This window comes from Capra hircus, chromosome 8, assembly GCF_001704415.2.
Source record: "Capra hircus breed San Clemente chromosome 8, ASM170441v1, whole genome shotgun sequence".
Classification (NCBI taxonomy): Eukaryota; Metazoa; Chordata; class Mammalia; order Artiodactyla; family Bovidae; genus Capra; species Capra hircus.
This window is the reverse complement of record NC_030815.1, coordinates 42,169,467-42,424,521: the sequence shown is the minus strand read 5'-3', so window position 1 is coordinate 42,424,521 and position 255,055 is coordinate 42,169,467. Positions and strand designations below refer to the sequence as shown.

At 42.1% G+C, this 255,055-nt stretch overlaps 1 protein-coding gene across 5 annotated transcripts; it reads left to right on the top strand.

Annotated features, from left to right (window-relative positions):
* On the top strand, positions 26,559–203,671 carry SMARCA2 (SWI/SNF related, matrix associated, actin dependent regulator of chromatin, subfamily a, member 2). 5 transcript variants are annotated; one of them, XM_018052035.1, is made up of 34 exons: positions 26,559–26,663; positions 40,048–40,308; positions 44,228–44,354; positions 50,416–50,799; positions 57,997–58,252; positions 68,135–68,261; positions 70,174–70,347; positions 71,377–71,550; positions 74,306–74,476; positions 83,798–83,851; positions 86,900–87,030; positions 87,261–87,318; positions 89,608–89,708; positions 91,339–91,486; positions 95,492–95,655; positions 97,011–97,077; positions 97,728–97,838; positions 100,388–100,630; positions 102,234–102,347; positions 110,250–110,357; positions 110,962–111,048; positions 114,620–114,666; positions 116,934–117,100; positions 125,111–125,274; positions 130,784–131,011; positions 134,817–134,894; positions 139,872–140,090; positions 173,895–174,112; positions 182,676–182,729; positions 192,312–192,417; positions 192,916–193,017; positions 196,278–196,410; positions 200,970–201,112; positions 202,749–203,671. In XM_018052035.1, exons 2-34 carry the CDS (start codon positions 40,084–40,086, stop codon positions 202,782–202,784), a joined length of 4,719 nt encoding a protein of 1,572 aa, XP_017907524.1. In that variant the 5' UTR covers positions 26,559–26,663; positions 40,048–40,083; the 3' UTR covers positions 202,785–203,671. The 5 variants fall into 5 exon arrangements, with proteins under 5 accessions (XP_017907524.1, XP_017907525.1, XP_017907523.1 ...); XM_018052036.1 differs by lacking the exon at positions 26,559–26,663 and adding an exon at positions 28,372–28,457; XM_018052034.1 differs by lacking the exon at positions 26,559–26,663 and adding an exon at positions 28,653–29,048.

Below are 255,055 nucleotides of genomic sequence, written 5' to 3'. Positions count from 1 at the left end.
AAATTCCTCATGCTTAACAGGGAAGTGGGAAAATGTCACCATATTCTTTAAGAAAAGAATGAATAGATTTCTCAAACTGGTGGGGCTGAGAAAGGCATCTTCCTGGCTCTCAAACAGACAAACGCCCCCAACAGGAGTTCTCTCCATTCCGTCCCAGTTCAGATACACTAGACGGAAATGCCCTCATCTATTACTCTCTGAGAATCTGCAGACAATCTGCATGGAGGTATCTCTACTGGTCTTAAAAAATTCAATCAGATATTATGACCCTCGGATTTTAGTGTACGCTACAAACGTTTAACTGGTTTGGCATTAAGGATGTAAACTTTCCAATCTTTTCCTAGAACCATGACACTACAAAAGGGACTGTTGTAATTAGGAGTAAAACTGTGCTGTCTTCATTAACCAGTAAAGCACTCTCTAAACCCAGGAAGGCTCTACTTGTATTCCAAGAAAGTCAGGAAAATGGTGCCACCAGAGCCCAATAAAGACATGGGGTCAGCTTGTGCTTGCTGGAATTGACTAGGGTTATGTGAAATGGCTTTAAAAAGCAAGGAAGAGCAAATGCTTCTAGCAGAAGAGATCTGAGTAGAGGAAAAATGCTGAAGAATCATGTTAAGCTCAATCTTGTTTAAAGTTTCATCAGATGATTTCAGTCTCGATTGCCTAGATTCATTCAGCATCATTGCCTTGTGATGGAGCCACCCTTATTAGCCAAGGATAGTATGCTAACTGGTTGGAGGCTGCTGCTTTCCTGGTTGTAGCATGTGACCAAAAGAAGGCTTTCTGAATTGCAGCTGGGAGTGATACATCCCAGGTGATGCAAAATAGCTAAAGAGTGTGTATAAAACCAGGCACAGGCTAGTCTCAAAGATGATTACAGGCTTTCCTTTAGTTCTTTAATCTCCACATCCATTTCTGTCCTGTCAGAACCGTCTACTCTGGAGCCTCACTACAGCATCAGTTGCAGGAAGAGCCAAGTGTGTTACTAGCCTGTGCGTTTGGATGCCTAAAGAAATTTGGTCACTCATGTCACCAACCGAGCATGTCCTAAGGGCTTCAGCTGTGAGGCAGTCCCATACATGGGAGGAAGACAAGCACATTCTCAAGGAATTTGATTTATGTTTTCTTCACAGATGCTTGGGATGTGTGTGCTTCCTGGAAAGCCACCATGGATCGATTGCAGGTAGCAGGCTATCTAGCTGTTATTCTGTCTTTGAGCTGAAATTCTGATCACCCATGTTTCAAAAGCTAATTAAGCTATGGTGCAGTTGTAACAAAAGGACCCTGGACAGGATCTGGGCTCCAGTCCCTGCATCTAGCTGGCTCTGCAGCTCTAGGCAAATGAGCTCCCCACTGGGACGCCGCTGCTTGGTCCTGCAGTAGTAATCACTGTATTTATTAAACACTTTCTCTGAGGTGTTCCCTGGTGGCTCAGACGGTAAAGCGTCTGCCTGCAATGTGGGAGGCCTGGGTTCAATCCCTGGGTTGGGAAGATCTCCTGGAGAAGGAAATGGCAATCTACTGCAGTATTCTTGCTTGGAAAATCCCATGGATGGAGGCGCCTGGTAGGCTACAGTCCAGGGGTTTACGAAGAGTCGGACACGGCTGAGCAACTTCACTGTTCACTTTCTCTGAAGTAGGGGTTATGCCAAGTACTTTAACTGGGTGATCTCATTTAAACCTTGCAAACCCCCCAGGAGTAGGTTCTATGGTTACCTCCTTTTTGCAGATGAGGAAACTGAAGCATGGAAAGCTGGATAGCTTGTCCAAGGAGACACAAGTGACATATGCAAGTAGCAGAATTTAATCCAGTTTCCTGGGTCTGTGCTCTTAACCCCTCAGCTGCCTAATTTTCTCATGGCCTCACTGCCCCAGGCCAGGGAGGTGTTCTAGAAATTCCTGACTGTATTTAGAGATGATTGGTTAACTTATATAGTTCATGTATGCTCCTGTGTGTTGTTTACATTCTTACATTTTAAACGTTTCTTGATTTTTTAATCAAAATCCCCAACCTGAAATGTCTGAATGAGTTGTGGAAAGATCACTTCCTCTAGGATTATGAGTGATTTTCTGTCCTTTATAAATTCATCTTTTTATAAGTGGAGATAATAATGCCTGGCTTATTAGGTTGTTGTGAGGCTCCAAGCAAAACGGCTAGAGGTGGAAAGCGATGTATGAACAGAATTTGTTCACTAGTATATTTAAATACCAGCTCTTTGGGGAAAGACTTTCCTATATGATATATCTGCTGTGATATGAAACACTGTGCCCTCACACTTGTGAGATGCTAAAGTGAGGGTCTTGATCATTACTTTGAATGTGGTTTTCAACTAAAAACAGAATTCTTTTTTTTTTTAATTAAAAGTTGTTCAACTTTATTTGCATGCTTACTTTTAAAACTTTTTTATTCTAATATAGCTGATATACAGTGGTGTCTTAGTTTCAGGTGTAAAGCAAAGTGATTCAGTGTTATACATACAGCCTATAAATTTTTTTCAGATTCCTTTCTATTATAAGTTATTATAACACTGAATAAAGTTCCCTGTACTATACAATAGGACCTTCTTGTTTATCTGGTTTTTGTATGGTAGTTTATCTCTGCTAATCTCAAGTGTCTATTTTATCCCTCCCCTGCTTTTTCACTTTCATGCACTGGAAAAGGAAACGGCAACCCACTCCAGTGTTCTTGCCTGGAGAATCCCAGGGACGGGGGAGCCTGGTGGGCTGCTGTCTATGGGGTCGCACAGGGTCGGACACGACTGAAGTGACTTAGCAGCAGTAGCCTTTCCTCTTTTGGTCACCATAAGTTTTTGTGACTGTGTGTCTGATCCTGTTTCATAAATAAGTCCATTTGTATCAGTGTCTTCAGAGTTCACATGTGAGTGATATTGTATTTATCTTTCTGTATCTGACTTACTTCACTTTGTATGGTAATATCTCAGTCCCTCCATGTTGCTGCAAATGGCATTATTTTATTCCTTGAAAAAGAAATCTTAAATGTATTCTTATTTACCTTAGCACCATAAATTGATGTAACAGAAAGAACAGCTTAATGGTGATAGTGAAGCAAAGAGAACTAACATCTACTGAGCACCTAAATTTGTTGTAGGCGTCATCTCAGTGAATTTCCATCATTGCTCTATTGAGAAAGATGTGAGAAAACTGAAATACAAAGATGTTAAGTAGCTTCCATGGGACACGTGGTTTTTCGTTAAGAGCGAGGATTGAAATAGAGGTTTAATCTGTCTCCAGATACCAGGATTTTCACCGTGTCATGCTGAGTGAATTCTCTGTAAGCTTTTTGGTGCTATGCTACTCCAGTCGTGTCCGACTCTTTGTGACCCTGTAGACTGTAGCCCACCAGGCTCCTCTGTCCATGGGATTTGCCAGGCAAGAATACTGGAGTGGGTTGCCATGCCCTCCTCCAGGGGATCTTTGTGACACAGGGATCGTACCCATGTATCTTACGTCTCCTGCATTGGTAGGCGGGTTCTTTACCACTAGTGCCAATAGATTTTTTTTTTTAATTTATGTATATACTGTTCACTTATCAGTATATTAAAGTACCCATCTTAGTAGTCAACATTTTCATAATAAATTTCTGCTGATAAACCAAGACCTTAAAATTATGAAGTTCAACTTCTAATCCATTGCTTTTCCAGTTTCTTCTTGAATACTTCCTACCATGTGGAACTCACTATTTCCAATGGCAAACACTTTTCATTTTTGAATGCTTAGGAAGTATTGCCACTAGGCCATCCCCTCAGGCATCTCAAACTGAAGATGTTCACAACTTAATTCATAAAGTAGTTTCATAGTTTTATTTATAGTTATTGGGGATCTGAGCTTACCATAGGAGAGTGGGCCCTAAGGGAGCTTTATCCCATCAATAATTCACTAGAGATTACATTTTAAACATCCATTCACTTTTTCATTACTAAAGCCAAAGAAAAAGGTCAGTAAAACTTGTTACCTTGTCTCCTTGGGATTTTCCAGGATCATCTTATCAGAGTTTAGTACCTCATTTGGGTAGAAGACAGTTCTATCAGTCAAGTTTTCCAGCAAGAAGCTAGTTGATGATACCTTCTGATGCAACCTGGGATGTGTAAATGAAGGGACCCTTACAAAGGTATGGGCAGGGCTCAGGGGAATCAGCAGAGTCTAATGAAGCATCCTGGTCAGCAATAGTAGAGGACCATTAGTCCATGTAGATATGAGAGAGTGAGAGGAAGGAGCAGACCCTTGAACCCAGGAAAGTAGCCTAAAAGAGGACCCCTCCCATTACTCACCCCCAAACCAAAACAAAGTGACCTGAGGTGCAGGCAGGCCAGCCATCAGAAATTCAACAGGGGAACAGACACCCTGACCTCACTATCCCTCACCCCCAGAGTTCCTACTGGTATCAGTTGGAAGGCAGAAGACAAATGAGCTTGCTAATACAGTCTTTGGGGCACAGAGCAAGGCACAGAAGAGGAGAGAGAGGATCTGGAGGCAGATGGAGAAGTCCAGCACAATATTCCATGCAACACCATGTGTTCCCTGAGCCATGTTTTTCTTTCTTACCCTCCTCTTGCCAGCATAGCTTCCCTGGTGGCTCAGATGGTAAAGAATCTGCCTGAAACACAAGAGACCTTGGTTCGATCCCTGGGTCGGGAAGATCTCCTGGAGAAGGAAATGGCAACCCACTCCAGTATTCTTGCCTGGAGAATTCCATGGACAGAAGAGCCTGGTGGTCACAGGGGGGGTCCGCCAGTCCGTGGGGTCACAAAAGTCAGACACGACTGAGCAACTAACACTTTTTCCCCTTGCCACTTATTGCCAGCACGTTCTCTCATTTCCATCTACTAAATCAGCAACAGGGTGGACAACTAGTTTCAAAGTAGTCTAAGATCATGGAGGGAAATAATAATGCTATAACTCTACTAGATTTTACCATGAGAAAAAATTAGAGTTTCTCTCTTAGATGGCACCAATTAATTCTAAAAGAAATTGTGTGACCTTCCTTCTATATTTTTGTGTCATAATTAGAAGACCAAGGCTGCTAAGAAATACATATAAATATATACACATACACATATACTCAGAGGCTATTTAATCTTCACATATCAAATGAACTTTTTTCCTCTGATTTCCTTCTAAGATTTTAATTGTTCTTTGTTAAAGCCTTTATTAAGCTTTAAACACTGGTAATGCAAGGCCTAATCTCTGAATTACTAGTCTAATTGCTTTCTCCCTAATTCCAATATGTTCAAAGCTCTGCCTTTGGGACTTACATCTTAACTAAAGTTTTCTGAGACTAAAGTTTTCTGAGCAAAAGGTCTCAGAACCAGATCTTCCAATGGGATCTGCTTATGTCCTTGAAGATAAGAGATCTGGTGAATTGAATTCATTTCAGATAATCCAAGACCACTGAGGAAAAAAATGGAAATCCTTTCCTTTGTTGCAAAACTCTCATGATGGAGTTGACACACTTTGAACGACAAATTCAAGGAAATGTTTGCACCCTATCACTTGGATGATGGTGTGATGGTCTCTTTTTAGGTGTGTTGAGCCTGAGATGGGTTGTTTTGCAGACTTATATAAATCACATGGTAAGTAGTCTGCCTCACCATGCACACACAACACCTTTGACAATGGAGCACTGATCAAGACCAGTACACCTCGGTGACAAAGATGACAGATTCTTATGCAGCATGAGCAGAATAAGGACAACATTTTGTCTTAAAAGGTAGCAAAGACATCACACAGTCACCAGTGAGGCTATCAGGTTCCATAATTCCTTAATGTGTGTATATTTTTCCTCTTAATGTTACTTGTGTGACTGGCGTGCTGAGAACTACACCTTTTAAATCTATGTATTCAAGTATTTATTCAGTCTCCTCTTTGCAGCAAGTATAGCAATAAGGACATGAGACAGCAAATAAGACATGATCCTTCTTCTTAAAGAACCTGTGGTTTAGTTGGGTGACAATGTCACATCAAAATGAGGGGAGGTTTTGAAAGCAAAATGTTGCCAGAGACTTGGTTCCAATGACGTCTTTTCATTTGTTTCATGCTACAACTCTTACATTGGCAAGGATCCATGAGACCATATGGGAGAAGATATTGGGGTTGTATATGGGCCACAGGTCGTGACTATTGTAATTATCAATTGAGCCAGTCTCAGAAATAGACTCATACCCCTGTCATCCCCCAGTCTCATGATACCATGTCTTAAGATTGTGTGTATGTGTGTGTGTTAGTCACTCAGTCATGTCTGACTCTTTGCGACCTCATACTCTGTCCAGAGATTAGCTCTCATTAACTCTGATGTTGAACTGTGACAGTCTCCTAATTCATTGCCTTGTTTATACTCAAAAGTATCTTCCTTTTATTCTCCCTAGATCCATTCTCTAGTTTCCCTGCAATGCTCTTTGTAAAACATGAGTCTGGTAGTCCCATTCCCCCTCTTAAATGCCTCACAGTTTCCTGTGTCCACCATGCTAAGACTCCTCAGGAGTGCCATGAGATCTGATTCCTACAGACTCCAGCAGCTTCCCATAGCTCTGGCACCTACACCTTTCCATGGATTCCACCAGAGTGACTCCTCCGGGATGCTGCATGCAGCTTCTGCTTCACACTTCAGCGCCTCCTCCCTTTGCACGTGGTGCCACGGGGCCTGGGCCTTCCCCTTCCTAACTCCACCCCTGTTCTGTAGATCTAGCTCTGCTTTTCTCCATCTCTGTCTCCACCTCGCAAGCACAATCATGTGCTCCCTGGACAAGTATTGTCCTTTAGTTGCTAAGCTGTGTCTGACTCTTTGTGACCCCATGGACTGTAGCCCTCCAGGCTCTGTCCATGGGATTCTCCAGGCAAGAATACTGGAGTGGGTTGCCATTTCCTTCTCCAAAGGATCTTCCCAACCCATGGATCGAACCCGTGTCTCCTGCCTTACAGACAGGTTCTTTATCACTGAGCCACCGGGGAGGCCCCTTGGACAATTATAGTAGCTTCCTAAGTAGTCTCTACTCCATGTCTATTCTTGCCTGCCTCCAGTCCATTCTTGACCTCCAGGATGGAGGTGGCCATCCCTCATCCCCTATCTGCCCCCTTCCTGTCACCCTTAAGATAAGGAACAGAATCTTTATCAGAGACTATTTGTTGTTCAGTTTCTTAGTCTTGTCTGACTCTTTGTGACCCCATGGACTGCAGCACACCAGGCCTCCCTGTCCTTCACCATCTCCTGGAGCTTGCTCAAACTCATGTCCATTGAGTCGGTGATGCCATCCAACCATCTCATCCCCTTCTCCTCTTGCCTTCAATCTTTCCCAGCATCAGGGTCTTTTCCAATGAGTCAGCTCTTCTCATCAGGTATTGGAGCTTCAGCATTAGTCCTCCCAATGAATATTCAGGGCTGATTTCCTTTAGGATTGACTGGTTTGATCTCCTTGCAGTCCAAGAGACTCTCAAGAGTCTTCTCCAACACCACAGCTCAAAAATATCCTTCGGCACTCAGCCTTCTTTATGGTCCAACTCTCACATCCATACATGACTACTGGAAAAACCATAGTTTTGACACGACAGACCTTTGCTGGCAAAGTAATGTCTCTGCTTTTTAATGTGCTATCTAGGTTGGTCATAACTTTTCTTCCAAGGAGCAAGCATCTTTTAATTTCATGGCTGCAGTCACCATCTGCAGTGATTTTGGAGCCCAAGAAAATTAAGTCTCTCACTGTTTCCATTGTTTCCCCATCTCTTTGCCATGAAGTGATGTGACCAGATCCCATGATCTTTGGTTTTTGAATGTTGAGTTAAACCTGTATCAGTTCAGTTCAGTTCAGTTGCTCAGTCGTGTCCAACTCTTTGCGACCCCATGAATCGCAGCATGCCAGGCCTCCCTGTCCATCACCAACTCCCAGAGTTCACTCAGACTCACATCCATCGAGTCAGTGATGCCATCCAGCCGTCTCATCCTCTGTCGTCCCCTTCTCCTCCTGCCCCTAATCCCTCCCAGCATCAGTCTTTTCCAATGAGTCAACTCTTCACATGAGGTGGCCAAAGTACTGGACTTTCAGCTTTAGCATCATTCCTTCCAAAGAAATCCCAGGGCTGATCTCCTTCAGAATGGACTGGTTGGATCTCCTTGCAGTCCAAGGGACTCTCAAGAGTCATCTCCAACACCATAGTTCAAAAGCATCAATTCTTCGGCGCTCATCCTTCTTCACAGTCCAACTCTCACATCCATACATGACCACAGGAAAAACCATAGCCTTGACTAGATGGAGCTTAGTCGGCAAAGTAATGTCTCTGCTTTTGAATATACTATCTAGGTTGGTCATAACTCTCCTTCCAAGGAGTAAGCATCTTTTAATTTCATGGCTGCAGTCACCATCTGCAGTGATTTTGGAGCCCCAAAAGATAAAGTCTGACACTGTTTCTACTGTTTCTCCGTCTATTTCCCATGAAGTGATGGGACCGGATGCTATGATCTTTGTTTTCTGAATATTGAGCTTTAAGCCAACTTTTTCACTCTCCTCTTTCACCTTCATCAAGAGGCTTTTTAGTTCCTCTTCACTTTCTGCCATAAAAGTGGTGTCATCTGCGTATCTGAGGTTATTGATATTTCTCCTGGCAATCTTGATTCCAACTTGTGCTTCTTCCAGTCCAGCGTTTCTCATGATGTACTCTGCATAGAAGTTAAATAAGCAGGGTGACAATATACAACCTTGACGTAGTCCTTTTCCTATTTGGAAACAGTCTGTTGTTCCATGTCCACTTCTAACTGTTGCTTCCTGACCTGCATACAGATTTCTCAAGAAGCAGGTCAGGTGGTCTGGTATTCCCATCTCTTTCAGAAGTTTCCACAGTTTATTGTGATCCATACAGTCAAAGCCTTTGGCATAGTCAATAAAGCAGAAATAGATGTTTTTCTGGAACTCTCTTGCTTTTTCCATGATCCAGTGGATGTTGGCAATTTGATCTCTGGTTCCTCTGCCTTTTCTAAAACCATCTTGAACATCAGGAAGTTCACGGTTCATGTATTGCTGAAGACTGGCTTGGAGAATTTAGAGCATTACTTTACTAGCATATGAGATGAGTCCAATTGTGCAGTAGTTTGAGCATTCTTTGGCATTGCCTTTCTTTGAAATTGGAATGAAAACTGACCTTTTCCAGTCCTGTGGCCACTGCTGAGTTTTCCAAATGTGCTGGCATATTGAGTGTAGCACTTTCACAGCATCATCTTTCAGGATTTGAAATAGCTCAACTGGAATTCCATCACCTCCACTAACTTTGTTCATAGTGATGCTTTCCAAGGCCCACTTGACTTCACATTCCAGGATGTCTGGCTATGCCAGATTAGTGATCACACCATCATGATTATCTTGGTTGTGAAGATCTTTTTTGTACAGTTCTTCTGTGTATTCTTGCCACCTCTTAATATCTTCTGCTTCTGTTAGGTCCAGACCATTTCTGTCCTTTATAGAGCCCATCTAGGGGGCCCTATCAGGCCCCACTTGTCTTTCCAGCTTCATGACCCACTTAGCAGCTTGCTTCAACTACAGTGCCCTTCTTTCATGCCGTTGAAAGTCCTGTTTCCTTCTGCTATAGGTTTTGCTGATGCTAGCCTCTCTCTGTCTCTCTTTTTTGGCTGCACTGCATGGCTTATGGGATCTTAATTCCCCAATCAGGGATTGAACCTGGGCCATAGCAGTAAAGCACTGAGTTCTAACCCAGCTCTCCATGCTAGTCTCTCTTGCCTCCTGTTTGTTCCACAGATCTCAGCTTAAGGATTACTCTCAGAAGAAGGTCTTCCCTCGTTCTGGTCTAGGTCAAATCTCTTTATTCTGAACTTTCATAGACTGTTCCTTTTCTACATAGCACTTACCTCAGTCTGCAGGAGGTTGTAAGAAATATCTGCCTGTGCCCCAAGTGCAAGTTCCGGAAGGATGGATGGTCTCTGCTGTTGCTCATTATTGAACACCCAGCCCAGTACAGTAACAGCACAAAGAGGCACTCACAGACTTGTAACCAGTTGGTCCAAGACTCTGGCTTCATTTGGAAAGTCCTTGTATCACTATCATCTCTCGGTCCCCTAGCAGCCTTTGTATGTGTTTAGACCCCACATCTTCATTCTGTATTATTTTACTTGTCAGTCCCTGGAGGACCTCAGAGTCTAGAAAGAGAAGCAATAGCTTAATTAACCCTACATCTACTACACTGACACATGGATAGTGAACAATATATTCATCAATAAGTTCTTAATTGAGGTAATATTCATATAACATGGGCTTCCCTGGTGGCTTAGATGATAAAGAATCTGCCTGCAATGCAGGAGACCTGGGTCCAATCCCTGGGTCGGGAAGATCCCCTGGAGAAGGAAATGGCAACCCACTCCAGTATTCTTGCCTGGAGAATTCCATGAACAGAGGAGCCTGATGGGCTACAGTCCATGGCATTGCAAAGAGTTGGATGTGACTGATCAACTAACACTTTCACTTTTCTTTCACACAACATAGAATGCACCATTTTAACCATTTTTAAATGTATTATGCTGGGATATTTATTACATTCATAGCGCTGTGCAGGCATCATCACTTGCTTGTTTCAGAACATTTTTATCACCTCCAAAGGAAACCTTATACTCATTTAGTAGTCACTTCCTACTCTCCCCTGTCCCCCAGCCCTGGAAACCAAGAATCTGATTTCTCTAGAGTCTCCTATCTTGGAAAGTTCAAATAAATGGAATGACACAGTATATGGCCTCTTGTGTTTGGCCTCTTTGACTTAGCATATGTTTTTAAGGTTTATCCATGTGATAACATGTATCAGCACTTCATCATTATGGTTAAATAATATCCCATTATGTGGATATATTGCATTTTCTTTATCCATTCATCTGTTGATAGACATTTGAATTGCTTCTATATTTTGGCTATTCTGAATAGTGTTACTACAAACTTCCATGTACAAGTTTCTGTTTAAATACCTGCTTTCAGTTCTTTTGGCTATTTGCTTAGGGATGTAGTTGCTGGATGAAGTATCTATGATACGATATGATAACTGTATGTTCAGCTGATTGAAGAGCGACCAAAGTGTTTTCCACAGAGGTTGCACCATTTTACATTCCCACTAGCAATGTATGAGGGTTCCAATTATTTTTCCACACCCTCATTTTCTGTTTTGATTGTTGCATTTTTATTATTTTCTGTTATTTACAATTTTTTAAACTATTATCATAGCAAACCTGGTCGGTGTGAAGTGGTATCTTATTGTGACTTTGATTTTCATTTCCCTAATGGCTAATGATATGAACATCTTTTCATGTTCTTCCTGGTCAGTTACATATCTTCTTTGGAGAAACATGTATTCAATTCCTTTGCCTACTTTTTGATTGGGTTGTTTTTCTCTTTCTTGTTGACTTGTAAGAATTCTTTATTTATTCAGGATACTAGACCCTTATCAGATATATGATTTACAGGTATTTTCTCTTGTTCTTCAACCATCTTTTTACTTCGTTGAAGTGCCTTTGAAGTACAAAGTTTTACGTTTTGACAAGTTTGTTTGTCTCTTTCTTGGTTTTGTTTCTTGTGCTTTTCATATCATTTCTAAAAACCACTGCCAAGTTCAAAGTCACAAGAAATTTAGCCCTATATTATTTTTCTATACAGCTCTTTTGCATTCTGAAATTCTATAATTCCAAATATTATTGACCACCTACTAGATGCAAAGAACCCTTGGGATTTCAGGGAAAACTAGATATTACCGGCCCAAATATCAGAATGGACTTTACTTAAAGGCATTATTTTAGTGTTAGGATTGGGTCCTAAAATTTAAGCTTTGGAAGTGCCAAGATGGAATTCAGTTGTAAGTAGACTAGCGTATTTAGAATAAAAGTCTTTAAATACATATTCAAAAGAAACTTAAATGACCTCTAATTAAAATACATAAAGTGAAATTGCAAGTGCATGAAGGCTGTTAAGATGCTCTTAGAAAAACTATGGGGAAAATATGATGAATGCCAAGCAGTACCTGGATTAAAGAACACGCCATTGTTTGTGTAGGGGGAAATGTTAACAAGTGCTACATACAGTTGTGAGCTGAACACAGGGAAAGCCATTCTAGGTAAGAGGAAAAGGAAAAACTTAATTTTAGTTGAATCCGAAGAAATATAAGCTGAAGACTTGCCCTATACATAGTAAATGCTCAATAAAGAATTTGTTGGATGTGAAAGGAAGTTTCTAGAACAAATGAATACCCTGCCCAGAGTAAGTACTCAATAATATGTTTGTTGAATACAAAATCAAACTCCAAGGGGGGAAAAAGTGAATTTGATGTGACCTATATAATTGTTACTTCATTAAGAAATGGAATTCCAACATAGATTATTGATAAGGAAGAAGTAATGACATTTCAGAAAGGAGCATTTCTGAAAAGAAGCAAAAGGAAGAGGGAAGGAAACTTACAAGATATAACGATGTACTATAGGTAAAGGAAAACCCAGCAATTATGTGCCAATAGTCGAGTATTAAGGGCTTCCATGGTGGTTCAGACAGTAAAGAATCTGCCTGCAACGCAGGAGACACAGGTTTGATCCCTGGGTCGGGAAGAAGATCCCCAGGAGAAGGGAATGGCTATCCACTCCAGGATTCTTGCCTAGAGAGTTCCATGGACAGAGGAGACTGGCAGGCTGCAGTCCATGGGACACAATTGAATGACTAACACACCCACACAAGCTTATTTAAATAAGTCAGCTTAGAGTAAACACACCGTTTCTCTCTTGTCCTCTCCTTCCCTCCTCTCTGTAAAGCTTTTCTATCTCCCTTTTGTATTCTAAAGAATCTTTTAGCAATAGTAAGAAAGTCAAGAAGACAAAGATTGTAAGCAAGGATACCAATGGACGTGGGAGTGGTATTGTTCATTACTAACAGAGCTGACAGTAGTTCTTACGCGCTATGTTTTTCTATTTGTTTAATTAAGGCAGAGAGGTCAAACAAAAGCCCTTAAAAATGTTCTCTATCATGATTGTCACGGTGGGTTCAATACTGTAGAGGTTTGTCAAAACTCACTCAGTTTTACACTTGAGTGTAAGTTACATCTTCATAAAGCTGACAAGAAGGAAATGTGAATGTCAGCCATAAGTAGGTTAATTGTAGTTCAGGGAGAAGTGGGCTACTGACTTCAAGCTGGAGAGAGAGATTTACCAAGCTTAGAGGTCCTGCAAGATAGCTTTCACTGTGAAAAATGAGGGGAGAGAGAGATCTATTAACAAGGATGTTGTGGAATTTAAGTAGATTGTGCAGTCTCATTCTGGAAACAAAGTCCTATGTTTTAGAGCAAAAATGAGCTTAATAGCAACAACCAGAATACAAGGGATTTTGAAAATTATGAACGTGGGATCAAGGTGGTTTATGACAGAAGTTATTCCTACCTTTTAATGATGATAGGATGGCTGTTATCAAAACATTAAAACCCCAGAAACTAACTAGTGCTGGTAAAGCTGTGGAGAAGTTGGAAAACTTGTGTACTGCTGGTGGGAATGTAAAATGCTGTCCAAAGAAAACACAGACTCTTATGGAAAACAGTGTTGTGGTTCCTAAAAAAAATTTGTCAATAGAATCACCACATGATCCAGCAATTTCACCGCTAGGTATATATCCACAAGAATTGAAAGCAGGAACTAAAACAGATATGTGCAGACTCATGTTCATAGAATTGTTTGGAAGCCTAAGAGCAGAAGCAACCTGAGTATCCATCAGTGGATGAACAAATAAACAGCTTGTGGTGTGCACATATGAGGGACTATTCTCCAGCTTTGAAAGAGAAGGTAATCCTGTTAAATACTTCAACACGGATGAACCTTAAGGACACCATGCTAAGTGAAATATGCTCTTCACAAAAAGACAAATACTGTGTGTGTAGTCCAATTCATAAGGACCAAAAGCAGAAGGGTGGTTCCCTGGGCCCACGGGTCAGGGGTGCGGTGCGGTGGCAGTGGGGAAGGGGAGAAGCGAACCTGTAGGCAAAAGGTTGGGAGAGATTTCCATTTTCTCAGAGTAGGGAGGATTCAAGCAGACACTCGCATGGAATTGAAGCCTCGATGTTTCACTGTCTCCTGTGTTCCTCCAACAGCAAAACGAGGGTCTTCATAATCTGAAGACCCCCGGACAGTTGGAGATGATGTTCAGTGTGGCATTTAGGAGAGAAGGAACAAAATAATGGCAACAGGAGGAAAGAGACAACAGAGAAAATGACTGAGAAGGGAATCAAATTTGCAAAAGTAAAATTAGAAACCATTTCCTGAGTGGGAGAAGGAAATGAGAATTCAGAATTTGTAAAAAGAGAAGGGTGACAAAACAGCTGAGCAAGAAAGGAAGACATTCTAGAGAAAAGTGCTGGGGCCTAGGGGTTCCAGCTAAGGAACTGAGCTGCTGGCTGGTTAATTTTTGGTTCAAAGATCAAAAAACACCCTTTTTTCTATAGGTTGCAAATATTTATTGCCTGAGTGGTAGTTGTGATGAAACACCTTGAAAATTATAATATTTGTATGCAGATATTTTATAAGCAGAAGTCTTCTGATAGAAATAAAAAAGCAGAAAGTCACTATTCAGTCATGTTTTCGGGGATACTTTTTAATAAAAATTCTTATTTTGTGTCAAGAAGAACACCAGGGAATAAAATTATTTTGAAAAGAAGCTACAATTCATACCCCTCCTCAAATGGGCAATAACTAGTTGTATATGAATAAACTTTCATATCTAGCTGTTTGAGTAAGTACTTAAGCCTTTCTTAAAATGATTATTCAGGGGAAATTATTCAGTTGGGATTATCCTTACTTTTTATAACATTTTTCTTTCCTGGTATGTGGCTTTTAGCCAGTCCTCTGATTCTTAGAATGCTCCAAAAAAAGATGAATTAAAGAAAAGGAAAGAAATTCAAATAAGTCAATGGGGCTGCTTGGCAGTAGTGAACATGAAACATGTGATTATAAAGAGGATGAAATGAACTAAAATCACGGCCACAACTTTTTCCCAATAGTACTTGCTATTTCTATACTCCATTTCCATGGAAGAAGGAAAACTGAAATAGTATAATGAAAATAGCTAATATTCACCAAACTAAGCATATGATGTCCCAGGGCCAGTTCTAAGTGCTTTTATATATTAACTCATAATCTTCACAACAACCCTGTAAGGAAGGTACCCTGTAAGAGTCCATTGTTCAATTTTCAGGAATCTTGTAAGCCTGTTAACAGCTCGAAATCAGCCGAATTATTTATACCTTAGAAATTGACATATATTTCAAATCAGAGCTTTAGAGGGGAGGGTGAGTATTTAAACATTTTCTACAATGCCATTGCCATTATCTCTCTTTCACAGCTAGGAAAACTGGGTGGAAAAAAGGTAGGTAAGTTTTCTGCTGATGCAACTAGTAGTTGGTAGAGTTAAAAATGCATGCCAGGTAGCACCACTTGGGAGCCCAGGCTTTTAACCATCATACCAAAGTGCTTATGACGGGACTAAAATGTACCAGCTAGATTTACAAAACCCAGGACTCGAATTAGGGATCTTCTATGATCCTCTGTTTAACCATCTGAGTCTCAAGACATCTTCTAATAGAGATGTTACAATTGAAGAATGTTTCACATTTATCTTGGCTGTATCCTAAAGGAAATAGATTATGTGAAAATGCAAAATGTCCGTCGATTAGCCCCTTCCTTCCTTCCTCCTTCCTTCCCTTCTTTCTTCCTTCCAAAGTTTATGTCTTTGCAGTTGGAGTGGATTGTTTGCTGACCTCTTAGGACTTTTGGCAGCCCTTGAGGAAGAGCGCAGTGAATTTTCCCACTACTGCTTCTGCACTGCTTTCCTCGTTACCATAGAAAGCAGAATAGCTATGCTGACAGTGGGTATCATCAGCAGCATTAATAAATATTTATTGAGCATGCCCTTTGTGCTGAGCTCTGGGGATACAGAGAGGTAGAAGATGTGGTCCTTGAGCTTGTCCCATAAGTGGCTCAAGTCACAGGTAGAAATTATTAAAAAGAAAGAAAAGAGTAGCCACAATAGGTGGGTCACGTGGAGAAGCCTTTTGGCTAGAGGGTGGGGGGAGGGCAGGTGGGAGGGAGGGGGTGAGGGGCGGGTAGGGAATGCGATAGCACCTGCTCTAAGGGAGGCATTAAAGGGAACGTGGGTATTATAAGCAGGGAGAGTGGTTTGAAGGAAGGCACTGGGAAAATTACAGTGTGTGTATGGAAGAATAAGTGGTACCTTTTGGCCTAAGGGAAAGTTCTGTAATAGAAGATGAGGCTGGAAAGGATGGATTTCTGTTTAGGGAAGGGCCTTTGAGGTTGACAGAGGAGCCCAGGCTTCACTTTTTGAACCAAGTTCTTGAGATGGGTAAAGTGGTGCCATGAATAAGATTAAAGTTAGCCAGGTGTGAAGGATGGACTGGTGGAGAGAATTACTAGAAACAGATAATAGTAAAACAAAAATCTGTTTTGAAAGGTTTTCCAACAAGGAAGATTTTTATGGAATAATTAGAATTGTAAGCAAGATACAATTAGAATTACAGATGATGATTTGTTGTTGTTGTTAAGTCACTAAGTCATGTCCAATTCTTTGTCACCCCATGGGCTACAGCACGCCAGACTCCTCTGTCCTCTGCTATCTCCAGGAGTTTACTCAAATTCATGTCCATCGAATCAATGATGCTATCTAACCATCTCATCCTCTGCCAACCTCCTTCTCCTTTTGCCCTCAATCTTTCCCAGCATCAGGGTCTTTTCCAATGAGTCAGCTCTTCACATCAGGTGGCCAAAGTATTAGAACTTCAGCATCAGTCCTTCTAATGAATATTCAGGGTTGATATCCTTTAGGATTGACTGTTTTGATCACCTTGCAGTTCAAGGGACTCTCAAGAGTCTTCTCCAGCACCACAATTTGAAAACATCAATTCTTCGGTGCTCAGCCTTCTTTATGATCCAATTCTCATATCCCTACATGACTACAATCATAGCTTTGACTATATGGACCTTTGCCAGCAAAGTGATGTCTCTGCTTTTTAATATGCTGTCTAGGTTTGTCATAGCTTTCCTTCAATAAGAAAGACTAGGAAGAATGACAACTAAATTCTAAGAAACTGGATCTAGCCAGTGGAATTAAGGCTGTTTTCTCTTTCTTTAATCAAATTTTTTTAATGTGGACATAGTTTATCATTACAGAAAAAATGCACTAAACTTTAAAAACTTGAAAGAAAAAGAGGTGCTGAGGTGGGTATTAATTTTAGATAAAATGATGACTTATGCTTTACACTTCTAGTAAGAAAAAGGAAAACAACTCCTATGGTTTTGGGGCAGCTGGGGATATGGGATTGAAGTTTTGGGGAGCAGTCAATACTTGACACTCTATTTTGTGAGCCATAGATGCTTCTGGCTGTTTGTGTAGCAACAGCTGCATTTCCACTGTGACTCTAGCTGAGAACCATGGTTTCAGATTTTACAAGACCCCCTGGTTTCTGAGCTCTGTTTATTCTGCCTCATCCCTTGGTTCCCCCAGTTTGGTGTAAGAATGACCTCTTACCGTTGCTACTCTCAGTCCCTCATTTGACTTCTCAGCTCTTCCATTACCTGCGTACCAACTTCCCTGAATTAAATTCCTCTGCTTTCCTAGCTGGGCCCTGACTGATACAATTCACTTGTGTACCTAAGCATGTGTATGTTGGGTCATGATATATAATACATTTCATACTGAGAGTAGTTGTTAAAACAGTTGGAAAGCCACAGTCTAGGAAAATAAATTTGAAAGCATGCCGTGGATAGTGCTGGGTTTATTTCTTCTGTTGGGTCTTGATGGCTATTACTGACCTGAAGAACATGAACTTGGAGACTTTTTTTTGTCTTTTAAAAAGAGAAACAATCTTGTATAGTAGAAGGCATCCTGACTGGGAGTGAGGAGACCAAGAGTCTACTCTCTGTAGGTGTCCGTGAGCAGGCCATTCAGTCATTGGTTCTAGTATATTGTGCTGACTTTGTGCATGGAACCAGAGGTTCTGAGATTGGTGTGTATTTTTTAAACCAGGGACTACTGTAAGAAGTTTCAGTGTTAGCATGTCCACACCAAACATTGGTATATAATTTGTGACAGTTCATGTGACTAGTGATGTTAGCATTTGAAGGCTGTTTGAAAGAATAAAAGTGAAAGTCGCTTAGTTGTATCTGACTCTTTGTGACCCCCGTGGACTATACAGTCCATGGAATTCTTTAGGCCAGAATACTGGAGTGGGTAGCCTTTCCCTTCTTCAGAGGATCTTCCCAACCCAGGGATTGAACCCAGGTCTCCCACATTGCAGGCGGATTCTTTACCAGCTGAGCCACAAGGGAAGCCCAAGAATTCTGGAGTGGGTAGCCTATCCTTTCTCCAGTGAATCTTCCTGACCCAGGAATTGAACTGGGGTCTCCTGCATTGCAGGTGGATTCTTTGCCAACTAGGCTATCAGGGAAGCCCACTTTCAATAAACTAACATTAAAAGAGACGAGAAACAGAAAGAGCAGAGAATACATCACCAAACTGGATGTTTGACCAACATTCAGACTTAAACAGCGCTGAGAAGTCCCACATCACAGCACATCCGGAGTCCCCATTGGGAAAGGGTCCCAAGCAGCACATATGCTCTGTGGTTGAGACTTCATTTGAAAGAATAGCATTATTTATTAAATGATTAATGTTAATATTTAATTAGTTAACATTAAATAATAATTACTAATGATTATCTAGACTATTATGTTTTCACTATCTACTTTCCTCAGTTGATGAGTAATTATTATGTTAGCATTAGAAATAATAGCTCAGGATTCTTAAGCTCTCAGGAAAATAATCAACATTGATAGGGGCCATAGACCTGCAGAATATCAGGTAATGGTGGTTACAGTTATTAATGTTGGTAAATAAATCACAGCATAAAATGAAGTATCACTTAAAGACAAAAGTCTCCAATAGGTGGATATATTTTTCGAGCAGTTTGACAAAATATAGGCAGTGTGTGAAATGTCAGTGTCTTTAAGAGTCGGACATATCCCCAAACCCTAAGTATTAAACAAACAAAAAAATGTTATATATTATGATGTTCTTTTTATCAGCAAATCCCTTATTTTCTCCCCTATATATTTACAGAAATAAATAAGGAAAGTGTATTTAAGGATAGTCTATTATCAAAAGGCCACTAATAGTCAGCAAAATAGTAAAATTCCAGCAGACATCACAATGTCCCTGATAAGATAAGCAATTGAATATGTACAATCCCAGACCAAATGTGAGCATTGCCTTTATACCCAGCACTCATTGAAGTCATTGACTATTCAGTTGACTTTATCTGAAGGGAAGATAAAAGCTTCCTGCCCAGCATTAAACCTTGCCCCATGTAGAATCCAGATGCTCACAACCCCTTCCCCAAACTTTTGATACTTGTTTTATATATTCATCACTTTCTAGCTGATAAAACCATTGAAAACTAAAATAAAACCATATTGTTGTGGGATCTATTTTATCCCTACATGTGGAGAGACCAACTTTTTTTCTTTCTCCCCCAAAGCAGATTATTTATCTCAAGTTCTTTAAAGAGTCATCTAAGGTAATTTTAGTGGTGATTTCTGTTTTTATATGTTCCTGGCTTATTTTCTACTCTTCTCTTGAATTTATATAGAACTTCAAGTATAGAAAAGTGACTGAAATAAGACAACAGCAGATTGTGCTTTTGTGTACTGAACTTGAAGTAAGAATCTGGTGGGTGACGTAATTCAAGTCAAGCAGGAAAACGGTTGCACACAAATAAAAAGGCAGTCAATGGTAACTGAAAGGATAAGTCCTGTAGCAGCTGAAGGTGGTCTAAGAGTAAAAGACCGTAATAAAATCTAATAAAACAGTATATGAGGTGGATACAGCATATTCTCCTGCCACGGCGCTTGGTGGCGAGGCTAGGAGATGAGATACAGGGTCACCTTGGCACAGAAGCACAGTATCACTCAGAGAAACACAGTACCCATCAAAGGGCACTGAGGGCAGGGGCCTGCCAAGCAAAAGTTAAAATCTTTGAACAATTTGTGACAATGACAAAATTTCAGATCCTGAATCTATGTTCTGATTCTTAATGTACAACTGCACCATGTGTCAGAGCCTCAAACACATGCTAAGGATGACATTTGTAAAGCCCTGCCTTGTCTAGTCAATATTATAAGATGGAGTATTATTGAGAAGGTCCTTCAGGATGAAATTATCCTGCCTTTGAAATTTCTAGAGAAATTTTTTGAGTTCTAGTAAGTTTTTTTTTAAGGGTAGACATGTTTGGACATATGAAATGTGCACACCTATTTTATAAAAGTTATGAAAAAGATTAATTTATCCAATAAGTATTCTAGATCATTGATGTTGCTGGTACCTCTATATCAGTAATCCTTACCAACTTTGGGGAAGATCCCTTTGAGGAGCTGATGAAATGTATGGACTCCTTCCACAGAAAATACACGTTAACATGAACATGGAATTTTGAACACAGCTTCAAGGGATTCTCAAATGTTCTGAAGATCATTTAGATTCCACCTTTCCCCTACCCCATAATGGGTTAGAGACCTGTATTGATGACAAATTACTGGGCAATTTTTACATGAACAGCGCAGATCAGTCTGAGTCTGGAGTTTTACCAAGCTGGCTTAAAAATTCTGACTTCATTCTTTAGTCATCTCCAAGTTGTCTGATCACATTCCTCTTGCTGTTAAAAAAAGGGGTGGGGGGAAGAATAGATAGAGCATGATTTATGTATATGTATTCATAATACATGTATTCAGTATTAATGTATCAAGTGCATTATAAAACACAAAATAGAAGCTATAGCAGTATGAGATTGAGATAATAAAACAATTTTTTTTTTGGTGAAAGTGAAGTCGCTTAGTCGTGTCTGCCTCCTTGCGACCCCATTGACTCTACAGTCCATGGAATTCTCCAGGCAAGAATACTGGAGTAGGTAGCCTTTCCCTTCTTCAGGGGATCTTCCTAGCCCAGGGATCAAACCCAGGCCTCCCACTTTGCAGGTGGGTTCTTTACCAGCTGAACCATAAGGGAAGCCCAGCTTGCTAATCATGAGTCTACCATTGACTCGCTTGTTAATACCTCAAGGCAAAATACATGCTTGGGTCAGAATTCATCATTATTGACGGTTTAAAAAAAAAAGTGATGGCTAACCTATATTTAAATTTCAAGTAGTCTTGGATAACTGTGAACACTTAAACCTATTTCTTACCAGATCTAACTGGACTGCGTTCTTCTCACTACCCAGTGTGGCTTGGCGAAGAACCCTCGGAGGTTTAAGTGGCAGATTTGATCCTAACTTTTCACTTGTCCTTGCATTATCAGATTTATCTCACTCTTCAATTTCTTTGAAGGAATCGTTTCTTTAAAAAATTTATTTATTTTTAGCTGTACTGTGTCTCTGTTGCTGCGCAAGCTTTTCTCTAGTTACCACGGGTGGGGGCTACTCTTTGTGGTGGTGAGCAGGCTTCTCATTGCGGTGGCTTCTCTCCTTACAAAGGAAGGGTTCTAGGGCATGCTGGCTTCAGCAGTTGCAGCTCATGGCCTCTGGAGTGCAAGCTCAGTAGTTGTGGCATGTGGACCCAGTTGTTCCGAGGTATCTGGAATCTTCCTGGACCAGGGATACAGGCATTGACAGGTGGACTCCCAGCCACTGGACCACCAGGGAAGACCTGAAGAAATCTTTTAAAGCCACTTGTTTTTCAAATTGATTGGTTAAAACCAGATAACATAATCTGTGTTCAGTTGTGTCTGACTCTTTGTGACCCTGTGGACTACAGCCCGCCAGGCTCCTCTGTATATGGGGATCCTCCAGGCAAGAAGACTGGAGTGGGTTGCCATGTCTTCCTTCAGGGGATCTCCCCAACCCAGGGATTGAACCCGTATCTCTTATGCATCCTGTCAGGGCAGCTGCGTGCTTTGCCACTAGCGCCAGCCACCAACATAATCTGTGGAAACTATTAACTTCAGGCAATGTCAAGTTCTCAAAAGTGAAAGGACCAGAGGGAGCATTGCTGTTACCCTCTGCCCTGTGGGCCCTGCTCTTCTATTAAGTAGTCTTCAGATACATTATTTGACTGGTATGTGACTGGTTTACTTGGAACCATGTAAAGTAGCCAGGGTAAATGAGTATAATCTTTACAAAGCTCTTTTTTCTTTTTCTCTTTTGGTCTTTACATTTTTTTAGTCATTAGAAGAAAAAGAAATAAAATTTCTAATGTTCTTCCCAGATTGCTCACTCCACTTTGGAGAAGCCTATCTTAGGCAAATTACTTATTGCCTCTCAGTTTCTTTATCTGTAAAATGGGGATAATATCTCATAGGGTTAAATGGATTAAATGAAATACATAAAGGTCTCTGCATAGACACCAGCAAATATTTTAAAGGAGAAATAAAAGGGAGCTGCTATTATGATTATTACTACTCTATTACACAACTACCATGTCTGTACTCATGTTATTCCTAGCCTAATTTTAAAATGAAACAAAACCTCCTCTCAATGCTGTTTATATGATAGCAAAAGCCATAGCTTCTCCTCACCTCCCACCTACTCCCACCACCCAAAGCAAAACAAACTCTAAAACACAGCCATTTCAGCTTGGAAAAATAACATATTCTGAATACGTAATAATCTTGTTCAATGACTAAGACCTGCTAAATTCTCTATGTCAGATAATTTTAATATATATATATCTCATCCTTTCATTCAATAGAGTGTTTAAACAACCTACAATGTCCTAGGCATCTGGCTAATTGTAGCAGTTTCAAAGATGAATGGAACTTGCTCTACACCCTCCAGGCACTAACCATCTACTGGAGGATACCAAACAAATAATTGCATCAAAGTGATAAGTGCTATCATGGTACAGACCGGTTGCTATGGGAGCAGAGGAGGACAAGCAGTTTCCTTTGCCTGGGGAGGGCAGAGAGGGCAAGGAGGGCCCTTGGAAGGTATCTGGGCTGTAGCTGAGCTTTGGAGGATGTGCTTGGGGAACCTGCATTTCATTGAGAGTGAACTAATATATCCAATCTGGCCCCTTAGTTGCCAGGAGGTCAACCAGGCTTCCTGAGCTCACATGTTTCAGGAGATCAAGAAGGCTAGTAGAGATCTGTCCTTGCATAGCTGTGGCTGACGTGCTAAGAGGTCTGAAATTCATCACAGAATGGATTGGGAATAGACAGAGGCTTTTGAACTAGAGGATGGTATGATCACAAAGAGAAGTGGGGTGGTATTTTGGAGGACTGGCTGTGGAGAATCTAAATTTATTGACTGTTGATTAGAAAAATGGAGAGAAGTGTTTATTTCCGTAATAAATCCACTTGCTAATTCTGAACTCTTCACTAAATTAAATGTCGCCTGATTCACTTTGTCAAAGTTTAGTTTCCATTACTGTAGATGAAGTCCTCGTTCCCTAAATGGTCTTACTTGCTCCTGTTTGAAGCTAGACCACATTTCAGCCAGCATGAATAGTTTGCTGGATGAAACTTGAAGCTTCCTGACTTTGTGCATATATATATATATATATAGAGAGAGAGAGAGAGAGAGGGTGCTATAGGTAGATGTCAATTTTCAAACCCAGTGTCTACTCTATGCAGGATGTCAACCATGGCCGACTTACATAACAAGTGAATGTAGCCATACAGACATGAAAAAAATGACATCTCTTCCTTGATGTCAAACTAGAAAGAGAAAAGCAAGTTCAGAGAAGACATTATGACTCATCAAAGTCCAAAAGGAAAAGCTTTGTGTGAACCTAGCATCCTGTGCAGCCTCCCGGAGTCCTTCTAGCCGCCAACCCAATTTGCTTTTGTGTGATTTTCTGCAAAACAAAACAATCCCATCATTTTCCTCCTTAATATCAGTTGTTAAATTTTGCCTTCCTTTGGAGATGAAATTCATGCTATATGTTCTACAATCTTCTTTTCATGCTGACTGAAAGGTGCTGCCTTTTCATTTCTCCTGAGTGTAGGCCTTATTTTATAAAATTCCTACTTGGTGCAGTGCAAGCTACAAACAAGACAATTCTTCAGAGTAAAGACTTGAAGGGTGAAGGTGGTGCTTTCTTAGACCAATGTGATGGGAAAGGGAGATGCAATATCTATATTTAATCTCTGCTCCCAGTGACAGATTTTATTTTTCCATCCCCATCATTGTGCATATAATGCATAGATACCAATCCCGCCAAGTACTGCATCAAAATTTTACATGAACTGAAGAATATACACATGTAACAATGGAGTATTGTTTTAGTCTTTACTTTCCATCTGACAAAACACCAGAAGGAATGACCAGTCTCTTCCGCGAGTATCTCACTAAGATAATTGTTCTCTCTTTCAAATTTGGGATAGCAGGTGAAAATGAATTCTTAAAAGGGATAAAGGGCACTTACTCACAAGGAAATTCAGATGAAGTCATCAATTTCTAAAAATTGGCATATAAGGTTGGCATGCCAGGGAAATGGATCACCGCCCCCCTTCCAGCCCAAATTAAAACCTTATATTACCTAATGTATTAAGCATCACCATTGGGTTAAAGCCCTTTTATAGACAACTGGGTTATCTGGCTATATTATTAGCTGAAATTTATTAGGCAATTGAAAGTTCTGCTTTTACTACATTGCTAGTTTTGTTTAAGATTTCTCACCTAGTTAATAGCTATACTGGCATAACCTCAGGCAGAAAAACAAGTTCTTACAATAGATTCTTCAGGGCATAATATATTCTACTTCTTTTATATGTGTTATCTTTTGTTGTCTTGAGTTTCACTTTGGGATAGATAGAAAATTATGAAGCTCAGGTTAACAAGCAAGTAGCAAAGCCTTAGAAAACTACAAGGTAGGTGATCCTTGACACTCCCAGCCACCTGAAAACGGTGCCCTTGAGGATTCTTCCTCCACCAGCAATGGGCCAGCAACATAAACAATTCTTGCCGTTTAATGACCCCATGCAGCATGCTGCAGCAGTGTTTGTTCCACAGCTTCATGCCTTCAACTTATCCACTGCACAATTTTAAGCGCCCTAGAACTGTATTTCAGACCCAGTTGCCCAAATAGAGCCAATTTCGCAATAGTAAAATGGTGTTAAAATAGGATTTTACTCTAGGGGGGAGAAATCTTGAACCAAATAGTCACAGTGCACTTTGCATGAGTAATTTAAACCGTTACATTACAAAATAAGGGCTATGTCATACTTTTAATAACACTACCATATAGGAACAGTTTTAATGTTGAGTCAAGCACCTACATTCATCTAAGTCTAAAATAATAGGCCCCTGATTTAAAATCTCCTAACATTCTTTCACACTTCATAAAATAAAATAAAATTCTCTCAGCAAACGCTGACCTATTCATCCAGCCAAAGTACTGTATTTCAAGGAAAATAGGAAGGAGAGGTCTCAAACCCACCAAGCGCCAGCAGTTTGCTGTCTGCAACCGTAACTGGTCTTAAATGTGGGCTGGGGGTGAAGAGACGACGGACGGGAGAGAATAAGAGATTTATTACCTATCTTAAATCAAAAGCAGATTCCATGCTTTAACTACCCCCTATCGCCCGCCCGCCCCCAAGAGGTTGTTTTCCTTTTTTTTTTTTGGTATATATCTTACAGGAAGATGATAGGTGAGGGAAGGTCAAAGTGCTGTGTCTGGTCCACAGAGTCAACACAGGGGTTAGGGCGGGTTTATTTATAAAGCGTTCAGCCTCTCAGCTGTTTTTCCCTCATTGGCATTTGGAAGCTTGCAGTCCTTTAGAAAAGAGACAGATTTGGCAGGAATGTTCTTTGTGCCCTGCTTCCTTTTTACGGGGGAGAAAAGGAACAGATTTATAATTACAGCCTTGGGTGGGGGGCGGGGTGGGGGAGAAAAAGTTTCGGGCAGCACGTCGATGCCTGTTTTTTTTTTTTTTTTCATGGTCAACACAGTGCTACAAACAGCTTGGGTGCCACTTGGAGCCTTCCCCCCGTCCCCTCCCTTTACCTCCGCAGGCTCGCTCTGGCAGGCAGAGGCACAGTTAAATTCCAGCACCTTCTTCCCATACCCCTAAACTACTACGCGCTATTACTACGGCTGCCCTCCCTTTCACTTAGCCTCCTCCGCTTCCCAGCCTCCCGCGAGGAGGCCGGCAGGGGCCCCGGAAGACTGCCGGGGAAGGATAACGGGCGCCCAACTCCCTCCATCAGGGCTTGGGGCTTTCAGCGTCCTGCGCAGTTTTTCTGCTCCAGGCACAAACACGGCCAGGGAGCCGGCGCCTTGCAGACACACACACATCCACGCATACTGTAGAGCTGTCTCGATCCACATTCTTGCACACCGCCCCCTCCTCCCTCCCAGAGCTCCGGGAGTCGCCGAGCGGGGCGAGTGACAGGCACTTCCCGCCAACCCGCGCCCGGGCGGGCAGGGAGGAGCGGCGCTCTGGACCAACTGCGGCGCGTCTTCCGGCGCCCGCGGAGGCGGTGAGGGTGGGACGCGGGGCGGAGCCGGAGTTTAGGAAGAGGAGGGGATGGCTGTCATCAATGAAGTCATATTCATAATCTAGTCCTCTCTCCCTCTGTTTCTGTACTCTGGGTGACTCAGAGAGGGAAGAGATTCAGCCAGCACACTCCTCGCGAGCAAGGTAAATATAACTTACAACTCCTTTTTCCTCTTTCCCCTCCCTCCGGCCTCCGGGCTGCAGCCGCTGCACAAACCCCTCCGGCACCGCGCCGCCTTCGCCGGGGATTATTCATTATTAACCTAATTATTATTTATTGTGCATGCACGGAGACCAAAACAAACAGGCGGGCCAACCGCCGCAGCAACAACAAAAAAAGCCCGCCTCCTACCCCGCGGGCCTCAGGTGGAATGCTCTTAACGACAGCTCCCGGGCAGCAGTGGAAGAAACGCGAAAGTTTCAACCGAAGCTTGCTGTTCTAATAATAATAGTAATAATTACTACTTCAAGGATGCAAGGGGAGGAAAATCCCAACAAACCACAGCCTTGACCTTAGGTAGGCAATCAGTGATGCGCTGCCAACGGAAGGTTGCAACACACACACACACTCGGCAAGGTTGCAATCCCCTCATTCCCTTAAAAACTGGGGTTGGGGGGAGGAGGTGGCAGGAGGATCGGGAAGAGTATGGAAACGCTACGGTTCTACTAGAGCAGTCCTCCCGGGAAGAGTTGGAAGGGGAGCGGGAGGAGAGGGCGAGGAGCCCGGGCTGACGGCTGGGCGCCAACGAACGCGGCTGCCACCAGCTTCCCTGGGACTAAATTGTTTAAAGGGCTCCGGCTGCGGAGACAGGAGCTGGTCACGGTGGGAGAAGCCGGAGCTGGCTCGCCGAGGCAGTGGCAGCCACCGCCGCCGGGCCGCTGCGTGCGGGATCGGAGGTGTCACCTCCACTTTGCGAGCAGGGATGGGTACGCTGACCGGTAGGCAGGTCTTTAGGCAAAGGGGCTGCCGGGGGTCTGCACCCGGGGCACTGCGGACGACCCTGCCCCTGGTACCTGGTGGCCGCGCGGGCTCGGGTGTTGAAGTTCGGGGTGTCCAGCCGCGACCACACTGCTGGGAGGGAGGAAAGGAGGGAGGAGGTCCTGAAGAAGGAGGTCGGAGGTGCTCATTGGGCTGTTATCCTGCCCTCCGCCTTCTCGGGTTTGTTTTCTTTTGGTCTGCATCTTCCCCTAGCTTGGGCTGCCGGAACCTCGGGCGTGGGTCGCCGGCGATCATCCGGATGCTAGGGGAGCACCCGGGCCCAGGAGAGCCACGGTGGCTGCGGGCCGGGGAGGCCATGATCCGGATAATCCTCTCTGCCTTACTGTCACAAACAGGACCCGCGCGCACCCTGTGCTGTGGTGTTCGCTGTAGAAGGGAAGGGCTGGCGCGGGGTAGGGGGTGGGGGGCGAGTGGGGAGGCTGGTGAGGGCAGAAGGCGGGGAGACCGGGAGGGAGCCTGCCCCCAGAGATGACACGCACCGCTTCCTTCTTGTTCCCTGCTTTCGAGTTTGCTTTATTCCCATCCCAACCTGGTTTACTCCCTCCTCTGCTTCCCCCTCCATCTCGCCGTGTTCCCTCCTCCCGGTTGCGTTGCAAAACACGGCCATGCCATCTGCAAAGGTGTCGCGATGCACTTCCCCAAATAACCAGTCCGGCGCGCCAGCCCCTAGTCACCCTCTGTCTGCGGGCGCACACCAAGTGGGGCGCCCTGGGTCCCCTGCACCAGGCCTCGCAGCCTGGGCGCAGTTGCACCGCGCGGGGCGGGGCGCAGCAGTAAGGGCTCCAGGGGGACAACCGCTCCTGGGTCCCGACACTCGGACCGGTTTCCGGCACACGCGGGGAAATTGCCTCCCGCCAGTGTCTGCGCACTCGCCCCCGCCTCCACCGCCTGGATTGCATTATTATTTTTATCCTGGTTGCAGTTTGCAGCCGATCCTGGTGAGCCCGGGGCTGGCCGGACTGCTGGTAGGGGGGGTGGTGGGGGTGGCGGGTGGAGGGAAGTTGGACGTGGATCAGGCAGGAAAAAAAAAAAGTTTGGCAGGGAGACTAAGGAAGGAGGGAGGGTGGGAGGGGGCGGCGAGCTCCCGCAGCTCGCGTCTCGGCGCCCTCGGGGCCGGCGCGAGTGTGTCTGCGCGTGAGTGTGAGTGTGTGTTGTGCGCGCTCGGGCCGGTGCGTCGCGAGCAGCGGCGCGGGCAGCTGCTCCTGCTCGTGCCCTGCCCGGGAGCCGCGGGAGGACAAGGCGAGGTTTGGTGGTGGAGGAGTGGTGGGGGTGGCGTGTGCGTGTGGCTGTGAGTGTGCGCGCGCGAGCAGCGGAGAATCAGGAAGTCACAGCAGCGAAGCGCACACAGACATGTTTGATCGCCGTGACATGACGCGCGCGAGGGAGGAAGCGGCAGCGGCTGCGGGGGCCGGGCCGCGGGCTCCAGCGCCGGCCTAGGGCTTGGGCGGGGAGACCCGCTCCCGCCGCCGGCAGGGCCGCCACAGCAGGCTAGGCTAGCCCCGCGCCTCTTTTTGTTCCGTGTCCCCCAGGTAAGGAGCCTGAGCCTCCGCCGCCTGCCGGGTGCGGAGCTTTCCAGTTCTTTCCCTCCCGGCCCCCTCCGGTCTCCGGGTCAGGCTTTCTTGCAAAGTCAGGCGGGCGGGAGAAGCCGGCTCCCGGCCCTCCGATCGATCGCGTGGAAAACTTTCCAGCGGGAGGCACCGCGAGGGGAAGAAGGCCTTGCTGGCTGCTGTCCCTTGTCAGTTCTTTCTCCTCCGGGTCCGGAGAGTGGAGTCGCTCTGCTCCGGGGCTGTTGCACATTCAAACTTCAGGCCTTAAACGTGCCTCCAGCTTTTGCCGGATTTACTCCAGAAATTAAATATTCAAAGTCGTCCGCTTGGTCCTGCCAGGCGTTTGGGTTTTTGAAGAGCAGAAGGCAGGCATGGGAGTCGAGGGGGATGGGGGTGTTGTGCAGAATCCATTCCTTCCTTAATGTCTGCAGCGGGTGTTATGTAATTTTAGTAGCACACGGGTGCAAAGCCCATACTGGGCTTCTCCCCTCCTTTGTTTATATAACTTTTGGGAGAGTTTTGCAAGGTCCCCCCCTCCCCTTCCTTTTCTTCTTTCCGTTCTCAACCTAATGGAGCTTGGTGCATTTGAAAAAGTAAAGCGACCTGGGTCAGTATATTATTGAGAGGTGCTATCCTTAATCTCCTGGTTATTATGCAGACTGTGTTCCTAACTGTGTGTGATGTTAGAGCATAAGGAAGACATCTGTATCATCAGTAGCAGAGTTAAAATTTCAACTTCCATTTCAAAGGACTTTTTAATTTACACCTGGATGTGCCATGCTTGTTGGAAGAGAATGCTTGTAGGCACAGAAAGATTGTTGTTTTCGTTACTGAATGGAAGAAAATGTCTATCTAAGCGTGTTAAGTAAGACTCAGAAACCTCTGAGAACTGTACTGAAACAAAAGCCATGCCCAGTGTTGGTTGTGTGTATATGCTTAACACTGGCACATTCAAATGTTTCAGTATTATCTTATTTGCAGGACCACTGCCCCAGGCTTGTTTGCCTATAATAGCTGTGCTAGGCTTCTAGCTTACCCCTAGCTTCCTGGTGAATTGTTAAGAGGTGTGGCAGAGGTTTGAATCCAAGTTGGTGAATTGTTATGCAGATAAAACACCTTTTTCTCTTTTAGGAATCTAATTGTCCTTTTATTCTCCTAGACAGTTTTTTTTTTTTTTTTAAAGCTTCCTAACAACTTGAGTGTTTGCTGGTGGGAAGAGATTTGGAGATACCGTTAGGTATCAAAGATATTTATGGATGTGACTTGAAGTAGAAAAGCAAACCTGTATACAGCCACTCCTCTACCTTGTTGGGGGCATTAAAGAGAAAAGTCAGGTGAAGAATATTGTAAAATAAATCAGAGGAGTTTGGGGTATCTGAACCCTTAAAAAATTGGCAGAGGTGAGAGGGTGCCTCCTTCCATGAAGCTTTTTTCTCCTGAGTGACATCAGTTACATCCCAATTCAGGGACTAGCTGCTCTGTGGGGTTTCACAGAAAATATTCACCACCAGAGTGTGTTCAAAGCAGCCTTAGATCTTTTCTTTTGTTCGGTTTTTTTAAGTGGTTTTTGAGCATTTCTCGTCAAGTTTCTTAAAAAGTGCTTTGACCAACACCTGAGGCTTGGAATTGACCAAAAAAACCCAAAAATGCCTTTGCTTCTGTTATACTGTTAGTGTTTGGATTCTGTTTAAAATATTTCTGGCATTATAACTAGAAAGCAACGCTTCGGCAAAGAGATAATTATTTAAAACTTTTTTCTTTGATGAAGTTTAAGATAACATAAAAGCACATCTCATGCTTTTCTCAGAGATCATTGTGGTACCCTTTATATTCTGGTAATATTTTGACATTTCATTTTAAGGGCTTATTATGTATTGAAACAAGTCCATGAAAGAGAAGACTTTCATATATTATAAAAGTGGTGCCATCCTCCAGTGTTTTCATGTTGAGTTGTTTTTTTTTTTCCCCTTTAGAAGTCTTCCTTTGTAAACAAGGCCTTTGTCAAACTCTCCTAGGTCAGCAGCTTTTTGATACTCCCGAGAAATAATAAATCAGTGTTTATGACATCTTGACATGGTGCCATGAGAACTGAATTGTCACAAATATAATGCTAAGGAGTGTTTCCCTACACCAGCATATTGAGATTGGTCAGACCTGATTTAGTCACCAAAAGTTTTGATTTTCACTGTTTCTGGGCAGGATGATTTTAGAGAAGTCAGGGACAATTTGTTGCTTAACACGAGTGGCCTTAGAAACTTTATATAAATGAGTCACTTTTCTCTTCTGCAGTATTTCTGGTGAACAGATGAAAAAATTTCCCTAATGTGAAAAGCCATTTTTCGGGAGCTACTTCTGATTTTTTTCCTGTCCATTTTTTTTCTATAAAAGAATGATTGCTCCTTTTTCTTAAACATATTCTGTAGGTGGTTTTGAACAATAGTGGATGCTGAATTTTCTGTCATCTTTGGAAGTGTTTGTTTATGGAACTTTAATCTCTAGCCAGTTAATAAAGTCATGGATCATTCTGTGAGTAGTTGAAAATAAAATACAGGTGGTGGCAAGTTATTTGGTAGATTATTTAGGAAGGCCTGAGGTGTTTACCTTTTCTACATAGAAAGTCATGACTATACCAGCGAATATAGAAGTCTTAGAACTTAGTTCTTCCAGAGCCATTATGAAGCATAGCATATATATTTGCCTAAAAGATATTTATCACCAAGTTAAGTGGGATCTTGCAACCAGGGTTTGGAAAATTTTACAACTTTATTGCTATTTATTTTTACTTTTCCCCTTCGTATTAATATAGCCCTTTTCTTTGAAAATGTTTAGATATATTAGAAATTTTAAAGATACCGTGAAAGATACTTGAATACTTATAGTTAGCAAAACGTATAGCACAGCTGATGAAATTCAGGAGCTACATAGCTGAATTTTTTGATTGTTGGATATAAACATTATTTAATTTTAATTATGAGAGAAAAAGTCATTAACTCAATCATTTAGAGTTATGCTTTAGATACGAAATACAGGATTTTTGACTGAAATATGAACATAAGTGGTGGCCTTCTGGACTTCATTGTACTTATTATGTAACTGAAGCCTACTGTGAATTGTGATGTTTTATTAGATATGAGACTTTCAGAACATTCAGTGATCATCAGGAAATATGCCTGTAGAATTTTATACCTTTAAAAATAACACAGTATTCTATGTAGTGTTAGGTGTGTAAGCATCAATCTTCCACTGATACATCGTTTACCTCTGTGCAAGCACTAATATTTTAAAAATGTTTTAGAAATGGACCTAATTTAAATATGGGGTGACCCTTCTGTAGATGAATGAAGTTGCTAGAAGTTGAAATAAAATTTAAGGTTTAAAAACTATTAAATAATAAGTCCCCTCTCCTTTTGTCATTTTGTTTAACCTGAATTCAGAATTGGGGAATTAAAATTACTTAAAAATAGAAAAAAAAAAACCCCAAACCTCTGACCAGAAAGCATTGCGGTATGTTATTTTACAGGTGAACAGAAGTCCAAGGGAAATTCTATATCAGTTTATGTTAGGATCCTGTTTTCTTCTTTAGGATAACTGTATGTTTCTTTACCTACTTGAGATTGTATTGTCCAGTTTTTATCATCCTACCAGGAGTTAAGTCATTGAACTTGAACTTTAATGTACATGAGGAAAGCTGGGCAAATAATAACATTGCAAATATTTGCAATTATTTGGCAGTTTTCTGTTGTGCTGTATTCCTACATGTACTAAAATGCTATTAAGCGGTCTATACTTCCTTAAAAAATTAATGATCTGCAATTGAGAATTTATGTCTTTTAAAGAATGTGCCTGAACACGTATGCATAGTGAATTGTAAACCACACTGATCGCGTGATCCAGGGAGAGATCTGGGTGAGCTCTCTTGAGTCCCCAGGGCAGATATTCTTCACAATGGGGTAAGATTGTGGCCAGAGGAGGCCAAGGGTGAGGGCCCTGGGAGCTGATCATCTGAGATCGGAAGAAAACCCTGAGATCACAGGCACCAAGCCTAAAAAAAACTGTGAGAAGACCAATGGACCAGTTTTGACCTGCTTGCCCAGAGCAAGAGGTTCCAGTTAGAAGAATTTTCAAAAGATAAAGTTGGAGAAGGTAGAAAGACTTGCTTTCCAGGGGAAAGCATGAATTTTTTATCCGGCATGGGCTGGAGTCTTCTCTCAGAAGTTCGGAGCAATGGAATTCATGAACAAAAAGTAGAGCTATCTAGCAGATTGTGAATGCAAGTCGAGGTTGGAAATTGAAGCCTTTAGAAGGATCCGCGTGATGATGTACATTCTTCTACGATAGCTCACAAAGTGTTTTCGTATGGAATATTTTATTTGCTTCATATCAAAATTGAGGTTGTAGCTGGCTGCTGTTACACCAGTTTTGTAAAAGAGAATTTGAAATTCAGGAGTCAAATAAACCACTCTGTGATTTATTTTTTAATAGCATTAATTATTAACACTGTAAATGACCATTATTCATTTTAACTGCAATGAACTTGAAGGGTTTGTGCTTGAATTTTTGTTGCTGCTGTGAAAGTTGGGCATATCAAAGCTAGTCTATCACATAACCAAGTTTCATTCAGCGCATAATGGTCAAGTTTTGCTGCTCAGTCAGCATGCACCATGTCAACCAGAAAAAGGTTTTAAAATATATGCGTGTTTAGTGTATAAATAAAATTATCTTAGCTAACAGAGAAGGAAGTGGCTATCATTGATTCTTGTTGGCATCCCAGATGAGGCTGCCTTGCGAAGGGGCCTACAGAACCTAGGAAGGATGGGTGGGTGTATACACAAATTAGATTTCAGGAGTGTCACACTTTGCTACTAGCTCCTTGGTTTGTCTGTTTGGTTTTTGACCAGTTGCCTGGCAGTTTGGGTTGAGCTAAGTTTGAGAAGTGATAGTTATCTGTGATTACCTGTGATTACCTGTGGACACAAGTTTGGGAGTTAGACAGGTGCTCTCTACCTGAGGGCTTTGTTGTTGAGGGGCTTCTAGTACTTTGAGTTTTCTCATAAACACCCTGCTTAAAATAATGTTTCCTTTGTGGAAACATGGGCTGCCCTCACCGAAGAGATCATCAAATTGCATCCCAGGTAGATGCTTCTGAGAAGGCAGCTCATGGTATGTGCAGGGTCGTAGAGTCAAGAGCCCAGCTCTTGTTGAGGCAGTGCCTGGGGCTCATGGGGCTGTAATTAGCCCTTGAAGTTGGTTGTTCTCTCTTGTCCTGCACGGATCTGCCTCGGGGCCCTTGCCAGGTCTGGCTCCGGGCAAGGACTGTCCCAGGGCTTTTTATTCCAAGTAAGGGCGGCAGCTCACATCCTAATTTGTCCCCTTGACTCAACGATGAGGAGTTCACAGAAGCCCAGAAAACACAGCACACTTTTCACCCAACCACTTTTTAAAACCTCCTCAACTTTGAATGGTAAACTGACTTTGAATGGAGAAAGCTGTTTTCCAAGCTTCTTTAGAGTTTCGGGCCAGCCACGTAGAATACTCTCTAAGTCCAGTGTGGTTTTTATCTGTGGCACAAATCATATCATGCACTGTTTAAAGTTGCACGTCTCAGGCCAAGAAGCAGGAGGGCTTTGGGGATATTTCACCACCTATCCAGACAGCCTTGGCCTCTAAAAACGAAACTTCAGGTCGGTTTATTTCTTTTATCTTCCTCGCTATTTTTACCGACTCTCCGCTCACCCATCAAGAACAGCAGCACTTGTGTTCCAGCTCCAGGGAAGTTGTTACTTCTTGTGGGGGGATTATCAATTCATTTGTAGAGAAAGCTACAGAGAAAACAAGAAATCCTTCAGGATCGGGGGAGAAGGTCTGAATCAGCAAACAGACATAAAAAGAACTCTTATCTTAACTCTCTCCTGAGCCTTATCATTCTCCATAACAGCCAAAAAACTTTTAAAAGAGTGATTTTTAAGGTAATGAACTGGGCCTAACTTTTATTTCTAATATTCCACCTTTGGCCCTTGCCCGTATGTCTTTCTGTAAACACAGCAGTGATAAAGGTCTGCTGGAGAGCCCACGTTCCCCCACTCTTCCTTATTGTGTTTGGCGAACAGTTATTTAAGAAGCATTGTCTAGTCAAGATGGTTCTGTTTCCCCAAACTTTTTCTGTGACTAGAAAACCACAGTTTCTTGTAAACACGTTTATTATCTACTTCAAGCCCTCACTGAAGCACCACCTTATCCATGAAGCCTCCCTTAATTCCCTTCTCTTGCCTCTGCCCTCTGAGATGTAAATCCTCTGTTCTGCCTGTGACTGCAATGGACACTCCGGCTCAACCCCTTCTGGTCTTGAAGCTTGCTTATTTGTTTGTTTGTTTGTGTTTTTCTCGCTGCTATGTATGGATAAGTCTTGTTTCCCCATCAGACTTGCTGAGCTGTGGGGTAAGCCCTCTGGTCATTCTTGTACATCCTTCATGCCTTGTGCCCAGGGAAAGTCAGGACATTTGAGAATAGATCAGTAATACAGATCTTCCGGTTCTTTGATTAAATATCACCATCCTCTTAAGTTCATAACTTTGTCTCTGCCTCATATTTTCTCAAGGGCTTTTCTTCGCTTCTCTGTCCCTTCATACATTAACATATGATCATAGCCACACCCTAATCCCATTGCGGCACCTCCCCCTGTTTCCATCTTTGTTTCTGCACCCTGCGCATTTTGCCCAACCTGAGTGACAGCTCTACACACTGGTGGACGGCCTGGCTTGCCTGATGTTGCCCTGACTTGGTAATGGGCCCGGAGTCAAGAGATAAAGTCACCCACAGATGAGACTTTGGGCAAGCTCTGTGGTCCTTTTGCGCTCTCCTGTTTTAAACGGGGACATAACAAGATGTGTCCTCAAGTCAAGTCACTAAAATGATTCAGCCCGTAGGGGTGTGTTGTTAAGTATTACTGCAGGCATAGAGGTCTTTCAGCTGATTGGAGTAAACCACAAAGGTAGATGTTTTGTTGCTGGTTGTCTTGGTTGGACTGGTGACCCTTAAAATTCCATGAAGTTGAACTTCTTTTAATATGCAGATGGGTGTGCCCAGGGGCTTTCGTGCTTTCTGCAAAGGGGAGAGGAAGGAGGTTCGGGCAGAGGGAAGATGTCTGCGGTGGCTGGAGTTGTGGGAAGCACCAACGACTTTTATTTTTAAAAGCACACACTCCACGGTTGTAAAGGCAGGGTCAGGACGAAAAAAGACAGGGTGTACTGCTGAAAAATTCTTGGCTAAGAACACAGCGGCCTGGCCCTCAGGGAGTGCTGGTGTGAGGCAGAGGGAAGCGTTGCAGGGAGGATGGAGGCGGGGGTGGTGTTGGCAGTGCCAGTGTATGGCCCTGTCTGTGTGTTTCTCCTCCTCACACACACGCATTCTCTTCATTATATTGGCCACGTAATTGTGGAACAGGTCGTTCTTTTTGGTGACTATGTAAAACTCACCCCCTCCCCCTCCAACACCAGATAAAAATAGATTTTGAGTGTTAACTTTGTGGAGAGACCAAGAGCTCCCGCCCCATCAAGGTAACCAGAGCTGTAGCCTCTCCCGCATTCATCCTGCCCCCAACCCCACCATCACCACCCCATCTACCTCACTTCATCAGTGCTTGGAAGAAAGAAGAAAAGGCTTTGGATTTCTGGGCAGAGGGGTGAGGAGGATGGGTGAGGGAGAAGATGGCTTGATCAGTACTGGACTTTCAATCTTAACCACGGGGACTTAGGCATGACCTGCACCTCTGCTCAAGACTCGCCCCTCTTTGTAATCTCCACCCCCAAGTTGTTTTACACTGTGAGAAAGTCTGATTAGGTCTTGGAGCTGTATAATGAAGTTGCCATCAGAAACGACGAGGAAGGAAAAGGAGGCCAGGACGGTGCCCTCATCTCTGAAAGGTGCTCCTCTTTGGGTGCATCTTTGGGGGATGGTGGGACAGCACGAATCCCAGGTCCTGCTGGGAGGGTCACTGATGAGTGCCCCCACACGGAAGACTGGAGGAATCAGGAGATGCTGCAAGTCATGGATTGGCAGATGCAGGGAGCCTTAAGATGCTCCAATTCCAAGCTCCAAGGAAACTGAGAAGCCCCAGAAGAAAGGCGCTTTGCCCGGGACCCTGAGGGTTGGTGGCGGCCCTGAGATTGGCGGACAGGAACCCAGGGTCTCTGGGCTCCCAGTCAGAAGCCAGAGAGTCACGTTCAATTTGCACAGGAGTCCAGATCCCTTAGCTGGGCAGCACGAGGCACGCTTGCTCATTTGTTAGACTGTGCTGTTCCTCTGAGCTAACTTCTTGTGTGTGTGCTCATCTATGCTATTTCATGGACACATGCATTAAGGGCATGCTTCTAAAGATTCTCATCTTAAGAAAACGTTTCCCATGTGGCATGTTAACATTCCTCTGTATACCCATACTTCCCTACTTCCTATCTCCTATGTTTTCCCCTAAGAAGTTTTTAGTAGTTTCCTATAACAAAAAATGTGCGTTTTTATGGGACTATATACCATTCATTACAACCTGCTATGAGATTCCCAGGTGAAAATCATTATATACGGAGAAAATCATTAGATATTAAAATATAAAACATGAAAAGTAGGACGACCAGGCTGACTGAGCATTTGTGTCTTCATTGTTCAAACTTGTGGTATCTTACCATCATAGCCACTGAAGCCAGTTTCAAGGTAAACCATAACAGGAAGTAAGCAATTTCCTTTTATTCACTAGAAAATAAAGGGGTTTATTAGTTTGCTGATATACATGAAAGAACATTTAAACTTGGAGTACCCCTGAATTGACGTCAGCTTCCTAAATTTAAAATGCTGACTGAACATGTGTGTGTGTGTACGTGTGTGTGTGTTTGTATATGTGAGAGGGTGGAATGCCAAAAAAAAGGTTACTTCTGCCTGCTTTGTTAATCACAAAGAGAAAATAATAACATTTGGCTCTCTAGTGAATTCAAGGCTATAATTCACCATCCGAGCTTCCCTGTTGTTTTAGAAACCACTTGAACTGGGTTCTCTTAGTCCCCTCTTGTATCAGCAAAGCAGTTTGAGTGATCCCTTGCTCGAAATCGCTCCCAAGCAGCCTTTCATCGCTTCCTGTTTTAGCCCTAATTCATTTATCAGATTGGCCCAAATCCTTGCCTCCACTGTTAAGATTTCTTTGTTTGAGCATACCTTGAACGCTGATTGCTCTCCTAATTTTTTACTTTTTAATAATTGACTCTAATAGTTTGTTCATGCAGTTTTGTCTACAGTTGATTCAGTGTTTTGTTTTTTACTCCACACTGGTTGGATGTGCTGGGGAAACAGGAGCAAGGAAGAGCAAGTCCTTGCCCTCATGGCCCTCACATTCTAGAGATTCCTCGAGAGGTGATGGTAGTTAGCTAAGAATGGAAGCAGAGTGTGTGTGTGTGTGTGTGTGTGTGTGTGTGTGTGTGTGTGTGTGTGTGTGTTTTAGTTTAGTTAGCTAAGAATGGAAGTTGTGTGTGTGTGAGTGTGTTTTAGTTTAGTTAGCTAAGAATGGAAGTAGTGTGTGTGTGTGTGTGTGTGTGTGTGTGTGTTTTAGTTTCCCCTCTAACCTGTCACTTCTCTGTGGACAGAGAGGTGATGGTAGTTAGCTAAGAATGAAAGTAATGTGTGTGTATGTGTGTGTTGTGTGTTTTGTGTATGTGGTTTTTTGTGTGTGTGTGTGCGTGTGTGTGTTTTAGTTTCCCCTCTAACCTGTCATTTCTCTGTGGACAGAGCCCCGCTGTGGGTGACCAAGACCCTATGGTCTAATTTCAACCCTGCCACTCGTCAGTGGGCACACACGTCCATTTAGGATTTTGTGAGTTCGGCATCAGAATTTTGTGCATACAGGTGTGTGCCCCAGGTGACATAATAAATCATCATGACTATCCTGGGGTCATTCTGGATCATGGAGACATCAGAATTCAGAAAACAGCTTATTTAGTCATTTTGGCTCATATCCAAGACTCAGTTGTGCCCACCCCATGAGGCAGTTCCCCAGTGGGGATGCCGGGAAGTCTTGGCACGTAGGAGATCGTATATTGCTTTGCTGGAGAACTGAAATTTCCGCACCTCATCAACGTGCGGAAATCCAGGAGTCATAGATGACTTCTCTTGTGACTCTTGAACCCCACAGAGGGCTGGGATGAATCTCTGGCCTCAACTGTACATGTGGTCTTCTATCCATTAACTTGGGGGAGGACCACATCTTAACCTGTCCCTCCGATTCATTTCTGCTGCAGTGGAGGTGGCAGGGGTGGGGAATAATGCTCAGTAAGAGTAACTGCTTGTTGTGCCAGACGCAGAGCTGTGGTTTTATGTGTACTATTGCATTTTAGTCTCCGTGCGTAATTGTATACGTGGATATTTGAACCCATATTTGTCCAACTCCCATAACCTCTGTTTTTCCCATGACTGGCAATTCCCTTTCATTCTCAGTTTATGGAATTGTACTTTCCCCCCCCCTTTTGACTATCTAGAAATCTCTGAGAAGTTTGAATGCCCATTGACTTACACAAGTGGGTCTTGGTTGGGTACGTCTTTAGGAATTTTATATTTTAACGGCTTTTTGGGGGGGCGGTTAATGACTAGTAAGGTGCCCAAGTAATGGAGAGCATCTGTTGACTTCAGTAATAAATTTCAAGCTTGCTTAGAATTCTGCTTATGTGTTAAATTTTAGTTTCTCCAGTGAGCCTTTTTTTTTTCCCCATCTTAGATGATTTATATCTTTCTGGAGAATCATTTAGAGTTGTTTTTTCTTTTAAACAAGTGGTCTTCATAAAGAGGAGGGCAGATGGATATGTATAAGCCCTCTGAAGCATCTGGACCAGACAGGGGAGTTCTGTTTGATGTTTGTTACAGAAGTGGCACCACCAAATACTAACAACTGTTTTATTCTGATCTTAACATCATGTTTAAAACATCCCTTTCTCTTTTCTTCTTTCCAACTCAGTATCACTGTACCGACTGGCAGAGACAGGAGAAGTAGATGTCCACACCCACAGACCCTGGCGCGATGCCCCACCCGGGGCCTTCGCCAGGGCCGGGACCCTCTCCTGGACCCATTCTTGGGCCCAGTCCAGGACCCGGACCATCCCCCGGTTCCGTCCACAGTATGATGGGGCCAAGTCCTGGGCCTCCTAGTGTCTCACACCCTATGCCGTCGATGGGGTCTGCTGACTTCCCTCAGGAAGGCATGCATCAGATGCACAAGGTGAGTTCATTCCCCTTCCCAGTCTTGTCTTCTGAGTCATGGATGGCTAATAATCCCTGATAACCAACCCCTGCCCCCTCTTTTTTTCTCCTATTGTTAACAAGAGAATCAGCTAGGTTTTTTTCTTATCTTGTACCTTACCTGGTGGCTCAGAGATTCAAGCTTCTGCCTGCAATGTGGGAGACTTGGGTTCGATTCCTAGGTCGGGAAGATCCCCTGGAGAAGGAAATGGCAACCCACTCCAGTATTCTTGCCCGAGGAATCCCACGGACAGAGGAGCCTGGTGGGCTACAGTCCACGGTGTCGCAAAGAGTCAGACACAACTGAGCAACTTCACTTTCACTCTCACCTTATTAAAAACATACCTTCTTAGACTCTTTTATGGTTACAGATGTTGCACTGTCAGGAAGACTTGCTCTTGGCTTTTAAAACAGTGTTAGCTATAATATGCAGCTTTGACAGATTCTGTGGATTGGGGGTTGCAGGTATTTTGACTTGGTGAAGAAGTAGGAGTTAAGTCTTACTCTTTTTCCCCAACTACGTCTGTTAAGTAGCTTATACCATCTATGAGTAACATACTGAAAATTACCCTTCCCTGAAAAGATCCCATAGGTCCCAAAGAGGAAAAGGGAAAGTGAGTCTTTTCCTAAAGAATATTTTCAAAAAAGCCTTGATAGAAATAAAACAGTTTCTAGGGAATCCTTGAAAATGTACTTTGCTGTCTGCCTGTGAAGTGGCTTTATTCTGGTTTTGGAAGAGGGCTCTGATTTTGCGGAGCCCAGGCCCAGTTGTTATTATGGTTATAATAATCTGCCGTTCGTGAGATTCAGGTTGTTGCTGTGGGGATGATCATAACGGTATGACTTTGGTATTATGGCTTTGTAGGAGATGTGAAACAGAGAGAATGGCCTTTTGAGAAAGCAAACAAAATCTTCTGTGACAATTTGCTTTGAAGGGTAGGAGTAGCCACTGTATATTACCTGAAGGTTAGGCCTGATGAGATGTATGGCCGTTTTACATCTTTTTTGGATGATATCACAGGTAGATAAGGTAGTGAGGATGCTTCTTGGTGTTAAATAGGTGAATTGTGGAAGATACTGGTTTGAAACAGAAAGGTTACTGCAAAAAAGTACAAGTCTTTTCTTTAATTGGTAGAACTGGAGGTCAATTTTAAGGTAAGGCGTTGCAGCTCAGGAAGGAAAGATCCATTTTTCACAAATTTATGTTATTTGATGGTTTTCAAATAAAAAAATTAATATATGCTTATTTTGAAAAGTAAAACCATATTGATCTAAATAAAATAAGTGGTTCACCCCAGGTAACAGCTTATTGTACATTCTTTTTTCCCTTAAATTTTGACTAAGACTGTATGATGTGTTTTTAAATTAGTTAATTAATTTTAATTGGAAAATAATTACAATATTGTGATGGTTTTTGCCAAACATCAACATGAGTCAGCTACAGGTATACATGTGTATCCCGGCCATCTGGACCCCCCCCTTCTGCCTCCCTCCCCACCCTGTCCCTCTGGGTTGTCCCAGAGCACTGGTTTTGGGTGTCCTGCACCAAACTTTCACTGGTCATCTATTTTATGTATGGTAATGTACACATGTTAATGGTGTTCTCTCTGATCATCCCACCCTTGCCTTCTCTCGCTGAGTCCAGATGTCTGTTTTTACGTCTGTGTCTCCTTTGCTCCTCTGCACATAGGATTGTCGGTACCGTCTTTCTAGATTCCATATGTATTTGTTAATACACAGTATTTGTCTTTTTCTTTCTGACTTACTTCACTCTGTATAATAGGCTCCAGGTTCATCCACCTTATTAGAACTGACTCAAGTGCGTTTCTTTTTGTAAAAAATATGGAACACTTCATGAGTTTGCGTGCCATGCTAATCTTTGCATCATTCCAATTCTAGTATATGTGCTGCTGAAGTGAGCACTGTATATACGCTTTTTGCACCTTACTTTTCTCCAGCTTCAACAAAAATACCATCTAAGCATAGATTTGCATATTCAGGTGATATATTTAAAATTTTTTTTCTTTTACCATAATTGAATCATATCATCATTGTTAATTACTTTGAGACTTCTTTTTCATTTAACTATATCATGGATAGCCCTATAATATCTCCAGTATCTCTCCCTGCTTTTTTGATTTCTTTTAAATACAGGTTTTTAGCTTGTCAGGTATGTATAGAAATGCTTATTTTCCATATCATATTTATTAGGAGACACACTGAATATATAGACATAGCAAAGTCATTGCATTGTCTTGTGTTCATATTGTATTAATTGGGGGATTATATTATAGACTGGATCTGTCAATTGCAAACCTTGGTACAGGTAGGTGAAATAATTTTGCGAGGGTTTAAGGATGCTTTCACCTTCGAAATGAAAGGTAAGATTTGAAGGAAATATTTAGCTCACCTTTAAAAGTTAAACATATTCATAAGTGTTAGGTCATCGTTACGTTCTGAATCGTTTTTATTTATAATTATATCTTCTGATCCCTTCTGTTTTGTTCTCTAGCATCTTTGTCACATTTTCTCCTATTCTCTACCCCCATCGATGCTCTTTTTTTGTTTTGTTCTCATTCTGCAAGTTCTGCATTTTCTCATCCTACTTTTCTTCGGCCCGCAGACCCTCAGATAATTCCCTGGGTGAGGACATGGTGACGTGCCTGGAGTTCACACCTGCTGACCAGATGCTTCACTTTCTGAAAATCTTTTTATAGGCAGCTTTATTCCTTGTCTTTTCTCCTCCGTCTCCCTCTGAGCTTCAGCTTTTTGCTTTTCAACATTGCTGGAAATAAATAAACAAGTGGCCTAAATACATCTGCTGCGTTGCTTTGATTTCCTCTCTATTATTACTATTTAACAGACTCAGAGACACTCTTTATACCAAATTCTTCCCATTTTTCTTCTGAACATCCTCTTTATGGTAAATTTCTCCTCTTTTCAAGTACGTGCTTTTGACTCTGCAGAAATTAACTTTCCTTTCTCCAAAACTGCAAACACTCATACTTTCTTGCTCAAAGTCATTTGGTTTCTATAAACTCCTGGAAATATTCCTTTCAGGCTGTTTTGAAAATTGCTATTCCAGTTTGGGGAGGAATAGACTTTTCCTTTCTCAAACACATGCTCTGTTGCCCAATTCTGGATTGGATTAGTGTCCATTCAGTGGCAGTTTCTTGGGTGTCTGTTGTGTCCAAGGCCTCAAGCCCTCAAGCCCTCTTTCCAGCCCCTGTGTTCTTCTTTGCCAAGCTCTGCCTTTCGCCTTTTTTCTTCCTTCCTCCGCCTGTAGTACAGCTTCACCTACTTCAGCCTCTTTCCCTTTTGGTGCTTACCCCCATTCACTGCTGTACCCTGTCTGTTTTTCCTTTCCCAACTGCCATGGAACTTTCTGGTTTCAACTTTTAAACTTTCCATAGGTTCCTTCCCCTCTGATGAAAAAAAATTACCCAAAAAATAGATCATCACAGACATTTCAAAGAGTCTTTCTTCTTCCATTCTGACTTTGGACTCACTTCAACATACAGCAGGTTTCAGGACTTACTTAAAAGGGTGTAGAAGAATAGCTTATATTTGTCTGCCTTGTCAACAGGACTTCATTTTTATTTGCAGGTTTTGACATAACCAAAAACCTTTCAACTGTTTAAAGCCTTAACTTTTGAGTTAACAGGTAGCTTTGCTGATCCTATTGGTGTAGTCTTTTTTATTTATTTTTTCCCCCATCTATGAAATCTATGTAGTATATAGTAATATATGTAATATAAATGTAAAAATATATGGCTATCATATGGATAATAGATGATTGGGCCACATTTTGAAGACTTTATAGGATGGGCTCTTAAAGCACCGGATAGAAATATTGTGCCTTACAGAGGTGCCTAACTGATGTCCTATAAATGTTTCAGCCCATGGATGGTATGCACGACAAGGGGGTTGAAGACATCCATTGTGGATCCATGAAAGGCACTGCTATGCGACCACCTCACCCAGGAATGGGCCCTCCTCAGAGTCCGATGGATCAGCATAGCCAAGGTTTGTGTTTGCTACATACCTGCTTTGGGCTCCATATCATAGTCTTTCATCTTTCCTATTGTTATTTTAATTATGACTTGCAAAGAACAGAACTTGTCTAAGGCTGGGGTCTGGCAGGTTTCTTTTCCCTGTAGAAATCTCCCCTTACCCCCTCACCAACACAACTTTATGTTTGATATGGGCAGTTTTCTTTACAAAATCCTAGTAGTTTGGCCACCATGTGTCCAAGCACTCTGCAAAATGTACTGCATACTTTATGCAGAATCTTTGCCCTAATCTTGTAAGATACATTATATCACTCCGATTTTGTAGGTGGAGAAGCTAAAGCTCAGAATATCTACTTTGCTTCCATAAGTTAGCATATCCAGTAAGTGACAGGTCCAAAAGGAGGACCCAGGTCTGCCTCCCAACAACAGCATGGATGGGTGATAGCAGGATGAGCCACCCACGTCCCTTGAATTGTACACTCCTCCTTCATAAGGTGACTTTTTCTGGCAGTGGAATAACCTGTCATCACTGGGGAATGGCTATCTTAGTCTCTTAGGGCTCCCATAACAAATTGCCACAAGCCAGTTGGCTTAAAACAATAGAAATGTATTCTCCCAAAGTTCTAGAGGCCAGAAGTCCGAAAGCAGGATATTAGCAGGGCTGTGGCTGCTCTGAAGTCTTCAGGGAAGAATCCTTCTTTGCCCCTTCCTAGCTTGTGGTGGTCGCCAGCACTGTTTTGACATTCCTTGGCTGGTAGATCTGACATTCCAGTCTCTGTGCTGGTCTCCACGTGACATTTAACCTGCATGTCCGTGTGTCCAGACTTTGTTCTTTCTATAAGGACACCAGTCACTGGATCAGAGTCTACCCTGATCCAGTACGACCTCATCTTAACTCAGTTACGTCTGCAAAGATCCTGTTTCCAAATAGGGTCAAAGTCACAGGCACTAGGGGGTATGTCTTCAGTATAGCTTCATAGAGGACAGGGTTCCACTCCACAGTTGCACCCACAGTAGTGGCCAAATCAAAATATGGCAGCTTTGTCCTCTCCTGGGTGCTTTTCCCTCTCATTGTTGAGGGCATATTGAAGATAGTGGAAAGTATATCCAAAGATATAATGTAACCTCTTTTCAGAATCACTATAGGGGCATTTCAGCAACTCATGGAGGCATAGGAGTACATCTTCACTAATATTCCAGCAGGTTTTTGAAGATCCTAGACTCTGATCTGAAATTTGATGGTAGGCAGATGTCAGTGTGACAAATGACTCGTAAAATCTTGACCATGTTAGAAAAGCAGACTGAATAATTGGGACTTGTTCAGGCACAGAAGAAAAAACTTGAGCCATTCAGGGGTAAGAATGAATTAAGACAATACTTTCAGGTTTATCATTTAAATTCTGAAGAGCCAGGTGCCTTCACAGAGCTAATGTAGATCTCATTTTTAATACCTAGGAGGTGTAGATGAGTTATATTCAGTGATTCTCAAAGCCAGATGCTGGCTCTGTCTGCTCCTGGCTTTGCAGTACTTCTAATAGTGGGGCCCTGGGACAACGCCAAAGGAAAACACTTGAAATGCATGAATCATAAGTGAGGCTTTTTACTTTTATGTATCTTAAAATTTCTTTCATTGCTTGGTTCCTGTCTTGGACTTCTAGAATGATGATATTTCTTGGAATTTCCAACACTTGGCACAATGTCTAGCACATAACTGGATATTTAGTAAATTTTTTTCAATTAGGAAGAGAAGTGAACTTTATGTATTCAAAAAACACTTTTAAATAGATCTTAATTTTTATATAATTTCAATAAGTTATAATTACTTGAAATGCAGAAGTCTGCATTAAATTAAATAGAATTGGAATTAGAATGTAATATTTTTCTCTAGAAGAGTAAAGTGCCTTGTAAGCTGGGGAATTCATTATTTAAAATATGCTTTTGAATAAGGTAGTATTGGTATAATGCAGTCTTATAATGAGCTAAAAAGAATTTAGACTCCATAATAACATATATCTTTAAAAACTCCATTGTAGGAAGCCATTTATAAATATACCAGTCTAGAGAGGTGTAGTATTGATCAGAAAACTGCCTGCTTTAACTACCTAGCAACCTATTAGGTTATTTTAAGGTATTGGTTGAGAAGCAAAACCATTTCCTTCAATAAATACTAAATTGTGTACCTTATGGTCCTGATGATAACATTGTTTATTTTTAGTCCACTGGATAGAGAAAGCCTTCAAAGAAAAGTATATAATATTTAATGTTTTGTGTGTGTGTGTGTGTGTGTGTGTGTAAAGAGAAAACTCATATAAAATTGGCATTTGAAAAACTCAAGTTTATTAAAAGGAGAGAGGCTGATTGCCTCTCTCTGCAAAAGGATGAAACTGGGGAAATAATGCCCTTGAAGCTGAGGGAAGGAAAACTGCCATTTTTTGACGACTTTTAAATGAGCAAATTAAACCAGATTTCAAAAAGAGCAGATTCTGCATCAACACTGTCATCCTGCAGACAAAGGTATATTTACTCTCAGGCAATTTCTTCACCATTTTCTCAACCAAAGATAATTATGCAAATATGTTATTTTGTTTTTATCGTTTAGATTTTTTTCTGATTTTTCCTGAAGTTTTATGGGATGCTAGTCATGTCAAAAAATAAAAAGAAATCTCTCTCTCTTTAAGTGAAACACTGTCACATTTTTAATGTCATACTGTGATAGAATGATTCTATTAGCATCTCCTGTAAATTCTAGGAAACGATTTTTCCCGCCCCCCCCCCCTAGTTTTTTTCTTACCACATTTGAGGGAAGATTTTGTTGTATTGATTAATTCTGGAAAATGATTTTTATTTCACTGTTAGTTTCTTTCTTAGCAAATTTGAGGTAAAACGAATTATTGTACTTAGTACAACTAAGTGTCTCATCTTTATAATTTTGCCATGCCAGGAGACATAGTTGAAAAGAGCGATTTGATGAAGAGTGTTACACAATTACATTTAGATTAGATTGTCTAATGTTTTGGTCAGTTGTATTAGGCATCGTGTGCTTTATCACGGGTAAGCTATAATTGGTGACGACCTTAGGAAAGAGGACAGTCCAGAAGGCAGGAGATGTGACCCATTTTAACACCTGGTTGTATCCCTTCTCCCATGAAATGTCAGTAGCTATAGTAGGAAGTTTTTCCTCCAGTGATAGATGCAAAGTTGGCAGAAGGGTGTTAGGGAGGTACTTTCATAATGAACAAACTACCATTTTGCACCAGCATTACAATTTGGAGGTGAATTTTAACCTCGTTAAGAAGGAAAACCGTTAATGATGAAGTTAAGTGTATGTTATTGATACTCTTTAAAAACGTTTATTGTTATAAATAACATCCTGGGATTTGAATTTCTGCTCATCTTGCAGATGAGCAGGCTGATTGCAGGGGCATTTTCTTAGGCTAACTTCTGTGATCAACTAATGCCTGCATGATTTTTGTGCTCGATTACAGAGTAGGGATTTCGGGAATGAGAGTGAGCAGCTTTTCCATTTCTCTTCAGGGCAGGATTACTCAGAATGGAGTTCTACATCTCACCAATTGATAGAACAAAACCTACTCTTGTCTTAGGGGATCAGACTAAATTTGTTTCCCTCTCCAAATGGCAATTTGAGATAAAAGGAACTGTATCCTTTATTTTCTCCAGTCTTTCAAATGATGACGTTGAGTCCCCAGGCAGCGTGGGTCAGATATTCGTGAGCCTATGTAATTCCACATAGACACAGAGAGCAGCTTCAGCTCAAACTTGATTAAGTGTTGAAACACACGGCAGATGCCTAATAAACACCTATGTGATGACCTTTAAAATAATTGTGATGCAGGTGGATTTATTAATGGCAAAGACCTTTAATTTAATGTTTTACATTGTGTCTTAGAATGCCTTTGAGTTGATGAGTTAGCCCTCAATTTGAATGGAAGACAATGTTTTGGGGTACAGCAAACCACTCTGTCCTCTCCTTCCTCTTGGATCTCCCTTCAGCAATGTGCAGTCCTATATTTTTCTAGGGATTCTTTGGCCAGACTCCACAGTTCATCTCTTGAAATAAGTTTCTTGAAAATTTTATTGCATTTTGACTTTTCTTTCTTAAGTATTCTTAAGTTTTCCATTTAAGTCTCTTTATCACCCAAACAGATTACTCTCATTTTTATATTGCATTGTAAATGGTTCTGGGCTTCCCAGGTGGCCTTAGTGGTAAAGAACCCATCTGCCAGTGCAGGAGACGTAAGAGGCATAGATTTGATCCCTGGGTTGGGAGGAGGAGGACATGGCAACCCACTCCAGTATTCTTGCCTGGGGAATCCCATGGACAGAGGAGCCTGACGGGCTACAGTCCACGGGGTCACAAAGAGTTGGACACACCTGAGGAGATTTAGCTTGCAGCACATAAATGCTTCTAGAAGATTTTGGAATCTTTCAAGCCTTTAACTTATTTTTATATTACTACAACAAAATTAATATTAGACCATGGAAAGAACATATGCCTTGGAATCAGGTGAATCTTGGTTACCAAGATCTAATTGTGTGACATGGTGTAACGTGCTTACTCTCATTTTAAAAAACGAGGCGACAGCACGTATCTTCTGGGAGTGTTGTGAGGACTATAGAAAAAAAAAATGTATGCTCCATTCTGCTCACATCCCTCTAACTCTTCTTACCATTTCTGTGCTCCCATCATCCTTATATCTACTGGCCAGACCACCATCTTGCTTTTGATTTACCGGCATCCACCTTACACACACACACACAGACACACACACGCACACAGACACACAGACACACACACACACACACACACACACACACACACACACGGCAAAGTCTCTGGGGACTAATGATCCCTAGAGTCATAACCAGCAACCAGTGATGGAATATAAATACCCCAGCTCCTTCCCTGGGATAATAGGGAGGCATACTGTATCCCAGAGCTTTTGTGCATGAGATTAATCTTCAGGCATGCACTACAGCAACTGACTTAACCACGCACTCCTTGTTGGGTTCCTCCCCTTCCTTATTTTACCTTTCCACACTCCTGTCAGTGTCCCTGCGCCTTCCAGATAAATCAGCTGCACTCAGTCTTTCCATCAGGCTCTGATTCCAGGGTGAACTCGGCTAAAATAGCATGTACAGTGCCTTGCTTAGTGCCTACAACCATGGAGGCCCTCAATAATGGCAAATTACTCAAAAAGTGCATAATAGTAAACCAAATAATATCCCCGTAAGAGAGTCCTCATTCTGCACTGCAGTACAGCAGAGAGCTTCAGGTTCTGGTCTCTCGGTTGGAGCTCCTTTTAATGTATAATACTCTCCCCTGTGCACTTCCTCTAGGTGTACAACAGCCACTACTAGGACGTGTCACCATCTAGGACACATGAAAGTGAAAGTGAAAGTCGCTCAGTCGTGTCTGCCTCTTTGCGACCCCATGGACTATACAGTCCATGAAATTCTTCAGGCCAGAATACTGGATTGGGTAGCCTTTCTGTTCTCCAGGGGATCTTCCTAACCCAGGTCTCCTACATTGCAGGCGGATTCTTTACCAGCTGAGACACAAGGGAAGCCCAAGAATACTGGAGCGGGTAGCCTATCCCTTCTCTAGCAGATCTTCCTGACCTAGCAATTGAACCAGGGTCTCTCACTTTGCAGGCAGATTCTTTACCAGCTGAGCTATCAGGGAAGCCCCTAGGACACATCGGGCTATCCACTACTTGAAATGTGACTAGTCCCATTGGAGATGTACAGTAACTTAATATGGAAACAAAAATGTAAAATCTCTAATAATTTTTATTCTTTGAAATGATAATATTTGGGGTATGTTGGTTTAAATTACATATTATTACAATTTTGTCTGTTTCTTTGAATTTTATATGTATATATATATTTGATATACATAAATTTTAAATTATATATAATCCCATTAAGTTACATAGGCTTTAAATTTCTATCAGTCATTGCTGTTGTGGAAAATCGTCAGGATCTCCAGGAATGTTTCTCTTTCAGGGTCATGGGGGGCAGCCTGTGACCTCTCCCTTTGTGTTTTATTCCAGGTTACATGTCGCCGCACCCGTCTCCGCTGGGAGCCCCAGAGCACGTGTCCAGCCCTATATCAGGAGGCGGCCCGACCCCACCACAGATGCCACCGAGCCAGCCAGGACCCCTCATCCCAGGCGACCCTCAGGCGATGAACCAGCCCAACAGGGGTCCCTCTCCTTTCAGTCCCGTCCAGCTGCATCAGCTCCGAGCCCAGATTTTAGCTTACAAGATGCTGGCCCGGGGCCAGCCCCTCCCCGAAACACTGCAGCTTGCAGTCCAGGGGAAAAGGACGTTGCCTGGCATGCAGCAACAGCCGCCGCCACAGCCCCAACCCCAGCCTCAGCCGCAGCAGCCACAGCCGCAGCAGCAGGCCCTTGTTAACTACAACAGACCATCTGGTAGGTTAATATGCAACCCAGTGAATAATGCGAGGGTCCAGCTCAGAGAAGGACGGCTAAGCACACAGACGCGCTGGGCTGCTGTCAGCCCAGGGCCATCTTCTGCCGCACTTTGCTTGCTCCCTTGTCTGCTTTGCTTAGTTGGCCAAGATTCTTGGTCTCCTCGGCCGTGCGTCCTAGAGGGGTGCTTCTTAAACCTTTGGAGACTCTGGTGTGAGCTGTGGCTCTAAGCAAAATGTGGGAAGCCCATCCACCCCACCCCCTGCCAGGTTAGGAACCCCTGCACCTGGTGTGTTCCATTGCCAGCAGGCACGTCTTGAATCTCCTCTCCTTGAGCTATTTTGTGTCTGTTGACTTATTTATTTCTATCCTTTTGGTTGTAAAAATGTTTGAGGAGGCTTGCAAGAAAGCATACCCATGGTAAAGAAATTATCAAGTAGAAAATTCAGAAACAGAGGGAAGTAGAAATCAAAGTTGGGAGATCAGCCATGGGGGTGGGGGCCCAGGAGCTCTTGTGAAGGCTGCATCTGTGCTTCCAAGGTGACTGGAACTGCATGGTGGTCAGGAAAGGGGAAAGCGTCAGGCGCCTGGTCCTCGCTGCTCAGAAGGAAGTTGCTCTCCAGTTTCTCAGAGGACACAGCATCTTTTCTAGCATGAGAGTATAAAGGAACTTTCCCAGGCCGGATTATTTTTTTAATTATTACTATTGTAAGGAATACTGCATGATAGAGGCATCAGTAACATTTGTTCATAATAGAGTAACAGAATCCACAAGGCCTATTTCCTCTGGACCCCAGCATCAGAGCTGAGGCTGACATTCTGTAAGGAGCTGAGATGTGATAGTCTTTGGTAATGAGCTGGTGGTTTGCTTGATCCCACTGAGAGGATTCAGAGCTCCAAGAAGCTATAGGGTGATCTTCCACGAATGTTGTTTTCTCTGGGAAGATTTTTGTTAGCCACTGGATAAACACAAGGTTTATGGTTCTGTTCTACTAGAGCTTTGAATTCCAGAGAATTTGAATCACAGGAAATTTGAATTCCAGAGTGCCTCCTTGTCACTGATGCCCTTTCCTGTGAGTGAATCCCTCTCATTTGGGTCAGCCCTGACATCTGATCATTGCTACTGGTTTGGGATTATTGGTCGTCTTCTTAGGTTTTGAGACTTAGACATTGGGAAAGAGTTCAGATGATTTTTTTTTTTTTAATTACTTTTGTTCTTCCTTGGAGAAGGAAATGGCAACCCACTCCAGTACTCTTGCCTGGAGAATCCCATGGACGGAGGAGCCTGGTGGGCTGCAGTCCACGGGGTCGCAAAGAGTCAGACACGACTGAGCGACTTCACTTCACTTCACTTCTGAGTTTGTAGATGTTTCTTTCCTGGTAGAGGAAACCCTGAGTTGCCTACTGAAAGGGTAAACGCATCTTGTTAATTGTAGATGGAGCCTTAGGAATGGTTTTCTAAAGAGCATGAAAGTACCGTGTCATCTCCAGACTTCTGTGTGTGGGCTGCAATGCTCTGGTAGGTGGAGGATCCCATGGGGCCAACCATTAGTGACTGTAAATGTTGTATAGGAAACCTGCACATTAGATGGTAGTTTGAATACTCAGTGTGTCTAGCGGCTTTAAAATTGCAAAAACTCTAGCTCTTAGGAATGCCGCCAGAGAGAATCGAAAGTGTCTGTCTGTGTATATGTGTAGTTTGTACCTCCTGAGGACCTGCTAGCAAACCTGGTGCTCCACGCCCAGTAATAAGCCCGTGCACGTGGGACACATCTGGAGCATGGAGACTCAGGATTCAATGCCAGGGGCCTCATGTTCTGTCCCGCCCTGGCACCCTCATGACCAGAAGGCTCACAACAAGGGAAAGGCTCTATCCCAAGGTCTGTGCTCCACTGTGGGTAGCATGGAAAAGGATCTCAGCTCCTTACCGAGAGCCTTTCATTCATATTCTAGACACAATGTCAACAACATTGGTGACCCTGATATCCTGCGTCTCAGTATACAAGGAGCATTATTAACTAAAGGAGTTCCCAGTAGAGGCTTAGTGGTCACAGTCGGATAGTTGGTAGCTCAGGAGGAGGGAGCAAAGTCTATGCCTCCTGAAAGCCCACTGTGGGACCTTGTCACACAGGCATACTTCCTCGAGCACTGCCGCTTGTCCTAGGGTAGTCCCTCATCACAGACCTTAGTGAGGTTTGTTATTTTTAACAATGACCTTGTCACAGCAGGAAAAGATTCCAGGGTATTATTTAAGAAGGCAGAAAGCTAAATGATTTATTTCATCCAAAGTCACAAGAATGAGACCAGATGATGAAGTAAACCTTCGAGGATAGAGTTTCAGATACCTGGATACTTGTACACAGCAAATCCTCCACGACTTAACCAACACAATGCTGGGTGCATTTTCTGGATCATTTCCGGAAGAGAAGGTCCACTTTATTATTATTTTTTTCCTGTACCTGATGTCTACATCTTCGCTCGCCAGACTCCTGGCATTAGGGGGGAAGCTTGTTTCATTACTCACTGTTCGTGTCTTTTGTATTTCCAGCCATCAGGCTTCATTAGAAATGATATTACTCGGGCCGATATGCCAGAGTAGGCAAAGAGACTGTGGGCAAAGGAGAAAAGACACTTTCCTCAAATAGAGCAGACCCCTTCCTGCCACCAGGAGGGAGGTTACATTTCTGATCTTGTCCCCCAAATCTCAGATTTCATAGGGAAATGATTACCTTCCTTGAAAATGGCTTTTTGGGTGGGTTTTTTTTTGTTTTTTGTTTTTTTTTTGGCAATGACATCTTGGACAAGTTCAAGTAAGGCCAAAAGAAGTTTTTCTTTATTTAAGAGAATATTACTTTTTTCATTGTTTATCCCTCTCCTTTTAAAAAAAAAAAATAAAGCAGCATAATTGCTTATAAATACCTCTGTCAATATTCCGGGGGGGGGGGCGGAATCAATTTAATATGTCTACTTTTCCTGGTGGTAGCTGTGATTTTTCCTTCGTCCCATTTGCTAGTGTCACTCATGTGTGAAGAGAGCTTTTTTGGCTGGGGTGATCTGCCTCAAACCCACTCCAAAGTTAGAATTCACCAAAAGCAATACCGCCAGGGCCACCACCCGAAAACTGCAGTTTGACCAGAGGAAGTGTCCTTGCCTGCTGCGGGCTCCTCTCAAATCGAATCCATCGTTTTTCTTTTACTTCTGATTCATTTTTCTTTTTGGAGACCAAAGCAAATTTCAAAACAGGAACTGAAAAGGTTTTGGGTTTTTTTTTTGCGGTGGCAGGGAAGCCTTCATGGTAGAAAGCAAGAGTTTTATTGCTGATTTTTTTCAGTGCTTGTCACTTTCCTGCTTGCCCCTCTTATTTTTTTTTTTCTTTTGTCGTCTAAAATTTCTTAGTATGCTTCGTTTAAGCCTCATTATTACATTTATCTTTTCAACCTCTGGAATCCACTTAAATCCTTGTCTAATGCACAGATAGTTATTTGCATAAACATCCTTCTGTACCAGAAGATAAAGTGGGAATTCTGTACAGAAATTCTGTACATGTGAGGCTTAGGTAATTTAAGAAGTTTATTTACCTGTTTCTTAGATTCAGACATCTAATAAAGACTCCTTCCCTCCCTTAGCTGCAGTGGGACGACACCCCTCAAGAGTGTCAGGGTGTATATCTACCTTGACTTCTAAAGTGAGGACTGACAGGAGGACACATATTTTGTACCTCAGACGATTCAGTCTAAATTGTTTATATTGGCGAGAGAGTAGGAGATAAGCTAAAGAACGTAATTTGTTTTCAAGCTAAAGATATCAAGATGTGAGTTCTTATCATTCTGCAGACCACGAGTGTGCTGGTTGTCAAGAGATGCTTTCTGTTGATACAGAACAAACTCATTCAGGCAGCTCAACGCCTAAAAGACAAGCAGAACACCTCATGGTTAGGTGGCTGTGTTCTGGGCGTGTCTAACGGCAGGCAGCTGCGTTCAGTCCCCTAGCCTCTGTAAGGAGAATTTTTTGAGTAATGTGTTGGCTGGAGGAGAAAACAGACCCAGGCAGTAAATGAACTTGCAGTGTTTAGTTAGAAAGGAGTTTGCCTGTAAGTGACTCTGATGGGGAATTAGCAGGAAGCACAGGGCAGGTTGACTTATCTGAGTGTCTGTGCTGAATTGTATTAAACGGTGGAAATATTTTCAAGTTTGCTCTTGAAGAGCGTACTTTCAAAGCTTCTAGCTAATACAGTACCAAATTTCCTTGAAAACCTTTCTTTTGCTGTAGAGTTTTTCTGAAAAGCTGAGTGATGAAATTGGGCTTCTTTGCTTTGGTGTCCTTAGTGGCAATGAAAATGACCGGAGCTGAGGGCTGAGCATTCAGCAGCCATGCTGTCTCATTGAATCCTCACTTCCTCCTCGCAGGGGTGAGGCACTGTTATTATCTCCATTCTACTGATGAGGAGACTGAGGCACCAGGGGTTAAGTGACTTGCTCAGGCTCCCACGACTGATTGGTATGACTTACCGGTTCTTTTAGGAAGACACAGGGTGCTTTAGACGTACCTATTTCAGTTCACAGCAAGCTGGAATACTTTTTAGACTGGAGATGTGAATATTTAAGTCTACGTTTGGGTCTCTCTCTACCTACGTCTTAACTTTAAGGGTCCTTCAACCAGATAAGAATGTCTCTGTATTTACAGATTAAAGAAGCCTAGCTGTGTATGTATCAGATTTAGTTTGAAGTCACAGGCTGAAAATGACTAGATTTGGAACCAGAGATACCAGACATGCTCTGGATACCTCCCTTTGATTGTGTGTTTTTAAAAATAGTGACTTGAATATACCTCGAGGAGTCGGCATGACTCTACACAGGTATTCACAAGCCATCATGCTAAAGAAGAAACATCCAGAGTAAGTGAAATATGTGCACTCTTACACTATTATGGCTTTTATTGATAACTTATTCAAATTGTGAAAGGAGGGAAAGCACTCTGAAAACTGAATTTAGGGTAATTAGTATGATGTTCGGAGAAGGCAATGGCAACTCACTCCAGTACTCTTGCCTGGGAAATCCCATGGATGGAAGAGCCTGGTAGACTACAGTCCATGGGGTCCTGAAGAGTCGGACACGACTGAGCGACTTCACTTTCACTTTTCACTTTCATGCACTGGAGAAGGAAATGGCAACCCACTCCATTATTCTTGCCTGGAGAATCCCAGGGACGGGAGCCTGGTGGGCCGCTGTCTACGGGGTCGCACAGAGTTGAACACGACTGATGTGACTTAGCAGCAGCAGCAGTACGATGTTATCAATAGGACACAGATTTTCTTTTAATTAAAGGTGGTGGTATTTTAGAGGGCTTCAATGTATTACATTTATTATTTAGTATGCTTATTATACCAAGTCTTCCAATAGATTTAACTCTACCAGTTTCTTGAGCTTGTTAGGGAAATTCATAGAATCACACTATTAAAGTAACTGTTAGAAATCTCTATCTCCTCTCTTTTGGCTCAAAGCAACTCAGATTTTTTTTTTTTTTAAATCTCCCCTGTTTCAAAGACCCTGAGGGAAAAAATAATCAAAAGTGTCCCTCCATAACTTATTCCAATGGTTAACAACCCTGAGAGTTAATGTTTATAAACCGGTTTCTTCCATATGAATGGAAGGAACTCTAAATCTGAAATATTGTGAAAAGGTTTGCATTATGTAAAAGACCTCCCATTCAGAAAAAGAATCAGAATGTACTTCGCTGAGAAGGATCGCTTTACTATGATAGTACATCTATAGTGCCTAAAACAAACAAACAAAAAAAACAAGAAATGCACTTTTCCCTCCAGAACTTGTCATCAGTCCTAGAACAGGGCTACAGATGACCTCAGGAAGTCTCATCCAGCCCTAAGTCTCTGGGAAAGTTACCTAATTTCAGAAGGAGGGGAACGAAAGAACACCACCACTACGCACACTCATGCTCACAGACACACACATACTCACACACACTGTAGTTTCCCAGCAGTTTGTTCTAATTCTTCCCATTCCTCTTGTCAGAATGTTTGCTATCCTTGGGTTGTCATTTAAGCCCACTTCTCTCTGGTGTTTGCTGAAAATTGAAATGTGTCTAATTTTTCATAATGTATGTCTTTGTATGGTACATTAATAAGTCACTCTGAAGTATAGAAATGATTATTTTTGTTACCATTTAATAATTTTAATATTTCTCAGAAGAGATACAGAAAATACTTGGAAGAATGCCTATTTGAGGTTTTAAGATCTGCTTGCCGAGATTTTTCTTTTAATTTACTAAACTCCTCTGGTAGCATCACTAATTTTATTTATGACTTTGAAATAAGTAAAAATTCATCAGAAGGAGAGATGGAACACTTCTTACTTTAGTTAAAACTCCTAAAGTTTAATGTGGGAAATTGCTTTAAATTAACTAATTAAGTACATTTTAATAAACTTAATGATTACATAGCCCTTTATTCTGATAAGATGAGAAAAATGCTCTCTTGAATCTTAATCTTTGCTATGTTTTCTTAGGTGGAATGAGTAGATTCTTTATTTCCCCTGCACTGAATGTTTTTAAAAATATTTTCTAACCTGTAGTAAGAAATTTAAGTTCCCTAGATGTACTGATAAAGCCTGAAATATAGTTTATAGATCATTAGGGGAAAATGCATGCTTATTTCAGTTCACACAGAGTACTGGTGGGCTGCTGCCTATTTATGTAAAGCATAGGTTCTACACCTGGACCGACCGTTCCAGATTGGGCAGGAGGGGGTTTGTGGTGTAGTCCGCAGAATGTGATTTTGGGACCACACCCAGATTGCATCTGACCGCTGAGTGACTCCCTTGCTTTTTCAGAACCCCAAATGCACCTGTAATTATTTTAAAAACCCACTGCAGCCCTCCACTAAAAACTGGCTCTCTATTCCTTAATCAGTTTATTACCTAAGAGTCATTTTAGGGCCATTTCCCTTTGGGATAGATGCCAAATTCTTTTTTTCTTTTTCCTTTCTTTTAACCCTTTCCTCCTTTCTCTTCTGGCTTTCCTCATCTTCCTCCCTTCCCTTCTGTTTTCTTCTCTTGAGACCTTCCATTGTCCCCATCCCCAGACCCTCCCCCGCCCCGGAGTGGGGGATTGTCGGCGGGCAGGCGGGGTGTGGGCACAGGGCACCTTCCCTCCCCAGCTGCCCGTGTTGCTGTTGTCTTGCAGGCCCGGGGCCAGAGCTGAGCGGCCCGAGCCCCCCGCAGAAGCTGCCGGTGCCCGCGCCCAGCGGCCGGCCCTCACCCGCGCCCCCCGCTGCAGCGCCACCGCCCGCGGCTGCCGTGCCCGGACCCTCCGTACCGCAGCCGGCCCCGGGGCAGCCCTCGCCCATCCTGCAGCTGCAGCAGAAACAGAGCCGGATCAGCCCAGTCCAGAAACCGCAAGGCCTGGACCCCGTGGAGATTCTGCAGGAGCGGGAGTACAGGTAATGCACCTGTCCCGTGGGTAAGATGATGTGTGCTTGCAAGTACACCCAGCCCAGAGGGCCTGGTGTCTCCTGGTGTGATGGCCATTCTTCGTGGGACCAGGGAGAGGCCTAAGGGAAACTGCAGAGGCCAAGACTCAGGCTTGAGAGTGATTTTCCAAAAAAGTCTCAGAAGAGTTTCTTTGCCACTGGAGCCTGGGGAAGGGACCCTCCGGGGCTTCTGGGCCTGATTTTCACTCTCGCAGTCAGAGTGACTGCTCTGATGACACGCCAAGATCAAAAGCTCAGCCCAGAGTTCTTAAAGATACAAGAAAGTGGTCAGCCCACACTCAGACTGTGCAGTATTTTGTCCTAGTCTGTCAGTGTGTCCTTGAATGTTGACTGTGAGTGGCTCATATGTTGATTGTGTCTCCTGATACTAAAGGCCACCCTTCAGAAGGTGTATATAAGGAAATAATGTATTCTTTGATTCAGTTCATGCACTTGTTGGGCAATGGCTTGGTCTCACTTTTGGGGTAGGCCCCATTTAAATGTCTCTGTATGTGGTCCTTATTTTTACTCTTACTCCAGAAGCTTCATTTGGCACATTTATCTGAATCAGGGATGACAAACCTTTTCTCTAAAGGCCTTAGAGCCTCTGTCAGAACTATTCAACTCTACCATTACGGTGTGAACGCAGCCAGGCAATAATGGGGCTGGCTGTGTTCCTGTGAAATTTTATTTATGAGAACAGCTACGGACAGGGTTTGGCCCACAGACTGTAGTTCAGTTCAGTTTAGTCGCTCAGTTGTGTCCAACTCTGCAACCCCATGAATCACAGCACGCCAGGCCTCCCTGTCCTTCACCATCTCCCGGAGTTCACTCAAACTCACGTCCATCGAGTTGGTGATGCCATCCAGCCATCTCATCCTCAGTCGTCCCCTTCTCCTCCTGCCCTCAATCTTTCCCAGCATCAGAGTCTTTTCCAATGAGTCAACTCTTCACATGAGGTGGCCAAAGTATTAGAGTTTCAGCTTCAGCATCAGTCCTTCCAATGAACACCCAGGACTGATCTCCTTTAGAATGGACTGGTTGGATCTCCTTGCAGTCCAAGGGATTCTCAAGAGTCTTCCCCAACGCCACAGTTCAAAAGCATCAATTCTTCAGTGCTCAGCTTTCTTCACAGTCCAACTCTCACATCCATACATGACCACTGGAAAAACCGTAGCCTTGACTAGACAGACCTTTGTTGGCAAAGTAATGTCTCTGCTTTTGAATATGCTGTCTAGGTTGATCATAACTTTCCTTCCAAGGAGTAAGTATCTTTTAATTTCATGGCTGCAGTCACCATCTGCAGTGATTTTGGAGCCCCCCAAAATAAAGTCTGACACTGTTTCCACTGTTTCCCCATCTATTTCCCATGAAGTGATGCCATGATCTTCGTTTTCTGAATGTTGAACTTTAAGCCAACTTTTTCACTCTCCACTTTCACTTTCATCAAGAGGCTTTTTAGTTCCTCTTCACTTTGTGCCAAAAGGGTGGTGTCATCTGCATGTCTGAGGTTATTGATATTTCTCCTGGCAATCTTGCTTCCAGCTTGTGCTTTCTCCAGCCCAGCATTTCTCATGATGTACTCTGCATACAAGTTAAATAAGCAGGGTGACAGTATACAGCCTTGACGTACTCCTTTTCCTATTTGGAACCAGTCTGTTGTTCCATGTCCAGTTCTATCTGTTGCTTCCTGACCTGCATATAGGTTTCTCAAGAGGCAGGTCAGGTGGTCTGGTATTCCCATTTCTTTCAGAATTTTCTACAGTTTATTGTGATCCACACAGTCAAAGGCTTTGGCATAGTCAATGAACCAGAAATAGTTGTTTTTCTGGCACTCTCTTGCTTTTTACATAATCCAGTAGTTAGTAGATCCTAAATGGTTAATTTCAGTTAAAAAAAAAAAAAAAAAAGAGTCCAGGAAGAACTGAGTCAAGATAAAATGAAGCTAAGATCATGGATTCGGGTGTACGTGTGTGTGAAAGTTACTCAGTCGTGTCCGGCTCTTTGCAACCCCATGGACTGTATAGTTCATGGAGTTCTCCAGGCCAGAATCCTAGAGTAGGTAAGCCTTTCCCTTCTCCAGGGGATCTTCCCAACCCAGGGATCAAAGCCAGGTCTTCTGCATTGCCGGTGGATTCTTTACCAGCTGAGCCACCAGGGAAGCCTTGGTTTCGAGAGTTAGCCAAAAAGTGTTCTCTGCCACTGAGTGTCTGTGTTGCCTTCCTCAAGGTACATCTGTTTTCTGTGACTCAGTTTCCCCTTATGTTAAAAGAAGGTATTATGCAATATCATCTTTTATAGGGAGAAGATAAAATTACACAAAGACTTTCAATACATATTAGCTATTATTATTATTTCCCAAGTGTGATTTAACTTAAGACAATGAGGGGTTAAACATTATAGAGAATGATAGGAAATAATGTCTGTGCTTTCGTGCTATGTTACTTTAGTTATGTCCGACTGTTTGCAACCCTGTGGACGGACTGTAGTCCGCCAGGGTCTTCTGTCCATGGGCATTCTCCAGGCAAGAATACTGGAGTGGGTTGCCATGCCCGCCCCCAGGGGATCTTCCTGACCCAGGCATCTAACAAGAGTCTCTTTCGTCTCCAGCATTGGCAGGTGGGGTCTGTACTGCTGGTGCCACCTGGAAGCCCAAACTAATGTCTTTTGTTGTTCAGTCACTCGTGTCCTGCTCTCCGAGACCCCATGGACTGCAGCATCCCAGGCTTCCCTGTCCTTCCTTCACCATCTCCTGGAGCTGGCTCAGACTCATGTCCGTTGAGTCAGTGATGCCATCCAGCCATCTCGTGCTCTCTCGTCCCCTTCTCCTGCCTTCAGTCTTTCCCTACATCAGGGTCTTTCCTAATGAATAGGCTCTTCGAATCAAGTGGCCAAAGTATTGGGAGCTTCAGCTTCAGCATCAGTCCTTCTAATGAATATTCAAGATTGACTGGTTTGATCTCCTTGTAGTCCAAGGGTCTTCTCCAATACCACAGTTCAAAAGCATCAATTCTTTGGCATTCAGCCTTCTTTATGGTCCAGCTCGCACATCCATACATGACTACTGGCAAAACCATGACTTTGACTAGATGGACCTTTGTTGGCAAAGTAATGTCTCTGCTGTTTAACATGCTGTCTAGATTTGCCATAGCTTTTCTTCCAAGGAGCAAGCATCTTTTAATTTTGTGGCTGCAGTCACCATCTGGGGTGATTTTGGAGCCCAGGAAAAAAAATAATGTCTAGGATCCCTTTAAAAACATTACCTTACTCTTTATTGTAAAACACATGACTACTTATCTATTATTATATTAAAATACTAATTTATCAGTTTTGAGAGTTACTCTGAAAGAAATCGCAGTAACTTGCCATTAAATGTGTATAGCTTTTTGGATGAAGAGTATAACTTTATTCTCACTGCTATTATTAATCCTCAATTAAGAGCTTTTATATTGCTGTTTCCAGCTTTTCATGTATCCCTAGAGAGCTAGATATTCATCATCAATTGATATTTCAGTGTTGATAGGCAGATTCTGTTGGGTGAATAATTTCTGTGTGGTATAAAAGTCAAATATCAGCACTGTATACTCATTTGGGGCAGAAAAAATATTCATATTCAGTCCTTTCTTTATGTTGCTATTGAATAAAAAAGCCAAAAGCCATTTTAAAAGACAATAAATGAGATAGTGGGGTATAGTTTAAAATTCTGACTTCCTAAGTGCTAACATTTTTTCCCTACCTTGACCATACAGAGCTGCCAGTCCCTTTGTTGAATCACATGAACCCCATATAACACAGACACTGTACCTAAAAATGCATCTGGGTTTTTTTTTCCTTCAGTTCAGTTCAGTTGCTCAGTCGTGTCCAGCTCTTTGTGACCCCCACGGACTGCAGCATGCCAGGCTTCCCTGTCCATCACCAACTCCTGGAGCTTGCTGAAACTCATGTCCATGGCATCAGTGATGCCATCCAACCATCTCATCCTCTGTCGTCCCCTTCTTCTCCTGCCTTCAATCTTTCCCACTATCAGGGTCTTTTCCAGTGAGTCAGTTCTTCACATCAGGTGGCCAAAGTATTGGAGCTTCAGCTTCAGCATCAGTCGTTCCAGTGAATATTCAGGACTGATTTCCTTCAGGATTGACTAGTTTGATCTTTCAGTCCAAAAGACTCTCAAGAGTCTTCTCCAACACCACAGTTCAAAAGCATTAATTCCTCATATTTTTTTCATTCTTCAGCCTATATTATGAGGGGTGTGTGTGTGTGTGCTTACTGAGTCCTAAATTTTCTTTGTCATTTTTACCAGAATTGTATTTGCAGGGTTTTCTTGTAACAAGCTCATTTTAACACTTTTCTGGGAAATGATCTTAATGGATGGTCTCCCAAAGTACACGGTATTAATTATTACTGTTTAGCCTATTCTAGTATGTGGAAAGGTTTTGTCCTCCATACCTGTGTCAAGTTATAAACATGTGCCCATCAGTATCTTCTGAATTATAAGCATTGCAGAAGGTGGTGGAATGGCTAATTGTCATGTTATTATTATTACTTGGTAACATGTCTCCTCTTCTGTTAAGCTGCCTGGCTTTTGAAGTGACCGATCTGGCAACCCTGGGTTCAAAAAGCTGGTGGGTGTTTTGGCCTGAAATCTCCCATGGCTGTCTTGAGAAGCTAGGTTTATACTGGCAGAGTTTTGCAGGGGTATTTTTTATCTTCTTTAGTTACAGAGCAAGAGCTGACTTCTGCCTGTATGAAGATAAATTATCCAATTGCAGAAATTAGTTAAATGTATTCCTTAAAAATGGTTAGATTAAGTCACTTAGGCCCTTGTAAAAGACAGCTAAAACCCCCCTTTCCCCCTCTTTGAGAGAATGGCTTACTTATTACCCTTTAGCACTGATAGGAAGAGTGCAGTGTAACTCTCTCTTCTGATTGAGGATTTGAGCAAGGTCTTTTTTTTTTAAGTCTCTTTTATAATTTTGTAAACTTGGTTTGAGCAAAAATCATTTGTCAGAAGTTCTTTAACCAGATGTTCATTTCTCTGTTGTAATATCACTTACCTTGTCTATGAAAAATGAAAGAAAATTGTAAGAATCTTAACCTTTTTTTTTTTTTTAACTTTTAAGTCACTTGGCTGCTTTTCTTGTTCATCATGAAATCAGAATTTTGACAAAATTAACTTTGCTTTTTCAGTAATAGCACATGTGAGTTTAAAACAAAAACACTTTGTTCTCATTTCAATTGGATCCGTTCTTTTAGACCATCTTTTCCTTATGATGGAACTTTATTGCTTTTCTCTGTAGTGTCAGTACCTTTTTTTTTTTTTGGTATTTTGGCATACTTTCTTTGCCCCTATCAATATACTTCACTTCCGTTCTTCCGCCTAGAGTTAGAGAATTGATCAGAAGTGCTCCAGGAATTATAATGTTAGCATGTAAATTCTACAAATGTTACATGAGAAAGAAATATATTTCACACTGAAAGGGATTTATTTGAGAAGAGTATCTTTGAATGATGTGAGCCCTCTTTGGTATCAAGTCAGAATTTAGTATGAAAACAGCATACTAGTCCCTTGGCTTCGGGAAGCCAGCCTAGTGTTTTTTGTACTGCCCTGGCCTCCATTACGACCCTGAAAATTTCTTCTCAAAAATTACCAAGAGCCACTTCATCAGCAGAGTTACCAAAAGTCAGTCTCCCTCTCTCTTTCTTTTAAAAAGTGTCACTCAGCTCCTGGAAGGAACAAAATGTACCAGTGTCATTTTCTGTTCAAATAACTCTCCTACAGGAATCATAAACTTCTCCTCTGGACCTGAACAAATATCTGTCGCCTTTAATGGAACTCTTTTTCTTGCCAGAACAGTAACCCCTCTTGATTTACTGTTCAATCTGTATGAAAAACCTGAGTGACCTAATTCTGCTTCAATTTTCTGTACCTGTGAGGACACTAAATGAGTCTCCTGCAGTTATGCAGTATTACATCTGTTGTTGTTTCGGGAAGTTTAGAATCCTGAATCTCTTTATCGGACTACCTGCTGAATTCCATTGATGGGAAGATGAAATTGTCTGGAGAGGAGCATTATTTAAAATGAAGATTTCTATTAACAGCCACCACCACACAAAGATAAAATTCTCTATGTAAAAGAAGCCCCTCCTGTCCCTTCGCTTCTCCCTCTCCCCACGTGCTGAATTGGATGCATGTAATTGTATCTCAGAATCTACCTTTCCTCTTCTCCTATAGTTTGCGCTCTGTACTTCTTGCCTCCTTCCATAAAAGAAAGAGTCTTTTGTCCTGGAGGATCTGAGATTCACTGACAAATTACTAGGTCCTTTGGAGAAGGCCATCATTTCAGGGGCTTCCCTTCCCAGCTCCCCACCAACTCCCGCTTCCAGGTGACCCCATGCTCCACCTACCCAACTCCCCACCTTCTCACCTCCCTGCTTCTCCTCTCCACTCTGCAGCTTCCACCCTCCTGGTCCAGTGTGATTTAATCTCTACACAGTCGGGCCAATTGTCCTAAGATTATTTATTTAGCCCTAGTTCCACAGTCATTTAGACGATTAAGGAAAAAGCACCCATTCCTCTAATACATCCCTTGACCCACTTTGTCAAGGAGAGTAAAACACAAAGCCAAGGGATAGTTTGAATTCTGGGTTATTCAGATAAAAAAGGACTGCAATAAATATAGAACCAAAGAAGCAGAATAACCATACCATTGGCCTTTATCTCACCCCGCTACAGTATTTAAATTTCCCTTAGTATGGCCTTAACTCTACACAGGTAGAATTGTTTGTTTCCTTTTTTCCCCTTTAAATTATATATTTGAAAAAACTCTGTAATAGATTTTTCTCTTAATATCTTAATTGTTAAGATGCATCACCTGTTGCTGGATTTGGGAATTTGGGGCCATGTGCATGTTTAAGAAATTGAATTGGATGAAGGAAGTAGATGTTTGTTTCATACAGAGAAAAGTTAAAAACCATGATTAGAATCCCATGAGTATCAATAGTAAAAGGAATGTGGAAGAAGGTTGGGAGAGTTTGAACAATCTGATCAAAAGTAAATTGATGAATATTTATTGTTACTGTTTGAACCTAATACGTTTTCAGTCTGTTGCATGGTAAAACCATTTACAAGTACTATTGTTTATGTTGGTATGCATTGTTGAAATAACATGATAACTAGTAACATGTGATGATAATAAAATCATTCAGTAAATCAGAATAACACATATATACCCAATAAAAGAGGAATCTATCATAATGTTATTTTCATGAAAGTATTCATTGTTCAGTCATGTCAGACTCTTTGTAACCTGTGGACTGAAGCCCACGAGGCTGGCTCCTCTGTCCATGGAGTTCTCCAGGCAAAAATACTGGAGTGAGTAGCCATTCCCTTCTCCACGGGATCTTCTAGACCCAAGGATCGAACCTGGGTTTGCTGCATTGCAGGCAGATTATTTACTGTCTGAGCAACCAAGTGAGGTCAGTAAAAAAATGACACATTTCCTTTATCATTATTTTTAAAGTTTTGAGAAACGTATTTTTTTTTCTCTATCAAAGCAAACAGCTCTAATTTTTGTAAAAAAAAAAAAAAAAAAAGGCCCTCATGTTGATAGTTGAGCTTCCCAGGTGGCACTAGTGGTAAAGAAGCCACCTTCCAATGCAGGAGATGCAGGTTCCGTCCCTGGGTTGGGAAGATCCCCTGGAGGAGGGCATGACAGCCCACTGCAGTATTGCTGCCTGGAGAATCCCCATGGGCAGAGGAGCCTGGTGGGCTACAGTCCATACAGTTGCAAAGAGTTGGACATGACTGAAGTGACTTAGCACACACACACACACACATACGCATTCTGATACTTGGGCTATATGAACTATTAAGATACTTTGCAGTGTCCAAGACACAGAAGGTTTTCTTTTTCATATCAATATATGGTATCATAAAGGTTGATAAAAGCATAAAACTAATTTTAAACAGATTGTTTAGTTATCAACTTTTATAGTTGAGTTCCATGAGAGTTTGCAGTAGAAAGTGTACTTTGATTATCTGTGGTGTTGTTGCAGGGGTGCTGGTATAAAGCCAGTGAGGATTTTCATCTTGGCTCTCTCATTTACTGGCTCTGTGAAGTTCAGATGTTTCTTAGTATCTCTGAACTTCAGTTTTCTCAATAACATAGTGCTGTTATAAACTTACCTTGTAGATGTATATGTGTGTGTGGGGGAGAGAGAGAGAAAATTAAATTGTGCTTTAAATATACCTGCAATGCAGGAGACTCGGGTTTGATTCCTGGGTTGGGAAGATCTGCTGGAGAAGAGATAGGCTACCCACTCCAGTATTCTTGTGTTTCCCTTGTGGCTCAGCTGGTAAAGAATCTGCTTGCAGTGCGGGAGACCTGGGTTGGGAAAATCCCCTGAAGAACAGAAAGGCTACCCAATCCAGTATTCTGGCCTGGAGAATTCCAAGGACTGTATAGTCCATGGGGTCACAAAGAGTCAGACCCAACTGAGCGACTTTCATTTTCACTTTAAATGCACCTTAGTGCAGTTACTGTTAGTTTAGTTTAACTTACTACCATTTGCTGTTCTTTCTTTGTCAAAATCTATTCCAAGACAGTTTTGCCTCCAAATTTGAGGGAAGGTGATTCAAGGAGATCCAACCAGTCCATCCTAAAGGAGATCAGTCCTGGATATTCATTGGAAGGACTGATGCGAAAGCTGAAACTCCAATACCTTGGCCACCTCATGCGAAGAGTTGACTCACTGGAAAAGACCCTGATGCTGGGAGGGACTGGGGGCAGGAGGAGAAGGGGACGACTGAGGATGAGATGGCTGGATGGCATCACCGACTCGATGGACATGAGTTTGAGTGAACACCGGGAGATGGTGAAGGACAGGGAGGCCTGGCGTGCTGTGATTCATGGGGTTGCAGAGTTGGACACGACTGACTGACTGAACTGAACTGAACTGATTCTAAAAATAGATTTAAATAGCAGGTCATTATTTGTAAGCATAGGACCCAGGTGAACTCTAAAACCAGTTTCTGTGACTTACACTAACAGTATCGCAAATAAATTAAGTGGGATGTCTTTTCTGTTCTGCCTCTATTATGACAAAGTACCTACAGTTCTGTTCTTCTTTTTTTTTTTAATGATGGCTGGACTGAAATTGCTTGACGGTCCTTTTCTAGAAACTCTTAGTTTTCACATGCTGTTTACTATTTACTGCCAACCAGGTTTTTTTTTTTTAATGTCTGATTTGCCTTTTCTTGTCTTTTCTCAAGCAAGCGTTGCTCACAGAGGAAATGGTTGTGGTTGGCAAGGCTCTTTCTCTCTCTCTGAAAGTTTTGGGTTGGCTGATTTCTGTGGCCTCAGCACCTAAAACTGTTCTCATTTACTCAGCGTGAATGCCTGTCATCATCAGCATCTTGGAAGGGAGGGCCAGTGGCCCCACTGCCTTAGGACAGAGCTAGAAGTCGGAAAGAGAACTCTGTTGTCTCAGCTCTGCGCTCTGGCTGGGAGCAAGTCAGGTTTTTCCTGGCTGTCACTTTCTCTCTCTCTTCAGAGGGAGCCATGGGACTTTGACTTTGCTCCTACGTGTACCCCAAGCCTTCCTTCCTGGCTGTTAGAGACAGGTTGTGAAGAAGGCCAAAAGTGTTAAGTAATATAGCACCTGTGTGCATTAGTGCAAAGGGAGCCTTTCTCTGCTAACATCAGATAATCTGTTTGGGTGTCAGAAATTTGCCATCAGTATCTGCAAGGTGTTCTGCCATGAACGTAAACCTGAGACTGTTGTCTCTCAGTTAAGACCAGGCTGTAACATTTATTTCCCCCTCCCCCTCCCCCATTTTATCATCTCCTTTAGACTTCAGGCTCGCATAGCCCATAGGATACAGGAGCTGGAAAATCTGCCTGGCTCTTTGCCACCAGACTTACGAACCAAAGCAACCGTGGAACTGAAAGCGCTTCGGTTACTCAATTTCCAACGTCAGGTAATAACTTTTCCCCAGCACATCTGAGGTACAGGAAATGAATGTAATTGTTCCAGAGTGTGAACTGTGCGTTTCCTTAAGTCTGTTCAATATTGTTAAAAAGATATAAATTTAGTGAAAGAGTGTATCTTTCCGACCAGCAGCACAGAACTGAAAAGTAATGAAGATGAACTGCTTATTATTCTATTTTTCTCTTCTGTACATCAGAGACATTTTTTTCTCTCCCATATTATGGTTTCCAAAGTCTGACTTATGGCATTTTGTTACTGTAGATGAAACCTTGAGAACAGATGGAGCAGCTCATGTTTGTCTTTATGATTTCAAAGGAAAACAGGAAGGTGATAGATCAGAGCTTCTTTGTAAAGAGAAATATAAAACCCTTAGCTCTGACTATGCAAATTATTTTAACAAATATGAAAGGCCCTTAACTAAATTAGTAGCTCATTGTTTATATAAATACATAAAACTATGTTTTGTAACTGCAGATTATTCATCAACACCTACTTTCGCAGCATCTGATCACGTCAGACCCCAGCACTGACTCATCAGTGATTTTGTAGTTACTGTTCTTGCTGTGGTCTTAGTAGTCACTGATTAATAAAGGCAAGCATAGCGATCTATTTTACAACTGCTAAATCTGTAGGAGACTAGGGGGATGAAGTAGCGCTAACGTTCACCTTGGCAAGTTTTGCCTTGGTCTCCTAATTGTCACACAGCCTCATTTAGCCAAAGGGGAAAAGGAATGCTTCCTGGCCAGTCAGATGGGCTTGTTTGGGGAAGGACTCAGGCATGCAAAATGAATTATTAACGAGCAAAAGTAGTTTGGAAGGATTGAATTGCATGACTTGGTCTGTTGGAGGATGTGAATAAAATGCCACGGCTAACCGTCTTGCTGTTATCATGTGAACTTGGAAATACGTTTGCCTTGTTGGTTATAATATCACAAGAGGGCATCATGGTGGCTGACGGCTACTTGGCTGTAGGTATGTGAGTAGATTAGAGCTTAATTAAAAAAAGAAAAACTGTGCATTCCATTTGTTTGTTTCTTATAGGTAACTTTATAAGCCATTTAATACAATTTTATTAAATGACTATCAATCAACTATAATTTCAGGAATAAAATTACATTCAAATTAGCTTTGCTATGCTGGATTCTGATTGGTTTCTAATTTTTGCTTCATTTTATTGAAAAACCTGTTATCTATGAAGTTTTCCAATGATATTAACTGTAATGGATGCTGATTTCAGATTCAATCAAATTATTATTTCAGTGCATGTTTCCAGCCCTCACTTTCTACCACCATGTAACATATGATATGAATGAGGTGTTATATTTATGATAATCTGACAGAAGTCCATGATATAGTAAAAATAAATAAATAAATACCTTTCAAACATCATTGTTAGGAGTGAAAGGAAGCCAAAACTAGTATTTCCCATTTTTATGTGAGACAGTGAATTAACATTGTTTGGTATCTACAGCTACTTCATATGAACAGCAAGCAGTTCTATTCTTTTTGCCCAGTGTCATCAACGTTAATCTTTAAACACAAAGAGAATGTTAGCATGGCACTTAAAATGAAGTAAAAAAAAATTTTAAAGCTTATTAACTAATTAATATCATTAAAATAATTAGAATGAATTGATTTGTTTAAAAACCTAGACATTCTCTACTTATTCACTGTAGACGGTGCTGTACTTGGCTTCTTATCTGAAATTTTTGGAAAGGAAACTTTGAGCATCCCTGAACATACCCTATACCCTTGGCGTGATGTAGGCCCTGTGTTTATAGAAGGCCAGCTGTGATGGAGAAACTCGGGGAGTCCCTTTTTGGCTCCACCAAACGGAGGGCAGGGGGACAGGGGTCTGGCCTCTGTCAGGGGAGATGTTCTAACCACTCCCCTCCCGACAGCTGCGGCAGGAGGTGGTGGCCTGCATGCGACGGGACACGACCCTGGAGACGGCCCTCAACTCCAAAGCCTACAAGCGGAGCAAGCGCCAGACCCTGAGGGAAGCCCGCATGACGGAGAAGCTGGAGAAGCAGCAGAAGATCGAGCAGGAGCGGAAGCGAAGGCAGAAGCACCAGGTACTCGGGCCCACCACGCGGCGGGGCCGTCAGAGCCCCTGGGAGATGGGCCCCTGTGGGCGGCGGGGATGTCACAGAGGGGGTCCCAGGCGGTCCGAACACACCGTCTCATAGATGAGACAACAGGCCCAGCAGAGAGGTGACCTCCCCGAGGACACGGAACAGTCGGTACAGGATGAGGGGCGAGGGCAGTGCTCTCTGAATTCCAGTCAAGTGTCATAGTCATAACCCCGTGGGATGCTGCCGAGGAGGTGGGTGCAGGAAGGTTTCCTAGGACACAATCCTAGGGGAGAGGGAGCTTGGAAAGAAGAGGGCAAGCATTTATTTTTATAACAAATATAAATAGAGTATCCTGGGCTTTTCAAGGGCCCAGTTGGAGGTTTCACAAGGGTAGATATTTTAAAACATTCCTTTCCAGAGATTTGGAAATATTTTGATGTAGGATTTGATTCTCTTGTCATAATCCTATAAATTTTGTTTTTCTGAGCTTAATTTAGTGCCTTGCTTGGTTTTGTTTTGCAAAGTGTTGGACTTTAGTGTAAACAAGGTTATGTGTTTCCCCTTCTTTAAGAACTGGATACAAATGATGTGTGGCCATTTTAGCTTCCTATAAAACTCATTTTGGGTGACGATTCTAAGGTATTTAAGTGAGAGCACTACTTTCATAACGTGATTCAACTGTTTGTCCTCTCAGTATAATACCTGTTTCCCTGGGGTTTATTCGAGAGTGATTTGCTTTAAATTTCATCATCACCATCTTGTAGGTTCCTCTCAATCTCTGATCTTTTCGTTTTCATGTGGCCACACCCTCAGGACCTGGGAGGCTTCTTTTCTACAGGCTGGCACTCTCTCCCACCACCCCGTAGCCCACACCTCAGCTGTGGAGACACACCAGCGCGCCCATCCCAAATAGGTTCTAGTCCCCCCATTGCTGTTCAGGACACACTGCGAGTTTTCTTGGACTGGGTGGAAACTTTCACTGGGAACTGGATGTTCAGCCTTCTCTTCTCCCTGCTGTGGATCCTTTAGGAATACCTGAACAGTATTTTGCAACATGCAAAAGACTTCAAGGAATATCATCGGTCTGTGGCTGGCAAGATCCAGAAGCTTTCCAAAGCAGTGGCCACCTGGCACGCCAACACCGAAAGGGAGCAGAAGAAAGAGACGGAGCGGATTGAGAAGGAGAGAATGCGGAGGCTGATGGTAAGGACCCTGCCTACGGGAATTCAGGAAAATGCTTTGCTCGCAGCCATCTGCACCAAGAATGTTAAACATGCCGTGGTAGAAGGAGAAAGGAAAAGCTATTTATCAAATATACTAATCCATTCCTTTGAACTTCACAGGGATAAGGTAAAAACGCTTTCTTTTCCCTAGACAACACAATGCCAGTAGTCAAGGGCTACCACCGATGAGTATAGTGTTTCCATGTCCTAGGGTGGCCCTGGCATTGCCACGCAGATGGTAGCTTCTCATGTGAAGATAGGCTCTCTGTTTTTTAGGAGTTTTGATAACCAGACCTGGAAGGATGGAAGTGGCAGTTCTTTTTAAGGTAGTGCCTCCTTCCTCTTATTCTCTCCTTTTCTCCCATTGCCAAAAGCAGAAAGCCCTGGATATTTCACTGTGATTTCTGCCAAATCTTTAAGATGATCACCCTACCATACAATTATTCCTTGGTATCCGCAGATTGGTCCCAGGACCCCACCAGATACCAAAATCCGTGATGCTCAAGTGTCTTACATGAAATGGCATAGGACAGTGAGCCTTCCGCATCCGGATGCAGAAACCACAGATATGGAGGGCCTAAATTAAATTGTTTCATGGAATAGAAAAAGAAGAAAACTCCTAAAATCGTCTTCTAAAGCAAGTATAATATCAATACTAAAGCACTATGAAAAATTCCAGTGAGAAGAAAAAGACTAACATTAATGAAAAAATTTTGAATGATATATTAGCAAAGAAAATACAGCATGGTATTTAAAAAGTGGTTTAAAAAATAGTGCTTCTTTGAGACTAATGACACAAGTTGTTTTGAATGAATATCTCATTAAGTTGTGTCTTGTAATCTAGGAAGATTTTTTTTTTGAAGTCTCTGATGCTTATGCTGCCTATCTTTTTTTTTTTTAATGGTGGAAATGTTTCTTTAACAGTTTAAAAAGTGATTTTTCAGTTAATTTTGAAATACTGCTTTTTTGTTATAGCTGTGTTATTCTGGAATGCTATTCATGGGTCATTCCATTTTTACCGTTACTTTTTAATGGATATATAAACACAGAAGGAATTGGTTTATATCTTAGGCCTACATATTTGCTTTTATTGGCCACTTATTTTTGGAATCAAATCTCAGAGCGCACCATGGATTTTAGAAAAGTGTGTGTGATGTATATTGATAGGAGACCTGCATATTCTTTGTGGGATGTAATGCCTGAGTATTGGATGAAGATAAAATCATTAGCGTCAACCTGTAATTACGTCCCTGAAAATTCCAAGTGACACTGTCTTCCTGGCTGGTATTATAGTTTGCATTTTTGGGTCATTAATTTTCCTTTGGATTTCAGAGAGTAAACAACATATTTTAAAATGCTCTGTGTCCAGGTACTGCTAAATCTTGTCATCTTTTCCTTCCTCCCGCTCCTGTTTTGGACGGGAGGGGACTGTCTCAGAGATTGCTAACTAGCTGGGGAGACCATTTTATAGTCATCTGAGCAGTAAGCAATCAAATTTGTCTGATTCAACTGAAGTGAGACTATATTAGAACTTCAGTAACAGATTGGTTTGACACTAATGATTAGGCATTTGCAAATCATTAATTTTTGCAATTAAATGATGGAATATACAGATAACAGAGAAACTGAAGTTTTTTTTTTTTTTTTTATCACTCTTTCTTCAAGTGAGATCAACCATAACCCAAAGCAATTAGAGTTATAATAGCATTCGAGGTTCATGTTCATCCACGGGGCAGACAGCAGCCAGGAGGAATGATGAAGCTGCTGTCACTCCGGCAAGTGCTGGAGGGACACCCTTGGACTGAAAACCCAAGCTCCTCTATAATGGAGCTGCCTTCTAAAGATTTTGCCATGTGTTACTTTTATCCTGCATCACGTGAAGAAAATATTTTGGAGATGTCCTTTTCTTGGGAGGTATAAAAAAGATTTCTCTTGAAAGAACCCAGAGTCCATCAGAGTTTTTATTCCATTTAACCTCATAATGTTGCTTAATGGGAAGTACTGTGTCTGTTTTATGGCTCAGCACTCTCAGGCTTCAGGTGCTAAATGACTTGTCTCCAGTCACCTGGGCACACCATGCAGTGCTGATCTGGGACCAAAATCCCCACAACTTGACCTTTGCTATCAACCACAGTGTCTGTCATGCTTTGAAGTATCAGAAATTATTTGTTCAAAACCTATTCAGTTCTTCGCCTCTGGAAGCACTTATGGAAATACTTACGAATGAAAAGCTATTATGGAATTTGCTTTAGGACCATTCAGTTCAGAATTACAGGGCAGAGGTGGGGGAAGGGCAGCAGTGAAACGAGTCATCACGTCATCACGAGTTAATTGTGTTGGTTGCTGTTGGTTATATGAGCGAGTTTACTACTTTCTCTGCTTTTGATTATGTTTGACAGTTTCCAACACAAAGTTAAGGGTAAGCTTCAGATGGTGAATCATCAAATTGTTAACACTGTTTGTGCAGTTTAAATAAAGAAGAATGGAAAGTTGGCTCGAAGTGCTTGATCACACCACACAAATTGTGTAGTTACATGTGTTGATCTGGCCCTGAACCCCCGTTCTTGGGATGTAGTCATCAGTCCCCACCAGGGTTCGCGGACTCGGGAGGCTGGAGTCATTCAGTTTGCTGCACACACCACCAAAGTTCAGACCGTCAGGGGAAGGATGTGTGGGAAAAGGTGTTGTCCGCAAACTTTTATTATGTTCTCGTCACACTCTTCTTTCCTTAATAGGCTGAAGATGAAGAGGGCTATAGAAAACTGATCGATCAAAAGAAAGACAGGCGTTTAGCATACCTCTTGCAGCAGACTGATGAGTATGTGGCCAACCTGACTAACCTGGTTTGGGAGCACAAGCAAGCCCAGGCGGCCAAAGAGAAGAAGAAGAGGAGGAGGAAGAAGAAGGTGAGTACGCTGATGCCTGTGGCTGAGCTGGGGATGTGTGTCTGGGGACCAGTTTTAGGCCTGTCTTGCCCTGTAATGAGTACTTCTTAACTACCCTAATGGAAGACTTAGATGATTTTACTGTAAAAACTGCTGACATAAATGGGTTGATGAGGCATATTAGATACCATATTGGAGATGGACAGAATGCATATTCAATTCCTATTTCCACTGTTTGACACAATATTAAAAAGCTAAGTACACACAGTCGATAGGAAAGGGAAAAACGTGGCCCAAAGAAGGGTTTACTCAAGCGCAATGCGTAGGCAGGGGACTGCTGAGTTAAGAAACTGGAATGAAAAATGAAAACCAAAATGCCTTGTTCAGATTGAAAGGAGCCAGAGGAAGATGTAAGAGAGAGCTTTGAGATGCTTTTAGTAACATATTTCAGCCTGTTTGGACAGACAGCTGTTGCCAGGATTGTTCATTCAGTTCAGCTGCCCTAGTGTGACAGTAAGGTAAATGTGCAGGTCGGAGTTTTAGGTCATTACAGGAAACAGTAGTCTTATGTAAAATAATCTGAATTATCATGAGAAGTGAGGGTAAGATGTACAATCTCTGTTCTGCAGATCATATCTCTCACTTCAAGGGTAACCTGCTTCCCTGTGTAGACCTGTGAATATATTAGATCCTCTTTGAAGCTTAGGTAGTCTGGTAATATAGTTCTTGGTGGCTATTCTATTTTCGTGGTCAGTCCTGATGGGTCTGGGTACAGACATGAGCAGGAAGGCTTTAAAATTGTGAAGACTGAGGACTGGCAGCATTTAATCATTTTTTTCTCTGCACGGAATAATGGAACAAAATGTTTTTCGAAAAATAATTAATTTCATGGCTCCTGACTTCTCATACCTGTTTCATAATTAAGGAGGAGGAATAAATGATTGAGAAGGTGCCTTCTGCACCTGATTTCTTTGGTATAAGATAGCTCCCCTTATTGTGAAGGTGAACGAGGGATGAGTCAGGGTTTGCATTTCGACATTTCCTTGGTGAGAAATACCAAATTTTCTAGTCAAGGTCGCATTATAGACTTTGCAAAATTCCAGCTCCCAATTTCTAACTTTAAGTTGACACATGGCAAACAGATACAATTCTGTAATATTCTGTAGGTGCGTGCTAAGTCACTTCAGTCGTGTTCAACTCCTTGCAACCCTATGGACTGTAGCCCACCAGGCTCCTCTGTCCATGGGATTCTCCAGGCAAGAATACTGGAGTGGGTTGCCCTGCCCTCCTCCAGGGATCTTCCCAACCAAGGGATGGAACCAGCGTCTCTATGTCTCCTGCAATTGGCAGGCAGATTCTTTACCACTAGCATTACCTGGGAAGCCTGTATTCCATAGGTGGACCCATGAAATAGCAGTTTTAGTTTTTCCTAATTGGAGAAGACTCTTGAGAGTCCCTTGGACTGCAAGGAGATCCAACCAGTCCATTCTGAAGGAAATCAACCCTGGGATTTCTTTGGAAGGAATGATCCTAAAGCTGAAGCTCCAGTACTTTGGCTACCTCATGCAAAGGGTTGACTCATTGGAAAAGACTCTGATGCTGGGGGGGACTGGGGGCAGGAGGAGAAGGGGACAACCAAGAATGAGATGGCTGGATGGCATCACGGACTTGATGGACATGAGTCTGAGTGAACTCCGGGAGATGGTGAAGGACAGGGAGGCCTGGCGTGCTGCGATTCATGGGGTCGCAAAGAGTCGGACACGACTGAGCAACTGAACTGAACTGAACTCAATCCTGAAGTTTATTCTGTGGAGTCTGTAACAAAAAGGTCACTGTTAGTGTTTTTAACATCACGGTTCATATTCTGTTTGTTTGTGATTAAAAGCTAATGACTCAAATTTGAGCTTCTGGCTTTTAGTGAATGGATTGTTGCCATAGTATTGAGGGCTTCCCAGGTGGCTCAGTTGTAAAGAATCTACCTGCCAATGCAGAAGATGTGGGTTCAGTTCCTGGGTCGGGAAGATCCCCTGGAGAAGGAAATGGCAACCCACTCAAATATTCTTGCCTGGGAAATCCCATGGACAGAGGAGCCTGGTGGGCTACAGTCCATGGGGTTGCAAAAGAGTTGGACACGACTTAGCAACTAAATAGCAAACAGTCACAGGATTAGATTGCTATATTGTCCTAGGCAAAGAAAGAGAGATAATTGAGTAGTAATGATCATGCTTTTGTTCTGTGTTAATCTTTACAGAGCAGAAACCTGTTGGTATTTTTCATGGTGCTTGCAGCTCTGCATCATCTATGGATTGACTCTCTACTTCCAAACTCTTGCTTTCAGATTTGCTAATAGCACTTATTTTTTCTATTCCATGCAGTTGCTCAGCAAATATTAACTGAACTCTTACTGTGATCTAGGCAGCGTGCTAGATTCTGAGGGAGAGAGTACAGAGGTGAGGAAAATTTCTCCTGCCCTCCTAATTAAACCAAAGAAGGAGACAGAAAGACATTAATCAAACTATGCACCTCAATATATAAGTATAACCTGTAACAAATGCTGTGAAGGAAGGCAGGGAGCCAGACTACGACCTGATTTCTTGGCAAACGAGTCATAGGTACCCCAAGTGACTCTGGTCTACCTGGCGTCTCTCTCTGGGCATCTTCCGTTGATGAGCTCACATGATGAAATGTGCAGAATTGTTACTTTATTATCAGCCCTTCCCCTCTTGCCTGGCATGCTGTCAGGATGCCTCGCATCTGAGCACTCCCTACCCTCAGCAGGACCAAGGAGATCAGGCTCAATTTCCTTCCCAGCCATCTTGTTGGGAGACACTGGATAAAGGACAACAAGACACTGGGCTCCTTTCTAGTCCTTTCTGAAAACTGTCTCACAGGGTCTTAAGACTTAGTTCAAAGTGAGTCACCCAGTTTCAGATGTACCTTCATTCAAGTGCAAAGAAAATGGATGCTTTCAAAAGCTGATTATTTGACACTTTGGATTATCTGGAGTTCCTCTCCCCTCCATTAGAGTGAATGATTGAGAGTTGTTTGTTCCAGCTTCTCTGTTGGGGAGGGAGGCTGCATGGGGATCTTTAATTCTATGCTATCCCTTTCAGCATTTCCCGTAGAAGTACTATCACGCTGCACCTATCTGCAGGGTTATTTTTTCCCCCTTATTAAGTAAGGCATCCCTAAATCTTTGTTTTGAAACTAGCTTCTTTACCCAGTGAACTAATAGCACTGAACTACTGGCAACACTTGTAGGATAAGATACAGGCCATTCCAAGAACTATGCCGTCAAAGATGAGTATGATGGACCTTGTAATTTAATTGGAAAGGGGCAACTTTGTTACTTTTCATCATTTTTTTAAGAATTACCCCAGTGTAACGGAGAAGGCCTCTTTCTTTCTTGGGGAGTTGATTCTGGTTACTTGGTATTAGTGAATAATAAAGTGGGTTTCCTTTAACCTCACATGATCTTGCTTAATTTTTCTCTTCTCATCAATAGAGCCACTTCCATGAAGTATACATTTACAAGTCATTCTGAAATTTCTCTCTCTCAACCTGTCTTCCATTAATGCTCTTGAAATGGAAGAAAAAGAAGTAAACTCTGGGTATCTACTTGAATGTTAGAGGAGGAATCATTTTTCAAGTATTGAAATAACTAATTCTGTGACACCAGCGCCTGCAGTGGGACAGCACACAGTGTTCATGTGTGCTGACTGTGCCCTTGGAGGCCTACTTCCTCTGCTGTGAGAGTTCTCGCCCCTCTACTGGAGGGACCCAAGGTTGAAATGGGGGTGTGTACAAATAGGAGTGAACATGCTCACTTATGACTTGGATCACTATCTAAATCACATGAATACACTGTCTTTTAAATTCATAACTGCATCAGAAAGCATAGAATACTAATTATTCTTGTTCCCTTGTAGGATATTTCATTAAGAGATCTATAACCCAACTCTTTAGTGTCTTAATCTGTTAGAAGGTGATAGGAACAGTACCTACAGCCTGCATTTGTTGTAAGGATTACATAGGTTATATGCATGCACACTCAATTGTGTCTGATTCTGTGACTCCATAGACTGTAGCCCGCTAGGCTCCTCTGTCCAAGGAATTTTCCAGGTAAGAATACTGGAGTGGGTTGCTATCTATGTCCTCGTCCAAGGGATCTTCGCGACACAGGGATGAGACCTGAGTCTCTTGTGTCTCCTGCACTGGCTTGCGGATTCTTTATTACTGAGCCACCTGGGAAGCCCAAGTTTATCTAAAGCACTTTAAATGCTCGCAGGGACATAGTCAGCTAAGTCACTTCAGTCGTGTCCGACTCTGTGCGACCCCAGAGATGGCAGCCCACCAGGCTCCCCTGTCCCTGGGACTCTCCAGGCAAGAACACTGGCTGCTACTGCTGCTGCTAAGTCACTTCAGTCGTGTCCGACTCTGTGCAACCCCAGAGATGGCAGCCCACCAGGCTTCCCTGTCCCTGGGATTCTCCAGGCAAGAACACTGGAGTGGGTTGCTATTTCCTTCTCCAGGGACATAGTAAGTGCTCAGTAAATATTGGTTATCTTATCAAGAAGTTCTGTAGTATAAATGCAGGATAGTGGGTGTCCAAATATGGTTATAGGTTTCTCTGAAAATGAAATCTTCTTTTTCCACTTATTGCATATTCTCTGTGATGTTGAGAGAATAAATGGCCACCATTTTTTTCTAGGTGAAGCTCAGTTAGCTATTACTAAGTCGGGTGTCTTTTGGGACGATGACAGGCCCCTTGGCTGTTGTGGCCTGCAGTGGGAAATGAGGATGTCTTATTTTGGGCAGACTCTGCTTCCCTTACCTCCCCAGCTCCTACAAAGAGAATTTCCTAATTATTTGGCCTCTGCTCTCCGATGGTTCCTGGTAATAATGAGGCATTTCTTACATAGATTTAAGGTATGTTTTTCCTTGGGCTGTGGTCAGGAGCCCCATGGCAGCCTCCTGCCCCAGAATCTACTGCCAAGTCTGGTCACTTCAGAGGTTCAGCTTCCCCAGCTGTTGACTTCAGGCCAAAATTAAAGTATTTAATTCCCTCTTCCCAAATCTTTCACTGGGGTGTACACCAGCACAACTATACTCTTGGTGTTTATTGTGACATTTCTTGGAAACTCATGATACTAATGGGAACATACTCAGAGAATCCATGGGGGAGCACTGTGCCAAGTCTCTTTTTCATTGTGGCCTTTGGTTTTCTTTCTTTCCCCCTCATCAAACAGTATTAGATACACTGTTATATGTGAATCTCAGATCTGTGATGTTTTGAAGGGGGAACCTTTCTGATACTAGTGTATTGATCAATATAGAGATGAAAACTGTGTTTTTCTTTTAGATATCAAACAATTAAAAAACCTCTTGGTATAATGATGAAAACAGCATCAGATGAAAAGCTATAATCTTGTTGAGACATTTTATATTCAATTTATTCTCCAGTCCTTCTCAGTTCTTTTATCTCTTTTCCCCAGAGACTATTAGGTTATTGCAGTTTTCCTCCACAAGGAGATTTCTGTAGGTGAAAGAAATATTCTAAGGCAGTTTTGGGCATTTGAGTATAGTGACTGTCGTAAAGGTAGATGAATGCAATGACACAATTTATTAGATTTATTTGATAAGTTTAGTGTCAAAATGGGTGAAACCAGAAGTTTGGATCAAAGTCTTGCTCAACTGGATTGACCAGTTACTTGAGTCAAAATGTTGGAGCTGGTTTTCCTTGCAAGGCACCACCTAAGTCATGTGCAATTGCTTGTTAACTTGATATTCTTGGGTATTTTTTATTGCCTATTCACCTGTCCTAATGGTCACAGGTCCTCTTAAGTGACAGTAAAAAATAACCAAGTGGTTCCTGACAATCTCAGGTTTCCCTCAGAGCAGAATGAGTTTTGAAGACGCCAGCACATTTGAATGATATTTCGGTATATTGTAACAACACCTGCTGGGGGATAAACTGTGTTCACTGTATAATATAGTTTGTAAGATATTTGATATAAAACTGTTTCTTTACAAAGCAAGGCTGTTTGTGGCATGTGTTGTGGTAATCGGCATAAAATACCCATTGAAGCCCGTTTTCTTTTCTTTGAATATTTATTCGCTTATTTAGCCAGACTGCGGTCTTAGTTGTGGCTTGTGGAATCCTTAGTTGCGGCATGTGGGATCTAGTTCCCTGACCCGGGGTCAAACCCATGCCCCCTGCATTGGGCACACCAAGTCTTAGCCACTGGACCATCAGGGAAGCTCGAAGCCCATTTTCTTGGGTTCAGCTTCCTCAGGGTTTTCATGTTTGGGGTTTCCTTTTTCTCCTTACCTTGTCACTGATTATGTTATACAGCCTAGGAAGATGGGTACCTGAGTACAAAGCTTTGTTCACGCACATTCCTAAAGAGAGCGTTTGAATTCACATTGGCCTTGGAAATGGGGAAGCCCAATTGTCTTTCATACGTTCCACCCTCCACCCATGAGGGTAGTATCAACTTTTTGCAAGTCGGAAGAAGCCAGTACAAAGTTCCTTTAGCCCTGATTAGTGGCTGAACTGAAGTGGGTTTTGTTTTTGTTTTAATCAGCGGAGATAAGCTGAGGCGTCAGCCAGTAGTTCTGATAGGGTGCATTTAGTCACGTGCTGCAGACTCTCTGATACAGAACTTCCTCAGGCAGCCGCATCAGAGTGTTTCACCAGGGGCTCGGAGTCTGTCCAGAGTTAGCTCCAGTGGTAGCAGCAGTCACAGTCTGTTTGGAGTTGACCATGAACAAAAGAAAAAAAAGGAATTTTTTGGGTTTTTTTGAGGGGAGGGGAGTAGAGGGTTCAGCACTAGTCTGATGTGAGAATGTGGATTTATGAAAGTATACCCACCAGAGATTCTCCCCAAACTGAAGAAATTCAAAGCATGGTGGGAGAACTTGACATCTCCTGCCATAGAGCAGACTGCCATCTGGCTTCCACCTTGTATAATAGCGCAGCCGAACTGGGCACACAGGGAAAGTATCAGAGAGCGCCAGTTCAGTGAGGGAACTGTGTGCGCATTCTTAGCTTTTTTATGACTTGCAAACGTATTGACACCTAATTACAATGGTGGTAATTCATTGAGTGAATGCTAAGTGGAAAGCTTTGTTCTTGGTGTTTTCATTCATTCCTTCATTCACTATATTTATTTAGTGTCCTGAGTGCCAGGACCCCTTGTAAGGTATGGAAATGCATGCGTGAACAAAACAGACAGAAATCCCTGACTTCATAATCTTAGGAAGCAATTTTCAGACAGTGCTGTGTCTTATATAGACATAAATAACCCTCAGACTATCATTGATTCTTTTACATTGTGAAAAATGACACTTGCAATGTATATTACATGTAACCTTGGATTATTTGTATTAATAATGGTGATCTGGTCCTGCAGCAGCCCAGTCAGGTGGGAACTGCTACTTTCTCAGAGGAGGGAACCAAGATTCAAGAGATTTGCTCAAGATGACATGGCTAAGTACTCGTGCACTTAGTGACAGAGCTGGGATTCAAACGCAGTTCATCTAATTCCAGGACCAATTTTCCTAAGTCTAATATTACCTTGCCTCTCAGATTTGATACTAGATGGAAATTTAAAAATTAGTTTAGAGGATTTTAAGTAATAGAAAGTGCTGCTGATGAGGCAGTTTTTAGATAACACCCTATCTGGTTGATAGCATATTCATAGAAGAGTGTTCTTCATAATAGTTTTGACTGTTATTTATGATCCTTCAGACTTTTTAATGTGTTATTCATTGAAACGGTGATCCATTTCCACTAGCTAGATGCTGGAAATTGGCTTATTCATTGTCTCATTTGATATTCTTTGTTTGCCAAATTTGTAGCTAATTTCTGATTTGTATGGAGAGAATGGTGGGATTAATTGACTTTCTGCAATTAATTGAAAAAGTCATCTGAATATAGTGCCTGAGAAATCCAAAAATGGACTTTTCAAGGGAGCTGGTAGCAGGGACGGTTCCTTTTCTGGACTTTCTGCCATTGTTCTCTGAATCCATAGCCCAGACATAGGGCCCAGTGCTTTTCCATGATGGTCATTCCTTTTGAGCTTGGAAATATTCTCACTTTGGGGTTGCAGAAATGCAAAAATCAAATTTTGGGGAAATCATAACCAAAAGGAGCATTTCATTTGGTAGAAGTGCTGCATTTTTTACGCGTTGTGCTTTGGCGTACATGTATATGTGTATGTTTTATAAGAAAATTATAAAAGAAATTTCAGACATTTATGGGACCTGCCGTTCTTCAGTACAAAGACTGGATTTTCAACCCTAGACATTTTCTGTAAAAGCTGTTTTGTCAAGAGACAATTGAGTTATTTTCACAGGAAGCAAAAAATGTATTACACAATCAATGCCTTAAGTAAACAAAGTGGAGTTAATATTGATTCTGTATCATTATGTATATTTTTAATTAACTAAAGGGCCCAGGGGAGGAAAGCTCATTTTCTTAAATGTCTTGATAAAGGAAATGACTGGAGTTGGTTCTTTTTCTCCTCATTGCACTACACAGAATAACTTTAAAATAAGGCTTCTGTGAAGGTGGTGTTAAAGATTTCACTTGGCAAAGAGGTTGTTATAAATGTAAGAAATTTCAGACTATGTTGTGTTTATTGCAGATGAGGCTCTATCAGGTATGTACAAAATGTGACATAATGCTAGCTTTTCATTTAAGCTGTCTTTGAGGCACATAGAGGTTAATGGGCTAAGATACTGGAATATTTAAGAAATGGAGGATGACAGATTTTTCCATGAGACCACAGAATCTGCACCAAATCTCCCCATATACCCACTGAGGAAATGCTATTATGAAAGCCAATTAGGTAGAATGAAAAGCATTCAGAGAATGCACAGGGTTTTGAATGATTTTGTATTTTATAACCCAAGAGTGATTCAGAGTTCATTCTTGAGGGGACATTTTTTTAGAAAACTTGCTAAGGGAATGAGCAAGTTGAACTGATTCAGGATGTGTCTTCCTAGTGCCAAATACAACCACATTTCAGACTGTGACTTCGGTCCTAATGCTGCCACATCTTAAGCTCTTTGCATCCTAGAAGACACAGTCCACCCCTCTCTAATGGGCCAACCCTGAGTAACATCTAGCTTCAGTCACTCCCTGCAAGTTGCCAATAAAATACACACTCTGTCTCGGAGAGTGACGAGAAACACACATAAAAGGCATTAATTCTTAAGCTCTGTTGGATGGGGACAAGTAGTCATGAAATGCTGTTATGTGCCACTGAGTTGCCTCGAGGTCCTTCCTGCACCCACCTTCTGGGATCATACCTAACATTCGACATTGTTTTGCAGAAGGCTGAAGAGAATGCAGAAGGAGGAGAGTCTGCTCTGGGACCAGATGGAGAGGTAAGGGATTTTGTACCCATTTTCACTGTGCTCTGCTGAATGATGCCCTGCTCTTCTCTGTGTATACTAATTGTATTTTTCACTCCGCTATTCATTTTTTAAGTAAAAAGAGTAGTCCATTAGCATAGTAGACAATTAAAATAGCATAAAAGGAATACACTAAACAGTAATCTTCCATCTCAGACTGCCAATCAACTGATATTAAGTTTCTTGTATACCATTCCAGAAATTTTCTGTGCACATATAAGCATGTGTTTATGAATATACAGAATGTGGAAAAATCTTAAGTGATTCTATAATTACATTTTCCCTGTCAATGATGCAGAAGCATAAAATATGACCCAGTTTCTTTCATTTACTTTGAAATTTCATAACTTCATAAGCCAAACAATTTATGTATTTGGTAGCCTATTTTTTTTTAATTTTCTGTAACCTTACCCTATAGCTTCTATTCATAGGTTCATCAGTATATTTATAAATTTTATTTCTGTTATTTCTGATATTCTCCTGTATCACCAGAATACAGTGATTGATTTATTGGATTTTTTTTTTTTCTCTGAAAACTCAAGAGTTCTGTGCCAGTGATTCACATGAGCAGGTGTCCCCCAGAGTGGGATGGGAAGGGCATTTGTTTCAAACTGCCTTCTCCTCTCACAGATTCTGACAAATCTGCCTGGAAGATTGGGGTGGGTGGAGGGTTGCCTCTTTCCTTTCCAGAATTACCGTTCACATGAGTCACATTATGAATGTGAACAGCCCAGTGGCAGGTAGAAGGTTGAAACCACTATTCTATGCAGAAACCTCTTGAACAATAAATGTTACTTAACCACTATAATTCATCACAAGGAAAGAAAAGATTGGGATAAATGTCTAATGTGTGAGAAACACTCAGTGGGCTATTATAGGGGAAGAATATTGTATATTGGGGCACTTAGGAACAACTCTAATTTGTAAAAGCCCAGCCTTACCAAAGCATGCCTCACATGGGTCTGTAATTAACAAGCACACAGGGAGAGATTTTAAGGTGTTAGTGTGGTAGCTCTCTTATATTATCCCCTGGGAAAATTATCATACACCCTTTTTTTTTTTTTTAAATCATGGCACATGATATGTTCTGTTTGCTATAGTGGGCAGTCTTCATCTTACCTAGTTTGTTTTGAAATAATGTTCTGATTACACTCTGCTGTGTTTACTCAGTGTTTCTGCCAAAATTCTAATTTCAGCTATAGTGATTCTCAGTTTTCTCTGAGGTATGGCACAAACAGTAAAACAAGCTGTGGTATCATAGGTCAAGATAATGGAATAGGATTCTTCCAAGGGAAATGGTAGCATTTCCTACATAAGTTACGGTATGTCCTACTTATCACATGAACGTATAGATGACCTACATTAACGAGGAAGAAGCATTGTCTTGAAATGCCGAGTAACAGTGTTCACAACCATTGCTTCAGCGCACATAAAAGGAAAGAAACTCTGGAGTAAGCCTTCTCTCTTTATTTTTTCAGGTTATTTTTGTGGATAATTGCTAATATGTTGTTTCTTACTCTGACAGTGCTTTGTCGAGGGAGAAGGGGGAAAGAACCAGTTTTGAAGTGGAGGGGGAACATGGTCATTTCCTGTGATATATAGAAGATAAACTACAGTACACGGTTTTTCCGTTTTAACTCCAAATAACCATTTAGAAACAACTTTTCGGAATTAATGAATTGCCTAAATGTTTGAATTTTACCACTTTTAAGGAAATAGATAACTTGAATTACTCACAGATCAAGCGTTTCCAAACAGACATCTCGCCTGGGGGCCTGCTCTGAGATGCACAGTCACCCTGTAACTAGTAGCATTCGTCTGCATAGGATTACCCCAGTTTCAGACCTTTTTAAACAACTTGTTCTCTGAAGTAGGTTAAACACAGCCTCTGCAGTTTCACTTATTCTCTTAATTTTCTGAGCAAACTATTTTTCATTCAGAGTCCAGTGACGCATTTCAGCTCAAACTTGGTGGATCTGCCAGATTTGCGATGAGCAGAGCCTTTTGCTTTATTGCAGGTCCCCATGGTTGGGCTAGGTACCTTATGGTTTGGTTTTGGATAAAATGACATTGTTTCTGCAGAAGCGACACTGGCCATTAAGAGATGACACAAGTGACAATACCTCTTTCTTTTTTCCATGATTCTCTCTGAAACCATGAGTTTGTAGTCGTCTTTATCTGGGGCAAGTATCCTGAATATTCTTTGGAAGCACTGAGGCTGAACCTGCAGCTCCATACTTTGGCCACCTGATGCGAAGAGCTACTCATTGGAAGAAACCCTGATGCTGGGATAGACTGAGGGCTTGAGGAGAAAGGGGAAACAGAGGATGAGATGGTTGGATGGCATCATCAACATAATAGACATGAGTCTGAGCGTACTCTGGGAGACAGTGAAGGACAGGGAAGCCTGGTGTGCTGCAGTCCATGGGGCCCCTAAGAGTCGGACATGACTTAGTGACTGAACAACAGCAAATTAATATGTGGGGGTTTAAGGGTTCTTAGTTGAAAATGGCAAGAATCAGCTCTGCTTGATTTAAGTAAGAAGGCATCATGTTAATAGGGTATTGCATGGGTCATCAGATCTCCCGAAGGCAATAACCTGACTGGTTATATCAGTTATATGTTACTGTGGTGTACTCTACACCTGGTTAGTGAAGACATAGCTGGCCTTGGGAGTAGGCAAGGCCAATACCACTGCACGGGCAATGCTGCCACTGTTGTGTGCTCTCGTGCCAGTGTGCCCATCGGCCCTTGCTTTCTTCTAGGTCCCGATTCAGAGCCTTGGTGAATGTGCCCAGTTGCAGAGCTTAGGTCTTGTGCCAATACCTTAGCTGCAAGGAAGGCCAATGTTTTCCATTTCTTTAGTGGAAAGTGACCTCCCGCATCCCACCTGGGACTCACCACGTGACGAAATTTCTAGTGACAGGAAAGGGTTTCAAAAGCTGGATAGCCACAAACTCTAGCACAGAATTGGGAGAATGTCATAACACTAAGCAGTGCCGTGTCTTTTTTTCTGTCTAGCCCATAGACGAGAGCAGCCAGATGAGTGACCTCCCCGTCAAAGTGACTCACACAGAAACTGGCAAGGTCCTGTTTGGCCCAGAAGCACCCAAAGCAAGTCAGCTGGACGCCTGGTTGGAAATGAATCCTGGGTATGGCATGAAAGCAGCATTATTGGTGTTCTTTGGCTTTTTAGATTTTTGTGGTCCTTGTATAATCTGGGAACTAAAACAACCTGACCATTGCTGAACTGAGGTTACTGCTTGCATTTGTCATTTGTCCATAGGATGGACCATATGTATTTGTGTATACACATACACACACATAGTTTTATCATTTAAAAGGCTAAACTTGCTCTTCCTCCCTGCTCTTTTTCTTGTAGTTACGAAGTTGCCCCTAGATCGGACAGTGAAGAGAGTGATTCTGATTATGAGGAGGAGGTATGTTTGTGTTTCTGTTCGGAGTTCATTGGCTGGAAAGTTCTCGGAAAATACCTGGGTCCTTCTGTCTCTTTGTCCTCCACTGTTAGCCAACGGGTGACAGCTGGCCTAGAGAGCATGCCAGAGCTTCGCTGGTTCACGCCTAGTTACACAGTGACTTCTCAGGGGCTCCTCCTGGCCAGTGGAGAAACTTGGTGAATTCTCAATTTATTTGAAACCAAGAAAAGAGAAGCTGGCATTAAATTGGAGGTGGTAGAAAGGTCTTTGGAGGAAAATTGGAGATGGATTACTTTGGGAAAAGCAATTCCATGCTTTTAAGTGGTTTACACTGAGGGTTAAGAGCCTAAAAATGCCTGAAGTCCTTTAGTGCTTAGGCCTGTTTGAAGTTGTAAGTATTGAAATTTGGACAAAAAGGGCAACATGCACTTGGTTTAATGAGTTTATTGATGCTCTTGTTTTTTGTTTTTTTTTTAATGGGATTCTTGTTTTAATTCTTTGGATATACTTGTTATCCACCTTTCTCAGTCTCTTGGAAGGAATACTCACTGAATCTAGAACCTAAAATGGTATACTTTTAATAGAAATGAAAGAATAATCAAGGTATTTCTAGATCAACTTTAAATTGCTTAACAATTACAAATAGAAGAAATAAATGAAGATTTTTATCTCCTTTACTGGAGCATTGCTAGTGTGTAGTCATTAAATCCGATGTTTACCAGTTTAGAGGAATGTTGGTTCAAAGAGCACCATGGCCAGAGCAGAGCAGCCTTACCATTGACAGCTCACCAGAATTTTAAGGCTGTTGTTATTTTCTTCTGTTTTGTGGACCTGTGTTTCCTAAATTAATCTGCCATGGATTAAAGATGAAAGATAATAAAAGCTATTGTTTTTTTAAAGCATACTATTAACAAGCAAATACTTTTGAAGGCATGCTATTTTTTTTTATAGGCTACTCTTTCTCTGAGGTATTTGAAACTTACAAAATCAATTTTTAAAATATCTCTTGTTTACTCGGATGAATGGGCCCATAAATGGTCCATTGGAAGAATCTTCTCGTTGAGTCTGAGAGCCAGGGAGGGACAGAGACGAAGTAAACAAGGCTACTCAACCCAAAGGTGCCCTCCTAAGAGTGATAACTGCAGACAGCTCCAGACAACTGGTACCAGAGTGAACTCTGATCTGGGGGTCCAGAGACTGGGGCCTCATCTTGTGGCCAGACATGTCCCCTCTTGGTGCTCACCTGGACATGAAGGTGCTCACCTGTACCCACTCCTCATTTTACCCCTTACAGTTCAATGATCTGTGATCAGAGATTTAATGTTCAGCATCACGATCATTGTCAGTCCTCATTGTTTCATTCAAAAGTGATGGAAAAGCATCATTCTCTTTAAGCCTACTTTTAAAGGGAATTCTTCTAGGTTATCTGAAAAGATTTAGCCTTCAACACCAAGTGGATATGATGGATATTTAGTAAAGCTTTCCAACAGGCCAGCAGAACCAAGTACACAGTTCAGAGGTGGGGAGGTGATGAATCCTTTGCCATGTTATTGACAGTGTTTATCTACATATCCAGAAATAGGAAGTGTCCGCACAATACACACCCAGAAGGCCACATGCTTACAAGCTCCAGTCCCTCCATCATGAAGGCATGTGGGAACATCCAGGGTCCACTGGCATCATCAAAAAGATAACACTAAGCTCTCTTCAGCTGGCTTTGGAAGAGAAGGGTGTAGAAGGTGGCTAAGTTATCAAGAGCAAATGTGGTCTACAGCAGCAGTCCCCAACCATTTTGGCACCAGGGACCAGTTTCGTGGAAGAGTTTTTCCACAGACCATGGGGATACGGGCAATAGGGAGCAGCTGTGAATAGAACTGAAGCTTCACTCAATTGCCCGCTGCTCACCTCCTGCTGTGCAGCCCTGTTCCTAACAGGCCATGAGCTGGTACCCATCTGTGACCCGAGGGTTAGGGATCCCTGATCTGCAAGACCCTCTGATGACCAAATATTGATACAGATCCATCTTTCTGGCATGGTTTTTACATATTTACTCTTGGGGAGCAAGGGTTCCAGGGGATTCCTGGAGGGCTTCTTCTGTTCTTTCATTCGGTGGTTTAAACAGCAATGGAGCGGTGGGAATTGCCTGGTGTAGGTTAGGGTTAAATTTATGTCCCCCCTCGGTTGTGTTCACTTCACTCGTGAAGTTGAATACTCTTCCCTCTCTTTCCAGAAAATGCCAGTCCTAAGGATTCCCTCTTTATTTTTAAAGTGGAATCTTTGTTCCTTTCCCAGGATGAGGAGGAAGAGTCCAGCAGGCAGGAAACTGAAGATAAAATACTTCTGGATCCAAACAGCGAGGAGGTTTCGGAGAAGGACGCCAAGCAGATCATCGAGTATGTATCTCTCAGAGTTTCGTCTCTTGCACATGTGTTTCGTGAGGGTTATCCTCTATGAATTCTCTTTTAGAGACCTTTGTCTTTAAGGATGGAAAGCTGACTTTGCCCAGACTCCCCTTGAAATGCCACCATCAGAGGTCACCAGCGTGTCCCACTGCTCAGCCCCTTCCTTGGTCCTCTTCTCCTTCCTGACTCCCTCACTCCTGGGTTTCTCGTGTCATAAGCACTTCCATCCCAGATGAAATTTGCCCCTCCAACCGGCAGCCTTTCCCACCTCCTGTGATGGCATCAACACTCCTCCAGAAACCCATGGGGGATGTGCCCTTCCCTTCTCTGCCCTCGCTGCTGCAGGTGCTCAGCCCCCGACTCCCCCAGCGCAGTCTCTGAAACACCTCGGAGTCCTTCCCCTCACCTGAGCACCCAGCTCTTCACCTCATCCCACCCATCCTCTTACACCGGTGGGCTACACAGCTCTTGGCCTATATTGCTCTAATGTTAAAAGAATTGTGAAACAATCCGCAAAAGAGAACATTTTAAAGTGATGAGATTTAAAAAAAAAAAAACAGAAGTAGACATTCTGATATTTTCTCCTTTTATTCCAGGGCTCTGTGCCCACTTCAGTAATCTTTCCTTTATCCATCTGCCCGCTTCTTCACTGAACATTTTAGGAGCCCACCCCCACCCCACCTCCATAGGAGGCCTCCCTGGTGGCTCAGTGGTAAAGAATCCACCTGCAATGCAGGAACCATAGGAGATGTAGGTTTGATCCCTAGGTCAGGAAGATCCCTTGGATGGGGGGAGCATGGCAACATACTCCAGTATTCTTGCCTGGAGAATCCCATGGACAGTCCATAGGGTTGTAAGGAGTCCAACAGAAATGAAGCAACTTAGCATGCACACTCGCACGCCCCCTCCGTAGAGTGACACAGTAGCTGGTTAGCCTGGTGCAGAGTGTCTTTAATGTCACCTTCTTCCCCCTCTAATCTGTCTTCCAAGCTTTGGGCAGTGTTCTGTGGGTAGGATTTATCTTTGATTTTCAAGGGCCTAGGACACTTCACTGGCAAAGTGTGAACTTGCAGGGGTGCAATTCATGCTCACAGCAGCCATCTGAAGTCAGGAAGGCCTGTGTGCAAATCCTGATGCCACCATCCTTCACGCAACCTGGGCAAATTCATGAATTCATGAATGTATCTCAGTCTGAAGTTCTCCACAGGTGTAAAGCGGGGAAGGTAATAGTAACGTCTGCCTTGCTTGCCTTTTGCGAGGATTACAGATAATATGTTTTACCTGCTGGGCATGAAGTAGGTGTGGGGGCTTCCCAGGTGGCGCTAGTGGTTGAGAATCTGCCTGCCAATGCAGGAGATGCAAGAGAATCAGGTTTGATCCCTGTGTCGGGAAGATCCCCTGGAGGAGGGCAAGGCAACTCACTCCAGTATTCTTGCCTGGAGAATCCCATGGACAGAGGAGCCTGGCAGGCTGCAGTCCATAGCATCCCAAAGAGTTGGATATAACTGAGCGTGCACACATTAAGGAGGTGATAAATAAAGCTCTACTTACTGCAGCTGTTTTTGGCTCTCCATTCATGCACAACTTCCCTGTGCATGACTCTCCACTTTCTCTGCCCCAGGACAGCTAAGCAAGATGTGGACGACGAGTACAGCATGCAGTACAGTGCCAGAGGCTCCCAGTCCTACTATACAGTGGCCCACGCCATCTCCGAGAGAGTGGAGAAGCAGTCAGCCCTCCTCATTAATGGAACCCTGAAGCATTATCAGGTAACTGATGTGGTAACTGTGTGTTCTTGGTAACACAGGGAACTGTATTCTTGGCAAATTGTAATCTGTTACCTAATTTTGATTGGATATGTTGTGTGCATGCTAATTGCTCAAGAGAGTTGATGATGGCAGGCGTCTGGGGTTACATTCTTTCTTTTCTCATTTTTGGCCATACTTCGTGGCATGTGGGATCTTAGTTCCCCAGACCAGGGATCAAACCCATGCCCCTCTGCAGTGAAATTATGGAGTCTTAACCACTGGACCACCAGGGAATCCTCATAGCGCTTCTAATATAGTGATTCTCTCTGCTGTGCCTGTAATTCTTGTTTTAGAGCATTCCATCTTACCTTCTTCACTAGGGCGTTTACCTATTTTCCCTTTTATGGTTTTGGGATGAGTTGTTTTCAGAAATCCTGACTTAACCTTTGCAATTGTTTTACCCATGGATCTCTTCAGAATGGAAAACCCAGCCACTTTCTATGAGTACAGGGAACATCTGTGTCCCTTTTTGAAGTAAATAAAGTATATCTCTTCAAAATTTTCAGTGGTGGCTATAGTTTAACATTATGAATTCAGCCACCTAAGAATTGCTGTCTACAACATTTACATGCTTTCTTTTTTTTTTTTTGAGACACAATAAAGGGGTGAGCATCCATGCTTTGATGAAAACTAGGCTGTAAACATAACAGATGTTTCTCTTGACCTGTCTGTTATGAGGTCAGCACCTGTCTTTTACCTCCTTCCACTTCATAGTGTTTTCCAAAGCATGTTCCTTGCAACATTTGTCCTGTGAGATAGACCCCAAAAAGAATGGGAAAATTGGGTTTTGTGGTTAAATATTAATAAATATGGGAAATACTATCAGCTGTAACTTGGATTACTGTATAATTTACTATTCCAAAGTTGGAGATGTATGAGAATGAACAGAGGCCCTTATAATTGATCAGAGGTGTCACCCAGGGCTTTCAGAGCCAATCAGACGTCTGAGCACCCTGGCAGTGACCCCTCTTGGTAGCCCATGCTGTGCATCAGCAACTCATGACTCTGCAAAAATAAATGTGTCATGCATCCGTATCAGCATCCTACAGTGAAATGAGTTTAGCTTCGTATTGCCCAAATTTCTCTGGCCACCAAACTTTCTTTTCGTATATCATATTCCAGGCAGTGGCACCCCACTCCAGTACTCTTGCCTGGAAAATCCCATGGATGGAGGAGCCTGGTAGGCTGCAGTCCATGGGGTCCCTGAGGGTCGGACACGACTGAGTGACTTCACTTTCACTTTTCACTTTTATGCATTGGAGAAGGAAATGGCAACCCACTCCAGTGTTCTTGACTGGAGAATCCCAGGGACGGGGGAGCCTGGTGGGCTGCCGTCTATGGGGTCGCACAGAGTCTGACACGACTGAAGTGACTTAGCAGCAGCATTCATATCCTGTAAAATTAGGGTCCTTTGGAATACACTTTAGGAAGTACTGATTTGGTCAAAACTTCATTCAGGTTTTTCCATAACATCTTATGGAAAACTTAAACAAGCTCTTTGACCCACCCAGTATGCACCTTAGGCCAATAGCTCTCAAACTTTTGGAACTTGAGTCCAGGGTCTCCTGAGCTCTTAGAACACGGCACTGTGTTGGCTGCCATTGTATGGAGGTGAAGAATACAGCTGCTGCTGCCTCAGTACTACCCTGATTTGTGTTAAAGCGCCAGCAGCTTATACCCACTACTGCTTTTGTGTCATCAGCGCAAATGTCAATGCAGTATAAAAGGCGGATGATGCCTTTGTGTTAACAAGAAAATAATTTTGCTCTTGTGCTCTCCTCAGAAGGGTCTGGAGACCCTCAAGAGTCCCTGGAGCACAATTTGAGAACCAGTGCTCTGGCTGCAGTGAGGCCATATTCATGCTACTTCCGTGGAGTTCAAAGTCGTTGTCATCTGATTTGGCCTGCCTGATGCAGATAGGAACTTGGAGCTGGTTCTGATGACCTCCTGTATGTCTGTGTATGGAAAGTGCACTCTTTAGATTATTCATAAATAACTTTTAAAGCCGCGTTTATTTCCTCCTGCCATCTGAGAACTTTTTAAGTATTCTTCTTCACTGTCTTTTCAAACCTATCTCCTCCTCTTTCCCTATAGGAATTTTATGGTCTTCCTCAGCAAAGATTTCCTGAACATGCCTCACTCTGCCCCTCCTCTGTTTTTTTTTTTTTTTTTTTTTTTTTTGCTTCATAAAGTTTCTTATTCCTGGACTCTGACTACCCATGTCCACCTGATGAAATCAGTTTCTGCTTCTGTTTTATCTGGGATTAAAACAAATGCAAAATTCAGCCCGTTTGCCAATTTTCATTAACAAATAGAGAAAGAAATCCACTCCCATTGAGTGTCCAAATGTGTCTGGCATTTAGCTGACTCCTAAAGGTCGGGTGGGCTCAGGGTCACATTGCAGGCGAGCAGCTCCTCCCACTGAGCACTCTGGGTTCCCACCATTCCTCCTCTGCCCCTCTCTCTTTTGCGCATCCCCTGAGGGCCTCTTTCTGTTCTTCTCATTTTTTACTATTACTGCTGTTCTGCAAAAACCTTTAGGATGATTCAGAATCTTGCATGGTACAAGGCACCGCAAGAAGCTTATCCAAGTACTTCTTCAAACCATTGTAGCTGCTCATCCCAAGAAAAATTCTGGTCTATACAATTTTATAAATATACCATTCGCACTGCCAACTGCTTCTTGGTGCATGAATGGCCTATTGGCTTCTCTTTGTAAACTTCAGAAGGGAGGCATGCATCTTACATATGTAGATACCCATGTGCTGTAGCTCCTTGCCTGGTCCTTTTCACAGAATCACCATTTAATAAATATTGAAAATGGAAGAATCACTTGTTTTGTTTTTACATGAAAGAAATGAAAATTAACGTTTCCCTAAGCATAACTTCATTAGCAAGCTAAATTGACTGTAGCAATTACACACACACACACACAGGTGGTGCAGTGGTAAAGAATTTCATGCCAATGTAAGAGACACAAGAAACGCAGGTTTGATCTCTGTGTCAGGTAGATGCCCTGAAGGAGGAAATGGCAACCCACTCCAGTATTCTTGCCTGGAGAATTTCATGGACAGAGGAGCCTGGTGACTACAGTGACATGGGGTCGCAAAGAGTTGGACATGTCTGAGCACACATGCATATGTGTGTGTGTATATATATATATATATAGAGAGAGAGAGAGAGAGAGAGTTAATCCTCTCATTTAAACTAACATCTGTGATAACGGTGGTAGAAGGGAGTTCGTAGTTGGAGAGGAAACTTGAACAATTTTGTATTTGCACCCACTCTTTCTTGTGTGTAACGTGGGAATCCAAAGCTGTGTCTCTGGTGCTGTGCTTTTGTACTTAACTGTGCTGAAGGTGTTTCCTGGGGTCAGCTGCCCTTGGGGAGCACTTGCATTGCGGAGTTTCCCTGTGAGGCTGGGAGCTTCTCCGCCAGCAGATGCCCCTGGCTCCCTGATCACTCTGCTACCTCACTTGAGGGGATCCCACCCCCGGGGGCTGACAGGCTCTTTATTACCAAGAAGCCTGTTTCTAATGACCTGTGATCTCCATGCCCAACCTGCCTTCTGGCTTGTTTTTCTTTAATTCTCACATTGGCTTTTTGTTCTTGGAGTGGTTAGAATGGATTTTCATTTGGGTTTTCTTCATCTCCAATAATTCTAGAATGCCATATACTGTGAAATGCTAAGTAGGGATGAACGGTAAAGCTGCTTAAAATCCCCCCCGGAACGCTCCAGCCCATCACTTCTAAATCTGATTAGCACTCAGCACCTGCCAAGCAGCGGGGTGATTACAGGCTCACATTTGAATTTCGTTTTGTGCTGGTGCTTCCCCCACTTTCCTACTGCGGGAAATCCGAGGTACAGCACGGAGGAGTTAAGAAGTCGCAGCCCCACTTGAGTTGTATTAGTATTAATTACCTGTGCAGATCTTGGATAATTGAAGCAATTACTCTTCATTTCAGCTCCAGGGCCTGGAATGGATGGTTTCTCTGTATAATAACAATTTGAATGGAATCTTAGCTGATGAAATGGGGCTGGGAAAGACCATACAGACCATTGCACTCATCACTTATCTGATGGAGCACAAACGACTCAATGGCCCCTATCTCATCATTGTTCCCCTTTCGTAAGTAAAGCCATTTATTCTGCAGTTATCTTTCTTTATGTTAGAGCTTGCCCTATTTGTCATTTGTCACTTAAGGCAGAGTTGTAGCCTGTAGTGGGATTATCAAGAGCATATAATCTGGATTTAGATGTTTCATTTCCCACCCTGTCTCCCACCCTGGCCTCTTTGATTGGCTACATAAGCACAAGATGAAGTGATTTTTTCCCCAGCATTTCGTGTTGTTGCAGTCTGCACAGCCTGCATACCGCACAGTGGGTCTCAGTCTTTATCACACCTAAAGTGGCTCATGAAGCTGAAAGTTTTGATTTTTTTAAGATTTCCGATTTTTTCCTTCTGTTTCTAAAAGGCCACATATATTAAAAAAAAAAAGGTGTATTCTTAAATCTTCCTTTCATGTTCCCTTTAAAGCAGAGTCTAAATCAAAATCCAGACTCTGAACTTTGTATTAAACTGCCCTCAGTACTGTGGTTTATCTGCAGTGGTGATGCCACTTTGTCAGGAGAGGTCTTCACTGTTTTCCATCACATTCCCATGTCTCGTCCACTGTGTGGTTCCTTGTGGGTTTTGAGTGGACATACCTGTGGGAAGGAATTCCTATTCAAAACTACCCTCCTTGGATGCAGTGCATCTGACTGTGGTGTGAGGTTGCAGTTCTGTTCACTGAGGTCCTCTTCTAGATCTCACTGCTCATTACAGACCTGGACCTTGAGAAAAAGTAAAGATTCTGTTTTAGTGTTTCCTTCAAATTTTGCCTAAATGAGAATTCTTCACAGACCTTTTAAATCCATTTTATTTGAACTCACAGCACTTAGATATCCTTTCCATGTTATCTACATCTTGAACATGTATTTTGCTTTTTATCAATATTTTACATGTTCTGACTCATAGATTACACTGATGGTTTGGGAGATTTTTTTTTTTTTTTTAAGACATTTACTGTTTTCCACCTGCTCCCTCCTGGCAGATTTATTTAGTATTTTCATGTGCTTTTATCTTTTTTTTTTCCCTGACTCAAATTTCTCTGAATTTGTATGGCTGTTTTTAGAGTCCCCAAATCACTCTGGTAATTGCTATCTTTCAGTATTAAAAATAAGATGTTTTTTTGTCCTCTATGTTCATGAATTCTTTAATTTTTTTTCCTCTCACAGATTTCTTATGAATCCTCAAACTTGTCACACTTTGTGGCACTTGTTTCTAACTTATCTCTTATTTCCACACCTTTAAAATGAATGTGTAGTTGAGATATTTTATATTCTCTGTCCTCTTTCAAGGTGAGGCCTGAAAGTGAATGAGAACATCTTTTTAACCACAGACTTTTATACAAACATCTCTCTGTATTTTGTTTTGTTCTACAGGACTCTATCTAACTGGACGTATGAATTTGACAAATGGGCTCCTTCTGTGGTGAAAATTTCTTACAAGGTTTGGAATGTTGTATTTATATATAGTGGAAAAGCAAAAAATAGACCCTATTTTCTTCATTCCATGTGCACATCTGTGAACTGTATTTGGTTGTAAAGTTTTGTCATGTACATCATGTACTAAACAGTGAGAGTTAATCATCCCAAGAAGATTACTGTAATAAACCATAATTACTTTCAGATAGTGAAATGCAGAAGAAAATTGTTAATTATCATATTGCGAGGTTTCTGATGAGAGTAATACAAATGACAAATATCGCATATCCCGCATGCCAGCACCATGCCCACTGTTCCTGCAAAGTTAGGCAATTACCCAGACAGCCGAGCGCCGGCAGGATGCCCCTGTAGAAATGGAGCCTTTCAGCAGAGCAGCGGGTTCTCTGCTACCTTGGGGTCACCATAATTTCCTTTTCTCTCCCTGCCCTCCCTTGGTCTGCAGTGGGAAAGCCTCTCCGCAAGAGTCTGAAAAGTACCCAGACGTGGGCAATTTTGCCAAGTACTTTCCTCCTGGATAATGGATCTATATATGATAATTGCGTGTTTGTGCAGTCCTCGGTCATGTGTCTGGGCTCCATTAAGCCATGAGTAGTGGGGGACAACGCACACCTCCTTCCCTGGGGTAATATAGATCTGTATTTTCTTCCCATTCAGGGCACCCCTGCCATGCGTCGCTCTCTTGTCCCCCAGCTACGGAGTGGCAAATTCAACGTCCTCCTGACTACTTATGAGTACATTATAAAAGACAAGCACATTCTTGCAAAGGTATGTTTAAAAAAATTCTTTTGTCTTGAATTATGGACCATCGCAACTGGAATGTAAAATATTCCCCAAATTATACTCACTACTGTAATTTGCTCATTAGATGACTGCCCTCTCCCTCTCTTTCTCTTTCAGAGTCAGATATATTTTGGTCATAGGTTTTTGCTTGTATGTGTGCTGTTTTCTGTTGTGTGTCAGTGATCCTGGGACTCTCACCTCTCCTGTTGTAGTTAAAGAGTTTACATCTCTTAAAAGAATTTACCTGGGTTCCTTCTGCAACTCTGTTTCTCTCCAACAGCTCTGAACATCGTGCTTGTGGAAGAAATAGTCGTTTTTGTTGCCCTGGGATATTGTCAGCAGCGGAACTTCATGCCTCTTGTGTCTTTGTCTCTCCGGAGATGAGCAGGCATCTCTCCATATGGTCTTCTCCATATGAACGTTTATCCAAGCTGTAGCTTTTGTGCTCTCCCTGTTTTATGTTTATTTCCAGTGAAATAATGGGCTATGATTGTTTGGATGACTCTGGGTTGTTTCTATGACTATATATTTGGAGCTGGGAAAAAGTTGTTTTCTACCTGCGACCTACATATCTGCTAATTTATAGGTCCTAAACTGTCCGTTAGCCAAAAAATAGAATCTTTTTTTCCATTTATGTCATCTTGCCTCCTAATATATTCATGTAGAATGATGGGAGTAGTTTCTGTCATGGAGCAAGTAAGAGAAATTCCATTTTTTTTTTCCTTTAGTAATTTATTTTACGCTGTGGTGTTTTGAAAGCACTATAATCTGCAACTAAGTTATGGCCAGAACTGAACAGAATCACTGTTTCTGGGGTCTGTTCAATCTCTGCATTAAACCTTTGCCCTGGGAACGGAGAGTTCCCTTCATGGCATCCTAGGAAATACATAAAGGAAATGTGCTCCCAGGGGAGGTTTAATAATTGAGATGGCACCAGCAACGATGCTGTGTGTTCGTCTTCTTCACACTCTCAGATGAATTTGGCAGTGTCAAAAATGACATGTTTTCAGTATAACTGTGGGAATATGTGTGTACATTTGAGATCCTTTTGAGAAAATTTGTATCGTGTCTTCTGCATATGCATTTCAAAATTCATCGGAGACGCCTGGTAACGAGCTGTATTGCCTTTGTTTCTGGAGAAATGAAAATCTAGAAAAGGGTAGTAGTTTGTTTTGAGTGGAAGACCTAATTAGCAGTAGATCCGATAGCAAAATCATAGACCTTCAAATTAGGCAGGAAGGTGGATTTAGAATATTGATTAAGTACATTTTTATCTTTTGGCCTCTTTTATTCGTAAGTTTGGGACAATTGATTGTACAACTTTGATTATTCTTAAGGAATTTTCTTAGAGGAGGTGGAGGAAGTGGGGGGGAAACCCCAAAACACCTCTGGTAGTTTCTTTTACCCGGACCTCCCTTCCTGAGTGATGTTTTATTCTTTTCCCCTGATTTTCCTGGTGCTTCTGCTGAGGAAGGCGAGACTTCATGGAATTCTTTGCTTCTCCTTCCTCTCTAAGAGCTTTGCAACGGGATCCAGGGACATCTGAACGCCAGATGCTCTTCTTGGCCATTGCCACTGTTTTGTGGGGATTGGATAGGCTTTGTGGGACATTCCTCATTGTTCTCACTTTGAGAAACAGTGACCTTGGAGGGGGCTGAAGGGTTAGATGTGAGAGGGGAAGGGGACTGTGTGTAGACTTAGAAAGGGAGATCGTGTCATATGGTCATTCTTTATTTTTGAAGTGACTCAGTCATGCTGGAGGAATATATTGTGTTTAATTCTGAAGTTTTGGCATAAACAGAAGAATGCTATTTTAGTACTGCCGTCTCTGCCAGGGAGTCTGTCCTTTCATTTTAGACGTCTTGAAACCGGGGTCCTAGACCTGTCAGGTCAGGAATACGTGTGAAGCAAGAGAGTCCAGGTTGCTAGATCTTCTAATGTTTTAAAAGAAGCTGGATGTCCAGATATTTAGGTGAAGTATTCCAACTTTTATTCTTAGCAACTAAGTTCAAATTTAAAGAAAGAACAGGAGCCAAGCTCTGAAGGTAGTAGTCAGCCGAGCTAATAGAAAAAGGGCATGAAGCCAGAGGTCTTCTGCTATAGGCACTTGCTGATGTCATCTTGGAGGAATCAGTCATTAACCTCTGCTTCAAGTGGGGAACTATATTCTGTACTCATCATGAGCAGTGGTTATATAGCCTTTAAATATGGCAGGCTGTCATGACATAGCATTGATAGAAGAGGTATTAGATGGGAAGACACAGGCTCTAGTCCTGGCCCAGCTGTTTCTTTCTGGGCCCTAGTTGCCTTCTTTGTGAAAAGGTAATTAGGGATCACATTCTGTCATTTCATCCCATCATTACATGGTGCGTGACATGACTGTCAGGTATAGGAAATAAGACTGTTGAGAGTCTTTTATGCCATTGCCTGGACCAAGCATGAGCTCTTTGGTTTTCCACATCAGCACTGGCCTCTTGGGGATACTTGTGTTTTCCCTCGCTCACCACATGTTGGTGCTTCCTCTTGCGTTACAGATCCGGTGGAAATACATGATAGTGGACGAAGGCCACCGAATGAAGAATCACCACTGCAAGCTGACTCAGGTCCTCAACACGCACTACGTGGCCCCCAGAAGGATCCTCCTGACCGGGACCCCACTGCAGAATAAGCTCCCGGAACTCTGGGCCCTCCTCAACTTCCTCCTCCCCACCATTTTTAAGAGCTGCAGCACATTCGAGCAGTGGTTTAATGCGCCGTTTGCCATGACTGGAGAGAGGGTACTGGCCTAACATTTATTTTCCCCACTGCATGACAAAGAAATGAAATGATGGGACCTAAAGCTGAGACCACAAGGAGGTTTACGGTGTTGTAGAATATCAGGAAGCCATTCAGTGGGTGGGTATGCGTTCACTCCAGGGATATTTTTCCATCCTGAGAGAATGGATCCAGTAATGGGTAAGTGATCCTAGGATCTAGGGTGTCCTAATCCCATTGTCTTTCGCCAGTGTGGTAACTAGGCCAGCAGAGGGTGTTCCTGACCGGTGGAATGCTTAACTGCTGTGGACCACAGGGAGGATAGATACAGAGATACTGGTTCAGTCTGTTTAACCACAGCTCAACCAACCAAATGTAAACCTTGAAAAAAAATATTTTCTTGTTATAAACTTGGGCTTCCCCTTAAACCATTTCCATGTTAAGAGTTTGTGTGTAAAGCCAAACTAGTGTATAATTATTTTCTGTATGCATTGTTTTCAGATTTTAATGTGAATCTCAGTTTTGTGCGTATATAAATATTCCTCAAACCTTGGAGTAGCTGTTTTCAAGTTTCTTCTTATTATTCCTTTCTCTGGCTTCTCTTAAAAACTCATTTATTAGAAACAGGTACCTGTCCTTTTGATTAGTGATTTCTTAAGTATAGGAATGAAAACACTTAAAATGCTTTACAGATATTTGTGTTGGAACCATTTGGCCCTTTAATTTTGAGGTATATTATAGGTACCCTTGCCTTTTGTCAGGAATTCATTGGCTTGCCCATTTGAAGAAGGTAACATCAATCAGCTCTGCCCCCTAGAGGTTAGTGGAGGAAGGTGAAAGAGAAAGCAGAGGATTTACAAATGGGACTGAACTTGAAGAAAATCACAGCAGAGCAGAGCAATCAGGTAGAGGGGCTTAGCAACCCACCAGCATAAACTGTATATATTCTTGTTCTTTTCATGTTTAAGCTCTGTACTGTTGGTATGTTTCTGCATCTGAGACAAAGTTAAGAGCCCAACTTACTGCTTCAATTTTAAGTGCTGTGCTTAGTTGCTCAGTCGTGTCCAACTGTTTGAGACCCCATGGACTGTAGCCCGCCAGGCTCCTGTGTCCATGAGGATTCTTCAGGCAAGAATACTGGAGTGGGCTGCCATGCCCTCCTCCAGGGGATCTTCCCGATCCAGGAATCGAACCCGAGTCTCCTACATTGCAGGCAGATTCTTTACTAGCTGAGCTACCAAGGAAGCCCTCAGTTTTAAGTAAGAACACATTAACTATTACCCTTTTACTCGTGTTCAAGTTCACTCTTCAATCAGCCTTTGTCACAATCATATCCCATCCAATTCTGAGCTATTAACACTCCCAGTCTGAAACTGGGGGCTCTGAAATCTTTTTCATAGAAGTCAGCATTCAGACAAAGACATCTGTTTAGAGGCTGTTCTGTTACCACCTGGTGGGCAGGTGGGAACAGAATTCTGAGGTGTACCTGACGGGTATAAACCTGGCCTTAATGCACATAAAATTTCAGACATACATTGAAACCAATAATAAATATAGTATAAAGAGTTATTACATGAAATAACCTTTAAAAAAAAAGGATCAAATTCATCTAAGGCTCTCTTGCAGGTGGACTTAAATGAAGAAGAAACTATATTGATCATCAGACGTCTGCATAAGGTGCTGAGACCCTTCCTACTGAGGAGGCTGAAGAAAGAAGTTGAATCTCAGCTTCCAGAAAAGGTATGTTGCAAATTCAAAAGTTGTGATTTCTTCCCTCTGCCATTATATTCAAATTACCTGCCCCTGAAATGGTGTTTCTGAAATAGCAGGCTTGTGTTTTAGTTCCAGGTAACTGGAAAATATCTTAAAGGACTTTTTTGTTGTAGTTGTTAGAGAGAAGCTGGAGGGTTTAGTGTAGAGAGAGAATGGAAATTTGAACATTTCATCTTGGTTTCCAAAAGTTTGGGGACAGATTTTTGAAAATTACCAAATCACTGTCATTACATTTTAGCTTTAACTTACATTAACTTAACATTACATGAATTGACATTCTATTTTAACTTCAGAATTTTTTTTTTTTTTTAATTTTACTAACCTTGTTGAGTTCACTCTTGTAGGCGCCATAAAAGTGTTCTGCTTTGAGCCACGTAAGGCTATGAGTTCGGGGCTTGTATCCTTATCAGAAGGCCTAGTAAATGCTTGCCACATTTCCCGGAAATGTGTTTAATGTCAGATGCTTGGGATGTCACTGTTATGATAGTAAGTGAAAAATAGGGTTCTTATTATAGATAACATCATCTAATTAAGATTCTATGAACATCTTAAGGAAATATTTTTCAGATTAGTTTTTGGACACTGATTTTTCAGGGCTTTAGGATGTCTTTTTGAGCCCTTAGCGCCACATTTTTGGACTGGATTTGGGTATTAGTTTAATATGTTTCTCATCATATTTTGGAACCTCTGGAGTTCCAAACACTGGAGTTCTGCGTTTCATTTTCTTACAGATAGATTGTTTGGCATTGCGCACTGTTTGCTGCTTGAGCTAGTTTGATGTAACTTTTCTCTTTAGAGGAGCCAGTTCTGAAATGTGTGTTTTGCATCATTGTGCTTTTCTGTGTAATGACTCTATTTTTCTGGACAGAATGGTTCATCTTATTCATTTTTAAGTGGGAGCTGGCAAGATATTATACAAAGTTGATTACTTTACCAAGAGAGAATTTTGTCCCCTAATCCCCTATCTTTAGCAGTCAGAGAAAAATTAAATATTAACACCGTTCTTATACCACACTTATCATAGTGAAAACCCAAATATTCAAGTGTTTTATTTTGCTAGTGAATGCATCTTGGGGATTGAATGCTGTCAATATTTCTTTGACTTCGTATGGTCTTGACATCTTTGGATAACCTTCTTTCTGTTCAAGGTGGACCTTAGTTACTGAATAAGCTGGGGAATGGGTACAATGGTCATAATAGCTTCCTTTAGTGTTACTGAGATCCAGAACTTACAGAAATGAAATGTTAAAGATTTTACTTTTCCCCATTCTTCCTTTTGTTTCTTAAGAAGCAACAAATACAATGAAAGACAATTATCTGAACTTACTCATTTATTCATCCCATAAAACTTCTAAATCTTGTTTACTGATTTCCAGGACTGGCTAATGTAGATAGATTTAAAAAATATTACAAGTTGAAAGTATGCCCTGTTTTTAAGAAGTCCATTTGATTAAAATACAGACTTTTGCAGCATAAGGATCATGGGATGGTTGGTTATATCACAAAGAAATTCCTTACTTTACTAAAACATTTATTTCATGGCTCTTTTCACAAGAAAACTTCCTGAGTATTGATAATTTTTTTTAAATTAGATTTTGAAGAGTATGTTTCCTGCATGAAGTACACTTGTACTCTTTAATACCCAAATTTTTATATTTGAGGTATATTAAACACCCATATATATACCTTGTTTGCATTTTGTAAAATTGCATAATTTACAGAATGAAGGTTTGTGGCAACCCTGCCTCAAGCAAATCTATCGGCACCATTTTTCCAACAGTATTTGCTAACTTCATGTCCCTGTGTCACAAATTTTGGTAATTTTTGAAGAATTTCAAGCTTTTTCATTGTTGTTAAATTTGTTATGGGAATCTGTGATCAATGATCTGTGATGTTACTATTGCAAAAAGGTTATGACTCACTGAAGGCTTAGAGGATAGCATTTTCCACAACATGAAATATTTTTGATTACGGTATGTACAATGTTTTTTTAGACATAGTGCTATTGCACACTTAATAGACTGTAGTGTGGTGTAAACATGACTTATGTGCACTAGGAAACAAAAAAACTTTATATGACTCACCTTATTGCACCCTGTGTGTGTTGGCCTGGAACTGAACCTGTGCTATATCCAAGGTATGTCTGTATAATCTATGGATAAGCTACCTTTTTCCAGAGGTAACTTGGTGGGGTGGAAATCATGGGCTCTGCCTGTCAGAGTGGACCTGGGTCCCCGCTGCTTCTCTGTCTCTTGCTAACGGTGTGCTCTTGGGCATGTTACTTAAACCAGTAGGTCTCAGTGTTCTCAGCAGTGAACTAGAAAATAGATAATACATGCTTTATAGAAGAGGATTACATGGACGCAGTACTCATAATACAATGCCTGGCACGTGTTTAGGCTCTGCTGAGGACAGCTGCTGCTCCCAGAGTCCTTCCTTTCTCTATTGCCCTGCTGTTTCTGTTGCTGACTTTGGTTCTGCTTTCCCGTTCACGTCAAGTTTCTCGGTGTCCTCTGGTTCTGGCGTTTTACCGTCACCCTTTTAAGGTGATGAACTAATCCCTTAGCATGTGTGTGTAGCTATTGTTGATGTGGTTTGGCCAGTGTCCACTGTTTGTTCTTTCTACCTAGCTAGGACTTTGATCTGGGGAAGATCTGCCACCTACGTGTTATCCTTGGGGGAAAGGAGCTTTCTTCTGCCACCATCTGCTTGTAGCCACAGACATGTATGTCTTTCTCAGGCTGTATAAAGAGTCTAGAAAGGCATTGTGGCGGATGGCAGCAAAAGGCTAAATCTTTTATAGAAGCAACGCTCAAATGTTTCCATGAAAAAGAATCAATTATAGAAGTAGATTTCCATTTTAGTTTTTAATTTAAATGTAATAAAATATACTCTTCTTTGGTATATAGATCTGAGTTTTGACAAAGACAGTTACGTTAAAGTGAAGTCACTCAGTCGTGTCCAACTCTTTGCGACCATATGGACTGTAGCCTACCAGGCTCCTCCATCCATGGGATTTTCCAGGCAAGCGTACTGGAGTGGGGTGCCATTGCCTTCTCCAGGGATCAAACCCAGGTCTCCTAGTTATGTTAACTGCATCACAATCAAAATACAGAACAATTCTGTCTCCCAGTGCCCCCCACCCACCCAAAATTCCCTGGTGCGGTCACTTTTTAGTCATGCTCTCACTTTGCCCTTAGCCTCTTACAACCGATGGTTCATCCTCCATCCTCATAGCTTTGTGTTTTCCAGAATGTTGGAGGAATAGAATCAGACAGTATGTCTCATCAGACCTTCTGCATCTGGTTTTTCATTCAGCATAATGAATTTGAGAAACATCCAAGGTGTTGGATGTATCAGTAGCTGTTTCATTTTTATTAATGGGTAGTATTCTATTGCATGGATGCACCAGAGTTTATCAATTTAATTGTAGGACATTTGGGTGGTTTATAGTTTTTGACAGTTGTGCTTGTCTGCTGTGAACATTTGTGTATAGGCTTTTGTGTGAGCATAGGTTTGCATTTCATTTTAGGAAGTATGTAAGAGTGGCTTGGTCATAGACGTGTACATGACTTTGTAAGAAACTTCCATATGGTTTCATGCCATAGATTTCAGAACCCAGGACTTTAATAAATTTAATATTATTGTTTGGAAATCTCAATACACAAAGTGATCATGTATCACACAGTAGTCTGGGTTTCCTGTTCTAATAATACATCCTTTAAGGAATAGTGTTTAGGGAGAGACTATGACTAAAGGTTGAAAGCTTTTCCCGGGTTATATAGGAGGAGGGTCTGGGCCACTGTAACCACCTGATTTGGCTCCTTGAAGGGACCAGTTTGGTCATTTACCAACATAATGAGTCTTAGGAGGTAATTGTCATGTCCATGAGGTTGGCACCCCAGTTTTACCTGTCCTTTGAAAATAAGAGTCCCAGTGGCCGTCATAAGTCTAACCTGTTGGGAGAAGCATCCTTATTACAGAGTCATATATAGATTTTATTTCCTTCAGCATCAGCCCATTTTGAGGAACTTTCAAATTCATGCTCTAATCAGGGGCCGTCGAGGCTTTCGGAGACGACTCAGGCCCAGCAGCGTCTGAGATGGTGTGGCTCTTACAGAGGCTTCCCTCGCCTCATCACTGTCAGTCTGCCCTTTTCTTGATGCGTGGCTCTGACGGCTTGCTCTGTGCACTGCACCACACTTGGGCGGGGGTGGGAGGTGCAGGAGCTTTACCAGAAATTGGAGGCATGGTGTGCGATGTCGCTGAATGGTGGCATGACAGTGAAGGGCAGCGTCACCCACCCCATCAGGTTGAGGGATCCAGGCATTCAAGTGCTTTAGGACAGGGGTCTCCAGAGCACACGTGGGTGTATGTCTGTGTATGTATATGTGGGGTGCTTACTAGTAGTCCACTGGGGTGTGGAAGGAAGATTTTAGAGCTTTTATTTATATTCATTTTTCTCCTAAAAAGTAAAAAAAATTATGGTTTTTTTATTTAACATACAGACCCTGGTACCCATGTGGTATTTAAGCCTGTGTCACAGAGTCCAGCAGGTGACTGGCCTAGACTGTGTCGGTTATCCCGGGGATGGGGAGCGTGAGGGGGAGCACCCCCACCCGGGACATCGGTCATCCATCCACCCTCACAGTTGGGTTCTTTTGCTCTCTGCCTGTTGTCAGCATTGTGGGTTTCCCCATATCCAGATAAAGGAATTTTAGGATGTTCTCATTTTAACTAAACTGTAACACCCCTGACCCTCAGGATGGATGACAGACTTTTAAAAGATCCCAGGATCCCAGGTTGAAAACAAGAGAAATAGAGTAAGAGTAGGTGGACAATGGGAAAAGTGCAGACCTGCCACCTCTCCTGTTCCTAGTGTGAATTTTCACCAGCCCCATTATAGAGTGATCAGGGTGCTTGCATGCTAAATCACTTCAGTTGTGTCCAGCTCTTTGCTCCCCTATGGATTGTGGTCTCAGGCAGACTACTGGAGTGGGTTGCCATTTCCTCCTCCAGGGGGTCTTCCCCCCCTAGGGATCGAACCCTCATCCCTTATGTTTCCTGCATTGGCAGGCGAGTTCTTTTACCACGAACGCCACCTGGGAAGCCATAAGGAGCAAAGGTCCTTGCCATAGAAGGAGAGTCAGTCAGTGAGAGATCCCTGCGGATCAGGGTGTAACTGGCTGAAAAGTCGGATGGCATCACCTTGGCCCCTTGAAATGTAGGTGTAAAACAAGTGCCTAATATTGACCCATGTCCTAAAACTAACCTGTGTTTTGAGGCTTTAATATTAGTGCATGCATATGACTCATAAATAAATACATGGGCATGTAATTCATAAATATATGGGCATGTATTCAGAAGAGGTACTTTAACATGTATTCTTGGTAAGGGATTGCCATCAAAAAAGCTTAATAAACGCTTGTTTGTGAGAAATAAAAAGGAGGATTGACTGATAGGTGCGGTGATCAGGGAAGACCTTACAAAGAGCCCTCAGGAAGAGTGAGATTTAGAAAGGGAGCCCTAAGACTATAGGAAGATACAAAGACAAAATAGCTTGGACTTGTTGCAGAAGTTACAAGGAGCAAACGTTAAATACAGTTGTGAAACTTAGAATGGTGATTTTGATGATGTGTATCACACCAGCGTCTGTGATTCCCTAGTGGTGTGAGGAAGGAGGGTTGAGGGGAGGTCCCCTTTCTACAGGAGCCGTCAGGTCCTAGGGGTGAGCTCACTTCTCTGCTGACTTGGCCCCTGTGGGGTTGTCTAGCCTCCCTGTCTGCATGGCATCACCGTGCATGCCTCGTTCCCACACTCCCTCCCATCCAGCTCTTGGCAGCAGCTAACTGATGAGAAGGAGGTTGAGGGTCCCGGTCCCCCATGTTGGATGTGCCATCTCCTAGTGCACGTAAAGCTTGCCTCAGCAGTTCTTTCCATTTTCTGGAAGGGGTGCACAAGCTGGTTGGCAGTGAGGCTCAGGTGAAGATGAACATCAGGGCAGAACTAGGGAGCCTGAAAGTCTTCTTGGTTATGTTTAACGTAGAGCTTAAGAAAGTGCAGTCTGGTTCAATCCTAACTGGATCATTGAATAGCTGCATCATTTCAGCCCAGTCACCTAACATTTCTGATGCTCAAGTTCCTTATCTGTAAAATGCGAACACCACTAAATTTAACTCTGCCCTACAGCTCTTATATGGTAAAATGGGAGAAGGCACACCAAGCACCTTTGCACAGGGCCTGGTCCATAGAAAGAGCTCAATAATATTAGCCCTCGGTGTCATTTTTATCATTATGCTTGCAAAGTCTGAAGTTGTTTAATATTTTCTTCACCATGATCAATTACATGGAGAGTTAACAGCACTTGAAAAAGTCAAAATACTTTAAAACATGCCACGATCAAGTCTGTAAAACACAAAACCCATATTAAGTGCATCCTTATTTATTAAAACTTGGAGATGTTCTTCTCTGGCCAAGAAGATCATTAAAAACTTTGTGGCGGGTCGCTTGTTTTTCTTTACTTGTCTGCAAAAGAGCTCATCTTTCTCTAATCTGATTTGGTGTATCAAAACAAGTGGCAAAATGCTATTAATTGTGGTTCCAGCTGGCCTGACAGACCCCTTCTAAAGCAACAGTCGAATGAATATTCAACTTCTCTTCATCTGTGACCTCCTCACTCTGGTCCTCAGAGCTGAAAATAACCTGATCACTTTTAATCAGTTTGTTAAACATTAGGCAGCTCGCTGATTTACTTTTAATCACATTCTGCAGATTTCTAGGCGTTAATCTGATGTTTATTATGAAAATTACACATTTGTATTCTGGAGATTTTTTTTTAATAAAGAAAAATAATAATAGGAAATAATTAAGGCAGACTGCGTGCATTAGGAGTGTGTGAGAAGTATTGCAGGTGTGTGCGAAAACACCCGCACGTGAATTCTCTGTCACAGTTTAAAACTGGATTTTTCCGTTGTTCAAGTGGAAGCACACAAGGCCTTGCCTCTAAAGAAGATGATCATAAAGCTGCATTTAATTGTGGCGTCACTCCTCTCCTTTGCCTACTGTCCCCACTAGGTAGTATCCTCTCATCCTTCAGAAGCAGAGAGTAATTACCTACAGTCAACCTAGCTGCTTATGAATCTCCTTTTAGGATCAGAATTGAGGGAAGCCAGCCACACAGGATCATTTAAAAAGATATTTTCCAAAAAAAAATCGGGGGATATTGGCTGGGTACTGGTTTTCCTCAAACTGTGCTGTTTGTATGAAACAGGGTATAGTTGGGAAGCAGAGGAAATGCATATATATGTGAAAGTGGAAGTTAGTCACTCAGTCGTGTCTGACTCTTTGCAACCCCGTGGACGGCGGTCAGCCAGGCTCGTTTGTCCACAGAATTCTCCAGGAAAGAATACAGGAGTGGGTTGCCATTTCCTTCTCCAGGGGATCTTCCCAACCCAGGGATCAAACCCAGGTCTCCCACATTGCAGGCAGTTGGACTCTACCATCTGAGCCACCAGGGAAGCCGTGTATATATATATATACATACACTCTGTATTGAATATATTTGAACTTGAACAGTCTGCCAGCCTCTCTCTCAAACGTGGAACAAGTCAAGAAATTTCAGGAAACATGACCCTGGCCTGAGTGACATATCACCTTTTGCAAGTCCCTTCCGAATAATGGTACCTTGAGCACTGATGACTGTGGGCTCTCCATCACGCCTCCCTCCCCAACCTCCATGAATCCAAGAAGCAGAAAGAGATACCTTTATGATTCCAGGAGAGCCACCAGCAGCCATGTCTCAACCATCTTCTTAGGACAGGCACCTTCTCTCTCCTGCTCTTAACCTATGTACTGTTCTTCTTTCCCCAGGTTGAGTATGTGATCAAGTGTGACATGTCAGCTCTGCAGAAGATTCTGTATCGCCACATGCAAGCCAAAGGGATCCTCCTCACAGATGGTTCAGAGAAAGATAAGAAGGTACGTTGTGGAAGGTGCTACAACTCAAGGTGCTGTCAGCTTTCTTCTTAGGGCTGTGCCACTGGACACTCCCAGGAAGTATCCCCACGACTGCTGATTTGTCAAAGCAAATTACAGGGCCTTTGGGGGAGCTATTATTGGTGCTGCCAAAGGAAATCCCTTGGCCTTTTACCTGTATTGGAGCAGTTAGAAATGAACACCGTCTTGGTGTTCATATCATGAAAATAGTTCTGTTCGTGTAAGTCTGCACACAATATATCTGCCTAAGGGTAGGCTAGCATTTTAGAAGGTTTTAAAAGCCAGTTTCATCCCTGGGCATCTGTGCCATGCTTCTGTCTTCCCAGAATCCTACAGGATGGACAGTCATGTCTCAAAGCCATCCACTGGACATAATTCCCTCCTCTCAGATAACTCACATGGAAGATGGTCTATCTAATTCAGAAACGGCTGTGTAATAGTAACCGGAACTTTGGAGAGTAGGAAGTGTAGGCTACCGAGATGACCTATGGCTCTTTGCTCTTTCTATGGAAACCTACTTTTTAAAAATGGGAAATAGCTGATCAATTAATAACGTATATTCTGACTCTCCTCTGCTTGTCCTTAGGGGAAAGGCGGTGCTAAGACACTAATGAACACCATCATGCAGTTGAGAAAGATCTGCAATCACCCATATATGTTTCAGCATATTGAGGTAAGCCTGCGGTCTCCGTTGTGACCCTGATCCTAGTTGTTCAGTTTCTACTAATACTACATTGAAAAAAAATTTTTATAATAAAAAAATAAAGCAAAGTTAAAACGTGGAAGTTGCAACCACATGGTCTGGTAGCTTGATAAGCAGAATTAACAGACATGAGGTTTCTGGTTATGGATTCTCATTGGCATCAGACACTTGGGCATCTGGAATTTTATAGGCAGGAGTTCTAAGTGGTGAGAAAATGCTGTAAACCAGGGCTCATTATGTGGGTTCGGGTAAGTACTGTGAATTGCCTCATTATGTTAGGTGCTCTGACATGGAGGATAATGACAGATACATCCAGCTTTCTCAGAAGGATGCTGTGGAAAAATACTAAAAGAATGGATTTATATTCATTGAAGGGAAATATGTTCCTGAAATATTTGCTCTGTGAAGATCACTGACTTTAGACTGTTTCTTAGATTTGTATTTTTCCTTTCTGGGTTCTTCCATGACGGTGTAAATCCAGGTTTTTTTATCCTGATGCTCTGGTCTCTAGGAAGCTATTTTCAGGGGAGAGGACATTTTCTGTCCTGTTCCTTACATGTGAATGAGTTTCCTAAATTATCAATTTTACCCCAGTAGGAGCCGTTGACCTGAGCAGGAAGGGAAAGGAGTCAGAATTGTAGCCTCCACTTTTCAGGGTTGCCTTGGATGTGTGCGGTCCTGGCAGCAGTTACTGCTGCTTACTGTCCACTGCAGAGGAGCAGGAGGCGTGGGGCAGGACCTGCAGGCTCCGTATTTTTCGCTGGTTTATTAACAAATAAATAAATAGAAGGTTCTAGGGATTTAACTTTCAGAAGCATATTCCTGGGAATGAGACTGAAATTTCTTGACTTTGAAGATTCTTTTTCTTTCTTTTTTTTTTTTTAATCCTTGTTTTTGGTAATCACGCTTGTTAGGTAAGAGTATGTACTGCACTTCTGTCCATATCCTGGAGTCCTGTCCCAACTGTAGGATGAAATTAGAATTAACTCCTGACACTGCTGTTGCTTTAGGGACAGGCCTTTTAGAGAGTAAAAAGCCCTTGGTTTGAGCAAAATGACAATGGCAACAACTGTAGGGAGGAAAGAGGGCAAGGTCCCACTGACAAGCCTCCTTAGACACATAGCAGGAGAGTCCATGGTGTGGCAGTGAGTCCACACCCCAGGCCACTTTTACCTCTGTAAAAACCTGCTGTACGTCACTTAGCATCTCCAAGCTATAGTGTATTTGGCTTGTCATCAGATGGTGATAGACGATAGGGCTGGCAGAAGGATAAATGTTTAAACTAAAGAACATACAAAGTGTCGGGTAAACCAGAAATGTGATAATAAACAGGCCATAAGCTATCAGTGTATTAGTCGGGGTGGCTTGTTGGGTTGCATGCACGCATGCTCAGTCGCGTTGTGACCCTATGGACGGTAGCCCACCAGGCTCCTCTGTCCATGAGAATTCTCCAGGCAAGAATACTGGAGTGGGTTGCCATGCCCTCCTCCAGGGGATCTTCCCAACCCAGGGATTGAACCCACGTCTCCTGTGATTCCTGCATTATAGGTGGATTCTTTACCACTGAGCCACCAGGGAAACCCATGTTGGACTGGGGGAGCTGAAAAAAAGGTCTAATGGTGAAAATGATTGGGATCATATCAGGTTAACCTGTCACCTACCATCTCATATTTTCTTAAAAACAATTTTTAGATATTCAGCAAAAATATACAGGATTTGTCATTGTTCAGTTGCTCAGTCATGTCTGATTCTTTGAGATCCCATGGACTGCAAAACACCAGGCTTCCCTGTCCTTCACCATCTCCCAGAGCTTGCTCAAACTCATGCCCATTGAGTCGGTGATGCCATCCAATTATCTCATTCTCTGTCGTCCCCTTCACCTCCTGCCCTCAATCTTTCCCAGCATCAGGGTCTTTCCCAATGAGTCAGTTCTTTGTATAAGGTGGCCAAGTATTGGAGCTTCAGCTTCCCACCAGTCCTTACAATGAATATTCAGGACTGAATAAGGATTTGAGGACTTCAGACTTATGAAAATTAAGTATCAGTCTTACTTCATTTGTCATACCAAAATGCACTTTTGAAACACACTGGGTCATATCAGGACGGGTCGGGGGGAGTGCCTTTTACCCTCAAGCTTCTGTTTGGAACACCTGGGAAGTGGGGAGGGGGATCAGAGAAGCTAAGCTTAAGTAACATGCCCTCCTTTCCCTGCCTGTTTACATTTTAAGTAGCAGTCCATAGAAAGACAGACTTTGATTTGCAATTTTTTTAACATGAAAAACTTTCGGGAGGATATTCCTGGAAACGAGACCCACAGTGACTGGCAAAGGTATCATACTTGTGAACCAGAGACTGTGCGTGCATTTTGCTTTTGTCTTCGTTTTGCTTGCTTACACATCCTTTGTTCATACTTCCTGATAGTAGAAACCCAGTCTCCCGATTGGGCCCACTGCCTCCCTGGGGATCTTTAAACCAGAGAAATGAAAACAGAGGTTTTTAAATGCTACTGATACCTGACCGTATCACCATCCACTGATACATACAGATGGAAACAGATGGAACCTCAAAAATTGAGTCGAGATTGGCCACCTGTAGGGAGGAAAGGCATGATTCCTAGAGTCAGGGTAGGGTTTTGGGCTGTGATCCATCAGTGTTCATTTTGCCAGTGGGGCAGCATCCGGGGCGGCCAGGGCCCCCGTAAATGATGAGCACGTTTGGGAGTGGAGCCCAGAAGGAAAGATCTGGTCCCCTTGGAGGAAAGCTTTGGTGATCCAGGAGGGAAGGGAGGCAGAGAAGGGAGACAGCTGGTGGTTAAGTGAAGGTGTGACGTGCTCTCCCCACAGATGGCCTCCCCTTCCATCAAGTAGGGATACGAAAATCACATGGGGAACAGCTATTTATTTCTTCCACCGAATCAGTGAGGAGGGAAATATGTAGTTAAGTTCTGTATTTTAACAGTGGATGCCAGTTACCTGAGGGGTGGTGTACACTTAGGGCCTTATTTATAATGCAGAAAAGCACAGTGTGGAAGGGATGTTATGACTGCACTAAGCTAAGATCTATACACTTAGTACATATGTCATCATCATGACTTTCACTGCTGAACAGTTCCACAATATATTGATGTGTGTATATTAATCCTGATTTGCTTCTATTAAGCTCTTCCTCTTATCTAGACTCTAAGCTCCTTGGGGGGTAGGTACTTCCTTTACTTCCTTTTTTTTCTGGTTCCCCAGTACCTGCCTACCACAGCCCTGGGCCAGCGAACATTTAATCACTGTTTAATGAGTGAACTAACGCTGTCATCTCAGTATGAGAGTCTAGAGCCTTGCTGAAACTTACAGGATATATTTCTGGCAAAGCTGTAGTCTGAATTCAAAGGCTTTGAGTTCCTGGTTCTTTCCATAAGGAGTATTTTTTTTACTTATTATTTTGTTTAATTGCATTCTAGAAATAGGATGACCTCAGTAATAGAATAATTATTATGTCAATAATTACAGATCTGTTTTTAAAAATCCTTTTTCTTCTCTCTCTTTTAAAGGAATCCTTTGCTGAACACCTGGGCTATTCAAATGGGGTCATCAATGGGTAAATCCTAATTTTTTTTTCTCTTCCAAAAAATGGTTTGTTGGTGTTACCTAAACTTTTCTCTCTAGTGTTTCCTGTCACACAAATACAGTACTGCCAGCCTCCACAGCAACCCCTCTCTTCAGCAGAGGGTGCAGAAGTTGTTAACCAGAACGATATCAGCATTCTCTTTTACTTTACTGGCATAAATGACTACATGCCTTGAGCAAGTGGCTATTCAGAGGACATAGATCTCCTTTAATAGACTTAACAGTGTCCTAGTGTTCTAAAAACGTTGTCAGAGCTTCAGAGGGTTGTTACTTATAACCAATAGTGTAGCTTGAGCTCAAAGAGAATTTAACATATGAGATCTCAAGTCAGTATTTAACATTAATGTGCATGAGAGGAAGATGTCTCATCTGCTATAAACATGTACAGCTTTACAATCATTTGCTGGAGCATGGTCTGTATAAGAAATATTTTTCATCTGGACCTTGAAGAGACACATGTCTGCAACAACGAAAAAGTACCTTGCATCGATAGAAAGCCTCTGTTTTGCTTGTTTGGCACCAGGGAGATTTTCTTATTAAGATAAAGGGGCCATTCTTTGATCCCCTGTGTCAGTGGGCCAAGAACCAGGAATTGGAAGCCATGCAGAACCATTGCCACCAGGCTCTCCTTCTCTCCAGATGCGGGGCTCACTGCTGCTGCTGTCAGGGTGGCCAGGCCGTGTACTGAAAACATGGCCTCAGCGGGTGTTTGGAGGACAGTTCTCAGAGCAGGGGATGGATGTTGAGAGGACCTGTACTTGAAAAATCTATCTGTTCTCTGTGTCATAAAATCACTGCCAGTGTTACATTTCACTGTTATAGGCTAGAATGCATAGACACTGGTGAGTTTTCTCAACAGCATCCCCCTACAACTAAGTTTTAATAATGTAACACACCGCTGTTGATAAAAGAGGAGAGTGGTTTCTTGGGGAGGAAAAAATCTCTAATTTAGCTCACTAACATTCTCTATCTGACAGCACTCTGCCATCGTATTTTTTTAATGTGAATTTCTATTTTTCATGTGAATTTCCAGGAGTCTATCTCTTCCCCAATCCATTCTTCACAGTGTACATGGTGATCTTTTAAAAAGATGTCAGCTCTCGTGGCCCCCCTGTTTAAAACCCATCAATGGCTTTCCATTTCACTTAAAACTAAAACTAATAGAGCCCTACAGGATCTGTCTAAACCCGCCCCCCACCCTCTTCATCTCTGCTCTCATCTCCCAGTGTCTCCCCTCCACTCCTCGACTTATGCATAAGCCACACACACCATTTTTCTTTTTTCCATTTTTCAGACTCTCCAGATTCTTTTACTCCTCGGGGCCTTTGCACATACTCTTTCCATTTCCTGGAATCTCTTCCTCTCCACTCCTAAGTCTCCCTTCTTCACCTGGCTGCCTTTTGCTCTTTATTTCAGGTTTTAGGCTACACTGTTATTTCTTCATTGGGGTCACCCTTGATGCTCTAAACCAGGAGCTGGCAAATTATTTTCTGCAAAGGGCCAGATCCCCAAATTTTCACTTTTGCTGTCCCAAAAGTCTCAGTTGCACCAGCTCAACTTTGTCATTGTAGCTTGAAAACTGCCATAGGCAAATATAAATGAGCAAGCCTGGCCATGTTCCAATAAAACGTTATTTACAAAAACAGGCCACAGTCCAGGGCTGACATTTGCCACACACTGTTCTTATGCAGAGAAGGTATCTGTTTTTCTTTTTAGTACTTATCCTAAGTCACTAACTGCCCATTTGGAAAGCAGAGATTCTATTTTGCTTATGCACATGCTCAGTAGTGTGCTTAGCACACTGTAGGTGCTCAGTAAGTATTTCAGTGAATTGCAATGCCCTGAGTTAGTTGTTTTATGAATTTAAGTAAGTAGAGATTTAAGGAAATGACATAATATACATGTATGTATGTGTGGGAGGGATAGAGAGAAAAAGAGAGTTGAGACAGAGAGTGAAACTATGAAGAATATGAGAAGGTTTCCTTTTCTTTCTAGACTCTGTCATCATACCTACAGTATATAATGTACTTTTGTGGGTTTTCTACAAATGTGTTCTATTTTTCCATGAAACACTCTCCACGGCTTTGGAGTGGCTATGTACTCATCCATTCATTCATTCCGTAGTTATTTACCGAATGTTTACTCTGCACAAGGCACTGTATGAAAAGCAAAGCTCTGCTGGATCCTTCAAGAAGACAGCAGTAATACTGTCTTCTTGTTTTGCATTTTTGGGTTCAGGGCTGAGCTGTATCGGGCCTCGGGAAAGTTTGAGCTACTTGATCGTATTCTGCCAAAATTGAGAGCGACTAACCACCGCGTGCTGCTTTTCTGCCAGATGACGTCCCTCATGACCATCATGGAGGATTACTTTGCTTTTCGGAACTTCCTTTATCTGCGCCTTGATGGTGAGTGTGTAAGGAATTAGGCTCCACAGCCACGCTCTTCGGAGTACAGGGATACTGGCAACTCAGATCCAACCTCAGTCAAAAGCAGGGGTAAAATTGTTGAAGAATTAGCAGAGTGAGGTCCAGCTTCTCTAGATAGCCGTTTTTATATCCTCCAGCCTAAAATAAGCTGAAATCTTTGTGCAGATGTTTTTCCTACATTCAAGCCAATGCAAGTGACTTAAAATCATTTATAAGTACCCCAATTAAACTAAACTAAAATTAAAAAACTCTTCTTGCCTTGGGCTTATCTATTCTCTATGTACCACCCCCCATATAGAATATTTTGATAAACCTTTAGGTTTTTCTGTGAAGGCATATTTTAAAGGGATAAAAGTTATGATTCCCTTCTTTAGTAACAGTGTAATAATCCACATAAGATTATATCTATCATTAAAACTTCTCCCATTTTCTAAATAGAAGTATATACATGCTACCTTAAGAGACATGGCTTCATTGTTTGCTGGATTTTGTGAACTGTGCAGAATATTTGCCTGAGTTCTAGAGTGACACCATGTCCTTAAAAAATTAGTCAGAAAATATGAATTTAGAGATACTTCCTAAATTGCTGTACAATTTGGATGGCAGCCCTAGTATTTCAGAGATTAGGGATACCAAAATGTTCTTACTATGGCAGGGGGTGACATTTCCAAGAGTGGTGAATAGGAGCGGGTTTACAGCCAGGATGGCATTGAATTCCTGCATGGTGTTTCTAGTACCAATTTTTATCTGATGTAACATTCAAGTTATTGTCAAGTGGGAAATTTAAAGTTTATGTTCCATTAAAAGATGTTTTATTTTCAATCCAACATTTTCTCACCCTCTTGCTATGAACTGGATACAACTGGATATATACTACCCTCGGACCTGCCGTATTTTCTCTTACTTGAATTTTTAAGTAAATTCTCTATATGGTATACCTATTAGGGCATTATTAACTCTTAAATTAATTATACCCTCTGACAAACTTGATTTTTTAAAGAACTTTACTTCCCTGGTGGTTCAGATGGTAAAGAATGTGCCTGTAAAGCAGCAGACCAGGTTCGATCCCTGGGTCGGGAAGATCCCCTAAAGAAGGGAATGGCAACCCACTCCAGTACTCTTGCCTGGAGAATTCCATGGACGGAGGAGTCTGGTGGGCCACAGTCCATGGGGTCGCAAAGAGTTGGACACGACTGAGCTACTAACACAGTTCCCTCTCCTTGAAGTCACTGAAAACAGATGATGCTTAAGTGAGCGTTGATTCTGAATTCATGACACAGCTCTATCAGCCACAGTCTGTCTTTAGGCACGTCTGCCTTGTGTCTTGTCCTCAGGCTCAACCTGTTCCTTCCTCCCTCTCTTTGAGGGGAAGCCCTCCGTCAGCATTCTTCCTTTGAAAGGCAAGCCCGCCTTCACTGCTGCTCAGGTGAGAGGCCACCAGCTCTGTTTTCCTGAATAAACAGTCCCTCACAGATGTCCTGCAGAACTATTGTTTACTGCTTTGTGGCATTTTGACTGGAATCTCAGCTCCCTGAGGGCTGTGGCCTTGGAATATTTGAGTCTGGAAAACTGGCAAGAAGTGACTTCCTTGAAACGACTCTTTCTCATGTATCCTGCCAGCTTGAGAGAGTATCTTTAATTGTCTGTTGATTGCTGCCCTTATTTTTATCAATCATAATAGTCAGAAGAGCTCATGTTTATGGAATGCCTACTATCAGTACATGTGGGATACCAGGCAAAGCACTTCCTGTGCATTATTTATTTAATTTTCTCAGCAAACAAGGTATAAACACAATCCCCATTTAACAAATGAGAAAACAGAGGTTTAGAGAGATAAGTTAACTTGCCGAAGTTTACACGTGAGGCAGATGGTGAAACCAAATTGTAACTTTGATCTCTCTAACTGCACATTAATTTAGAATCAGTTTAGAATTAGTTTAGAATCTCTGAAAATGCAGGTTGTTTTCCCAGAGACAATATTTTTAAAAATGATTTTTAACTTATTCAACAATTTTTAATTAATTGAAAATGACCAGACCATTTGAAGAGAATGAGCCACTCACTGATCCTGCTAGCAAAGAGTAGGTTGGAGGAAAGAAGCAAACAAGTTCATTAAGTGTTACAGATGGCATTCAGAAGCCTTCATGGACTTCTAGCTGAAAGAACCAACAGCCATTTGTTTCAGAGTTAGAGAGAATTCATGGGCAAACAATCAACATACACATGGATAAATTAGTACACCCACTTCCAACTGTACCACCCTCCAACCATATCCCCTTAACCCAATTGTTAAAATGACTTTGGATTTTCACTGCTCAATTTTATATCCCAGATTTTTGACCTCAGGAAAAAAAATTTGATGGCAGATAAGTAGATTTTTTTTCCTGGCAAAGATTATGGTTGCATGAATAGATTTAACTACGATTCCATCATAGTCTTTGTTTTCACTGGAAACAATTTTTGAATGAGAGTAAGCAGTAAAGTTAAGTCCCAGAAGACAACATTTTCCAAAAGCAGCTGAAACTAAGTTAAAATGAGTAATCATAAAAGCCTGACAGTGTGTTCCTTCTGGAAAATTTGCAATTTTCAACACAATTGCCTTTATTATTAACTGTATTCTTGATTATGCTCTACGTCAAAGTCTAAAAGAACTTGGACTTGATACACTTTAAATCCTGTGCCCATATACAAGCAGCACTTCTTAGGCTGGAAATAAACCCTGACACGGTAGTTTGAATCTCCTTGAGCAGCATGCCAAAGATTGCTGATGATCAGCAAATATCTTGGCTTGGAGAACCTTTGACTAATGGAAGTAGTAATCCAGAAAAAAAATTCTGAACCTTGTCATAAGAAATGCCATAGCTTTGCATGAGAAGTGACTCAATCACATCTTTTCCTGGCCTTATAACTTATCAGGTTCCATGCTGTGTATACGGTTGATCCCTCGTTCCTCAGGATCAAGTCAGGGATTGGTTCCAGGACCCCCACAAATACTAGAATCCACAGATGCTCAAGTCCCTAATATAAACTGGTACAGTGTTTACATATAACCTGTGCACATCCTCCATATACTTCATGTATTTTTATGCCATTTTAATTTTACTTACGTTGTTTATTCTTTGCTGTACTGGGTCTTCGTTGCTCTGCATAGGCTTTCTCTAGTTGCAGTGAGTGGGGGCTTCTCTTTGCAGAGCACAAGCTCTAGGGCACACAGGATGAGAAGCTGCAGCGTGCAGATTCACTAGCTGAGGCTCAGGGGCTTAGTTAACCCAAGACATGGGGAGTCTTCCCAGACCATAGATCAAACCTGTGTCTCCTGCATTGGCAGGTGGATTCTTAACCCCTGGACCACCAGGGAAGTCCTTTCATATAATTTAAATCATCTCTAGATTACTTATTATACCTAATACAATATAAATGCTGTGTAAATCATTGCTGGTGCTCAGCTAATTCAAATTATGCTTTGGGGAACTTTATGGTATTTTTTTAAAAATTCCAAATACTTTTGATCCACTCTTGGTTGAATCCCTGAATGTGCAAACCAAGACTACAAAGAGCTGACTGTACTGTTATCTCTGGGAATGTCTTCTCTCCCCATATTGGAAAGATTTTTATTTGCTTGTTTCTGTGGCTTTTCCTCCTATTTCTGACAGAGGGTGAAATGTGAACCTATAATTTTTTTTAAAAAAAATCACTATATCTGGACAGATGATGTAGCAAAAAGGTTTCATGATAGAATGGAACTTGCCTTCCATTGTCATTGTGAGCACACAGTTCTCTGTGATCTCAGAATGCTGGTTCTGAACATAAAAGAAAGAAGGACACCACATTTTTGAAACATTGTTCAACAAAACACATTTTGTGTCCTTCCCCGCAAATCTAAATTCTTGCAGTTCATCATTGAAGGATTTGACCAGGTTGCTCAACTGGAAATCTGATTTATAAAGTAAAATGAGCTCTAAAGAACATTTCTCCATTGAATGGGGACACCCAAAGGCCCTGGTTTCCAATCCCCGTTTGCTATATTCAGAAACTACATCCCCTCCCCCACCACAGGAGAGTACTTAACTATTTTTATTAATGTGAAAGACAGATGATCCCCCCATATTTGGGAACTTGAACCTCCACAGCAACTCAGTTCCATTAGCTGGAGTCACTTAAATGTTTTAATCCTCTGAAATAAATTGCTGGTATATTTTCATCCTTAAAAAAAGAATACCATGTAGAAATAATATTTGTATAGCAGGCAGTTAGTGACTATCAAGTAATATGCATACATATTTCCCAACAGCCTAAAGCCTTTTTCAAAACTCTGCAGCTGCATTTTCCTGGTAAAATATATTCAGATCGAATATCATAGGGATTTTTTTTTTCCTTTTCCTCAATGCAGTTCATGAAATGGCCAGGTGAATACATTATAAACACTTTGAGAGTAAGGGACAGATTTGGAATGCAAATCTGGGGACCTTTGTGCTGTTGTTGTTCAGTAACTAAGTTGTGTCCAACTCTGAAACCCCGTGGACTGTAGCCCGCCAGGCTCCTCTGTCCTCAACTGTCTCCTGGAGTTTGCTCAGATTCATGTCCATTAAGTCAGTGAGGCCACCCAACCATCTCATCCTCTGTCACCCTCTTCCCCTGCCCTTGATCTTTCCCAGCATCATGGTCTTTTCCAAGAGTTGGCTCTGCTCATCAGGTGGCCAAAGTATTGAAGTTTCAGCATTAGTCCTTCAAATGAATATTCAGGGTTGATTTCTTTTAGGATTGACTGGTTTGATCTCCTTGCTATACAGGGACTCTCAAGAGGTTTCTCCAACACCACAATTTGAAAGCATCAATTCTTTGGTGCTCAGCCTTTATTATGGTCCAGTTCTCACATCCGTATGTGATTACTGGAAAAACGTAGCTTTGACTATATGCACCTTTGTTGGCAAAGTGATGTCTCTGCTTTTTAAGACTCTGTCTACCTTTGTCATAGCTTTCCTTCCAGGGAGCAAGCGTCTTTTGTTTTTATGGCTGCAGTTACCATCCGCAGTGATTTTGGAGCCCAAGAAAATAAAATCTGTTACTGTGTCTACTTTTTCCCCTTTGCCTTGAAGTGATGGGACTGGATGCCATGATCAAGTTTTTTGACTATTGAGTTTCAAGCCAGCTTTTTCACTCTCCTTCTTCACCCTCATCAAGAGGCTTTTTAGTTCCTCTTCACTTTCTGGCATAAGAGTAGTATCATCCACATATCTGAGGTTATTGATATTTCTACCAGCAATTTTGATTCCAACTTGTGATTCATCTAGCCCAGCGTTTCACATGATGTACTCTGCATAGAAGTTAAATAAGCAAGGTGACAATATACAGCCTTGTTGTATTCCTTTTCCAATTCTGAACCAGTCCATAGCTCAATGTCTTGTTCTAACTGTTGCTTCTTGGCCCACATACAAGTTTCTCAGGAAACAGGTAAGGACATCTGGTATTTTCAGCTCTTTAAGAATTCTCCATAGTTTGTTGCGATCCACACAAAGGCTTTAGCATAGTCAAAGAAGCGGGAGTAGATGTTTTTCTGAAACGCCCTTACTTTCTCCATGATCCAACGAATGCTGGCAATTTGATCTCTGGTTCCTCTGCCTTTTATAAACCCAACTGGTACATATGGAAGTTCCTGGTTCATACACTGCTGATGCCTAGCTTGAAGGATTTTGAGCACAACCTTGCTAGCATGTGAAATAAGTGCAGTTGTATCGTAGTTTAAATAGTCTTCGGCATTGCCTTTCTTTGGGATTGGAATGAAAACTGACCTTTTCCAGTCCTGTGGCCACTGCTGACTTCCAAATTTGCTGACACGTTGAGTGCAGCACTTTGAGAGTGTCATCTTTTAGCATTTGAAATACCTCAACTGGAATTCCATCACCTCCACTAGCTTTGCTGGTAGTAATGCTTCCTAAGGCCCACTTGACTTCACACTCCAGAATGTCTGGCTCTAGGTGAGTGACCACACCATCGTGGTTATCCGAGTCATTAAGACTTTTTTTTGTATAGTTCTTCTGTGTATTCTTGTCACCTCTTCTTAATCTCTTCTGCTTCTGTTAAGTTCCTTACCACTTCTGTCCTTTATTGTGCTCATCCTTGCATAAAATGTTGCCTTGGAATCTCCAGTTTTATTGAAGAGATCTCTAGTCTTTCTTAGTCTATTGTTTTGCTCTATTTCTTTTCATTGTTCACTTAAGAAGGCCTTCTTATCTCTCCTTGCTATTCTCTGGAACTCTGCATTCATTTGGGCGACTACTCTCTCTTTCTTCCTTGCCTTTCATGTCTTTTGTTTCCTTAGCTATTTGTAAAGCTTCCTCAATCACTTTGCCTTCTTACATTTGTTTTTCTTGGGTATGGTTTTGGTCACCACCTCCTGTACAATGTTATGAACATCCATCCATAGTTCTTCAGGCACTCTGTCTATCAGATCTAATCCTTTTGAATCTATATGTCACTTCCACTGTATAATCATAAGGGATTTGATTTAGGTCATACCTGGATGGCCTAGTGGTTTTCCTTATTTTCTTCAATTTAAGTCTGAATTTTGTAATAAGGCGCTTTTGATCTGAGCCACAGTCAGCGCCAGGTCTTAGTTTTGCTGACTGTATAGAACTTCTCCATCTTCAGCTACAAAGAACATAAGCTGATATTGGTATTGACCATCTGGTTATGTTCATGTGTAGAGTCATCTCTTGTATTGTTGGAAAAGAGTGTTTGCTATGACCAGCGTGTTCTCTTGCTAAAACTCTGTTAGCTTTTGTACTCCAAAGCCAAAGTTGGGTGTTATTCTGAGTATCTCTTGACTTCCTACTTTTGCATTCCATTCCTCTATGATGAAAAGGACTTTTTTTTTTTTTTGGTATTAGTTCTAGAAGGTCTGGTAGGTCTTCACAGAACCAGTCAACTTCAGCTTCTGTGGCATCAGTGGTTGGGGGTGTAGACTTGGATTACTGTGATGTTGAATGGTTTGCATTGGAAACGAGCTGAGATCATTCTATTGATTTTTTAGATTGCCCGCAAGTACTGCATTTCGGTCTATATCCGAACAAATCAGCAGGTAATGCACTTGGCAATGGCTCACCCCGTGGTGTCTGATGAGACTCCAAAATAGTGAGTGAGCAGAGAGTATGAAACCCCAGAATATGTTCTTCATGCCCCAAAGTGACCTCTGTATTCTGGGGTTTCATACTCTCTGCTTATTCACTATTTTGGAGCCTCATCAGACACCATGGGGTGAGCCATTGCCAAGTGTATTACCTGCGGCTTTGTCTGTCTTTAGTTATATCCTTTGAACTGAACAGTTCAGAATATCAGCATGAGAACTGACCCAGAGATTCCTTTTTTTAAAAAATTATTTTGGTTTCAAGTCTTGCTAAGGAGTATAAAAATATTCCATTCACATTTTATGTTTTCACTAACCAGATCATGCTCAGTAGCCATCCAAATGGCAAAATACAGTCGAAATCAATTTCCTTTTGTTTCCATTCTCTTGGGCATAAACAAGGCCCCACTCTAAAGTCGACTGGCAAAGTAGCTTTAAGCCATTATAATAATCCTTTTAGGCATGTGTGTGTATATTTTTTTAAGTTATTTGGTGTTTTCAAGCATGAAAATAAATCCAGAAAATGTTTTCACTGAGTTTTAGGTTAGTGTGAGAATGTTACAAGATTGGTAAGTTTCAGATTCCCTATCAGAATATTTAAACTCTTTTTAATATTTTGGAACGATGAGGAGTAGATAGAGCATTCCTTCTTGATTACAGAAAAGTCTCTTACTATCTCTCTTTTTCTTTTTTCTAATTGCAAGATGTTCAGTTTTCCTTTCAAAAGTGCAAAAACCTTAGGGGTTTCCTCACCAATATTAAGAGGAATCTGAGTCTATTTCTCAAGGAAGCAGGCCCTTTTGTCTAGCTCTGTGCCATTTTCAGACAGGAGTTAATTGGCAAATTTATTTTTCTCATCCCCTCAGGTACCACCAAGTCTGAAGATCGTGCTGCTTTGCTAAAGAAATTCAATGAACCTGGGTCCCAGTATTTCATTTTCTTGCTGAGCACAAGAGCTGGAGGCCTGGGCTTGAATCTCCAGGCTGCTGATACTGTGGTCATCTTTGACAGCGACTGGAATCCTCATCAGGTGTGCATCTCTCTGCCTTGGTGCCCTAGCCTCCCTTCTGGAGAAGACTGGGGAGGCTAGTGGTTCCCTCATATGCATTTATGGGGCAGAGCACATTCCTAAACAAGTGGACCGTGTCTCCAAAGGGAAAACAGTCCAGCACATTCTTATGTCTACTTTCTTATATCCCTTGAAACATAGATATTGAGATGTCTTACACATGCCTTTGGTGTGCCTTTGAAGAGTTCAAGTTTGCAGGACAAAAACTCAAGTTTCCCCTTCATTTTAAGCCCCTCCATCCCCCATCTCCTGGGATTGCCACTGAACAAAGTATGTTTGAAAGTGTTAGTTGCTCAGTTGTGTCCAACTCTTTGCAACCCCATGGACTGTAACCCACCAGGCTCCTCTGTCTTTGGAATTCTCCATGCAAGAATACTCGAGTGGGTAGCTATTCCCTTCTCCAGGGAGTCTTCCTGACCCAGGGATCAAACCTGGGTCTGCAGTGGCAGGCGGATTCTTTACTGTCTGAGCCACCTGGTAAAAATGAGTCCTAGAAAGCTGTAAATAATGTCCCCAAGGTCACACAATTTGTATATTAGTTTTTTATTCTGTGTGTTTTATTTAAAATCATCGTCAAAAAATATTCTATTCTATACACCTTAAACATTTTAAATCAACTATACTTCCATTTTTAAAAACACATAGAAATATTCTATGAGCAGCTACTAAAAAAACAAATAGAATAGGTCCCTTGTGGCAGTTTCGTCTGTGAGGTAGGTAGTATACCTGCCTATAAGATAACTCAGTAGAGCAATATTCAGGCTTCCCGGTGGTAAAGAACCTGCCTGACGGTGCAGGAGACGTAAGACACGCAGGTTCGATCCCTGAGTCGGGAAAATTCCCTGAAGGAGGGCATGACCATCTACTCAAGTATTCTTGCCTGGAAAATCCCATAGACAGAGGAGCCTGGTGGGCTACAGTCCATAGAGTTGCAAAGAGTTGGAAATGAATGAAGTGACTTAGCACACATGCAGGGTGATATTTTTGAGGATTAGATTCATAACAAATGTGGATTCACAGTAGTAAAGAGAAGTGCAGCTCTCACATAGGAAGGTGAATTCTACATCAGCTTAGCCTGGACTCCTTCCTGTACAGGTCTCATGGACTATAAAATACGCAGAATCACACCATCTCACTAGGTTGTTGTGAAGATTGGATGGAAAAGGCTTACAGCAGTTGTCTTTGTCAGGAAGTGGAGTTCAGATGCATTAGAATTACGAGGGAGCTTTTTAAGAACAGCCATGCCTGCTTGTCATTCCCTGCACCCTACCCTTAATTTTGTAGGGCCTTCCCACTTGTCTAGACGTCTCTATACACAAGCTTCTGGGAGATTCAGACACAGACTTCCTCACACATCCGGGGATCCCTGACTTCAAGAATAAAGCAGTGATTCCAAACCTGTGGGTGCCCACCAGCCTTGACCACTGCATGTGCCCCTGCCATTCTTTCCTGGTGATGACATGCAAATCGAGTTCCTTTCGAAATTTTCTCACCCTGAAAGGGGTGACAGGCGACCAGCATATAGTGTATTAGTCTTCGGGAGATAGTCTTATATGCCTTGTATATTTTTATATCCCATATTTCTTTCCAAATCACAGGGAGAATTCATATTCCCAGGAGAAACCCACAGTTTTCCTCTTGCCGTGGTAAATGTTCCACAACATTTATTGAAGGGCTGTTATGCCACGGGCACTGAGCTAGGCTAAGTATCTAGGGAAGGATGTGTGATTCCCCTCCTCCCAGGATGCTTAGTCTGCCTGGCTGTTTACATCACCCTCGTCGCTGCTGCCTAAATCTTCAGTGAGATACAGTAACCTGGGTATAGGTGAATGGAGAGTTCACTAGATTTTATCTTCCAGGATAAACACTTCTGTGGCATCTCAGCTGTTCACCCTCATTGGCAGAGTGTTTATGCTAAGAATCCAAGGAAATCTAGTTTCCAGAAATGCTAGTATACCATGAGAAAGGATGCTGGGACATCCATGTGTTTCTGTCTCTATCTCTCTGTCACACACACACACACACACACACACACACACCCCACACACGTTTATGAACAGTAGCTAAAAATGGAACCCCAGAATCAAAGTAAGTTACATGCATACCTAACAGTTCACAATGCATGTGAATTGAAACTTGGGCAACAAAACACAGACCCCCACATTTCATCTGGTCTAACTCATTCCAAATTCCTCGCACTAGGCCATATATTTCTGCAGATATTTATATATCTGCCATAGGTAGATTAACTTTCACCTGATTTGGTTAACTAGAATGACTAGATTTTTTTTTTTCATGCCTGTCATTTAATCATGGCCATTAGTTTGGGCAGACTTTTATTTTTTTAATTTTCAAAAATCAGTGATGTTCGAGTGATACAGATGAACACTAATTTTTCATTTAAAAAGCAGGAGAACTAACTTTTACTAAACAACAACCCAGATACTATGAGGTACTTTGCATACCTCATTTCAAGTAATCCTCAGAGTATTTTATATGTAAAGAAACCCAGGAAGCACAGCCAGGATTTACACCCATGTCTGTCTAAGTTAGGGTTTAAATCCTGGCTTTGGGCTCTTTCAACCTTATACACTTGCATAAATGTTACCTCCCCCTCCAAATAAAAGTTGTAGAGTTCTTTTTCCATCTTGGCTTCAGCATGTATTGAAGAAACACTTTTTTCCTGTAATTATTCTTTATTGTATTGAATCAAAATTAAGGCACATTGGTGAAAGGGGGTTTATTTGACATAGGTTGACAGGTTGAAGATTTGGCCTTAAAGTTGCTAATTAGAGGCCATTGCTAAAGTCAAAGATAGAACATATGAATGTGGAATTATCACTAAAACCTTGGGGTCACCAGGACTCATTTCCAAACTTCTAAGAGAAACACAGGGATTTATTTTATTTACTTTAACCTGTGGAGCAGGAGCGGTGTTGTTATTACAGAGAGGTCAACAGCATAGTTACTTTGGAGGTCCTTTTCTCAGGCTGTGTTCTTGTCTTCAGATATCATCACACCTAAATCAGTGTGATGGGGTTCCAGATCTCTTAAGACTGCAGAAATGGTAAATAATCCATTCAATGATTGCAATACTTAACTCCTTGTAATAATATTGATATTCCCCCCCTTTTTTGGCATAGAAGCCCACAGGCTTACCTTGCATAAACTTCGTCAGCCTAGATATAGACATTTTTGCTATTTTCCAAACAGATCATGTTAAACATACCAAAAAACACCACCACCAACAACAACAAAAACCTAATGGCAACAAGCTCCCCAGGGTTCAAGAACTTGTTCCCCTGTTTGTAGGTAGTCCGTGCTCTCCACTTCCTCACCTGTCATAATCTGCTGCGAGCTGGACCTTAGTATTTTATGTTTTATCAGCATCTTCTAGGACAGGCTCAAACTATAACCCAGGGGTAAGTCTGGCCAACCACCTGAGTCTGGACCACAATATAAGCAAAGAATGATTCTCACATTTTTACATATAAAATGTGCAATTGAAAAAGAAATAAAAATGAATATCAGCCTTCGGTAGGAACAGTTGCTCAATGTTTGCTCTTGACCCAGGGAGCCTGGAATATTTACCACTGGGCCCATTCTGGAATCGGTATTCAACCCTTCTGGGAAATAATCGAGGTGGATGGCACAGAACTTGCCAACTCGGCTGCTGCTCAGCCATTCCGGTCAAGATGTGTGGAGAGAAAGGACCGAACTCAGGGCTTGAAGAGGAATTGTAGGGTTTCCTCCCTAGCGACTCTATACCTTCGGCTTTTAATGATCTACCTCACTTTCTCCTCTTTGGAAAATAATCTAATTTGGACGAGTCCCAGCTGTCTTCATAGGTTAGCTCTCCCATTGAGATATCTTCTGAGAAGAAACTTTTGCCCAATTAGTCATTTAATTGTAAAGGCCCAGCAAAGACAGGTCTCCTGGGCAGGCTTCGGCCTGTTGCGTCTCAGTGCTGCATGAGTAGCCAGGAAGCGCATCTTGTTGAGATGATGGCCTTACAGCTATGGAGCGTCAGCTCTGTGCAAAACGCCTTTCAAAGGTGCCAGGGATGCAGGGTGTAGGGGACGGACCTTTGCCCTAAAAATGTACACGGATTTAATGGAGGACACATGGAAACAGCTAATTCACATTAGCCCAGAAGCCATTACCTGGACCGAAATAAACAAAAGTGACCAAAATAAACAAAAGAATTGCCAAACCACATGAAAATAAAATGAAGAAAATGTAACAACACCTATCTGGAGATAAAAAATATTATTGGCTTCTTAGTATTTGTCCTTTCTCCCTTTTCTTGGTACAGATAAATATATGCACATACAGCCTAATGTACATATTCATATATAACTTGCAGTTTTCACATACAGCTTTATGTCATTAAGTTTTCTGCAGTATAATTTTAATGTATTATCTTGGCACATATGGTAGAAGACTGTAATTTATTTCACCAATCTGTTACTGTTGAATGTTTACTTAATTCTGCTTTAAAAAAAATTATAAATAATATATAATGCTGAAAGGTGCATCCTTATCATAAATCTTTGTGGATATGCATGATTATTCCCTTAGGATGCATTTTCAGAAGTGGAATTTCTAAGTTAAGGACCACAATCAATTTGAACACTTTAGATACACAGTGCCAAATTTCTGTCCCCCAAATGGTGACTTGTTTACCACTCTGCCAGCTTTCCCTTTCATTCCTCCAGACTAAAGGTTGAGTCTTTGATGATTTGAATTAGATACCAGAAAATGTGCTACATGGACAATCATTATATGAACAATGTGTGTATATATGTATAATGTATGTGTGTATAATTCAGCAGTATCTTGATAATCATCTTTAACACCTTCCTTTAACCCTGCAACCAGCTTCCCTGGTGGCTCAGGTGGGAAAGAATCTGCCTGCAATGAGGGAAACCTGGGTTCGATTCCTGGGTCGGGAAGATCCCCTGGAGAAGGAAACGGCAATCCATACCAGTATTCCTGCCAGAATTCCGTAGACAGAGGAGCCTGGCAGGCCACAGTCCATGGGGGTGCAAAGAGTCAGACAGGGCTGAGCCACGAACACTTTCACTTTAACCCTGCAACTTAGGGTTAGTTGTAGTTAATATCCAAGTCATGCTTGTGACATCAAATTTATTTTTATCTTTTTAGTTAGGGACAAATCTGGTGAACCTAGGGACACATTAAAAACAAACAACAACAAAACTATCTTGAGACCTGGATTTCAAAACCTGAGATGTATTTCAGTTAGCTTGGTTAATTTGAACTCAGGTTCCCTCAGCTAGCAATGACCTTGAATTTTTCGAAGGAAGGTAGCTTGTATATTTTACAAATGTAAGCAGAATCTTGCATTAGTAAAGGTGGATTAAGTAATGCCTCCCTGGTTTCCTCTTGGGTGGGCGACGCGGCCGCTAACCCAGACGCATCGGCCCTCAAGCATGTGGTTCTCCAACAGGACCTGCAGGCGCAGGACCGCGCTCACCGCATTGGCCAGCAAAACGAGGTCCGCGTGCTGAGACTCTGCACTGTCAACAGCGTGGAGGAGAAGATCCTCGCCGCCGCCAAGTACAAGCTGAATGTGGATCAGAAGGTGATCCAGGCGGGCATGTTTGATCAGAAGTCTTCCAGCCATGAGCGGAGGGCCTTCCTGCAGGCCATACTGGAGCACGAAGAGGAAAATGAGGTACGGCAGAAAGCCGAGTCTAGGAAGTCAGTGACCCTGAGTCTCGCGAGGGTTAAGAAGGCCTCTTTGTTCTTTAAAGCATTACCTGGGCTGGTGTTAATTAAAATGAATAAATTAGCCGCTATCTTACCCCTATAAATTTCACAGAAAGCCTGTGAAACTTATCCAGACGAGTTTCTTAAAAGCAGCTGCTAGAGGGACCAGAAGGCTTGGCTAGCGGGTGCTTCCCTGGTTTCCCGCCAGAGATGCTACCTGCACGCTCGATTGTACTGTGCGTGCTGCCCTCTGCAGGGAGGGTGCAGAACTGCAGAAAGGCCTCTTGAAAGAAGCTGCTAGATGAGACTAGACAAAACCGAAGGGTTCCTCCTTGCCTTTTCTCTCTTCATCCTTCAGGGCCCTTTTTCTCTCTTGCTTTTTGATCAGGGATCACAGAACTTCAATATGTTTGTAGGAGAAGCCCTTGCAGCTGTCTTTAGCTCTTTGAGTCATACTTCTACTGGAAAAAGAGTGACCTTAACCTCCACTCCAAATTCTCCCGTTAAGAACCGACCAAAGACTGATAAAATTACTGACAAAAAGAAATCTCTTTTTATCTGCCAACACTGTTCCAAGAATGCATCGATTTTGTCTCTCTCGGGGAATCTCTGGAGAGCTGTGTTTTTTAAGATTGCTAGTCTTAGTCATTCGTTACTAAATTTTCATTCCCAAATGGGTTTGAAAGAGTTAAGAGATATAGTATGTAATCTTTATAAGACTATACAAAATACCAGCATCAGTCCTTATCATAAGATTGACTTGGGATGGACAGATTTGGTTTGGTGTGCCCATGTTTATAAATGGAAAAATGGGTTGGTCTTACATATTTATGTGGAATACTATTTTCATTGCGTATATTAGATATACAGTTAACCTTTAAACAACACAGTTTGAACTGTGTGGGTCCACTTACATGCAGGTGTTTTTCCATACTAAATAATACAGCACTACATGGGTCTGTAGTTGGTTGAATCTGGGGATGCAGAGGAATCATGGATCCGAAGGGCCCCCATAAGATATACATGGACTAACCACAGTTGTTCAAGGTCAACTGTAGTTTGATTTTGCCTTAAGTAGAATGTTTTTAAAATCTTCTATAAATTATAAGCCAGATTCTTTCAAAAATCTCATTTACTTTTTTTTCTGAAATAAGTTGAAATGTGAAGTAGTTCTTGATATTTAAAAGAATCCTGAAATGAATCTTTTTGCAAATTGAACAACACTTTTCTGTTATGCCTCTTCACTTGTCAGTCTTATATATTTGATTAGTTATGTTAGATTTCACTAAAATGAAAATACATATGTATGTACACTCATATTTTTAAATTTTTGATCTTAAGTAATTTGCTATATTTGATTCTAGGAATTGAATGTTTGATACATATTTGATTCTCAAAATTGAATATTTGATACAGATTTAGAATCAGGTTGTCAGGTGTTTTTTTTTTTTTTTTACACATTTGGAAATTAAAAAAATAGAATAATACGCAGAGTTGATATTCAGCTAGGCATCTCCATGACATTTTGGCTTGTTTTGTTTTATGTAGGCCTTGTGGAAATAACCGTGACCTGCATTAGCTGGAATCTAGTGTTGCCTGTAACTTTGCAACCTTCTGGGACCTCAGGGAGATGTTTACCTCTTCTAGTCCTCAGGGCCCTTGCAGGACAATTGGTCCTGTCCAAAACATCCGTGAAGACATTTCATCTATAAGACATTTGATCCACACCAAAAGTTCTTTGATATTTGTCCAGAACCACTTGGCAGGGACCAAATATGCTCATGGATATTGTGGACAGAACCAAAGTTCAAGAACCTTTTGGCGTGGACCAAAATGCCTTTGGACATTTTGGACAGGACCAGACGTCTGCTCACCCTGAGGGCCACCAGGTGGAGCCTTCAGTGGAATCTGATGCCAGTTGCTTCTAACTGAGCAGACTTGCTGGGGCTCCACACCCCTTCCAGGCTGTCTGTGTGTTGGACAGATGTTACCATTTTCTGGATAGCACATGTCCTGATGTGAAGATGTTTGTGGACCCTGATCGCCTGCAGTCAGGGTCTCTGATCCTGAGTATGCAGCAGCCATCACCGTGGTTGATGGATCATGGAGCACTAGGACATAAGGAACCCAGGCAGATGTATGGTCCACTTGCCAGCCAGTTTGTGCTCTGTGAAAGCCAGGCTTCTTGCCAGTTTACAAGAGCATCTTTTCATCTTGGGCTTGGGAGAAGTCCAGCCTGACACTATATAGGCTATGAGGGGATAACATGATCCTAGGAATAGGGTGGACAAAGCCGGAGATCTTTTCACCAGAGGATATACTAACCAAATTCTTTGTATCTTGCAGTCACAGCCCACTCCAACTAGTCTATTTCTTTGTCAGATGAAATATAATAATGTATTTAGACAAATTGCCTTCCATCAAGAGACGAACTAGCATAGGTTTTTCACAAGTAATTTTATCTTGAGTCATCAGTTTTTACGTTACTGACTTGCATTCATTTCTGACACAGTACACCAGACATTACCTTGGGAATAGACAGGGGCATCTCCTTTAAGCTGCTAAACTCCATACTCTTTCTGGAACAAGCTGCCTCATTTTGAATGTATCAATATGACTTGGGAAACTGGAAATTTGAAGTTCTGGGTTTCCCTTTCTTCCTTCTGCTAATACTCTGAAACTCCCCATTTGATTTTTAACAAGCTCACTCAGCATATGATAAAAAGCATTTTGGACTATAAGTTTTGTAGTATCTACCCAACTTCTGGAATCTTATAGAAAAGATTGAAAAGTGTGAAAATTATAGAATAACATTTCTAAAAAATTTTAGAACTGTTGGTTTCTGAGGAATTTTTAGATATGTAATGTGCCTTGGTCTAACATATTATAAAATGAAAATGTGAGGCCTTGGGTAATTGCTTTCTCTACCTCATTTAAATTATTTTCATTAAGAAGAGTTTTGTGGGGGGTTTGTTATTGATACCTTTTGAGTTGTCACAACCATAGCTGTAACAGTAGCATAATAGTGCCCACTGAAATACATTGATTAAACATATTTTAAAGGCTATGTACTTGACACATATAGCCATGTGATTTTTGTGGTCTTGCTTTGTGTCTTATCACTAAGTTTCACATACTCGTGTTCTTCATAAAGCTTTGAAGATAAGCATTTATATTGCACATAAGGTTGATGGAATTAAAAGAATTAATGCTAGACCCATTCTCATGGGGATTTCCTTATTTAAATCATACATCTACTCTGTGGAGTAAATGTCATGCCCATTTTACAGGTGAGGTCATTGAGGCAGGGAGACAGTAAGTAGCCTGTTTTGAAAGTAAGGAAATCAAGGGACTTCCCTGGTGGGCCAGTGGTTAAAACTCCATACTCCAAATGCAGGGAACATGGGTTTGATCCCTGGTCAGGGAACTAAGATCTCGCATCCTGTGTTGTATGGCCAAAAAATAAAATAAAATTAAGGGGATCAAGATACACCCCCCTCCCACCCTCAAAAGAACTGGTATTTCTTAGAGTGTACTAAGTTTCCTGCCTAAACAGTTTTTGCTCTGGAAAGATGTTTTGAATTGCTTGCAAAATACTTATGGCAAGTGACCCTTCTGTTTTCTTTCTGGCTTGAAATGGGGTCCCATTGGTCTGGGGAATCACCTCTGGAGATTCACCTTAGCCACTGGTACCTCACCCCAGTTGTCCAACCTCTCTCCTAAAACCTGTTAACTCATTCTGTTCTGTTCTGTTCTGTTCTTAATCTCAGGAAGAAGATGAAGTGCCCGACGATGAGACTTTAAACCAAATGATTGCTCGACGAGAGGAGGAATTTGATCTTTTTATGGTAATGTTACAGAAAAGCATGGAAACAAATGGCTCATTCCCTCCCCCGCTCCTCTTCTGTTAAACGCACGATGTCTGGGGCCTGTGTGCCCTGGCCAAACTTCATTTGTAAAGCCTGAGCCTTTTCCTTCAGCTCAGAGGCTGCAAACTAGCTGGATTTAGCCTGCAGACATATTTTGTTTGGCCCATGCCGTGTTTTTTAAAAATTTCAAGTCTGTTGCCAACACAAAAAGAATCCTGATTTCTGGCTTCTCTTGAAAAATGAGCATGGGCCGTAATACCAGGTCCACCTCTGATGGAAGTGTTTGGCTAGGGCTGAGTAGCAGTTGAACCCTCAGGACAGGCCATGTGGTCCCCAGCTTACCACAGACACACCCCCGCTTCCAGCTCATTTCTAATGCCGGAAGGCATCCTTCAGGGAACTGCCCTGCTCCTCCAGGCAGAGTTCACAGCTATTCCCTAGCTGTCTCCTTAGGGCTCCAAACAAATATGTTCCCTGGAGGCGGGCAAGGGGAACAGTAGGAGGACAGGAACTGAAACGACCTCCTCCGTTTTCTTCCTGTTGAAGAGAGCCTCCCTAAGCAACCTTCTAGGTATGCATCAAGGTGTGCGTGCTAAATTGGTTCAGTCGTATCCAACTCTTTGTGACCCTATGGACCGTAGCCCACCAGGCTCCTCTGTCCATGGATTCTCCAGGCAAGAATACTGGAGTGGGTTGCCATGCCCTCCTCCAGGGGATCTGCCTGACCCCAGGATCAAACCCATGTCTCTTATCTCCTGCATTAGCAGGCAGGTTCTTTACCGCTAGTGCCACCTGGGAAGCAACCTTCTAGGTCTGCATCAAGGTATAGCCTTCCCTTAAAGATCTAAATTGGTTGCCTTTCACTGGTATAACACAGATGCAAAGAACCTTGACATTTGAAAATTTAATGTCCATGACGTTTCAACATTGACTTTCCAGGATACATAATCATCTGTAATCTTGCCAAAACCTGAATTTGATGTATGTCTCTGGCCTGCCACAAGGTCAGTAGGGAAGGGAGCAAGTCTCTTAGATAGTGAGTGAGGCCCTCAGAAGTCATATTTGATTGTATTCTTAAGGCATTAACTATAGCTATCTTATTTACCTCTGTATCCCCAGTGCTCAGACCAGTTACTGGCACATAATAGATGCTTAATAAATATTTGCAAAATTTCAGGCCTCATGAGGATGTCAGCATAGGTCAGGACCTAAAAAGGCTCCGCTCATCTTTTGATCTTTCTAACATTTAGCCTGTCTGTGGAGTGAGTGAATAAATGCTGGGGAACCCCCAATCAGAGCTCCCAAATTTGAAGCCCCCAGGTCTCAGACAGATGACTTGCATGAGGGAAGCAAGTGGACAGGGGTGAGTGGATGGTGGTGAAGGGTGAACCAAAGGGAGTCGCTTTGTCTCAGGAAGACAGAGCTGAAAGTCCCATGTAGTCAGAAATTCTAGCTTTTCAAGAGAAACTAAAAAGTGAGGTTTTTGTATTCACTCTCTGGATTGCAAGATGTTTGCAACTAAATTCGATTTTTTTATTATAATTTAACACTTCAGGCCAAGTAAAATATGACCCTGGGCCAAATATGACCCATAGGGTTTGCAATTTCCACCTCTTCAGCCTAGACAGTCTGAGAAGGGAGTCCCAGCTGTGTGAAAGCTTAGTTATTTTTGTGACTTTTGTCTTGGGAACAATGATTGTGCTCACACGCAATGATTCAAGATAAAGGATAGTAAATTCTTTCTCAGGAAACTTTTAAGTAGCCACAGGACTAGCTCCTACCCTGGGATGCTCACTCTCCCCCTGCCCTTTAAAATGAACGCTCCTACCCATAGTAAGGCCATTTTGAAGAAAAATGGCAGAAAAAAGATTTTACTAGCATGGTCAACACAGGGTGTTCATAAAACCTAAATTTCTTAGACTGCCGATCACCACCGTTATAGATTATTTTCTGTTTGGGGAGATTAGAGATACACTTAGGAAACAGACTAATCTTTTCTCTCCTTGAGGAGCTTATTAAAATGTAGATGACTGGGGAACACCAAGGCAAGCGGCCTTCAGCTTCCTTGGCTGATCACTGATTGGCAATAATTCAGCACTGCTATAGCCGCAGACACTCTTGAGGCCCTTGGAAAGGATAAGCTATCTGCCATTATTCAAATCAGATTAGGCCCAGAGATGGAGGTTTCCATCAGCAGCCGGGAGATAAGGGAAAAGGAGTACTTCTCTTTTCTGCCTTTCTGGCTGGGTATTTGTAAAAATTGAAAGCCTCGGAGAAAAGAAAAAAATTGGATGTCTGGCCAAGGCTCAGCCTTCTTTTAACTGGGCACAGGTGAAGCTGGCTATGGAAGGCTTTTCTGTAGGCATTTTCATTTTGTGAACATGTGCTGGTTTCTTAAAGGTTGACTTCTCATTTTTGGATACTGATTTTTGGTTTGGTTTGCCTTGTGTTGGTTTTTTAGTCTTTTAATCAGCCTGCTGCCTTTGGCCAATTCACTATTCATTAGCACCTCCACCAGGGGGCAGGAAATCAAATTGAATCCTTGCCAGTTCAGATTAAAAACTGTAGTGAGAAACAAGAATGGAATGTGAGCTAGATTTGGAATTCAAATATTTAAACTCTTAATCCACTATTTTTTTTTTTTAAAGTTAGCTCTGCCAGGCTCCTCTGTCCATGGGGATTCTCCAGGCAAGAATACTGGAGTGGGTTGCTATGCCCTCCTCAGGGGATCTTCCCAACTCAGGGATCAAACCCAGGTCTCCCTCATTGCAGGTGGATTCTTTACTGTCTGAGCCGCCAGGGAAGCCCATAGAGTAATACAGACATATTATTTGAGTTTTGTATCCTAGGCACTGTAGTTAAATAACACACATTATGCAGATAATCTCTTTAAAATAAAACCTTTCTTTTGAACATTTTTTCTTGTTTTCTCCTTCCAAAACTGACTTCAGAAAGTTATCTCTTATTACCTATGAATTTTAACTAAAAGAGATTTTTGACAGGCCCAGATTCATGTCTGAAACGTTGTGCTAACATACTAACATTTTAAAAGCTTTAAAAAGCTTTTAAGCTGCTCTGTTCCCTACAGAGGCATTATTATTTCCCCTTAAAAATAATCATACGCATTAGCATAAGGTTATTGGGTGTTAAGACAAACATATGTAATAGCCAAATGATAAATGAATCTTACTTGCATATGAACTTCAGATTTTGTACTTGTCTTCTGTAAGTAGAAATCTTTGGGAAGAGTTAGTCATAAGAACTTGAATCTTATTAAAAATTTCATCAAAAATTTTTTTTGTATTCTTCCTAAAAGGAAAAAAAGCAGTGCAATTTATTTTCTTTTATATTAGAAGAGAATTATTCTCTTATTTGTGGACTAATGCATGGCATAAGTCATTTTACAAGTCTTGGTATGGGAAATGCTAATCATATAAGCAAAAATTGAAGTGGTGATATTTTGCCATCTCTGTACAGTGCCTTAACAAAAAATGGTTTTTCTTGAATACCATCTAATAACTATTAGGAAATTACCTTGAGAGGCCCCTGTTTAGATTGCACTGTTTGTTATCTAAGCATCCTCTGTGTGCTGATTCCAAAGGTTTGCTGGATCTCATTTCTGATACCAGAGCATTAGGAGGCAGGATTAAGAGCAACCTCTCCAGCTAACTATAGCATATGACAGAACAGGACGGCCACATTTATCTACCAATGGGACTCCACCATGCTCCAAGCCCAGCCCATCTTGGGAATATAATGATTTCCAAAAATGTTGAAATATGAAATGTTGCATAGTTTAAGGAACTTTGAACTTTAGATAGATTCTAGAGATCCAGTTTGGACTTGAACAGAAATTTCTTTTACATCCTGTTATCAGTTTTAGCACTTTAGAAAAAATTAATATTGAATCTCCATTTCAGTACAGTAGAACTGAAGGGAGAGGGAAAAGGTCAATCATTTAATGGTTAATGGTCTGTTTGTTGTAGAAATGGTCTCGCCAGTGATAGACAGATATACCTAATGTATACAGCAATCCAGTGGAGATTTTGCTTTTTTTAACCATCACATTGTTTAGTTATAGGTTACAGGCAAATACATGGCACTTAATTTATTTACTAATGCACTGGATTTTTTAAAAGGAAAATAGGACATGGGGATATAGGCATCTTGAAGACTGTTGAAGGAAGCCATTTCACTTACATCAGTTGAGATAAGATTTCCTTTGATATCTGTCACTCTGTGGCATATTTTCATAAGAGCTAAGCTTTTTGAAACCTGAAGAACTGAGGGACATTCCTCTCCCAGAGCTCAGGGTACACTGAAAATTGAATACATTCACGACTGACTGACTAATAAACCAGTTATGTGCTCACATGTCCAAGTCCAACTGAGGGTGGCTATTTTATAGTGACACTTGATGACTAACTCTTCCTGGTTGTCTGATTAAAAGCATGAGCCCCACTGAGGTACAGGAAATTTTCTTAATGAACTTTCTCTTTTATATGCCTGAAGAATACTTTTACACCCGTGCAGCAATGAGTTGTATCACCAGGGCTCATATTTTTAACTCATTTTTAAAAAAACTGAAATATAGTTGATATATAATAATGTTATATCAATTTCTGCTGTTATATTTTTAAAATACACCCCCAATTAGAATTTTCTCACTGTTACTTAAGGGGGAGCTTTTGCATCCACATAAACTAAGAAAAGGAATTTTTTTAAGGAGTATTTTTTTAAGTACTTAAATAAATTTCAAAGATGGGGACCGGGGAAGGGAAGAGATTTTGGCCTTAGGGATGAGCTAGAACAAGTCACTACACAGAGGCTCCACGGGGGATGCCGAAGGGGCCCTGCAGCCATCGGAGGAGACTCGCAAAGAGGCTTACCTGTTGCTAAGTCTACACCGTACAGAATCCCCTTGCCCTTTGGTGAGACTTCTGTTCATCCCTCCAGCGCATGGACATGGACCGGCGGAGAGAGGATGCCCGGAACCCCAAACGCAAGCCCCGCCTGATGGAGGAAGACGAGCTGCCCTCGTGGATTATTAAAGATGACGCCGAGGTGGAACGGCTGACGTGTGAAGAGGAGGAGGAGAAGATCTTCGGGAGGGGGTCTCGCCAGCGGCGGGACGTGGACTACAGCGACGCCCTCACGGAGAAGCAGTGGCTGAGGGTAGGTGTGGCTTTCTCCACTTCCTGCTCTGTGGGGCGTTGTTGGCTCGGTGAAATCAGAGGCCTGTGGCTGGACCCGTTTGAGGGGGACTGGTTGCCCCTGCGAGGGGAAGGCGCTCTTGAACACAGATAAGTCAGTTTGCTCTTGCAGCGGAGTCATTCTGCATTTTGTTGGAAGATATTGAGGAGGTGTTTTGCAAGAGCAGAATTGGTCATTGGAAACAGGATTGTGAGAGCTATGAGACCCGCTAATGTTTTATGACTCGTGATTGCCTGGTCATGCCTCACTTAGAGTTAGAATCGACGTGTGGTAGGGGGCTTTAGAAGTCTTTTTCATTGTTCGCCCTCATTTCATGTTCTTTAATCGGAGTTTCACTTTTGCAAGTCTTGCAGAGAGAGTTCAGGACAGCAGTCTCTTCTGACTACATTGCTGTTTCCTAGACCCACGCAACATTAGCACTGGAAGGTGCCTTTGTACTCTTTTGGTTTTGCTGAGGTCCAGGGAGGTTAGGTGACTCTGCAAGGTCACACAGCTGGCTAGAAACAACAGAATCAGTGAGTGCTGATGCATTTGGGGGCTTGATGTTGGCTTGATCTGATCCGCCCCTTGCAGATGCCGCCTGGGGCCTGGGACTCGGGTCACTGACACTTGGAAATGGTATTCTATAGTTTGGATTGTTTTTTGTTTCCCTGCTTTGGAAAATGTTGATTCCTCGTTTTGACTGAGGTCTGTGATCTCAGACTGTTTGAGCACAGAAATATCAAACTGCTCCTAGGAGCCACATGTGTGAATGCCCAGGTCAGTGTGACTGTTCCCTTTGAAGGTTTAGCCACACTTTCGTTTTTGGGTACAGACTTAGAACCAAGGCAGACAGAACAGTCTGGGATGTGCATTCCAGGCAGGGCCGGTAAATGCGCGCTGGAAATAGTAAGCATGGTTGGGTGAAAACCAAACAAAATAGAAGCTGTTTTCGTGAGTTGTTCATTTTATTAGAAGCGAATGCAGTTCCCCAGTGTTGTAAAACATGGATTTTAGGACCCAGGCTGTAAGTAGGTAGGTGGGTGGGAGGGCCATGGGGGAGGAGTTTTGAGGTTGGATATCACAGGCAGACAGGTCTCGGCCCCACTTGAGAGGCGGTTTACTCAGGCCGTCCTACGATGAGAGAGAGTGACTTGAATTTTGAAAAGCTTGACGTCTGTGGTGTCCTGAGAAGAAAGGGACGAGGAAAGCATCGCTCCTGTCTGTGGTTGAACAATGACATGTGAAATGTAACTTTTGTGTGGTGGTTTTGCTGTCACACCCAAACATTCCAGTGGCCTCAGAATATGGTTTTAGGAGTTTCTTTTGTTTCACTATTGTGAGGTTGTAGTTGCATAGCGAAGATCCATTCGCTAATGGGAAGAGTTTTTGCTTAATACTCATTTCTGAGCTGGGGGGAAATTCTTTTCCCCTTCTCTTTTATGTGAGCAATAAATTAACTACCTGGACATTATTATAGGGGATGAGACAAGAACCTAGGCCAGCATTTTAAAGTCTGTCTTATAAATGTATAATTTCCAGATACTACAAGCAAAATAATCTTGTTTATTGGGCAAGAAGGTAGCTGAATGTATCCTTTTTTAATACTCAATGGAAAATGCTCTTCAAGTAAATAGCGTTATGAATCCTAGAAAGTTTTCAAGGTTAGAGTGCCTCATTTTTTTCTCTTCTTCAGTTTATACCACCCATGATGAGGGCTGTGCTACCACACAGTAGAAACTCCATGAATGCGTGTGAAAATGAAATGATAAACTTATAAGAAGGAAGTGGAAAGTTACTAATTTACCAGTCATGTTAGAGTAGTATTGTGTATTTTGTAGACTTCCTTTTTTTTTGCCTAGTTTCTTCACTCAGTTCACATTCTTTTGTCTAACAAAAGGAACATGTATGTCTAAAAATGGAAAACTAGTTTGTTTTACAAAACTGTGCTGTGAAATTGATGTTCATAATTTTCACCTTAAGGTGCCTCGCAAGATACCACATCACCCAAGGAGGATAAAACTGTTCTCAGGGCAGCTTTATTGTAGTATACCTTTTTGTAATCCCATCTCTTGGAAACTGTGTCTCCATATTCAGTGTGAGTTGATAACTTGCCATTAACCAGGCCATGCAATTAATGAAGGATGCCTCGTGGCCTAAGTATTCAAATAGATGCTTACTGTCCATCGTTGTTTACTTGTTCACCAGCAGCCATCCTGTTTAATATCAGCCTATTGAGCTCTTTCTTGATAATAAACTTTTATGCAAGGGGCTCTCATGGGCCTAAATGTGCAGAGATGTTCTCCACTGGCTGATGATTGAACACACTGGGTGAACCTAAGCAACGCAGCCTTGAAAGGGAACTTGGCAAAGACTGTTCTATAAGAAATGCTGTAACAGGGCTAAAATACTTCTCCCTTCTCCTGGAAATATTGTATAAAGCCGGCTTGGCAGAGGCATTGGTGATACATAGAATCCCTGAGTTGGAAGACAGCTCAATGGAACAGCTCCCTGTCCCGTGCTTACATCACATCCTCTGCAGCACCCGTGCCAAGAGGCTGACCGTCCGTAGAGGAGACACGCTGCCTTTTGCCTGCACAACCCTTCCAGTGGTCAGCCCTAACTGTTAGTTCTTCTTCCCTTTGAACAGAATCCTCTTTCCTTATAGCTGCTGCTCGCTGGTCCTGATCCTATTCCCTGGGGGGTGAACAGAACAATATTTTTTCTGTTTTTAGCATCACCTCCCACTGGATGAAACATTTGAGAACTCAAATGCAGTTAGAATGAACTTCCCTACATTCCTCTTTCTTTGGCGCTTTCCTCATCCTCTAGGGCCCAACTTAATTGCCACCACTCCTTTGATCCCTTCACGAGTAAACACTAATCACACTTCTCATACTCTCGCTTTTCTTGGCCTATTCTTCAGTAACAGCTCAAATCCAACTTGCTAGTTTTCTTGGTCATTGTTGACATACCTGCTTTCCCTATTCATTAGCACGCTGCATCTTGGTTGGACTTCCGTGTGCAAATAATAAGTGCCCATTGATTGCCAAATAGCGCAGGATTGATGTATGAGAATATTGCCACAGTTAGTGTTCACTCCGGCAGTAGATGGACCTAAACTTGCTCTATTCATGGGCCTGTCCAAAAGAGTAAGTAGAATTGTATTTCTCAGGTAAAAATTGAAGGTGGGTGTTTCTGGTTGGTGGAAGCGACTGTTCCACCCAGGGCTGTTCAGGGATTGAGGCTGGAGGGACTGTATCAAGCCTCAGCATCTCCATCCCCTTGAGCTGGAATTGGGGAACACAGCAGAGAGTGGTATGTGCTGAGCTCTAAGGACTCTAAGTGAATGGGCCTCCGTGACTTCTGCTCACATCACATTAGCTAGAACTCCATCCTGGGACCATGTTAGCTATAAGGGCGGCTGAGAACTGTGGTCTGGCTATGAGCCCAGGAAGGTAGGTGACGAGATAGCAGTGTCTGCCTTGGAACACTTAGGTTGAATTGAAGTGCTATGGCCATTTTCTTTGAAAATTTTATTATGGTTTCATCACAAGCAGATTTTATTTTATAATCATAGTATGCTAAAAATTCCCACAGTGTCCTTTAGACAATCTGTTGAGTTGGAAGATTTAAAAAAATTTTCTGTATTCATGTTATTTTAAGGGAAGAGGATCACAATTTCAAACAAAGCTCAATTTGACTTTTTTTTTTTTTTAAGGTTTTTAAAGTTGTGTTGAAAGTCCTGTTTCCATTGAGGAAACCTTAATTTCTTTGGTGTTAGGCAGTCTCAAGTGAACTTCCTCTTTTGGGGATAGTCAGGTCAACATGCATGCCTCCCATGGGGTGTTTTTCTCCCCTTCTAGGGGTTCCCTGCCATCTGCCTTCCCAGGATGGCATCTGGATGAAGGTAGAAGCTGGGGTTTTATCATGACATTGGGGCAGGTACCCTGTCTTGTGGATCTCTGCTGGGCTCAGCACAGGACTCCCAGTCTGTCCTTCGCTGGAGGCCTTGACTTGCAGCCAGTCCCGTCTTCTGGTATCTTTGATGACATGTGCTGTTAAAGTCTGGGGTCCTGGCCAGTCTCCATGGGTCAGCTTTCCTGAAATCTCATGAAGACTCTCGGCTTCTCTGGTCTCTTAGTGCTCTCAGCTCTTTTGCGTACTAGTTGGGAATCTGAAAACTCTTGGTTGCTTTCTTCCCAGTGTGCTAGAGCATCCAGGAGAGTCCAGCCCCTTTTTGTAAAAAAAAAAAAAAATCACAGTCTCACTACCAAGGAGTTGTCAAGCCTGAAGCTTCTAGAATCTGATAGTTGGGTGAGTCAGGAAGCTCTTTAAAACAAACGATACAAAAATGCCTTACTTTTGCAAAATCTGTCAAGGTATCTGACTATATGAATGTACTGTGAGGGACTTTCCTGGAGCCTTGGGAGATGCTGGTAAAGTGAGAATCCTAAAGCCCACACTTCATGGCCTTCATAGAAAATCTACCTCTGGGCATTTTTGCTGCCTCATTGCTCTTGCTCACTTTGCCGCCCCTGCAAAATATACCAGGTTTGGGGCCTGAAGAGTGAATATTCCATTTCAGCCCTAGCTAGGTGTATTGCAAGTCAGTCTGGTATGAACTACCTGGAGTTAGACCCCACAAGTTAAAGGGCTCAGTTCCCAGTAAGACTGGGCTTACTTTGGTGGCCAGCCACACTGTGAGGATCCCTGGGCCACCTGCACTACTAACCGACTGGCTCTAAATTCAAGGGGTTCTCATGACCCTCCCGGGTTCAGTAATTTGCTACAGTGGATCCAGAAAGTACCTCTGGTGGTTACAGCTTTGTTATGAAGGATACAAATCAGGAGGGCCACCCAAATGAAGTAGCACACAGGGTGGTCTCAGGGAGGGTACCCAGCTTCCCTGCCCTCGCCTCATGGAACCAGAGGGCACCCCTCCTGGCACAGCAGTGTGCACACCAACCAGGAAGCTCCACTGAGCTTCCGTGTGCAGAGTCATCATTGGAATCTCCTCCCCATAGAGGGAGCTGGCACAGCGGCTTATACTACAGGTAACGAAGTCCTCAGGGCTCATGTCTTACCTCTCTTCCTCTTAACCCCCTTTTCCTCCTGGACAAAAGGCTCCCTATCCTGCCTTCCTGTCACATTGCAACGTCCCGTACACACGTGGCCTGGCCACGGTGCTCTTCACTGTGGCGTCTAGAGCAGTTCTGGGGATCCCTGTCCAGCAGTCTTACCTCCTCTAATTCCAAAGAGCCTTCGGAATTGAGGAAACTCCTCTCCATCAGCCTGATTTAGACTGCTGTCTGCTGGTAGAACCACAAGTCCTATTGTGGAAGTCAGTGGTGGTGGTTTGTCTTTTTTTGTCTTTGCATATTAACTTTGCCCTAATCCTACTCAAGGCAATAAGTGGTTCCCCTGAATAAGGAATGGTCCCTTGAGAAAGTGTGGAAGAGAATATTAATGTGGTTTTAAAAGTATAATGTCAATTACCATTTTGTAGCTTTCCCATGGAGTACCCACAGTGGTAACAGTGCTCAACTATGTATTGTGTGTCTGTGTTTCCACATAACCAATAATTGGCTCATGCTGATAATTTCTTGGAAGAACATCTTTGAGGGCAGGCATTCATAGACCTAAATTGGCAGACGTCGGATGAGCCCGTTGGGCCAGGTGTTTCTTACGTGCACGGGTTGTGATGTTCCTAGTATGTTAATCATGACTGAGGCGGGAGCCCCGTAAAATTGGGGTGTCTGTAAAGCTTAACAGTGGGCGGTGGGTGAATGATGGAATGCCTGGCTTTCCTATTCTTCCTGTTCCTTTGGTCCTTCTGCCAACTTCAGAATCCTTCCCTTCCTAAACATTTAGTGACATCCCAGAATTTATTTAATTGCCGAGTGAGTGATTTGTGCCCCGCAGCACTTGAGGATAATTGGAATGCAGTCTAAATGATGTGCTCTGTATAATATTTCATTGCCAGCCGGATGGAGGGAAGGAACTTTGGAGTCTGCTTTTGTTTCACAGTGGATCTGATGCCTCGAAACTGTCGTTGAGAAGGTCCCTTACGTGGTGGGGTCTCTTCTCATGGTGCGGCCCTTACATATGAGTGTAAGGATGTTTCTTTTGGTTTTGTAAGCTCCTGGCGATGGTATGAGCTCTGTTCCTACAATGCCCTGCACTGTCAGGCCCCAGACCATGTTATCTAAATGATGGGGCTAAGACTCACATCCTTGGATCTTTCAGTCTCACAAGAGAGAAAGTTAGTTTTAGAAGCCCTAGGATTTCCAGGCCTTCAGGAAAGGCAGCACAGAACATTTTTTTCCCCTCAACCAGTCTGTCACCAGATAAGAGCTTGAGTTTCCCACAATTTTTGTGCCAGAATGACATCTCCATAGTTAGGTCTGTGTATGTGTTTAGGTGCTAAGTCCTGTCCAACTGTCTTGCAACCCCATGAGCTGTAGCTCGCCAGGCTCTTTCTGTCCATGATATTTCCCAGACAAGAATACTGGAGGGGGTTGCCATTTCCTACTTCGGGGGATCTTCCTAACCCAGGGATTGAACCTGTGTCTCCAGCATTGGCAGGTGGATTCTTTACCTCTGAGCCACCAGGGACTGACCACCAAAAGAATGTTTGTTGGGTCTCCCCTTCCCACAGTGCTCAGTGGAGACAACAGAGGAAGAGCATCCTGAACCATGAAATAGTTGAGGAGATCAGTGAAGTAAAAAGTGACACCTCCTGGTGGAGTTTACCTGTCTGCCTTGAAAGGCTATGCAATACCAGGGTGCAAATACAGGAGGAGGTCTGTTAGTCAGCTTTCTGTTATAACCAGCCTCTGCCAAACCCTCTGTGGGAAAAAGGCAGGGAAATCCACCAAGAGTTAGCCACGAAGATCTGGAAAAAGTACTGAGAAAGTTTAAAGAAGTTGGGATTTTAAATAAGATATTTGAAACTTTGTTGAAAGATATAATGAGAAATAATAAAAAATATTTCCTGGTCTATACGAAGAGTATTATTCTCTCTCTGGAAATCTTTGAAACAGAATAATGTCTCCTCTGTTTGGGCTGGATTAAGTATGATGTGATACAGCCTGAAATTAGGAGCTGGGGTCTCCTAGGTATAATCACAGCTGAGAGCATCAGAGATTCTGTAAGACGTCCTTTTCTCACCAAAGACTTTATTCTATACTGGCAAGGTTTGGGAGGGCCCTTCATCTAAGGTATTGTTGTTGCTCAGTTGCCAAGTTGTGTCTTGGCGACCCCATGGACTGCAGCACGACAGGCTTTCCTGTCCTTCACTGTCTCCTAGAGTTTGCTCAAACTCATGTCCGTTGAATCGGTGATGTCCTCCAATCATCGTATCCTCTGTCGTCCCCTTCTCCTCCTGCCTTCAGTCTTTCCCAGCACCTGGGTCTTTTCCAGCCAATTTCACATCAAGTGGCTGAAGTATTGGAGCTTCAGCCTCAGCAGCGTCTACAGTGTAATGTGCTTAATACCTTTAGTATTTTTCCCCTTCTCTCTTGTTTTGTCACTTTGTATCACCTTCCCTCGCTTTTTGTTTAAAAGACATAAAATTTTATTTTCTTTTTCTTTTCCCAAATGGCATTTTTTAGCTATTCAAATGGGATCGTCAGAGTTACTGGGGCAAAATGGCTAGCAAGCTGCATTTCCGTTTTTATACACAAGGGAGAGCTAAGCCCCTAGCAAATGGATTTGGGTTTTGCCAAATTCAAGGTCCTTCAGCACTTTAGGAGGAGGTACTGAACTAATTAATGGTGATCAGAGTTCTGAATTGTCTGGGGGAAACATTTGACCGTAGTAAATGAATTTCGACACCTTTCTGTCCTTTTTATTTTATTCTTAAATCAACGGGCTAGATTATTTTCACAGCGATTGGATCTGATATGTTTCCTTTGGTTGGTTTAATGGAAGAAAGTGTCCTCAGAGGATCATCTAAAATACTAAATCCTAAAGGCTGAGAAGTGACAGAGACTTGTTTCAATTGGTTCTTAAAACTGTGATGCCTGGAAATTCTAGTCTCAAGTTTTAACCTTTCGAAATACAGGTTTAGCTCTGAAATCTACCTCAGACATTGAAAGTAACTGTGGGAGCTGGACCTGGCATAGCGATACTGAGGAGCCCACATCGGTTCACGTTATCTTTAACCACTGCTTAGAGACAGATGGCTTTAGAAACATGGCTGCTTTTCTGAATCAAGATTTGGTTCTTGTCCTGTTCTTTTTTGTTTTTGTTTTTTAAATCCATAAAGCTACGAAAAGAAATCTTTTTAAAGAATATGTTTATTTTTGACAAAAGATGTATATACCTAAGGTGTACCATGGGATGTTTTGGGACAGGTATACACTGTGAAATGACTTCATTCTCCCAGTGAGAGCTGGGGAGGGCACGGCTGTTTTTAGGAAGTTAGAGACAGGACAGGGAACTTTACTGACACAGCTGTATCTTTGATCGCTGCCTCTCAAGGACATCTAGGATCATGGTTAAGAGACTAAACCTTGGAATCTGATGAACCAGGGTTCAAATCCCAGCTCCACCTATTTTGCTTTGTGACCTGGGGTGCCTAGTGTAACCTTCCTGTAGCTTTGTTGTAGAAATGGGTGAAAATCAAGCTCCTTCATATAATTTTCTGAAGTTTGCATATGTGTACCGTAGAACCTGGCATATAATGATTACCAAAAAAAAAAGAAAATTAGCTATTGAGGAAAAAGTATTAAATTGTTTCAGAGACTACCTAGATGGTAGGAAAAGAAGAAATAAAATAGTTCTGTTGTGTGTCTTGAATCCTAGACTTGGGGCAACAGAAGAAAGGTAAAAGGAGTGAAGAGGCCCCCGTCCTTCCCATTAATGGAATTAAGGAGGGTGACACGATTTCTTACTGAGTATGCTGTGGAGCATGCGCACAGGCTTACTCGCCTCCAGCCAGCCAGCCTGTACTCATGCAGCTATAAACCCTCTGGACTCTGGTTTTCTACGTAACCCTCCGTGGCTGCAGGAAGGGCAGGGGGCTAGCAGTCAGGAAGCTGGTCTGTGCATTCCGGCCCTGCTGCAGCTCAATGTGCCACCTTGGTTTCTTGATCTGGGTGGAGCTGCGTTTTCTTTGCTGTGCTGGGTCCTCTCCACCTGCCTAAAGACAACCTCAGAAATCACATGAAGCCGCTTTCTTTTTCCTTTTCACTGTGCTCTTAGTAATGAGCATCCCCTGCTTTCTGATCAGTGGGTCCATTGGTGGAGGCTGTTAAAAAGCACGTTCCATTCAACACCCATTTATTGAACAGTGAGCAGGTTGAGCTCCACACAGTACAAGCATGGGGAAAGTAGTGTTAATTGTTGAGCTAGTGTTCCTCACCATGGCTGGCCTGCCTTATTAGAGCAATTAAGAGCCAGACTTGAGAGATGCTATTAGAGATAATATTGCACACTTAGCCACCTTAAAGAGCTTGTCAAGAGCAGGTCTCCAAGTGTACACAGATGGGAATTAATAGAGATTAGAACAGATTGTGAGATGCTCTGACTTGTAGGGCTTTTAACTGTGGAGTAAATCAGCAGAGTTTAAGAAATATCCATCCTCCTTCACCCTCAACTTTTAGTGTCACGTCTCTGGGGATGTTATTTATGATTTCTCCCCTTCCCCCCCCATCCTCAGACCCTGGAGGATGGAAGGGCGGCTGCTCTTTGGCACATGGTGTGACCTCCAGACATGGTTGGCAACAGCGTTCATCTCCTGGATGCTTCTGGGAGACCCAAGCCTCCCCAGCAGCCACCCCTGTGCTCCTCAGGAGTCTCCCCACCCTGCTTGGCCTCCAGTGGAGGAAAAATACAACACAGTGCATCCCCCATCCACCTTGACAAAAGAAAGAAGGATTGGGGGAGTTAGATGCCAACATCATGAGCTGAAGGAAGCATGTGACGCTTGCAGATTGCCATTGTTTTAGAGAATAGCTCTCCTCTTTGTTCAGGACAGTTCAGGTGGCTCCTCAGAGAAGCTGGAGGGCACTTTCCAAAGCAGATTGCAGCTGTGACCACCCCCTACCCCCAGCCCTGCTCCCCACATCACCCCTCCAGCAGCCTCCCATTGCATATGTAATTGAATCTAAGCACTTTAACATAGTCTCCAAGGCCATGGCAATCTGGCCTCTGCCTGGCCCTCGAATGTCATCTTCTCTTGCTGTCTGGGAGGCCACCACACTGGGTTGTCTTCCTGGACCTGTGCACTTCCAGGAAGGCGCCTTCCCTCACTACCAGGTGGCCGGCTCCTTGTCCTCATGCTCTCTTCCCAAGACACACCCTCCTCGACTGCCCCACTTAAAGAGCCAGGCCCTGCCAGCAACTGTCACATAACCTGTGGTAATCTTCTTCGCAGCCCTTGCCACCGTCTAAAGGTTATCTCTTCTTCCACTGGTACCAAGCTCCAGGAAAGCCAGGGTCCTTACCTGTCTAGTCCACGACCGTATCCCAGCAGTAGGGCAATGCCTCGTGCACAGTGAGCACTCCATAAATATTTGTGGATAAGTGACTGTACCAGCCAGAGATGAGGGGTCAGAGAGGGTATTTGCTTACATTTCATGTTCTTTTGGTTAAGGCAGTAGAATCCTGTGTAATTTACAAGAATGGATCAAGGTAGAAATAACTGGCATTGTTTCCCATTAAGTTCATGATCTGTGTCTTCATGTAAAGATTTCTTACTTAAAAGAATTCTAAAGACGTGCTTTTGACATAAGTGCTCTTGAGCTTTTCAAGATTTTAAAGGCTCTGTTCTAATTTCAGAACACATTGATGAGTATTTAAATATGCATAAAAATACAACCATTGCTTCAATCCAGCTAGTCCTTGGAAATTCTTATAGATTTTACAACAGCTGTCTTCTAGCTTAAGCCCTTATTTCTTTTTAAGCAAAAACCAGATTGACATATCTAATCTAACTCGAAAAGACAAAATAGAAAGTACTAAATTAATTGGATTTTCATTTCTATTTTTGTGCAAGAGAGTGTCCAATGGAAAATGGTGATCTTAAGCATTAGGCCATGTACCTTTTAGATGGATGCCTTTCTTACTTTCTGTTAAAGAATGTTGAATTGTCAGAATCACGAGAAATTGTTGACAGGACTGTGAAACTTTCCTGCAGGCAAAGCTTGATTCCTGTTTTGCCACTCCTACTGAAATCTAATATTTAAGATCACTGTGCTCATAGTCCATCATAAAAAGTATATTCCTAATGCACAATTGGAGAAGGCAATGGCACCCCACTCCAGTACTCTTGCCTAGAAAATCCCATGGATGGAGGAGTCTGGTGGGCTGCAGTCCATGGGGTCGCACAGAGTCGGACACGACTGAAGTGACTTAGCAGCAGCAGCAGCAATGCACAATGCTGTTTTTAAAAAATATTTTTCCCTTGGACCTTGAATATAGAATATTTTCCAAAGATTATTTTAAATGATGGGCTTCCCAGGTGGTGCAGTGGTAAAGAACCCACCTGCCAATTGCAGGAGGTATAAGAGAAAGGGATTTGATCCCTAGATTGGGAAGATGCCCTGGAAAAGGAAATGGCAACCCACCCCAGTATTCTTGCTTGAAAACTCCCATGGACAGAGGAGCCTAGCAGGCAGTTCATAGGCTTGCAAAGAGTCGGACACAACTGAGAAACTGAGCGTGTACATACACACACAGACACACATACACATTTAAAATGACATCCTCAAAACTTGAGCTTAATCAAGGCTTCCAGTGGCTCTGTCCTTCTTGCCCAGTTTGCCTCTCCTATTTTAGCGGAATGACAAGCCTGAGGCATCGGGATATTGGGGCTCTGGTTCCAGATATGTGTTGTTTTGTTGTGTGACATCTTAGATAAGTCACCTCACCTCCCTGGCCTGTTTCCTTGTCTGCACATTGGAGTCACGAAGTGAGGGATGGGGGTGAGGAAAAGAGCCTGGCCCATCTCGCCTGCCTGCCTCCTTCCTCGAGTTTTGTCTTTGGCAGCCCTAGAATGGACTGTGTGGGTCTGGCTCCAACTGAGACTCAACCCTCAGGAACTAAAACTCAGAGGGGTTGGGGCTGAGGGATTCTTCTCCTTGTTCTTAGCCAGACTTTCTCTCAGAAGTGCAGGCTGACGAGGGTCCTATAGCATATTAGTGGACTCAGTGCGTGATCAGTGTCCAGGACTTCCTGGGTGTTAGTAATATTTGGAGAGCTGAGCTGAGTCCTAAGTGCTGATATGATGTATATATGATGGCCAGGACACTAGCGTGGTGGAGCCGTGAAGGGAACACCTACCTGCCAAAGGGAGCTACTTTCTCTACTCAGGGAGTTGGGGGCTTCAGCACCTCCGTATAGACCGAGACCAAAGACTTTTCTAGCACACTGTCATCAAGAAGAAATAACCCACCTCATCATTTTTTAAATCCCTTCTACTAAGCAGAATACATAACAGCTGCTGCATGGATTTATTTTGTTCATTGAAACATATCAAGTCTCCTTGCCAAATTATCAAGACCAAATCTGTTTGCATTTACTTTAATTTAAAAAAATGCACTAGTGTCATGGGATATTATTGGAAGGTCTGGGAAGGATATCGTGGCGTCTAACAGACTACAGTGTCAACATTCCAGGGGAATCCCTGGCATGAACATTTGTTTTGCAAAAGAATTAAGAAACCCAGTGTAGGGGTTTTATTTTATTGTGATACACAAATCTAATGAATGACTATTTATTAGTAGTTTAATAAATTGTGTCTTTTGCATTTCTGTAGTCAGCACCCAGAGCTATATATTTTTTTAAGAAAAGTAACAGTTAAAATAGGGCTTCACAAGTGGCGCTGGTGGTAAAGAACGCTCCTGCTAATGCAAGAGATGTAAGAGACGTGGGTTCAATCCCTGGGTTGTGAAGATCCCCCAGAGAAGGAGAAAGCAGCCACTCCAGCATTCTTGGCTGGAGAATCCCATGGACAGGGGAGCCTGGTGGGCCATAGTCCATAGGGTCGCACAAAGTCAGACATGACATAGCATGCATGCATGCAGTGTTTAAAATAAAATTTATTTGGAGGGATTCTCTCCATCATAAAAGCATAATGAGAAATATGGAAGAGGGGTAAGAAAATAGAGTCACCTGTAATCTTGTTGACCTTCACATACCCAGGTTGGAAAAGGAGCCAAGTAAAATCACAGACAGGGATTACTGTGGTGCCGTTGCATTCAGATGTATTTTTAACCTGTTATGAGGGTTGGCTCTCTGCAGTTTCAGTAAATCCCAACCCATGATGCCCATCAGGCCCCAGCCTGTTGTCAGCTGCATTTGCATGTCCTTCCAATCACTCTGAAGAACACCCTGTTTTCCTGGGCACCCACTGCTAAAGGGCTTTTTGTTTTTAGAGCCATTAAGACACGTGTGGGGGCATGCCTCCCCACACTGGAATGGCAATTTTTGCTTCTTCTCATAAACAGGGCTTTTATTTCTCCACTTCAGGTTTCACAACCTGTTTCCCCTCACTTTCAAATATGGCTTTTCAGTGTCACAAAGAAAACTGTTAGAACTCAGTAATAAATGAATTCAGTAAGGTGACAGGTTTATTCAGTAAAATCAATAGTATACAAAAATTAGTTGCATTTCTATGCACTGACAACAAATTATCCGAAAGAGAACTATCCCCTTTACAGTTGTATCGAAAATGATAAAATACCTAGGAGTAAATTTAACCAAAGAGGTGAAAGGCGTATATACTGAAAACTGTCACTGGTGAAATACATTGAAGAAGACACAACAAATGGAAATCTGTTTGGATTGGAAGAATTAATAATGTCCATATTACTCAAAGCAATAGACAGATTCAGTGTACTCCTTATCAATTCCCAAGACATTTTTCACAGAAATACAACTAACAATCCTAAAATTTTTATGGAACCACAAAAGTCCTAAATAGCTAAAGTTATCCTGAGAAAGAAGAACAAATCTGGGGGCATCACTCCCCTAATTTCGAACTATATCACAAAGCTATAGTAATCAAAATGTTATTTTGTTGGCATAAAACAAGTACAATAGATCAGTGAAACAGAATAAAGAACCCAGAAATAAGCCCATGTCCTGTGCTGTGCTTAGTTGCTCAGTCGTGTCTGACTCTGCAACAGGGACTGTAGCCCACCAGGCTCCTCTGTCCATAGGATTCTCCAGGGAAGAATACTGGAATGGGTTGCCATGCCCCTCCAGCGGATCTTCCCAACCCAGAGATTGAACCCAGGTCTCCCACATTGCAGGCGGATGCTTTACTATCTGAGCCATGTATAGATAGCCAATCAATTTATGACAGCAGTACAAGAATACACAAGGGGGAAAGAAATTCTCTTCAGTAAATGGTATTGGGATAACTGGACAGCAAAAGAATAAAATGAGACCATTATCTTTCAGTGTACACAAAAGTTAAACCCAAATGGATCAAGGACTTGAATGTAAGATCCGAAGCATTTAAACTCCTAGGGAAAAAAAAAAGCATAGGCAGTAAGCTATTTGTCACATTGGTGACAAATTTTGTATCTGACTCCAAAAGAAAAGGCAACGAAAACAAAAATAAACAAAGTAAGATGTTTCTGCACAGCAAAGGAAACCATCAAGAGAATGAAAAGTCAGCCTACTGAATAAGAGAGAATATTTGCAAATTATATATCCATCAAGGGTCAACATCCAATTGAGCAATCTAAATAGACATTTTTACAAAAAAGATATGCAGGTGGCCAACAGACAACAGCATCACTCATCATAAAGCAACTGCAAATCAAAGCCATAAGATCAGTTCTGCCTCTTAGAATGGGAGTTCTCAAAAAGACAGGAACTAACAAGTGTTGGTGAGAATTTGGAAAAGAGGAGATCTTCCTGCTGGTGGGAATGTTAACTGGTACAGTTCAGTTCAGTTCAGTTGCTTAGTCGTGTCCGACTCTTTGCGACCCCATGAACCGCAGCACGCCAGGCCTCCCTGTCCATCACCAACTCCCAGAGTTCACTCAAACTCATGTCTATCGAGTCAGTGATGCCATCTAGTCATCTCATCCTCTGTCATCCCCTTCTCCTCCTGCCCCCAATCCCTCCCAACATCAGAGTCTTTTCCAATGAGTCAGCTCTTCGCATCAGGTGGCCAAAGAACTGAAGTTTCAGCTTTAGCATCATTCCTTCCAATGAACACTCAGGACTGATCTCCTTTAGAATGGACTGGTTGGATCTCCTTGCAGTCCAAGGGACTCTCAAGAGTCTTCTCCAACACCACAGTTCAAAAGCATCAATTTTTCGGCACTCAGCTTTCTTTACAGTGGTACAACCACTATGGAAAACAGTATGGAGGTTCCTCAAGAAATTTAAGGTAAAACTATGATATGATCCAGCTGTCCCACTTCTGGGTATTCATCCAAAGGAAACAAGATCACTATCTTGAAAAGATATATGCACCCCCGTGTTTACTGCAGTGTTACTTACAGTAGACAAGATATAGGAACAACCTAACTGTCCATCAGTGGATGAATGGATAAAGGAAATGTGGTCTATATATATATGCAGTGGAATTCTGTTCACCTCTGAAAAAGAAAACAGAAGTGCTGCCATTTTCAGTAACATGGATAGACCTTGAGGGGCTTATACTGAGTGACATAAGTCAGAGAAAGACATACTATATGTGGAATTTAAAAACAAAACAAATGAACAAACAAAACCAAAATCATAGAAACAGAGAATACAGTGATGATTGTCAGAGAAGAGGACGGTTAGGGAGTAGGCAAAAATGGGTGAAGGGGTCGAGAGGTACAACCTTCCAGTTATAAAGTAACTAAATTGTGGCGATGGAATATACAGCATGGCGTATTCAGGCTGTAGTTAGTAATATCGCAGCGCACGCTTGAAAGTTACCAAAAGAGTAAATCCTAAAAGTTCACTTCGAGCGTGATAGATGGTCATACGGAGACGTCCCTGGTGGCGCCGTGGTAAAGAATCCGCCTGCCAATGCAAGAGACACAGGTTGGATCCCTGAGTCAGGAAAGTCTCCTAGAGAAGGAAATGGCAACTCGATCCAGTATTCTTGCCTGGGAAATTCCGTGGACAGAGGAGCCTAGGGGGCTACAGTCTATGGGGTCACAAAAAGTCAGACACAACTGAGCAACTTTTATTAAGATATTTATTTTTACCTGCACTGGGTCTTCGTTGCTGTGAGCGGTGTCTCTCTAGTTGCGGAGCAGAAGCTACTCTGTAGTTGTGGTGTGAAGGCTTCTCATTGCAGTGGCTTCTCTTGTTGCGGAGCACAGGCTCTAGGCTCTCAGGCTTCAGTAGTTGTGGCACATGGGCTTAGCTGCCCTAAGGCATGGGGGGTCTTTGCCAAGACCAGGGATAGAACCAGTGTCCCTTGCATTGCAAGGCAGATTCTTAATCACTGGACCACCAGGGAAGCCCAGCATTTAGTATATATGTATTTTAATATGGAATGTTGAATGTATTGCCTTAAAGATTTTGAAAATGCGCATCAGTGCAAGTCTGTGGGAGTATGGGGTTTGGTAAAAGATAGATATTAAATAAATCACCTCCCAATTCACAGCCCCTTTGCTCAGTCAGTGTGCCTCCTCCTGGCCTGTTATTTTGGCTGCTTCTGCCTCAGGTCAGATCAGCAACAGATGAGTCTCTTAATGACCCTGGGAGAACTCACTGCTTGCAAATATCAAGAAAGCTCCTGGATGGGATGTAAGACACACCTCAGGAACACTGTTAACCCCACCGCTTCTCCAGAAAGGCCTCCTTTGTTGACTTCCTTCTTCCCAGTTTCCCTAGTGGCTCAGATGGTAAAGAATCTTCCTTCAATGCAGGAGGCCCGGGTTCGGTCCCTGGGTCGGGAAGATCCCCTGGAGAAGGGAATGGCAACCTACTCCAGTATTCTTGCGTGGAGAATGCCATGGACAGAGGTACATACAGTCCATGGGGTCTCAGAAGAATCGGACATGACTGAGCGACTAACACTTTTACTTCCTCCCCAGCAGCAAGCTCTGGGTGCTTTCTCTACCCTTCTTGTTGCCTGGTTTCTAGTGGGCCAGGCCCCTCCCTTTCTCCTCCTTACCTGTTCACTTGAGTCATCCATATGGTCCTGCCTCTGAGCTAAGTAGGGGTGATTCATCACTAGTCTGGCTTAGAAGGTCCTTTCTGCCAATGAGGTTGAATATCTTATTTAAACCATTTAACTCCCAAAGCTGGATGGAGACAAAAGATTTTATAATTACCAATTAAAATAGAGATAGTTTAAAGAGGAAGGCTCGAGCAGGGCAAACAAAAACCAAAAATCTTCATTTTGCTCCATTTATCTGGCTTAGTATAATTCATTCTATAATCCTGCAGCCTTCCCTTAAACGGTAATCTTTTAAGCCAGACCTTAGAATGCACTTCCTCGGTAAACCCTGTCATTTTGAGAAAGCAGAAGAGTAAACAATAAAGACTTAATTTTATTTCAGTAAGATTTTGGGGTCCCACTGGTTGAGCAAGGCCTCAATCTAAATGCTTTGGAAGGCTATTTTTATTAAAATGACTTTTTTAAAACTTCCAAAAGCAATTTCAAACTGATAGGAGGTTTAAGACGTTTTGTTATTTTCTTTATTAGACTACAGTTGCTTTACAATGTTGTGTTAGTTTCTTGCTGTAACAGCAAAGTGAATCAGTCATATGTATACATATATCCCTTTCTAAATTTCCTTCTAAATGGCACTTCCCTGATAGTTCAGTTGGTAAAGAATCTGCCTGCAATGCAGGAGACTCTGGTTCAGTTCCTGGGTCGGGAAGATCCACTGGAGAAGGGACAGGCTACCCACTCCAGTATTCTTGGGCTTCCCTTGAGGCTCAGCTGGTAAAGAATCCACCTGCAATGCGGGAGACCTGGGTTCTATCCCTGGGTTGGGAAGACCCTCTGGAGAAGGGAAAGGCTACCACTCCAGTAATCTGACCTGGAGAATTCCATGGACTGCATAGTCCATGGGGTCACAAAGAGTCAGACACGACTGAGCAATTTTCACTTTCACTTTCCAAGTTAGGTCACCACAGTCAGTTCTCATTAGTTACCTGTTTTATACATATAGTGTATATATGCCAGTCCCAGCCTCCCAGTTCATCCCACCACTCCCTTCACCCCTTGCTAACTGTAAGTTTGTTCTCTACATCTGTGCCTCTCTTTCAGCTTTGCAAATAAGTTCATCTCTACCATTTTTCTAGATGCCATGATATGAGTGATATTATTCAATACTTGTTTTTCTCTTTCTAACTTAACTTCACTCTGTATGATATCCTCTGGGTCCATCCACATCTCTGCAAATGATACTGTTTTATTCTTTTTTCTGGCTGAGTAATATTCCATTGCTTATATGTACCACAGCTTCTTTACCCACCTCTGTATCTATGGGCATTTAGGTTGCTTCCATGTCAGACATATTTTAAGACAAAGCCAAAGCTCATACCAAGAAGATTTAAATAATGACTAAAAGTACCTGTAATATACTATGAAAGAACAGGGGAAAGAGAGGTCAAGTATAGCACTATGAATGAAATGGCACCTTGGCCGTTTCTTAAAAGGCAAGCATGATTTGGTAGGAAAGAGGGATCAGAAGCAGGGTGCCCATCTAAGGGAGGCATGAAGAGTCATGGATGTGTGACACAGGCTACTCCTGCCCTGTGTGTTGGGAGCAGAGCGTTTTTATAGGGATGGGAGCAGAGAAGGAAAACGAAGATGAGGCTCTGCGTGACCAGAGAATCTGGGTTGTATTCTTTATCCTCTCCATAGAAAGAATGGGGAGTCTGAGCCTTTCTGAAATCTGAGAATGAGTGATCTTTCCCTCCTTTTAGATCAAGAAAAGATAACCATTTTCATTATAAAGGATGAATTTAAAGGGCCCCAGAGAGAGGATGAGGGGAACTCCTAAGGGAGGCCATTATACTTGACCCTGTAAAGAGAAGACCAAACCAAAGGGAAGGAAACAACTGTTTCTATTTAGAAACAGCTGATGAACTATTTTAGAGGTAAACCGTGGCGACTGACAGGACATAGGTTATAATAAGGGAAATTGATGATTTTAAAGGTTTTTCTTCGGGATAATTGAAGATGGGAGTGGTGGACGCTGCTGCCCTTCAATGAAATGGAAGGATTCAGAAGAGAAATATTCACTCTGTCAGAAGAAAAGGATTTATTTAATTTGGGACTTTTTGGTAGGATATTGGAAATCTTGATTGGTAAGGCCAGGCTGGAGGGAGAATTTTTGAAACTGAGAGCATTGAGGTCATACTTGAAACCAGGGCCAATTTGGATCTCCATAGAATATTCTGCGGAGGAGGCAATGGCACCCCACTCCAGTACTCTTGCCTGGAAAATCCCATGGACGGAGGAGCCTGGTAGGCTGCAGTCCATGGGGTCTCTAAGAGTCGGACACGACTGAGCGACTTCACTTTCACTTTTCCCTTTCATGCATTGGAGAAGGAAATGGCAACCCACTCCAGTGTTCCTGCCTGGAGAATCCCAGGGACGGGGGAGCCTGGTGGGCTGTCTCTGGGGTCACACAGAGTCGGACACGACTGAAGCGACTTAGCAGCAGCAGCAGAATATTCTGCATTCAAAATAGGGGACTGGATGTGTCACAGGTACCGGCCATCAGTAGTGAGGGGCTGCTCAGAAAGCACTTGACACACGGAGGCTTGTGAGTCTGTCCAGGCTGCTCAGCAGAAGGCACCCCACGTAGGAGCCTTCACGGGTGTGTCTCACAGCCCCTCCAGGAAAGCACTTTGGAAGCGCCCCAGCGGCAAGTCCTCCTAGGCTTGCTAAGAGACATCTCGCCTGTGGCTGATGAGGACATTAGACGTATTAGTGATGCCTGCTGTGTACTCAAAAGGGGCCACTGACCACATACTTACACTGACTGCATAGTTACAGCCAGAACAAAAAAGAAGCAGGCCTAAGAAAAACCGGGAGAATCTGTAGTCACGGGAAGGAAAATGTGGCGAAAAAAGGTAGGAAGTTCCCAAACCAGAGCGTTAAAGGATGGAAAGCTTTTTAAGTAAGGAGCAATGGAAGAGAAAGGAACCAAAACAGGTTTGGAGGTGATGAATAGAAATGGGATATAGGAGGCTTTGGGCAGGTTTGGAAAAACGTCAGTGTTTGGGTTGCTAAAGGAATTTATATGGTCAGGAAGGAGATCCATCAGAATTGATGACTCTAGAAGTTGATGCTGGCAGGGAGGTGAGGAGTGGCCTGAAGACTAGAGGGCCTTGCAGGGAAGATGAGAGTTTGACACTAGAGCTGGTCACTTTGTGCTTGGTTAATATAGAAATATCTAAAACAAATGCACTTGAATTCAGTCATAGTATGTGGTAAGCTGGTAGATGACCTAAGAGCAGTTTTCACAGGGAACTCTGTCTAGAAGTTGACTTTGTGTTCAGGTGTCGTTCTATTCCCTGACTTTTCCCTCCCAAAGCTAGATTCTGTAGGGAAACTGAGAAAAATAAGGCAAGGTCTCTGTAAGGAAAAAAAAAGAAAGTTTCACAGCTGGAGGAAAGTAGGGACAATCATGGATGTAAGGATTTGTGAAAGACACTCCAGAGGGGAACGTGAGAAATCACCAAGTGGGGAAGACGCGTAGCATGCTCTGGGGAGGTCCCAGGCTTCATCCTGTTATTCTCGCTGGGTTCGCATACCAGGACATCAGGCAGGTCAGAAGGGGAATGACCAGGTCAGGGGCATCCCAAGGCTCCAGGCAAGAGACTTGAATTGATTCACTGAGGAAACCTTAAGAATGCAAATAGGGCAATCCCCTGATGAAAGGGGTATGTAAAATCTGACCAATAGAGTGTGGCCCATAATAACATCGGAAATACTCAGAATGGAGCGATTACATCCTGTTGCATTGGAGAAGAGGACTGGATGGAAAAAAAGAACAAGCAGGCTAATAGGCCTTTCTTTGTGACCCCTATTTCAAAAAGAAAAAGACAGCAGAAGCCACCTTAACTGAAATAATCAGACCCAATAGCCAGTCTGTCAATGAAAATATTAGTTAAGGTTAGAAAATGATACACATCTCACTTGTATGTAGATGAAAGCTTCAAGGAAAAAAATAAGATATGTCTGTTTGCCATAGTTTTGAGGGAAGGCTTGGGTTTCCTCTGAGTCTGCTTGCTAGAAAACAGTAGCCTATCTTGCCTAAGTAACACCCATTATGTATCACATAGGATTTCCAGTATTGCTATTTTTAGAGTGAGAATCTTTGCCGGGGGGGGGGGGGTACCTTTAGCTTTATTGCAGTATAATTGACAAAACTATAAGATATAAAGTATACATTGTGATTATTCGATAGACATATACATCGTGAAAGGATTCCTCTGTCTAATTAACTCACCCATGAGGGAGAATCCTGACACCAACAAAGCACGGTGAAGGCAAGAAAGAAAGTGAAGTCACTCAGTCGTGTCTGACTCTTTGCGACCCCATGTACTGTAGCCCACCAGGCTCCTCTGTCCATGGGATTCTCCAGGCAAGAATACTGGAGTGGGTTGCCATTTCCTTCTCCAGGGGATCTTCCTGATCCAGGGATTGAACCCGGGTCTCCTGCCTTGCAGGCAGACGCTTTGTCCTCTGAGCCACCAGGGAGTGAAGGCAGGTCCTTTCCAAATTATAGGAGTCTAGCCTTTGCCAACTTCAACAGTATTTTGTTTTTAAGCAACTCATCTTTTATGGAGTCTTTGGTTATGCTCACTGTTTTGTAGAAGTAAGAATCCTATTTCTTTTCACAACTGTGTGTGTGTGCTAAGTCGCTTCAGCTGTTTCAGACTCTTCGCGATTCTATGGACTCTAGCCGGCCAGGCTCCTCTGTCTATGGGATTCTCCAGGCAAGACTGCTGGAGTAGGTTGCCATGCTCTCCTCCAGGGGATCTTCCCCAACCCAGGGATCAAAACCCGGGTCTCTTAAGTCTCCTGCATTGGCAGGCAGGTTCTTTACCACTAGTGCCACCTGGGAAGCCCACTTTTATGTAGTTCCAATAACAAGCGCAACTAGCATCGAAATGTTGGGCGACACAGCTGAGTGTTGGTACGGAGTGAGGTGGTGAGAGCAGAAGGCCGGTGCTGTGGGCAGAGTCTTGGGTGGAGGTCCATTAAGAGAAAATGCTGGCTGTCTTGTTGACTCAGGGGTGCATCTCATAAGATTTTCTCTAGATGCTCTGTTTCTGGAATACATTTTAGGGATCGTCATCTATAAAAGAATGCCCCTGCCCATTAAAGCCTGTCCCAATGTTTGTCTGCCCCATGCCAATTGCTGACACTGTCTTGGTTGACGGGATCTCCAATTCTGTCTGTGTTTATTTCAGCTGGGGATTCCCAGCAAAACTGGGAATAGGCTTAGGGTACCACAGAGCTATGGAAACCAAGCAAGACCAGAAAAGTGCTAAGTGTGTTTACTGGTAAAACCTGGTCATAGTTCCCTCTGTCTTGTTTATTTGTGCTTTAAAACTAGAGATTCATTGGAAAATTTATCGCATTGCAAATTGCACTTGCGACATATGTATATTGCTTAGCTAATAGGGGCTCAAAATTCTGTTTAGAATTTTTTGCTTTATTGACTTAGTATTAAGTAAAGCAGGATAGTCAAACTTGACAAATAATCTTGTGTATACTTAGGAGTACCATATAGATACAACTTGAGTAAATCTAAATCTGAAATTAGTGTACATTTCCCAGTTGGCTTCTCAACTTGAACTGGAGCCAGATATTCCTCTCCTGACACTCTTAGTGTGTGTGTGTGTGTGTGTGTGTGTGTGTGTGTGTGTGTGTGTATACACATATATGCATGTATATATGTGTGTGTGTTTATACACGTCTGTCTGTGTAGCCTAACCAGATGCTTGTGTGCGTTGCGTTTATGGAATTTCAGTCTCCTTGGGACCAGCTGCTGTTTCTCCTTTACACAGTAAACTCTTTGCACCTTGTGTTTCCTGTTTGTTCACTGTTAATAGTAATAACATCTCAAGTGCATGTGCTACCTCATGACCTCATTCAGCTTCAACTCTCACACCAGTGTGGATGTGCTCTTTCACATTTGTAGTTCGAATTCCTAAGAGAAGTGAACTACCCCAGCCAGTCAGTCTCACTTGGGCTTATGCGGAGACCCTCAGGCCAGGCCCTGCACAAGCCTAAAAACCGGCAATCTCAAGAACAGGGGCCCGTTCTCAGGCCCACGGGGTGAGACCAGGGCAGGGAGAAGTTGCCTGATTTGGAACATAGATCCAGGCGGATAAACTGAGAGCAGGACAGCTCCCCTTACACTCCAGGCATGAAAGATGAAGACTGCCATCACTTATTCAAAGGAATGTTTTATATACATACAAGCAGTCTTTGCTCTGCTCCATTGCAAAAGTTGGCTTAAAGCTCAACATTCAGAAAGCTAAGATCATGGCATCCGGTCCCATCACTTCATGGGAAAATAGATGGATGGGGAAACAGTGGAAACAGTGGCTGACTTTATTTTGGGGGGCTCCAAAATCACTGCAGATGGTGATTACAGACATAAAATTAAAAGACACTTACTCCTTGGAAGGAAAGTTATGACCAACCTAGATAGCATATTTGGAGAAGGAAATGGCAACCAACTCCAGTGTTCTTGCCTGGAGAATCCCAGGGACGGGGGAGCCTGGTGGGCTGCCATCTCTGGGGTCACACAGTCAGACACGACTGAAGCGGCTTAGCAGCAGCAGCAGGTAGCTTATTAAATGGCAGAGACATTACTTTGCCAACAAAGGTCCATCTAGTCAAGGCTATGGTTTTTCCAGTAGTCATGTGTGGATGTGAGAGTTGGACTGTGAAGAAAGCTGAGTGCCAAAGAATTGATGCTTTTGAACTGTGGTGTTGAAGAAGACTCTTGAGAGTCCCTTGGACTGCAAGGAGATCCAACCAGTCCATTCTAAAGGAGATGAGTCCTGGGTGTTCATTGGAAGGACTGATGCTAAAGCTGAAACTCCAATACTTTGGCCACCTCATGCGAAGAGCTGACTCATTTGAAAAGACTCTGATGCTGGGAGAGATCAGGGGCAGGAGGAGAAGGGGATGGCAGAGGATGAGATGGCTGGATGGCATCACGGACTCGATGGACATGAGTTTGAGTGAACTCCGGGAGTTGGTGATGGACAGGGAGGCCTAGCGTGCTGCGATTCATGGGGTCGCACGACTGAGCGACTGAACTGAACTGAACTGATTGCATTACTTACAAATTTTCATTATCATGATACAGTTGAAAAAAAATCAGTCGCTCAAATAAGAGATTCCAGTTACCGTCTGTGTTAGTTTGCCAGGGCTACCAAACAAAATAGCACATACCGAGCGGCTTAAACAACAAACATTGGTTTTCTCATTGTTCTGGAGGCAAGACGTCTCAGATCAAGGTATTGGCAGTATTCTGTCCTAATCCTCTCCTCTCAGGAGGACACCACTCATTGGATTAGCAGCCACCCTAGTAACCTCAGTTCAGTTCAGTTTAGTTCAACTGCTCAGTCGTGCCCAACTCTTTGCGACCCCAAGACATATCTTTCTTGGAAGACCACCTTATCAGGAGCTTAAGTGAAGAAAGATGTAGGCTCACACAGGGGCCTTTGGAGTGGTCTAGATATTCAGCCAGAGAAACTCAGTAAGGCAAAGTTAACAACGTAATGAAGAAAACAGTCGTGACGTAAAGGGTGAAGATGTCCCAGAGGAAGTGACAGTTCCAAACAAACAAACAAAAAAACACATTAAAGGAATGTGGAGAGAATTCACAACGTTGAAAGGGCAAAGGGTAAAATGTTGAAAGCTGATTCTTGGCAATTTGCCAAGGCTTAGAAAAGGGTCTTGGTCTGTATCCTAAGCTATTTGATGAAAATAAAAAGGCAAGTGCTATCCAAGTGTTCTTGAGAGGTTTTTGGTTTTTTTTTTTTTACCATTTTAATGCCATATTTCTCAGTTTTAAATTAGTGTACTAAATTCTCATTTTACTATGTTTTTCATCCCCCTGTACATGCATAACCCACAATGAGTTAATGCTTTGACATAAATTTGTCAGTATCATAGAATGATCATAATTTTCCCGTTGATTATCAGAATGGCTTTGTTGACTTTCAGCTTGTATAGTCATCTTTATGGTCCCTCACTTGCATGCAAAGCAAGGACTGTGTACGTGTGTGTGTCCATCTGTGTGCCATGTATGTAAGCACACGTGTGCATACGTGCTTGTCTTTGCCGAAGTCTTCCCAAGATGCACCGTGCGATGTTCTTGACTGTATTATTCACCTAAGCCTAAGCATAATTTAGCCTCTTCTTGGTGGCTCGGATTTCCCTGATAGCTCAGTTGGTAAAGAATCTGCCTGCAATGCAGGAGACCCGGATTCGATCCCTGGGTTGGGAAGATCCCCTGGAGAAAGGAACAGCTACCCACTCCAGTACTCTGGCCTGGAGAATTCCATGGTCTGTGTAGTCCGTGGAGTTGCAAAGAGTCGGACACGACTGAGCAACTTTCACTTCACTTTGGTGGCTCAGAGACATCCTCTGTGCTGTGGAGTAGAGTAACTTCCCAATGTGGGTAGGGCTTATGCAGTCAACTTCCAGAGTTTACACCCTGTGAGTCTGTGACTCACTTAAGTTTTTAATTGAAGTATAGTTGATTTGCAATCTTACGTTAATTTGGGGTGCACAGCACAGTGATTTAGTATTTTTACAAATTGTAGTCCATTAAAAGTTATTAGAAGATAATGGCTGTAGTTCCCTGTGCTCGGCAGTGTATCCTTGTTGCTCACCTGTTTTGTACAGAGTAGTTTGTATCTCTTGATCCAGTGCGATATGCTTCGTCTCTGCATGCCTGAGTTTCCTCACCTATAAAATGAGGAGGATGACAGGACCTAAGGGGGTTGTTGTGAGGATGAAATGAGCAAATGTGTGTGAGCATGAAGTGCCCGGCAGCATGGTGAACAGCCTGTGAACCGCGGCCCCCGCTGCCCGTGGTGATGGCAGAAGGATTCATGATGCCATGCGTCTTCAGGCTTATTGAAATTGATGCTCTTCCTCCCTCTAAGAAATGGCCTCAAATCACTGTGCTCCTGATTTCTCACGGTGCTTTACCTTTGTGGTCTCCTCGCTTGGCACTTGGCTCTTGGTGGCCTTCTTTGCATCTGCCCCAAGCAGAACAAGTGTCCTATTCTCACCCTTGCCCCCATTTGAATTCCTTTGAATTTGATGCTTTAACCATGGTGGGTTTACAGACAGAGAACTGGTCTTGTGCTGGTGGCCCGTAAGCTTCGCGGACAGCCTGTCACAGGAAAACCCAGGAAAGCATTGATCATTTGACCCCAGGACCTGCACTTCACCATTTGTCGTCATCTCTGAATGAGGTTACACCCCTAATCATTCGGTTTTGCCTATCTGTCACAGAAGCATTAAATTATTCTTTGTAAGCATTGAAATTATACCGCAATTCTTTCTGCATGTCTTCTCCTTTTTTTTTTTAATATCCTGAGAACCTCCAAGTACACAGGTGGACCAGGCCCCCAGAGGAGCTGTACTGTGGAAAGAATCAGGTGGAGTTTTGGCTGTTAGGAGTTGATAGTGACTGGTGAATGGTCTTGGGGGTAAGAGAGCTGATGTGTATTTCTTTAATTCTCCACTGTTGCTCTAAGCTTCTTTCACAGACTCCCAAGTTCTTTCTTGGGCTCTGTGGTTGAGTCCACCAAGGGAGCTGAAGTGTAACACGTGCCTAACAAAGGTGTTAATGTACCATGTCTATAATGTGGCAGGATTGATGGGGCCAGAAGTTTGGGGGACCACCCTCCCCTGCATCTCAGTCATTCTGTGAATAGAGCATTATGTTTAATACTGCCACAAAGGTACATAGTTGATCTTGAAGCTTAAATAACTTATATGGGGTTTCCCTGGTGGCTCAGATGGTAAAGAATCTGCCTGCAATGAGGGAGATGTGGGTTTGATCCCTGGGTTGGGAAGATGCCCTGGAGAAGGGAATGGTTACACACTCGAGTATTCTGGCCTGGAGAATCCCATGCTTATAATTTTAATAATCCATATATTCTTTTCCTCTTCTAACCTCAAATTTCTTTTACCTGAAATAGATACTAATTTACTCTGTCTCACTGTGTAAAGGGTGGCTCCCCTCGCCCCCTTCCTCCTGCAGGTGTCCTTCTGTGGCTTCCTTATGCCATCAGAGAGGAAAGAGAGAGCCTTGCATCATTGTTGTGAATGTGATCTAAAGTTGTCAAACAAGAAACTGTAAAGCTCTCAGTACCAGAAATTCAGTTAAACTGAGGCTCCATCTGCTTTCCCTGAGTGGCCAACATTGTCCATCTCATTCCCCGATTTAGGGAGAGCAGGGAACTCAGCTGGCCTCTGATTTGCCTCACAGATGAGTGAATTAAGAAATGGGGGTCTATAAAATTGTCATCAGTTAATTGAACCCCAGAGGAAAAAAAATTTGTTTTAAAAATGATGCTAAAATTCTTAGCCTTCAGATTAACTTGTTTCATTTCTTGAGTGTTTGAGGCATTTGGTAACAATGGTACAAAGTTTGTGAACAGGTATGGCTTGTGTACAGGAATTTCCGTACATCATGGATGTTTCCTTAATAACACTGAATGAGTGAATAATTGAAGATTTCTGACAAGGCTTCTAGTCACTGGCCGGGACAAGACCAAACGTGCTTCTTGTTGAAATATTGTAAGGTTTTGAGTTTGGAAGGAAAGCTCACAAGATTTCACAGCATTATGTGCTGAGGTATAAGGAACACGTATGAACCTGCAGTTGTTGGGGATTTTTCCTTAATATTCAGTTTGTTTTCTTTTACAGGGACTTTTTTTATTGGGACAAAAAACCCATAATGTAAAATGCATAATTTTCACCACTCTCAAGTGAATACTTCAGCACGTTATTGTGCACCTATTACTGTTCTCTACTCCAGAAATATTTTCATCTCAAACTGAAATTCTGCACTCATTAATCAGTCAGTTCTCACACATCTATCTGTTTGACCCCTGAGGACCACTGCTCTCCTTTTTGATATACATGGAATTGTACAATATTTGTCTTTTTGTGTCTTGCTTATTTTACCTCTGGAAATTTGATTTTATGCATATTGACCTAACAGATGGCTTGGGGGGTGGTGGTAATCATTGACCTCAAAAATAAAAATTATTTTATCAGCAAAAATGAGCTTGTTCAGGAATAGCATAGAATTGTGTTTTCAGGACAACCATGCTATAACAAAAATCATAGACAAGTCCAACAAACAAAAGAGAGGAGTGTTCTTTAGTAAATAAAAAGGAAGAAGTTGGGGAGGGTTGTTTGGAGAAAAGGAGGAGTTTGGAGTGATAATGGTTTCTCACCTGCTGGATTGCTGGGGTAGTAGATGTCTTATAGGAGATGCAATGTACAGTTGACCCTGGGCAATGCGGGGGTTACGAGTGCCAGCCCTCTCTGCAGTCAGAAATCTGTGTGTAACTTAGAGTGGGCCCCCCACACTTGCAGGTCTTCTGCACCCAATTTGGGATTAAACCAACGGCAAATCATGTAGTACTGTAGTAGTTACTACTGATAAAAATTGATGTGTAAGTGGACTCACACAGTTCAAACCTTTGTTGTTCAAGGGTCAACCAAATATCTGTTCCAGTTGGGTCCTGTAGCTGGTGAATCTGTCCTGTTGATGAATCTTCTCAGGGTCTGAATCTGACAGTTCTTCCTGTGATTGACATGCAGTGGTGCTTCGTGAGAGCTCCCCCTGGTGGCCTCCTGACTCCATTTTCATGCGGCTTCCCTTTATTGATTTTCATATAATCAAAAACAATTGTCCAGTTTCTGCCATGGATCTGAGATTCTGTATCCAAAATTGCTATAGTCTTTATGAAACCGAGAGATTGAAATGATTGTGGCATTTTGAGCAAGAGCTCCATGTTCAATTTTTGTTGTTGTAAAATATTCCTATTATAAAAATGTTTCTTATCCTTGAAATCTTGAATTTTCTTTAAAATGCCACTCTTTGGTTGTAGTCGCTGCTCCTATTCCCCTAGTTGTCTGGGGGATCATTACCTGTATTATTTGCTTCCAGGTCTTAGCAGGGCTTGAGGGTTTAGTCTCCCTGAATATTGGAATGAAGTTTAGTGGTCGGCAGGAAGCAGTGGAATTGACATGTAATTGGCACCAATCCTCTGTCTTTACTGCTTAGCCCTCAGTTCTGTAACCCTCGCCCCTACTTCCAGCAGCATCCGAGGGCCTTCTGGAATCCAGTTAGAGTCCTAAGGGAGAAGAACCCCCAGAGAAACAGAGGGTAAAGAGAAGAAACACACAGAGAGAGACCTTGTCAGGGGGCAGATATTTAAATACCAGACATTTGAATTTAGAATACGGAATTTCCTATTTCATCTCCAAAAAAGATCATCCATGCATTGTCTAGAATTGCTTTCGAATTGCTCCATTCAGTTTTTCTCAAGATGGTCTGTTCCACTGTAAGGGCTGTGCCACATAGCTCGGTATGCTTGGAGATGCTGAGTGGAAAAGACAGCCACAGGGAAACGGTGCACCCAGAGTTGGCTTGTGGCTTTTGTTTGCTCGTCCCTGTTCACCTATTCATAGTCATGGATCCCTTCTGCCGCTGCCTGGTATCGTGGAGCCTCGCTGTACCCTGGGGTTGAGAAGAGTCAGGATAATGCACACTTTCTGGACTGTTCATCTTTCACTAAGACATAGTGTGTGTCGGGATGACAGAGGGGGGCATGGCTGGACCCACGTGTGGCTTATTCTCGGGTCTGCCATGTGCTCTGTGAGCTGCAAACTGTTTGCTTTAAAACAGCTAATCCTGTACTACCAACCGTCTCCATGGACCGTGTCCTGCATTTTATGTTCAGAAGCTACACACACACACACACACACACACACACACACACACCCTTCTCCTGCATTTTATGATCAGAACCTACACACACACACACACCGTCTCCTGCATTTTATGTTCAGAACCTACACACACACACACACAACCTTCTCCTGCATTTTATGATCAGAATCTGCACACACACACCATCTCCTGCATTTTATGTTCAGAACCTACACACACACACACACACACACACACACACACACACAGACACACACACACACTGCTTTCTTAACTAATTGAGGAAAGAGCCACTCTGTATCTTATCCTTGAATATCCTGTGTCATGATCATGTATTCTTAAAAAAAAAATTTTTTTTTTTAAATTGAAAGAGAAAGAGAAAAAAGGAGGGTGGGGGGAAGAAGGTTGCCATCCAGTGGAGGAAGGAGTAATTCCCAGCTTCATTCAGGAAAAAAAACGCAGGCTGAAATATGCTTAACTATTTTAACTTGGCTGGGGATTTTTATCACCAGAAGGGTTTTTTTCTTTCTTAGCGACTTCGGGAGCCAAATGGGTGCCGTGTGCCTTTAAGGGAAGAAGTGCCTCAGCAAACTTCGCTGTAGTTGTGTCTCACCGTTTGGGTAGGGAAGGAAAGCGTTAATTTCTTATTTGTACACTTTTTTTCCCCGACTTCCTTCCTATTCACTTCATTAAATCTAGAGGCAGTTCAGCATGGGAGCCGTCTGTATGTTGAATTAGGGCTCGCACTCTTGCGCAACACGTCACCAGTCGGAAACTGGGGGTTTGCTTCTGTGATTTATTTCAATATTGTGCTGGTAAAAGGTTTGGAAGGGAATTCTTTGTGGGGTAGTACTTGAGCATTGTGTAGCAAGTTTTGTGTGTGTGTCACTAGCCCCTAGCCCTGAGTAGTGTCAGTGAAGCCAGTTGAATAAATAATTTTTTTTTTAAGAGGAGAACAATTTAAAATTTTCCATGAATAATTTTACTTTCAGGCTGGAGTAATCTTACTCCACTCTCTTAAGTGCGAGAAGCACTGGGAAATATTTAGTGAATTGATTTCCATTAGAAAAAGACCCTTAGAAATCCCTGAACATAAAGCACTGCATATGGATGTGTTTGGGGTCTTTGGGGAGGAGGGAAAATGTTTTGTAGTTCTCTGCATTCCTGCATAAAACCTTAATTTAAGGGGAATAATGGTCAGTACTTTGTGTATTTCCTTGTGATTCCAAACCCTAAATTTAATAAGAATCTGCACGTATTAGCAATTGTAATAAAAATGGTCTCCCTGGTTCTTTTTGCAGTTTAATTTGTTTTCGCTTCTTAGCTACTCCCAGATTTAGAGATTGAGAAGTCCAAATATCACAAGCTTATGCTTTGTTCCATTCTTGCAAAATTTAAGGGAGGGGTAAGAGGAGAAATATCCTTTCACAACTTCCCCCCTCTCCATTTATCCCCCAGAAAAGAAAAACAATGAAAAATTTTACAGCATGAAACTGAAAGTGAAGTGTCACAGTTGTTTGGGATTTTCTTTAAAGAGAATAATATATTGTATTAAAATACTTGAACTTGAGAACATGCACATTGCTTTTACTTACATGCATTTAATGAAAGAATTCTTTTATCAAAAAAAAAAAATCATCTTAAACTGCTCCAAAACCACGCAGCCTATTTTCTTAAAGCACTAAAATAAGCTTTAAAATACAAAAAAAAAGCATACCTTTTTTTAAAAAATAAATTTGAATATTAATTTGTTTTCTTATTGGCTTAATTGTTCAAATGTGAGTAAGAATGAGAAAGCACCTGAGCTAAAAATCTCTAATTCTGCTGCCTGGAATAATCAGGGGGAAAAAAAATATGATAAGTAGTTGTCAATATTAAAACAGGCTGAAGGAGGAAGGCTTCGGGCCTTGTAGTAGGTAGAATGAAACAGCAGATTTGAGTCTCCACAATCCTTTCAGTATTAAATTTTCAGTAAAATAAAATTACTTGTATATGAAAACATAGCCTTTCCCCAGCTCTCTTTTTTTTCCTGATCAGCTGATGAAGAGACTAGCAGCTCGCTGCTTTGCTGGCTTGTTAATTTTATCCCCACTAACTGTGATTTCCGATAGCCGGCCTGCTGATAGTGGTAAGGTAAATATCCTTTTTCGTTGCCGTCTTGAAGATTCAGTAGAACTACATCCCAGGCATGTGTAGGTGTGTAACACATCAAAAGCCGGTGTTCTCCGTATTTCTGTGTGTAACTGGGTGCTTGAGGAGAGCAATACCATTAACTGTTGACAGCCTTGCATGCTGTATTTATTATTAGCATGTTCAGCCTCCAAGATTTGCGGGACAAATTTCCTTTTCTTAATCTTCGCTTTAGCTGCAGTGTGTTTAGCTGTATAGTGGGTGTCCTGCTTTTAGTCAGATGAATATTAATGAAATAACGTGGAGCTTTTTTTTTTTCTTCCTTCTTTTTTCTTTTTCCTCATAACTCATCAGACCTTGCCTCCTTCATAGTGGTTATCTGAACACTGTAGGATCGTGATGGAAATTGTCTTTTGATTATTAAGGCCTGGGCTCAGGCTGTCCCTTTAGGATTCTGTCTGTGTGCATGTTGCTTCTCTGGGTTTGCACATTGGAAGATGCATAGAAAGCCTATTTTTTTCTTTTCGAAATCCCACTGGCATTTTTAACATGCCAGGTTGTTTTGTGTTCTGCACCAGGTTTTCTTCACAAAACCTTTCTTTTTCAGAAGGCATTGTACATAAGTGCAAGAAATTATGTCTGAGCTGTAATCACTCTTTATATTGATTGTTATACTCACATGATCATAAATATTAGCCATGTTTGGTGCTGTGGAGAAATGAAGGTAATTGCCTTATGATTAGAGCTCTTTTCAGCTACGAGAAAGGATTGATTAGCATTTGCATACTGGAGGCAATATTGAGAGGCAGGAGGAGCAAATAACAACATCAGTTATTTTGTGTGAGAAACCAATCTCGATATGCAATTTAAAGGTCTTTTTAAAAATTTTCTTGTCCATGGTCAGATTTTGTCTTATCTATTGCTGTTTTTTTCTTTGCAGTTTTTCCTTTCCCTTTATTTTCCTTAAGTTTTGAGATTAACCAGGAGGGGAAAAAAAGTTTAAACTTCTGGGGCTGTCACATGGATCTCTTAGCCCTTTATAAACAGGTTTCTTCTTATACCTGGTTGTTTTTATAGCAATTTTATTATCTCTCTGCATTAGTGCTGCTGGCTCTGGTTTAAAGCAAGCGTTTGCAGGTAATTGGAAAAAAGTGTTTTTTGTTTGTGAGTGTGTGTGTTCTTTATCGGATGATTTAAGTGCGTTTACCCAGGAATGTGGCTTTGTACTTCCCGTTTCTTGTTTACTAATTGCTATGTTAGAAGAAAATCTGGATGGAATTTTGACTTATGTTGTGAATCATGAATAAATTGATGTAAAACCTCAAAGAAGAGAAGGTCAAAGCTTATATGAATGTAAGGATGCAATCTTAGGGAAATGTTTTCCTTATTCACCCCTCGTTTCAGTTTACCTTTGACTCTCTACAGAAATAAGACAATAAAGGTTCTTTTCCCACATCGAGCTGAAATGTCATTTGGTTTTAGTTATCTTCAAACACTTAAATGTATAAATCTCTTCATATTTGTCACATTCTTTGCTATTAGTGTTTCGGGCCTTCGTGTATTTTGATCAGGAAATAAGACTTGGGTTAAAGATACATTTATCCAATATGGTGGTTTTCTATTTTTCTTCTTACTTCACTGATTACTGTTAATTTCTGCTTTGTTTGTTTCATTTTATTCTAATTATCTAATTTTTTTTTTCTTTTTAGTATTCTCTTGTCTTGAATTTTTCTCCTTCGTTTCCAATTAACAGGCCATTGAAGACGGCAATTTGGAAGAAATGGAAGAGGAAGTCCGGCTTAAGAAGCGAAAAAGACGAAGAAACGTGGATAAAGATCCTGCAAAAGAAGATGTGGAGAAGGCCAAGAAGAGGAGAGGTCGCCCTCCAGCTGAGAAGCTGTCACCAAATCCCCCTAAACTGACGAAGCAGATGAATGCTATCATTGACACTGTGATAAACTACAAAGACAGGTGAGCACCTCAGTACCTCACCTCTGTCATCTTCATCAAGGCCACGCGTGCTGCCGCCTGCAGAGCACGCTCTGTTAGGGTGCACACTGGGTTCTTAGGCCCTTTCTACCTCCCGTTTTATGGTTTTTGCTCCAGGGGTATCAGTAAACTTGGACCCAATTTAGAGAGGCTACACTTGATATTTTGTATGATGTTTTACCAGGTATTATGTAAGATATTTGGAAATAGGAGTTTAGATGACAAAATTAAAAAACAAAACAAAACCCTAAGGGATTTCCAAAATACCATCATTTACATGGAAGGATTGGAAAGAGAGTAAAATTATACCTTTGGCTTGAGTTGTTAGAGGGGAAAACAAAGTCTTAGCATATTTAAGGTGAATATGCACGTTAAGACTTTGTTTTAAACCAAACCGATGCTTCCATCAAAATACCATTTCTTCTTTCCTTCCAAGGTATTTTGACGGAAGCATCAGTTTGGTTTAAAACGAAGTCTTAATGTGAATATTCACCTTAAATATGCTAAGACTTTGTTTTCCCCTCTAGCAACTCAAGCCAAAGGTATAATTTCACTCCCTTTCCAATCCTTCCATATAAATTTCTGAGCACTTGTTCAAGCCATCTCCTTCTTCCTAATAACCCTACCTAAAGAGGATGGTTTTCCAGCAACTTTATCTCTTTTTCATGAGATAAAGGAACTTTTGAAGGTAAACTTTGAGAAGTCTGTACCAGACACTATCTCCAGGCCATTTTTAAACAGTAAACAATTATTTGAAAACCAAAGTAAAACATGTTTTGGGGTGTCAGGCAGCTGTATGTAGTTGATAAATTAGGCTACATTTTTTATTTGGTTTCTATTCAGTCATCATGTGATGCAGTTTTAATAGGAAGATCACATCTCATTTCCGTTGAAAAAACTGATGAGAAAAAACACATTTTATGTCTCTAGGTTTCACAGTGACATGAATCAGTTTCTAGCTACCAGAGACGTTTGACATTAACTCTGTTGCTCTGTATACCTGGAATAGTTTACCACAAATAAGTTGTGCTTTTAGTCCTTCATTGTAACTTTATCACATGTTTTTGTAAGAGGAAGAAAACCTCATCATAAAGATGAAGTGGAACAAGCAGGAAATTTTCAACCATGGGGTTTTATTAATAGCTCCTTACAGAAACTATAAAGACTTTCTCAGAAAATGGTGAAAGGGGAATAGGAGCAAATGTGTGTGAAGAGAGTCTGGATTTCTTGGTCCTCTTTGCCTCCCAGGCGTCTCGGGTTCTCTTCTGCTTACTGTTTTCACTATTTCCTTTTTTAAAGTCATTTCCTTTGAGAATTCTAAAGTGGCCACAAAGGGCGGCCCCGTTACATCACGTCTGGATAAGACGTTCGTTGACACGGGGGAGTGACAGTAATCTAGGAAAGGAAGTTTGGCCACGACATCACTCTTTGCCCAGGTGAACACGCGGACTGTAGACCGAGCCTCAGCCGTTCTCTCTGTCAAGTCTCTGTCCCTTCTTGGCTGCACTGGTAGGTTGGCTGGAGGCAGAAATGGTTTCCAGGAAGTCAGTTTGGACACTTAGACCTTATGTATTAGCTCCTGGCATAGAGAGAAATAAGTAGAGGGTGTCACTCTGCATATACCTCTAACTTTTTGCCTTTGTCTCTGGAGAGACACGTCTGTGGCTTTGACCAGGGGCGCCTTGATGTTTAGCAGGCATTGTGTTCATCACCTGCTGAGTGAGCCTAGGTCTGCTGGAACACTGAGAAGAGCCACAGAAGTCCTTGGAGGTTTAGAAAGTCCTTTTATTCCAGGTGATGGCTGTCTCCTCCTTTCACGAGATAAAAGAGGTCACCACCCGCTGAACCGCATACTGCCAACAGATTGTTTCATCTTTCTTTTTTTTTCTTTCTTTCTGTTTTAAAGCAAGCGCATAAATCTAGCGAGAATTCTTATAAAGCGTCAGGGTTCCCCCGCCCCACCAGCATCACCACCTTTTTTGAAACATCTGAACATCTGGCAGCAGCACTGTCCCTAGGCTCCTCTAAGGTACCCGTCGGAGCAGAGATGTGGCCATTGCCCCCACTCCCCCGTGGGCTGTCCCTCCTCTGGATGGCCACCATCCCCACCGGCCGCTGTCATCCCTCCAGTGTGGAGTGTCGGTTGTCATTGATCATTGTATTTTTCGTTCCTGGCTCATCTCACTCCCTTAGATCACCTGCCAGCTCCGTAACCTTTTGGGTTTGTGATTTGCTGATGCACAGGACCATAGGCTGACAACTTTTCCAAAAACCACCTCCAAATACAGAGTCATATGAAGTTCTGTCCCTTAAACCTCAGCTAAGCATAGCACAGTAGTTTAAGCTCTGGTCTTGGCTTAACTACCTGCATTCCAATCTGAACTCCACCATTTACTGCCTATGGGGCAGCTGGGCAACTGACTTAACCTCCCTGACCCTCAGTTTCTTCATCCACAGAATGGAATGATTACTGTACCTCCTTCTAGAGGTCTTAGGAGGATTTGATGAGTTAATATAGCTCTTTGAACAGTTTAATTATTAATAATCAGCCTTTCAGACTATTTATAGCAAATCAGGTGGGTGAGCGGAGCTCTGAGCACCATAAAGAAAATGTCCTTGCTCATACGATTTTCATACTGTTATTTCCAAAACCAGGAACATGCAGTTTCACTGGGACTGATGATGGAGCATGCCTTTGGTTGTACTACAGAGAGAAGACATGTAAATATTTCAGCATGCAGGCATTGAGTCATTTGGTTTTTTTCCTCTTTCATTGGTTTTATTTATTTTACTTTTCCTTAAAGTACCTGTTCTATTAGCACGCACATTTAGGTATGTTCTGGGAAGTACATTCTACATGTTTCATATGCATTTCGTGTTAGTCATCCTCTAGAAAAAAGGCTTACTCTATGTTTTTTATGTCTCTTACCAAATTTGGCGCTCAAGTAGGAGTCACTCAAATTAGGAGCGCCTTTAATTAGATACATCATATTTTTGGTTTTAGAAAAAGCTGCAGAGAAATGTACTTCTCCATGTGTTGAGATTTGTGCACCAGTAAAGTCAGTGACTAATATAGTAATTCAACCTACCTGTGAAAGAAATACCACCTGGACTAACCTCCTTCCCATCACCTCAGTCAAATGTTAGGGCTCTGACAGTCCTGAAGATTAATAGAATATTAAATAAGAACTGGCATCTATATTTAACTAATATATAAGAATTAATTAGCTCTTAGGAGACAGTCTTCTTTTTTTTTCCCCCAAAGTTCTTGCATGATTTCGGGACAGATGTAGCTTTATATTTTTAAAAAGAACAAGGGTAATTTAAGTATCTACTTATTGCTTTTGTTTTCAGTGCCAGACCTAATTTTTTTAGGGAGGTACTTTTCAAAAATGTGACACACACCCCCCACCCAGAAAAAAGCCAATAATTCTATGTGACACAAATATGAAATCTTTCTGCAGTAGTCTCTACTAGAGGTAGCACTGGTCTATTATTACCATCCTCACCATTTTATATCTCCAGTAGAAAACTTGATACGAAGTAGTGTTGGAAGGCTTTGGTTTGATTTATTAAGCATGCTTGCATAGAAAGCTTTTCAAATTGTACTCTCAGTTAATATGATATTTAGCCTAAGGGTCTTTACTTCTTGGAAATGGGACTTATCCCAGTCTACATCTGTACCCTCTAAAATCGCCCCTGTGAAGAGATGGAGAATAAGATGGTGAAGAATGGGGTCTGCTGGAGCTATTCCAAGTCTAGAGGCATGGCTTATAGTTACTTAGATAAGGAGGGAGTTTCCTAAAGGGGATTCTTAGTATTGAAGGGGTTTCAGCTCTGTCTGCTCCAGTTTCCCGGCTGTGTCTCCCTGTGTGACCCCCAGCAGACTATCACCTAACCTCGTGTGGACATGCCCAGCCTCAGCTCACTGTGTCAGGAAGCCATTCACGACACCAAAGGACAGCCCTAAACACGACAGGCATTTCCTATATTAAGACAGACTCAGCCCTCTGACTTCTGGCTATTTGTTCTGCTTGGAACTTCAGAGAGTCCGTCTTCTCATTCTGAGAAATAACCTTTAAAATATGCATAAACATATCAGCCTCAGGCCATTCTCCTTCAAGTTGAAACGCCTCACTTTGCAGTCTGAGTGAAGCCTGGACTTGGGCCACCCTCGTCCCCCTCCTTAGACACGGTTTGCTTCCTTAGTGTCCCATTAAGAACATGGCACCCAGAACTCCAGAAGGATTCCCATGGTGGCTAGTTGCAGGATGCTCGGTAGCCTTCTTTTTCTGGACACCAAAATTCTGTTACCGTCACTCAGGAACGTGTTAACTTTCGCCACCAGCCTTGACTCAGAGTTAACTCCCATTGAAAACCTGGCTTGCTGAAAAACTTACTCCCCTGCAGCATATACACACATTTCTTTTCTCACATGAATGCTGCCAAGGTTAGCTAGCCTTCAGCTAACCCTTTGACTTTTGTTTTTATCCTATATCTACTTATTCTTATTCCTATCTAGTTCCATCTTGCTGATTTTTGTCCCATCATTCTAGTCCATTGATGTAACACTGAGTTTTATGCCTTAAAAAAAAAAAAGACACGTTGACTTGTTTTCCCAAGTTGTTGCTGTCATCCAGAGGTTTGCTATAAGCTATTGCTGAGAAACTTCTAGAGGGCAAAGGACACGTCCTCTAAAACATGCCCCTGAAAATCACTTAAGGTTGACATGCGTTTATTAATCAGTAATCTTTAAAGTTGATAGACCATCTGTGAACTTTACATGGCCATGCTATCATGTCACCTACACTCATCTCTCCTTTCTCAAGGTTATCAAAAAAAGTTAAACCCAAGATATACTGTGTTTCTGGCCTCCCCAATCCATCAACCTAGAAACCCTGCTGAAAGAATGAAATGAGGTTAGCTTGCCATGGCTTTCTCTCAGAGACCCCCTACCAGTACTTAATGATGTTATTTATCTTCTCTAAATAGCCCTGTGGCATCTGAATAATTTCTCCGAAATTTTGACCTGAGGTCCACATCAAGCACAGCCCTCTCGAGTTTCCCTTCTCCTTTTGAAAGCGGGACATTTGCTTATCTCTAGTCTCCTGATTCTGTTTCTATTCTCTGTGATTTCTTAAACATCATTAGCAGAAGCAATCTACTTACTCTTTCAGCATGTAATTAGTTTGCAACTGGACACTTGAACTCATTTGAAGTGGCTTGATAGGCTCTATCTACTCTCCTATCAGTAGCTTTCGTCTGACGTTTCTTATGCCTTGCTTTTCAAATCTGAGCATTGTTCACATTCCTGAAGAATCTGGAAACAGGGTATGAGGAGGTTATTGGCACCTCCTCCCCCTCTAGCAGCTGTTTGAAGACTGGCAGGAGCATTCCTTGAGGAGGGGCCCTGCTGTCTCCAGAGGGTCTGGACTTCAGGTGCAGCCCTGCAGAGGGACTTGGGAAGCAGCGGGGAGGTGGGAGACACCTGCCTAACCCTGGTACCCAGCGGGGCATCCGGGCGGTGGCCGAAGGGCGCTTTTCTCCCTCATGCCCTTCAGGCTCTGCTCTCTTCCCCAAGGCTAGTCTGTCTTCTTCTTGACCCTCATTTTAATAAACCCTGATGATATCTTTAGGATTGGTGGAAAGCTTCAGCATGTTCTGAATCTTAGCTCTCCCCACATTGTAGAAAATCATTTATTGATCCTGGAAATATTAATTGCACTCCCCTCCCCGCTCCGCCCCCCGCCCACCTCCTTTCCAGCCTTGAGTGCCAGAGGGTTAAAAAACTCACAGTACTTGCTTCCACTAGCTTGCCCTGCGGTGGGGGAGACGGTTCTGAACAGGCAAGCGGCCAGGGGATTTCTGGGAAGTCGGGGTCATGTGAGCCCCTTATATAAGACTATGATAACATTATCTGGTATTTATGGTCCCTTTGAGGGCGTCCCAGGTGGCTCAGTGGTGAAGAATCTGCCTGCAATGTGGGAGACACGGGTTCATTTGCTAGGTCGGGAAGATCCCCTGGAGGAGGAAATGGCAGCTCACTCCAATATCCTTGCCTGGAAAATTCCATGGAGAAAGGAGTCTGGAGGGCTACAATTCATGGGGTAGCAAAGAGTTGGACATAGCTGAGCATGCACACACATGATTCCTTTTAGGGGGAAAATATACATCATTATCACATTTACTTGGGACAAGAGAGCCAGCATTTTTACCCTAGTACATTATAGTACCTTTTAAAGGACTTGAGAAACCGCAAACCCAAGGACCAAGAGTACTTGTTTAATTCCTGTACACAGACTCCTTTTTGCAAATGGAGAGTCTCTTGTAGCATTTCCCTAATGAGTGAGGCTGGGCTACTGTTTTAAAGGGCCACATATAGTCAACCCACACTCCAGAAGGGATAGACTCTTCCTTTAAAAAGTTCCCTTTTCTTTTTTCAATGTTTTCTTTCCAGAGTGCTCTACCTGGAGTGCATTTAGGTATTTACGATATCAAAGGCTTTCCCTCAGTTATCATCATCCTGAGGCTTCCATCCAAGATGGACTAATCACACCATTGTTCATACTGTCTTTTAAGATATATTTGTAGGAACATACATTTTTTCCCCTGGAGAAGGAAATGGCAATCCATTCCAGTGTTCTTGCCTGGGAAATCCCATGGACAAAGGAGCCTGGTGGGGTTGTAACACAGTCCATGGGGTTGCAAAGAGTTGGACACAGACTGAGCACAGTGTACATTTTTAAAGCCAAATCATACCATTATTTAATAAGCTTTTTTGTTTTGCTTGAACTTTTTTCCCAGTCAGGTTGCTGACCCACATAGGTCTGTCCTTCCACACTCCTTAACAGGATCATTTGAAATTATTCTGTTGGTATCTCCTCTGGTCAGAGCCTCCCTTCCCCGATGACCTGTCATCTCGGTCAGTCTCAGGTCCAGGAACCATGCGCCCACCCTTCTCCAGGGTATCTGCAGCGTGTCCTGTGATGTGTCTGCCGTGCTATATGTCATTCCCAGAGTGTTCTTCACTCTTGCATATTGTGACACCGCATAGTCTGTTTCAGCTTCTGTATCCCCTTGGTTAAGACCATCACCAACCCAAGATCCCAAATGTGTCATGAAAAGAGCAGTCCCAATTCTGTGCCTTATTCCTAACATCCCCTTACACACAGAATTTCCTCAGCATTTCTCCCAGGCCCTTCACTGCTTCTGTGCCCTCAGCCTCTGTCTGCATCAGGCCCTCAGCCTCATCACTGGCTGTGTGTGGGATGGCCTGCCTTCTCTCAGAGACACGGAATCCCTCTTGTCAGATGGTTACTTAAGAGCTCGCAGTAGCTCGTCATCGCCTCACCGATGGTGACCAAACTTCCTACTGTGGGAAGGACAGTCTTCCATGACCTGGCCCTAGGACCTTCTTGGCTTCATTTGCCACCATGCAGCTTTCCCTTGTATATCACACATTCCCGCTGACTCTGCTCTTCCAGCACAGTCTTGTACTTTGGCTCCTCTCCCCTGGGTTTATGCTTCACCCTCTCTGCCTTGCTTCCCGCTCTCCTGGGGCAGAGTGGGCCGTGTCCCTGAGGACGGACGTGTACGTGGCTGTACATGGGCTCTGTATGCCAAAGGCACCATCTATGCCTGGAGTAAGACCTAAAGGGGATGTGGGGTTTTCCCAGGTGTGTCACACGTCTCAGCTACTTCTCTGAAAAAAAGTGAAAGTGTTAGTCACTCAGTCATGTCTGCCTTTTTGCAATCCCATGGACTGTAGCCCACCAGGCTCCTCTGTCCAGGGAATTCTCCAGGCAAGAATACTGGAGTGGGTAGCCATTCCCTTCTCCAGAGAATCTTCCTGACCCAGGGATCGAACCTGGGTCTCCTGCATTGCAGGGAGATTCTTTACCATCTGAGCCACCAGGAAAGCCTACTTGTCTGCCACCACACAAAGGGACACCAGAGGGGCAGTTTCAAAATCCTCAACTGAAGAGGCTTTCCCTAGAGGCCAGGGCCCTCTCTTGTGTGGTGGTTGGCATTTCCAGTTGAAGATCAGCTAGAGATTAACTCTGTAATCCGACTACCAAGATGGTGCTCAGAAACCGAGTTAGGGCTCAGGGCCCCCTCTGGGTGCTGACTGCTGTAGCAAAGTACAGCATCCTATCTGATGGGCACAACAACTGTCTGAGGTAAGTACTCACCCCATTTTACAAATGAGGAGCTAGATTCGGGTAGGCTAAAGCTGCCTTCCTAAGGTCACCCCCACACCCACCAAGCAAATGCTACTGTCTCCCACTGCTTCTAGCACAACTGATGGAAATATGTAGAGGGAGATGGGACCGGAGTAGCAGGCATTGACTTGTTTGGAAGAGGCAGGAAAAGTCCCCAGTCATCTTGCCAGCAATCCCCTGAGGTGGGCAAGGCAGGTAGGTGATTATACTGAGGCGTGAAGTGTGACATGAACCGCCAGAGGTCGCCAGCCTAGGAGGAAGGAGCCGGGCTGGGATGAGGACCCAGGTCTTCTGACTCAAGTGTTCTTTCTACTCTACCACAGGTGTAACGTGGAGAAGGTGCCCAGTAATTCTCAGTTGGAAATAGAAGGAAACAGGTCAGGATCTGTCTTGTATTCCTGTGTCTCTAAATACAGGTATCCCTTGGCCCACCACCCGGCCTTCGAAGCAGATCCCTCCAACGGCCTCCTGATCATCCCTCCTTGTAGTGGGCGATGGAGGCACAGATGTTCTCGAGCACCTGTTGCGGCTTTTGTTCGTGCTGTGTTTCCATTTGGGCGTGTCCATCCTGTAAATGCGCTTCTTACAAAGGCATCAGGAGCCGCCACCAGCGGGACCCTCCCACCAGACATGGGTTTCTGTCGCTTGCCCTCCTCTCTGAGCGCGGCTTCTGCCTCCCATCCCGCGGGCCTCTTAGCTCTGCGCTGTCTCGGTTTGAAGCTTAATGGACAGCACCGGGTGCTGTGCGCGCGCGCGCCCCCCGCTGGCCGACCCTGTGCGGTCACCTGTGCGGAGAGTGTCACCAGCTTGGGTTCAGGGCGCGACTTCCAGGCTTACCCGTCGCCTGTGGTCTAAGCAGCCTTTTTAACCTTCGTGTGGCTCTGCTTTTGTCGGGTGGAGAGCAGAAATGCTTTTCTCCTGGAGACTTTGTGAGAATGAGAGGATGTCGGTTGGGAGAGAGGGGTGTGCAGCCATTACAAAGGGTGAGTTGTTGTTATTAGTATAGTGAAAATAACTTCTTACCCCTTTTGGTCAGCCTGTACTTTAAAAAAAAAAATATCGATACCGTATTTTGCCATCATGTTCCACTTTGTCAGCTGCCTCAATAATGTCCCTTATGGAGCTTCCCCCCCCCCCCCCCCCCCCAGTTTGGGGCCAGAAGGAAGAAGAATCCAAGCGGCGTTGCAGAACAGATTACCATCACCGGCTGTGGCACTCCCTCTGTATAGGGAGGTTAGATATCGGGTGATTCATACCCCCTGTATCTGTATGGAGATGAAGCTGTTGGACAAGATTGTCGTTTTTTTTGGTATTTCTTAGTTAACAGTGATCAGTCCTGGAAGCCAGACACACAAACCATACTGGGTACTAAGAGGTGTCAAGAATGGTGTTCTGTTTTTGCCACTGTGAGAAAGAACTCGGTCTGAGTTCGAATTTCAGAAGTGAAACAAGAAACACTTGACTTCTGGAGTCTTGATATGAACCAACATGGTAAATATTTCCACCATCAGGATGTAGAAAGGAAGCTTTATGGTCTAAAAGGCATAATGTAGGCTAAATGCCTGGTGCAGTGGACAGGAGCAGGCAGAAGCTCCTTCACCGCACTGCCTGGGTTCCATCAATATAGTCATGTGACCATGAGAAGAGGATTAATAACTTTAAAGGGTATTAAGAGCCCCCAGGGTCATGCCTAGGCTTTCTGAGGAGACGACATGACCGTATATAGTTAGGACCCAGATAAATCTTTTGACTGAAGATACATTTAAACTGCAGCTTCCAGAGGCATAGAAGGGGGTGACGTTTGCTTCCTCGGGACTCTTCCAAGTCTGTCTGGCCCCTTACTGTCACGTATGCTGCTTCTCCCCAGAAGCCCGAGTTTAAGACGTGTTGTTCAGAGCTTGCATTATGATTAATTTTTTAAAATTCTTTAAAAAATTCCCTCCATGTGTTCAAAAGCACTGAGCATTTTCTACATGTCAGTCTCTGTGTAAGTATTGAGAATGAGGCGGGGGTGGGGGGAAGGGTAAAATGAAATGCCTTAAAGCATAGTTGGAAAGAGTTATATAAGGGAATAACACAGATCTGTCGTCTGAATCGAGTGTACGTGCCAGGTGAGAGGGTAGGCGCGGCAGAAGCCAAGTCAGTCGGTGGCTTGTGGGGGGAGTATAAATCCCCTCAAAGTAGCTAGGGGTGGGGTGGGGGAAGCAGGGTGGGGGTAGCGAGGTGAGGAGGCCCGTCTATGTTAGGCAGCCAGGGAGGAGGCAAAGAAAAGCGGAACCCTCTCTAGAGACCATACACCTCTCAGTATGGCTGCATCATCAGGTGCCAGGGAAGCGGGGCATAGCACTAGACAGGGCGGCAGGTGTGAAAGCAAGAGGGCAGATACTCAGAGGTGTGATTCACAGGACTTTGGGGCAGCTCAGAGGTGAGGTGGAGGAGAACTTGATAAACTCCTGGTTCTCTGTCCTGAGTGGTAAATGGATCTGGTGAAATTTACATTGACAGAAATAGGGCTGAAAAAGAAGGTGGCCTGTGGTACCCAGCCAGTGGCCTGTGGATCTGGTGAAATTTACTTTTACAGAAATAGGGCTGAAAAAGAAGGTGGCCTGTGGTACATACTCCATCCTAGGAAATCTAAACTCTCTCCATGGCTATTAACAGCCCTTAATGTTGTGATTATGTTGTTAGTATTGACTATCCCTTAAGGACCAGCCAAGAAGCTCTTTTAGACAAAATTTATTTTTAGCAACATTGGCACCAGACATTTGGTATTTCTTTAAATGGGGGAGGGAAGCTGTGACCAGACCTCAGGCTCAAGCAGGACCCTTTTCATTTAATTAGATTACAGAGAAATTGCCATGAAATACAAGCATGACCAAGTGGAGACACTCAGAGAATTTTAGTTCTAGGTGAAGAACCTTTCTTCACTTACTCAGTTTGGGCACTGTGGGCTCAGAGACAGGGCTGGCAGTCTGTCTTGCATTTTCCCCTGGAAGAGGGCATGGCAACCCACGCCAGTCTCCTTGCCTGGAGAATCCCATAGACAGAGGAGCCTGGCAGGCTGCGGTCCATGGGTCCATGGGGTCACAAAGAACTGGACACGACTGAGCGACTGAGGACTAGTGTACTAGCAGTGTGAGTGAGGAAATCAGAGCCTCAGGTGATGTCCCTGGCAATGCTTTTTCTCAAGAGTATAGTCCTCAGATTAGTCCTGGGGCTTCTTGGACAATTGGCAGTGTGGTTAAAGCCCCTGAGGTGTTTTTGCTACAAAGTAGCCAATTGAACTTCCTTTAACTCAGCATTCCCTGAACTCATTTAACCAGCGAAGCCCCCTGTCCAGGGAACACTGTTAATGATCCATTAAGCTCGCCTTCCATAGGGCACACGTATCGGGAAATGAGGGCTCAGAAGTTGCATTTAGTCCTGAGAGTCAGCTCAGGGAAATGTGGATACCAGGACTTAATTTTGTCCTCCTTAAACAGTACTGATATTCTCAGATGTGTACTGGGATATACCGCTCTTTGCCTCCTGGTGACTTGACACTTATTAATGATGCTCAGCCAATTTTAACCATGTACAGCAGGTGGGCAGCCCACAAATAAACTTGGCCCATCCGCTTTCTGAGGCGCAGAAGGCCTCCCCAGGGCTCCGAGCTTCAGCCTAGCCCAGGAGCCCAGGGTCTCTGCCTCTCAAAGCTTCAGAACAACCAGCACAAGCGACCTCTCTCTGAGGCAGGGGAAAAATCCCCAGCTAGAAACAAGGAAACTGATTTTCTTACAGGGCTGATAAGCTGTCTTCAAACCACTCTCTGTCTTTTGATTTTAAAATGGATCGTTCTGAAAGAGGACAGTTATTAGGCATAAATGTTCTTGTACATCCATAGGAAAAATATCCGCCTCGTTTCTTTAGAATCACATCTCACGTGTCTTCCTTAAGAATTTCCTAAAACGGCCATTAGAGGAAAAAGCACGCTTGGGGTGCTTGCTATAATACACAGGCACATCCCTTTAACAGAGTGACATTTAGTATCTGCAGCTCAGGTAGAGAGCGATTTGATTTTGTTTGCCTGCAAAAGCTTTGTGCTTTTTGAGCTTGATCACAATTCAACCAAAAGCTTTGAAGTGTTTTTTTTTTTTTGTTTGTTTGTTTGTTTGTTTTTTACATTACGAAGTTAGAGACCTGGGGAGAAATTGAAGGACAGAATATTCAGTGGAAGGGAAGGTGGGTTCTTACCTTTGGAAAGGAATGCTTCCTTTGAGTCACTTCTGAGTCTCCAAGATGAGGTGACAAAAGCTGAGCAAGGAAGCAGCGTCTCACTGAGACAGGTGGACGGTTAGAATTCCGTGCCTCCACCTGCTGTGATGAAGTGTCGTGGGAAAGAAAGAGAAGAGGAAACTAGATGGCCCGAGTCAATGTTTCTAAAAAGCCAAGTGGCAGATGATGAATCTTCTCAGTCATCTCCTCAAAATGCTTGTCCAAATAAACAATAAATAAATAACACTCCAAACCTTATGTCCTGGCCATCGCCTCTGCTTTGCTGTAAGTTCAGTGAGAACTTACTTCGTTGTAAGTTCAATGAGAAAATTCTGAAGGAATAGATAGGAACTTTATACGGTAGATTCTGTTAAAATCTACTTTTTTAAGATAGAAAATTTATGGAATTATTGTTCTATTATTCTATTTATTTGGCTTTATATGGAAGAGTTAAAAGGTGCCAGGTGACGAACTGTGCTGTTTACGGTGACATAAATAATACTTGGTCATATGCCCCTCAGACGACGTTTCTCTGGGAAAAATCAAATTAGATTTTTTACTTATAGCATGCTTTCAAAGAAGGTAACCGGGAAAGTGTTTGAGGTCTACTTTATTTATGGATGACAATATGGTTCCAAATCATATTAGATTGTAAATCTTCATTTTGTTGAACAAGAGCACATTATTATTAATGTATGTTTATGCGCTGACATTTCTCCTTCTGGTCCTTAGTTCATGCCTTTTAAAAAACCTAGTTGAATGTGTATTGCATTTACAATTTGATATCCTGTTGGTTTTTTTCCATTGAATGTCATACTGAGCATTTTTCCTGTCTTTTAAGGCACATAATTTAAAACTACATAAGTTTAGATTCTAGCATTCCCTCACTTGTTTTTTCCCCTGATTGTTTAGCATATTGACTGCCTTATTTTAAATAATCCTGTGATGAACATCTTTACATGCACATATAATATACATATGTATATATCTTTATCCATATTTCTGCCTAGAGTAGATTACCAATCACAAAACCATACATCAGAGTATGACTGCATTGAAGACTTGTTAAAGCCCTGGTGCTTTTCTTATTGAACTGAGTGAGCCCCTTAAGTCTCCTAACTTTGGGGCATTTACCTTGCATAAACCTGGGGTAACCTCATTTTGGTTGATAGGCACATTATATATCTAATCCTTAAACAACCCTTGGGGTAATTTTCACAGCTATCCATTCCACTACCCAAAGCAAGTCAGCCCACATCCCATTCTCTTTTGGTATTACCTCCTATACACCTCAAGAAGCCGGGAAGTCAGATTCTCAAGCTTGTTGGGAGTTACAGTATTGTCCGTCAGTACTCAGTAAGATTCGGATGAGAGGCCTCAGTAGAGAGTGCACAGTGCAGGTGCTCTGACCCCTACTATATGACTGGCTCAGATCTCTGGGGGCTTCCCGGATAAGCAGAGTGCTACTCAGATCTAAGTGCATTTTTAAATGGTATTTACTAAACCCTATAGGAATCTGACCCTACAAAAAGACACATGCTTCCACCTACTGCCCTCCAATGCTGACCCAGTTTTTATGGTTTTCTTCTGAAATGATTTCCCATGTTTGACCCCTTTAGGACTCTAATAATTTTCTGTGAAACCTTTCCAACTACAAGTGGGTGTTCTAAATCATGATGAAATCTTATGGAGGCAAGAAAACCATACACTTTTATATTCATTCATTAAATATAAAAAAATATAAACAAAACCTGTTTCAGCTTTAGTTAAGATTACTTTCCAGAAGTATCCATTAGGAATTCTTGTTGGTAGATCAGCTTTGGCAGGTAAAAACACAAATCATGAAGCAGCCAACGATGGCACCCCACTCCAGTACTCTTGCCTGGAAAATCCCATGGACGGAGGAGCCCGATAGGCTGCAGTCCATGGGGTCGCTAAGAGTCGGACATGACCGAGTGACTTCACTTTCACTTTTCCCTTTCATGCATTGGAGAAGGAAATGGCAACCCACTCCAGTGTTCTTGCCTGGAGAATCCCAGGGATGGGGGAGCCTGGTGGGCTGCTGTGTCTGGGGTTGCAGAGTCGGACATGACTGAAGCGACTTAGCAGGAGCAGCAGCAGCAGCCAGCATTTTAAAGGAGTAGGTTTCTAAGCTAGTATTACAGTCTTATGCATTCTTCCAGCTTTACCTAAACTGTAATCAGAGGTAGACCTGATATTTATGTGATATTTATAATGTCTGTAGTCATCATTTTTAAGTCATAGTGGTAGAGATGTGAAATTCTTGCCATTCTGTTTATGGAGGTAATGGGAGAAAAACTGGCTCCCAGATGAAGCACAGCAAAGCAAATCTCGTGTGTGTGTGTTTGTGTATAAGCATGTAAACTCTACATGCAGGACTTGCAAACCACCATTAGCATAGTGGCATGTAGGGCTTTTCCATCTCATGTACCGTGACAGCAAAGCCAGGTGTCTCTTTGACCTCGAGAGGAAATGTGTGTGCCTACCAGCACCTGCAAACTCTGTTAAATGCAGTGGGTTCTTTTATCTTTGTATTTTGGGTTATTCTCCTTCTCCACCCCCTACATCTTATAGGATCACGTTTCTTATTCTGTGGTAGACTGTTGTATGAAATAGGTGGGAAATCGGACCATTTTGGAGGAGGGGGGCAGGTATCACTTTTGCCATGGCAAACAGCACATTTGGAAATAATAATTTCTGCTCAAGCCTTAAATGTATAAAATGACATAATGGAAAATGCCTTGGGGGTAGGATAAGAAATGGAACACCTTCTGCAAATCATTGTACAATTAGTCCATTGTTATGTACTTTAGGGGAAAAAAACTTCCTGGCAGTGAAGAAAAAAAGTATTTGAGAAGGTATATTGAAAAAGCATTTGTGCAGCTTAAGTTTGAGAAAGAAATGCCAAGAATTCAAAACTCTGTCAGGCTACCTTCTTTTTTTTTTTTTTTTAACCTTTTTAAAAAACCTTTAATTTAGGGAAAAATAAGTTACCGTAACAACATTAGCAAGTGGTCCGGCTACCTCGTGCATTCTATCCTTCAGGACCACCTGACATTTCCTGCCTGGGGCTGAGATGAGAAGTATCCCCTCTGAGAAGACGATGGGGGAAGGGTTCTGACTGCACGTAAAGTGTTCCCATGCTCTCTGGAGGAGAGAGAAAACCCAGCATACATAGAATTAAGTTCTGAGCAGCAAGGTACCAAGAGTTGTTTAATATTGAGAAGAACAGTTTCTTGATCCTGGATGGATCATGGAATATTTGAAGGGAGTAAAGGATAGAGAACGTTCTAGCCATGGAGTAAGAGGTGGGAGACTTGGAATTTGTGATAAAGAGGGGATCAGCTGACGTACTTGGGAGTACGCATAGAGAGGCTGTTCTGACCGGAAGAGTCACATAAGCAGGACAGGTGGGGTTTGCAGAGAAGGAGCTGAGGAGGGCTCTGAAAGCCAAGCTGAGGGGTTTGAATGGAGATGGTTCTAGTGAAGCCACAAGAAGGTTTCCTTAGATGGCATCCAGGTCTTCCTTCAGCTCCGGCCCTTGGTTCTTTGGAGGTGTTGGGGGTGGGGGGAGCATAAAGAAAGTGAGAGAGGAATATTAAGCCACGTGAGCCTTTGTTTTTGAAACCAAGTAAATGTATGTCATTTTACAGGTATTGGTCCTGAGTTTCAGAACATTCAGCTGTCTCTTTTATTGAGCATAGATAACTCTGGACTTGTCTCCTTCGTAGATTCTAGAATATGTCGTGGGAACAGGACATCAGACCAAGATTGAGCCATTCTGTCCCTGATGAAAAGAGCTTTACCACACCCTCAGTGCAAACTGCTTCTTTCCTACTTCTCTAGTAGCGCAGATGAAATTGAGAGTACGTCCATCACAGGTGTACACAGCAAAGATATACTTGTAATCCGTCAATAGAAAAATGACACCATCTGTTGGCAATGTAGAAAATGACACTGAAGATGTCACTGAGGGTCAGGTGTTAAATCCAAAATTACAAAGAGGTCTGACTGTTGCTAGGGTATAAAGAATGCCAATTATAAACAGAAAAGTGAAGATCTATAAATTCCTCTATTGCCTTTCAGATATTCATTTACAGACTGGTGAAATGTTTGTGTATTTAAATCTCAGAATGGGAGAAAGAAAAACAGAACAGAGATTGTGGCCCTGTGTCAAAGGTGACAGCAAATGAAATGGTTTTTTTTCACATTCTATATGGGGTAATTTATGGTGGTACCATCACATTTCTCAGCCTCAAATGGGAGGAAGGGGTGGCTGAGGGTAAGCGAACACCTTGGTTCTTGCCACAGTAATCTTTAAAATCCAGCTTCCTATCAGAGTGCGGTGTTCTTATACCTCGTGGGTTGGCCCCTGGCTCCAGTATTCATGAGGCCTGTATATACATTAAAAAATAAAACTAAATACTGACCCAGTATCACAGAAAAACTCACCCATCCCTTTGACAGGATTTTCGGTTAATTTATGCAGGCCCCTTTGCACTTCAGCATTTTCCCCACTGGTTGCTAGGCAACCATTTGAGTTACTGCGCATGCCTTTTTTATGATAACTGTCATTATGATTATTTTTTAATTATACGACTGGGACTATAGATTAAAACAGCATATTGTCACTCATTCTCTGCTGCTGCTTCTAGCATTCTCACACTCTCCTAGGATTACCTTCCAAAATTTACATGGCAGTGATTTATATTTTTTTCATGTATTTCTGGCTTCACAAAAGAAGTGGAGATGGCATTGTAAGGAAAGTGAGATTTTTGTGAAAAATGACTATACCATATCTCCCAAGCTGTTATTGATCTAGATACGCTCGGTCAGAAAATAGGATCCTGAGGCTAAATTATATCTTGTTCCTTCGATTGTGTCTGCTTCTAACATTAAGTAATGTTAAATGCTTATATTGTATTATAGTCTGTTTCTCAAAATTATAAAATGTGAAGACTTGTTGCTATTAAATGTGCTTTCAAATAAAGCTACCATGAATTGGGGGGGTCGGGGGGAGGGTACAGCACTGATCCCAGGCGCATGAAGCAGCCACACTTGCTAAATATGTTTGTTCTTTTCTGCACAAATTACTTCATACACACAAAATGGAGTTAGGCAAGATGAAGGGGTTCCTCCGGCAAATAATAATAAAGGTACGTGTGGTTCACAGTGTGTAAAAATGCTCTCAAAGGAATAAGACTGCAAAGATAAGACAGCCCTAGTACATACAGAAGCTTTTCATTTGAATTTCCAGAGGATGTTCTAACACACTATTTTCTGAATATACAGTGACTATGAAAACAAAGGGGTATGGAAAGACAGTCAGTGTTATTTATTTTTTTTATAACCAATTCAATTATTACTCATTTAGAAATGGAATTTTTGGTGGAATGGGATATTTTAAATATTTGTATCAAACTGAAGAGGTTCACTCTGTGGATTTCCCACACATACATGGCAGAAGTGGAGACCTGCTGGTGTTTCCGTGTGATTTTGAAGTTAGCACCAGGGACATGAATCTCTCATAACGTTAGTGGTAGGATTTTCTTTGGTCTGAAGAGCCCCATGTTTCTATGCATGGGCTGCCATTTGCTTTTTTTGACATTTTCTGAAAAAGAATACAGGTTTGTCTCAGTAGTGTGTGACCTGTTATGGTTCTGTGTGTGTCCCCCACCCTACAGTTCAGGGCGACAGCTCAGCGAAGTCTTCATTCAGTTACCTTCAAGAAAAGAATTACCAGAATATTATGAATTAATTAGGAAACCGGTGGATTTCAAAAAAATAAAGGTACATCTTTTGTTTACAAACTTTTCTTTCTTAAAGTAAATAAAATAGAAATGTAAATAGGTTGGAAAAAGTCATAATTATTAGGACTCGACAGTGGTGACCCATCTTCCTGCCACTGCCCCGCACTGGGGCCTGGCACTTGAAAGGCCAGCATGTTCCTGTGCCTTTAGGTGTACGTTATTTAATCCTCATATTGAGAGCTCATATTGATTATACTGCATTTTATTTAAGAAGTCTCAGATTGCTCCCGTGATCCCAGTGCCCTTACAGGTTCCCGTCATATGCCCCTCACTGCCCCTTGTAAGAAGGGTGGTCTCTGTGGATGGTGCCCCCTGGAGTTGTGTAGCCCACCTTTCTGGCAGGACTGTCTACTGGGAAGACAAAGGGAAGATCAGGCTTTGTTAACCAAGTACTGATTGTTGTATTTCTACCTCCACCCTCCCCCACCCCGCGCCACCACCCCCCCCCCCACTCTGTTTTATCCAAAATTTCCATCAGGAAAGAATTCGTAATCATAAGTACCGGAGCCTGGGTGACCTGGAGAAAGACGTCATGCTCCTCTGTCACAATGCTCAGACATTCAACTTGGAGGGATCCCAGGTGAGACACGTTTAACCTTAAACATGCCCGTGTTGTTGTCAGTAAAATATTTTCATTTGCTACCACCGCTCCTATCCTGGCAGAAGAAAAGGAAAAATAAAAGCCTATCTTTCCATGCTACTTACCTAAGTAAGTCAATCGAGGCTTTGGCATTTTAAAATTAATGCCAGCTCCTTTGTACCATATCCATACTAGTTCCTTCTTGTGCTTCCCTTTTAAGGCCTGGCTTTTAACCAGAGGAGGAATTTAAGTTAATAACTTAATATAATGCCTAAAAGCTAGAGGTACAATCTTTGCTTTTATAGAAATGGTATATTTGGTTATATTTACCTTGGGTTTTCTGATTGTAACTTTGCCTCAGGAGCTGAAACTGCTGTTTTGTTTTAGAACAAAAATTATATAGCAAAAACAACCATCACCCCTAATTGTTACAAAAATGCTTTTTATCAGGTCAGCTGCAATTCTCTTTACTTTCTTTCTCTGCAGTTAGTGGGTATAAGAGTCTGTAAGTGTTTCTGTTAAAATAACTAAGTAGGTAGAGGACACTCTTACTTTAATTACACCTCAATTCCACTCCCCTTTTGTAGGAACTCTCCTTTCCCCATCTATGCTCTCATACTTATGAAGCAGAAAGAACATGAAGGCAGGCCAGTGTGTCTGCCAACCAAGGCAGTGTTAAACCACCATCAAAGTCCTTAGGCCTCTTTCCTGATTGGGCTTTTTAATCTTCATGTCAGTTCTAGTCACTAAATTGGAGAATGTGGGCCTCCTCAGAATGTGCCTTGAACAGACTATATACCTTTCCAGTTAATGGGACTTAATATTAGTGTTATTTTGACCATAACAATAGGTCTTGAAAGCAAGCCTTCTTCAAAGAAATTTAAGGTGAAAACTAGGACACAGTTAAGTCCAAGAGTCGATACAGAAGCGTTTTGTGAATGACCACTTAAGGTTTGTGGGTAGACTGGAGGTTCTTTACAGGACTGTGGCTACATTGTGATATTCACCCTGACCCACCACCCGCAGTTTGCCACACTGCCTCACCCCTGACCTGGGGTGAAAAATGGCCTCTCGATTGGCTTCCTTCCCAGGCCCACCTGGATGTTGGTTTATCTTTTTCTAAGCACCTTCTTATTCTGTCCATCTACTTCCCACCAAGCTTTGAGCTTCCCCACATACTATTAAAATATAGAATGAATTTAATCGCCATAGTTTGCTTTCTGAGGTTATATCCTCACTCTTTAGCCTTATCTCCTGCTGTTCCTCAACCTAAACAGTTCATAGTCCAATAAGACAGGTCCCGTAAACACCCACTTCCCCAGATACGCATGCAGTTGTAGGAAAGAATATAAATAGAGTGCCTTGATAGTAACATCTTGCATAATAGTCATTCCATGTCATAACCAGGAAATTGATGATGGCTCCATCCCAGACACATCTTTGCGATTCTTGCCTCCCCCACCTTTTCCTTTGCTCCCCTTTCCTAAAAACCCCTCTTTCTGACCCCTGATAGGATCATCCTCACCTTTAAGATCCAAAACTAAAACACTACAGCTAAACTGTAGTGTCTCTGCGGAAATTCTGCCCCAGTGGCCCCATCCCAGTGTGTCTTCTTTACAATTTTTAAGTGTACAGCTCAGCAGCATGAAGGCTATTTTCATTGTTGTGCAGTAGACCTCCAGAACTTTTTCACCTTGTAAAAGTGAAACTCTCTAATCTTTCCACCAAGCACTGTTCTACCTTCTCTTTCTATGAATTTGACTATTCTAGACAGCTCATAAGGGAATCACACAGTATTTGTCTGTCTGTGAGTGGGTTGTTATTTCACCTAGCATCGTGTCCTCAAAGTTCATCCATGTGGTATAGCATGTAACAGGATTTCTTTCCTTTTTAAGGCTGGATAATATTCCACCATATGGATAGACCTCATTTTGTTTATCCATACCTCTGTGATGAAAATTTGGTCTGCTTCTACCTCTCGGCTATTGTGAATAGTGCTATTGTAAACATGGGTGTGTACGCATCTCTTCGGGACCCTGCTTTCAGTTCCTTTGGGTATATATCTGGAATGGGCTTGCTGGATCATATGGTACTTCTGTTTTCAGTTTTTTGAGGAAAAGGGCCATTTTTGAACTTTAGAGTTCTCTCAGCAACCACACAGGGCTATACTCACATATATGCATACACTAGAAATAAAGCATTTATTGCAATACTGTTGGCTGGCGCAGATAAAGTCAGTAATAAATAATGGCTTTCCATTCTTGTTAGGAGAATTGCACCTTTAAGAAAATGTTGCTATACCACAGTACTTGATGGAACAATTTAAGAAATATAGTTTGATTTATTTTTTCTTTCTAGATTTATTGAGATTTTAGTGACCTAAGGCACTGTTTTACCTAAGTTTACCATGTACAATATAATTTTACTTACATAAATCATGAAATGATTGCCACAGTAAGTTTAGTGAATATCCATCATCTCATATAAAATCAAATAGAAAAAAAATATTTTTCCTTGTAATGAGAACTTAGATTTACTCTCTTAACAACATTCATATTAAATGTACAGCAGTATTGATTATATTTACCATATTGTACCTTACATCCCTGTAACTATTTGTCTTATAACTGGATGTTTGTATCTTTTGACTGCTGCTGCTAAATCGCTTCAGTCGTGTCCGACTCTGTGCGACCCCATAGATGGCAGCCCACCAGGCTCCCCCATCCCTGAGATTCTCCAGGCAAGAACACTGGAGTGGGTTGCCATTTCCTTCTCCAATGCATGAAAGGGAAAAGTGAAAGTGAAGTCGCTCAGTCGTGTCCGACTCTTGGCGACCCCATGGACTGCAGCCTGCCAGGCTCCTCCGTCCATGGGATTCTTCAGGCAAGAGTACTGGAGTGGGGTGCCATTGCCTTCTCCAATCTTTTGACTACCTTCATCCAATTCTATCTTCCCCTACCCCCGCCTCTGGTAACCACAAATTTGATCTCTTAAGAAATAACATTTTTAAACACTAGTCTTGCTGTCAAAAATGAGAGGACATCTTATTGAAGCCCACCCTTCCCTCTCAAGCATGTGCGCACACACACACAGACGCTGAAATTAACTCAGCTGTATGTGGACTTTTCCAATAAGACTATCTCTGTAGATCTGAGTTTGGGTGTCAGAGGTGTGGGCATGGGAAGAAAAGAGCACGCTGCATTTGTGAATCTCAGGCCCTCAGATTGGGGTTTTTAACAGTTGCCATTTTGACCCTTTAGATCTATGAAGACTCCATCGTCTTACAGTCAGTGTTTAAGAGCGCTCGGCAGAAAATTGCCAAAGAGGAAGAGAGTGAGGACGAAAGCAATGAAGAGGAGGAGGAGGAAGATGAAGAAGAGTCAGAGTCAGAGGGTGAGTCCACGTGGTCGCGCCACTTCTTCGGGCTCTGGCCACCTGCGTCGTTTCTCCAGCTGCTCACAGGGCAGATCTGGATTGAGGCCTTGGTCTTCTGTGGCCTCTCTGGGCAGCCCTGGCAGTGGACTTAACCTTGCTGGAGCTCCGTTTCCTCCTATGTAAAGCTGAGGTTCTAGATACACCTCCAACCACGCAGGAGCGTAGCACATGGCCAGGCTCACAGCACACACTGAATGTTGCCTTTGGAAATCAGTGTAATAGACATTTTCTACCAGCGTGGCTGTTCATACCAGCTTGCTGTTACCCAGCATGGTGGTTCTCTAAACTTGGTGACCGCTGGGCTCCACCCCGGAGTTTCTGATTCCGTGGCCTGCGGTGGGATCTGAGTTAGGGATGCATCCAGCACCGCACTTTGAGGATCACCGCCTTGACTCTCAGACTGTGGTGCATTTTGTCCTTCGTGGATCAGATACTGACCCTGTCTTTTAAGTTTTGATATTTTATTCATCATGGGGGTTTTTTTGCCATGAATTTTGAGCTTTTAAAAGCATCTTTGCATCTTCTGGTACTTATCTTGGTTACTCAATTTTGGAGTCAAGTTTTTCACCCAAGGCAAGAATGTCCCTAGTCTTAATCTAGTCCCAGCTTTGATGGGTAACTATATTATTTCAAAGGTTAAGGCTGCCTTGAAAACATCTAAAATTTCTTCTTACCTAATTGTGTTTTCACCCCATACTTCCTCTCAAAGTAATTATAGTCTTCTAGATAAAATAGTATAGGTATGCTTAAAAATTTTTTTATTAGATACATGCTTAATACAGACAACTTGGAAAATATTTTTAAGGAAAGAAAATTTGCAAAATTCCATCACCCAATATACATTTAATTCCAGCTGCCTTCCAGTTTTTTTCCTACACATAAATATTTTATTTATAGAAGTATCACACACTGTTTTGTAGCATGATTTTTGTATTAGAAACATTTTCCCAAAGCAAAGAGGTTTTTATACAGCCATGCATACGAACATCCATTAATGAATGTACCGAGAGAGAGTAATCTCACTCTAGATAATGCTGTCTGAACATTCTTACCCATAAATCATTGCACACATTTTAAAAACACATCAGATGCCTACGTATTGCCACAGAGAATGGAGCTGACATCTTTGTCAGCAGAGTGCTTAAGTGTTTCCCCACAGCCGCATCTGCTCTCAGGGTTATTCTCTTTAGTGATTCTGCCTTTTAAGTATTAGTTTAACCTTTTTCAGTTTCATCTGGTTACTCCCTAGTTTTTATATCCTAGCATTTGATGATTAAGTCTACATAATTTATTCTAGCTAAACATTTCCAAATTTTAGAGCCAGATTGCTAATTTGTTTTCACATAGCTCCCTTCGTATCCCAGCTATCAGCTGACTTTTTCCCTAACCTCTCCTGAGACTTAGTGTATTAACTTTCTATGGCAACTCTAACAAATGACTGCAAACTTAGTGCCTACATTTACTGTCTCACAGTTCTGTAGGTCACACGTTTGCTGTGGGTCTGTGGGCCAAAATCAGGATGTTAGCAGCCTGCGTTCCTTTCTGGGGGTTCCAGGGGAGAATCCATTTCCTTGTGTCTCCTTTTCATGTTGCATCTCTTTGACCCTGTCTTCTGCCTCCTCTTCATCCACGTTCTTCTTTTTGTTGTTGAGGTATAACTGATATATTAGGTTCAAATATACAGCATAATGATGCCATATTTGTGTATATTTTGAAATGATCACAGTGAATCTCCTTGACATCCATCACCACATAGTTAGAAAAGAAAAATTTCTTTTTCGTGGCAGGAACTTTGAAGATTTACTCTTAGCACATTTCAAATATGCAATACAATATTCACTATACTCACCCTGGTTACCTTAAACCCCATGACTTGTTTATAACTGGAGATGTATACCTTTTGATTCCCTTAACCCATTTCCCACCTCACCTCTGCGACCACCATATCTGTTTAGTTTTTAATCTCACATATAAGTGAAATTGTACAGTATCTTTTGCTCTCTGATTTATTTCATTTAGCATAATGCCCTCGTGGTGCATCCATGTTGTCACAAACGTCCTTTTTTAAACCATTTTATTTCATATTGCAGTATAATTGACTTGCAGTGCTCTGCTAGATTCAGGGGCACAGAAAAGCGATTCAGTTATACACATACATGTAGCCATTCTCTTTCAGATTCTTTCCCCACATAGATGATTACTCAGTTCTGCTTAATCTACTGCTAGTCTTCTTGGGGGTTCCCTTGTGCTTAAGTTATTTTTGCTGCTGTTAAGGCTTTTTAAGTTTTGACATTTTAATTACACTATGTCTCAGTGTGTGTCTCTTTGGGTTTTCCCTTATTTAGGAATCCCTGGATATGGACCCTGCTGAGGGTCACTGTGATGGGATAGGGTTTAAGTTTGCTGTGAGATTATGTCTCAGCCTCCTCTTCGCTCCTCTTACCTGCTTCAGTGTGGGTTTTTCCTCATTTGCCCAGTGTGGCAGTGTCACTCAGCTAGTTTCTGCATCTTTTTCAGAGGCAGTTGTCCCACTTGTAGCTTACATTCAGGGTGTCTTTGGGAGGAAGCAAGTTCAGCTTCTTCCCGTGTCATCATCTTGAACCAGGAGCTCCTCTTCCTCCACTCTGAAGGACGTGTGATTAGACTGAGCCTACGTGGTTCACTAGGATAATCTCCCCATCCCGGGGGATTATGGTATGCTCCCTGTTGCGGTGCAAAGTAAACGCATAGACAGGTCTGAGGATTAGGACAGGGACATCTCTGGGAGGCATCGTTATTCTGCCTACCACCCTGGTTAGCTAGAACTTGTCACAGGTCTGTGTGGTGGTAATGTAGAGCCTTAGAATGCTGTTTAAAGGGCCAGTTTATTAGCCTAGTTGCCCATGGCAGCCTTTTAGGGGGTTTTGTGGAGGAACACAGTCCGCTGACTCACGAGCCTGATGGCTTTCCAGTGCCCACCAGTCCCGTGAGTATTTAGATCGTGTTCTTGAGCATGTACTTTCTCGCCTTGACTGCCGTCTTCTGCCTTTTCCTGACCCTTGGATTTCCTGTACTCCTGCATCAGGAAGACCTACATCTGTATAGGTAAAGGTAGTACCCTTTTTCTTTCCAAATTCCTATTTTTTGAATTTACAGGGCTTCACATCTTATACACATTCCCATTACCAGGTAGACCTTCTCATCCCCAGTCTCTTCTTGTCCTAAATTACCCAAAGCAACATGGCCCTGCCTTATAGCTCATTAAGCAGCAGCCATGTGGGGATGGTAGATGGAAGAAGCCTGGACTAGAAATACTGTTTTGTGCACTAGGATTTGTCAGCTTCTGCCATATTCGGGATGGGGGGAGGGCGGATGTTGTCCCTACACTTCAGAACACCTCTGTCTCATCTTTTTAGTCAGCCTACACTTCCGTGGAAGACTTAATGTCTGGAAATGTTCAGTGTGTCCCTCCCCCTTCACAGAAGTCTGAAAAGTTCTCATCTCTGAGATTCCTTCCAGAGCTGATTGCCCCCATGACAATTATCTATTTCTAGGTGCCTTGAGACCCACCAGACATGATATTCCAACAAAACGAGTTTGAATGAGAGACATTCATTCTCAGTTACCTCATCATCCATTCCTGAAAATGCTATTCTAGGGACGCCTGTCCCAGAACAATGCCGGGGGACAGATTTTCTATGTACCTTGGGATGTACGCCTGTAATTGTGGTATAACAACACTTTGACCTCTTTCTTCCAAATGTTTTTATTTCTATCCTCAGAACAGTCCTGTGAAAGTGGAAATGGGTGCCATCTTTCTGTATGTGTTTATACTTGTATTCTTTATATTCTCTGTATACAGAATTATATGGAATTTTATGTCATCTGTCTATAGAGATTCATACACACACACAGGGATGACTGTATGTGCAAATAGGGATGTATACTACTTTTTCTGGAAATAATCATCAGAAAGAAAACAGTAGGAAGATAGACTAGAGAAGAGGGAAAAAAGCTTTCAGATTCATTTGTTTTTATTTTCCATTTTGTACCTTGCTATGCTGTTAACTTTTTAGGTCAACTGGAGTTATTTAAACAGTAAAATCACTGTTTTTGTTTTTTTTTTTTTAACCCTTTTACACGTACACTTTTTAATGTCAAAGTTCTCTTTTTAAAAATGCCCATACCCCTCCATGCGGTCAGTAAGGCAGCTTTCACCATCCTGGTTATTAGGACGATCCCTGTTCAGCCATCAAGAAACCTGGAAAATGACCCAGCCCAGCTTCCCTCTGGGACCCCATTCCAGCTAGTTGCTTGTTTAGGGTGACTGTGTAACTTATCACGCAAAACCAAGACACATTTGCAAGTGAAAGGGTGCTAACTATAACTGGATCAGCCACTGGAGAACAGGCATGAATCAAGGACACTCTGGGCACTCTGGGATGTTGGCTTTGTCATCTGTAGGCTGGGATCACTTTACTACTTGTAAAAAGATTCCCCCGTGATTCCTTATTGCTGCCTGTTTGGTTTTATTGTAGCAAAATCTGTGAAGGTGAAAATCAAGCTCAATAAAAAGGATGAGAAAGGCCGGGACAAAGGAAAAGGCAAGAAAAGGCCAAACCGAGGAAAAGCCAAGCCTGTGGTGAGCGATTTTGACAGCGATGAAGAGCAGGATGAAAATGTAAGTATGGCTGTCTTCGCTAAAGTTGGGAAGCCCTCCCCACTTCTGTTTCCCTCTCGTACGCCCATGCCCCTTCCACCCTCGATGCTTTATTACTCAGAAATGAAAATGTAAAGATTTGGTGAGATTTCATTATTGAGGGGTGTGAACTGAGCCGCGTGATTTATAACAAAGAATTTGGGGCTTTGTTTATTGTCTTTTTAATAGCCTTCAAAAATGAAATAACTGCTTAATCAAGTTCCCTCTTTCCCTTTATCTTCCCAGTGCTTACTTACAAATAGAGTTTTCTGCATGGCCGGTTAATATTTTATAGCCATACCACCCAGCATACCTAGTGTATAGTGGTATACACAGGAAATAACCATTACATGAGAGGCTGAGAAAAAGTGATAGGATGTCAGAGTTTTGGATCTGAGTTGCTACTTCAGGTGCCATACAAAGAACTCAGATGAATTTTACATACCTAGAGGTGTTATTTTTAAAATTTGAAAAATTCAGGGTACATTGATGGAGCCAGGTCCTGACATAAGGGCCTTCTCATATGATACCATACTTAATGCTTATAATAATCCTAAGATAGATGTCACTCTCACCTTACTACAGAAATCAGTGCTTACTTGTTATGTGTGTTTTGATGCAGGTCATGTAAGTAAACAGCAGAGGCTGATTTCAGACCCAAAGAGCATAGCTCGGTCTGGGGCGCTGTCCTTGACTCTGTGGGCAGCCGAGGTAGCTTCTAATACAGTGCCTTCTGAAGGGCCCTCCATTTCATTCGCTTTCCAAAGGACTTCCAAGTTCCTTGCCACCAATCCCCTTCTTTTGCTTTCTGGAAAGTTAATTTTCCATGTTCAAATGTATGCTAGTTTGATTTTCCTTCAACATGTTTGCCATTGAGGTCTGTTGAGAAAAGTTTAGCATTCTTATCCCACCCCACCCAGCCTGAACCCTCGACACAAGCATTTTCAAATACATTTAAAATCCTAAAATCAAACACACAGTACTTTATTCTCTCTTGCAACGTGTGCATGCTCAGTCATGTCCAACTCTCTGCAACCCCATGGACTGTAGCCTGCTCTCCATGGGATTCTCCAGGCAAGAATACTGTAGTGGGTTGCCACTTCCTCCTCCAAGAGATCATCCCGACCCAGTAGGTGGATTCTTTACCACTGCACCACCTGGGAAGCCCATGGATTTTCTAAAAATAGTGCTCAAAATAGAAATCATTAGCCATGAACTTCCCCGGTGGTTGGGAATCCACCTGCCAATGCAGGAGACACAGGCTCAGTCCCTGCTCCGGGAGGATTCTACACGCCGTGGTGCAGGTGAGCCCATGTGCCACAGCTGCTGATCCTGTACTCTAGAGCCGCAGCTAGAGAAAGCCCTCACAGCAACAAAGATCCAGCACAGCCATGAAGAAATCATAAGCCGTGAACTTTTCATACCCAATTGCAAGAGAGCACTGCGCTAGCACAGATGGCCGGCACTGCTTTGGGGCTTCCAAGTAGGAGGCCCCCTTTTCAGCACAGAGACCGTCGATGCGTCTTTACTAGCAGGGTTAACTGTTTCCACAGTGTCATTTCTTTTCCACATTGCCTCTCGATGGCTTACTGTCTTTCTGTCCTACATTTACTTTTAGGAACAATCAGAAGCCAGTGGGACCGATGATGAGTGATCACTACGGACATTTTTTTCTTGGTAGAACTGAACTTCTTCCCCTCTCTCGTCTCTACCCAGTGAGTTCATTTCTCTTATGGGCACTGGGTCGTTTCTATATCATTATCATCTATAAACTAGCTTTAGAATAGTGCCAGACAAACATATGATATCATGGTGTAAAAAAACACACATGCATACACAAACCTTTGTAACATATTGTGACCAAATGGGCCTCAAAGATTAAAACAAACAAAAAAAGCTTTTGATGGAAAAAATGTGGGTGGATGGTATATTTCTATGGGTGGGTCTAATTTGGTAACAGTTTGATTGTGCCTGGTTTTATCACCTGTTCAAATGAGAAGATTTTTGTCTTTTTGTAGCACTGATAACCAGGAGAAGCCATTAAAAGCCACTGGTTATTTTATTTTTCATCAGGCAATTTTCAAGGTTTTTATTTGTTTGGTATTGTTTTTTTTTACACTGTGGTACATATAAGCAACTTTAATAGGTGATAAATGTACAGTAGTTAGACTTCACCTACATAGACATTTTTCCATTTTATGCTCTATGATCTGAGAAAAAAATGCTTTTTGAATTGTATAAGATTGATGTCTACTGTAAACATTGCTTAATTTTTTCGCTCTTGATTTAAAAAAAGTTTTGTTGAAATTGCTATTGAATATTGCAATCTATATAGTGTAATGGATGGCTTCTTTTGTCACCCTTATCTCCTATGTTACCAACGTGTATCGTCTCCTTCTCCCTAAAGTGTACTTAATCTTTGCTTTCTTTGCACAATGTCTTTGGTTGCAAGTCATAAGCCTGAGGCAAATAAAATTCCAGTAATTTCCAAGAATGTGGTGTTGGTGCTTTCCTAATAAAGATATAACTGAGCTCAACAAACACTGCCTCTGGTTTTTGAGTTCTGGGAGATTAAAACCCTGGTGCCTGAGTAAGCGTGTCCTGCAGAGGGCTGGGCAAGCTCTTTCTACAGTGCACATGGTAGGGAAAAAAAATTTCTTCCAGACTGAGAGTATCCCCTAGAATGAACCACATGAGTTGCAAGGGAGCAGAGTTTATTGCTTTCGTGACTTTAGACTTACATAACAGGACTGATGATGCCACGGACTGAGTCACACTAAGCCCCTGCTCAACCTTTTCTAGTGGTTTAACTTCTATTTACTTACCAGAAAATCCACAGGTACGCCTCGGAGACACTGCAGGTCCAGTTCTAGATCAACACAGTGAACAGCACAATAGAGTGAGTCCCACGAGTTTTTGGCTTCCCAGTGCATGTACGGTTCAGTTTGCGCTATACTGTAGTCTTAAGTGTATAACAGCATTACGTGTGCAGTAGCTTTATGTCTAAAAAATAACATCCATACCTTCTAACCCTCATCTGAGGCTTCAGCGAGTCATGATAGTAGTAATCAGATTACGGGTCACCACACCAAGGATAACAATGAGAAAGCATCAAAACCACTGAAATGTGACACAGAAACGTGAAGTGAGCAAATGCTGCTGGAAAGCAGGACTAACAGACTTGTTAGAGGTGGGGGTTACCACAGACCTTCAATTTGCGAAAAACACAGTATCTACAAAGCACAGTGAGGCAAAGTGCAGTAAAATGAAGTGTGATTTATACCGTAGTATTTAATAAATCTATATTCATATCAATTTAGAAAGATCTGAAAAGGGCTCATTTTGAAAGACTGGTTCAGGGAACACACCATAACCTTTCTACTAAGATTCATTAATTAATCTATCCCACCCCACCCCCACCCACTTGATTCTTAACCAGTGACAAGGACCAGAATGGAAGCATTTTTGCTTGTCTCTAATGCATTAGTTGGTTGAAACTTCATTTCTTAGAAATGTCTAAGAACTATGAGATTCTTACTTTCATAATATGAGGAACTGCCAATGCATCTTTCTTTGAATCTTGAAGGAAATTTGACCCACACAAAATGCAATCCTCCAGCGAAATTCCCGTCTTTCTAAATGTCCACTCAGGTCTGAATTTCCAGTTAGTCTAAGCACTGCAGAATGTGTTGGTTTCCCTTCTTGGCTTGTTTAGTTTGCTGACCACAGTAGGACTGTAGACTCCCAGGGAAGAATGAACCGCATTAGTTTTTCTTATTGAGATGATTTGCTATTAGTTTAAAGGCACTGCTGTTCTCAAGCCATCCAAACCATTGTCTTTATGGTTTAAGACGTCTGTGGGTGAAGGATGTTCTCTGATCTCTCTCCTGCTGTCTTGCTGTGTTGTTCTCCCTGGCTAGAGTAGAAAGGAAAGGCAGAAGGTGGCTCTTAGAGCACTAGTGAGCTGGCAGGGAACGTGATCATGCGTGACTAAGAGGCATCTGCACATCCGCCTATTTTTAACCTGGTCACAGCATCCACCTTGTCTGTTTCCAGTAGCTGAGCCCAGGGGTAGGCTTCGTTCTTTCCAAAAGCAACAGTTTTCCAGGAACAGAGGAAGGAAGCTGAGAGTATCAGGCAATGTACTTGATCTTTTACTAGAATTATTTAATTACAAGAACCCTGGGAAGAAGGCATAATTCTTATTCCCTTTCTATAAATAAGGATGATGCAAAGGAGAGACTAAATAGCTATGGCCAGTGCCCCAAAGCATAATTTGAAAGTTAAGATTTGTTTGCCTCCAAAACCCATCTTCCTTTCAGCTTCCCTACCTCCCCAGTGAGTGAAGCCTGGAACTGATCTTATTGATAAGCTCCAGGTCCCCCTTTGTTTGGCAGTTGCCGATATTACCAGGCTTACAAATGAGTCCTGGCTTAGGTGTCTGGTTTCCATGACTGAGAATCCACTACCTTGGTTCTTTCTCTTGGTGACAAGCCACTCCACAAGGGTTAATACCTTGTCCTTTACACCCAGCTGCCTTTGGATCCTAAAGGCCCCTGAGATTCCGCTGACTTGGATAGCACTGGGGCCCTCCAGGTGATTCAGATCATGCTAAAATCAAAGGAGCGCTGCTAAAGCTGTCAGATTCTTAATGCCCATTATTTCATTCCTGGGGAACAGTATGAGGCCATAGTGGTCCTGATCCTGATTTAGATCACTGGTACAGGCATATACATCCATCACACAATCATCATTCTGGTAAAACCAATATAAATGGAAATAACTGAAAAGTCTGAATGTTTTTCTCTTTCTGACACAGCTTTTCTGTCTTATAGGTTACCAGGAAGCAAGCTTCAGTTGTGCTTAACTTGAACCTCATTCAGACTGATAAACTATAATACCTGGGGGAAATGTTTTTGGTCTTCTTAGCAGAAAGCTGGAGACATATTCTCCCCTTATGACTAAATGTAGTTCCCATGAGAATATTACAGTAAGAGTCAATCTCACTCTACAGATACGCTGGAGGAATGGCCAAGTCTATTCCTCTTAAAATTTGCTAAATAAGAGCCACATCAAGCCAGATAAAGTAACATTTCTGTCCTTATTCACCCATTCTGTCATACAGTATATGAATCACAGGGTTTCACTCTCCGTTATACTTGGGGAGAGGTCATCAACAATGAGGCAGCACAGGGCAAGAAACGACGACCGATATGTCTAGGACTGCTGGGTCTATGTCCAGGTGAGCTCTCCTCATCACTGGTGTGGTTTAGGACATTGAGCTTATTTACTGAGGGTGGAAGTGACATGTTCCTAGTGACTAAGCCCTTTATGCAAGAATGTATCTGCATTCTGCATCATTTTCAGTAAGAATTTTCCAAAGGGGTTTTCCAAGTTGAGGAAAGCAAGACAACTAAGTCAAGACTATGGGAAAACCGGCATTCCTATTGATAAACACTGGTTTCTTTTTTTAAAAAATATATCTACTAGAAAGAGGCCTCTGTCATTTTTCAAAGCATATTTTATTGAAGTGTAGTTGATTTCCAATGTTGTGTTAGTTTCTACTGTACAGCAAACTGATTCATTCATACATATATATATATACACTCTTTTTCATATTTTTCATTATGGTTTATCATAGGATTTTGAATATAGTTCCCTATACTGTACAGCAGGACTTTGTTATTTATCCATTCAGAGGCCTCTTTGTCAACTCAAGAACTGCTGTGAAGCAATGCTTACTGTGAGATTATAAACCTTAAAGAGACTGGACTTATAGTGCCCCACCCGAAAAATATGCATTTTAAATTATCTTATAAAACCTTTAAATTTCTCCTCCAAGATGATAAAATAGACATATGTCCACCACAACCAGTGAAATACAAAGAAAATTAATTTGGAATTCACCCCTACCAGGCAATCAGTTTTAATAGCTTGATGTGATTACTTCTGCCTGTTCTTATTCACATTAAAACACACATGCACAGAAACATACACCGTCAAATGCCAGTTCCCCAGCTATCACCAATGTAACCTAGTAATAAGATGAAGTGGAATTTACTGCTTACTGTGATAAGGGAACCCACTGCCTTGATTGAGTTTTGGTAGTTTGAGAAGGAAAGTCAAGGTTGGATTTTCTTGAAATCTGATCTTGGTTAAGACTGGGTAAAAACTGTGATACACAGTTCAGGACTGTGGAAGGAGTAAGGTAAGGATTTTGAGGAGGGAATCTAAGAGTCTTAGGGCATAACTATCCATTTATTATGTTGCTTTCTCCTGAAGAGCTGACGTGTCTTATAGGAAGCTCATGCAATAAATAATTATTTGCCAGGGCAAGGTTCTCCTGGAAAACTTAAATTATGCTAATGATGACAATGGAATTGTAAAGTCATGTTAATATAGATAGTAAGCTGTGCTGGCGTTGAATGTTCAGTTTGTTATTTAAGTACTGAAGTACCGTACTAGTCTCTGCAACTTGCCTTATTTTCCTCCACATCAACAGGGATTAAATTCACTTAAAACTTTTTCTGAGAACATTTATTTTCTTTTTTCTAATAAAATAAATATATGCACATTGTAGAAAATGTGGAAAGTAAGAAAAGTACAAAGGTACAGACAGTACCAGGAAAAAAAAAAAACACTGATACTGTTACCACCCAGAGAGAAGTGTTTAAGACTTCCAGTATCTTGTCTAGCATTTAAGGAGCCTGGAAGTCAGCTATCCCTTTAACACAATAAGAAAATAGCTACGCAAACTGAAAATCAACAGTTCCTCTTAGATCCATCAGAAGAACTGAAGTTTGTTCAGGGCAAACTGCTGCCCCTCAAGCTGAAGAGACAGACAAGCAGATACAGAGAATCACAGCCTACTGGAGGAGCAGAAGGCCAGCAGCAGGTAACCAGTACCAGGCTTTTGATTTTTAGCCGCTAAGTCATGTCCAACTCTTGTGACCCCATGGACTGCTGCCTGCCAGGCTCCTCTGTCCAAGGGATTTTCCAGGCAAGGCTACTGGAGTGGGTTGCCATTTCCTTCTCCAGGGGATCTTCCCAGCCAAGGATGGAACCCATGCCTCCCACACTGGCAGGCAGATTCTTCACCACCGGGCCGCCTGGGAAGCCCAGTACCAGGACAGGAAAACCTAATCTATAATTAACTAATTGCTGAAGGCCTCAGTTGGACCAGACTGGGCAGGGGTGCCCAGTCTTAGGAGGGTTCCCACACTTCCATGAGATTTACCTCCTGGAACCCTAGCAGGTTCTCACAGTAAAGACAGGAGAAAAAGCCCCCTCACTTTTAGAGCAGAGAGAGTAGAAAAGTAGCCATATTTAAATATACCTTCTTAACAAGGCCCACCCTTAACAAACTATTTAGCCAACATGGAAGAATAACAATACCCAAATCCAGTACCTTCTTGTCTCTCCTAAGGGCTGGGGGAACCAATCTGAGAAGCACGTGTGAAGGTCACAGCCCCAGGGGCTCACTAAATCATTGCCACCTAATCGTAGGACTGCATAGCAGTTCCTCTGCGCTGAGACCCCACCACTGCATCAGTAAGTCTGCAGAAGAATGCATGTTGCCCAAGTGCCAGCTCCTGCCCTGCAGCAGTACTGAGGCTAGCTGGGCCTCTGTCCTTTTGTAAATTAAACAACACTGTCTTGAGTCACCTCTCTCCCTGTTCCCCCATGTCTGGGTCCTCCTCAAGCTGTGTGCAAGTTTTCTGGGGCGGGGGGGGCGGGGGGAGAGTGATTTCCCATGTTGTTCATTTGTTGATTCTGCATAGCACACAGCCTGTCTCTACAGGATGGACCAAAGCAGTTTTAGGATTTTTATTCAGAATCTGGGAGAGATGAGTGGGGGCATTGGTATGTAAGCACAGCCAAGGTCTTAGCTGAATATATAACAACCCTGTTATAAAACTTGTTGGCTGTTTCTCCCTTGAAAATCAGGGATTTCTCAATGACTGACCCTCCTATGGCAAGGACCTTCCCTCCTTATGGGCCTCCCAGGGGGCGTTAATGGTAAAGAACCTGCCCACCAGTGCAGGAGACTTGAGACAATGGTTCAATCCCTGTGTTGGGAAGATGCCCTGGAAAAGGACATGGCAACCCACTCCAGTATTCTGGCCTGGAGAATCCCATGGACAGAGGAGTCTGGTGGGCTACAGGCCCTGGGGTCGCAAAGTCGGACATAATTGAAGCGACTTAGCATGCACGCAATGGCACCCCACTCCAGTACTCTTGCCTGGAAAATCCCATGGATGGAGGAACCTGGTGGGCTGCAGTCCATGGGGTCACTAGAAGTTGGACACGACTGAGTGACTCCACTTTAACTTTTCACTTTCACGCACTGAAGAAGGAAGTGGCAACCCACTCCAGTGTTCTTGGCTGGAGAATCCCAGGGACGGGGGAGCCTGGTGGGCTGCTGTCTCTGGGGTCACATAGAGTTGGACACGACTGAAGTGACTTAGCAGCAGCAGCAGCATGCATGCAATAAGAATGGATACATGCATGACTGAATCCCTTTGCTGTTCACCTAAAACTGTCACAACATTATTAATCAGTTATACCCCAATACAAAATATATATATTTTAAATAAGTTTCCTGTACAATAACAGGGTCATACTGCTCAATGAATTGTGCATCTCAGGTGTTATTTTTATAGAAGATCATTATAGAATGCTAAAAGGATCAATTCTCCAGGAAGAATCACTCTTAAAAAATTTCACTTACTTCCTTTTCCATTTTCTCCTGTTCATTATTAAGATATAATAACACTTTCCCATTTTAAAAACAGAGTTTGGGGAATTACATACAGTAATGTAGACAACTCCACAGTCATGACAGAAAATTTTCTTTACCCTGAACAGTTTTCTCATGCCCATTTCCAGTCAATTTCTTACCCTGACTCCCAGCCTCAGGGCAGTCATTGATCTGCTCTCTGTCACTATCACGTTGCCTTTATTAGACTGTCATCTATAAGTGGAATACGTCATGTAGCCTTTGTGTTTGACTGCTTTCAAGTACAATATCATCTTTGAGATTATTCATGTTGCATATGTAGCCTATGACTTTATTGCTGAGTACTATTCCATAATATGATTATCCCACAATTTATCTGTTCACTAACTGATGGATATTTGAGTTGTTTAAAATTCTTGACAATAAGGCCTACTATAAACACGGCTGTACAAATTTTTGTGTGAATATGTTTTCAGTCCTCTTAGTTGAATGCTGAGGAATGAAACTGGGTTAGGTGGTAAGAATTTAACTTTACAAAATAATGGTAACTGGTTATCTGTATGAGAAAAAAAACTTCAAACTCTTCATATCATACACAGAAATTAACTCAGAATGAATCTAAATGGAACTGAAATTTTAAACTTAAAATATTATATTTCTAAAAGAAAAATTAGAAGAAAATCTTTGTGATCTTGTGTTAGACAAAGATTTCTAAAACAGGGCACAAAAAGCATGAACCATAAAATATTGAAGAACTGGATTTCTTTAAAATTAAAACCTGTTGCTCTTTGAAAAACAGTTAAGAAAATGACAAGGCAACCCATAGAGTAGAAGAAGCAGGTAACTGAAAAAGAACTTGTTCCCAGAATACATATAAAGATCTCTTACAACTCACTAAAAAACTAATTTAAAAAAAAAAGGAGGCAAAAGATTTGAAGATACTTCACAAAAGAAATATATGAATGGTCAGTAAGCACATGAAAAGATGCTCAATACACATCATCATCAAAGAAAAGCGAAATAAAATTACAATTAAATACCACTACACATCCACTAGAATGGCTAAAATTTTTAAAAATTGACAATAGGAAGTGCTGACATGGATATGAAGCAACTGGAACTCAAGCCTTGCTGGTGGGAATGCAAAATGGTTGAATCACTTTGAAACTAATATTTTTTTAAACAAAACTATGATGTACCCATGTATGTATGTGTTGTAATTTACATAATATTTGCTCTTCTAATGGATATTTGAGCTGATACTTGTTGGGGTTATTATGCTATTATAAATAATTCTAGAAAATCATTAAGCCCACTCTATAATTTTTATCTCTTTTAAAAAAAAAATTAGTACAGTTACCTTTAAAGTTATTGCAGAAAACATTTCCCTTCCCATTACACTGGATTCTAATAAAAGACAAAAACCAGATGTGATTGCTTTATTTCTCAGTCATATGTATACTTGTTCACTAAAACCTTCTGGATACTTATTTTCATAACACTTTCATCATCTTTTAAAGAAAGACCCTACAATTAAAGGCCTAAATGTGAGGCCAGACACTACAAAACTCCTAGAGGAAAAGAAAGGCAGAACACTGACATAAATTGTAGCAATATCTTTTTCAATCCATCTCCCGTAATAATGGAAATAAAAACAAAAATAAACAAAAGCTTTTAAGACCTACTTAAAAGCTTTTGCACAGCAAAGGAAACAATAAACAAAACAGAAAGACGACCCACAGATCAGGAGAAGATATTTGCAAATGATGTGACCAACAAGGGGACTGGTCTCCAAAATTTATAAACAGCTTGTGATGTTATATAAAATATATAAACAATATAACATAAAAAACAATGTATAAAAGTAGACTGTAGCCCACCAAGCTCCTCTGTCCATGGGATTCTCCAGGCAAGAGTACTGGAGTGGGTTGCCATTTCCTTCTCCAGGGGATCTTCCCGACCCAGGGATCGAACCCAGGTCTCCCGCATTGCAGGCAGATGCTTTAACCTCTGAGCCACCAGGGAAGGGCCCCCCCGACAAAAGAAAAGACAGAAGACCTAAATAGACATTTCTCCAAAGAAGACATACAAATGGCCAAAGAAACATGAAAAGATATTCAACACCACTAATTATTACAGAAATGCAAATCAAAACTACAATGAGGTATCACCTCACACTAGCCAGGATAGCTATCACCAAAAAAAAAAAAAAATCCACAAACAATAAATGCTGGAGAGGGTATGGAGAGAAGGGAACCCTCCTACACTGTTGGTGGGAATGTAAACTGGTACAGCCACTATGCAGAATAGTATAAAGATTCCTTAAAAAACTCCAGAGTTACCACATAACTCTGCAGTCCCACTCCTGGGCCTCTATCTGGGGGAAAAAAAACCCAAAACATGATCTGAAAGGATACAGCACCCCATGCTCATCACAGTACTATTTACAATAGACAAGACATGGACGCAACCTAAATGTCCATCAACAGAGGAATGGATAAAGAAGATGTGGTGAGTATATACAATGGAACATCACTCGGCCATAAAAAGAATGAAATAATGCCATTTGCAGCAACATGGATGGACCTACAGAGTGTGATACTGACTGAAGACAGGAGAAATATCGTATGACTTTCCTTATATATGCGGCATCTAAAAAGAAATGATACAAATACTTTCTCACAAAACAGAAACAGATTCACAGACTTAAGAATGTGCTTATGGTTGCTGGGGAAAAGGACAGGGGGAATAAATAGGGAGTTTGGGATGGACATGTACACACTGCTATATTGAAAATGGATAACTAACAGGGACCTACTGTATGTCATATGGAGCTCTGCTTAATGTTATGTGGCAGCCTGGACGGGAGAGGAGTTTGGGGGAGAACTGATACACGTGTATGTATGGCTGAGTGCCTTTGCTGTTCACCTGAAACTATTATAACATTGTTTGTTAACTGCCTATACCCCAATATAAAATGAAAGGTTTAAAAGAAAAGATCCTAAAAATCACTTTACCTTGTCTTTTTTTCCCCTCAAGCCCTTAACTTTGTAAGGGAGATTCTGCAAGCAGATGCTTATGCTCCTTAATTTAGTTGGATATGCAAAAGGCTGCTTCAGAAAATCAAGTACCCATATTTGCTCCTGTCACTGAATTTTGTAAAGAGTCAAGGCTGCTCTGAATGTTCCAAGAAGGCAAAGTTTGGGGACTGCAAGGCCTTGAGAGCAAGTTCTTTGAGCTGGCAAGAATCTCAGCACAAGATTATTCTCTCCTACCAGGCACCTAAAGAATTTTCTCAGCCTGATAGCTCTTGAGGAAGTTGGCTCCTAAAGGTGATACTAGCTCTAAACTGTCTCTCTGTGATGAGGTTGTAAGCTGTTTACTGAGGCTTAATAGAAAAACCACAATTTCCTTCTTTTTGAATAAGTTTGGCATATGCTAAATTATACTGGAATACTTGGAGTCAGTGTGACCCTAAGGGTAAAATCCACCAGAGAGGGACACCATGATAGTAGTAATTCAGATTAAAATAATTCCAGAGAATTTATATTTATCCTAGCATTTTAAAGGCTGGCTTATGTGGAGAAACAACAGAACTCCATTTAAGAGTTTTCAATATTATACTGATTCAAGCATGGCTCATATATAAATAAATACTACAGATGGTCCCAACTTAGGATGGTTTAACTTAAAATTTGTTTCAACTTTATGTTGGTGTGAAGGTGATATGCATTCAGTAAAAACCATATTTCAAATTTTGATCTTTTCCCAGGCTAGCAATACATGGTGTGATTCTCTCATGATGCTGGGCAGTGGCAGTGAGCACAGCTCCCAGACAGCCATGAGATCATGAGAGTAAAAACTGATACTCTTAAACCCATTCTGTACTCACATGAATACCTGCATGCTAATGGTGTCTAACTCTTTGTGACCCCATGGATGTAGCCTGCCCAGGCTCCTTTATCCATGGAATTTTCCAGGCAAGAATACTGGAAACATTTCCTACTCCAGGGGATATTCCCAATCCAGGGATCGTACTCACATCTCCTGCATTGGCAGGTGGATTCTTTACCACTGTGCCACCTAGGAATCCCCTGCATGGATTACAGTCTTGTTGTGGTAAAGGGGCTTTTATAACCCAATGAAGCTATGAGCTTGCAGTGCAGGGCCACCCAAGACAGATAAGTCATAGTGAAGAGTTCTGACAAAAAGTGGTCCACTGGAGGAGGAAATGGCAAACCACTCTAGCATTCTTGCTCCAAGAGCCCTATGAACAGCATGAAGGCAAAAAGATATGACACTGGAGGATGTGCTCCCCTAGGTCAGAAAGTGTCCAGTATGCTGCTTGGGAAGAACAGGAGGGCAATTACTAATAGCTCTAGAAAGAATGAAGCAGCTAGGCCAAAGTGGAAATGACGCTCAGTTGTAGATGTGTCTGGTGGTGAAAGTAAAGTCTGGTACTGTAAAGAACAACGTTGCATAGAAACCTGGATTGTTAGGTTCATGAATCAAGGTAAACTGAACATGGTCAAGTAAGAGATGGAAAGAGTAACATTAACATCTTAGGAATCAGTGAACTAAAATGGACCAGAATGGGTGACTTTAATTCAGATGGCCATGATATCTACTGCTGTGGGCAAGAATTCCTTAGAAGAAAAGGAGTAGCCCTCACAGTCAATAAGAGAGTCTGAAATGCAGTACTTGGGTGCCATCTCAAAAACAACAAAATGATCTTGGTTCATTTCCAAGGCAAGCCATTCAATATCACAGTAATCCAAGTCTATGCCCCCAGCCACTAATGCTGAAGAAGCTGAAGTTGATCGGTTCTGTGAGGAACCACATCTTCTAAAACTAACATTAAAAAAAGATGTCTTTTTCATCATAGGAGATTGGAATGCAAAAGTAGGAAGTCAAGAGATACCTGGAGTAATAGGCAAGTTTGGCCTTGAATTATAAAATGAAGCAGGGCAAAGGATAACAGAGTTTTGTCAAGAGAACACAATGGTCACAGCAAATACCTTTTTTCCAATAACAAAAGGGATGACTATACACATGGATTTCACCAAATGGTCAAGACCAAAATCAGACTGATTATATGCTTTGTAGCCTAAGATAGAAAAGCTCTACACAGTCAGCAAAAATAAGACTGGGAGCTGACTATGGCTCAGATCATGAGCTCTTTATTGCAAAATTCAACTTAAATTGAAGAAAGTAGGGAAAATCACGCAGCCATTCAGGTATTACCTAAATCAAATCCCTTATGATTATATAGTGGCAGTGATGAATAGATTCAAGGGATTAGATCTGACAGACAAAGTGCCTGAACAACTATGGACAGAGGTTCATAACACTATAGGAAGCAGTGATCAAAACCATCCCAAAGGAAAAAAGACACAAGAAGGCAAAGTGATTGTTTGAGGAGGCCTTACAAATGGCTGAGAAAAGACGAGAAGCAAAAGGCAAGGGAGAAAGGGAAAGACAGGTGAAAGCAGAGTTCCAGAGAATAGCAAGGGGAGATAAGAAAGCCTTCTTAAATGAACAATGCAAAGAAATACAGGAAAATAATAGAATGGGAAAGACTAGAGATCTCTTCAAGAAAATCAGAGATACCAAAGGAACATTTCAAAGATGGACATGATATAGGGCAGAAACTATAAGGATCTAACAGAAGTAGAAGAGATTAAGAAGAGGTGGTAAGAATAAACAGAAGAACTATACAAAAAAAGGTTTTAATGACCCGGATAACCACAATGGTGTGATCACTCACCTAGAGCCAGACATCCTGGAGTGTGATGTAGGCCTTCAGAAATATTACTATGAACAAAGCTAGTGGAGGTGACAGAATTCCAGCTGAGCTGTTTAATATCCTAAAAGATGATGCTGTTAAAGTGCTGCACTCAATCAATATGCCAGCAAATTTGGAAAATTCAGCAATAGCCACAGAACTAGAAGAGGTCAGTTTTCATTCCAATCCCAAAGAAGGGCAATGACAAAGAATGTGCAAACTAACATAAGATTGTGCTCGTTTCACAAGCCAGCAGGATTATGCTCAAAATTCTTCAAGCTAAGCTTCAGCAGTATGTAAACCAAGAACTTCCAGATGTTCAAGCTGTGTTTAAAAAAGGCAGAGGAACCAGAGATCAAAATGCCAACATCTGCTGGATCACTGAAACAGCAAGGGAATTCCAGAAAAATATCTACTGCTGCTTCACTAACTATGCTAAAGTCTTGACTGTGTGGATCACAACAAACTGTGGAAAAATCTTAAAGAGATGAGAATACCAGACCACGTTTGTTATCTGTCTCCTAAGAAACCTGTATGTGGGTCTAAAAGCAACAGTTAAAACTGGACATGAAACAACTGAGTGGTTCAAAATCAGGAAAGGAATATGACAAGGCTGTAAATTGTCACTCTGCTTCTTTAGCTTATATGCAAGTACATCATGGGAAATGCCAGGCTGGATGAAGCACAAGCTGGAATCAAGATTGCTGGAAGAAACATCAACCGTCTCAGATATGCAGATGATACCATTCTAATGGCAGAAATTGAAGAGGATCTACAGAACCTTTTTTTAAAAAACACTTGCTTATTTTCTCCTTTAATACAGTCAGCCCGTGGGGTGTCATTAGGCTAATTTTACAGATATGGAAAAGGAGATTCAAACAAGTTATCAAGTCCTCCAGGCCCCTCCTCCTAAGAAGCACACCTGGGGCTTCCCTAAGCACGGCTCCCCTTAGATCTTCCACTTTCTCTGCTCTAGGGCTTCTCAGCTGGATATGAGAGAGAACAGTTGCCACTGTTTGGGCTTTGTTCTTGGGCTTAGAGCAGAGTCCGAGGTTCAGCAAGCTCCCTCCAGGGTCTTCTTTCTTTTTAAACTCAGGCTTGGCGAGCCTGACCAATGCTTCCATCTGCCAGGGAGCAAGGAGGGGTCTGCCGTGTTTGGCTGCAGGCTCTGGTCATTTGCAAAGGGCTGGGCGGGGCTGTGTCATGTTTTGCTGTGTTCTCCTGTGTTATTGCCTGTGCAGCCCTCTGGCTCATGTTCCAGGGCCCAGGTGGGCACACACTCTGCCTCTTGTTCCCTCTTGGGTTTTTTTCCATGACAGCATCAAAGCCGCCAGTGCAGTCAGGCGCATCTGTTTCTGGAGCAGAGCACACTGTCACATTGTCTTAGGGCAGGAGTGGCGAGAGGAAGGAAGCTGAGCAGGGGGAATGAGGGGGTTGAAACATGAGGAGACGAGCCACGTGTGCCTCCGCTCAGGCTGGTCTGAGGCCAGACCGATGGGAGGCCAATTGGAGGATCCAATTCAGAGTCCAGGAAAGGCAGCGTGGGGCCTCCAGGGCAGGAGGCATGGCTGGTGCTGGGGTCTTGGCCTCCCTTCCGTGCAGGCCTGAGTTTTGCATGGTTCTATATATTCTTTTCTGCTCATCAGGTCCTCCTGTCTGCTCTCAGCTGGTGTTCTGCCTGCACTCCTGTGTCTGAACGTGTATTCCTGATGTATCCATGAAGAGAGATGTCCTCCATGTCCACCTACTCCTCTGCCATCTTGTTCTCCCAGAATCTCTTGATAAGGGTGAAAGAGGAGAGTGAAAAAGCTGGCTTAAAACTCAACATTGATAAAACTGAGATCATAGCATCCAGTCCCATCACTTCATGGCAAATAGAAGAGGAAAAAGTGGAAGCAGTGACAAACTTTATTTTCTCGGGCTCCAAAATCACTATGGACTCCAAAATCACTTCAGCCATGACATTAAAAGATGCTTGCTCATTGGAGGGAAAGCTATGACAAACCTAGACAGCATATTAAAAACCAGAGACATTACTTTGCCAACAAAGGTCCATCTAGTCAAAGCTATGGTATTTTCAGTAGTGATGTACATATGTGAGAGCTGGACAATATAAAAGGCTGAGCACTGAAGAATTGATGCTCTTGAACTGTGGTGTTGGAGAAGACTCTTGAGAGCCACTTGGACTGCAAGGATATCGAACCAGTCAATCCTAAAGGAAATCAACCCTGAATAGTCATTGGAAGGACTATTGCTAAAGCTGAAGCTCCAATATTTTGCCCACCTGATGTGAAGAGCTGACTCATTGGAAAAAGCCCTTATACCCTAGTATAAGATGCTAAGAAAGATGGAAGGCCAAAGGAAAAGAGGGTGGCAGAGAACAAGATGTTTAGATAGCATCTCCAACTCAATGGACATGAATTTAAGCAACCTCTGGGAGATAGAGAAGGACAGAGGAGCCTGGCATGCTGTAGACCATGGGTTGCAAAGTGTTGGACATGACTTAGCAACAGCACACCACCACCTGGGATTCCTGTATCCATATGATCAGTCTGTTTTCCACCTGCAATATAGCGTCCAATAAATTACATGAGACAGTCAATACTTTATCATAGAACAGGTTTTGTTTTGGACAGTTCTGCCCAACTATAGGCTAATATAAGAGTTCTGAGCACAAAGTCAAGTGGGCCTTAGAAAGCATCACTACGAACAAAGAAAGCTAGTGGAGGTGATGGAATTCCAGTTGAGCTATTTCAAATCCTGAAAGATGATGCTGTGAAAGTGCTACACTCAATATGCCAGCAAATTTGGAAAACTCAGCAGTGGCCACAGGACTGGAAAAGATCAGTTTTCATTCCAATCCCACAGAAAGTCAATGCCAAAGAATCTTCAAACTACCACACAATTGCACTCATCTCACACACTCGTAAAGTAATGCTCAAAATTCTCTAAGCCAGCCTTTAGCAATATGTGAACCATGAACTCCCAGATGTTCAAGCTGGTTTTAGAAAAGGCAGAAGAACCAGAGATCAAATTGCCAACATCTGCTGGATCATGGAAAAAGCAAGAGAGTTCCAGAAAAGCATCTATTTCTGCTTTATTGACTATGCCAAAGCCTTTGACTGTGTGGATCACAATAAACTGTGGACAATTCTGAAAGAGATGGGAATACCAGACCACCTGATCTGCCTCCTGAGAAACCTATATGCAGGTCAGGAGGCAACAGTTAGAACTGGACATGGAACAACAGACTGGTTCCAAATAGGAAAAGGATTACATCAAGGCTGTATATTGTCACCCTGCTTATTTAACTTATATCCAGAGTACATCATGAGAAACACTGGGCTGGAAGAAGCACAAGCTGGAATCAAGATTGCCAGGAGAAATATCAATAACCTCAGATATGCAGATGACACCACCCTTATGGCACAAAGTGAAGAGGAACTAAAAAGCCTCTTGATGAAAGTGAAAGAAGAGAGTGAAAAAGTTGGCTTAAAGCTCAACAATCAGAAAACGAAGATCATGGCCTCTGGTCCCATCACTTCATGGGAAATAGATGGGGAAAGAGTGGAAACAGTGTGAGACTTTATTTTTTGGGGTTCCAAAATCACTGCAGATGGTGATTGCAGCCATGAAATTAAAAGACACTTACTCCTTGGAAGGAAAGTTATGACCAACCTAGATAGCATATTGAAAAGCAGAGATATTACTTTGCCAACAAAGGTCCATCTAGTCAAGGCTATGGTTTTTCCAGTGGTCATGTATGGATGTGAGAGTTGGACTGTGAAGAAAGCTGAGCGCCAAAGGATTGATGCTTTTGAACTGTGGTGTTGGAGAAGACTCTTGAGAGTCCCTTGGACTGCAAGGAGGTCCAACCAGTCCATCCTAAAGGAGATCAGTCCTGGGTGTTCATTGGAAGGACTGATGCTAAAGCTGAAACTCCAATACTTTGGCCACCTCATGTGAAGAGTTGACTCATTGGAAAAGACCCTGATGCTGGGAGGGATTGGGGGCAGGAGGAGAAGGGGGACAACAGAGGATGAGATGGCTGGATGGCATCACTGACTCGATGGGCATGAGTTTGAGTGAACTCTGGGAGTTGGTGATGGACAGGGAGGCCTGGCGTGCTGCGATTCATGGGGTGACAAAAAGTTGGACATGACTGAGCGACTGAACTGAACTGAGGCTAAACTATGATGATCAGTACGGTAGCCTAGTATAATGTGTTTCGGCACAATGTGGCTTCTTTATTTAACAACAGTGTTAGGAAGAGACTGTACCAAATTTGTCTAATTCTGGGCATACTTTCCTTTGGTCTGAATCATCCCACATGTCCCCAGAAACTTTCTCCAGACTTCCTAGTAACTACTCTCACTTCCTGAGAATCTGAGTCCTTAATAAGTAGCCTAAAGTAGGGGGAGCTTCCCTGGAGTCCGAGACCAGTTCCCATTGTTTCCAGTCTACTCCTACTTTTCAGCCTGTAACTCCTTTGACAGCTGTCATTTACACACAGCTTCCTGAGGGCATTCTACGCCAAGGTGTACATTCAGTGCAAGGAAAGCATCAAGGAGAGTAGACTCCACTACCTGTTTGCATCTCCCCTAGAAGCAGAAGCTTCCTGCGCCCACTCCATTTCCCCACTCCTTCCTCCACGGTAAGGAGACAGTCCAGCTTAACACTCTGATAAGTGGGGTCTCATTACCTACTGAGCGCCACACTCTTCAGCCTTTTTAATATGGATGAGCAAGTAAAAAATACAGCATCTCTTATTTACAGGATGGATAAGAAGCCCAACGTGGCCTAGTTCTAAGTTGGTTCTGTTTACTCCCAAACCAGCAAGCAATCAGTGCACCAGATTGCTTATTTATCTGTATACCAGATAAAAAGAGTAAATAAATGCACCAGATAGATACCAACACATGAACACAGCACTCTGTGGCCTCCTTTAGTGGCTGACAGATGTGTATCTAAAGTTAGCACCACTGAGGAGAGTGGCTCCAGGCCCCAAGGTTTTTATAGGCTGTGACAATAACTAGAGATATTCCATGTACATGCAAAGTAAACACTAATATGTTAGATTTTATCAATTCTCAAACTTAATTTTTTCACCTTTAAAAGACATGATCTCTTTTAATTTATGGTGTCATAATTTTGATTGGCAACAGTTTTTCTTTGTTAATGATAAATAATAATCCATTTACAATGGATGATGTCCTAAGACTTAATAAGATAGTCTGTATTTTTTTTTCTTCCTTAACATGCACTGTATACAGCAAAGTGGTATCAACTCTTCCACATTTTGAAGAACATTCATATCAGTGCATAAAGAGCTGCTTCATTCTTCCCAACAACTGCATATATTCCATTATGTTGTTATCACAACTTAACTATAAGCAGTTCCATACTTATCAAACACTCTGGTGGTTTATCATCTGTGTTTATTCATTGTAGCCAAAAATGATAAATGCTACAAAAAGAGTGAGAGCCAGATGTTACAGAGAAAACTTAAAGGTTTTGTAAAGGATGTGAAAACAGGTCTGAGACTGAAGTGGGGGACGAGACACGACACAGGTCAAACTGCTCCTAGGATTTTAATTGGGGTACATCATGGGAAAGCCACTCACCACCTTCCATTGGAAGTGTGCTTAAAATGTGTAAATTCCAAATAATTTAAAAGAAATGTCTGCGCTGGAGCTTATTTCACTTGCCCAGAGCTCACTTAGTGATCACAGAAGATTAATGCCCATTTCACTGTCCTGAAAGGACACTGGAAATAGTCATTACTCACTGCCTTCCTCAGGCTGACACAGGGCCCAGGGAAACAGATCTGCAAGAGGAGACATTGAAAGTCTTTAACTATTTGATGATGATTTGGATAAGACTGAGAAACGTGTAGTGGGTTCCTGAATATGCTAAAGAATGCAGACCAGGGTGAAAAGAACTAACAAAATGAGGAAAGTGAAATCAAAGCAGCTCCAAGTGTAAGAAATTCTATCCACACTATTTATTCCGCTGTGTTCAGTCCTGGCGGCCTACAGTTGGACACAACTGAGTGACTAACACTTTCACTTTCTTTTTTTGCCATTCAATCTTGGAAAGACCAGGATTATAAAACAGCACCATAATACCAGCATTCCAGTTCAGAATGGAGGCTGCCTCACTCCGTAGGTCATCTTCCTCCTTTCCCATTCCAGTCCTCCTTGGAGTAATAATGACTGCAAGTGCTTGAAATGGTGCACTGCTCTAAGCTTCGAGATGGAGAGAGACAGAGGACAGGTAGATAAGAAAGGCTCATTTAAATATTCACAATAACTTTATGACATAGCCACTACTATTCTTATTTTACAAATTGGAAAACAGAGGCTTAGAGGGGTGACCTCCAAGGATCACCTATCTAGTAAGCAGTGGAGCTGGGATCCAGTCTCCAGGACAACTGCTTCCAGAGTCCTTGCTCTTAACTAGTCAGTTCAGTTCAGTCCAGTCACTCAGTTGTGTCTGGCTCTTTGCGACCCCATGGACTGCAGCATGCCAGCCTTCCCTGTCCATCACCAACTCCCGAAGCTTGTTCAAATTCATGTCCATCGAGTCGATGATGCCATCCAACCATCTCATCCTCTGTCGTCTTCTCCTCCTCCCTTCAATCCCTCCCAGCATCAGGGTCTTTTCCAATGAGTCAGTTCTTCGCATCAGGTGACCAAAGTACTGGAGTTTCAGCCTCAGCATCAGTCCTTCCAATGAATATTCAGGACTGGTCTCCTTTAGGATGGACTGGTTGGATCTCCTTGCAGTCTAAGGGACTCTCAAGATCTTCTCCAACACCACAGTTCAAAAGCATCAATTCTTTGGCACTCAGCTTTCTTTATAGTCCAACTCTCACATACATACATGACCACTGGAAAAACCATAGCTTTGACTAGAGGGACCTTTGTTGGCAAAGTAATGTCTCTGCTTTTTAATATGCTGTCTAGTTTGGTCATAGCTTTTCTTCCAAGGAGCAAGCGTCTTTTAACTTCATGGCTGCAGTCACCATCTGCAGTGATTTTGGAGCCCCCAAAAATAAAGTCTGTCACTGTTTCCATTGTTTCCCCATCTATTTCCCATGAAGTGATGGGACTGGATGCCATGATCTTAGTTTTCTGAATGGCGAGTTTTAAGCCAAATTTTTCACTCTCCTCTTTCACTTTCACCAAGAGGGTCTTTAGTTCTTCTTTGCTTTCTGCCATAAGGGTGGTGTCATATGTATATTTGAGGTTATTGATATTTCTCTCGGCAATCTTGATTCCAGCTTGGGCTTCATCCAGCCTGGCATTTCACATGATGTACTCTGCATAGAAGTTAAATAAGCAGGGTGACAATATACAGCCTTGACATACTCCTTTCCCAATTTGGAACCAGTCTGTTGTTCCATATCCAGTTCTAAGTGTTGCTTCTTGACCTGCATACAGATTTCTCAGGAGGCAGGTCAGGTGGTCTGGTATTTCTATCTCTTTCAGAATTTTCCACAGTTTGTTGTGATTCACACATTCAAAGACTTTGGCATAGTCAACAAAGCAGAAGTAGATGTTTTTCTGGAATTCTCTTGCTTTTTTGATGATCCAATGGATGCTGGCAATTTGATCTCTGTTTCCTCTGCCTTTTCCAAATCCAGCTTGAACATCTGGAAGTTCATGGTTCAGATACTGTTGAAGCCTGGCTTGGAGAATTTTAAGCATTACTTTTAAGCTCTTAACTAGTACTCCACCTAGAACCCCAACCTGCCTCTCAGCATCTCTTCTCTGGGCTGGACTATACACTCCTTAAAGGACACAGTCAAATGGACTGCACATTCATCTTTGGGTGAGCCCTCCTTCTCCTCTTGCTAAGCAATCACACTGAATAAATATATTAGAAGCTTCCCAGGTGGTGCAATGGTAAAGAATCCACCTGTCAATACAGGAGGTGCGGGTTCAATCCCTCGGTCAGGAAGAGCCCCTGAGGTAGGAAATGGCAACCCAATACTCCGGTATTCATGCCTGGAAAATCCCACAGACAGAGGAGCCTGGCAGGCTACCATCCACAGGGTTGTAAAGAGTCAGACATGACTGAGTGTGAACACTGTGTTTAGTAAAAATTTTAAGTAATTAAAATTTGAAAATAGCTAGATTTCTCATTAAAAAGCTGTATGGCAAAAACCATTATAATATTGTAAAGTAACTAGCCTCCAATTAAAATTAATGACTTAATTAAAAAAATAAGCTAGACTCCAAGCTTCTGTAGAAAAATTTACAAATAAAATCATTGTAGGGTTGTATTTCTTTCTGGCAATAAGCAGCAGGGGCCCAATCACACAGGCCCTCTCTGGAAAGGTCGTGAAGGCCCACTTCACTCTGTTATGACACTGAGGCCCTTGTTGTAACTGAGACAGCAACCTCCAAACCGAGGCCTCCTGGGCTTTTCTCGGTATCTAAATACACCAAGATCTCTCTTGCCTCTTCACACATGTCGTTCTGTCTGGAACATTCTTACCAACACCACCAGGCCCACCTGGCTCACTCCTTCTTACCCTTCAGGCCTCAGCTGAGATGCCACTCTCTCCCCGCATTGTAAGTGCCTCTTCTGGGTGCTCTCACAGAAGCCTTGTCCTGTCAAAGCTTTCACGCATTGTAATTTTCCACCAGCTTGCCTGTCTTGCCTATCAACCTATGAGTTTCCTGAGGGAAGGGAACCATTTCTTTCTTATTCACCACTGTATCTATTGTGCCTCGTCCAGTATCAAATTTACATGGTGCCCATAAATATTTGTTAACCAGATGAGTGAATGAAAACATAAACAGCTAGAAGTGACTTAAAATAATATTGCCCAACCTTCAATTCTCCACTGGATGGCTTCAATGGAATCTTAGCTTTCTTCCTAATTCTAGAGACAGCAACAACAAAAAAAGCAAGTTCTAAACTTTTTCTTACATCTTCAGTGCAAGAAGAAAAACAAATTCAAACTCCTTAATTATTTAAACTATTCCAGTTGCTCAGGCTTTATTTCACTCTGCTTAATGCACTTAAAGCCAGAAATAATTAAATTAAGCACAATAGTACTACAATATCAACTTACAGATTCTGGCTCAATTTTGGCATATCCTGTGTATCAGCTGCACTGTACCATCACTTTACTGGTTTAAAACAAACAGAAAATTCTTTCTTCCGATTAAGAGAGTCAATATTGTTTTAAGAGATTCTGTCTGGAACATTCTTACCAACACCACCAGGCCCACCTGGCACAAAAGTTTGCAGAAGAGAAAAGAAAGAGAAGAGGAAATGAGAGAGATTTTTACTCCGTATCTGCACTAGCCAGTGTGGACTGGGCATTCAGGAAATTCACCAAGATATAAACGGTTGAAAATTCTTTTTTTTTTTTAATTGAACCTGGGCTGGTGACTCGTTTCATATATGATATTATACATGTTTCCATGCCATTCTCCCAAATCATTTTTAAGAATAGAAAATTCTATTCTTAAAGAGCTCATCATCTAGTACAGAAGATAAGTCATTGCCACAAGTAAGTGTACTATAAGATAGGAAGAAGCAAGTGTCATATGACTGATGGAGAATGTCATATGAGAATTTGGAGGGGAAAAGTTCTTTCAGCTTGGGGTGAACCCTGGAAATCATGCGTGGTATAGGTCACACTTGGCCTGATCTTGCATTAGTATTTAAAATATCCATGCTCTTCAACAAATCACACTTCTTCTCAAGTGCATTCAAAAGTACATTTCAATCCCTTTTCCAAAATGTTTAATATATAAGAAAAGTTAAAGAGAGGAAAATATGAAGCTGTTAAGAGCAGGATTTTAGACCTAGCTTCACAAGGAGCCAGTCTGTGACCTTCAGAAGTTTCTTAATCTTTCTGGACCTAAGTTTTCTCATCTGTAAATTGAGCTGGCAATAAGTGATCTCTGAAGTCCCTTTCTGGCACTAGCATTCAATGAGTGTCTATATTTTAATCCTTTATGCTGATTAGACTTTTGTGGTTAAAGGCAATTAGTTTTACTCTGTGCTTCATGATAAATTCAGGCTTTGCAATTCTTCATTATGCACAGAGGCAGTCATGTCTTATTGCTTAGGAGACAAATGAATTGTCAATTTTATATGAAGAAAATGATTAGAGATTATGTGTCTGGAGGGGAAGAGTAACTCTCACATTCAAAAGTGAAATAATAACGTTAGAAGTTCTTAAAAAGACTATTGAAATGTTCTTTGGAGTCAGATAATTAAAGAAGGAAGACTACATGACTAGGTTCCCAGATGCAGCAGAAATGGGCAATTCATATCATTAAATAGATGCTATTTCATTAGTCCTGATCAGGTGAAGGGAGAGGAAGAAGAAACAACATGCTGGTATATTTTGTCCAATTTATTAAATCCTTGGAAATGGCATTCAATCTATTGTAAGAAGAGTCTGCTAATTAGCAAGATGAGAATTTGTACCCTTCCATCTTTCTTGTTGCCAGTAAGCGTATTTGCTTTAAATCTGAAATCTGTTAGTTGCTCAGTCATGTCCGACTGTGACCCCATGGACTATAGCTCACCAGGCTCCTCTGTCCACAGAGCTTCCTGGGCAAGAATACTGGAGGGGGGTGCCATTTCATTCACCATGGATCTTCCCATCCTGGGGACTGAACCTGGGTCTCCTGCACTGCCGGCATATTCTTTACCATCTGAGCCACCACGGAAGCCCAATTGCTTTAAAGCAATGCTCAAACAGGGTTTCCCTGGTAGCTCAGCTGGTAAAAAATCCTCCTGCAATGCAGGTTTGATTCCTGGGTTGGGAAGATCCCCTGGAGAAGGGACAGGCTACTCACTCCAGTATTCCCGGGCTTCCCTGGCGGCTGAAACAGTAAAGAATCCACCTGGGTTTGATCCTTGGATTGGGAAGATCCCCTGGAGGTGGGCATGGCAACCCATGCCAGTATTCTTGCCTGGAGAATCCCCATGGACAGAGGAGCCTGGTGGGCTACAGTCCATGGGGTTGCTAAGAATTGGACACAACTGCGCAACTAAGCACAGCATAGCACAATGCTCAAACGAGTGAAATTAAATAGCCCAGGAGCAGGTAGATGGAAAATCAATTGGAAAGCCTCTATGCAATATTACTCACCAGTGATATTTCACTTAGTGTTACTTGCTCAGTCATGTCCAATTCTTTTTGACCCCAGAGACTATAGCCTGCCAGGATCCTCTGTCCATGGAATTCTTCAGGCAAGAATACTGAAGTGGGTTGTTGCCATTCCCTTCTCCAGGGGATTTTCCTGACCCAAGAATTGAACCTGGGTCTCCTGCATTGCAGGAAGATTCTTTACCATCTGAAATAAAGTAAATAAAATAAAATAAATAAAGGGGAGCCCTGGCTACATACCAGGTGGTACTCAGTGACATTTCACGGACAAAGATGGAGTTACTCCCAGTCTTATCAAAGACTGGCCTCCAAGAAGCCAGTCTATGGGCATAAAAAAAACCTCAAATCAATTTGTTATCTTTAAGAGTCAGTTGCTTTGCTGAAGCCTGAGAACACGGGAAAGATTCCCGAACAGTGGGATGCCTGAAGCAGCACTGAGGTTTCAGTGTCTTTCCTTTGGAGCTATAGTGTAAATAGCCTTCTCTCTGATCCATGGAATGAAAACAAGTCCAAAGCAAGAGGAAGTATTCAGCTTAGGAACACCCCAGGCCTTGGCTCCGTGTTCATCCAAGCCCAGGCACTGGTCTGGCTGCCCCACAATGGCTTTGGCAGTTGAGGCCACCACGGCCGAGGGAGTAGAGCCCAGCAGTAAACACGGTCTGGGGATTTGCTGAAAAAGGACCAGTACACCGTAGGACTTGAGTTGTTTAGAACTGATACTGACTTTGCCCACAAAGAAAGAAAAGAAAGCTAATGTGGGAAACAGGATCAGAGAGGTCACCCAAGGTCATAGAAAGAGTGAATGACGGACAGTGGCCTCAAATGCATTGTCCCGCCTTCTTACTTGGTTCACTGGATAAACAAGGACAGGGATTTTATTTAACTTGGAAGAGAGAGTGGCATGGTGACATTTGGAGTGAATCGCAGTGAGCTGTGTGGGGAAAGGAAGGGAATGTGCTTAAAGCGCCTGGAACACCGGTAACAGACAATAGTAGCTTCCTTTACTTCCCACCGCCCCGATCTACCTGTCCAGTGGCAAATCTTACCAAATGGTTTCCATTTTCACTACAAGGTTCACGAACAGTCTTTCCTGACAATATAAGAGCACGTGTCAAAGACAACCCATATTTACTAAACAGTGATAGATTATTTTTTAAGCTTTTCATCCATTTTTACCAAATACTGATTATACCTGCTTACCTGATTTTAGCTTACGCTTTACTAAGCACAGGTCCAAGTGTTGTTCTAGAATCAATCCTCAAAATGAGCATACAAGGCAGAGAGTATTATACTTTCTATTTTTCATGTAAGGACTGTAGTCGCGAAGGTTAAACAACTTACCTAAGGTCACTCAGTCAGTAGCAGAGCCAGGACTGAAGCAGACAGTGAAGTGCCAAAGCCCTACCCTGTTGCTGCTGCCTCTGCAAGGCTGCCTCCCAACAGGCACATGTTGTTCTTTATTAAGTACACAGAAAGCAGATCTAAGACATTATTAATACCGGCCAGAATCAACAGAAACAAAAACACCTAAGCTCACTTATTATTAACTTTAGAGACTAATTAAAATTTATCCTGGGGAAAGGCTATTTCAGAGTCATTACAAATCCTCAACAAAAGAGGAAATGAATTGGCCTGTAGCTAATGTCTCCCCATTTTCACCAGTTGCTGATGTTTCCACAAATGAGCCTCAAAAGAAACTACAGTTCAGTGAATCACGTTATCAAACATATTGTCATTCATTCAATAAAGATACTTCCAGTGTGAACAGAGTGCTGTGAAAGGCATGCCAACACATGTAGGGAATGAAAGCAAACAAGAAAATGACATTGTCCAAAATACTGAGAAATCTGTGATAATTACTATAGCCACTATGAAAAGTGAAATAAAATATCACTATTTCACCATAATGTTTTATTCAGTTCAGCACACCAAATATTTCCCAATGAAGAAATTGAAGGGGAATGTTATTCTATTTAAGAAAGCAAACTACAAGCACCCTTACACACTTTAGAAGGACCATTTAATTATAATAATAGATATCCTGGTTATTAATAGTTATTCAGTATTAATATTATGGTTGTTCCTAAGTGTCCATCAACAGATGAATGGAAGAAGATGTAGTGTATACACACAAACACACGCACACACAATGGAATATTCAGTTCAGTCGCTCAATTGTGTCCAACTCTTTGCGACCCTGTGGACTGCAGCACACCAGGCTTCCCTGTCCATCACCAACTCCTGGAGCTTGCTCAAATTCATGTCCATCAAGTCCATGATGCCATCCAGCCATCTCACCCAGATGAGAACCCACCTCTGTTGTTCTTTTCTCCTCCTGCCTTCAATCTTTCCCAGCATCAGGGTCTTTTCCAATGAGTCAGTTCTTCATATCAGGTGGCCAAAGGACTGGAGTTTCAGCTTCAGCATCAGTCCTTTAAATGAATATTCAGGTCTGATTTCCTTTAGACCTGGATGGACTGGTTGGATCTCTTTGCTGTCAAAGGACTCTCAAGAGTCTTCTCCAACACCACAGTTCAAAAGCATCAATTCTTCAGTGTTCAGCTTTCTTTATAGTCCAACTCTCACATCCATACATGACTACTGGAAAAACCATAGCTTTGACTAGATGGACCTTTGTTGGCCAAGTAATGTCTCTACTTTTGAATATGCTGTCTAGGTTGGTCATAGCTTTTCTTCCAAGGAGCAAGCGTCTTTTAATTTCATGGCTATGGTTACCATCTGCAGTAATTTTGGAGCCCAAGAAAATAAAGTCTCTCACTTTTTCCCCATCTATTTGCCATGGAGTGATGGGACTAGATGCCATGATCTTAGTTTTCTGAATGTTGAGTTTTAAGCCAACTTTTCACTTTCCTCTTTCACTTTCATCAAGAGGTTCTTTAGTTCCTCTTCACTTTTTGCCATGAGGGTGGTGTCATCTGCATATCTGAGGTTATTGATATTTCTCCTGGCAATCTTGATTCCAGCTTGGGCTTCATCCAGCCCAGCGTTTGGCATGTTGTACTCTGCATACAGGGCTTCCCTGGTGGCTCAGAGGGTAAAGCGTCTGCCTGCAATGTGGGAGACACGGGTTCGATCCCTGGGTCGGGAAGATCCGCTGGAGAAGGAAATGGCAACCCACTCCAGTACTCTTGCCTGGAAAATTCCATGGATAGAGGAGCCTGGTAGGCTACAGTCCATGGGGTTGCAAAGAGTTGGACACGACTGAGCGACTTCACTTAACTTCACTCTTCATATAAGTTAAATAAGGAAGGTGAAAATATAGAGCCTTGTTGTTGGCAATTTGATCTCTGGTTCCTCTGCCTTTTCTAAATCCAGCTTGAACATCTGGAAGTTCATGGTTCACATACTGTTGAAGCCTGGCTTGGAGAATTTTGAGCATTACTTTGCTAGCATGTGAGATGAGTGCAATTGTGTGGTAGTTTGGGCATTCTTTGGCATTGCCTTTCTTTGGGAATGGAATTAAAACTGACCTTTTCCAGTCATGTGGCCACTGCTGAGCTTTCAAAAATTGCTGGCATATTGAGTGCAGCACTTTCACGGTGTTATCTTTTAGGATTTGAAATAGCTCAACTGGAATTCCATCATCTCCACTAGCTTTGCTCATAGTGATGCTTCCTAAGGCCCACTTGACTTCACATTCCAGGATGTCTGGCTCTAGGTGAGTGATCACACCATCATGGTTATCTGGGTCATGAAGATCTTTTTTGTATAGTTCTTCTGTGTATTCTTGCCACAATATCTTCTTAATATCTTCATATCTTCTGCTTCTGTTAGGTCCATACCATTTCTGTCCTTTATTGTACCCATCTTTGCATGAAATATTCCCTTGGTATCTCTAATTTTCTTGAAGAGACCTCTAGTCATCCCCATTTTATTGTTTTCCTCTATTTCTTTGCATTGATTGCTGAGGAAGGCTTTCTTTTCTCTTCTTGCTATTCTTTGGAACTCTGCATTCAAAAGGATATATCTTTCCTTTTCTCCTTTGCCTTTAGCTTATCTTCTTTTCTCAGCTGTTTGTAAGATCTCCTCAGATAACCATTTTGCCTTTTTACATTTCTTTTTCTTGGGGATGGTCATAATATTCAATGGAATATTATGGCTGAGTAATAACTCAGCCACAAAAAGAATGATATAGTGCCATTTGCAGCAATGTGAATGGACCTAGAGATTATCATACTAAGTGAAGTTAGAGAAGGACAAATATCATGATATCACTTACACACAAAATCTAAAAAAAAAGTGCAAAAGAATTTATAAAACAGAAAGACTCACAGACATAGGAAAAAAACATCTATGGTTACCAGAGGATAAGAGGAGGAAGGCAGGAGGAGAAGGGGATGACAGAGGATGTGATGGTTGGATGGTATCACTGACTCTATGGACATGAGTTTGAGTGAACTCCAGGAGTTGGTGATGGACAAGGAAGCCTGGCGTGCTTCAGTCCATGGGATTGCAAAGAGTCGAACACAACTGAGAGACTGCACTGAGTGACTGAGTGAAGAGGAGGAAGGGATAAATTGGGAGTATGGGATTAACAGATGCACACTATCAAATATAAAATAAACAACAAAGATGATTTTTTTTTGTATAGCACAGCGAACTATATTCAATATCTTTTAATAAACTACAGTGGAAAAGAATAAAAAAAAAGAATATAGATATATACATGTGTGCTGCTGCTGCTGCTGCTAAGTCATGTCAATCGTGTCCGACTCTGTGTGACCCCATAGATGGCAGCCCAACAGGCTCCTCTGTCCCTGGGATTCTCCAGGCAAGAACACTGAAGTGGGTTGCCATTTCCTTCTCCAATGCATGAAAGTGAAAAGTGAAAGTGAAGTTGCTCAGTCCTGTCCGACTCTTAGCAAACCCATGGACTGTAGCCTACCAGGCTCCTCCATCCATAGGATTCTCTACGCAAGAGTACTGGAGTGGGGTGCCATTGCCTTCTCCAATATACATGTGTATGTATAACCAAATCACCTTGATATACACCTGAAGCTAACACAATATTGTAAATCAATTATCTTCAATTTTTTTAAAAATGGGAAAAAAATATTACAGTTACTACATTTGTAACTGTCTTGCCAGCCATCCCTCTTTATTTGGAACTTCTCTTTTATCCCAAAGCCCCAGGGGAGGATTGGATGCCCATTCCTCTGGCTATGGCCAATTGGATCTACTCATGGACTCAGCAGAGCCAACTGAATTCTCCTTCCCTTGGGAATTTGAAGTAAAGACACAGTGGCCATATTTAGGTATTGCTGGTATTGGGCCAATGATGGAACCAACAGATGAGAAAACAAGAGAATCTAAAGCAGGAGAAAAGAGCAGATGCCCACAGAGGTTCTAGGACAGGGTGATCGGACCCTAATGAATTCCTAGCTGCATAATTTCAGTTCCTATGTTACCTGCTTGAGGAAACAAAGACCTCAGACTCATAATTTTAAAAATAATTATATTAATGGCATTGCCTATAGAAAGCAAGGAACTGTTCTCATATTGTCATGTGGTCAGCAGGGACAAAGGCCCTAAAGATGCTCAGGTCAATGGGAGAACTTAGGTTACTCTGCTTCGATGGGGAAGTCGGGACTTGCGGTGACAAGTTAGCACATCTTAAAAGGGCTATTACAATGTTATTGAAATAATACAGATCTATCATTGTGTTGAGAGTTTCAGTTTCCTTCTCTACTGACATTGAGGACTTACTATGGATGGGTTGATTTCTTTATCTGTCTTGGTTATTAGTCCTTACATGTTCAATAAGAACATCTCTTGTAGCCTTCCATTACTTACATTGCAACCTTGGTTTGGGTTCTCCCAGAATCAGACCTGAGACAAAGATTTGATTGCAAGTAGTTTGGGAAATGATTCCAAGAAGGACTGGCAGGGGAGTGGGAAATCAAAACAAGGAAAAGAAGCTAATACAAGGTGTGTTAACGAGAAAGCGACTGCTGTGGACTGCTGGGGTGCAATCCCACTGGGGAACTAGGAGACGATGTAGAACATGCTTCAGAGTTGTCCTAACAGTGAGGAGCTGAGGTATTTATTTATCCACTAATTCCCATGTGACATTGTTTAAGGCTCCTTTGCAGACAGTGTCAAGTTCTCAACACTGTCCTATGTCCAGGGGTAACCCTTGGGTAAACTTACAGTAAGAAGCTATCAGCATGTAAGAATCAGTGAGTGCCAGGGGATATGGGAAGGGTACCCTGAGAGCATCTGCTCCAACTTACAGGGGGTAAGTCAGATGGAGTTCCTCTTCTTTGCAACCAAGCTGTCTCTTACTAGAAAAGTCCCACCAGGAAAGCTTTTGATAGCAGAGTTTAACTCACGGTGTTTCTTTAAAGAAATAAATCTTCATTTCAAAAAAACATACCTTTCATTCATTCTAACTGGCCTCCCCCTTTCAAGCCCCCACTGTCTGAATTAGTGTCATTTTATTGCATTAGTAAAAGTTGATTCTACATTGTAAAAATTTCAATAAAAAGTTATAGGAAGGGAACAGAAATTGGACTTAAATCTAATGGGCCTGACAGTTGCCTTCACTAGCAAATGCTCCTTGCATTAATGATTTATAGGCTTTGACAGTGGTGTGTCGTGAATGAAGATAGCTGTACAAGTCATCCATCTCCCACACTAAGAATTAATGACAACTCAAGACCAGACAGAGACAGCCAAACACATGATACACAAAGTCTCTTAATATTTACTACAAAAAATAGCAAGAGGGATAGAAGTCAATGAGAAATAAAGTTTATTTTCCTGTACTGAAAAATGGAACTAACTCAAAAGGCCAAGGCTCAAACACTGATAATCTATCATCTTACGTCAGCATTACTCTTGTTACTACAATGCAAGTCGTCACTTAATACTGCTATGTATTATTAAAGTAGCATGTTAACCCAACTATTGTACCACGCGATAAATTTGTTTGTAAGTTTATAGAGTAATGGCGTAATTCAAGACCATGCAGAATGAAGAATTACCAGGATGTGGCCCACTGTTTGAAATGAAGGGCCCAATACTATGTTTTCTGACTGAATGAATTAATGAGACATACTACCTTTCAATCTAGGGAATTTCAGTTGTAACAGAGAAAAAGAAGGCTAAAAAATGACTCCTTTATAACGTTTTTTAAAACCAATTATATCACACTATTTTAATTCACTCATCTATTCTTGCCTGGAGAATCCCAGGGACGGAGGAGCCTGGTAGGCTACCATCTATGGGGTCGCACAGAGTCGGACACTGAAGCGACTTAGCAGCAGCAGCAGAATCCTCAAGCCTCTGTGGGTTGAAATGGACCTCAGAGTACAGTTGGGAACAGTGGATAAAGTGCTAGGTAGGAACTTAGGTGTTGGAATAAACTCTGCCTCTAATTATATGCGTCATCTTAGATCATCACTTTCCCTCTCTGTTATACTAGTTGAACTCTATTGATCCTTCCACTCTTGTTAGGCCAAGTGGTGTGTCATCAATTCAACCCTTCACATCACTGTCTGTTAGAAGAGTCAGGCATCGTATGTTACAGTGACAATCAAGATACAGAAAGCCGGACTGCTCAAATGTTAGGCACTAACTACAAAGCCAAAGCCTGGCCTGGGAAGCCCTAAGGGTAGAGAATCTGCCTGGGGCCTGGGAAGCCCTAAGGGTAAAGAATCTGCCTTCCAATACAGGAGACATGGATTCGACCCCTGGGCCAAGAAGATCCCCTGGCGAAGGAAATGGCAACCCACTCCACTGTTCTTGCCTGGGAAATCCCATGAACAGAGGAACCTGGCAGGCCACAGTCCACGGGGTTGCAAAAGAGTTGGACATGACTTAGCAGCTAAACAACCACCACCACCACCACACCCTGAAGATAAAGAAATTACCTCTAGCTCTTGGGCTGCCATCTATGGGGTTGCACAGAGTCAAACACAACTGAAGCGACTTAGCAGCAGCAGCTTGCTTTGTTGTGTGATGGGCAGTGGCCTACAGTGAGGCTCCCAAGTCAATGGAGACTGAGGAGTCACCTAGATGGTCTTTTGGCGGGGAGGACTCTAGGAAGGAGAGCTTTCTGGTAGCAGCTTATACCTCACGTCATGCTAGTTAGCCTCAAGGCTTCAAGCAATGGCCCCCAAACTGGGCAATGGGATGCTCTAGCTAAGTCAGTACATCAATACTTTTTGAATAGTGTGATAGCCAGATTTCTGATAGCCAGAAATCACTATACTCAATCTTTAAGCAGGTTCTCTCTTTTTCTGAAAGCTAAATCTTCAGCTCACCTCTGGGACCCTGCAGTGACAGGGGGAATAAGGAATGGGGAAGATCACATCTTGAGACTCTCTCACAAAACTAAAACCTTTATGATGACAGAGTTTGAGACTTAAAGACAGTCAATGTTCTCTACATACCATACTGGAAAATTCTGTCTATGGGCAGAACTGCAGATCTGAAATACACACCCCATAATTTAAAGAAAAATGAGTACATTTTAGAGCACTTTTAGATTCACAGCAAAATTGAGCTGGTATATAGAAAAGGGTTTGAATTGAGAAGGTATATAGAAAAGGGTTTGACTTGCTTTTAATATTATATCCTAAAATCTTGCTATACTTGATTATTAGTTCTAGTTTCTCTTAATTCTTTCTACATTACAATTATATCACCTATAATCAAAGATCACTTTATTCCTTCCTTCCCAATCTGTATACCTTGTATTTCCTTCACTTGTCTTCATGCATTAGCTAGGATTTCCAGTATGATGTTGAAAAAGATGGGGACATCAAGTGTTGTTCCTAATCTTAGGGTAAAAGCTTAAGTATGGATTATCATACTTATATACATACAAACAATAATTTACATACATATAATTACTCATACTTCATTAAGTATGATGTAACCTGTAGAGTTTTGGTAGATGTTTTTTATCAAGTTGAGGAAGTTCCCCTCTGTTCCTAGTTTGTTGAAACTTTTTAACATGAATGAGTGTTGGATATCATTAAACGTTTTTTTTTGCATCTAATGAAATGATCATGTGGTTTTTCTTCTCTAGCCTGTTAATGTGAAGGACTATATTAACTGACTTTTGAATGCTAAAGCAGCCTTCCACACTCGCTGGTTGTGCTGCATACTGGATTCAATTTGCTAGTATCTTGATGAGGGCCTATGTATCTGTGTTCATAAGATATTGCTTTGTAATTTTCTTTTCTTGCAATGTCTTTGTCTGGTTTTGGTATTGGATAATCCTGTCCTCATACAACGAGTTAAGAAATATTCTGCTCCTATGTTCTGAAAAAGACTCTAGAGAATTGGCATAATTTCTTCTGTAAATGTTTGGAAGAGTTCACCAGGGAATGTATCTGGGCCTGGTACTGTCTGTTTTGGAAAGTTTTTAATTATGAATTCAATTTCTTTAACAGAAACATTCAGATCATTTCTAAGTTTAGCAGATTATGTCTTTTAAGGAATTGGGCCATTTCATCTGGTTATCGAATTTGTGGGCACAGAGTAATTCAGAGAGTCTTCTTTTATCCTTTTCATGGCCATGGGATCTGTAATGACGCTGCCTCTTTCATTTTTAATATTAGTAATTTGTAATCTCTTCTTAGTCTGCTTAGGGGATAATTGATTTATTATATTTCAGAGAACAAGCTTTTGGTTTTTTTAGATTTTTCCCTATTGATTTTTTTAATTTTTATTTTTACTTTATTTTGCTTTACAATACTGTATTGGTTTTGCCATACATTGATATGAATCAGCCACGGGTATACATGGGTTCCCAATCCTGAACCCCCCTCCCACCCTATATCATCTCTCTGGATCATCCCCATGCACCAGCCCCAAGCATCCGGTATCCTGTATCAAACATAGACTGGCGATTCGTTTCTTACCTGATAGTATACATGTTTCAATGCCATTCTCCCAAATCATCCCACCCTCTCCCTCTCCCACAGAGTCTAAAAGTCCATTCTATACATCTGTGTCTCTTTTGCTGTCTCGCATACAGGGTTATCATTACCATCTTTCTAAATTCCATATATATGTGTTAGTATACAGTATTGGTGTTTTTCTTTCTGGCTTACTTCACTCTGTATAATAGGCTCCAAATATTTTATTGATTTATCTAATTTTTATGATTTATTTTATTCTTACTGGATTTAATTCGATCTGTTTTTTTCTAATTTCTTAAAGTAGAATTCAGATTATTTAATTTTTAAAATTTTTATTGAAATAGCTGATTTACAGTGTTCTGTTTCAGGTATACAGTAACGTGATCCAGGTATACACACACACACACATATAAAATTGAAAGAATATATATATATTCTTTTTTACATTGTCTTTTTCATTAAAGGCTATTACAAGATATTGAGTACACTTCCCCATGCTATACAGTAAGTCCTTGTTGGTTATATATTTTATATATACTAGTGTGTGTATTAATCCCCAAACTCCTAGTTTATCCCGCCTGTCATCCTTTACCCTTTGGTAACTGTGAGTTGTTTTCTACGAGTCTACTTCTGTTCTAAGCTCACTTGTACTTTTTTAGATTCCACATGCTAGTGACATCATATGGCATTTGTCTTTTTTGCTAATATGCTATGTGCATTCAGTACCATACATTTCCTTCTAGGCTCTATTTTTGCTTCGTGCTACAAATTTTGATAAGTTGTGCTTTCATTTTCAGTTTGTTAAAAATATTTTAAAAATTTCTTCTGAGATTTTTTTCTTTAATCCATGCTCCATTTAGAAACGTGTTGCTTAAGTATCTTGGGACGTTCTGACTGTCTTGTGCTACGGACTTTTAGTTTAGTTCCATTGTGGTCTGAAAAGAGACATTGTATGATTTCTATTCTTTTCAATTTCTTAAGATGTATTTTACAGTCCAGAATGTGGTCTAACTTGGCGAATGTTCCACGTGAACACCTGTCAATTACATCCAGTTGACTGATGGTACTGTTGAGCTCAATTCTGTTCTGACTGAATTTCAGCCTACTGGATCTGTCTGCTTCTAATAGGGTGATGTTGAAGTTCCCAACTATAACAGTAGATTCATCTATTTCTCCCTGCAGTTCTATCAGTTTTTGCCTCACATGGTGTGACACTCTGTTGTTAGGTGCATATACATTAAGGAATGTCATGTCTTCTTGGTGAATAGACCCCTTAATCATTACGCAATGCACTTTCTTTATTCCTGATAACTTTTCTTGTTCTGAGTTCTACTCTCTTTCGTATCAGCGTGGCATATCTTTCTGGATTACTGCCTTGTTGTGAAGGGGCTTGCATAATTCAATGAAGCTATGACCATGCCATGCAGGGCCACCCACGGGTCACAGTGGAAAGTGTTGGCAAAACGTGATCCATGGGAGGAGGGCATGGCAAACCACCCAAGTAGACTTGCCGTGAGAACCCCATGAGCTGTATAAAAAGGCTAAAAGATATGACACCAAAAGATGAGTTCCCTGGGTCAGAAGGTGTCCAGTATGCTACCAGGGAAGAGCAGAGGACAACTACTAATAGCTCCAGAAAGAATGAAACCGCTGGCCCAAAGCAGAAACAACCCTCAGTTGCAGATGTGTCGTGATGAAAGTAAAATCCGATGCTGTAAAGAACATTATTGCATAGGAACCTGGAATGTTAGGTCTGTGAATCAAGGTAAACTAGACATGGTCAAGCAGGCTAAATTAAAACAAATTAAAAGATGCCTGCTCCTTGGAAGAAAAGCTATGACAAACCTAGACAGTGTATTAAAAAGCAAAGACAATCACTTTGCCAACAAAGGTCTGTCCAGTCAAAGCTGTGGTTTTTCCAGTAGTCATGTATGGACATGAGAGGTGGACCATGAAGAAGGTGGAGCACAGAAAAATTGATGCTTTCAAACTGCGGTGCTGGAGAAGACTCTTGAGAGTTCCTTGAATAGCAAGGAGATCAAAGCAGTCAATCCTAAAGGAAATCAACCCTGAATACTCATTGGAAGTACTGATGCTGAAGCTCCAATATTTGCCACCTGATGCAAACAAGGGACTCATTGGAAAAGTCTCTGATGCTGGGAAAGATTGAAGGCAGGAAGAGGGTGACATAGGATGAGATGGTTGGATGGCGTCACCGATTCAGTGGACATGAACTTGGGCAAACTCCAGGAGATGCTGAGAGACAAGGAAGCCTGGCATGCAATAGTCCAGTGGGGTCTAGAAGAGTCTGATACAACTTAGGGACTGAAAAATAGCAACAACATCTTTATATTTAAAGTGGGTTCTTATAAACAACACATAGTTGGGTCTTGTATTTTGATACTCTCTAACAATCTCTGTTTTTTAATTGATGTATTTAGACCATTGGCATTTAAATTGATTATTGATATGATTGGATTAATAGCTTCTAAATTTGCTACTATTTTCTATTTGTTGCCTTTGTCCTTTGTTCCTACTTTTGTTGTCTTCTTCTGCCTTTTGCAGTTTTAAATGAGCATTTAAAATGTTTCTATTATTTCTCCTTTTTTAGCATATCAATTAGGCTTTTTCCTTTTTTTCCTTTATTGTTTGCCTGAGACTTTGCCATATTTTCAACTAATCCAAGTCTCCATTCAAATAACTCTATATCGGTTCATGGGTGGTGAAAGTAGTTTACAGTAACAAAATAATCCTAATTCCTCCTTCACTTATATCATTGATACAATGATTCCCTTGTATCACTGCTGTCATTTGTTCCAGGTGTATGTGTACATATAAGCAATATATACGAACACATAGGTATATGTATATATAAGCAATATATATTGCAATATATATATATGGACATATATAGTTGAATACAGTGCAGCTGTTATTTAACAAACCAAACCTGTTAGATTAATTAAGATGAAGAAAAATAAAAGATTTACATTTACTTATGCCTTATTTTTTTTTATAGAAGAGATCCAAATTTAGTAGATCCAAATTTCTAACCTATATAATTTTCTTTTTCTCTAAAGAACTTTTAACATTTCTTACAGGGCATGTATATTCCCTCAATTTTTGTTTGTCAGAACAAAAATTACTTCTCCTTCATCTTTGAAGGATAATTTTCCAGGATACAGAATTCTAGGTTGGTGGTTTTTTCCTCTTAAAAAATCTCAATATTCCACTCCACCCTCTTCTTGCTTACATGGTTTCTGAGAAGTTGGATGTAATTCTTATCCTGTCCCTCTACAGGTTAAGGCTTTTCTCCCTCCCTGGCATGTTTCAGACTTTCCCTTTGATTTTCTGAAATATGAATATAATCTATTTAGGTATCAGGTTGGTTTTTTTTTTTGGGGGGGGATGTTTTCTGTTTTTCATTTATCCTGCTTGATATTCTCTGAATTTTCTGTAACTGATGTAAATTTGGGCAAGTTCTCAGTCATTACTGCTTCAAATATTGCTTCTGTTCCTTTCTATCTTTCTTCTTCTGGCATTCCTATTACACATATATTTCACCTTTTAGAGTTGTCCCACAGTTTTTAAATACTGTGTTCTCATTTTTTCCCAGTCTCTTTTATCTTTACTTTTCAGGTTTGAAAGTTTATACTGAGATATTCTCACATCCTTTTCCCTAAAGAACTTCTTTTAACATTTCTTACAAGGCATGTACACCCCCTCAATTTTTGTTTGTCATGATGGTGTGATCACTCACCTAGAACAAGACATCCTGGAATGCGAAGTCAAGTGGGCCTTATGAAGCACGACTACAAACAAAGCCAGTGGAGGCGATGGAATTCCAGTTGAGCTATTTCAAATCCTAAAAGATGATGCTGTGAAAGTGCTGCACTCAATATGCCAGCAATTTTAGAAAACTCAGCAGTGGCCACAGGATTGGAAAAGGTTAGTTTTCATTCCAACCCAAAGAAAGGCAATGCCAAAGAATGCTCAAACTACTGCACAATTGCCCTCATCTCACATGCTAGCAAAGTAATTCCTAAAATTCTCCAAGCCAGGCTTCAACAGTATGTGAACCTCCAGATGTTCAAGCCAGATTTAGAAAGGGCAGAGGAACCGGAGATCAAATTGCTAACATCCACTGGATCATCAAAAAAGCAAGAAAAACATCTATTTCTGCTTTATTGACTATGCCAAAGCCTTTGACTGTGTGGATCACAACAAACTGTGGAAAATTCTTTAAGAGATGGGAATACCAGACCACCTGACTTGCCTCCTGAGAAATCTGTATGCAGGTCAAGAAGCAACAATTAGAATGGGACATGGAACAACAGACTGGTTCCAAACTTGGAAATGAGTATGTCAAGGCTGTATATTGTCACCCTGCTTATTTAACTTCTATGCAGAATACGCCGGGCTGGATGAAGCCCAAGCTGGAATCAAGATTGCCATGAGAAATATCAATAACCTCAGATATGCAGATGACATCACCCTTATGGCAGAAAGTGAAGAAGAATTAAAGAGCCTCTTGATGACAGTGAAAGAGAAGAGTGAAAAGTTGGCTTAAAACTCAACATTCAGAAAACTAAGATCATGGCATCTAGTCCCATCACTCTATGGCAAATAGATGGGGAAACAGTGGAAACAGTGGCTGACTTGTTTCCCCATCTATTTGTCATGAAGTGATGGAACCAGATGCCATGATGTTAGTTTTCTGAATGTTGACTATAGCTTGCTTGATACTAGACATGATGTACTAGGTAAAAGGAACTGCTATAAGTAGTCCTTTAGCAACGTGGTGGGGAGATGTGGAGGGAGGGAATGCAATCAACAGTGTTAGATTTACCTCTCAATCTTCTAGTGAGCCTGTGCTTCTGGACTATGAACTTCACAAATGCTTCTCTGTCCTCATCTCCAAACCTTTGGTGGGACAGCATGGCTAGAGTGGGATGAAGTTGGGTATTTCCCTCGCCTCAGGTCAGTTAGGCTCTGATTTAACCCCCTAGAAGCTTAGCATCTTGTTAAGTTTCTCTTGACAGCAGGCCTTCTTAAAAAGAACAGAATGCTCTATCATAATTAAAAATGGTTTCTCCTTCTCTCACCCCACCAAAAAAAAGAAAGAGAGAGAGAGATTTTTCAAGCCCTTAGAGTTTAAATTCTCAAAAATGTGGAGACCAGCCTATGATGAAGCCCCACTGGAACTTTTAACTCTCAGACTTGTCCACACTGAGCCTCCAGAAACTTTTCAACTATACTGCAGATTTTCCTATACCAGCACTGGTTCCTTTGGAGGTGTTTCCTCATAGATTTCTGCTTCTGTATTTGCCCATCAATCTCTCCAATTTGGGGAGCAGTAAGTTTCTCTGTGACCACATCTCTCCTATACATTTAAGAAAAGTTGTGGATTTTCCAGGGTATTTGACTTTGTGCTTAAGATGAGTGGTGACTTTCAAGCTCCTTAATATTGCTGGACTAGAAACCTGAAGCCTCCTTCTACTTTTTATTCCTCTACCTGCACAGGTTAGAGATTTGGACTTCAGGAAGGCCAGGCATAGTTAAGGTAGTCTTGTTAGAGAGAGATGAGCTGGCCTCTGCAATATGCTAGGGAACCTGGCTCAAAGCAGAGACAGAAATGCCTAGCAGAGAATCCGATGGTATGGTGCCTTAGACCAACCACATCCTGTGTCTAATTTGAAGTCTTCCTTTCCACTCATGATTTAGTTATGATTTATGAATAAAGTGAGATTCCCTGGTAGCTCGGCTGGTAAAGAATCCGCCTGCAATGCAGAACACCCCAGTTCGATTCCTGGATCGGGAAGATTTGCTGGAGAAGGGATAGGCTACCCACTCCAGTATTCTTGGGCTTCCCTGGTGGCTCAGTTGGTAAAGAATCCACCTGCAATGCAGGACACCCCGGTTCGATTCCTGGATCGGGAAGATCTGCTGGAGAAGGGATAGGCTACCCACTCCAGTATTCTTGGGCTTCCCTGGTGGTTCAGCTGGTAAAGAATCTGCCTGCAATGTGGGAGACCTGGGTTTGAAAGATCCCCTGGAGAAGGGAAAGGCTACCTACTCTAGTATTCTGGCCTGGAGAATTCCATGGACTGTATAGTCCATGGGGTCACAGAGTCGGACACAACTGAGCGACTTTCACTTTCACAAATAAAGTTCAGAAGATTTTCAAAAAAACATTACAGACTACTATTTCCTATGTTTTTGGAGAATGAAGAAATGTGGCAAAGGACAGCAAAGGAAACCATAAACACAATGAAAAGACAATCTACAGAAATGGGAGAGAATACTAATATTTGCAACTGATGCAACTGACAAGGAATTAATCTCCAAAATATACAAAACAACTCATGCAGCTCAACATCAAAACACAACCCAATCAATACTCCAGTTCGAGATGACAGAGCAGAAGGGCCTGCGCTCATCTCCTCCAGCGAGAACACCAAAATTACAACCAGCCGTTGAACAACCATCTACAGGAGGATGCTGGAACCTTACCCCAAAAAAGACGCCTCACATACGAAGACAAAGAAGAAGCCACAGAAAGGCAGTAGAAGGGGCATAACCACAATAAAATCAAATCCCATTCTTGATGGGTGGGTGACCCACAAACTGGAGAAAAATAATACCAAAGAAGTTCTCCCACTGTCGTGAAGGTTCGGAACCCTACATCAGTCTTCCCAGCCTGGGGCTGGGAATCCCCAGGGAATCTGACCTTGAAGGCCAGTGAGATTTGATTACAAGACTTCCACAAGACTGGGGGAAACAGACTCCAGTCTTGGAGGGCATAAACAAAGCCCTCCATGCACCAAGACTCAGAGGAAAGGAGCAGTGACCCCACAGGAGACTGAACCAAAACTACCTCCTAGTGTTGGTGGGTCCCCTCTGGGTCAGCAGGGGCTTACCACAGGGGCAGGGGAACTGGCAGCAACAGTCTGGGAAGGTCCTCCTCGGAAGCTCTTGGAGGTTGCCATTTACCCAATCATAGAGCCCACAGACCTAGACCTGAGGGCTGGTCGCCTCCCGACAAAAAACTACCAAAGACGGAGCACAATCCCACCCATCAGCAGATAACTGGATTACAGCTTTACTGAGCAAGGCCCTACCCACAGAGCAAGACCCAGCTTTTACCACCACCAGACCTTCCCATCAGGAAGCTTATACAAGCCTCTTAGCCTCCTCCATCAGAGGGCAGACAGAAGCAGCAAGAGGCAGCACAGCTCCACAATGACCAAAACAAAAGCCGCATTACAGAAAGTTACTCAGCATAGAAAAGCAGAAAGTTATGTTCCCGATGAAGGGACACGATAAAACCCCAGAATAATAACTAAATAAAGCGGAGATAGGCAACCTTCCAGAAAAAGAATTCAGATTCACGATAGTGAAGATGATTCAGAATCTCAGAAAAACAATGGAGGCAAAGATTGAGAAGATGCAAGAAATGTTTTCCAAAGACCTAGAAGAACTAAAGAACAAACAAACAGAGGTAAAGAATATACTAGAAGGAATTCAAAGCAGAATAACTGAGACAGAAGAATGCATAAATGACCTAGAGGACAGAATGGCAGAAATCAGAATATAGAAAAAGAATGAAAAGAAATGAACAGCCTAAAAGATCTCTGTGCTTAGTTGCTGAATCATGTACGATTCTTTGTGACCCCATGGATGGCAGCCTGCCAAGCTCCTCCATCCTTGAGGATTCTCCAGGCAAGAATACTGGAATGGGTTGCCAGGCCCTCCTCCAGGGTATCTTCCTAACCCAAGGATGGAACCCAGGTCTCCCGCATTGGAGGCAGATTCTTTACTGACTGACCAGAGAAGCCCAAGAATACTTGGGTGGGTAGCCTATCCCTTCTCCAGGGGATCTTCCTGACCTAAGAATTGAACCAGAGTTTCCTGCATTGCAGGGGATTCTTTACCAGCCAAACTACCAGGGAAGCCCCAAAAGACCTCCAGTACAACATTAAACATGCCAACATTCGCATTATAGGGCTCCCAGAAGAAGGAGAGAGAAAAGATCTGAGAAAATATTTGAAGAGCTAATAGCTGGAAAATTCCCTAAAATGGGAAAGGAAATAGTCAACCAAAACCAGGAAGCACAGAGAGTCCCAGGAAGGATAAACCCAAGGAGGAACACAACAAGATACATAATAATCAAACCAACAAAAACTAAACACAGGGATAAAATATTAAAAGCAACAAAGGAAACACAACAAATAACTTACAAGGGAACTTTTTCAATAGAAATTCTACAAGCCAGAAGGGAATGGCATGTTATATTTAAAGTGATGAAAGGGAAGAATCTACAACCAAGAACACTTTACCCACCAAGACTCTCCTTCAGGTTGGATGGAGAAATCAAAAGCTTTCCAGACAAGCAAAAATTAAAAAGAATTCAGCACCACCAAACCAGCTTTACAACAAATGCTAAAGGAACTTCTCTAGGCAGGAAACAAGAGAAGGAAAAGACCTCCTATAGAAAATAAAACCAAAGCAGTTAAGAAAACAGTAATAGGAATCAAACATATCCATAATTACCTTAAATGTAAATGGATTAAATGCACCAACCAGAAGACACAGACTGGCCGGGCAAATGAAAATGTGGATGTATGCACTTGCACTTGCCACATCACTCTGCTTGACTCCCCATATTGTACGTAATTATCTTATATGGTTAGGTTGATCATGTTCCCTTTATGGCTTGCAAATATAATTATTTTTTGACTGGCTTTTGATAAAACATATAAACATCTTTTACTATTGTGATTATGTAACTATTACTCACTTTATACCATTGTATCATGATTGGATAACAGAAAAATAATAGAATTCTATATCACCAAAACTACCATTTAATAGAAAAACCTGTAATCACTTTTTAAAATCAAGATGCCTATCAGAATTATCTTGGAATTTTTTGAAAAACACAAATGCCCAGGCATTACTTTTTTTTTCCACCAGAGCTCCAGATGTGTTTCTAATGAGTAGCCATGTTTAAAGACAACAGGGCTTTATGAGGAACTTTTCCTTTTATCTAGTTTGTTTCACTTTTTCTAGTTCATAGTCAGTGCTTCCATTTCATTTAGTTTATGTTTTCCAATTTCTCCATCTCTTTTTCTAATACATATTCTTTCTAAAGCCTTTATCAAGCATAGTAAAAAAGCTTTTGTATGCATATAAATAATATGCATAATATATATATTTTAGAAAACTTATGAATTTTTGCCTAACTAAAAACATTATGACATTTTGATTCCACTTATTTGACTCAGTATGAATAGAATGCTAGATTTCTAATTTAAAAAACAGATATGCAACAAGCAACAAAGGTTTACTCTATAGCACAGAGAACTATAGTCAATATCTTGTAATAACCTATAATGGAAAATAATTTCAAAAATAATATATGTGTATATGCATAACTGAATCACAAAAACAAGAATTCTTTTTGAAATTTAGTAATGTTTATCTTTTTGCCAGTTTTTCTAAATGTCCTATGGAAACCTAATAACATAAGAGATACAAAATTTTAAATATATTTGTGTAAGATATAAGATAAATATAAATTAATATAAATATATTAAATTATTAATGACATCATTCAAGATGTCCTATTCTTAGTTTCTGCACTTAATAAAATACTCTCAGAGAAATGTTACTATGTCTCACTATGATTATATATTTTTTTCTTTTCCCTTATATTTCTTCTGAGTTTTGCTTTATGTATCTTTATTTCTTTGTTGTTAGGTACCTAAATGATTTATGATGTCTATCTTCTTTGTGAATTATACATTTTATCATTAAAAATATTCATCTTTGTTTCATTTTAAAATAAATTAATTAGTGGAAAACCACACACACAAAGAAACAACCCAATCAAAAAAATGGGCAGATGATCTAAGCAGATACTTCTCCAAAGAAGACAAACAGGTGGCCAAAAAGCACGTGAAGACAGCTTCAACACTGCTAATTACCATTGTTGTTCAGCCACTAATTATATACAACTCTTTGAGACCCCATGAACTGCAACACACCAGGCTTCTCTGTCCATCACTATCTCCCTGAGTTCACTCAAACTCATGTCCATTGAGTCAGTTATACCATCTAACCATCATACTCTGTTGCTCCGCTCTCCTCTTGCCCTCAATTTTTCCCAGTATTAGGGTCTTTTCCAATGAGTCAGCTCTTCACATCAAATGGCCAAAGTAGTGGGGCTTCAGCATCAGTTCTTCTAATGGATATTCAGGACTGATTTCCTTTAAGATTGGTTTGATCTCCTTGCTGTCCAAGGTATTCTCAAGAGTCTTCTCCAGCACCACAGTTCAAAAACATTAATTCTTCAGCACCTCAGCCTTTATAGTCCAACACTCACATTCATACATGACTACTGGGAAAACCATAGCTCTATCTGGACCTTTGTCAGAAAAGTCTCTGCTTTTTAAGACACTGTCGAGGTTTGACACAACTGTTCTTCCAAGGAGCAAGCATCTTTTAGTTTTGTGTATGCAGTCACCATCTGCATTGATTTTGGAGCCCAAGAAAATGAAATCTGACACTGTTTCCACATTTTCCCCATCTATTTGCCATAAAGTAATAGGACCGGAAGCCATGTTCTTAGTTTTTTGAATGCTGAGTTTTAAGTCAGCTTTTTCCACTCTCCTCTTTCACCTTCATCAAGAGGCTCTTTAGTTCCTCTTCACTTTCTGCCATTAAAGTAGTATCACCAGCATATCTTAGATTGTTGACATTTCTCCAGGCAATCATGATTCCAGCTTGTGATTCAAGCTAATTATTAGAGAAATGCAATTCAAAAGTACAATAAGGTATCACCTCACATTAGTCAAAATGACCATCATCAAAGAGTCTACAAACAATAAACGGTGGAGAGGATGTGGAGAAAAGGGAACCTTCCTACACTCTTGGTGGGAATGTAAATTAGTACAGCTGCTATGGAGAATAGCATGGAGGTTCCTTCGGTTCGGTTCAGTTGCTCAGTCATGTCCGACTCTTTGCGACCTCAGGAATCTCAGCACACCAGGCCTCCCTGTCCATCACCAACTCCCGGAGTTCACTCAGATTCACGTCCATCGAGTTGGTGATGCCATCCAGCCATCTCATCCTCTGTCGTCCCCTTCTCCTCCTGCCCCCAATCCCTCCCAGCATCAGTCTTTTCCAATGAGTCAACTTTTCGCATGAGGTGGCCAAAGTACTGGTGTTTCAGCTTTAGCATCATTCTTTCCAAAGAAATCCCAAGGCTGATCTCCTTCAGAATGGACTGGTTGGATCTCCTTGCAGTCCAAGGGACTCTCAAGAGTCTTCTCCAACAACACAGTTCAAAAGCATCAATTCTTCAGCGCTCAGCCTTCTTCACAGTCCAACTCTCACATCCATACATAACTACTGGAAAAACCACAGCCCTGACTAGACGGACCTTAGTCAGCAAGGTAATGTCTCTGCTTTTGAATATACTGTCTAAGTTGGTCATAACTTTTCTTCCAAGGAGTAAGCGTCTGTTAATTTCATGGCTGCAGTCACCATCTGCAGTGATTTTGGAGCCCCCCAAAATAAAGTCTGACACTATTTCCACTGTTTCTCCATCTATTTCCCATGGAGTGATGGGACCGGATGCCATGATGTTCGTTTTCTGAATGTTGAGCTTTAAGCCAACTTTTTCACTCTCCTCTTTCACTTTCATCAAGAGGCTTTTTATAAGAAACTAAAAATAGAGGTACCATATGATCCAATAATCCCAAAAGTGGGAGTAGCTATAGTTCAAAAAAATACATGTACCCCTATGTTCATTGCAGCACTATTTACAATAGTGGGGGGGGCAGGAATAAATTAGGAGGTTGGGATTAATATAATCACACTACTATATATAAACTAGATAATCAACAAGGACCTACTATATAGCACAGAGAACTCTACTCAGTAGTCTATAATAACCTATATAGGAAAAGAATATGAAAAAGATAGATATGTGTATAATGAAATCACTTTGCTGTACAACTGAAACTAATACAACACAGTAAATCAAATATATTCCAATATAAAATAAAAATTTTAGAAGTAAATTAAAAAGAAAATAGAAATATAGATCTGATCATGGCACCACCTACTAAAAGGACCTCAGTGTTAAACCACAGTTCTTAAGACAGACATCAAAATTCTTAACACAGATAATAGGTCCCAGCACAGTCTGGCCCCACAAATTTCTTCAGTTTCTTCTCACTGATAATTTCTCTTATTGTCTACATTCCTATCTGATTCGTGTTGTTTGAATTCCTCCTTTATACCATGTTCCGTCCTGCCACAGGGCATTTGCACACGCTGCTCACTGTTTGGAATGTTATCCCTCCCCTCTTCACACAGAACCTCCTGCTCATCCTTGAGAACTCAGTTTAAAATACACATTCTCAGCAAACTTCCCTGGCTTCCCCTGACCCCACTTCTGAGACCCCACTTCTGACCCATGACACATACTCATAGTGCTGGCACACCTCTGAAGCATTTCACATGGTAGCGATTTTTAAGTTTCTACTTATTAATAACAAAGTTATATGTGAATACACTTTGAATAGGGCTTGCCAGGTGGCGCGAGTGGTGAAGAACCCACCTGCCAATACAGGAGACAGAGGAGACAGGTTCAGTCCCGGGTTGTAAAGATCCCCTGGAGGATGGCATGGCAGCCCACTTCAGCATTCTGAAGATTCTCTCTGCCTGGAGAGTCCCATGGACAGAGGAGCCTGGCAGGCTACAGTCCACAGAGTTGCAAAGAGTCGGACACAACTGAAGCAACTTAGCACACACACACACACACTTTGAATAAACCTAACACGAACAGAAAGCCAAAAATTCAGCTTCATGGTTTTTCACATGGTGAACAAAGCCATGTGTGTTCAAGGTAAGAAACATTTCTAGGATCCCTGAAGCCCCCCTCTGCAGTTACTATACCACTCTCCCCAAGGTAATGACTACTATTTTGATTTATAACACACAAGTGCATTTTTGATTTTAAATATTCCTACAATTCACATAAAGCATGAGCCCCCCCCCACTTCCCTTCCCACAATGAATTTGGTATATATCCTTTTTTTGAGATACGTATCTACATGTAATTGATACATAATTTTATTTTATCATTACATCCTAATCGCACACCTGTGTAGCAGTATCATTTTCTATCTGCGCCACTACACTGTCGTCTCTGCAATGACTGAGTCAATGGCAGTACCTGGTCCTCATTTTCTCTCCAGCTCCTTGTACATACGCGGCCACAGGGTACACTCCACCCAAATGGTAAATATATGAAGAGTTACGCCAGGTGCTAAGGCCACCAAAGTGAACAAGACAAACAGGTCCACTGCCCCTACTCTCCTCTAGTGTATAGAGTGTAATTGGCTGGAAAGCTGTTTTAAAGCCTCCCAGAAGTGATGCTTTAAAGCCACAGGGTCTGTTCTTTCTCCCAGAGACAGCCCCTACCTCAGAGAGCTCTTCCCTGCTGACTGACACGTCTACCCTGGACCAATTAAGGGGCCTTTCCCTGATTTCTATGCTTTCACCAACTTTCACTGGGCTCAACAGCAACTCCTGGTTCTCGTGAGGATGCCTCTGGTTGGGATCTTCTTTCTGCCTTCATCCCACAAAACTCAACACATCCTCAAGAATTAGCTAGCAAGACAAACATAGTGGGAGGAGATTTGTTCTTGGGAGTCAGACAGCATGGGTTCAAGTCCTAATGCTTTCACTTTCTGGTTGACCTTCAGCAAACTGTTCCACCTGTCTGGGCCTGTTTCCACAGTCATCAGAGGAAAAGGCTGAACTGACAAAAATTCCGGGGTTCCTTTTCCTCTCTAATGTCCTATGATTTTTACCATGGAAGGTACCTATGCCTAAGAGTACACAGCTGATCCCTCTAAAGATAGTCCTATATCCCAAGGATGATTTAATGCCCCCAAGGGAGACTTAGCACTTCTGAAGGGCTGGTTCGGTTTCTTCATTACACAGGTCAGTCCCATCCCAGCCCTCCGCTTTCATAAGTGTACTACAAACAGCAACGGAAGGGAAGCAAACAGTTCTTTAGGAGGACTGACAAGGATGGTCAATAGTATCCTTACAAAAATGCCAGCAAGCTTGGGCATTTTTTTTAGGAAACTGTCTTTTGAAACACCATGACCTGATTTTCAGGGAGGGACCAACTGCAAAAGCAAGGGGTTTCTTGCCAGGGCAGCAAGTTTTTGACTTCCATTTGATGATTTGAGACTAAGAGAAAAGCAAAACAACAGGAATTTTACATCTTTATATGATTAGATGAGGATGGACTGAGATCCCTGGGAACTGAACCCAGTGTCTGGAGACCAGGCTAGCCAGTCAGCATGCACTGAGGATCAACACACCAGGAGAACCCCAGATTTCACACTCAGGCTGCTTGGCATGTGGCAACTCGAGGGCCCCCTGTTCTGAGCCATTCCAGCATGTCTGGGGCTGCTCAAGTTTTCAGAGTGAAGAATACTCCCTAGGAGTGGGTGTGGCTTAGTTTCAATTCTCCTCACTCCCTGAGACTTGAAGACCTGCCAGGCTTTGCAGACTGAGAACATGGGTCCTCATGAGTACTGTGGGCCAACTTTGTTCATCTCTATGTTATTGCCCAATTTCATTCTAACAGAAGCACTCACATTAGATATCCCTGGACTCATTTTACAGGTCAGGAAATTTTAAGTCACTTGCCCAATGTCACAAATAGAATAAGGTTTCAGCTCATGTCTTAGGATGCCAAGCCTCACGATGTACAATTACATCCAGGAGAGCTACCAGGGGCTGCAGCCTCCCTTCCTCCTGACCTTTTAGGAGGAATGTCCAGGACACATGGTAAAGCCTGTCATGGTAAAGGGTGGATCAGTACTTGTCAGGTTCACTGTTCCTTGCGGCCCCTTATCTATCAGAGTGCAAATGGGGCTGATCAGGTACCCCTGGGGGGCGCCAAATCACCAGGCTCTTTGTAGGCTTTGCCCGAGGCAGAAAATCTGTTGCAAAAGCAATTCCTCTGACCTTTCTACAAAACAAAGTAAGAGATGGAGCCGGAAAGACCAGACATTGAGTGCAGGTGCGCATAAGGAAGAAGCACATTTTGAGTTTAGGGGAAAAAAAGTACAGGGAAGAAGGAAGAATGGATTTTGAGGGGGGATGGGGAGATTTCTTTTCCCCAGAACCCAACACCAAGCCCAGCAGTACAGGAGTGTGGTTACCCCAGTAAATCAATGTGTGAATGCATGAACCAATCTCATGGGAAGAAGCTCCTCAGAAGACACGCTCCTTTCCCTCTCATCTTCAATTTGGTTGTCAATTACTAACATACCCAGGCATGCCTCATCTGCAAACATATGCTCAAAATTAATCCTCCCAACACTGCAATCACGTTGAGCTATTCTGTATCATGAAACTTTCGGTAGAGAGCAGATTACAATCACTAGTTTGTCTTCCGGTTCGCTTGTGGTTCAGATGGTAAAGAATCTGCCGGCAGTGCAGGAGACCTGTGTTCAATCTCTGGGTCAGCAAGATCCCCTGGAGGAGGAAATGGTTACCCACCCCAATATTCTTACCTGGAGAATTTCATGGACACAGGAGCCTGGCGGGCTACAGCCCATGGGGTTGCACAGAGCCGGACACAACTGAGCTATGACTCACTCTAAGAGAACAGGACTGAATATTATTCTTTTACTCCCAGGGTCTGGCTCATATTTGATGATATGAACGGGCCCTGCCTTGAGAAGAGTCTCTATGTTCTCTAAATGTGCTCCTCATACTCCTGTGCTTTGCAGTCTCCTCTACACTGATGCCTCCGTTGCCAAGGTAAAGCTCCAGGAACAGGATATGCTTTCTATCCTGTTCCATACAAAGCCTGCTCCTCCACCCATGTTCCCACCTAAACTAACTCAGTTGAACTTGGAGTTGGCAACTGATCCAACATCAAAGTACATACAAGCTAGGCAATATTTTATGAGGTGGCCTCAACTAAAAAGTTCTGCCCCTCCAAGAAGTAAGTGAGCCAATTACCTCCTTCATGAAGCTGAATTTAAAAATATGGGGAAAAAACAGATAAGAGCAGAAGTAGAAAGATCATGAGAATGAATGGAGATCGTGAATAAGCCAATGTTCTGAGCAATGAGAAGATTAAGAGTTGGAAGTTCTAACAGAGATAAAGGAAGATAAAGACACATCACAGAAGCTGGAGAACAGTTGAGAAATCATGGTAGGGAAAGTAGAGCAGCTAAGGAATAGATGAGTTTCACTTATGTTAGAAAGTTAGTGTGGAGATCCATGAATCTTAAGTCACTGAGACCTTAGCACAAGCAGACTTGGATCTGGAATGGATTGTTGCCATTCATGACTTAGGGGTGGGCCAGTCCTTTCCAAGGAAAACCTTTAAACTGAAACTTTCAGGGGAAATGTTGTTACTTGCTGGCCCACAAATTAAACCCAGGAAGGTTATTCAGATGTATATGATTTCAAAGATCTCTCAAGGAAAAATTAACATTCCAGAGTGCTCAGAATGTTGAAATTGGCCCTTCCAATATCTTTCCATAGGACACGGAGCAAGTCAAACTTTCCCTGCTTTACAGAAGCATGGGAAAGTAACTTACCTATATTCCAAAGACCCAGTGAAGGCAGGTGTCATGAATCCTCAGCACAATATTCTCTTCACTAAACCTTGGTATCAATGCTTCTTGCCATTCCCTGCCCAGTTCTTCTCTTTTCCTCATTTATCTGGGCAAGCTCACAGTTTCAAAGATGAGCTCAAGGAGCCCTTAGATCACAGCTATTAGGGAAACGCCAGCAAGAAGTACTGGAAAGTCTACTAGGGACTGGACATTGTAGCCCAAGTGTGATTTTGAGCCACTAAGGTACAATGATGGTGGTGGGTCTGCAGGCACTGCCCCAAAGAAAAAAGCATTTAGTGAGTAATGCCTTCACATATTCTGTGGTTTGTGAACATTAATACCAAACAGAGAAGTTTAAAAACACTGCTGCCCTGGACTTCCCTGGTGGTCCAGTGGTTAAGAATCCACCTGCCAATGCAGGGAGACGCTGGTTTCATCCCTGGTCCAGGAGATTTCACAAGCCTCAGTTCAGTTCAGTTCAGTCGCTCAGTAGTGTCCGACTCTTTGTGACCCCATGAATCACAGCACACCAGGCCTCCCTGTCCATCACCATCTCCCGGAGTTCACTCAGACTCGCGTCCATCGAGTCCGTGATGCCATCCAGCCATCTCATCCTCGGTTGTTCCCTTCTCCTCCTGCCCCCAATCCCTCCCAGCATCAGGGTCTTTTCCAATGAGTCAACTCTTCACATGAGGTGGCCAAAGTACTGGAGGCTTCAGCTTTAGCATCATTCCTTCCAAAGAACACCCAGGGCTGATCTCCTTCAGAATGGACTGGTTGGATCTCCTTGCAGTCCAAGGGACTCTCAAGAGTCTTCTCCAACATCACAGTTCAAAAGCATCAATTCTTTGGTGCTCAGCCTTCTTCACAGTCCAACTCTCTCATCCATACATGACCACAGGAAAAACCATAGCCTTGACTAGACGGACCTTAGTCGGCAAAGTAATGTCTCTGCTTTTGAATATACTATCTAGGTTGGTCATAACTTTTCTTCCAAGGAGTAAGAGTCTTTTAATTTCATGGCTTCAGTCACCATCTGCAGTGATTTTGGAGCCCCAAAAAATAAAGTCTGACACTTTTTCCACTGTTTACCCATCTATTTCCTATGAAGTGATGGGACCGGATGCCATGATCTTCATTTTCTGAATGTTGAGCTTTAAACCAACTTTTTCACTCTCCTCTTTCATCAAGAGGTTTTTTAGCTCCTCTTCACTTTCTGCCACAAGGGTGGTGTCATCTGCGTATCTGAGGTTATTGATATTTCTCCTGGCAATCTTGATTCCAGCTTGTGTTTCTTCCAGTCCAGCATTTCTCATGATGTACTCTGGATATAAGTTAAATAAGCAGGGTGACAATATACAGCCTTGACGTACTCTTTTTCCTATTTGGAACCAGTCTGTTGTTCCATGTCCAGTTCTAACTGTTGCTTCCTGACCTGCATACAGACATCTCAAGAGGCAGGTCAGGTGGTCTGATATTCCCATCTCTTTCAGAATTTTCCACAGTTTATTGTGATCCACACAGTCAAAGGCTTTGGCATAGTCAATAAAGCAGAAATAGATGCTTTCCTGGAACTCTCTTGCTTTTTCCATGATCCAGCAGATGTTAGCAATTTGATCTCTGGTTCCTCTGCCTTTTCTAAAACCAGCTTGAATATCAGGGAGTTCACGGTTCACGTATTG

Excerpts from the sequence above, each read along its gene's own strand:
- SMARCA2 (XM_018052035.1), top strand. The coding sequence starts at position 40,084 with ATGTCCACACCCACAGACCCTGGCGCGATGCCCCACCCGGGGCCTTCG. Across the intron at positions 44,355-50,415 it reads GATGGATCAGCATAGCCAAG|GTTACATGTCGCCGCACCCG; the intron begins GTTTGTGTTTGC and ends GTTTTATTCCAG. Across the intron at positions 102,348-110,249 it reads AATCTCAGCTTCCAGAAAAG|GTTGAGTATGTGATCAAGTG; the intron begins GTATGTTGCAAA and ends TTCTTTCCCCAG.